General features: G+C 38.5%; 4 protein-coding genes across 5 annotated transcripts; 1 reads left to right on the top strand and 3 right to left on the bottom strand.

Moving 5' to 3' along the window:
• Positions 1-6,469: 6,469 nt before the first annotated feature.
• CPLANE1 (ciliogenesis and planar polarity effector 1) lies at positions 6,470-67,909 on the bottom strand. The gene is made up of 51 exons (XM_030468023.1): positions 67,829-67,909; positions 66,838-66,973; positions 66,526-66,645; positions 66,091-66,320; positions 65,657-65,763; positions 64,691-64,847; positions 63,827-63,930; positions 63,504-63,686; positions 61,825-62,074; positions 61,057-61,209; positions 58,858-59,618; positions 56,289-56,473; positions 54,682-54,762; positions 53,819-53,986; positions 52,876-53,049; positions 52,013-52,241; positions 51,689-51,822; positions 48,341-48,564; positions 47,903-48,067; positions 46,687-46,825; positions 46,190-46,299; positions 44,893-45,054; positions 44,638-44,746; positions 43,883-44,189; positions 42,497-43,418; positions 41,304-41,467; positions 40,189-40,325; positions 39,659-39,741; positions 38,471-38,553; positions 37,597-37,665; positions 37,517-37,525; positions 35,935-36,121; positions 35,116-35,377; positions 33,545-34,284; positions 31,937-32,103; positions 27,412-27,565; positions 26,413-26,467; positions 24,699-24,803; positions 24,154-24,246; positions 22,917-23,029; positions 22,284-22,482; positions 21,781-22,013; positions 20,619-20,712; positions 18,021-18,051; positions 15,747-15,880; positions 13,122-13,264; positions 11,059-11,120; positions 10,474-10,638; positions 9,231-9,343; positions 7,287-7,456; positions 6,470-6,879 (listed from the first exon to the last, which is right to left on the bottom strand). Exons 1-51 carry the CDS (start codon positions 67,907-67,909, stop codon positions 6,739-6,741), a joined length of 9,297 nt encoding a protein of 3,098 aa, XP_030323883.1. The 3' UTR covers positions 6,470-6,738.
• Positions 67,910-71,520: 3,611 nt separating this feature from the next.
• NUP155 (nucleoporin 155) lies at positions 71,521-99,802 on the bottom strand. Of its 2 annotated transcripts, XM_030467781.1 has the most exons (36): positions 99,550-99,802; positions 98,104-98,241; positions 97,642-97,738; positions 96,439-96,509; positions 95,729-95,821; positions 94,793-94,959; positions 94,256-94,361; positions 93,686-93,759; positions 93,301-93,392; positions 93,112-93,209; positions 92,872-93,024; positions 91,932-92,032; positions 90,717-90,887; positions 90,068-90,178; positions 89,073-89,167; positions 88,744-88,832; positions 86,749-86,811; positions 85,646-85,705; positions 85,370-85,520; positions 84,460-84,526; positions 83,507-83,625; positions 83,210-83,313; positions 81,272-81,405; positions 79,587-79,778; positions 78,877-79,015; positions 78,137-78,272; positions 77,610-77,763; positions 77,268-77,372; positions 76,976-77,130; positions 76,372-76,501; positions 76,001-76,114; positions 75,406-75,526; positions 74,613-74,723; positions 73,430-73,566; positions 72,809-72,909; positions 71,521-72,270 (listed from the first exon to the last, which is right to left on the bottom strand). In XM_030467781.1, the coding sequence occupies exons 1-36, from the start codon at positions 99,788-99,790 to the stop codon at positions 72,132-72,134; spliced, it is 4,329 nt and encodes a 1,442-aa protein (XP_030323641.1). In that variant the 5' UTR covers positions 99,791-99,802; the 3' UTR covers positions 71,521-72,131. The 2 variants fall into 2 exon arrangements, with proteins under 2 accessions (XP_030323641.1, XP_030323642.1); XM_030467782.1 differs by lacking the exon at positions 86,749-86,811 and having other exon boundaries at positions 99,550-99,750.
• Positions 99,803-102,098: 2,296 nt separating this feature from the next.
• On the top strand, positions 102,099-227,398 carry WDR70 (WD repeat domain 70). Its single transcript, XM_030467976.1, has 18 exons — positions 102,099-102,150; positions 102,252-102,314; positions 102,532-102,615; positions 104,703-104,817; positions 110,628-110,814; positions 134,991-135,050; positions 138,676-138,809; positions 146,029-146,182; positions 147,729-147,805; positions 166,672-166,846; positions 188,588-188,687; positions 195,283-195,367; positions 196,407-196,545; positions 213,626-213,726; positions 214,683-214,762; positions 217,581-217,697; positions 218,071-218,233; positions 226,934-227,398. Exons 1-18 carry the CDS (start codon positions 102,129-102,131, stop codon positions 227,016-227,018), a joined length of 1,941 nt encoding a protein of 646 aa, XP_030323836.1. The 5' UTR covers positions 102,099-102,128; the 3' UTR covers positions 227,019-227,398.
• Positions 227,399-252,326: 24,928 nt separating this feature from the next.
• Positions 252,327-271,757, bottom strand: GDNF (glial cell derived neurotrophic factor). The gene is made up of 3 exons (XM_030467520.1): positions 271,239-271,757; positions 269,735-269,932; positions 252,327-252,811 (listed from the first exon to the last, which is right to left on the bottom strand). Exons 2-3 carry the CDS (start codon positions 269,904-269,906, stop codon positions 252,327-252,329), a joined length of 657 nt encoding a protein of 218 aa, XP_030323380.1. The 5' UTR covers positions 269,907-269,932; positions 271,239-271,757.
• Positions 271,758-288,358: the final 16,601 nt, after the last annotated feature.

A 288,358-nucleotide genomic window follows, 5' to 3' on the forward strand; every position in this document is an offset into this window, starting at 1 on the left:
GATATTTTCTCCCAAAATATTAGAATCTTTTTTTGAAAATGATTTTTTTTTACCTTCCCCCTGTGAACTGATCACACACAGCTCCCTCCCCGCTGTTACATCCTCAGAGTACAACAACCAACAGAATGTCAAAGTACTCCAACTCCTACAGTATCCAACCTGTTTGCACATGTCAAAACTACTCCTCTTGGACTCAAAAGAATGCCTTGGACTTGCATCCCTCTCTCTCCTGCATCCATGTTGACCTGAAATCTGTTCTCATGATCAAGATTAACTCAGTCATCAGGAAGACCTGATGGTAGCCACCTACCCTGAGTTAAGGATTTTAAGGCAATTCTAAACAGGGTTTGTCAGCAGAGCTTTGCTGAGGTGGCTGCATCTTGCTTTTCTGAGCAAGAACATTATTATTTGCTGCTTATGAAGTTCTTCAGAGATTGAAGAGTCTCCAGTGACTCTCTGCAAACTGAGAATGCCAGTATTGTTAGAACAAATACCAGCTTCCTTACACCAAAAGCCAAAATCAGCCAGGATATCATAAAGTGTTTTTTTAAAAAGGAACCTTATCTGACAACCTCCTGGACAACAAAAGGAAGATTTCAGTGCTTTTCAAGATTCTGACTTTACAGAAACCTACTCTATTCTACTTAGAGAATAACAGAGATGGTGATTAGCATCCTTCTCTGATACATATATCGCTGGCACACATCTTTCTTCAAGTCCCTCAATGGCCTGAGAAAATATTCTTTGTTGGGGAAGATTCTGCAGTTCTGTCCACAACAGCACAACAAGCAGGAATTACAAGTCACTACTATGAAATCAGACCAACAAAACCAAGGCTACTCTAGTTAGACATTTGGTAAGAGATATGTGCCTGCAACTTGCAAGAAGTAAATTCGTATATCTTCTTTTTTTTTTTCATCATGAAAAGGCCTTTTGTTGCAGAAGGTGAAATGCTGGGCAGTTCTTCCCCTTAACTGGGAGGGAAACTCAGCTCCTTTGCTGGCAGTCTAGCATTAAGAGAACAGCTTTGGGAGGCTGAAAATTGTCATGGTCTTTTATGTACAGCTTTTTTACAGGTACAGGCTCTGAAGCAATAAATGCACGGTTATCTGGAGAACTGCTATCTAACTGTTACTTAGAGAGATTGCTATTTCATAGCTGTAATTTACTGGGAAAGGACTAATGTCTTGTTATTTCTTAGAGAAACCAGGAAACAATCACCTTGAACAAAGGAAAAAAATAAGAGAAACTACAATGTAAACCCTGAGGTGTATGAGAACATCTCACCTCAGACTCTACCTGGTGGACACAAGTCTGACCATAGACCCTGTGGCACATTACAGTGCTATGTGCAGAGAAATTTTAGTTATGGCTGTGCTTGAAACTGCTTTCAGCTTGACTGGAAGACTTTCCATTTCCAGGTTTTCATTCTAACAGTGGTCCTGAAATTGTGATCATCAACTGCTGTATAAGCCAAACATCTTACTTTAGGTTGGAGCTAATAACAGGCAGGCTGTTTATTTTCCTGATAAAACAGATTCATTTTGCCACTTGGAAGGAAGAGATCTGCTTCCCTCTCACTTGAAAAACACAGAAAGAATCACTTTAATTTGTTGCAACATACAATGATGTGGCCATGCAATTTCTAAATTACTGCTATCCTGATTACCTAACAGCAGACTTTAATACAGGGGCCATGTGGTACTGTGAATTTCTCCTGGGGTGAAGAGGGATGTAATGCTCTTGAAGAGAATGCAATGCTATTATCTACCTGCTTATCAAAAGGACTTGTCAGCATAATGGAATAGTTTGGGTTTCCTCTCCTCCATCCACTTCCATCTGCAGTGCTCTGAAACGACACAAGGGAGCACTTGTGCCAGGCTGTGTCTCCCACCCCCTGCTGGATTCACTGAAATTATACAAAGCTTGGGGTATTAAAACTTACGGGTTCCTGTACAGACATTCCCAAATACAAGCCTAGTTATTGCTGATCACAGTAATAACAGGTAATGCTTTGGGTAGGGAAGGTGAGAAATGTTTACTTTTTGCTTCCCAGGAGTGCTAACAAATGTGGAAATGGGTGTTACAAGGAAAGTTAATTTATATTTTGAGGCTCTGTTCTTCCTGTGTTGGAAGAGAATTTCTGTATTTGATGTGCAACTTAGACAAACCTGTAAAAAACACACGAACCATGGAACTTCTAAATTTCAAACCAGGAATATGTAGGTCGTGTGCCAAGTTTTTGCCAAAAGGGTGTAGGAAGGTGGGAAATAGAACCATTACATGAAGAAATACAGTACAAGTTTTACAGCGATTGCTTGTTATTTGCTCTTTTTACTTTTTTATCTTTTGCTATTTTATTTTTTTTAAATTATTTCCAATTCTCAGAACTTAGTCTTGCCAGTATGTTTATGCTTCCAGAGATTCAGTCACCCAAAAGAATTATCAAATGCTTGGAAAACTACTAAATTGAAGTCAAATTTGACTAAAAATCTGATGAAAAAAGAAAACAGTGGTTTTCTTGGCTTGCATAAGAAGGAAAAGGTGTTTTGTGGGTCGGGATGTGCAATGTCAGAATTCATTTGTGGACAGCAGCAAATGGGACAATGCCATTCACAGGGACCTGGATGAGTTTAAGGATGGGCCCATAGGAACCACATGTATTCAACAAGGCCAAGTACAAGGTTCTGTACATATAGGACAATCACCTGTATCAGTATGGACAGAGGGATGAAGGGATTGAGAGCAGCTCTGTGAAGAAGGATTTGGGGCAGATGAAAACCTGGACATGAGCCAGCAATGTCCACTCCTTGTTGGTTTGGTGTGGTGCAGTTTGGGTATCAAGGAAGGGTTCCCCCAGGGTGCCTCTTGTGAGCTGCTGAGAGCTCCCCTGGCACCAAAATTCAGCCCCACCTCTGGCCAAGGTTGAGCCCATCTCTGACAGTGAATGTGCCTCTGGGATAAACATATTCAAGAAGGGGGAAAGAAGAGGCTATAATACCTTAGGGCAGAGGTGAAGGGTAAGAGAGAGCAATTCCAGAGGTGAGAGTAATGTTAGAGAAATAAGTTTGGTGAGGAAGAGAGGGGAAGGAGGTGCCCAAGCAGCGATTTCCCTGTATCCCGTGGTGAGATGACAGTGTCCCATGGCAACCCATGAAGGAGCACAGTGGAGCAGGTGTGGACCTGCAGCAGTGGAAGACCCTATGCCAGGGGAGGTGACTGTGCCCAGAGTAGCTGTGACTGTGCCCAGCCCAGGCTGGAGCAGCTCCTGAGGAAGGGACTCATGTCCCAGGGCTTCCTGAAGGACTCTCCCATGAGAGGGACCCCACCTGGAGCAGGGCAAGAATGTGAGGAGTCCTCCCCCTGAGAAGGGATAGGAAACAACCTGTGATATAGGGACTGTAACCTCACTCCCCATCCCCTGTGGAAGAGGCAGAGATACTGGGAACACAGTAATTTGGGCCCAGGAAGAAGACCGAGTGCGGGAAGGTATTTAAGCTCTGGCTTCCTCTTTCCCCTCTTTGCATCTGATTAGTGAAAAGTTAAATGGATTTTTTTTCCCCAAGTTGGGTCTATTTTGCCTGTGACCATCTTTGGTGAATGAACCCTCCTTGTCCTTGTCTTGAACCCACCAGCTTCTGGTTGGATTTTCTCTTCCCTGTCCCTCAGTGAGGGGAGGAATGAGCGAGTATCCCCCCAGTTCTGTGTCACCAGCTGGGCCTGAACCACAATCCAAAGCCACCAAAGCCAGTCCTGTCCTGGGCTGCATCAAAGGAACCATGGCCAGCAGGTAAAGAGAGGTGATTCTCCCCCTCTGCTCTGTTCTGGTGAGACCCCACCTGAAGCAGTGTGTCCACTGCTGGAGTCATCAGCACAGGAATGCCATGGAGCTGTTGGAGTGGGTCCAGAGAAGGGCATCAAAGATCCTCAGAGTGCTGGAGCACCTCAGCTCAGAAGCAAAGGCTCCAGGGAGACATGGTGGCTTTCCAGTACTTACTGGGAGTCTTTCTACGACTGTCTGCTCCTCTCAGAAAAAAGACAAACTAAAGAAGTTTCACCTCTGGCCCTAAAAGGAAAAGCATTGTAGAAGAGAAAGTGCAACAAAACTTGAGCCTGAGGTAGCAGGGAGGTTACTGAGGAGCTCTGGATGATCCCTGTGTGTCAGAGAGATTTTCCATACTGCTGTGGCTGTAGGAACAGCTCTGTCCAGGCACCTGTTACTGACCCATACCAGGCAAAGCCTGAATTCAGCACTGACCTCGTGGCTGGGAGGGCTGCTCTCTGCATCTCTGCCCTTGTTTTAGTCACCTGTGATGCTATGGATCAGCAGGTACTTACAGAGAGGACTTCCTTTGCCATTGTTAAAAGGCAATTAATTGCTCATTTTCATTCTTCTTCCTTTACCACCAGGAGAAACACTGCTTAAAAAATGTGAGTGAGCCATCTTACTCCCATAGCCCCTAAGGAATGATCTTTACTTTCATTTATAGTGTGTACTGCATCACCCCAGACTGAATCAGAAAAAAAGTAATGAAATACTAAAGGTCCTCTTCATAAACAGCATTCTTATGCTTTGCTTCTCCATTTCCTCCCCTCCAAACTTCCTGAACATTTTCGTCTTCAGACACCAACTTTCAAGATCTTAATTCTTCACAAACAGGTTTTATTTGCAAACAAGAAAAGCCCCTTTAGAGGAGCAGGTACAGTCTCCTGTAGATGTAACATTTAACATGTAGAACTCAGCTGCTTGCACACTGCTACATTTGTTATCTCCAGTCTGGAGACTGTTTTTTTAAATTACTGTCGTCAATATCTCTGCAGATCACATCATACCCATTAACATTTAATGACTGTGATGCTGTAACTGTAATGGTAAACAAAGGCTGAGTGTGACACAGTTCTCACAAGCCCTGGAGTGACTGTCTTGTGCCTGGCTTATTTATCTTCCTTCTCGCAGCTGCATCTTTTCAAAGGAGACTTTTAAACTTGCCTAAAACATGATTTTTCAGATTTTTTTTCCACCAGGAACAGAAGGTACCTCCTGATTATTTCTTTGCTGTGCCCCAGAAAAGAATTTGAGATTGAGTGAAATCGCAGTTCCCTGCTTTGGACTGGTTCTTTCAAAGCACTTCTCTTTTCATTTGGAGATCATCACCCCCAGTACTGAGTTTTGAATTCTGGGAATCCCGTGGGACAAACTGATTCTGAAGGTTCTAAGGACTACTGAAAATGCAGAGCCAGTTTTGACCTCTGAGCCCACAGAAACTGTCAATTCTATCCTGATATGTGTGTAATCCTGAACCTTTGTTCCTTTGAACCTTAGTTCTTGATGTCTGCCAAGATGCAGCTTCATTTGGAAACATGCAGTTTTTTCCATTTTTTTTAGAACTTACAGTATCATAGGATCATCACGGTTGAGATCACCAAATCCAGCCATACACACACACAACAAGCAAAAAACCCCAAAACCCCTGCCATATGGCCCACTAGAGCATGCCCTAAAGTGCTTAATTACCTCCAGGGATGGGGACTCAGCCACCTCCCTGGACAAGCTGTTCCAGTTCCTAATATCAAACCTAAACCTCCCCTGCTGCAACTTCAGACCATTTCTTCTGGTCCTGTCATTACTGACCTGGGAGAAGAGGCCAGCACAGCACCCACCTCCCTGCAGCCCCCTATCAGAGAGCTGTAGAGGGCAATGAGGTCTCCCCTCAGCCTCCAAACTCAGCACACCCAGTTTCCTCAGCTGTTCCTCATAAAACTTGTTCTCTAGACCCCTCACCAGCTTGGTAGCTCTCCTCTGGACACCTGGACACACTGGGTGACAGTAATTAACCACTGGAAAACAGATAATTTTGTACTTCCATGAAGAATTTGAATTTCTTCACTACAAAAATCGAAATGTCTGCTGTTGGGAAAGAGTCACCACAGCTGCATCTGTTCAAGTTTCCACAACTGGCTGATGGCCACTGAACAAATGGGAAATTTTACTGCAAGTATCTGAGGGCCTATCTGGAAGACCTGTAACACAACAGCTTTACACAGATAGATGAACAGCAACATTTCTCTTTTACCCAGGAAGTAGCTGACCTTAGTGTCTTGCTCTGGTGTCTGATTTTCCCAACAGAAGTCTGTATGGCATTTATTGCTGCCTATTTGTTCCTCTACTAATCACTCAAGCTCCTAAGAGTTCTCTGAACTACTGTACAAGTAAGATTGGTTTAAAATACCCGGGTAGTGCACATGCACACACACACACGTGTACAGTTGTAGTGGTTCACTGCAGTAAGTGCTCTGTAAGTCATTTTACACCCACTTTATTGTATCAGTTTATCACAATTGTTAAGCTACAAAAAAACTATGAAAAAAAAACCATCAAATGTGAAATACAAAGATAAAACATTTGTGCAGTGCTGTTAAAACAGAATAAAATTTTAATGTATTTAAGAGAAGCAAAGCTACTGATCCAGAAGTTCTTGTTTAAGATTGCTGGTCTGCATTTTACAAATATTTATTTCTTGTTGATTTGAAGACACATGGAAAGCAAACTGCATGTTAAGGAACTGAATTTCATCTAAGCAAGACTGAAAGGAGTAGGTGAGTAAGACTTCCTGTGCTGTTTAAAAAGAAAAGTAATGCAAGCCTCAGTTCATTTGAAGTAGAACAAGGACTACTTTAAAAAAATTAAACCAGGCATCAGCAACTGCTCAGAAGCACACAGCACTTGAGAAATTCTGTTCATTTGTCTTCCACATCTGCTACCATAGCCTCAATTTCATTCCAGTCCAGTTTGCTGAGGATACTTCCCGTGCTTTCAGAAACTCCATCAGTGTTGATAATGCCAAGAGGAGAAGAACGCAAAGGATGTGACACAGAGGCCTATTGGAGGAACAGAAAATGAGCTGAAACACTGCTCTTCATTCAGGACAAGACCTCTGTGCAGCCCATGGAAATGATCCCATTCTTTCCACACATGCCCTGTTCAATATAGGCATCTGATTAAATTGCATTTGTTGCAGAATATTTTCCTGCTTATGCACTTCTACTGAGTGTGCTGCCTGAACAGACAATATACAAATGTTCTTACAAAGAACATTAATTCTGAAGGCTCACAAGAATGGCACTGCTTCTGAGGACAAAATATAGTTCTGGTGAATCACCATCATGTATGTCCCTCTGTATCTACCCCATCCACATTTCAGCAAGAGAGTCACTTTTAAAATGAAGCAGATGTGAGTCTTAAACGGCAGGTTTAAAAATATGCCTGGAATAAGCAGACATCCTACCTGAAACAAGGAGTCATGAGTATCTTGAAGTATTCTTTGGATATCATCAGGCACAGTCCAAGGACTTACTATGTCTCGATCAGTCTCTTGATCAATATTTTCTGTCTGAGCTGCTCTGAGTATGTGTGGAGCCTTTTGTTTTGATGCTCTGCTGACTCTCTGAGCAGTAGCTGAGGAGAAAACAGGTCAGACACAGCACTTGAACATTTCTTGCTATTTTCTTCTGAAGTCTAGAAACCTCTCCAAGAAGAAGAAGCTCCAGGTTCTAAGAACTGAAGCCCTGTGTAAACATGTTAAAATAGCATGCCCTGTTATCCTGAACTGATCTGGGGTTATGGCAAGAAGATGCTGCTGGCCTTTTCTAGCCTCCTGCTGCCTTCCCAGGCCAGAGCATGGAGTGAAATAGGATTACAGAAGGTGCCTGCATCATCCAGGTCCTGCAGGAACACTGCTACATTTTTCAGCAGAGGATTAAGCCCATGTAAGGCCTGGATTTTTGCCTCTTAGAAGCCATGTAATTCAGTAAGACCCTTGGCAGTGATGGGTTATACTGGAGAAACAGAAACAAGAATGTGAACGGAAATCAGAGATAAACCTGTATTTAGAGTTTAAATAGGGAAAGTATGGAAAGGAAGAGGAGACTGACTTTTCACACAGGTAGAGGAGAGTCATTCAGGAAAAGGCCTACAACCTCACTATTGCTTCTCTCCTTTCCTGCCTTACCAAATCAAATAAACTGACACTTAACTAGCCAAATAGGATCTCTATAATGCCACCAGTATAGTTCTGGTGTAAGAATGGAAACCACCCACAGTATTCCTAAGTTTCAGTCTGGTTCTCTCCTTACTCTCTCTGATCTTGTAATCCTGCTTTTGTTGAAGAATTTCAACAAGGAAATCTTTGCAAGGAAATCTTTGAGGACCCAGACCTACAGAGATAGGCATAGGATCACTAAAACCTGAAGTTTCTTTTAAAAGAAGTTCAGTCATAAATTTTTCCACTCTAACATTATGACAAAATAATATCTTAAATAAATAGCGTACAGAGGGATAACAAAGACAATTCTTACTTTAAAGAGCTTAGAAAGCAAGCAGTAGCTTAGAAAGGTAAGAGAGAGATACAAGACTTGTGTATTGCACTGCTAACTGACTCTCCCTCTGTGGGTTCCAGCTGAATGAAAGACTCAAGTCCTCTGTCCTGCATGACCTCGTAATTCCTCTTTCAGGAAATCACTGAAATCTAGCACCTATACTCCAGTATTCTGGAATGTCCATCTGGACAAAACCACTGGGGGAGTAAACAGGTCTGATTGCTTAAAATAATTCACAAGTTTCTAATGAAAAGGATTTTTATTTGGGGTAAAAACGGCAGTTGTTAATCTTCTAAGCTAATGTGGTATCTGAGGGTTGTGTTGCATAAATTCTAGCCAAGATCTATTCTGAAATGTGTTCTCTGTATCATCTTTTTCCCCTATATTATGTAGCTGAACTGCACTATGTCATTGCTCTCTGTAACTTACAGTGTCTAGAATTAACAGGATAGTTTGCAGGACTTCTCATTTGTCCTCTGGAAGTACTTTTCTGTAGGAGTGTATAGGTATTTCCTGGAAAGACAAAGAAAGCATTTCCTCTGTTAGGTGCAGTAGATAACAACTACTCAAAAGATGCTTAAAAGTTTTCATCTATGAGCTTGCTACCTGGATCACACAGTACTATTGCTATGGAAATTTAAACTACTTTGGATTTAGGAGATGATAAATCAAGGTAACTCTCATCATTTAGCAGGCCAGTGACAGCAAAGCTGCAGAAGCCTCAGGACAGAAAACATCCAATATTTTAAGTCTCACTTTCTATGTTGGTATTAAAGCTCATCTCTCCCAAAATCTGTCAGTAAACTGAAAATCACCTTCAGTATGTGCCTTAATCAAGGAAGTTCTGTTCTTACCCCTGGACTGTGTTAAACCAAGAGTTGAAGTGAAACGCTGTACTTTCTGACCAAGGCTGGGTTTGGCAGCAACTCTGCTCCTTTCTGACAGAACAGGACTGTTCAGATGCGCTCTACGACAAGAAAAACAAAGCCCAAATACTTACTACTGTCTACTATATGCCATCCCTCCACACAGCTTACATCTAACAGGGCTTATTCAAAAATGGTAGAAAGGCCATAAAAATCACCTTCAGCCCACTTAGCTGATAATCAGCATCATGTGCTGCTTGTGGGGCAATTAAACCTCCCCAGAATCAGAGCTGCTGGCAGTCACAGCAAGGTTGTATTGAACTGGATTTACAAAGAGACAGTTTAAGACCAACAAAACTTGTAGAAGTTACTGATACTCCTAAAGTGGCTTCCTGCATGACATTCCTTAGCACATCTGATTCTGGCAGGGCTGATGTACTTAAACTGCCCTTGGAGACCATCAGCAGGCTGTGTACAGCACTGACTACATTCATTTTAATGCTTTATCCTGGAAATTCACCTGTTAAAAAGAAATGCAGAAATACTTAAGTCTGAGCTACAGGATTGTCTGAAGTTCCTCCTATTACTCTGGAAAACTTAAAAGTTGTACGTAGAAAAAGTATACTGCAATGTAACCCTGGATTATGTATACACATATTATAATATTGCCATCAAGTAAATTCACCAATTTATAATAATCAGATACCATTTTGTCCTCAAAAGGCAATGAGCACTGAAGTGCAAAAGAAAGAACAAGTCAAGCCCTAAGTAATGAAAAAAAAAACCCAAAAAACAAAGGAAGAGAGAAAATCTAGATCTGACTCTAATTTAAGTAGTCTATATGCATGCACAATAGTACTTTTGCTTCTTGCTCATTCATAGATGTCCTTCAGATTGTTAATTATGTAGCTGGATACAGTCCAGTGGAATTGCTATTCAGTGGAGTGCATTAGGGCATTTATTACATTCTGATGGTAGAGTTGGATTATTCTGTGCTCTGAAAGGAATTTTTAAGGCTTCCTCCAAATTATGCTATAGTGGTTGTAAGGCTACTGCTCCAGGATCTTAAGATTCTTCTGATCTAGACAAAGTGAATCTTTGATTCTTCCCAGTATAAAGGTTCTCTCAACCAACTAGCTACAAACTGGAGACAGATCTGAAGTGTGACAAATATATACCTATACACCCCACACCTACACATCAGAGCAGGGTTAATGCTTAAAGTTCTTACCCTTTAGTAAATGCCATATGCATTTTTCTGGACTCTTGAGGTGATCCTGTCCTGGAAAACTGCTTGTGTTCATTTGCAGGTAACACCACTCTTTCAGATAGCAATTCATTCATCAAAGAAAGTGCCTGTGATATTCTCACACTGTGATGTTCAGATAACAGGGCTCTATAGAGAAATTAATATTACAATTACCTCCTGATATCACTCATTTTTTTGCAGCTGTCTTGTGAGTTCTGTAAGGCTACATGGCAACCTGAAGGACAACTTTGTTTCAGAGAAGACATACTAACATTTTTAAGATCATTAGCAAAAAGCTAAAGCATTTATTAACAATGGGTTTGACAGAATGAATGAGGGGGAAAAAAGGCAAAACTTAAATGAAAAGTGAAAAATACAGTCAAAGGATGAAACATGTCCAGATTTTTCTTGAATGGTAAAGATAACATGAATTATTTATGTTTTTCATTGATATGTCATCCATATCTAAAAGCTTTCAAGACAAGATTTTTAAAACTACCTCTTCCTAAAGACTGGAAGATTATTATATAAATAAGAATACCACAAGTTACATTCATAACAACTTACTTGTCTTTTTCTTCTTTCTTCTTCTGTAAGTGTTTAATAGCCTTTGAAGTAAGAGTGCAATGCTGTTCAAGAAAGTAAAATAAAAATTAACTTTCTCTGTATTGTGCTCTCATTCTAATCTCTCACTCTCAAAATCTAGACCTATTTGAAGGAGCTGGGGTTGTTTAGCCTGGAGGAGAGGAGACTCAGGGGGGACCTTATCACTCTCTACAACTCCCTGAAGGGAAGCTGTAGTCAGGTGGGAGTTGGGCTCTTCTCCTGGGCAACCCCTGACAGAAGGAGAGAGCATGGCCTGAAGCTGTGCCAGGGGAGGGAGGTTAAGTTGGATATCAGGAAGCATTTTCTCACAGAAAGGGTGATCATGCACTGGAATGGACTGCCCAGGGAAGTGGTGGAGTCACCATCCCTGGAGGTGTGGATAGCTGATGTGGAGGTGTTAGGTCATAGGCTGGACCTGATGATCTCAAGAGGTCCTTTCCAAACTCATTGATTCTGTTACTCTCCAGAATTTATTTAAATATTTAAATGCTCTCCAGAATGAAAAACAGTATGAAAGCAATGGCCATGCCATTAAAATCAAGAAGATGGTCTCTATAAAATTCCATTCTCTAAAAATACACTAAAGCATGCAGTCCCACCTTCTATGGCTCATGTGCTTAAAATGTTAACATTTCTAAGGAGATGTCTTTACTGTCAAGTTCAAAGTTTCAAGTGACCTCACCCTCAGTTTCCTAAAAATCAGTGATGCTCCTAATAGTACCTAATTTAAAAACAGGGCAAGGTTGCACTTTGACCTGTGTTTGCTACACTACATTTTTTTTTAAGACAAAGGCATTAAAAAAATTCTAACAAAACCCAAAAAGTCCACACCATCAAAACCTGAGAATCCCTTAATCTCCAGGATAAAAGCCTGTACCAAGGGCATCAAATATATATTTATCAGTTGGTAACGCAGCAGAGGGAGAGGATCCGTTCTTCTTGAATTACTTTATTCCACACGCTCAAAAAGGAGCTGGGCTCAACACTGAAAAACTGTTTAAAACCAGGGCAAATAAGCTATTTCATATATGAGATCTATTCTTTCTAAAAGGGAGCACAACTGTATTCTTCAGTAGTAGTAAACTTCTATGAGTTACACGCTTCCTACTAAGAAGTTAAACTCCCCAAGCAGAGTCTTAGCATTAAAGAATTTACAGCACCCTCTGTATTCAACCAATGAACAAAAAGTATGGGGATATATTTGATGTTGCTCAGTCTCATCTCCCATAACCCTTAAGCTTTCCCTGACCCAGAAGTGTCCTTTCAGATATCCAGGTAATAAATGCATATTTTAAGACTTAATAGTGATTAGGAAATTATTAATTATTTCTGAACTACTTTTGTGCCTATTTTTCACCTTCAGTTATTTCTAGCACTGTGCAAATCAGAAGAGATGTATGTAAGATGCTTTTCCACAAATGACACTTAAAAAATATATGGGAGGGAAGGCAATGTTTGCTGACCCTGTATCAAAATCCAACCTTCAAGACAAAAATTCATGAGATATTTCAGATATATGCCATGTATGGACATCTCTGCTGACCCTCTGTAATTGCATACACTTCTGTGTGTGCAAATGATAAGAATGGCTGTCCTCACTATCCTATCATGTTTGAAAAGTTTGCTGTCATCTGTATTCTATTTTTAAAATCCACTGGGGGTTCCTGAGGTGTGGGGAAAGATGAAATAAGTTGCAAACTCATCTTCACAATTCCTGTTGTAAATGTTTTGAGTGTTACAGCTCTATCCATCAAGGGACTACACTTCCTGAATTTAGAGCTGGGGGATAGTGCATAAATGCCACCTTCAGCCCATTGTTATTACTGCAGTCTGTGAAGATCTGGTATATTTGGTTACTGATCAGTGCTGACAAAACTAGGGCCAGATCCAATGGCATAAAATAGCACATAAAACCCCAACATTAAAATAGGGAAAAAAATCAGCTAACCTTTATCAGCTAATCTGAACAATCAACACTTCTAAAATAAGGAACAGTTACTCTTAAAAATATTTGTTATTCTTACCACATTCCTTCTTAAATTGAATGGATTATGTTCTTTCTGTCTTTGTTCATCGAGTTTCTTCATGTATTCTCTCATTCTTTCCTTTTGCTTTCTTTTCATCCATGCTTGTATCTCCTTCTTCTCCTTTTCTGTTTTTTGAGGATGTCCAGCAGCAGAACCACAAACCCTGAGAATAGATGTAAATGGGAAATAATCTAGCACATCTAGCACATCCTTTAAACTTCAAATAATGGCAGATACAAAAACCCACAAAACCCTACAATTCCTTTAAAATTTTTCTCAGATGAAAGTACAAGTAATTACAGAATGATGAAAAGGTAGGGTTTGGATAAGATCATTGAGTGCAACCCCTGTGCCAAAGCAGGATCACCTAAGGCAGGTCACACAGAAATGTGTTCAGACAGGTCTTGAAATAGAGAAAGAGACTCCACAATTTCTCTGGGCAGTCTGTACCACTGCTCTGTCACCCTTATATTAAGCAAGCTTTTCCTCATGCTAAGGTGGAACTTTCAGTGTTCCAGTATGTGTCCATTGCCCCTCACAGGAACACCACTTAAAAGAGACTGGCCCCCTTTTGACACCTATCCATCAGATATTTATAAACATCAGTAAAATCCCCTCTCAGTTTTCTCTTCTCCAGCCTAAAAAGCCCCCAGGTCTCTCAGCCTTTTCTCCTATGACGTGTTCTAGACCCCTCATCATCCTAATAGCCCTTCACTGGACTCTAGCATATTCCTGTCCCTCTTGAACTGGTGAGCCCAGAACTGTGGTCTCACTGGAGCAGATCAGAGAGGAGAAGAACCTCCCTCGACCTGCTGGACACTCTTTTTAACACACCCAGGATGCCATTGGCCTTCTTGGCCACAAGGGCACATTGCTGTCCCATTACTAAGTTACTGTCCAATGTCCTTCTCTGTGGAGCAAGGGAACAATGAGGAAATTTGCTTCTGCAAAATATTACTTCAGAAAATCCTCACACACAACTAAGATGTGTCTGACTTGAGATGTTTTTTAAAATTTTTCTTTGATTTGTCAACTACATTCAGATAATAGAATTAAAGCTTTCAGTGTGGACTGTTACCGTCTTTACAGGATAAATGGCATAGAAAAAACTGCAAGCCATTTTACTCTGATGTTTCATTTTTAAATGTCTATAGTACAAATATCTGAAAAGAAAAAAAAAAGACCAAAAAGATTCTATTATTCTTTTTTTTTCCTCCTTTCAACCTGTGAACTCCTTCATAAGTCATTCTGTACAAAATAACTTTATAAACACAGCCAATTAGAAACACTAACACAACTTGATCCTCAGAGTTCTTCAAAAGTATTTACTAATTCACCTTGTAATAACCTATAAAGCAAATAGTTGGGTAATAAATAATTTCTTTACTGTAAAACTAAAAGAGCTGACCTAAAATTATGAGATTTTCTAGAAGGATGGTTTCAATTTTAACTGTCTCATTTTTTGAAGCCTGCTGTCTCTCACTCTCAAGACTGGCAGGCACTAATAATGCCAGTCAACAGAAAATGTATGTGTAGCAAAATAAGATGTTTCTAATAGCTCTAGTTCAACTGAAATCTTATGGATAGATGACCTCAAGGGATTTAAAGAACTCTAACACATCTGAAAGTTATTCATCTTATGGCAAAGGGAAGTGTCATTATGCATTCACAGTTGTATGTGAAGAGTAAGTATGTTAAACTGAGTTGTCTTTAGGTCTTTGGTCAGGTTTGATTACATGAATACATTTACTTGAATACATTCTCTGAATTTTTCAGTAATTTTGAAAATATTCTCATAATTGCAGAAAACAGTCCAACTAGCAATGTTTACATGTTGATGTAGGCATTACTAAGGTGTATTAATCCTCAGATTTCTCAAAGGATTTCTCAAAGGATGCTATGATCTGTGCATAAATTCTGATGTGAAGTTCTTGAACTCCTTTTGCAATTGTAGACAAAGTAAACTAGAGTACTACACTCTATTTAAATATCACTAAACATCCTTAAACAAGTATCTTAAACTGGTGTGAACTATTGCGTCAGTGCAACAGATTGTTTGGCAACTTCAACAGCTGTAATTTTTGCCTTGTAAGCAACTGATATCACAAAGAGGAGTAGGAAACAGCTGTAATTTCAACACAGCCCAGTACAGAACACAGCTGATTTTGTAACCAATGGTCAGGAAGGTGTAGAAATCTCCAGCAGGGAAGAGAAGGTGACAAGCTGGAGTCTGGAACTGGAAGATTCTGAAGCTCCTTTGAATTTCTGTTCTGACAGGAAATTTCTGTTCTTTCAGAATTGGCTTAGAAGACTTTAGTCCCTTTGGTTGAATGGAATCTGCTGTACAGATAGAGTTGATGTCCAGACAGTAATCCAGTACAAGAAGGAACAAGTATGTAGGAACGAAAATTTGAAAGCCAAAATAATAAAACCTATTTAGCACAATGTACAATAATGGCCAGTAAACCAGTAGCTATTAAACAGTTCTAATAACAGTCCTGTTAACATCAACTGAAATCACATGCTTGATTCCACAGTTTACAGGGTTCTCATGAACTATGAGAAGAATAATCAAGGTTCAAATGATTTCACTAGAACATACTAAAAAGCAGCCATGGTATTACCTAGAGATTTTCTTAGCTCGTATTTCTGCAAAGCCCATATCCAACGGTGAGACATCACCTTCTGCTGCATTATCACTAATGATGTCAGTAACACCACTCAGACCAGTGGGCTGCAGGGAATCTTCCAAATAGCTTGAAGTTAGGCAGGGAAGAAAAAAAAATGGTTACTAATTTAAAGTAGAATATGCCTGTAATAACAACAAGCTAGAATCCTTCCTCTTATGCTCAAAATGAGAATATTCAGGCTGTTTTACCAGCCTTTGGACTCAATTTTTTTCTCCTACAACTCACAAGCAATAACTGGATTATGTGTGAAGGTGCACTGACTTTAAAAGTTACCAGCCATCACCTTGCCAACACATGGACTTCAGCCAACTTTGTAGCTTTCAGTGTGAATAGGAGAATGAGTAAGACCTTTATGTAATATCCGGGGTGTTGCAGCAGAAGGCTTTGAATAAACAGTCCAGAAATATGCCCCCATGCAGAGCTGAACTACCTGGGCACCAGGGTGGGGAGGTGACAACTCAGCTGGCCCACAGGAGTCTGAGCCTGGCAGCACAGAAGGCCAGAAGCACCTGCAGGGTTTGTGTTGCTGCCCATGCTGAGATAAACCTGCAGGATGCTACCAGTTTCAGGTACCCCAACTCACAGTGACCTTCTGAGCAAGAGTAAGTGCAAATGAGAGAACAGTTTTACCTGGATTCTTTCCTCTCTTTCAGTCAATTGTTCTCAAGAAAAAACAAATCTCATGTAGTTTATGATTACAAGCCATAGTTGCTTCAGGTTACACTTTTGGGTCAATATCACCATCTGCTAAGTTTATTGCTTCCCTAATCACAAGAAGTTTCACTTAAAATATTTAAAAGAAACATAGGATCATAGAAAGGGGTTGGAAGGGACCTCAAGAGATCCAACCCCCCCTCCATAGCAGGGTCACCTACGGGAGGTCACACAGAAATGTGGAGGGCTTTGAATGTCTCCAAAGAAGGAGACTCTACAACCTCCTTGGGTAGCCCATGAAAAGTGTCATATAACCCTAACAGTGAAAAAATTTTTCCTTATCTTTATATGGAACCACCCATGCTCCAGATTATAACCATTGCCCCTTGTCACCCCTGAGAAAAGTTTAACTATCCTGGCACTCACCCCTGACATATTTATAAACATTGACCACACTCCAGTCATTTGAGCTGTCCCACCATGTCTCTGAAATTGCCACTAGATCATAGCTCCTTGACCTCACATAGATCTCTAACTCCTGTTTATTCCCCATGCTACATGCATTTTTCTACAGGCAGTTCAGGTCAGGAGCTGAGCCTGCCGACCCCACCCTAGGGGAAGGGGAGTCCTGCTCTACATTCAGACTGGGACATTGCAACACTGGTGCAAACCCAGCTACACCCCCTTTATTGCTGATTCCTACCTCGAGTGGGATGGCAGACAGAAGGCCATCCCTAGGCTCATCCTCAGTGATCCTGGCTTTATCCCCCTCCCATTAAAGTCTGGTTTAAAGCCCTCTCAATGAGGGCTGCTAACTCCTGGGAGACAATCTTTTTCCCGCATCGAGATAGATATATCCCATCTTTTGCCAGGAGGCAAAAGTGATGTATATAAAAGTGATGTATGCCAGTGATGTATATGTTGATCATAATAAACTAAATTAATATATAATGATCAATTAAACTAAACCATTTGGTTCACTGCTGTGCTTCAGAAGAAGCAATAAATGTGGGTAATTGAGCAGACTGGCCAGTAAGAAAGGGAAGCCAATTACTGCCTCTTACTGCATAACTAGATCCAGAAGACTAACAACAGTTAACATTAAAATATGTGTATGTCAGATCATAATATGCATAAGATCATTCCAGTTTTGAAATCTTCAGACTGTTGCTTTACACTGTTCACATGGTAACACACTAAAAAAAATCTGGCATTTGCTGCCTTTAGTAGAGGACTACTAGAAGCAGTAATTGTTGTGTTTTTCAATAGGAGAAAAAACACACAGACAACAGCAGCCTCTGCATCAACGGCTTTGTTACTTGTAACTAGAGCAACATTGAATGCTTCAGCAGCTTTTGCATCAAGTAAATCTAACAGGCTCTTCCAAAGTCAGAGTAAATGCCTGAAATTCACTAACACAAAGGCTATCATTCAGTTAAAAAATTAATCTCTAGATTTTTATGCAAGTGATAGTTCTACCTTGCCAGTCCCATTTTATGGCATGAGTTTAAAGTAAACAAGTTTCCAACAAAACCGGTGTGAAAATACATACCTATCACATAGATCTCCATATACGTGAAAGCCTGAAACAGAAACAGCCTTCATTAATAAAAGCCCCAACCTGAACACAAACAAATAATAAGTTAAGCAGCCTGTGGAATAAAATACAAAAATAAAGCATACTGAATGTCTTGACAGTAAAAAGAAATTAATATTGTAAATAGACCTAATGACCTGTGAGAGACTAACAGCTTTATATAGAATCTTCAGAGAACATTAATTCATGGCTCCCTGACTAACGTGGGTAATCTTGCTAGAAAGATGAGGTCACTCTTGCCAGTGTTCTGCCAAGATCAAACTCTACTTACCAGTGCACACCAACTGGAAATGATCAGCTCCAATTAACTATACAGCATGTTATGGAGAATTAACAATTGTCACTTACTTAAAGAAGCTAGACTTACCAACTCCTGGAATTAGAAAATGCAGGTGAAGAGCAGTATGGATGTCTAGGACAGAAGAGCACTATTATCCTTCCTAGGTTAAACTGTACTCTCAAAAATTATAGTTGCAACTTAATATCACCTACACTGTCAAGTAACAAATTTATACTTACAAATTGTATTACTGTATAAAGCTTATGTGGCTGTCTATGCCATCTGAGACTCACTAGTGCTGTATGCAGATATGGGAATTGCCTTTCAACACCTTATAGATAGGTTGCTGCAAATACCAAATGCATGTTGACTGTACAAAGTATGTATCACTTTTAGAAGCCACAATGCAAGCAATACAGGCAATATGCAAACACAGTTAAACACTTTAAGGTTTTTAACACAAGAAATATTTTGCTTGCACAGAGATTTTTCCTCTTTTTAATGCTACTCAAGCCTTCACAATTGTAAAAGTAAATTTACTGTCAGTTTGCAAAATAAGATGATATGTCATAAAATAATGTTTTAGGACATAGGCAGTAGTTACTATATGGCTACATAAATTAATTCATTTTGCTGATGTGGGCTGGATTTAATTGAGGTCTTGCCTCTCTAGAACACCAGAGGATGACAGAGATGATAAAGACAGCTTTGGAAGGAAGCTATGAGTATTCTGTGGCACGGTGCCTATTCGTATTCACATACAATTAGCTAAATAATTACTAATCTGCAGTGATGTGTTTCAGAAACAGACATGAAGTTATTAATTTTATTTCAATAATGGTAAATTTGAGTACAAGTATAATTCACCGTTGAACTGTCTTGAAATCTTAATGATACTACTCTGTCATTTCAACTCCTTACCACTGCATAACCATGAAGCCTCTCTAAATAAGACAATCTAGAAAGACTGACAACTGACTTTCACATAACATAGCACGTAATGGCAGTGAGAAAGTCCTATACTGAGCAGAAAAGATTTACTTATTTGTAAAAGGAAAAAAAAAAGGAAAAATAAACATTAAAGATTATACCAGAAGATGATTTTCGGCCACTGGGAAAGTTAAAAGCAGAGGCTACAGAAGCAGGAGAGTGTACTTCCAATCGTGTATAACCAGTTACTGGATATTCCAAGTTTAAGCCCTTCTTTTCATCATCTCTAATATCTTCAAAAATCATGTCCCTCAAACAATGTTCTGATTCTGTGAAAAAATAATAAATACAATAATTAGTATAGAGCAAGGAAAAAACCCCAAACCATCTGTAATGCAAAAACTATCACTCATATATATTTGTTAGTGGCATATTTAGCTTATCTGACAAATCTAGAGCAACCTGAACCTCTCCCAGTTGTGTCTCCCTATGAAAGGGCACCAGAGCTGTTACGATTTATGTACCAATCCTGTACGAGTGAAAAAAGAAAGATTAAACTATTAGTTGTTCTGTGTGAGGCTAATGAACATCTGAAACATTGTTTTACATGTAAGTAGATAGATAGATAGATAGATAGATAGATAGATAGATGTAAATATAGCCATTATTTGGTTATAACACTTGGGTTTGTATTAACTTTATAAGTATATTAAATATTATTATTAGCATTTTGGTATTAAAGTAAAATGGACCTGAAGCATGTACCCTCAATATGCTCCTTCCTGGCACACTACACTACCTATAAATAAATAGGTACTATACAATCAAGGTTATATAAACATAGCATTCAATACATCAGCTTCAGCAAACAGCTCAGCTGGTACAACCTTTTATTAAAATCAGAAGATGTTAGGACTAAGAAGCCACCAAATATGCATGGAAAAAGATTTCCTTATATACACAAAGAAGGACAAATTTCATATCCTTTTCATATCCTTTTTATACCAGAAAGCAAAGGACTCATAAGCAATGTGTTTTGATTTTATGACATTATAGTAATGCATAATATCTTGTTTAAAAACTTACGCCCAATTCCTGCATTATGGATTTGGAAAAAAAAATCAAAGTATGCAAGTATTTTCTTACATATTTTTATTGAACTGGTACCAATAATATTTCAATTTTCTACCCTTGATTTTATTTCTCTCTCATATATTTTGTTTGTCAATGCATATCTCCATAGCACCTTCTAAGACTGCAATAAACTTCCGCAGTAATTAAAAGTTAGTCAAGTTTAATATTCACTTGCAAGTTTACTATCCTTCTGTGAGCTGAACACATACCATCATCAATGATTCTAGCATCTTCAGAGAGTGAAGGGTGAGCAGCAGTGTCTGAATCAGCAGCCATTTCAAATTCTTCTATTATTTTCAAGAGCTATAAACAAAGCCCAAATACTAAGTAATAATACATTCTTCAAAGTATTTCTGAGACTCATACAGCAGATATTTATGCAAGGTATGCCTTAAATATTATTTTTTTCCTCAGAATCCTATAAAACACAGAGTAGCCTGATTCAAAATAAAGAAAATATTTCAGGAATCAAAGCAGCTCAAGTAGATTAATTCAATCTAAAGACCCTTCCTCTGAGAACAGTTTTACTCCTATTGATCACATTATTTTTACTTTAAGAAAGCTGAAGTTTTCCAATGTATCTTATCTAAAAATTACAGAAATAAAAATATTTCCATATTCTTAATGAGTCAGGAGCTTCCTGAAATTTAAAACTAGAAAGTGGAAATTATAACTAACTGGGATTTTACTGAATGTTACTATTACAAAGAAGAAGCCTCAAAACTGACTTCTGGTACAAAAGAAATTGTTATAAAAGGAATGACCAACTGGTGTGTACTGAAGTAAGGGCAAAAAAGAAAATGGGTTTATATTCAGGATTTGACTAAATATCCAGGAAAAGGTATATGCAGTGAAATGAAACAAAGAATGACTATGTGAGGATTTTTTTCACTACAGGCTTTTAAAAAGCACAGAAACCAGAGAGTGTTAGGGATTGGAAGGGACCTTGAGAGATCATCAAGTACAACCCCCCTGACACAGCAGGACCACCTGGTGTAGGTCACAGAGGAATGTATCCAGGAGGGCTTTGAACGTCTCCAGAGAAGGAGACTCCACAACCTCCCAGGGCAGCCTGTGCCAGTGCTCTGCCACCCTCACAGTGAATCATAGAATCATAGAATAGGCTGGGTTGGAAGGGACCTCAGAGATCATCGAGTCCAACCCTTGAAAAAGCTTTTGGTCCATTTTAAGTCCATCAGCCAAGAGAAGCATCACTAAATGTGAAGAAACTGTAAATTATTTTCACATCTCTCTTAACACATACAAAACAGATATGAAAATAATTCATTCTGAAATGGAAACTTTGTCTATAGCTGAAATGAGTTACAAATTAAACTGTTTCAAATCCAACAGTTAGCAGTCAGAACTCACCAATCTGGAATTTCTGAAATCCTTCTCCATACTTTTTGTTACCTTCTGTAGTGTCTCTAATTGCATATCCATTTCCTGCTGCTTTTTAGAAAAGTATTCTTTGCCAATTACTTTGGATGGAAGCCCTGAAGAAGGGGAAGTTCTGTCGTCTTCAAGTAGTATGTTCCATATTGTACCATCTCTAGCAAAATCTTCCATTTGCACTTGGCATGATATATTTTTCAGATGATCGTCTTGAAATAAGAAAAAACAAGAGTGCACCAACATCACTGATTGACTTGCAAACATTTAAGTGCTGCATGTAATTAGGTACAGCTGTGCTATATCTAATAGTATGCTTTAGGAGGCAGGAACAGTCACAGAAGTCAAATATATAAATGTTTCCCTGTATAAGACTAAAAAAGCAGGAGCTGAATTAGGGAAATGTAAGAGTATTAATAAAGAATATTAAAATAAAACTGTATAGCTGGGGTTCTTTTCTGTTTTAAAACTAAATGGATTACCTTTCTTCTGAAGCACCTCAGGTGGAATTGCATTAGTAACAGAAGCTGCCATGTCATTAAGTTTTGCAGTAGATGGAATTTCAGACTTCTCATCTTGCTGTGCAGTATCTATCTCTTCTTCAGACTCAGGAATAGTGGGCAAATTGTTAAGGATGTTACTGTCTTCAATGTCAGTCACACTGACATATTCATGTTTACTCTAGACAAGAAGATAAATTATTCAGCATGTGGTTTGCATACATTGTTTACAGTACATTATTAAACATTTCATGTGTTTACTTCTTAACACTGCGATTTGAAAGGCTTTTGGTTTTGGAAAAAAAATAACTACAATTTTTCTGCAGTTTTATACAACTGACTGATAACAGTATCACAGAATCAGCCAGATTGGAAAGGACCCCTGAGATCATCAAGTCCACCCCTTGATCCACTACCACTGTGGTTACCAAACCATGGCACTGAGTACCACATTCAGTCTCTTCTTAAAAACCTCCTGGGGATGGAGAATCCACCTCCCTGGGCAGCCCATCCCAATGTCTGATCACCCTAAGACACGAAGAACCCAATTTCATGAGGTAAGACAAGAAATAGACTTAAAATGTATTTTAACTCTCTGTACAATTAACCACTAACCAAATCACGTGCATCTGACAGAAAGGATGGTAAAAGTTCTTCACCCACTGCAGTGGGCAATCTCAGGTTTGGATATGTCTCAGGTGGCAGTATCTCAAGGGTACTAGGTGATTCTATGAGAAAAGAAGAGTCAAAATTATAGTTAGAGTAAAAGCTGTGTAGCTTCAGATAAGCTATTTGAAAATAGGTCTGCATTCTCTAAATGATACTAAAATCTGTGACTAACATTTCCTTGGAAAAAATACATTATGAATTTTAATAGGTTCCTTAAGTGTTTATTTCTAAATAAAAGACACATGAACTATTTTTTCATTTTGGTGATAAATCAGCAGAAAATGAAGCTCAAAGTATTAAAACCCAAGCAATGTGAGGCAGTCTAAATTACTATTAATTTCCAATTCTCTCCTGGACAGTTTAAAAAGAAAAAAAAAAAAAAAGCACAAAACCTCTGCACCTTTAATTGATCCAACTAAACAACATTACTCATCTAGAAAGACCTCTATCTGCAAAGAAGTCATGCAGTGTAGTAAAATAATCCTCCAAATGGAATATCACTGTTGAACTTTATAAGAAAGGAAATATTAACATGCACACTTGATGCCATATGGAAAATATCTGCCTTCTGAATTCTACATAACACAATTTATCAAGAACTTATAAAATGAGGGGAGGGAATCCAAACCAAATTAAATCTTCTTCATCCTGAAATCCAAATTATTTTTGTTCCACAAATTGACCCCAATTTGTTCTATAACTGACCCAAAGATAACTGATTGGGAATAAAAGTGAAAATACTTAAGGGTGGAACATTAGTAGCTTGACATATGGTTCTTAGATAACAGAGCAGATTCAAAGAACAACTGTATAATTAGCTGTGATAACAGCTCGATTTCATGTGGAGCTGTGATCTGTGTTGATGTCCCACCAGTCAATCCATTTGGTCTGTATAACATCAAATCCCCAAGATGAAGCAGCACAAAATTCAAGCTAAAATCAGAAAATGTACCTCCTTATACAAGAATACAAAATCACAGGCACACTGGATCATGAAAAATTCCACATTTCATAAACAGTACTATAATTATTTCACATTTAGTTTCAAGAAGTCAGTTAAATTAGATTCTTCTTATCCACACCCTGCATTAAGCTATTTCATATACAAAAAACTTGTTAAAATTGTAGTATTTTTATATACTTCCCAAACAACAAATTGAGTAGAAAAAGACTGAAGCCACACCTGATTCAGGAACAGACATGATTGACTCTTTTTTTAGAACTTCAGAAATCTCATTTCCAGTATTGATTCCAATATCCCGATATGATATGAGCACTTGATAGGAAAAAAAACCCAAAATGCATGAATTTAAGGAAAGCAGAGACACTGGTAGCATTATCTGAATGAAGAGATCAGCTCAAAATAAAAACAAAGTTGGAGTGGAAGAGGCAGGGAAAAAATTTCAGTCACATGAAATGTTGTCTAAAATGCATTTAGATAAAGTCAAGCTAAGTTAATGGGAGCTTTCAGAAAAATTCACAGCAGAACTAACAGAAAGCATGTGGAGACTCTTACATAACTGCATCAGCAATATTTTAATTATATAATTATTTTAAATAATATTTTGCGATTTATATTCCTGTGTCTTCTGGTTTAATACTTTTTGAATTTTTACCTTGTGTACTTTTAAAAATTTACTACATTTTAGAAACTGACCAAATATCATAATTAGCAAGAGGTAATACTGGTAACAGCAGTTTGCTGTATGTTACACAGATAGAACTTACCAGGATTAGTGTTTGTACTCGCATCTTGAGCTTCCTTTGGTTTCTTTCCTGTAGAAGCCATGTAATGTAGATCTGCTGAAGTAATAATTGCTTCTTTTGGCGTGTCTAAAATGTGATAATACACAACAAGGTGTCTAAAAATAATCCAAGAATTAGCAAACTGTGAATGCAACAATATTAACTCAAAACTAAGGGGAGGGTCCCACAGACTTTTCTTCACATTTCTGACAGATAATTTAACCTTTTTCTAAGAATAATTCATCAATGATTTCAAGAAAATCTTCATACTACCTGTCACATGAACATGCAACTGTACTGAAACTTACAATGCTACAGTGAATTAAAATTGAAGGTCAGCTTGTAAGTGTAATTTTATAATTAAATATTTTATATGCTGTACAGTTAACAAATTTTCCATATTTTCAATGGGGAAAAATATTTATAATATGTATACCATTATTTCTTCATTAAGGTTTCTGCAGAATTTTGCAAGCTAGTGTTTCTCTACAGCCAAACTGCCGAGCATGCATTGCATTTTGTCCTCAGACAGGACTAATTGTGCTGAATTAATGTACCAGAAAGAAGCAAATCTTTCCATAGGCACAGTCTGCTCTTGTGAGACCCAACCTGGAGCACTGCATCCATTTCTGGAGCCCCTATTACAAGAAAGACATGGATGTGCTGGAGTGTGTCCAGAGAAGGGCCACAAGGATGATCAGAGGGCTGGAGCACCTCTCCTATGAGGACAGACTGAGAGAGTTGGGGTTATTCAGTCTGGAGAGGAGACCTTACTGTATCCTCCCTGTATCTGAAGGGAGCTACAAGAAAGCTGGTGAGGGTCTTCTTACAATGTCAGGCATAAGGGGAATGGATTCAAACTAGAGGGGGATAGTTTTAGATTGGAAGGTGGGAAGAAGTTCTTCACCATGAGGGTGGTGAGACTCTGGCACAGGTTGCCCAGAGAGGTGGTGGAAGCCCCACTCCTGGAAGTTTTTAAGGCCAGGCTGGAGAGGGCTCTGAGCAACCTGATCTAGTGGAAGGTGATCCTGCCCATGGCAGGGGGGTTGGAACTACCTGGTCTTAAAGATCCCTTCCAACCCTGAGAATTCTATGATTCTCGGATTCTTCTCTTTGCAATTCAGAAATATTCAGTTTCTTTTAAAAGAGCCTTAAATTTTGTGCAATTAAAATATGCAGGCAAATAAAACTGGAATCTTTTTCAAAATAAACTTATGCATTGCATACATCATTCTTCTGATGAATCACTGGAACAGAAATCCCTGCGATCCTGTGTTACTTGAACTCACTCAACATACTGTTACTTCTTTGTAAAGTCCATAATTTAGAAACATAAATACAAGACTATAAGTGATTTTTAAGACCATTTGAAATCCTTCTATAATTTTCAGGAGAATTATTCTGAATTTACAGATAATTGATAGGAGATCTTATACTTCCCTGCATCTCCCCATATCAAATCCCTACCAAGTGACCGCCTCAAAGAGAGACTGAATATCTCCTGTACACCCTGAAAGGTTTTCCTAATTTTCTGAGGAAAGATTCTATAGGCTACTATGCTGTAATATCCACAGCATTACACAATCTAAGTTATTAACATCTTGATGACTAGAGTTTTCCTTTTACCTCTAAGAAACTTCTGTTCCTCGATTTATTTTACTTAAGCACTGAAAGTACTGAAAAGACTTGTACTTGCCCATTGAATTGAAAAAACCATCCTGAAGGTGAGATGTAGATTTTGCTTTTTGATCCTAATAGAAGAAAAAAAAACTTTAGAAATAGTTCCAATGCCAATGCAAGGCTTTCTAGGTGCTGTTAACTTTGCAATTACTCCTTTTTAATGTACTTCTCTGGTGCTCTTTTTTAATTCTTCTGATTAGCTCCAACTTAGTGGATTTACTGGCTATCTAACATTATTTCCAATATGTACCTAGTGGTGACCTGCAGTAACACAAACTCCTCATTCTTCTTCAAGCATATTATTCCTGCTGCACCACAATTAATATCTCCCAGGCCTGGTCAGGCTCTCCAGCTGCTGTGCTGGACAGGAAAGTCTCAAAGAAGGTATGATACAGATTATAACTAGAGTCTGTTGTGGTGGGAAGTGATTTATCTTTATATGTGGTAGACTTCTACCTTGAAGTCTGGTACTTTCAAGGATATCCTCCAAATACCTTACAAGACAAACAGCTGAAGTGCATAAATCAAAACTCAGCTTTAAGAAGACATTCTCTTCTCAGAGACAGAACTTCTCTTCTTGGCTGAGACAGAACCAAGACCTTGCACTCTCCACTCTCATTTTCATATTGTCATAATCCAGACTCATGAAAAGAGCAATGGCTGAGTTATTTATCCCAGCATTACCACTAGGCTGAACTTTTTTTTTTAATGTAGCATTTTTTAGCATTTGTGTACGTATTTATTTTAAATGTACATAGAGACAAATACCCTATGAAGATAGGCAAGTTCACAATCCAGAGAAAAAACAAAACCAACAACTGAATGCTTTATAAAAATAAATCTCTCACTTACAGGAAATACAAGTGTATTTGCACATGTGTAACGAGATGTGTAATGTAACTAGGCTACAGCCTGGAAGATATCTAACATGACTGTTTAGTTTACATTTTCCTACTACTTTCTTTCCTGTTAATACTGAAATGGAAAAAGGCAAAGAAAAGTCATTTTTCTATACCCCACTTCCTGATTCAGCGTCCTTCATTTTATCATTAATATTGATGATGGCATCATCTGGACAGGACACAGTTGGTTTCTTCTTTTCCTCATTCTCTTTCTGTTTCTTCTTTTCCTCATCCTCTTTCATTTGTTTCATATCACGCCTCTTCTGTCTGTCAACATATTAATTACAAATAATAAAAAAAGCCATATAATAAAAATACTTATCATTGTTTTCTAACAAGTATCCCTAAGCAGAAACATACAATGAAATACAAGTGGAAAAGACAAACAACAACTGTTGCATACAGACCAGTTTAAAGCACTACTTTAAACTGCCTAAAAGAAATATACACAAAACTGCAGTATAAAGTCATAAAAATACTTAACAATCACACCAAAATCTGTTAATTGTCTAATAAGCTATTTGTATCAAATATTACAAACTGACTAATATTCCACATCTATAGTCTTGCCAAACTAATGCCCATGAACATGAATGGCAGGGAGAAGGATCTGGGGAACTACATGCCTGGGAAGATTAAGTAGTTTAAATGTGTCATCTTAAATGTGTTCACATGGCAAGTGCAGGACAGCCAGGGGACCAGGACAGCATGGGTTTAGGAAAGGCAGGTCTTGAGCAACCTTATCTCCTTCTATAACCAGGTGACCTGCCTAGTGGATGACATTCATCCACTAGGGATGAGGGAAAAACTGTGGACATCGTCTGTCTGGACTTCAGTAAAGCCTTTGACATTTCCCACAGCATTGTAGAGGAAAAACTGGTTGCTTAGACAGGTGCACTCTTCGTGGGATAAAAAACAGGCTGGAAAGCTGAGCCCAAAGAGTTGTGGTGAACAGAGTTAAACCCAGCTGAGGACCCACCACCAGCGGTAATCTCCAGGGATCAGTGTTTCATTTCATAAACAGTACATAGCAAGCAGCCAAATAACAATAAGACTTTAAACCCCAGATACTAAAATGAAAATCATTTCCCTTTGAATATACCTCTGATCAGCCTGGTAATAGCAACAACCCTCTTATGCCCTATATACTTCTGCAATGGACATCCTGCCATGTCTTTACCAGTATCTGCTATCTTTGTTTCCTCCAAGAGAACTGCGTCCAAACCCACTTCAACAGAATCATAGAATCATAGCATCATAGAATTGGCTGGGTTGGAAGGGACCTCAGAGATCATCAAGTCCAACCCTTGAACCACCATTGCGGTTGCTAGACCATGGCACTGAGTGCCACATCCAGTCTCTTTTTAAATATCTCCAGGGACGGAGAATCCACTACTTCCCTGGGCAGCCCATTCCAATGCCGGATCACTCTCTCCGTAAAGAAATTCTTTCTAATATCCAACCTAAACTTCCCCTGGCACAACTTAAGACCATGCCCTCTTGTCTTGTTGAAAGTCGTCTGGCAAAAGAGACCAACCCCCACCTGGCTACAACCTCTTTTCAGGTAGTTGTAGACAGCAATGAGGTCTTCCCTGAGCTGCCTCTTCTCCAGGCTGAACAGCCCCAGCTCTCTCAGCCTCTCCTCATAGGGTCTGTGCTTGAGTCCCTTCACCAGCCTGGTTGCCCTCCTTTGGACCTGCTCCAGGACCTCGATATCCTTCCTGAACTGGAGGGCCCAGAACTGGACACAGTACTTGAGGTGTGGCCTCACCAGGGCTCACCTCAGGCCCTGTACTCACAGGGGCAGAATCACTTCCTTGGACCTGCTGGCGACGCTGTTCCTGATCCAGGCCAGGATGCCATTGGCCTTCTTGGCCACCTGGGCACACTGCTGGCTCATGATCAGCTTCCTGTCGATCCAGACTCCCAGGTCCCTTTCTGCCTGGCTGCTCTCAGCCACTCTGTCCCCAGCCTGTAGCATGGGGTTGTTGTGGCCAAAGTGCAGGACCCGGCACTTGGCCATGTTAAACCTCATCCCATTAGAATCAGCCCAACTCTCCAGTCTGTCCAGGTCCCTCTGCAGAGCCCTCCTGCCTTCCAGTTGATCAACACTCCCCCCCAGCTTAGTGTCGTCTGCGAATTTGCTGATGATGGACTCAATCCCCTCATCTAAATCATCAATGAAGATATTGAACAGAACTGGGCCCAACACTGATCCCTGGGGGACACCACTAGTGACTGGCTGCCAACTGGATGCAGCCCCGTTCAGCACCACTCTCTGGGCCCGGCCCTCCAGCCAGTTCTTAACCCAGCACAGGGTGCTCCTGTCCAAGCTGCGGGCTGATAGTTTTTTCAGGAGGATGCTGTGGGAGACAGTGTCAAACGCTTTGCTGAAGTCCAGGTAGACCACATCCACAGCCTTCCCCTCATCCACCAGTCAGGTCACCTGATCATAAAAGGAGATCAGGTTGGTCAGGCATGACCTGCCCTTCCTAAACCCATGCTGGCTGGGTCTGATCCCTTGCCCATCCTGCAGGTGCTGTGTGATTGCACTGAGGATGATCTGTTCCATGACCCTGCCAGGCACTGAGGTCAGGCTGACGGGCCTGTAGCTTCCTGGGTCCTCTTTCCAGCCCTTTTTGTGGATTGGCGTGACATTCGCCAACTTCCAATCATCTGGGATGTCCCCAGTGAGCCAGGACTGTTGGTAGATGATAGAGAGAGGCTTGGCGAGCTCTTCTGCCAGCTCCTTCATTACCCTTGGGTGGATCCCATCTGGTCCCATAGACTTGTGGGGATCCAAGCATCTCAGTAGGTCACTAACTGTGTATTTCAGGATTACAGGGGGGCTGTTTAGATTCATGTCACTTTCTATGAGCTCCAGAAGCCATCCGTCTTCAGGGTAACCTGTCTTTCTGTTGAAAACTGAGGTAAAGAAGATGTTAAATACCTCAGCCTTTTCTTCATCTTTGACAACTATATTCCCACCCGTGTCCAGTAAAGGATGGATGTTTTCCTTGCCCCTTCTTTTGCTGCTGATGTATCTGTAGAAGGACTTTTTGTTATCCTTCACAGAGGTGGCGAGGTTCCGTTCACATTGTGCCTTTGTCTCTCTGATTTTCTTTCGACATGACTTTACAATATTCCTTAATTCCTCCTGAGTAGTTAGCCCTTTTTTCCATAATTGGTAGGCCCTCCTCTTAACCCTAATTTCTTTCAGAGTCTCCCAATTCAGCCAGGCCGGTCGTCTTCCCCGCCGGCTTGCCTTTCGGCACACTGGGACAGCCTGCTCCTGTGCTTTCAAAACTTGTTCCTTGAAGTACGACCATCCCTCCTGTACCCCTCTGTTTTCAAGGTCTGTTTCCCAGGGTATACTCTGAACAAGTCTTCTGAATAGGCCAAAATCTGCCCTCCGGAAGTCCAGCGTAGAGGTCTTATTGACGACCCTCCTTGTATCCCTGAATATTGAAAACTTTATTATTTCATGGTTGCTAAGTCCCAGGCGTCCACCGACCACCACATCTCCCACCAGCTCCTCTCTGTTTGTGAAAAGAAGGTCAAGCGAGGCTCCATCCCTGGTGGGCTCATTTACTAGCTGGAGCAGGAAATTATACACTCCAGGAATCTCCTAGACTGCTTCCTCTCTGTGGTGTGGAGTTCCCATCAGATGTCTGGTAGATTAAAGTCGCCCACAAGAACAAGGGATGACGATTTGGAGACATCCGCCAGCTGCCTGTAGAATAATTCATCATCCTCATCTTCTTGATTGCGTGGTCTGTAACAGACTCCCATCATGATATCAGCCTTGTTGACCTTCCCCTTGATTCTGATCCACAGGCACTCCACCTTATTATTACAGACTTCAATTTCTACACTGTCAAGAGACTCCCTAACATATAGGGCTACCCCTCTGCCTCTCCAACCCTGCCTGTCCCTTCTGAAGAGCCTATAGCCACCCATGGTAGCACTCCAGTCATGGGAGTCATCCCACCATGTTTCCGTGATAGCGATTACATCATAGCTTTCCTGATGCACGATGGCTTCCAGCTCCTCTTGTTTGTTGCCCATGCTGCATGCATTGGTGTACATGCACTTAAGCTGGGCTGCTGGTTTGTCTCGTACCTTGGGTAGACCACCCTTAGGTTCCTTTCTGGAGAGCCCAGTTTCAACCCCATCCCCCTTCAAACCTAGTTTAAAGCCCTCCTTATCAGCCTCTCCAATTTATACGCTAGAGTCCTTTTCCCCTTGTTAGTTAGGTGAAACCCATCTGTGTAGGTAGTACGGAAGTTGTCCTGTGGTCGAAAAACCCAAAGTTCCGCCGGTGGCACCAATCCCTTAGGCACCTATTGATCAGATTAGTTTTCCTAGTTGTCTCCTCATTCAGGTCTTCTATTGCTGGAACCGAGGCGAACACCACCTGTGCTCCTGACCCATCAACTAAACGACCCAGTGCCTTGAAGTACTTTTTAATCACCTTTGTACTTTGTCCAGCAATGTCATCACTGCCAGTCTGGACTACCAACAGTGGATAATAATCTGAGGGCTACAGTAGAAACCTCCACTACTTTCTAAGTCAGAAGGCATGGGTTACTGTGAAGTCTTACAACATGAATACCCACTGAAATTTTTTTGGCTTGCCTTTTCATATTATTCTGCAGATTTCTTAGCTTAAATGGTTCAACATCAGTCTTCAGTAACATAATAGGTTCAGTTTGGTCTTGTCCACAGGAAGTACTGGGCACAGTATGATGCTGGTGACGTTGCTCAAACGCAATGAGGTCTTGAAATGGAATGAGTTTTGGTGCCTGGAAGAGAGAAAGCAGCAAAAATGAAACAATTACACAGAAAACAGAGAGGGACCCCCCCATCAGATTAGATCATATCCAAATCCTACTCTGCCCTGGTGAGACCCCACTTGGGGTACTGCATCCGGCTCTGGAGCCCTCGGCACAGGAAAGACATTGAGCTGATGGAGAGGGTCCAGAGGAGGGACAAAGAAAGGTGATGATAAGGATGGAACATTTCTGCTATGAGTACAGTCTGAGAAAGTTGGGGCTGTTCAGCCTGGAGAAGAGAAGGCTCCAGAGAGACCTAGTTGTAACATTTCAGTACTTAAAGGGGGTCTATAAGAAAGGTGGGGACAGACTTTTAAGGCTTTTTAGCAAGATTTGTTGTGATAGGAGAAGGGCTCATGATTTTAAACTAGAAGAAGGTAGATTTAGATTAGATGTAAGGAAGACATTTTTGACAATGACGTGGTGAAACACTAGAACCATTTCATGAAAAAAGCAGGTCCGGTTTGTATTTCAGTTACACAAACACAATTCCTGTAGGAATAGAGAAAGTGAAAATGTGGTATTTACAGCAGTTGACCAGAATCTTGGCTAATGTGTAGATGAGTGAACTATTTTCTGAAAGTAAATTAAAGATACAAATTTTCTCCACAGAATGTATTTCATTAGTATGTATGTAGTTCAGGTTAAAGGCAGGAACCATGCAATGCTGTCAAGCACTGAAAAAGCAGCTCTTGAGGAAAAATATTTCCATTCTTTCCAACTAAAATGTGCAATCATATGAAAGTCAGAACAACATTTTTCAAAATATCCATTTCTTGACATCCACACTATAATGCTTTCTTACCAAATCTTTTAAGATTTACCCTTTACCTTTTAAGATTTACATGAGTCCTTAAAAAAGCAGATTTCTTACTGCATTCTTTGTGTTTCTGTAAATAATTATAATTATATTTCTGTAAAAACAGACTATTTTTTAACATGTAAGTATTATCCAGTATTCAGTCCCATAGTAATGAATGTGTATAGTTAATCTAATGTTATTAAATGCATTTCCAAGCTTGCAGCCTGCCACATACTGACATGTCAATAAGGAACCTTAGTTTCAGATCCTTCTCGTTGTTGTGCGGAACACTTCCAAAGCCTATGGTCTGGAAACATTAACTTATTTTTAATTAATAAGAAACCAGAAAACTGAAAAAAACCCAACCTAATAAATAAAAATAAATAAATATAAATAAAATATAAATATAAAATATAAATATAAATAAATAATATATTTAATATAAATAAATAATAATAAATAATAAATAATAATAAATTATTTTATTAATTTTATTAATTAATTAATTTTATTTATTAATAAATAATAAAAAATATAAATATAAATATATAAAATATAAATAAAATATAAATAAAAAAAATAAATAAAAATAAATAAAAACAAGAGTACCTCTTTCTTTTGAAGTAAGTTAGCATGGAGTAGTGATATTCCTGTGTGCTGTAGTGTTTCTCTGCAGTTAGTCTCATTTGTAGCAGGCTTAAGAGGTATTAAAGTAGCAGGGACTGGCTGCCTTACAGCTGGTGGAAATATAGGTACTGGGCAAAGCTGCAAGTGCAACAGTGGAATACCAGCCAGGTTCTGAGTGATCAGGGATTTGTCCATATTCACATTTGCAGGGAACTGCTGCCGAGATGAAACTTCTTGCTGATCTTCATACTGATCTAGATTCAGATGTTTAGGAGGTCCCTTGTGATCTGTTTCTGCCCATGTTTTCTCTTCCTCATGCATTTTCCTCGGGATTTCAGGGTCATATCTACTTGTGTTCGAATCTTCTTTTGACTTACTCTTTCTTGGTGTGTATGGTGACTGATGGTTCCATAAGGAATCTGATGAACTCCAAGCAACTCGTGGTACCAGGGGTGGTCTATCAAAAGCTGATGACATTTCTACTGGGTGTAAAAATGCCGGTTTGACATGATAACCTGATTCAAGTTTGAGCAAAGGAAACCCATTTGAATACTTCGTGGTTTTCTCAATAGAGATAAGCTTTGGTATTTTCTGGATGTTTGAGGAAGGAGCTAGGAGATTAAGTGGTTTAGTAGGTGCTGAAGAAGGCAAATCTTGAGGTGGAGGCATAAATACTGTTTCTTTGCTGTGGCTTTCCAATTCGCTTAAAGAAATGTTTATGTCTAGATCGCTCTAAATCAGAGAAGAAAATAAAATGGCATTAAGAAATACACAATTGTTGTGGTTGGAAAAGACCTTTAAGATGATAAAGTCAAACCATTAACCTAACACTGCCAGCTTCAGCACTGAACCATGGTCCTAAGCACCATCTCTACACATCTTCTAAATACCTCCAGGGATGGTGACTCAACCTCCTCCCTGGGCAGCCTGTTCCAATGCTTGACAACCCTTTCAGTGAAGAAATTTATCTCATATCCAATCTAAAACCTCCCCTGGCACAACCTGAGCAGGTCACTAGCCATTTCACCTTGGTTATGGGGGTTCCATTCTTCTCCCTTCACCAGTCTTCCAGCTCAGAGACCTGGGTTCACTGAGAATAACTGATCTTACTGCTAAAGACTGAGGCAAAGAACACATTAATTACGTCAAACTTTGTCTCATCCTTTTCTATATTTCCCCTCCCATCCAACAAAGGATGGAGATTTTACCTAGCCCTCCTTCTGTTGCTTATGTATAGAAACATTTTTATTGTCTTTTATGGCAGCAGCCAGATTAAATTCTGGTTGGGCTTTGTCTCTTCTCATTTTCTCCCTATTCTCATTTTCTCCTACACAGACTATCAGCCCCTTTTTAGTCCCCCTGAGTGGTGCTTGCCCGTTCCTCCAAAAGCCCATAAATCTACAAGTACCTTGAAACAGCAACCATGCCCTAAATAGGCACAAAAGCAGTGTATTTTTTGTCTACTGCAATCACTACAAAAACATATCCTACTTTAATAGAACATAGCAATCAGATATACAGAACAGCCTTCATAAATGGCACTTTGATAATACCTACTTTTATATGGCCACTGCTGCTTTCGTCTCTTGAACTATTCCTTGGCTTAAGATCGGTGATCTTTTGACCACGTCTTCTTTTATCTTCTTGAGTGGGTAGTTGTGTTTTTGGAGAGCCATTAACTTTGGCAGTGTGTGCAGGCTGGCTTCCTTCCAGGTGAGCACATTGATGGTGTTGCAAAATTTGTTGCACATTTGGCAAGTTGGCAAAGGATGACTGCATTATTTGCATTAAACTCATGAAGTTGATTTGTTGTAGCTGGATACACACATAAAAACTTAACACAGTAAACAACTTAATAGGAATATTAGCAAAAATTGTATGTCTAGGCTATGTTGTAAATGTTCATTATCTTGTTAATATAGGTGACAAAATAATATTCCCAAGTTTCAACATTGATAGAACAATTGTTTAGAGTACTGGACTTTCTTTTAAGATACATTAAATACTTGTTACAAACAGATTTTGCTAAAGCAAGACAACTTTTTTGGTTAAAAGGTAAGGTCACATAAAATAGTCTCCAGGTAATAATAAAACTTCATCCTAACGCAACCCCCAACTTATCCCAGCTTCAGATTTTTTCCTTCTCTATACTATTAGACACTATTTAGTTCACATAACAGAGTTATGTGGACTAAAACATACTAGAACTTTTATTATATTATTAATTTTCTTGAGTGAAAAGCAGGAATTAAGTCTACAATAACTTTTCATAGTAATTTATGTGGAACTGGAAATCTCTATAGGCATACACAGAATAGCTTTAAAACACCAATGGTTTGTACTGTGAACTGTATTTCAAATCATGCTTTTACCTGAACTAGTTTGAACATTTCATCTTGGAGCATCTGCCCCACATTTTCTGATGTGTTTTGTTTGTGTTCGGTAGGAAATTTTTCCTTGACTTCTTTCTTCTTTGCACAAATGGAAGTATTGGAATCAACACTTGACACTGTTGACACAACAGTCTGAGAAGTCTGACCACCACTTAGAGAAACGTCTCTATTAATTAAGAAGGTAAAGCACAAAAGAATTAAAACAAATTTATAGTTCAGAACAACTATATGAGGTCATCTTAATTCAGTTCAGAAAATTTTAGAGATGTCCAATTTTCTAAGGCATAATTGCTTTATATGAGGAATTTAATAATTAATATTGCATATTCATCATTGGAGAGTATGTATGACATCTTTTTTCTTATGCTTCCTAATATACTGTATGAAAAATAGCAGTTAAGACCTAAGTTCTACCTGATTATTATGTGACAAAGGTATCTGAAATATCATCACTAGAGATACAGGCAAAAAATAATAATTTGACAGAAAGAGGGCCTGGTCAGTCATAAAACTAAACAGCTGTTGAAATATGGAGAAGGAGTTTATAGCTGAAAGAAGAGAGATGGAAGATTCACTTAAGTAACTAAGCATGCCTTTGTGTGTATATATATATATATATATATATATTTATACACACACACACACATATATACAAACAATAAAATTTCAGATCAGAAAACAATTACAATTAAAATAACATGTACCAGATGATAAAATATTTTGAATTTGTAAAGACTACAAAGAAGATGAAGCCCTTAAATGAAGAAGGAAGATTTAGGATTTACATTATTAAGTTATAAATAAACAGAAGGAGTTCACCTACATCAATAGAAATTGATCTCAAAGTATCTATTTAAGAAAAATGTTGACATTTCTGTGAGTACAGGCAACCTTTGGAGGATTTTTCACAGTTGAAAAGGATGGCCCCCAAGCATACGAAGAAATAGAAGCATAATGCAATGACTAATAAGCAATATGAAAAAGGTCTTGGATATTTAGATATTTAATAGGTATGAAGGGGGACAGGAACTCTTTTAGAAGACAATTAGAATGGGTAAATACAGCCTGAAACCCGAAAAGCTTGAGATTCTTTTTAATAGGAAGGCATTAAAAATTCAACAAGAAAAATAGATTAGAAACACATGAAAATGGAATCCAAAGAGATGTGTAGTTCAGATCTTCCTATAAAAAACTCAAATAGGAATGTTCTAGCAGTGAAGGGCTGAAATTGACTCCTAATCTTTTTTTCCATTTCCAGTATTTCCCCTGTTTATAGAAATATTATTTATATATTTTAGTTTATAATGTTATAGTTTAGGTGTCCTATGTAAAAAATTATCTTCTACAGTAATATATGATTGTAATGATTCTGCCTGGAACCAGAAAAGTATTACTTCTCTTGAAATCTGAAAGCTCTGTCTTAACATGCTTGATTCATGTGATAAACTGGACAATGAACGAGGACTACAGTAAAAAGAGGTTTTCAGGAAAGGTTGCTTAGTACTACAATTTGCAGGTACAATATACTACACCTGCAGATATTTTGTAATCAAATATACACATCATATTACTTCAAACTGCAAATTTAATATAGATAGTCCATTTATATCAGTGATATAAATCACTGTAGGTTAAACTCACCTGGGAACTGCTGCATCTTGTTTTAATGAGACCGAGTGAGAAATAGTGCTACTAGCAACTTCAGTCATGCTATAAAGAAAGAAAAAATTAGTACTGTAAACACTACACTAATTTGTTTCACTATTTTCATTTATATCCTATTATGTAGATGTGTGTGAAAAAACACAGAAAAAGTATTTTAATAACTATGCAGTAAAACACCTGAAAGCCACCTGACCACAGTTACCTGATCTGCACTTCTTCAGTCACTGCAGTACACTGCAATTTGAGCTGGTAAATATTGATATTCATTCTTTGTCTACCTAGCAATCAGAAACTGACTCAAAGGCACTGAAAAGATTCTGGCTAATCAACACACACAGCAGGAAAAAAAAAGTTGATCTGAGTTGATAAAGAAGAGAAAAGCCAGTACTGTTAATGTCATTATAATATGCATTCCTAAAGAAAAGCCAGCATCATAAGACATCCAGAAGAGGCATCTAATGTGCAGTTATTTTTGGTTTGAAAGTAAAAAAATATCACTTTAACATATCAGAGGATTTTAAGTCTTTCTAAAATCAGCCAAGTTTTTCCACAAACAATATATACACACAGGGATATTCATCTATATGCCATCACAATTAATAACATTTTCTAAACATTATGACATTTGGGCACAGTGTATCAGAGGAAAAGGCTTCATTACTACAAATGTTGTGGAATCAAGAAGAAAGTTAATTTAAATAACAAAACCAGCTTGATGTTTCAAACCTTGAGCTAGCTGCTATGAACAGCAAGAACCCACTGAGAATTCACCAGATACCATAATTAACAAAAATTCTTCAGATTTTAAAGCAAGGTTAAAGAGAAATTAAAACAACAAAAAGTCTCTCACACATTCTGCTGAGCCTTTCCTTCTCTTGTTTTTTGAGCCTTTTGAGCTTCCCAGGGACTATTTACATCTGAAACAGAGACCTGCTGGAATATAAAAAGATGTATCTGAGCTTGTAAATTTTTGTATCTCCTTCCTGCTTCAATAAAGTCTATGGTAAATATACTTTTGATTAATTGTCCACTTGAAAAAATATGACTGAAAAACCAATCAAAATATCACACTAACTGCAGGACAGGTACAGATCAAAAATAAGGACATATCCTTATCTGTGTGTCTTTTAAAGTCATTATTTTCAAATCTGTATGCACATAATAACCTGGAAATATACTCTGCTAATCTCTCACCTTCTAAGTAAAGATGAAAATGTGGAAACAGCCCTATTACAGAAAAACTAAGAAACTGACACAAATGTAGCTTCTTACACAGGTTACAAATTCACTATAGTAAGTGCATGGTAGAAGAGAAGAGCACAATACATTTATTGTTTCTAATCTCATTAACAACACTAAATCTAGAGTAATGGAGGGAAGCAAATTGATTGCACTTCAAATTTAAGCGTATAGACCTTAGCCAATTTCAAAGAAAAGAGATTTATAACCATAGATGATGTATGAAAAAACAAAGCTCATTTAGAGATTCAAATTGAGTTTTCAGAGCAGAAGGAAAACAAACTTCTCTGCATTTTCAATTTAAAAACAAGAAAATATGCAAGCAAGTGTAATTCTCTTTACTTAACCACCCTGTGACAACTTCTGAGACAGCACATATTTTTTAAAGAAAATAAAAAACTGTTAGTGAAGCTTTCTAGTATAACAAAATACACATTCGAATCTGTTCTATTAATCAGAAGAACATCTGGTTTTACTTACATGCTTTTGCATATATGTGTGCATACATATTCTTACATATTTATATTTAGTGTTACATACTATACAGATTTAATAATATATATAACAAAATACATTATATATATATAGGGGTACATTTTCAAAAGTGCTTACAGCAGATCTGACTTTACTACTGTTTAATTACGTGACTTTACTAATTTAAGCAGAAAAAGTTTCACCAATCCTAGACATTTAGAGTCTTCAATTTCTTCAATATATTGAGAAATTCAGGATATTTTGAAAAAGTATTATTATTAGCAGTAGTAATAATTTGATGTTTCTAAGCAGGATGGAAATTTACCTTTCCTCTCTGTTGTTCTACAGGTTTGATCTTGACAGAACTACTGGAGGTCTTTGGAGTTTCATATGGCTCCTCAAAGAACTCTACAAAATAAACATAATTACTCTAAATCAGAAAACTACATGACCTGAAGCATCATTCAGTGATATCTGTCAACAAGTCACTTTAGTCTGCTTTTTCCCTAGGAAGGCAAAAGGGATCTTTAACAATTCTCAAATTGTAATTTTGAGTATACTAATTGATATTACTATGTCACTTAATATTGCATTAATATTTTTGGAATGGAAGTAAGAGAATGAAACATACTAACACATTCTCCTATCTCTATAGCAAAAATAAGTTACATGAATTAAAATCTGATCAGGAAGTCTTAGTTATATTGGAAAGCAGACACAATAATAATTTCAACAGAAAAATTAAAGCTTTTTCCTATTTTTTTATGAAACAGGGGGACATATAATTGTATTCAGGCGAAACTTCTAGTCTGTATATGTCAGACCATAGTGAAAGGATCCACTGTAAAAACAAACCTTCTCTTTCTGATGTCGCATCTAACTCCTCCTGAACAGGTAGTCCCACTTCCTTAGGATCTTCAGTCATATGAGTTACAGAATAATTCCCATGGTTAATTTCCATTTCATTAAAATCTTTTGACTTTGATGACATTCTGGTAATTGCAATTACAAAAGATAAATAACAATAGAAACCTACTTATCTATCAGTTTAAGTCTGCTTTTTCTCTCAGACTGCAAGTTAGTGCAGAGTTATCAAATAAACATTGCTGTGATATGATCAATAGGAAAATTTTCTCTCTCAATTTCACTTAAACTGAAATGAGTATAATTTCTTGGCATAGCTGTGATATTTCAGTGTGATTAATAGTACATTTTTTCAGAACAGGCTATTTCCAGACAAATGTAACCAACACATACGATCTAATAAAAAGACTTGAAAATCATCTGGTTAAGATTATATTTATCTCCTTTATAGAAACTTCCTTTAATTAAAAAAATACTGTCAAGGAAGACAACTATTTCTCAGAATACTGATACTTGAGATCATTTGTTTCTTTAGTACAGGAGAAGATGGAGAGAAATGTCACAAAGGACTTCAGGGTAAAGAATCTCCATCCTCAGAACTGTGTAAAATATTAACAAATAAAATATTTACTGCCCTTTTCATGGGGCATATTTACACTCCCTTTTCTTTTTTTTTTTCCTGGCATGCACACATATTGAATATACCTCAATTACAGATACAGGAGAAACACACCAAAATTTTGAACCCTCACCTCAACACAAAAAAAATAACACTAAAGAATGCAGAAGTTACTTAAATTCTTTGAGAAAACCATTCTATCAAATGTATCAGAAATCTAGATTCCATTTCCATACCTCTACCTTTATAAAAAACAATGTATGATTCACTTCATATGATATGATTCACTTCATACATCATCTTCAATTTCTGAAGCCTCTTGAGTATAATCTGGTTCATACAGCTGTAGACAATATGCATGAGCTTGAGTTTGAACTCAAAGTTAAAAACATATGCAACATATAACAGCAGTAGAACTCTTCATACTAACATGCTGCATAGCTGAGGAATTACGACCAAATAGAATACTTAGGTTAGAAAAAATTACCCAAAACCAGTTTCACAAAGTTCATCAAGGGGTTGTACACTCTGGACACCAAGAGGAGGATTGGCCAATACGGAAGAGACATCATCTGTACTACTTTTCCTCTCTGTTCTTGACTGGCCTTCTGATAGAGATGCAAATTCTTTCAGATATTGATAATCCAGGCTCTATTAATAACAATGCATATTCACTAGTTACTATCTGCTACAGTTTCTTAAAAAACCCAATAATTTCATTTAGTATGTTTATTTTTAACTTCATGCCCTCTTCTCTATTATGGAACTGAGAAATTTTGGATTTACAGTAACAGGTAGAACTTGAGTTTTGCCTCTTTTCTGCATTAAGTGAAGAGATGGTCCTCTGAATTATCCACAGGAAATGTAAGGAAGATTTGTCAGCATTAACTGTCAAAGATGCTGTGTGACAAACAAATATCCTCTATATAAAAGTATACAATAAGATTTGGCCTTTGTCACATGTAAAACTTTAAAATTGTCACTGAAAACAGTATGTGAGGCAAAAAGGCATACATGATTATGCAGTTAGATGCAGATAGAAAATTTTGGCTGTAAGTTGTAAGTAAAATACAAGTGGAACTTGTCAGAAAGCACTAAATACAAACCAAAACATCTTTTGATCTGGGAGAAAAATTTAAAAAAAAAAAGAAAACAATAACAAAAAAACCCAACTCTACAGCCCTTCATGTAGGTTTAATTAAAAAGGATAAGTAATCCAGTTGTTCCTATATATAAATCAATACTCATATTATTCTTGCAAATCTTTTTGTTTACATTGGCATGCATTTTCCAACACTGTATAACAGTGCTAGATAAAAATTTAAAATTAATTTTTCACCAACTTTAACTAGTCTTGTTTTTCCATACTCTCCAATACTAATTTTCTTCAAATGTGATGTCTAAGACTAGATACAATGGCTGAATTTGTAGGAATGTGACCATATAATGTGGTACCTAGATAGATGAGTCAGATTTCCAACAGGAGTTCCAAAGAGAACTTTAATCTCCAACCAAAGACTTCCTACAGAATTCCTGGATTTTTTAAAGAAAAAGCTATTATTCTATATTCCAGGTTTTAATGAGAACAGAACTATGAGTTAAGTATGTATGTGATTTTCTTTACTGGCATAAATAACCTATAAATTTCATTGACACTTTCTTTCCCGTTCTCTTTCTCACCTTAAATTTTATATTCTTTGCTTGAGATCCATCTCCGTAAAACTTTTCAACTAGCCACAAAGAACTAAGGACAGCAGCTGATGATGTTTTCACATGTATTCTTGGGTGAATCTCTTTGAAGAAATCTTGTTTATTGGAACCACAAAGCAATCTTTTATCAGACCATCTGATCATCCACTCAAGAAATTTTGCAATAGTGCTCAACTTCTCAATTAATTCTATAGTTAGTTCTTCTCCTGGTACAGTATCAACTGTATCAACAGTTTTGTAAATATATTTAGAAATTGCCTTAGTTTGCAGGCTACAGAAAGTATGATTAGGAAAGGTCTGGCTTGCTGGTGCAACAGTGACTTCTTGATTGTCACTTTGAGCTCTGTAAATTGAATTGTGCTTTAAACCAAATAATCCTTCATTATGTCCTTTCGTTAGGTTATGCAAAGAAGGTTCTTTTGTCTGTACAATAGTTGGATTTTCAAAACTATTTTGATTTTCATTACAAACAGATGCTGCTTCAGGATCAGAAGATGCCAGGATAACAGTGTAGCAAGACCCTGCTCTGAACACACTTTGGTTTTTAGTTTTGCGCTGCCGACGTTTTAGTGTTGTATGAACATCAAAAAAGAGAGAGTTTAATTCACGCTCTCGAAGAAGTTCAGAAAAGCTACTAAGAAATGGAATTCCGAGGTCATTGTACTTCATCAGGTCTCTCTCAAGAATATAACTCAAAAAGAGTTCTAAAAAAACAATATATTCATCATCATCACGCTCAAATTCCCATGCACCAACTATAGGCAAATTAGACTGATTATGCATGTCTTTCCCATACACTTTGCCTTTATGCTTTATTTTCCAGTTAAGAGCTTTTATCTTGCATGTGGTATTTTTGCTGTCTGTTTCTCCTTGTTTCTGATGTTCATTATCCCTGTGAGAAAACAAATGTACATACACGTTAAGAAAAATTAAATAAAAAAACCCAAACAAATGTAACATTAGTTCTTTTTCTTCCTCTCTTGTTAAAAGCAGAAAACTAACAAACCAAATTTCCATTAACATAATATTAAAGTGGCAAATTAATCAGATGCAAAATAATTTTTTTTAACATAGACAGCAACACAGCAATATCACATATGAACATGGTCATAGCTGATAACAAATTACACTCATTTTATTATATATTAGTCATATAGTAATTGATACAACACTGGCAGTTCCAAGATTTGGTAATTCTAGAATGTAGAATTCTAGAAATGTAGAATTCGTAATTCTACATTTGATAAATTGCCCCTAGTGGCAATTATCTTGTTTGATGAAAACATTACTTGAACAGTAAGGGACAACTTACAATTAAATATCAAAGAACCTCTTGTGCTGCCATTTTTTTCATACCTTTGTAGTGATGGTGTTTGTGCTCTGGTTTCTTCAGTAAACAAAGCATCAGAAAGTGTATCTGCTGTGTCAGGATCACTGTACATCTGAGGACTCCCAAGATCAGTAAGTGTGCTTCTGCTTAGACTAGTGCCTAATGAGAATCTGTCATAGCAGTGTTCCTCACCATCTGCTGCTCTTTCTTCTGTTGGCTCCCAAATATAAATTTCAATGGGGCCTATGTTCCTTATGATACGTCTCAAAACCCTCATTCTCACTTTTTCAGCAGCCTGTATAACAACAGACATCATTTCCTCAGTTTCAGGACCTACCGAAAGAAAGAAAATTTTGAATGCAAACTTCTCAGCTTTCAATTATTCATAGAAGCACAGAATGCCAGGTTGGAAGGGACCTCAAGGATCAGCTACTTCAGCCTTTCTGGGTGAAAATACAATTTAAATAAGGTGGCCCAGCACCCTCTAAAGCTGAGTCTTAAAACTGTCCAATGCAGGGGAATCCACAATTTCCCTTGAGAGATTAATCCAACCTCTTATTGTTCTCATGGTGAAAAATTTTCTTCTCCAATCCAATTGGAATCTACCCAGAGGTAACTTGCACCCATTCTCTCAAACTGAATCACGAATGAATTTTGACCCATCAGAAGTTGTAGACATTTAGTTTTACATGTAGAAATTCTGATAAAGTTAATTAATGAACAGGGTAAAAAAAAAAAAAAAAAAGTTCATTTAGTATTGCTGAAGAAAGATGCACGTTACCTTTAACAATACTATGGCTGAGTCGCTGCTGAAGTCCATGATACTTATCTCTTAAGGCAACTCTTACATCTTCAGGATTAGGAAATGCTTTTACAAAAATCTCTGCCACCTGCACAAAATACAGCATCTTTTCAAGCAGCATACAAGTAAGGTTTAATTTTCAATAGAACTAACACCGCTGAAAAGTCTAAGTTACAAGGCAAAGAAATATTTGTGATAATCTCTCTCTTTTGTTATAGTTCTAAAGTTTTTTACCTTTTTCACTGGTGGCAATTCTCCAAGCAGACTCAAAGTTATGTCTTGAACTAATTCTTCAACATTCATGAACCTGCAGAAAGGAAGCATTCGACAAGCCCACTCCACTGCATTCAGACAATGCTCAACAGTGGAGGCATCATATTCATTCTTCTTCAGATCCTAAAAAACACACCTTACTGTAGAAACATTCATCAATACAATGTTCAGCTAAATTATTCATATACTGGAAATTGTAATGATTCTTCAAACAGAAGAAGCCAACAGAAAATAAAAATCTTTAACATAGCTGCCAAATAGAGAAGCATACAATGGTAGCAGGTAGATTAACGTTTTAATGGTCCAACATTTATATTTAAAGAAAAAAAAAAGAAAATGAGCACTTTTTTTAAAACCAGCTTAGAAAACAATTCTGTTAACAACCTGTTGAAGAATCTGATTACTGTCATCCGGAATAAACTTGAAGATTTGACTAAACTAGTTGTAACTGATTACATATACTGAAGCAAGTAATTTTTCTGAGACTTAAGGTGATCATAAATTGTTTCTTACCAGCAAAATATTTGAGCCAGCCAGGAGGCTTTTAAGATTGTTACATTTTAAAACAGTTAGTGGTTTCTATCTCATATGTCACTGTTGTGCACAGGAAAAACAGAATATTCTACTATTTGAAACCAAGACAGCCTGTTTATCTGAAGCTTAATTCTTCTGGTCAAGAGAAAACTTGAAATTGTTTTAAAAAGGTAGCAACCTTTCCTAAGGACAACTGAATTGCTGAACTAGATAGGAAAAAATCAACATCTGTACTGTTACAGACTACAATGAATATGCTAACATTCTTCATTCTTCCTTGATCTCTGAGATCAACTGACAAGGGTAAAAGTAGAGAAAACATTATTAAATTTTAATATTTTTAATATTTCTTTTTAAAAACCATGTATATTCAATGCAGAAAAAAACCTAATTTGGTCAGGAAACATGCAAAATATCTTCATCTACTGGGTAGAAAAAGGAAATATTTAGGTAGGAAAGAAATATAGAAAAAAATTATTCTTCTGAAAGTATCACTTCAATTAGCTGAGTTAAACACAAAGCAGAGGTCAAACAGGAACACTATTAGAAAGATGTAGTTCACATGGACACTGCTATCTTGTAGCATTGAAGATCTATTGTGATATCATCATTGTGATATTTTTGTCCTATTAAGCAAACAGAAGTTCTCACAACAATACACAGCAGACATTTAGAATTCCTCTTGCAGCTTTGTCTATCTTTACCATGTTAGTAACAGAATTACCTCATGATTGTTTATATTTTCCCTTGCAGTCTGGTACCGCCTACAGCTGTCAGATAATCTTTCACGAACATGGAACATCCAACACAATGCACACAGGTCCCTGAACCAACCTATGACACAAACATGCAATATGGTCAGATTCTATTTAAATGAAATTAAATAAAACAGCTTGAGATTTTCAGCAAAGACATAGGAATTAACATAATCCTAACAGGTGTTAAAGAATTACTCATTCTTCAGTTTTCAATAGTGTTCTGCAGCTAGAGCTCTTGAGTCTCACTTGGTGTTTATGTTCTTCCACATGTCAGATATATGATGCACACAACTCAGAACAGCAACTTGCAGAATAAGTTTTGACAACTCACATTAAATCTAGAAAGATAATGTGTCTCTGCACCCATTGCAGCATACGCTTTCAAGTAAGAATTCACATCTGCAAATTTTTACTTCTTTTCTTTTTTCCAGCTCTACATTATTCTATCTTATTGCACACAGACCTAAAACTTTACAGGTAATATCATCAAACTGATGGTTTCCAGAAGATGTAGATCTGTAGAAAACAGTGTGGAAACGGGAGTAACGGAGCAAAGTCTCTGGGAATGGATTCAGCAAAGGAAGAGATTCTTTCATTCGAATCTACAGACAGTAAAAACAAATAAATAATCAAAATAAAAATTGAAATTAGTTAAAGTTTTGTATGTATCCTGACTAAATGTACAGCCTCTCAGTTATTAGAAAAATACTGACAAGTTCAGTACAATTCCCTTAAGCTTGCTTTTCATTGTTTTCCAATCAGTTTTTTGAAAATTCTGTTGAGGGACTATGTTTAGTATGAGCTACGGCCCAAAAAATGTTTTTGTTTGCACAGTATTCATAATACTCATGAATACCATGCATACGAGAGCAACAAAGTAAAAGAACTAAGATCCCAATTTAGAAATGAGTTTAATTCAACACAGTCCAGGCTGTTGTCAACCAAGGCAGACTTGTTTTCCTTTCTGCTTCAGTTGGTACTTCTGATCACCTCCCCGTGCCAGCGTGAAGCATGCAATGAGGAAACAGAAGGAATTATTTGTTAGACCAGTTCCTGATTGAGAGGACTGCATGAATGCTAGTGCAGAGAGGTTTAAGGCAGTCACACACACACCCATGTACGTAGCAAGTCAACTTCCTTTTAAGTGGCTATGTAAAAAAACCCTATGAAAAGCCTGAGTTTACACAAAATTTTGTATTCAATATATTCTGTGAAAACAAAATGCACAAAGTAGAATGAGCTGTTATAATTCCTGTGCTTGGTGCACTGAAATGATCACTTTACCTGAAGTATGTACCATAACCCCTGTTAAATGTTTCACCCTAAGTAATAACACACTTGCAGTTACCAGCTTTAACTCTCAATTAAAATCAGCTTGCTTCCTTCAAACGGAGAAATGAGTTTGTACATTAACAAGTGCAAACAGAAGGACACACAGAAGGAGATGCTTTATGAAGTAGATATACTATATCTTTAAATTCTGGTTTACTAAAAAAACAGGAGTGTAAAATTACAAAGTGACTTGTAAAAAAATAACATCAAACTCCAGATGAGACTGAATGCTTCTGCAGCCATAAGCTGCAGTAATATTTATGATTGATAATTAAGCTACAAAAAAACCCAAAACCAACAACCCAAAAACAACAATGAAAAAAAACCCCAACAAATGAAATGCTTACTTTTTGCATAACTTTTCTTGCCCATTTCAGTTGTGTAATATACCACTGTGCTGCAGAGCAGGAACAATGAGCAGCCCGGAAGAGCAAGATGATTCGCTGAAGAACTCCTGACACTTTCTGGCGACTTTCTCTCTCAATTTTTAGAAGAATGTCATTGCAGTCTTCCTGAAAAATTCAAATTCCAAGACAAAAATGAGCCCCAAATTTAGACAGGATATGGACAATACAGAATCTGACCTACATTTTGCTTCTTCCCCTAAGAATATTTTCCTTTCTCTCTGGAGCATAGGCGAACACCTACATTCTTATCACTCTGCTGCTACTTCATTAGATGAATGGGTACAGAGAAAAGAGAAAAATTACATAAATTGAATCAGAAGAAGGATCATTGTTATTTTATAAACACATGCAGAGACCCAAGAAGCATCTGTCATACACACTTACTTCACTGAGAGAAGCTGGCTGAGGACAGTACAACGGTGGTGCTGGAAGATACAGCCCATCTGGAACTAAACCATACAGTTTTCTGCTAAAATCCTTGGCAGAATCCATCAAAAGCTGAAACATCTCAGAGAGAATATCAGCATCTGCCATAACAGCTGCTTTCAGTAGTTCCTGTATTGAACTATAAAGAACATTTGCATCTTCCTCTTCGATGGGATCTATAAAATATTAAGAACAGAAATGGATAAATTAAATGACTCAGTTAATACAAGATCTTCATTCTGAAAACACAAAGCTACATTTGCAGAATTACAACATATATTTTGCATTTATTTGCTAAAGATCTCTCATTGAAAAGTAGTAATGAATCACTAATTTTAGTTTTTGCCACATTAAGGGGAAAACTGTTGTCTTTTTAAGTGGAGAACTGAACTTTTCAGCACTGCATTTATTTGGCATAACATTCTGGTAAATCATTCTCACTATGCAGGCATAAACTACATGTTACCAACAGAGACTATAATGATTCTATCATCAGTGTCTGATGATCAAAAATGAAATGTATTTGTTTGATCTCTTTTACATATTATAACATTTTTTTCCTGTCTTCTAAAAAGAGCCAGAGCTTAAATATACATAAGTAACTGGCTCCTGAAATTCACATATACTGCTCTACTTCCATTTCAAGTCCTTCTGCTTGTCATGAAATATGTGCTGCCAAATCTTTCCACTACCTATCATACTTAAAGACTGTTATACACAGAATATATGCGTACGTGTCTGTTTGGCATAAAGTCTTTGAAAATGAGTACAAAAGAATACTCTAGAAAGTGTTTGGGATATGGTTTAGGTAAAGATTAATTCACACTTGCTGACAGAAGCTTGAAACAGGGTTTCCAAACATACAAAACCAGAGTCAGGAATAGAGATTATGCCAGTCAACTTCATGTAAAATGTAAACAAGAATGAATTGATGTAGCTAACTGGGGGAATTTCAGTAGTAAAACATTGTTAGGTTGTGTGATAAAAAACTTCTAAATGCCCACACAAAGAAGCACAGAAACAACATCAAGTGGGGAAATCTGATTTATACATAGACCCATCTATTCACAGGACAAAAAGCATGCCATGAAAGGCTCACCTCCACAAGCCTGTAGATGTACAACAGTAAATTATGCATTCAGTGAAATGGACACCCTGTCTAGGCTCTTTCCATGAGAGCCATTAGCTCCAGCATCTAGGTATGAAACCCACCAAGATGAGCCAATGGGAGTGGCTCTCTTTGGTACCTTTTGGCATGAGAAGGGTGACTGTCGAGAAGAGTAAGACATACTATAGGATGCAGGGGAAGAGCATGTTAGTATTTCACAAGGCTCATTATGGGTTATTTAGGAAAGAAACAGAAGTTACGGCATGGAGTTGTGGCAGTCCCATCTCTGTTGCACGTTTATTTTCCTGAGTAAGCATCTCTGGTTTTTTTAAGTGCCAGTAACTGCAGTGGGACCATGGGTCAGAAGATGGGTGTCATGGATGTCAACAACCGCAGAGACTGAAGTTAAGTCAAATCAAGTGCCAGGAACTGTAGTGGGACCATGGAGCATGCCTAGGTACCCATGTGCCAGCAACCAGAACAAGTGAGGCTATGTAAATGGATGTGTACAGGCTATAAAGTATTAAGCCAAACTGATGAGCTAATAAAGCAATCCAGGAGCTGTAAGTTTGTGCATCTCACTCTCACAAGAGTGCTCCCGTGTTCTCATAAGAGTGAGACTACAGGAGATGGCAGTGACTTGAGATACTGGTGAAGGCCTGCCTTACTGCCAGAGACGACCCAGAGAACTGCTTGTGTGTCTTCATGTCCCTGAGGGCAAGACAAGTGGATCTGGATATTGGAGGGATGGAGGGAGCCATGACTAACAGTAAAAAGACAGGGTGCACACAGGTGTGCATGTCTCTAAGGGTGAGGCACCTGAAAAGATGGAGGACACCAAATCAGCTGGCTGCTGGATGTACTGTGCATGCAAGGCCAGCTACTGTAAGGGGTGCACAGACAGTGTGTGCATGAGGTGAGGAAAGTTACCTGTGATTGGGTCTGTACCAGAACATGAGTGGGGCTAGGGCTTTGGTTACCCACATAAGTAGGTGCCAGCAAGCTGGGAGACCCGGCTACTGGATTTAAATCCAGTTAGTGGAGGGATCCACACTGTAAAATATGGGTATGTAATATGCAGACCTTCACCCTGACCAGCAGGAGAGGGATAGGATAGTTGGTGCTGTTTGTGAGGGTGTTGAGCATGTCTGTAGTTGTTGACCTGTGCTGCCAGCTGTATATGTGTGTCTGTATATGTGCCTACTGGAAATGCATTCTCAGCCTTGTTAGCTCTTGGACCTGGGGGCTGTCAGGCTACGAGATCACAGAATCGTCATGGTTGGAAAAAACCTCTAAGATCACTACATCTAATCTTCAACATCCCCACCCTAGAAAGAAATAAAATACTGTCCTAATTTGAGCCAGAATAGAGTGGATTTTCTGTCTTGTAATTCTGATTTCAGCTAAGACTCTTCTAAGCAGAGGGGGATTAACAGAGAGTGTCTGTCATTTGATTAATTGCCAGCCCAGTGTTAAACTGTGACAAATATATTTATCAATACCTGTATCCCCATGCCCACTAGAGCAAGTCCTAAAATGCCTCACCTGCATGGTTTTAAAATACTCCAGGGAGGGTAATTCCACTGCCTTCCTGGGCAGTCTGTTCCAACACCTAACTGCTCTCAGAAATTCTTCCTCAGATCCAGTGTAAACCTCCCCTGGTGCAACTTCAGGCCATTTCCTCTGGTCCTATTATTATTTACTTGAGAGAAGAAGCAAAGCCCCCAGTCCTCTACAACCCCCTTTTAGGCACCTGTAGTGAGCAATAAGGTCTTCTCTCAGCCTTTTCTTCTACAAAGCAAACATTCTACTATATACTGCCCCACCCCCTTTTAACAGAAAGCAAAGGCAAAAATTAAACAGCATCCTGTAACAAATTTTAAGTTATGATGATTTTCGAAACTGTTAATACATTTCCATTTGCCACAGATCTTTCTGGTTTGTTTTATTTTGTTTCAAGTAGGCTTCAGTCTATTCCAAACTGATGTTCATATCATTTATACTTAAATAAGGTTTTGGCTGATATGCAGGAAGAAGACAAGATGGATTACATGGTCCATTTTTAGCATGATCAAAGTTAAAACCCAAATCCCAATAAATTTAAAGTATTTGAATATATTTTAACAGTGTATGACAGAATATGCAGTGAAATAACATGAAAAATAAACACTGTTCTTTAAAACTTTACATACCTGTGAACTGCTTGTATTTAATACATCCTGATGTTTCAGAAGTAACCGGCTGTCCTAACAAAAATCGTAGCTTTTCCTGAAAAGTCTGCACTGGTGATAAACTTAAAGGCAGGTGACATTCTTTGGTTTTCAGTCTGAAAGTATAACATTAAACAGTTCATTAAGAACAAAGTAAAACACAGATAATTTCATGAAGCTCTACATCTACTGGGAGTCTGAGAATACTAAGTTTTGATGCAAAGGTTATGACTTGTTACAATAAGCTTCATGCAAATACCATTATATTAAAAATATAATATACAAATTCGAAACTTCGAAATTTACCTTGAGAAGTCCTCAGACTTCTGACAATACAGTTTGTAGGCCACACCAAGTGAAACAGACAGTTTCCAGTCCCCAAGTGTGTTTGTTAACCACACAGCCTCTGGAATGAGGCCACCAACAAAGAACAAATCAAGAGCATATTCAGCTGTCCACACAGATGAAAGGTTTTGCTCCCTGACAGCTCTGCTAACCAAACAGTGTTGCAGTGGAATAACACGAGGAGATAGGTCTGTGATACAAAAGAACAAATTTTAAAGTTTAAATAAATCTGCATGCTATCTAATATGAATAATCTAGAATTTGTATGTTCATAATGCTTTTAGATTCATTTGAGCTTACAATTGCATTTTACTTTATTACACACATACTATGGAGCTTACCTGCAGCAGGCAGAAGCAGCTCATGCTGTGGTACAACTCTGAGGTCAGAGTAGGCTATTTTTCTGCATAATAATGTGGGATATGTAAGCATGTGCAAAGCTTGTGCATTATTATATCACACTGATGGAATATTTGAAAGTATGCTACACATACTTAGGTTTTCCAGATGATGCACCTCAGTAAAATGGAAATTCTGAGTTTTCCTAGTGTACCTATGTTGTTGACACTCACTGTGCTGCTTACTGCAGATGACAGCAACTTACAATGCATTATTTTAAAAGTGTATGAACATTTAGTATTTCGTTGTTTCTTGAGGTTTAGATTTGTCTACTATGGCTTTACTTCCTGGTCTTCTAGGAGAGATGGTGACCAACATTAACTCTATGGTGTTACCGCTCTTCTTGCAGTTTCTGTTTACTGCTGAGGCAACTACATTATTTAAGGAAATATTAACAATATTTAAAGTACTTTTATTGAAAATACCTTGTTTGATGTGAAGGGGATGCAGGATGTCAACACTGTGGGGTGGAAAGATATAGAGCAGATGATTTGTGAAATAAGCAGCCATGAATCTTGCCATGCATCGAATCACAGCCATAGCTGTTTCTGTAGGAACATCTGTTACCATCCACAGTTCATGCTGAAAATACTCCATATCTTAAAAACAGATATAAAATTAAAATAGTATGAAGAAAATAATTATAGATTTGAATGCCAAAAGTGTTTAATCACAGTTTGCAAAACATGGGTTTAAAACAGACTATAGTATTAATTCCTTTACAAAGCTTCCAGTACTTACAGAGCTTAAACTTTTACACTAGTTACACGTTATATTAATATTAAAAGACTTCTATACCTGACTTTTAATGGCTAAAAATAAACCTCTAGTATCTAAATTTACACCAACACTGAGTCAAAAAAAATGTTAAAATCTGGAAATTAGATTTCAAACTCTAACTTGATAGAAAAAAGTTGTAAGAATCTGCAAAAAATCCTCACTGTCTATTTAGGAACTGGTGAGCAATCTAAAATCCACTATTTTGTTGTGTCGTGTCATATTTAAAAAAAAAAAAAGTTAATTTAAGTTAAATATTAAAAGTTATTAAAAAATATAAAATGAAATAATGGAATTTCCACCTTATTTTGCTTCAGTGGATTTGAATATAAGAACATTTACCAGTCCAAGCTTCTCTATTAATTATACAATGAAAGTTATCTAAAGCCTTACTCCAACCAATGCAGCTGAAAAAAAAAACATCTGAGGATCAGGGAAATATCTTTAAAGTCGCTGAAAACATACTTCAGTCTAGTAGTGCAAAAAAGAAAAGCATTCTGTCAAGTGTGTGTATGACGTCACAGAATTTAGATATTAGGTTATTTGAATAGTATCAACATATCTTACCATTTTTATTCAAAATAAACATACCTGAAAATTTTTCCATGTGACTCACAGCTGAGAGCTGTGATCGCCTTAGAATCTCTCTTACCAGATGATCACAGAGCCCCTGAGCCTCACACAAATTATATTGATAAAGGTGGCAAAACAATATGGCAAGATAATATCTACTCTGAAGAAAACATGCTCTTTTTCCTCCTGCATTGAAAGAGATAAAAGTGTGCAAGCAGTGTTAGAAAAGAAACATTAAACACAAACACAGCAGGTCTGGTAGCCCTAGTTCCATCTTCTCTAGAAATGAATCTATGTCAACATACACTTTGAGGAGAAAACCTTGGGTGCAGCTATTTTAGGAGATGTGACCCTCCTACAGCCTCTAAGTTATGAGTGAATTCATGCTCATCCACAAGTTTTACTCATAGAGATCTGGGGGTTTTCAGAATAATGCAGTATATAATTGTTAAGACATAGAGAAAGACAGGATTGCTCAAGGGAGCCTGGCTTTTAAAGGATGCCTAAACAACACCGAAATTAGCTTAGGCACTCATCATGCTTCCAATATCCTCAATTCTTTATGCAGGAGGCATTCCTAATCAAAATAAGCATCAAAACAATTTTCTCATGACAGCTGTAAAGAGACAGACAAAATATCTGTTCCAAAACAACTCCTAAATAAACTCCTGACACAAAATACTTTGTTTTCTTACTCCCAAATGCTATGTCATTTGATTTTACAGTTACTAAAGGAACTGGTTTTTGTTAATTTGTTTCTCATTGTGCCTTTCTTGCTCAGAAACAGGTCTTGAGCCCTTTTTATGAACGGCAAATAGAGTTGCAACCACAAAAAATGACAACTTACTCTCTCCATCCTTGAGAAAGATTTTCTGTCTTACCTTTTGCCTTGACTTCACAAAGAGATCTTTTCCAAATGTCCACAGATTCTCTGTATGAGCCTAAGAGAAACTTCTCCTCACCTACAAAAGGCATACGTAAAACAAATTAAAAGCTCCACACAAAGTTTTACATGTGCAAACACACACACACTTACTTCGTTACTATAAGTTTATGAAAAGCAGAGTAGAAAATGTGATTTTCCTACGAATTTCTATTTGCAGAGCTAAAATTAAGTTTTCAGAATCTGAGAGAAGATGACTTTGCATACCCTTGCCCATTGTTTTTTTTAATTGCTGTATCACTGTTAAATAAAGAAAGCAATTTCATTTAGAACATATCCTACAAGGTTTTCAGTAATTAGGTTATTTTTTTTACATTGTGCAAGGTTAATAGGTTAATAGTTAGAAACTTAGAGTATTCAAAACACACAACACTTATTAACAGGGAAAACCATTTTCTGTTATTTGTGTTCATATTCCCAGCTACATGGAAGATGTTCTTTCACCGTAAAAAGTACTAAAATTAGTTAGCAAGTTGAACACACCTACTCTTTTTCAGCTTAGAAGCCCTTTCAAACAACAGATCTATCGACTGTTACAGGTTTCAACCCTTTAGATGTCACCTCTCCACCTCTACTCCAATTTCAAATTTTAATTTGTCAGTTCCTTTGTTTGTCAGAAAGGGATGAGTTAAAGAGCAGAGCTCCTGGGCAAAGCAGAAGAAAAAAAATAGTGCTACCACATATAGGAAGACTAGGATGAATCTGCCACTCTATCCTGCAGCTAGCCAGTTCAGGTATCACCTGGTCCATCAACATACATGTTACTCTAGCTCATCTAATTGTGCCATATTCTTTTGACAAACCAAACATTAGAACATAAAGAATGGGTGGGAAGCTGCATGCATTGTCAGGATGACTGAAAGAACCATGAAGGAGCTAATGTATTGTATGGAGTGATGTAGGAAGAGAAGCTAGAAGGATCACTTAAGAGAGAGCGATCAAGAATATGGAGGGGAAACAACTGTGGTGGGAGACATAAATGACAAGCTGGACTTATTAGTGTGGAAGGCTGAAGGAAGAGCAAGTGCAGGAAGTACTGTGCAGGAAATTAGGCTGCAATCATACTGTATGCAAAATAGATATAATAAAATAAGTCTATTATATATTAATACACTATATTGGATGCCTACTTGAGGCTGATTTCATTCATATACACAATACACTCATGACCACAGTGATCACATGAAGTGAACAGAATTTCTACATAGAAATTCAGCAAGAGACACCTAGGGATGCCCATATTCAGAAGAAATAATTCAGTAGAAATAAGATCAGAATGCAGATTTTGTGTTCAGATTATATACCACATGATTCAGAGCAAAGTGAAGTCAAGATAATCTTCTAATTTAGCTCAATGAGCTCTAAAAATTATAATATAATCTATACTGTATACTGGGGCAGGAAGTACTTAGGAAAAAATTCTGATTAGAATTTTAAGAAAAGTGCCATTATTAACTTTTTAAAAAATCTAATGGTGAGGTATTCATATACAGTTTTCCTAGTATACTGTTAACCACACAACTACCTAACATTTGCAGTACTAACCAGAAACAGAATTTATCTTCAAATGTTGTTCTGAAGTCACTCCTGAAGACTGGAGGGTCGCTTGTATGTGACTTAAAAGCAATGAGACAACCGACTCTTCTTCTACATGCTTATTCACTTTTCTATTCAGCTGCATCTGATACAAAACCACTTTCTTATACAATAATCGCCACAGAACAGTCAACCTGCAGTTCAGGAAGTATTATGAAAAACATCAAAGTTACTTACATTGATTTTAAAATTTCCTTATGTGTTTTGCATTAGTATCTGAATATTAAATTGCATGTTAACAACTACATTCTTGACTTCAGTGAGGCAAATAAAATGAAACATTTTTTGCCTTAGTTGCTTTGTTTTTTTGTTTTATTTTTACAAACAGGCATTGTTTCTTATACAACTGCATAAATGCAGCAACATATTTCAAGTACCCAAAGGCACCCAAAAAGAATTCCATGCTATTTTCACAATGGGAGATAAGCTAGATAAACTTCAAAGTAGATATCAGAGTCTTAATAAACAAGACTGATTAAATATAAAATGAAAGTATAACACATAGCATGTTTTTAGGGCTCCCAAGTCCCTGCTGCCCAGCACAGTACTATTAGATGTACCATTTCAGATACATAATAAGCTCACCAACACATGCAAATACAGATTGTTACGGACTTGAAAAAGGTTGCACATCACTGCAGCACATCAGCACCTTCATCTCTAACCCTGCTGTTTCCATTATTAATAGATACAGTCAGTCACAGGCATAACGCTCAGAACCTGAAGCAATGTTAACTAAAAAAGCTGATTATCTTCTCAGAGACAACAGAAATTTGCCTATCAAATTTGTAATGAGCACATTATATCTTAAGCTTGTCAAATAAGTAGATTTTACTATATTACAACAAATTTGTCCATTTTATTACTTCTTAGGTTCTCAGTCTCAGAAAAGGATTCAAGTTTTGCAGTAGAGAAATGCTCCAGTGGTAACAGTATACTTCTAATAGCTGGACAGCACACTTCTTTCAAGTGTATGTGTATATCTTCAAAGAAGAAACAGCTCTGATCATTTAGTAAGTTTCAACACATTGAGTTTTTTCTTATTGCTCTTGGACACAATACCCATCATCAAGTGCAAACTTTACTGACTAAATCAACACTGTAGATACATAGCATATGAGGAGACTCTTTGTTCCACAGAAATTCTTGGCTCTGTTGGAAATTCTGCATGAGGAGGAGTGGGATGGGCAACCAGCATGATTTGGCTGGTTTACTAAGACAAAACTATGTCATTACAGTATAAGCGAAAAATAAAATTGTTGTTTCAATATGCAGAACCATAGAATCATATAGGTTGGATAGGATCTTTGAGACCATCAAGTCCAGCTGTTAACCCAGCACACTGTCAAGTCTACTGCTAAATGATGTCCCTACACACATCTACACATCTCTGAAATACTTGCATAGATGATAACTCCACCACTTCCCTAGGCAGCCTCTTCCAGTGCCTGACAATCCTTTCAGTGCAGAATTTTTTACCAATATCCATTCTAAACCTCCCCTGGCACAACTTGAGCCCATCCACTCTTGTTCTGTTACTTGGGAGAAGATACCAGCACCACCCTTACAACATCCTTTCAGGCAACTGTAGAGAGCAACAAGGTTTCCCCTCAATCTCCTTTTCTCCAGGCTGAACAATCCCAATTTCCTCAGGCACTCCTTTTAAGACTTGTGCTCCAGAGCCTCCATCACTTTCGTGGCCTTCTTTGGACATGCTCCAGCACCTCAGCATCCTTCTTGTTGTGAAGTGGCCAGAGCTGAACACAATATTTGGGATGTGGCCTCACGAGTGCCTTTAAGTACAGAGGGACAGTCACTTCCCTAGGCCTGCTGGCCACACTGTTTCTGATACAGGTTTCTGTTGGCCTTCTTGGCTACCTGGGCACACTGCTGGCTCAAAATGAGTTACTCTTCCTCAAGCCTGTAGTGTGGCATAGGGTTCCTGTGATCTAAGTGAAGAATCCAACAGTTGACCTTGCTGACATATATACAATTGGCCTAAGTCCATTCACCCAGCCTGTCCAGATCTCTCCATAGAATCTTCCTACCCTTAAGCAGATACACACTCCCACTCCACTTGGTGTCACATACAAACCTGACTGCAGGTGCACTCGACACACTCCCCCAGATCACTGATAAAGATATTAAAAGGAACTGGCCCAAACACTGAGCCCTGGAGAACACCTCTTGTGACCATCTCCCAGCTAGATTTAACTACGCCCACTGCAACACGTTGAGGTTGCAATCATTCAGCCACTTTTTCACCCAGCAAAGCATATGCCTGTCCAAGGCAGGAGCAGACAGTTTTTCCAGGAAACTGTTGTGGGAAATGGTGTCAAAGCCTTCACTAAAGTCTAGGTAGACTGCAGACAACATTCACAAGCTTTCCCTCATCCACTAAGCAGGTCACTTTGTTATAGAAGGAGATCAGGTTAGTCAAACAAGTCCTGACTAGCTTCAAATATCTGGTAGTGCTGTGTTGGGTTGGTTTTTTTTGCCATGCTAAGATCATTCATACCTTTTTTCTGGTTTTGCATCAGGGTTTACTGCTTGAGGAGGCTCCCTAAGTAGAGATTTCAGTGAGCTGAGTTGCTCAGTAGTATTCTCATCCAGAACTTGAAAAATAGGCACAGTGAGGGAGTCGAGTTCCACAAGACTATTACCACAAGGAGAAGCAAAAAAATTCTCATACTGTGGTACACCCACACTACTCAGAGTGTAAGAAACCATTTTCAAAAGACAGAAGCACGCCAAAAGGTTTTTTGAGAACAACTGGTCTTCATGTTGTACAAACATCAGTTTTAAAGTTTGTAATGTCAGCTTTGCTATGTGTTCAGTTACACAAGCTCTTGAATGCCAGTACAAGACAGTCAAACAATGCTGAAAATATTTTAGGACACAATGCATCCAGTGAGTATTCTTCATAGACTTGTTTAAAGATGCATCCTGGTTTAAGAATGAGCATTTCACAAACCGAAGGATGTTGAAAAAATGGATAATGCAATTCACTGTGTAATTCAGCAACAAATCTTTCTCCTCTACATTTTTTGAAATTCCTATCTGCCATGCAGCAAGGAGGTTTTTCTGAATGGAACAGAGTTCAACTGATAACTTATCTTTCCCTTCATTATTGTCTTTTGCATGGATAGTATCAAACATTGATGCAAATTCCAAGTGGCCTTGATCAGCTTTACCAACAAATGACTGGATCCTTTGGCTAGAGAAGCTGGAAGAGCTATTGCAAAACTGCTTTTCATCATCTGATTCTTCTTCATAGTCCTAAATCAAACAAAAAAAAAAGACAAAATAAATCAACCATTTAATTCAAGCCTATTGAGAAAGAGCATAGTCCGTAAAGAATCACCAGTCTCATAAGTGAAATCTTCATGCTTGATAAATTTCTTTATTGGTAATAATTTTAATTCACAGCTGTTTCATCTATATATCAAAATAAATGTGGCTATTCAGCACACTTGCAGCACACTTGTGCAGACAGAAACTAAATTACCTAACAGAAACAAAAGAATTGCACTGTAAGCACAGGAGTAGTTATTATACCAGAAAAAAAAACTCTGTCCTTTATTAAGTCCAGAGTATGAGGAAGGGTTTTTGCCCAATACCTGTAAGATTTAAAAGCCATTTGACATAAGATCAAAAGCTTCCCATCATAGAATCATTGAACCATCATGGTTGGAAAGGACCTTCAAGACTGTGTCCAGCTGTCAGTCCTACACCAACTTGACCATTAAATCATCTCCTGCAGCACCATGTCTACCCATTCTTTTAATAGTCTCTAAGGACTCCACCATGTCTCTGGACAACCTCTTCCAATGCTTCACCCTCTTTCCATTAATAAATTTTTCCTAATACCCAGTCTGAACCTCCCCTGAAGCAACTTGAACCCATTACCTCTTGTCCTGGGGAGAAGAGGCCAACACCCACCTCACTCCAGCCTCCCTTTCAGGCAGCTCTAGAGAACAATAAGGTCCCCCCTCAACCTCCTCTTCTCCAGGCTGAACAGCCCCTAGCTTGTCCAGCCTATCCTCACAGGACCTGTTCTCCAGATCCCTGATCACCCTGGCTGCTCTTCTCTGTACCCTCTCCAGCACCTTGATGTCCTCCTGATACTGCAGTGCCCAAAAACTGCACACAGTATGCGAGGTGTGGCCTCACCAAGGCTGAGTACACGGGTAACAAAGTTACCTGCACAGCTGCAAAAGGCTGCACAGTAACTTTGATCAAGAAGTCATTCTTCTAAAAGTCATGTACAACTTTTGGAATCGATGGAATAATACTCTGAAATGGAGGATAAATGTCCTTTATTTATCCTTTATTAAGGATGATAATCCTGGACTTCTTATTAATAGACTTTACAGTCCCGGTATATTTAGTACTGGAATGCTACATATCATTTTAAAAGTGAAGCTATTAAATTACAGTAAATGGAAGTATATGTAGAATAGTGCTTATTTTTCAAAAACTCAATGCACTGCTTAAAGAAACAATATTCTTGAAAACATAATATCAGTTCAGAAAAATGACCACATTTCTCATATTTATAAAGAAAATGAGAATTTAACCAGTATTAAATTTCTCTAAATATATCTAGTCAGAGCAAACATGGCCATATTATGTGAGAAAGAAAATTCTTGAGATTTAGAATACCTTAAAATTAAATTATTTGCATAATTATAGGTGGAAAAATGTTATTAAGTACCAGCAAATCCATGGTTTTCTCCATCACTTCCGTTGTGTCCCCTTCCAGGAATTTTGGAATGGTGGAAAAGATAGAACTTTGGTTTTGAGTGTGTTTTAAAAGACTTGCTTTTAAAGACAACAGTGACCGTGAACACAGAGATCTCCTTTTAGACTGAAAGAAATAAGAATAAGGCAAAATGTGTTAACTCTTTTTATTAAGCTCAAACCAGAGACTTTCGAAACAAAAGAAGGAAACTGGTCTCCTCAGTCAAAAGATTCAGTTTAGAAGTCCCAGACAAAAAGGGAGTACAGGCAAGCAGGCATATGATTGTAGCAGAGAAAAACATCATTTGACCATGCCTCAGGAATCCAACATTTTCTCAGCATCAGACCACTTTACTTTGCTTCACACTGAAGGAACCTGCTTTAGGAAACTCTGTCCATATAATGTGCTTTCTTGTATTCTTACTAGTCAAGTATCTCATATATATCAACATACATATATTGAATAATGCCTGCTAATACTCTGAACCAGCTCTCTGGATACAGAAGTACCAATTTCTTTTACAGTTCGAGAAAGAATACACAGTGAGAGTTAAAAGTGTCATTATATTTGACTGAAATGTCACCCAGACAATGGAATAAAATTTCAGAGAGAACTGTGTATTCACTTATAATTCAAAGGGATTTATACAAACATCACAGTAAACTACACCAACACACTCAGTTTAAAGAATATGCATCTTTTATATAAACTTAAAGCATACAAAATAATTCATAACCCTACCTTAGAGTTCAGCAAATTCCGACGGACATTTTCGAGTCGTTGGGTTGAATCAAGCAAAAGGGATCTTACAAATTCTGATGGTAAAAGGCTGTTAGGAAACCTAAGCAATGTTATCATGTACCCATCAGAGACAATGAGGTAGGGTAGTCTTGAATGGGAAGCAACAGAGAACCTTTGCCTCATAAGGTCACTTTCAGAAGCTGAAGAACCAAGAGACTGACTGGAGTCTTGAAAAAAAGAGTGCTGCTGTCTGAAATAAAGACACATCAAAAAGTAAGAAGCAACTATCATATGTAATACTCAAGAACAGCATACAGAATCAATAACTTACAAACATTTAATACTAACACTTCTGTTAACTGTGAACTGTTAAGTATTCTAAGGAAGTACCTTTCTGAAAGATATTGATACTATCAATAACACTATTAACACCTGCAAGGTGTAAGCATTTTACTTCAGTTGCAGCTTTTAAAAACTAATATAAAAACAGTTTCCAGTATTATCTTATTTTGCTAAAATATATATATATTTTTTTTTTTTTTTACAATTTCACTTTAAATTCGTATCATGTTTCCTAATCTAGCTCCTGTTGTACAGGGCAAGTGCTGGAAGACCTAGCTCTAAGTAGCTTCTAATAAAGTAATGTGTGAAAAACAAACCTTCAAGATATGAATCCTAGTATTTCAGAATCACTTTAGACATTGAACAGAAATATTTAGGATCAAAACACAGGTATTAGAAAAGAGGTTTTTTGAAATACTTTCTTATGAAGAAATCACTCCTAATGGAGTTCTAGAAAGCTGCACTGTGTATGTGCTCTAGCATTAACTGCATAGTTTGAAATTATGTTTAAAATTACAAGATTTTAAAATTTCTCAATAGTCCAAAAGGAATTATTTGAAATCAGAGCAGCTGCATAGAGCCAGTAAATAACTGTAACTAAGGTACTTTAATAGATTTTACTATCTGACTTACCATCCACACATTTTAAGAAACGGTTACAATGCCTCACATATTTCCACAAGATGCTATTCTTAAACACTCTCTGGCTTTAGTTATTCAGAATTAACATAATTTTTTTAAAAAACAAAATTCAGAATCTATTTTGTTTTCTCTAGTTATTCAGACTGTGTTACTCTTCCTAACTTCCAATGTATGCTAAAAAGTGTTATCAGGGATCCCTCTATTCCCCCATGAACACAGGGCATAATTTCAAAATTAAGCTCTGGAGTACCCTAAAAAAATAATTTAAAAGGCTAACTGATTTTGTCCATGCAAACTTACAAGGCATGAAACAGAAATGTGATATGAAGGTCTACAGGTAAAATTGGATAGTGAGTTGTGAAATACCACTGGATTAAAATAAATATGAACTTTTAGAACTTCTCTAAATTCTTTTCTAACTTCTTATCACATCATAAATCATACTATTTTAATTACTAAATTAAGACACTTCTAAAAAACAAACTCAATATATACTTACATTGCCCCAATGCCAATTTTCATTACGATACACCCATTAAAAGAAAAAGAAGACAGCTAAGAATGAGAAACAGATAGTGAGAAGACGTGAAAAGAAAGAGTTTTAAAGATGAAAAATATGTAAAATTGTAAAAAATGCTATAAAGCAAAACATCATCATATGATAAAAATGTATAAGACATTTTCAAACCCTTTACCTGTATGTTATTAGTGGATGAAGTGGAATAAACTCTGCTGGTCCAAATTCCACAGAGCAGCCAGAAGTAATCAGAGTCAGCATTTCACCCATACATGTCAATAAAATCAAAGATCCACGTTTTAACATACAAGCCAAGAAAAGGCTATCAGGAGTCCAGCTCATATCAACAACCCAGTAAGATCTAAATTGGAGAAGAAAGAGTATTTTTTTACTGTCACATTTCTGTATCAAAAGTTAAAAAGAAACAAAAACAACAGAAAGCCCCTATAGCATAAAACCAAAAAACCCACAATACCAGCAGAATTAACAGCAATTACTGACCTGATAAACTTGGATGGCACCTTGCTATTCCTGCTACTACAGCCTTTAAGGCTACCCGAAACAGTTACACAATTCAATGTATTTAAAAACAAAATCTGAGTTGCCTAGGAAAAAAAAAATGTAAAGAAATCATATATGTTTGCATCAAAATATTATTACTATAAAAATAATTAAATAATTTCTATTAGCATGTTATGCATTATATTTTGTGTATTGAAAACATTTCTAGAGATAAAAGTGACATTGCACTTGAATACTTATTTCTTTATAGAGTATATAATGTCTATACCTATTTCTACATCTGAAAAACAAAGATTACTATGTAGTCAATATTTTAATATAACTTTTTCTAAAATCTTCAAAATAATTCAAGATCACCCTTCTGTTGCCTTGTTAGTGAATAGCAACTGGAGCTTTGAAGGACTGCACCATCTCATCCTTGTACACTAAATTAGTTGGTCCATATTCCCTGTCATCATTGTAACTAAAAAGTACATTAGAATTTGTCCTCTGAGTCATGAGAGGGAATAATGTTATGAAGTGGGACTACAACCTCTAATAGCTGATAGCCTGAGGTCTGACTGAGAGTCATTCAGAACCTTTCAAGCTACAATGCAGTAACTGAAATTAATGTCTTTACAATTGTATCTAAATAGAAATTGCAGCAAAGCTTACATGGATTTCTTAACAATACCATTAAAAATGTACAGGTTGTACAAGAATTTTTTAGCAATGTATATCAGTGTGAAAATAATTACAGACATCAATGCTGAAAAATCAGTCTGAAAAATGTGTTATTAAATTGTTAACCACCCCTTTCACACTGAACTACTAGCTTAAATAAGAGCTATCTATCATTCATACCTTTGGATCAATTTGATTAACAGCCACTGCAAGGAGAAATCCATCTCTTGCAAATGCACACAGCAAAGCTCCTCTTGACTTCACAGACACACATCGAGGAACCAAATCAACAAGAGAACAAGTCTGCTGTACCCAGTGGATCTGGTATGGAAAAGAACTGAATACCAAAAGAAAGACAATATTCAGTTGTGCTGAAAGATTAATATACAGTAAAAAAACAAAGGAAAGATTACACATAAAAAAAATCCACCTATTTTCCTTCAAAAACTGGACAAATTAAAAGTATTGTGTATTTATTTACACGTGTGTTTTTTACATGTATTTATTTTTTTATGTATTTACATGTATTTATTTTACATGTATTTATTTTTTATTTTTTTACATGTATTTATTTACATGTATTTATTTTACATGGGACAGGGATATGGGCTATACACATAGAACATGCAAATAAATATAGATGCCTGTTGTATGCTGAGAGAGTTGGGACAATTCAGCCTTGAGAAGAGAAGGCTCCAGGGAGACCTTAAAGTTGCCTTCTAGCACATGAAAGAGGCCTACAGGACATCACCAGAGAGGGTTGTGATAGGACAAGGGGAAATGCTTTTAAACTGAAAAAGCATAGATTTAGGCTAAATATTTGGAAGAAATTCTTCAGCCATGAGGGCAGTAAGATACTGGAATAGGTTGTCTAGGGAAGTTTTTGATGCCCTCCTCCCCAGAGAAGTTTAAGGCCAGGATGGATGAAGCCTTGTGCAAGCTGGCCCAGTGGAAGGTGTCCCTGTCTGTGCAGGGGGTTCGGAAAAGAAACAGACCATGCAAACAGAAGCAGATTCTTGTAAACATAGTTTAACTGGACACCAATGTAAACATGGTCAAGCACAGCTCTGAATCCTAGCTCCAAAGCATTTCATAATAAAAAACTTTCTCCTAAACTAATGTAACTTCAAATATCCTTGAACTTACCTAACATATTTAAAGCTATTTTCAGGCCACTGTAGAGACAAAAATGTGAGCACCAAACATTCTCCAGAGTAAAACACAAAGGAACATAAACAGCGATCACCAAGTATCTGGAGAAAAAAAGCAACTCACAATCAAAACCAGAATGAACTCAAAAACCTGGGCAGGCACAATTTTCTCCTTAATTATTTATACATTTAGATAAATCGCTAATACAATTTAGATTAAATAACATCACGTGTTCATTCCCATATATATATGAGCTGGTAGGAAGAATAGGGGGCTAGGTAAACTTTGTATCTGATCAAAGATACATTGTCATTTAACCTTTCAAACTGAACAACTAAAGAGGCCAACAGTTACTCTCAAAATTTACTGTAGCTTCTGTGGCTCTCATTTACTTAAGAGAGTAAATGACTTTAGGGATTAGTTTTTACCTCGTTTTGTATAAAAGCAGCATGCACTCCAATTTCCTTCTCTTCAGTAGAAGGCAACATGACCGATTCATGAGACAGAATTCGTGTCCAACGCCCAGAAGAAGAATTTTTGCAAGAGGATGTGTTTTCACGGTCTGTGCTCTCCCACAAAAAGACACATGCTGTAGGAGTAGTTAATAGTGCCTTTCTGCCATCTCCAGATACATACAAGTACAATCTCATTAAACACTCTGGGAAAAGAAAATAAAACACACAACAAACACAATACAGACATTAGACTTAAGGACAATAAGGACATTTGTCACGTATTAACTAGCACACAAATTATACAAATGCAAAACAATGGAAGAATGTAGCTTTTACTTGTGTAAAACATACAACGAAAACCACTCACACCCTAATCTGTTTTTCAAAAAACTAACTGAAAAAACCCACCTTCAGCTGCTGCAACTACTCTCTTAGACTCTTCGATTGCTGGCACAATTTTCAAGCAGTCCCGATCTTTATTCCAAAGAAACAGCTCTCCTGTTTTAAGCATTCCTGCCAACCAAGCACCTGTATTCATCAGGTAAGAGATGTTTTGAAGAACATTATTGTGAAGTACTTAAAATTACTTCCATTCCACCTTAGTCACAGTTCTGAAGCTCACATTGATCTGGCAGATCCTTTGGATATTCTGCCTTCCCAAACTGTTAAAACTACAAATAAAATAAAACAAGTTTGTAGTACACAAGACGTATACTTAACCATTTCTTGATGTTGTCAAAACAACTACATTTTTCAACAATGACTGCAGTCGAGGAATCTTCTTCTTTGTCTTCCCTGATGCCAAGTTAATTTCATTTATATGTCTATCATCTAGAAGAAATACAGCCTCCTTTTCCTGTTCAAAGAAAAAAGAACATATCATTTTTAGAAATGTCATTTTCCATGTAAGACTGCAAATTACTGCAGAGATAAAAATGTTAGGGGAAAAAAATAACAAAGATGTTGCCTCTGAAGTAACTACATTAACTTCATTTTTTGGTATGTGTGTTTTAGAGTATAACATCAGATCTAGCCTCAGACTATACTGCTTATGAATTTGGTTCACTGGTTCCAACCTATCAAACTAACTTTACAATCAGTATTAAAAAGTTTTTCAAAGCACCTCAGCTTTGAAATAACCTGAGAAATAATAACACAACAAATCAGACACTGCTTATCTCATCTTGTAATGTTTACTTCAGTCAGATTTTTGCCACTGGTTTCAACATAAGAAGAAACTGTTACCTATTCAAACCCAAGCCGTGTATGAGGAGAAAAAAGAATTTAGTCTCATCAAACAAGCTTAAAAAAGCATGTCTTGTAACAGATGCATGATAGAATGGGGAAAAACATTTGTTCATGATTTTGCAGCACTGTAATCTAAAAAAAGGTTATAAAAATCTAGAAACATCGAAACAACATCTCAAAAATGTGACTGGTGGCTTTTGGGGATTAAAAAAACAAAACAAACAACCCCCCCAAAACCCTCTCCGTTGTTTATCTGAGGAATTTCAAATCTCCAGCCCCAAATCAGTAAGACAGAAAATCAAGCCACTTGTTTCAGTAACTGCTAAAGCAGGGTACAATCGAATCACATCCCAAGACTTTTTTTAATCCACCCACCCCACTCTCCGTAAACAGAGAGCAAAGTTTTATGTAATTTAAAAACCTAACCTTGCAGAATTTTATTTAAACAGTTCTTTCCACTTACCTGTCCGATCCATGAGATGCGAGGCCACGGTTTTCTTTGCTTGATACACGTAGAGATGAGAACATCAAGCTTAACCTCCATTCTTACTAAAACCCTACGTAACCATTATAGAGAAAAGAAAATACTACTGGCTTCTCCACCTATCTTTAAAATAATTTGAAGAAACTTAAAAAAAAAAAAAAAAAAAAAAAAAAAAAAAAGAGAGAGAGAGAGAGAGAGAAAACGAAGTTGTGATGATTTTGCAGAGTGGTAGAAGACGGGAACGCAGACACAAACTCTTAACTACAGCAGCTTCCTGACAAACACAAACACAACTGACGGCTACCGCTATTCACAGACTGAAATATCCATAAGATCCATAATATCTGCGCCTCAGACCCCGCGGAAAGGGGGCAGGAAGGGGGCAGTCCCGCCCGGGAGCCACCTCAGGCCGCGGGGCGCAGAGCGCGGTACCCCGAACCCCGCAGTCCATCGGTCACAGCCGCCGGGCTGCTGAGGAGCGGTTCGGAGGAGTCACTCGGGGGGCTGCAGAGCAGTCAAAAAGAGGGAAAGTACGGGCAAACCGCTTCCCCTCCTGCGCGGGGAGAAAGGAGGCGACAGACTTCACCTCCCTCCCTCCGCCGAGCGCCATCCACAAGAATACCACCACCACTTTGTCCTGAGTCAGGGTGCAGACCACCCCCTCCGGCTATTTGCGTCCCGCAGGACACGCATAAAGGGAGAGGGTGCGTGCCCCAATCAATGCTCACCGCAATCAGCAGAACCACAGCACTGTTGGCCCGCCGCCTCGCACCGGAGCCCCGGCACCAGCCCCCGCCGGGCGCCGGCCGCAGCCCCAGGCCGCGCTCGCAGCCTGGCCCCACACGCTGTCGCCAACGGCCGCGAGTCAGGACAGTGCGCAGGCGCGGAGCCGCCTCTGCATGGGCGCTCGGCTGGCTGGCGGGAGGGAGGCTCCTCACAAGTCCCTAGAATCATAGAATTGGCTGGGTTGGAAGGGACCTCAGAGATCATCGAGTCCAACCCTTTTACCACCGTTGCGGTTGCTAGACCATGGCACTGAGTGCCACATCCAGCCTCTTTTTAAATATCTCGAGGGACGGAGAATCCACTACTTCCCTGGGCAGCCCATTCCAATGCTGGATCACTCTCTCCGTAAAGAAATTCTTTCTAATATCTAACCTAAACTTCCCCTGGCACAACTTAATACCATGCCCTCTTGTCTTGTTGAAAGTTGTTTGGCAAAAGAGCCCAACCCCCACCCGGCTACACCCTCCTTTTAGGTAGCTGTAGAGAGTGATGAGGTCTCCCCTGAGCCTCCTCTTCTTCAGGCTGAACAGCCCCAGCTCTCTCAGCCTCTCCTCATAGAGTCTGTGCTCAAGGGTCAGCTTGGTTGCCCTCCTTTGGACCTGCTCCAGCACCTCAATCTCCTTCCTAAACTGAGGGACTCAGAACTGGACACAGTACTCGAGGTGTGGCCTCACCAGGGCTGAGTACAGGGGCAGAATCACTTCCCTGGACCTGCTGGCGACGCTGTTCCTGATCCAGGCCAGGATGCCATTGGCCTTCTTGGCTACCTGGGCACACTGCTGGCTCATGATCAGCTTACTGCCAATCCAGACTCCCAGGTCCCTTTCTGCCTGGCTGCTCTCAGCCACTTTGTCCCCAGCCTGTAGTGCTGCATGGGGTTGTTGTGGCCAAAGTGCAGGACCCGGCCCTTGGCCGTGTTAAACCTCATCCCATTGGAATCAGCCCAACTCTCCAGTCTGTCCAGGTCCCTCTGCAGAGCCCTCCTGCCTTCCAGCTGAGGGCATTGGCTTCGCCTCTAGCGCTTCTCCTCCGAACCTGCCCAGGGCTTGGTAAGCCCGGTGGGAGTCTCATGCTTCTGGAGACAATTGGAGCGGGGATGAGTGCCGGTCCCTCCTCGGGAAGGGCGGCAGAGCGGGGACAAGAGGGCGCTGTGTCCTATAGGGTCCATATGGGACACACTGCATCGGTGGCAGGAGTCAGATGTGGGGGGATGAGTAAGAGTAGGTCCCCATCCAATACAGAAATTTCGTTAGTGTACAAGTAGGCTAAGCAGCCCGCCATCTGGTTCCATCACTTTGGAGTGATTGCTTTTAATTCTCTTATAGCAGCTATTCCCTCAAACTGGCTTTTGTTCCTCAAAGTGCTTCAGACCAAGTGCCTTTCTGCAGTCATGTAATGTAACCAGTCTCAATTCAGAATGAGTAACTGAGACAGAAAAAAACCCACTACCCAAAAAACCAAAAACACAACGAAAAAACCAGGCTCCTTGCTGGTCATTTTGTTAATGAGAAGCAGTTCACATTCATGTTGGTTACTTCCCTGTGACTGTCACCAGTTTTTTCAGTAACAGATCCCCCCTCTCCTCCGACCTCAGGTTTCCACATCCACATCCAAACTGAAAACTGGGAAGCAGAACCTGCCTTTTCTCTGCCAGCAAGTAGAGCAAGCACAATGAAAACAAAAGCCAGTGTCTACACTGAAATTACCTGTAATCATCTGAGTGAAAAAAGCAACTCGTGCAACACTTTAAAATACTCTTTGAAAAACTCGCAAAATTGCCACAACTTATTCTGTTAACTGGGAAAAAAAAAACAGTGCTGAAATTAAACTATGTTTGCTGTTTCAAAATCTTGTCATTTCTCCAGATCTGAAAATAGAAGTCTACATACCTAAATTATGAAATATGGCTCAATACAGCAGACTTTTATAAGAATATTAAAATTTAGAAAGAAAAGTTAAATACATCAGGCAAGACTTGGGATACCACTTGCATGATTAACAGAGGTGCAACATGAGCAGGGGAAATGTACCTGACATTCTGGCTGTGAAACATAATGATCAGAAGAAAATAACTTGTAAGGTCAAAAGATAGTATACTTTTGATAGAAAAATGAATATATTTTTTCCCAGGATATATAGCAGTTCCTCTATTTCAATATTTTCCTGAGAAGCGTCAACACTGGCAAAACAGAAAAGCCAATATTAAGATTTCCACTTAATTTTGATCTAAGAGGTAGTGTTTTAATACACACATTACCTCACTGACTGCATTCTCTCCCTGAAAATCATCAGAATATACCTGACAATTGACAGGGAAAATAAATTAATGACTTATTAATTATACTCTACAAAAAGAATCAAACAACTTTATTTAGCATAATAATAATCAGATCTGGTAGTAAAGGATACAGTTAAGTAACTTGCATGTAAATAAATATGTTGATACTTTTTTTCTTTTAACACCTGTGATTTAAGTGTCAAGTACTCATTTCTCAGAAAAACTCTACCATCATCAACCCTATGGGTATTGAGATATTTGCTTCCTTCCCCCATTAAAAATCTTTCCAAACTGTTATTTGGGAAACATTAACGACCAGTATCAAGTAGTAACTTCTTGTGCATGTTATGTAGAGTTTATGTTGCTGAATATATATACACAATGCATCGCAGTAAACAGAGACAAAATAAATCTCCTGGATGAGATTTTAAAATCTTAGGAAGCATGCATACAGGATGATGCACAGGCTTTGCCCCTTTTAAGGAACATATATATATATATATATAATTCAGTGCTTGTGTGTATGCAATGAAAGCAGAAATTACCTCTTGACTTCACTTGATTTTAACGAACACAACGTATTTATTAAAATGAATAGAACAGGAACAATAGTTTGATGAGCTTTTAATGAAGTTTTTCACTTGCATTACAAATTAGGTCACTAGTTCCAGCCCTTACATCCCCAAAACTTTGTTCGAAAGGCAGGCTGAGATAACAATTATCACAGCTATTGGAAGACCTGCCAATAAATTCATGCATCACTGCTCCCTGGTATGACCACATTTACAATCTGACTCGTCTACATGCACTTTTAAAATCATCTTGCCCTCTGCAGTTGTCATTTATTGTTTTGATACTTGTAAATCTGCTGTCGAGTAGGTTTTATATCCCCCTTTTCTCCATTACTTCATGTTAAGAAAAATAATTTCCAAATATTCTAGAATCCTCAAGAGAGAGATCACACAATGTATTTTATTTCAACAGTACAAAAAGAAGCATTCTATTGTTAAAAAACTTAGTAGTAGCAAAAGAAAACCCATGTCACATTTACATTGTTCAATTTGTAGATACCTCTAGAATAGCATGGATACAGGCCACGCAATTGGTAACTGCAGCAGGAGCTACAACTTTCCCAGAATTTCTGAGGATTTGTTCTTCCAGAGATTCAGTGCAGATATCATTTTATCTGAGCTAAAAATTCTACTGTTACAGAGTCAATCAGTGAACCCGTTCTAATTTAGCCTGTAGTGATTTAAAATTGCCAATAGTTGTCTGCACCGTTAGTGTTGGCCTCATGGACTGAAGTTCAACCAGGTAACAACTAACAGCATCCAAGCAAACATTTGTGAATCGTCTTCTGTAAAGAAAACACAGAATAATAACAAACTCCTTTTTGTTTCTGTATTTTATAATTAATCTGAAACAGAAAGTGAGCATTTTTTGAGTTTCAGCAGAATAACGTATCAGCAAGACATCTGTCAGGTACTTCTAGGTATTTACTATTTAGAAGAAATTTATTACTGAAATGTAATGCTTGTGGATGAGGTAAAATGGGAAAACAGAAGAATTTTGCTAATTATCTACTATTAGAACACTGCTGTTCCATTCCTTATAAGGAGTTGCAAATTGTTGCAAAAATTTACAAAATAATCTCAGTTCCTCATGAATCTTAAGAGAAATGGAGCAAATTATATTTATTGAAGTAGTTTACAGGGAAGATGCTACAAGTTTCTATCACCTGGTTTTCAATTAAGAGTCTCAGTAATGACTGCAAAGAACGAAGTAGTAAATTCACTTGAAAGACAAGAAAAAAAGCTTGGAGGGTTGCTGAAGTAGACTGCTCTAGGATATTTTATGTCTTTCACTATTTTTTCAGCTACAATTGCCTTTCTTACCTCGGAAGTACTCTGCCTGGATCATGTACATATCCTGATAACAACACATGAATACACTCCAGTAAGTGTAAAGGCTTTTTCATTCTATTCCAGTATGGATCCTAGGAAAAAAATTACATGATGTTAAGGAAACAAATATTAAGGAGACAAAAAAAATGTAAAAAGCATGTGTCAGTACACACGAAGTGCCAACTGTGGCAATTACCCATTGTAGCAAAAATGTAAGAGAAATGGGAATTCCATCTTCACCTGTATCAGGACTATATATTTAAGTTGTATTTTTATAAATTAGCAGATTTTAATCACTAATAGAAAACAAATAAAATCAACGTATTCAAAATATGCTGTTCCTTCTGCAACACAACAATTCTAATCCTATTTAGTCCTAAATCAGATGTGAGTGAAGTAGAATGATTGACAAGTTTCCTTGTGCTTTAGAATTGACATGAATAAAATCAACACAGAGAAAAAAAGCCATGTTGTGAGCCTTTGAGTAAAAGTGAAGACCAAAAGATAAAGTCGGTATTCTGACGTATCACAACTTACATTATTGTATGTTTCCCACTAAAAACAGACCTGTAGTTTAAAACAAAACTTGTATTTTGTGGCTATTTTTCTTACCCGTGCTTTAAACAACTGGTCATATACTTCCAGCAGACTTGGCAATGGCACTCCAATTTCTTGCATGGTGTATGTAACAAAACTTACATCCCAGTTCAAAGCGCAGACCTGTTGTTCTAGGAACTGCACTAAAAAATCTGGAAGACAAAAATAATGGCACATGTAGGTTCCAAAATGTTAATGGGAGTCTAGCAAAGAAAAGCATTTGAAAGTGATTTAGTCCAAGTTTAATTTTCTGTCTTCCATGCAGCTGGTACTTTCCTTCTGTGAAGCACATAACCTCTTCCCCCAGTCTGCACTGAAGAAAGGACATTTAAATGTCCTCCTGCCTCCAAAAACAGCATTTAGCTTTCAGCAATGCATGATGGATTATTCATACTTTTTTACAGTTCTGCCATGGACTATGCTGTTAATAAAAGTTCTTAAAGTTTTATTTCCGCACAAAAGAACACATTATTCTTTCATTTGCTAGAATAGACAGAAATGGTGTTGCATCTCTTATCATGTTGGAGTGTCAGTAACAATTAACAATATATTGTTCACTAATCAATGTTCTCACACAATGTTTTAGTATTATAAGAGAAAATACAGTGCTGAACAACATACTCCTCTCCCTTTTTTTTTTGTTTTTTCCCCTCTTATTATAAACAAACTTCACCACATGTTAAATATAGGATCTGCACAGCTATCTAAAAATAACTGTTGCTGTCTTCTAAGCTTAATTTCTGGTTAAATTAAATTCTTGTAGATCACTGCAGGGTTTGTGATGATCGGATTTTGCTGTGTTTACAAAGTTAAGAGGCCAAGAGGAATTCTATTTCCAATTTTTGTCAAGCAAAAGCACTGTATTAATGAGCAAGTATTACAATAGTTCTGTTCCTAATTTCCTAGACAAAAACTGAGAAATACAACTCAACTTCCCTCATGCTCAACTCCATCACTACAGACAGGTGAATTATTTTTTTTTTTTTTTGCTTCAGCTATAGCAGAAAAAAGTCAAAAATATCTACAAGGAATTATGCATCGCAAGCATGTAACTATGTATTACAAAATTATCAAGGTTCTTTCCTTTTGGCTGAAAAAAAAAAAAAAAAAAGAGATATTTCTTAGTGAAAACTTTTTCTTTTAGGAGACCCATTAATGCAAAGCCTATGTTTATTTACAATGCAGGCTACCAACTTGCCTAAAGGAAAGTATCGAGGTGTGCCAGCATATATTTTTCCAAGCAGCACCATCTTCAGACTAAGTGCTTGCATTCGATCAGCAGGGCTCAGGGACACACTGTCACTCAACTCTGAAAGTGAAAAGAAAAACTTTAGAGAGCACTTCCTTTCTTGCAGTTCCACATTTACACACAACTACACCCACATACTTGAAACTTACTACTAAACATAGCAGAATCCTACACTATTGCCAATGCAACATCAGCACATTTAAGTAAAACTGTGTTTTCTGGTGGGTATGCAGATATATTCCACATATACACCACATATACACATATATACCACATGGTAAAAGGCAAGGCAGATTATTACAGCTCAATGTCACACTACTTTCTTCTACATAAACGGATACATATAAAATATATAGATCACTACTTTCTTCTATAGACTTTCACATCCTGGAAGATAGTTTAATATTTGTTGTAATAAATTTAACATTTTAATCATAACTGCCTAATAGTGAAACCTTCAAACTGGTATTCACTGGTATTCGATGTTCATAATTGCATCTGAGAACAAAAGAAGGACTGGAAGGACTTCTAATATTGTTTGGAATGTGATTATTCAAGCCACACATGTAATACATTCCAACGTATCTGTAAAAACATTACCTTTGTGCCTTTAGGCACACAAACCATTATCAGTTAACTACTTGGACATACCAGTAACAGCACACAGTCAGTCTTAAAAACTTTAATTTTATCATTTGCCTCTTGTTCTAGCTTGTACCACTCCCTGTCCATTAAGACCTACCTTTCTCAATGATTTCTTGCCAGAGAGTTTGCACCAAGATAGGATCAGAATGACCTGCACAATGTATAATTGCAAGCTTACACTCCGACAGCTTGAAAGGGTCAGCAAATTCTCCATACAGCTGGAAAAAGAAAGTTACACTTTACATTTCAAGTAGGATAATTAGAAAAATTTAAAACCAGCTTTTATTTATTTTGTATGCTAGACAAACTAGTAAATGTGTAACTGAACTTACTTGAAATAATGGTTGTTGAACGCTAAACTGATTTTTTAAATTTAGTTTTGCTTCTTAAATACAATTCTAAATTTCATATGAAGTTAAAATTAATACTGTTTATTTTCTAACAGTTTTTCCAATTAATGAAGAAACAGAGATCTAATAAAGAATATAAATACATTCAAGAAATTCAACTACTAAAGATTGAAGTAATACCAGACTACAGAAGATGGTCTAGGGTAACAGACATTCTTACACAAGGAATGCCAAACCACTTCTCTGTTACTTTTCCTACTCAACACTGGAACACTCTTTGCAAAACATTTTTTTTCCCTGCAAATGTGGTAAACTGACTTGAAACAAAGAAATCTTAATCACCTTGGTTATATCCATGAGCTCAGCATCAAGCTGGGAGATTGCATCTTGCACTGAAGTATGATGGGAATACTGACGTTGTAATGTTTCTTGTATTTGAAGCTGGATCCTTGCCACCTTGTTTAAAAAGAATTAATTATTTTAAGACTGGATTAATGTAGTCGAATACCAAGAATACAACCAGAATTCATTTTAACTTATCCAAATGTAGAAAAGTTACTCGCTCACTCCTCAGTCTCCTATGGACTGAACAAATTTGCTATACTAGGAAGAAAGCACAGAAAACTGTTTCTACAGAACTGATAATTAAAATGTCACATGTCAAGGAGAATAAGAGAATTAATGCATTTACAGCGTAATTTTTTTGTCCTTACTTCCATTTTCTCTTCTAGTTCATGTAGGAATTCACCATCTGCAGCTATAGAAGATATGGCAGTGGAACTTTTGGCACTCAAAATGGCACGTGCAATGTATTCAAGACGTTGCTGAAGAGAAATTTCTGTGCTGCAAAACAAATATTAAAATAAAAATTTTTTAGAATTATTTATCTTCTAACTAGACTCTAGGAATTAGTATGGAACTTCTGATTTTATTAAATCATGCGGGACACTATCCAGCTATCTAATCCTAACTGACCCAACTAGGGTCAGTTCTAGTGTACTTCTCAATCCACTGTTTTACAGTTCCACTATCTCACTGTAAAATGCTGTAAGAATTTCTATATGACCACTTAATAAATGGTACTTAAGCCAGGAAACACACTGTAAACTAAGGTATAGTATATAAAATACAGTATCTTTCCAATTACTGCCTAGATTTAAAATTAATATATTCCATCAATTAATTTATTGTTTTTCTAGCAAACATCCTTGGCACTGGCTTTTTCTTGAAATGCATACATGTAAGGTTTCAATTTCAGTTTCTTTGTTTTTTGCCCAATTACCTCACTATATGCAATAGATGACACATAATGCATACCTATGCAGGTCAGCCAACTTAGCCAAGACTCTGGCTGCATTGCTAAAATTTCTGTTCTTTTCAAAGTATCTCCACAGCAAATCCATGTAACGGACTTTGTTTTGGTCAATCTTGGTCATCCGCACAAGGTAGGGTTCCAAAAAGGGAGCAGTAACCTGCAGAAGTTGTAAAGATAACACTTACATTCTTGCTCTCTGCTCTTTTTTAAAGCATCAACATAACTACAACTAACACTTCTGGTTCAGTGGAACTCTCCAACAAATTAATTCCTTGTGTAGAGAGATGAGCTCACCTGCAGCAATTTGTCTGCCAAGTCAACTTGAATCAACCAGTTGTAAAGTGCAATACTGAAGAGTTCATCTGTTGAACGCTGAGCCAGCTTTAGCATTTGTTCAAACTAATGAAGAAAAGGACAAAATTGTTATTGCAGAAGTGGCTTTGTAACACCAAGCACTCCTTAGTTTCACATTATTTGCATGTCATTTCTATGAACACTTTGTACCAGTTATGACAAATCTTGACTTTCATCTACTTTTCTAACTTACTCCATGTTTTAAAAAAAAATAAACTCTACAGCCCTTCAAATCACACTGTCTTCTGGAACGAAGTCATGACATTTTTGTGAGTTTCTTACATGATGTCCTGCTTCTTCATTGCTTAGCATGTTGGGGTCAGATGACAGTAGTGGAGGACCTGGCTTTTTGGGTACACTAGGAGACTGAGGAGCAGCTTTACTTTGATTCACTAACTCTTGAAGGGTGTCAGTGATACACTTGTAGCTGTTCAACCTGTAAACAGAGCAGAAGAAAATAAAACCCTCACAATTTTCATTGCACCTTTCTATAAAATGCTCTTCTCAAATCTAGATACTGTACATCACAGATTATTGCCAGCTACTTGTCACAATCTAGTTTGTTTTTTTAACAAGTACTTCTGTAATGTTCAAATCATGACATTGTCTATACCAGTTCACCTTCTGTTCCAGATTAAACTGCTGTGATATCAAGGAAAGCATGCTGGTAAAAACATCTACATTGTTTCCCTTACCATAAAGTGCATTTTTTGTCATTACCCTGAATATCTCCCTTCCACAAAAGCTTTTTCAGTCACACGAAACAAAGCACCTCATGTAATGGTAATAATGTATCCTTAAAAACTTGCCTTTCTTGAAAAGCCTGGAATCCAGCAACATCTTCTTCTGGTTCTCCATTTTTATAGAAATGAAGGCCAAGACCTTGGGGGTCTTTCTTCTCAGCAGCTGTAAGAGAGAGTTCTACTACTCCCTCATAGAAACGTACTGGAAAAAAAAAAAACCACAAGTAACACCACTCAGTATTGTAGCAAATCTATGACAAGATGGTAAGTGACATTAAACACTTCTAGTAAGCAAGAAAGAATAAATCTTACTCACTCTGGTCTGTATTTTAGAAAGCTTTATGGCTATACCTAACCCATGAGATTATAACCAAGTCTGAAGTTACAGATTTGTACTGAAGCTGAAATCTTGACTGTTAAAACATTTGTATCTACACATAGATGATGTGCTAACTTCCATCACACAAAGCAGGATTCAGAATCACCTTTCAAACAGTATATATGATACAAAACCTTACCTATAAAACAATCATTTACCCTCCAGCTCAACAATTTGTGCAATATAAATATAACATGTATGAATATATAACCACATATATGAAAAAAATGGACACTGTACTGTGAGAATATTTTTATACAGATTTGGGGGGTTTAGCTGGTTGGTGAAATCTATAAAGGCTTTTAAAAGAACTCATTATAAAACAGCATTCTAAAAAGCTACTGAATAAAACAAATTAAAAAAAAAGATGGCTCTAAAAGGATATTAGAGAAACTATTTACCAGGATGTCAGGTTATTGCTTCTTACCTTGCCTATACTGTGCACAAACATTAGCAAGGTCTACTTGATTGCTGATCTTCTGGTACTCTTTCAGTGACTCTCTTAGCATCTTCTCTTTTTCCATTTTGCTTTGAGCCTGTCGAGACCGCTGAAGCAGTTCATTTGCCTAAAGACACATAACAGGAAAACAAATTATTCACATGAATACATTACTAATGGATCATGGATTGCTGTAAGTTAATGAGTTATTATTCCAAATGTCAAAGATGAAATAGTAGAAATATCATCCTCTCTTGTTACTTGGTAACATGCTTCCAGTAGAAAGACTGTACGGCAGCAGGAGAGAGAAGATCTTGAGACTTAAAACATCTCTCTCCCTTCACCAGTTACATTTTACAGATTTATTTGAAGAGCTCAGTTCTTAAACACAATTATCTTTCCACAAATTCCATGAAAGCTGGCAATAGACAGAAAAATCAACATCAAGAAGAGTTTGATTAAACTCTATAGAAGCGGTAAAGACCCAATTATCACTACAAATCACTGAAAATGCTTCAAAACAATGATCACGATTGTCAACATTAATCAGCTACAACACACAAATATGTGGGAATTTCATTATCTCCTGTGCTCCTGAAACTACTTAATTACAATGATTTACACGCTGCCCAATTTATTTCATTTGAACATGTCTGAAAGTTGTGTTTTGGTGCTGTAAAATATGGAAGTGCACTTACCTTGGAACACACAGCATCATCAGTGCTATAAAGAAGAGGGCAGATATCTTGCAAATGGGCAATGATGCCATCCACAGCAGCATTATCTCTGATGTAACAGTTTATCAGAGAAGCAATGAGTGCTCCAGTCAGCTCTCTGTCTCTAATTACCAAATCTTTGAAAGCAGTAATCTTTAGATGTTCTTGAAGTTCCTGAAGATAGATAGAATTTCTTTAGTTTGCTGTAGTTTTTGCTTTATTCTGTTTATTAACCTTACAATTTTACAGCAAATAAAAACATACAAAACAATGACTGAAGTGTAGAGCACAGAGATACATTATTTAAAAGACACACGATGTAGCAAAATGGAAGTAACAAATAAAACCCTATTGATGAAAGCACTAGACCCTTGGTGGCCGAAGGACAGCAAGAACTTCTTTTAGATCAGTTTTTCTCAGATCTCTGAGTAAGAAAGGAATTTGCACTTCTTACTTCACAGGGTGTTGTCAGGTTGCAAAATGAGTGTATCAGGTTTTAATAATGGAACCATCTGCGTACAGTCATAGATTTAAACAAAAGAGGAATTTTAACAGTTTAAGGTCTGTGCTATCTATGCTTTTTTATACTATATTACATGCAAGGTTATTAATTTTTTTTAATTGTTAGGAATATTTGCATGCAGAATTGCCAGTAGTGTCTATGGATGATCTCTAGCAGCATAAAAATACCATTACAAAAACTACTGAAGAAAGAGGAAAAGCTTATACTTGTTAAACAGTTAACTTTTTGTTCAACACAAGAGAAAAGCTACCTGTATTAGAAATTATTCCAGCTCCTCAAACTGAGAGAAGAGCTTCAGTGCCTGGGCATTTGTAAAATTTAAATAGAGTTCCCTTTATAAACAAAGAAAACAACTTTTCAGATAATCAAGTACTAGGACAGAATGCCTAATATTGAAATTAATAGGTTCTTCATGGGATGGATGAAAATCCAGCATCAGCCAGGGGTACACAGCATAGCGTGTATGGTACCCACACCACAGTTCTGCAAGTTTTCTTCTTTAAAACCATGGAGAGGCTGAAAGAACCTGCTTTGTTAAGCCTGGAGAAAGCTCAGCAGGCAGTGTGTAGGATCACACTAACATCTATGGAAAGGTGTAAAGAAGGCAAAGCCATACTCTTCTCAGTAGTATCCAATGACACGACATGACACAATGACCAAAAGCTGAAGCAAAGGAAAATACATGTGAACATAAGAAAAATCCCTATTACTCTGGAGGTGGTTGAACACTGAAATCAGTTGCACAGGCAGGCTGTAGATTTATATGTCTTACTGGACACAGGAATGTGTGACTTGTTCTAGTTGACCCTGCCTTGAGCAGAGGGGGCAGATAAATCTCCAGCCAATTTTTCCAACCTTAGCCATTCTGTGAGACCCTTCAGACCCCTACCTACAAAAAGTGGAATGGTTTGTGGCCCTACAGTTCTACAGCTCTCCACTGTAAATTTTTACCAACACTAAAGCAGAGTGAATTCCTCTCAGCTGGAGAACACAGCCCTATTCTTTCCAGCACGTTTTGCAGAGCATGATGAACATGTAAACCTGTTATAAATCAATAAAAATAGCGTAGAACCTGTTGCTAGTGACACATCCAACTTACTAAAATTGAGCTCAATACTGTCAGTCTCTTAAAAAAGAATCTTACCTTTTGAAGCTCACCTACAACAACACTGAACTGGTGCTCACAGAGCAGCTTCCACAAAGCTAATGCTTGGCAGGTTTTGCGAACAAGCTGCTGGATGCCTTGAAGTGAATTCTTCTCAGTTAGCTGTGCCTCAGCTGACAAAGCAAATAAAATGTCAGTAAGTAACTATTTTACATGTTTAAAATAAGGGTGTAAATTGAGGTTTTACAATCTCCTTAAATTTCCAATTATTTTTTTTCATTCCGTTCTTGATTCATGCTGTCTAACTGTCCTTCAAGGTAAGTGCCATGTTAACATTTGCCCAAAACGAATACCATCTGTTAACATTTATTTCAATCTATGCATCACAGGAGCAGTACTTCCTGAAAAGATGCATGGTTTTGTCTAAGTGATTGTGTAAGGATTTATATATCAAAGTAAAATTTTTGCTTGTGTTTTTTCATAAATAGTTGTTATAAATGTATTTACAGTGAACATAAAAAAATAAAAATAAACCCACACATATTCCCTTTTCACTTGATTACATGCATTTGCTTTCAGAAAGAACAATTACAACTTCGGTGAACATTGTCTACAATATCTTTAAAGTAACAACTATTCTGAAAATCAGTAACATTTAAATGGAGTATGATGTATTATATTCACTGAAAGAACAATATGGACATAATTATTACAGAGGTAGAACATACCTGTAAGAATTTATATCTTTACTTTTGAGTGGTTACAGTTTAATAAGGCAGCAATAACTATATTATATCATTCCATAATCCAAAAGTTTATGGGCTTTGGAATGCATAAAAATGAAAAAACCAACTATTAAATGTTTACTAAAGTCTAGACTTTTTAAAAACAATTTACACTGACACTAATGAAAGTGAGCTATACAGTACAAAAAATGAAAAATTAAAACCCAGGATTACACTCACAACCACCTTTAATTCTGTATTATACATCGGCAACTTTCCAACTTCATTGCAAGTCCTGGGCAAAAGCTACATTATAGCAGAACATAAGCTCAAGTGAGCTGTGTGACAGGCTTCTTTTCTAAACAAAGTTTCATAGACATTTCAGTGACTAGCTTTGGCAACCTTCATTACAGTATTAATTTTTAATAGGACAACATATTAATTTGTCCTGCAAATTGCTTAACAATTGTTATGCTGCAAATCTAAATGAGTGTGCAGCAACTAAGTATTGTAACAAGGAGATGAAAATCTTATGAAATATGGAGAGCATTAAGATGAAAAAAACCCCAAAAAGTCAGGTAAGCACACAAAGAAATCTCTGGTTTTGCATTTCAAGATTGTCTGAATGGGGAAAATAGGTTGAAGAGGACTAATCGACACAGTATTGGGAACTGAATTACTTGTACGAGAAATTTCAAAGTGCTTTCAAGTTCAAGTACTTTTATTTTAGCTTAATAAACCGAGTAATACAGCTTAGTTTTGTGGTGGCTCGACGCCAGTAGATATTACTGTGCTGAAATTCAGATTCTGTTCAGAGAGGTTCTCTTTGTGGGCTGCTTTAATTAGTGGTAATAGTAAAGCTTTCAATATCAAACAAAAAAGTAACAGCTGCGACTTGTAACAAATAAAGCCTCTTGCCACAGGCAAACTAAAGTTTGGAATGTTTCTTTGGCTAGATTTGAGTTTTAATCTCTAGTACAGTCATACATAAACGGTATTTTCACACTAATGTCACTGCAGAAGCTGTATGGTATGGAAGAAAAAGCAAGGTGCCAGCAAAGTTTCCAAGCTACGGTACTTTATCTGAAGGACTTATTACCACGTCTGTCATATTGACTCATCTGTCATATTGACTCATGTCAATTTTGTACAGAAAAGTCATTTTTATCCAGAAAAAGAACAAGAACAGTGAGAGATGCAACATCCAAATTCACTATTCCCTGATTTTTCCAGTTCAAAAGTAATTACACACCATGATATTTCCTCTGGAGTTCTTGCTGGACTTGTTGAGAACTTCCACTGTCTGGCCGCATGAAACCCAGGAGCCTCTGTTGTAGATTGGCTGGTGTGCTGAAACTGCAGTTCCAAAACAGAAGGAGATGCTGTAAGATTACAAATACTAAATCTTCTAAAAGCCAAAACATAACAACTCATTTTTAATATCCAAGAAGTTGAAGCTGGAGACACAAGCTCTAACGCAATTTTAGCAGATATTCACAGTATAACTGGACATTAAATACCACTGTAAATTTAGCACAATAAATTATACCTTGGGTTTCCAAGGGCTCCTGCTGTAGCAAACTGTGAATTTCTATACAGAAATTCTTGTAAACCTTTTAGTTCTTGCAGTACACGTTCCAGCACATGGGATGGAACACTGCTCTCAACCTGCAAAAGAAAGCAGATTTCTTTATGAAAAGTTTCAGAACTTTTTTATTTTAATTTACAGTTTTAAGATAAAGCTACTATAAAGACAAGCACAAAAACAGTAAGGTAAATAAACAGCATAAAAGTAATGGTACAATAGAACACCACATTATTATACCACAGTCATTTAGGAGGCAACATATGAAGATATACAGCACTCAAGATGCTACTTTCTTTGCCCCTCTGATAACCATGTGAATTACTTTACTATTTCAAACTCTGAACTAAACCAGTGTTAGAGCACTGGTGATCCAGAGGGTAAAACTGTCAACGGTTTCCAGAGGTTCCCAGTTAACTTATAACTAGAGAAGCAAAGCTCATGAAACAGCTAATTTGCATTGAGAAAACTACTTAGTTCTGGGTTTTACTTTACTCAATCAAAAGATTGTTATTTTGATCATGCCTAAAAAGATGAAGTACTAAGATGTTAGACAGGAAGACAATGGAAATTTTGTATATCTTATTCTAACCAACTAAAACAGTTTATTTTTAGGTTTGTCTGGAGGACAAATGAAGAAAGGAAGTGTAGTCATTAAACATGAAGAAAACTGGACACTGCCAATTAACAGAGATCAAATTACAGTTCGGTTTCTTAAAAAGTAACATTCAAAATCATTAAAGAGATTTAAAATCTAGAATTACTCCCCAGGGAAGTGCATAGCACTTAAATGACAACGTCTTCTTCCTTATCAGTTTACTACTGGGAAGAGAAGCATGACAGGGCTTAGAGACATATAGCATACGGAACTTTAAAAAAAAATAAATTTAAAAAAAAAAAATAAATCTTTTACATACTGCAACAACTTCCCGATTACCACTTTTGAAAACTCTCTCCACAACTATACTGCCATCCCAAATATTTCTGTAAGAAAAAACAGTACTGTGTAAAAAACAAGTAATTTAAGAAAATATTTTCGCAGGTCTTCCATGTATAATTTCCTAAGAAAGAAAAGGTAAACGTTTTTCTTCAAGGTCTAAAATAGGTATTTATTTCAGATGAAAACTGAATACTCCAAGAAAATGGTAAGCTTTTTATATTACTGAATACTAAAGTTCGAAGTTTTAAAATTTTAATCAAGTTGGATGCTCTGAAATACTTTAAATATAATATAAAAATATAACAAATATAAAGAAATCTAATAAAATAAGGAAAATATTATTCTTTAGAAACACAGTGAAGGCAAACCAATTTCATAACAAAAATTTCTTTCATAACCAGCATGCAAAGAGATGACCAACATATGTAAAACTCTGGTTTTACAACATATGTAAAACTAACATGTAAAACAGAAGTCACCATCAACATAACAGCATCCTCTTTAGTCTTGCATCTTTGAGCATTCTGCTTAAAGCTTCTTCACAGAAATTACTTCAGGACAGAGGACTTTACTGTAGTATGTACTTCTGCATTTCTGTTTCATCCTATAGTAGGACTTTGAAACACACAGCTCATGTTTGAAAAAATATTTTCAGAGTTGAGCATATACTCGTGATTCCAGGGTGGATGTCTAAGCAACTTTTCTGTATGTTATTCACTGACTATGTTGCTATTATTATTATAGCTCTAAAAAGGACACTTATCAAGGGCTACTTCATAAAGGACATACAAATACACATAACTGATTTAAAATTTCAAAGTTATGACAGAATTCCCCACCCACAAGCATTAAGGGAAAGAAAAAACAGAATCCCTTTTTCACCTCACCCTATAATCCGAGCAAAGTATATGCAGATGCCATTGTGTCTTCCAGAAAATACTATCTCTGGACCCATCATTCCACTAATGGGTGTACCAGGGTGAGACATGGAATTTCCAGAAGAAAACAAAGGCATTGACATGGCAGGGAACTGTGAACCTAGAAAGAGTAAAAGAAAGCATATCTTACTCACTTGACTGCAAATAAAACCTAGTTGAAAAAAAAAAAATAAAACCAAAACCAAACAACCTCAATTTCACCAGCTATGGAAAATAAGGTGCTACCTTGCCCAGGTGTCAAAAAGCCAGGAGGAGGGTATGGACCATCACCAGTCCCAGGGGAACCTAAAATGGAAAAGAAATAAAGGTAAGTTTGTTAAAAAGGAGGGAGGGAAGGGGGTAAGGGGGGAAGACAACCCAAAATATAATCCATAAAACACCTCTGCAAAAGCAGCAAAGTTGTTAAATCAAATGGTTTAAAGTTAGAACCATTCCAACAGCTTTTATTTGTAATTAAATACCAAGCTGCACTAATTTCTTACACACTCAGCACTCTGTAAGTGAATCAAATGGAAATGCTTCTTTCATGTTATTAAGCATTTTCTTTCAGCATTCATGTTATTTATTTCACACTATCTTTTCTCTGAACAAAATACAATCCACTTCCTCATTTTTCACTTTCTGACCGCTACTATCCCTGATACGCACACCTACTGTCAATGCACTCACTTTCACCATTGCGATATTTTAAGAGAATACCAACTTTACCTTCAAAGCACTCAACTGAAAGAAGCTGATACTGTTACTCAAACACTGCAGTGACAATGTTAAATTGTAATATTTAGTCTGCTACTGCCATGGCCTCTTATTCAGCTATGAATACTCAGCACTTCTGCAGATTAAGTCTGAATACCTAAGACCTCAACATATGGGGAACATGTGTGGTCATCCACAAAAACCATGTACCATCGGCATGTAGAATCAGAGAAAGGGCAAGAAAACTGGCACTCTGAAGATCTGGCTCTTATCAAATTATCACTCTTGCCTTATTCACTACAACTCTTAACCTGGCTATACATAACAGTTCAAATGATAACAAAGTTCTTCATTAAACAGTGCAAATGCATTCTCAGAACACATTCTCTGGTACACCAAGCAAAGCACAAACTTACAGAAAAGTAGCATGCAAATGCATTCCTGGAATTTCAGTGAGACAAAGAAGGAACTACTTTCAAAATGTCTCGCATGTTAATGCTACACATTAATGTAATGTAGTTCTGCATGCAAAATTTCAAGGCAATTCTTTTCAGTTTCTGTCAGCACTGTCTGACCCACCACATGAGACACTGACAATATCAGACTTTTAATTTCACATGACAGTTCTCTACCCTTTGAGCAAATGGAGTAGGCAGTGGCAGGAGAATGATGCCATCTTCCACCCGGACCTGTCCCTAAAGCAAAATGGAAACACTTGCTTTGATACTATGTTTTAAAAGGCTTAAATTACTGCACATGATGAAAATAGCCAAACATTGCCTTAAACTTGGGAAAACCACACTTCTTTCTAGGAGTCATACTATTGATTACAGAGCTTCCTGTCATTTCCCCCACACCTTGCCCTCATTCTCAGTGTGCTCTTAGTACCTCTTCTCCCCATAGCTATTGTCATCTCTTAATTCAAATTTAATTTTACTGTCTTGTGCTTTGCATCAGCTCCTACCCACATTGCTACTGTTCCACACCATGAAGCTTGGAAAGTGATGCAAATAAGGGATTAAAAATAGCCACTCTTTTTAGTGCTTTCATATAAAGAATTCTGAAAAAGAGGACCTGATTTTCTAAAACTTCATCTCACCTTAGCATATCTTTCTTCAATACTTGTGAATTTAAATACATGCCAAAAAGCCTTCTGAAATGGAATTTCTTAACATCCTAGGCAATAATGTGTAAAATTAAATGCTTGCCAGATAAGGATATAGGATCTTGGATATTAATAAGTTACTGATTAAAAAAAATAATTATTTCAACAGATTAGGGGTTGAACTGCTGTATTGGTGGACAATAAGTTACCCAAGGGACAGCAATGTGTCCCTGTGGCCAAGAAGGCCAGTGGTATCCTGGGGTGTGTTAAGAAGTGTCCACCAGGTCAAGGGAAGTTCTCCTCCCTCTCTACTCTGCCCTAGTGAGACAACTGCATCCAGTTCTGGGCTCCTCAGTTCAAAAGGGACAGAAACATAGTAGAATCCAACAGAGGGCTACAAGGATGATCAGGGGACTGGAACATCTGTCTTACAAAGAAAGGCTGAGAGACCTGGGGCTGTTTACACCACAGAAAACTGAGATATCTTATTAATATTTATAAATTTCTGAAGGGTGGGTGGTGTCAGGAAGAAGGAGCCAGTCTCTTTCCAGTGGTGCACTGTGGTAGGATGAGGGGCAATGGACATAAACTGGAACACAGAAAGTTCTACCTCAATATGAGTAAAACCTTCTTTACTATAAGGGTGACAGAGCACTGGTACAGGCTGCCCAGAGAGATTGTGGAGTCTTCTCTAGACTTTCAAGAGCTGTCTGGATGTGTTTCTGTGTGACCTGCCCTAGGTGCTTCTGCTTTGGCAGAAGGGTTGGACTTGATCACCAGAGGTCCTTTCCAACACCTACCAGCCTATGATCTTTTGATTGATTTAATTCAGTAATTCAGAACTCTAACTTCATTATGATTTTAATGTTCTTAAAAGCTTAAGAGATCTGGAACTAATTAATACATCTTAAGAGACAACTTCCTGAAGCAACTGTAGAAATTTTAATAAAACTGAGTAAGTTTTACTTTAGAAAAAGTCCTCCACTCCAATAAACACCAAGTTCTGAGGAGAAAGAATAGACACTATTCTCATTTCTAGGTGGCATTGACAACACAAGCAGAAACCGAATGTTGAATCTAGAGCTTTCAAAGGCAGAAATCACTCCATACAACTAACCCATTTCTTGATGCAAGTTTTTCTTTTCTCCTCATAAGCATTATCTGCAGCGGTATGACAATGACATGGTAAGAAGATACTCTGCTGTAGCCACACAACCACCAACTAATCTTTGTAAAGTTCAAATGAAAATCTTGTTCTCTGGCTACTGAAGTTGTTCTGTCAGCAACAAAATGTATGTCTTCAACAAATCTTTAGAGATTATATGCAACATGCAGACATACTTTGAGGTCATATCTCATTAAATCCAAAAATAACTGAAGAGAAATGGAAGAAACTCTAATTAGTGCAGGGAAAATCAAGCACTACTTAAAAAAACCCCACAGGTACTTGTGAGAAGACAAAATACAAAATACTTAAGGAAAAAAAAACCCTGTCCAAAACCACAAAATGCTTGCTACTTACTGGCAGTAACTGGAGAACCTAAAATAGGTCCAACGTTGCTTGGAGGAGGCAGAGCCGACGGAAACCTCATTTGTGCTTCTCCACCATACCTGAAGTTTACATACACAGACAAAAATTCCTCACATTCCATACACAGTCCAGTTTTCATATCTTTTAGAATTAACAGTAAATATTGGAGTTCATTTAAAACAGGGGATAAAAATCCAGTGTACCTACCCAGAAATATACTCATTTTAAAACAATGCTCCCTGAGGCAGCAGGCTAAAGAGCTTGTGGTTATACTGATGCTGAGCATAATATTCAGAACAACATACAGAATTGAAACTTACCTGAAGAATGCTCGAGTAGCCCAGGCAGATACTTCTCTATCACATGCAGCATTAGAACAGGCCAAAATAAGGCACGTTGCACAGGCCTGATCCTCCTAAAGCATATGATATGGTTAGTGTGGCAGTTTGGAATAAGTTCATAGGAAGCATATAAAGATTACATGGCACAGTAACTAAACAGTAAACACTCTTTGCAACATTTTAATTAGAAGGCAAGAAAATGAGCTCTTCCCAGTTACAGACAGGAATGTGAATCACAGTGGGGCATCCTGCTGTAGCAGGTAAGCTTCTGTCACACATTTTTCAATCTCAGTATGATTACTGGTAGGAAACAACTTCCACGTCTGTCACCCAGTTATGACTAAGATTCATGCAAATTCTACAGAAATGTAAATTATAATTGTGTTTAAATAAAAAAGCCTCTACAAATAATGGTTTCCATATCCTAAAGGTATGCTAAAATATCACTTAATATGTCTTATCAAGACACAAGAGAATAGGTAACAGTGAACATGCACAACAAATACTAATCAGTACTAGTCAAATTAAAACTGCAATCCACAATAGCTTCCTTTCTGCTTATTATTTACCTTAAATAAAAAAATAGACCCTTTATACACATTTCTACCTCTCTTTAAAACGTAAAAAGATCTTGTAGAGGTAGAGAATTAATTTTTCATTAAATTCTTTCTCCCCTGCTCACAGATTTAATTCTTCCCTAAGGTAAGAACTGCATTGTACTTCTGCATACAAGACATAAGAATTTCAGGGAAAGTTATTTACACTTTTAAATAAAATTTTGATAAAATTTTATTATATTGTTATTTCACATTATACAATCTTGTATTATATAGACAATACAGCTGGAAAAACTAATCCTTTAATGTAATGTTAACTAGAAGTGTACAGCAACAACAAAAAAGATGCTAAAGACAGTGATTTGATTTAAGTATTAAAAATCTTCCATTTTTTTTAAACAGGTCAAAACCTCTTACCTGATGCAACTTGAAAAATCTTTCAATCTCTTCTCCATCCCCACCTATATTGCTAACAAGCAGATGCCGCAGTTGATCAACAGGTCTGAGTTTATGAAACATAAAGCTCCCCTAAAAGTAGCACAAAATAAGTCAGACTGAAATTGTCCTTACCCTGGCCATTTCAACACCCCTTCCCACAATGCTTATCTTTAGCACTCTGAATTCTCCTTTGCTGCACTATTAGATCAAAGTATGAAGCAAATGGTACCTACATCCCAGTTCTCATTCACATGAAGGAAATTCTCTAGCAAGCCTTGGAAAGGCAGGAAAAACTCTGCAATGGCAAACTCACCACATGAACCAAGGTAATTTTGCTGTTCTTAGCTTAACATGAAGTACTAAAATACATGTACATAGAAAATAAGGGCTTTATGTATCTTGTAAATCCTCAAAATAGCCTGAAAAAAATCCACTTTAACAACTGAAGATCAAGGGCATGGTAAGACTCCGGGCTCTTGTTATCTTGGGTGCATCCATACTAACTAGTGGAGAGGGTCAGATAAGTGCCTTTAAAAAAACACACGCCATTACACAAACGCAGGTGGAGTCTAAGGTTGCAAACCATCAGCAGTTAAGCTGGTTTTTTAATTGCTTACTGGTTACTCACCTGGGCTGAAAGCAGAACAAACTTCTTGGGTGGCAGCATGTGTTGCTGCACCACAACAGGTGAATCCGTTATTGGAATAATGTCTTTATTTAGTGGTGTTACAATCTTCTGAACTTTATATTCATCAACAGCAGAAAGAGCCCAGGAATGTCCATCAACACAGGTGGTCATCTGAACAAGCAGAGGTCATCCCAAGTTTAACTGACACAAATTTTGTACATCCATGGTGATTTTTTACTATTTACTATTTTAAATTACACAGAATAGAACCTAAGCTTGACACAACAAAACTCAAAGAAAATAAGCTCTTGTTTTGTCCAACGGAAGGTTACCACCAGATTTACAGTTATTTATATACTGCTGCATTTGAGAGACCTATGACATGCATGCTAACAAGGAAGAACTGCTCAAGGACACACTGCAGTACTGCATGGGAAACCTAGCTGTCTGCTAGAGTCAAATGTCTTGAGAAGGGGCTGCATTTGGGATATTTATGTCTAAGTTTCTGCAGGGAAGGGAGCTGAGGAATTATGAATTCCCTTTTTAAGTTATTAGAAGAGCAGATAAATCAAAACCTGACTTCAAAGCTTTTATACGGTGCCTCCATTCACTCCAGCTCTAACACTGCTCCTCCAATAATATTATTTTTGACATGCTGCTATCCTGCTTCAGCAGATTTCACACTACCTTCAGAGCCGGAATACAAAATATTCTCCCTGAACTGATGTATAAGGCAACTAACACCCTCCAAACCCCTCTCACAAACTCACCTAGGTAACAATCAAGAAAAAGAAAAACAGAAAAAATGTTTTAGACAAGATTAATCTTGTCTGAAATGGAATGAAGATGTGGCATATCAGAAGAAACAAAACCTATATTTTAAGGAATCTTTGACAAACTACATCCTCAAATTCCTCTATGGACTGTGGACCATGTCTTCCTGTCCTTGTGCACAATATGCAGCACACTGCAGACAACAGTATTTTCAAATACGTTAATCACAAGTAAAGTGTTAAAAGTCAAGGCAATTGCTTTTGATGCACAGCTTGCATCCAGCTATAAAGGATGGCTGAAATAGCAATTCCTTTGAAGAGATCAAGCTACCAACTCCCATTTACTCACAAATGCACAGACAATTTGTTTTTCCTTTGAAGCATATTGGTAAGCAGCTTTGTATGCATTCCCAAACTCCCTATGGAAAGTTTGCTTTAGTACCTGTGTTTCCATCATTGGCTTTTGAAAAGGGAACGAATCATGATTGATACACCACAGGATGTCATTATCTTCATTTTCTGAAGCTGCCATAAGTAAGACACCTAATAAGAACAGTAATATTAAGTTTCTGTTAGAAGCAATAATCATGCATTAAATGCAAATTTATTTATTTATTCCTTATTTAGTAAAAATCAGTCTTAAAGTCCTAATTATACAACCTGAACAGTAAATACTATCTCCCAAATGTATATGTGATAGGGTTCTTCAAGTAACTTAACACCATTTACCATGTATCTAGTCTAAGTGGTACAGCCAAAAATGAGCCTAAAATAGGTAGAACATACAAACATCAGATGTTTAAAAAGATCATGGATAAAAAACATACAGAAATTATTTCAAAAATGAAAATCAGTGCGTATGATTAAATGGGTGTGCAGTAAACATTTCCAATTCTTAGGTTTCTGAAGCACTTTTAAAAATTCAGCCTACAATGAGAAGTGGCAGAGAACCTGGAACCACCTGGTAGCTGTATGGCATCCTATATGGTAACAATAGATAAACTAGTTAAAAAATAAGCTCAGCATCAGAGGCACTAAATAGTTAAGAATCCTATTCTATGCCCTGCTTTAAATAACGAACTACTCACTTCTAGAGACACATTGCTGAATTTGAACATGTGAAAGCTATTCTATGAGGCCAATAGAAAAAAAAAGTTGGTCAGCACATAAACAGAGTTCCATGCTCAAACAATGCACCTTGGAAAAGAACCAAATTCTGAAAAATTACAATGTTGCAAAAGAAAAGCTCTCCCATCAATTAACAGAAGCCATGCTTAAGATCTGTTATTACCACTGCATCGAACTCCCAAATGTGTGATAGCAACTCACAAAAAAAAAAAAAAATAAAATCATTGTCATCTGAGCCATGTTCCACAGATTACCTTTGCTGTAAAGAGCTCTGTGAACTTTTGCAGGCTTCTCCACGTTGGAAGAAGCTGAAAATCCAGGTGGCAAACGGACATGAACCAAAGTCAACATGGAGGGACGAGCTGCTGGATGCTTAAATTGTGAAGTACTAAAATACAGTCGGACACCTGAACAAAACAAGGCACAATGTTGCTGAACTGTGCAGATGCCATTTATCAGTTTAAAAGGAGAGGGGAATTAGCAAGCTTTCTTACCTGCATGTGTGACTGCTAACAGCTGACAGTCTATAGATTCAGAATTTTCAATCACTGCTATTTGAACAATTGGCTTAAATACAGAACGATCAATTGTTCTAAAAAAGCAAAATAAAACATTTTTCAAAACGAGCATGAAACTACTGGCCTTAAAGAAAGCCTCTTATATCACAATTGTCATAAATATACCTGGCAATGCTTCCTGCAGCAGAAACAATGGCATTTTGTGAAAGAGAGGTAACCCTGGTCATTCCTTGACCATCTTGTCCTAAATCATAAACCTGAAATTCAATAATAGAGCTTAGTGATTTATGGTTCAATCAGGTAATGCAGTCACACTTATCTAGAAGCAACTCAAGCTCTATTTTTATTTCATCCTCATGCTTCCACTTAATTGAAGGGAAGATCAAAAGGCTTCTTCCTCAGAATAAAGTATCACAGGTCTTCAGCAAACACTTTGTTACAAAAAAGTAAACAAGAATAACATCCTGACATATCTATAGAGTTCTCAAGTAAGGTGGAAAAGTGACAAACATTGGTAACACAGCAAGAGTTATAGGAAGAAGTCACATACTTGCAGCACTCCTTTTTCTGAGCGGGTGTACAAGATATTTCGAGAGTTGTCAATGGCAATTTGAACAACAGGATCTGGGGAGTGGAGAGAAGGGAGAACCAACAAATCAGCAATGGATTTGGTGAAAACAAGTTTAAGACAGAATATCTACAAAATAATTAATGGAGGTTCAACAAAACCTGCAGGATTGTCATGCAGGACTCCTTTGAGAGTCACCCAGGACACCCCGTTGAGCACAATTATTAATAAACAAGCAAATAAAGAGCAAAAATGGCATAATTTCAAATTAATTTTTCACAGAACTGAAACAGGTAAAATTATTTTAGATATTCTACTGTTTGCAGTGATCCCACTGAGCACATACTGATTTTGCTCTACAGAACACTAACTTCAGTCATAAGTTTCAAACTTCCCAGGTATTTATATCCTGAACTAGACACAAACAGGTCACCTCACTTTTATAATCTTCAACTACTGTTAAGTTTCGTTGACATAGCCAAATGTTCTCAATGAGGAAGCTATCCAAGGTTAGATGACAGCATTAGGCAAGTCTTTAACATCAGTACTTACCATCCTCTGAGAAGGTGAACTGCAGCAATGAAGGAATAAGGAAAGACAGTGCGCTCTTTGAGTGATTAATTTTTCTACAGCGTTGGCTAAACCAGCCTGCTTCAGCCTACAATTTAAAAGATACAGCATTGAAAGAAAAAAAAAAACAAAACCCAAACGAGTAGTTAGATTTAAAAAGGACATGAAGGAAAACTAGTAAAAAAAAATCGAACTACACACCACTGACTTAACCAAAAAATATGTACTATTCAACTGAGAGAAACAGGTAATAATTAAAAGGAAAACTTTACAAACAAAAAGGAAAGGATGCAGTATGTCACAACTTGAAATTCATCTTGGAAGTTAACCAGCTACTGTTCCTCACATAATGCTACTTCTTCAAAGAAAATGCATCTACTAAGATGTCAGAGCTGTTGTGCAACCCAGACATGCAATGTAATTATGGAAAAAACCTGACACATTGTACACCTGTCAGTGCTTAGATCCCACAAACAGCCATGAAGAAAAAAAATGTCTGTGTGTAAAAACTATAGTCACCTGGTATGCTACTTCATATAAGCAGCCATCTTTTCCAGCCAAAAAGATTCGTCCATTATCAGTGGAATTTACTGCCAGGATGTAAGTGTTGTCAGTAGAGAGTGAATAGAGAGGGTCTGGTAGGAACTGCATTCCACCAGACATGCTGTCATTGAGGGATCCAGCACCTTAAACAAACAAACAAACAAACAAATCTTTTTCAGTTTTTTTTTTAAGTTGCTCTAATAAGTATTACAGGTCAGCAGTAAGATGCATTTCAAAAACAGGAAAAATTACAGATAATTTTGTATTTGCTAAATACATTATAGAATACCTATTCTCCAAAGTCAACTGCAAATTAACAAGTTTTCTGTTTAAAAAAAAAATTCTCTATGTAAAAAAAAAATGTTAACTTCTATACATTGTCATCTCTAAATTGCAACAAATATAAAACAAGGATTTCTACTTTTTTTCTCATTTGCATCATGATGGTATAAAAATAGTGCAGAAAGCTGTAATCCTCTAATTTTATTCAAACTAATCTGTATTATCTCTATTAATATATATGGCATTAAAAAAAATACAATCAGGTTCTTGGCTTCCATGGTTGGCATTTGTATGCCAGGTTAATGAACTGTACCCACCAAGATTTATGCCCACCTCTTGCCTCCCTCCCCAGTTGTCTTCCTACAATTAACAGGAGTACACGTCTCAAAAGTTTGTTTCATGTTAAACAGGTGAATATGACTCACTACTCAATGGTCCAGCAAGTACAAACCCTATAAAAGTTATTTCCTCTTGTCTCTAATTTGACTTAAAAATTAAAAAGGCATTTAGCACATGGCCTTGGTTTGCTTTTTTTTTTTTTTTTTTTTACTTTTTCAAATGGCTATGACAAAAACAGTCACATAAACTTGTTAATTCACAACAGGGAATCATGAGACAAGAGAGAATTACCTGACTGTATATTAGCACAACTGAGCCCTAAAATCACAATATCCACAGGGGTAGCCAGAACAAGTAAGTGTCGTACATGAGGCTGGAAGATGCCTAAAGAAAGAAAGAAAAAGAAATAAATTTGCAACCAATTTCTCAGACCACAATGATTTATCCAACGTACCCTCTGGAGACATAGACTGAGTGGCTAGAGGGAACAGGCATATTTCAGACATTGGTCTCTGAAACTCTGGAATTAGAAAGGAGTATTAAGGAGTTTCAGTTCAGCTTTCACTTCATCAAATACAGGATCTCTAAAATTAGATTTTTTTTAATATAAAATACTTCTTGGAAATTCAACCACGGTGCAAATGACTTCCATCCATAGTGCATCGACTTCCATGTTATCTAAGCTGACAAAAGGACTGGTAGGGCTAGAAACCAGGATCTCATGGAATTTACAACTGGACTGTGTAAATTTACAAGCAGTACAAATGTTAAGAATATGATGTAGAAAAAAAATAATTCAAGCTTATCATTGTAAATGATTCTTAAATGATTCATTGGTTTTGGCTTGTAATTAATTTAATAACATTTCTAAAAAGAAAAACATGTCTCTTGTGTATATGTATGTGTGTGCGTGTGTGTACACATACATAAAACACAGGCTTCACATGCTCATATTTAAAACCACACATAACTACCTAATTCTAGGCACTCATATTTCTTACCTCCCTTTGGCTTTACAAGTCCCACTGCAAGAATAGTCTCACTTAGGCCATCAAAGTAAGTCAGATCTCCCCTGTCAACACACAAGAGAAAAATCCCAACAACTTGCATAAAAAGTTTCACACAGTATTACAAAGTAAACAAAATCAGTTACTGTGTACTTTAAAACTATTAATATTCTTTGTAATGATCTGCAGCCATCTATCTGCATCTTTTGCTTTGGGTGAAAGGTCCAGCAGAACAGCATAACAGAGAAGTTTCACAGCACAACTACACAGGCAGTAATTTTTGCTGCTTGTAGCCCCTACAGCTGAGTTTCAAACCTGAAATCCAACAACAACATTTTATATGTTTGCATTTTGTTAATTCATACAGTTTCCTCTGAAAGACACAACACAATACCTGCAATGCTGAATAACATAAAGAGGGAGGAACTCAGATTATGTTTTTTTCCCATTAAAATTACCTAAAGCAAGAATTTGCAGCCATTCCCAAAACTTTCTGATTAGTACCATAGGGTGCAGACTTATTTGGAGAATGTATCTGATATAGTGTGACACAATGTAAATATATGGATGAAAGTCAGGTGAACCACAAACTGAACTTTAAGTTTCTTAGGAAATGCAACCATATGCATACAGCAGTCCTTACTAAAAGAATTCTTACCATATACATAAATAAAGAAGCAAACCATGACATTTTAAGCTTAACAGTGCTACTTGGAAATAGAACAAAAATTATTTTTGTTCTTATACGTCCTTAAAATAAGGAGAGCTTCAGCCACAATACTTTACCATTTGCCAATGAAGGAATGACTGGCCACTCTACACACATCAGAGTAGTTACTAAATCACCACTTAGAAAAGTGAAGCCATTAGTCTATTTTTTTTTCTATTTCTTTCGCATAAGCAAAGCCCTACCATAAATTCAGCAATAACTTCAGGATATTAGCCACATTAATTACCCTTAATCAAATACATTTTCCTTTCTTTCTTTTCTAGATGACTTGGCAGCACTATTACTGACTGATAAAAATCCTTGAACGTTTAATATTCAGAAGTTCTAGTAAAACCTAACAGGAACCAAAGTAAACTAAATTGAGCAACACACCTTTGTGCTAGCAGCAAATCATCTCCCCACTACTGCAATTGGTTAATTCCAGCACTATACCAATAAAATATCATGAAGAAGTGTTCTCTACATACCCATCTTCATAGTTCCACATAAAAATGTCACTGTCGATGGTCAACCAAGCTCTGCTGATTTCTGGAAATACTCCCATCATACAATTGCATTGCATATCTGCAGCAATGATGTAAGGATTAAACACACTTTGGCAAGCAGAGGCAAAATCCCCTTTGGAGTATTACAAAATTCCCTTTGGAGTTATAAAAAAAAAAAAAAAAGAAAAAAAAGATTGCTTTATTTAGAGTGGTACATAAACTACATACCATAAACATTCCAAGTTTTGCATCAAGAAACTAATTCCACCAGCAATTCTACCCAGACAGACCTTGTTACTACTTGAAGCCTTATGGAGGGGAAAGTGAAAATTATCAAAGTTCCTAAGTGGGAGTATGACAAAGGTCAGGGAAGAAGGTTACGTAAGAAAAAAGAATTAATTTCTAATATTATGAACTAGGCATGTTATTTTTTTATAAGGATACGTCCAAACTGCTCCACTAGCTCTGGGGGAAGTGGGACTCTGCGGACTGAGCTGATCTCTGGAAGATTAGGTATTGACAGCAGACCTGGTCCTTGCAAAGGATAATCCATATCTGACATGCCAGAAACTGTAGGGCTACCTGCAATTAAGAACAACAGAACAACTTCTTATAGAGAATGATACATTTACAAAAAAAGTTTTATATTGTCTTCCTCTATCTTTACCTGATGATTTCCTAATCTCTGAAAACTAAAGTACACTAACCACATCTTCAGTTTCCTTTAGGTGAGTAATATATGGCTTCAGAGTATGTAGAAAAAAAATCCCTTGGTACTGCAGAGTCTTTCAGCTTATAAATGCCACTACTCACAAGGTATGTGTGAACACAGGTAGAATCAAGACCATAAAGCACAACTCTAACCCTCAGTTCAGACAGGAGCAAATGGATTTACAAAGCTTTTCAACAACTCACTTAGACACCAGCCCATTTTTACTGATATGCTCCAGCCCATTTTTCATCATATGGCCAGTGCTACATGAACAAATCAGATCAGTTTTTCTTCACCTAGAAAAGCTGAGCTGTGCTCCTGCTATCAAGTTAAGATACCAACACATAACAATTATTTTATGCGTGCCCACTATGCTACTAGGGCTGCTGAATTTTAGTCACAAACACCACATTGTATCATAAGAGAAAACAGATACTCTGAGCTTGTATTCTCACACTAGATGGATATACACTAACTAGTTCATCTACAGCTCCGCAATGCCTCTTCACAGCCCACTTTGCTAGGCAGTTGGCACTAACAAAGCAGATGTCATATCAGTGTTTCAATGAGAAAAAACAAATGTTTGAGAATTTTAAAGAATACCTTACATCTTAAAATACAGGTGAAATACAGCTACAGACAAATGAAATAAGATTTTCCAGCTGCTGGTAACTGAGGGCTGGTGTTGGGCACTTAGTGTCCCTAATAACATTCATTGTTCAAGAAACTTTCCTATGGGGAGAATGGGAAACAAGAGCCATTTTCTTCACTTTCCGGAAAGAGATGAGGGCGGAGACAGCCCAACCCCATTCCTCCTGCACTGCTCCTCCCATCCCATAAACAACAAACTTAACCCACGCACCAACGCGCCCACTACACCACCTCTCCCCACGCACACCCCCAGCCCGAGAAGCCGCCAGACCCAGCCCTGTCGCCGCCTCCGAGAAGGCCGGCCCGGCTGTCCCGGGGGCCTTGCCGGGGCAGCAGCCGCCAGGAGGAGGGGGTGGTGCCGGGCCGGCTGCCCGCCGAGGGCCCTCACCCAGACAGCGCGGGGCAAGGCCGCCATGAGGGGATGAAGGGGGGATGGGGAAGGAGGGCACAGCGAGGGGAGACAGGGGGCACCGGAGCGGCAGAGGCGAAAGGGGCCGGAGGCAGCGGTGCCACCGCGTGATCCTCACCGGGCGCCGGCACCGCCAGCAGCTCGGAGAGGTCGGGGTAGCAGCGATCATCCTGGATCTGCCGGTCGATGATGCGGCCCGCGATCTCCAGCGCCTCCTGCGCGGCGGGCGCCGCGGGGCTGATAGCGGCGGGCATGGGGGTGCTGGTGCTGGTGCCGGTACCGGTACCAAGCGGGGCGGGAAGCGCGGTCTCGCCGCTCGCCTCTCCGTCACCCGCCAAATCCCGGCGGCCCCTGTGCATATGACGTATTTCCGCCGCGCCGATCGACGCTTCCGTCGTCAGAAAAGGCGGGAATGGAGGGGTGGGGGGGAAGGAGGTGCCGGGCAGCAAGAGGCGGATGAAACCTCTTGGAGTTAGGAACTGAGGAGGTGCTGAAGCTGGACAGCTTGTGACGGCCTCCACGGAGCTGTTGTGCCTCACCGAGTGGCCGTGTGGGCCGTCCGAGTACCAGGCTCGGCTGGGGGTAACAGGGAGGCCCACAGGAGGTGCGAGGCCCACTGCAGTGTTGGTCAGCAGTGTGTGGCCCCTTCCTGCCTGTCTGCTCGGCCGTCAGTGTAGCAGACAGACAGACCAGTCAAAGATCTTCTGTGTTAAGAGCCTGATGTGATTTTGTGGCAAGACTGATGACTGAGTTATCCAGTCACACACTGATTTTGAGCGTTGTGATGTAAACCAAAAACCAGGCTCTTACAGGCATACAAAGCCTCTCTGGCACTAACGTGTGGGAGCAGACTTAAGTCGTGTTTGCATTGCACTGATGTGTGGCTGCTGTTATTCCAGAATTTGGTATAACACATCCATGTGACTTCAACAGATGGTCAATTCACTAAGGTTGGGTTTCTAAGTGATGTAAATGCTCTGGGCAGCATAGGCATTACTGAACTATCATAGGAAGTCTTGGGGCTGGGTGAAACTTGGATTTCACGGTGTGGGCCTGGTATAAAAACATTTTTGCTGCCCTGACTGCTCCTGGATAGGTCCAGCACCCATTCTGGATAACTTCATCTGTGGGAGAGGCACCTGCCATGAGAAAGAAACACACACACACACACACACACACACACACACACAAAATCCCTCCCCCAACTTTGTTTTCCAAATGGAGAATACGAACTGAAGCCTTACACCCCACAGGGTTTACATGGCAACGTGGGAGATTATCCCTGTATCTTCTCAAGGGTTAAAAGCTGGTGGCCAGACACAGTGGGATTCCCCGGGCCTTAGTTTTTAGGCCAGTGCTCTATCATGTTTTATAAATTATCTGGACACAGGAATCAAGTGTACATTAAGCTTACAGATGACACTAAACTAAGGCAAGATGTTGAGTCCCTTGAGGACAGAGAGCCCTTGCAGAGGGATGTGGATAGAGCTGGGCAATCATCAAGCACATCAATTTGAACAAGAGCAGGTTCCAGATTCTCTGCCTGAGGTGGGGAAATCCCGGTTACATACGGAAATAGGAATGAGAAGCTGGAGAAAGGAAAGACACCAGGGTGCCCCACCAGCCAAAAGGGCAAACAGTGTCCTGGGGTGCACTGAGCACAGCAGAGCCAGCTGGTCAAGGGAGGTGACCGTCCAACTGCACAGCTCTGGTGTTGCCCCACCTTGAGCACCCTATGCAGTTTTGGGTGCCTCAGTGTAAGATGGGCATCAGACCATCAGTGTGTCCAGAGGAGGGTGTCCAAGATGGTGAGAGAGCTTAGGGGCAAGACTCATCAACTGGTCAGCCGGGCTGTTCACCCTGGAGAAGGCTGAGGTGGGACCTTGTGTCAGTCTACACTTTCATCATGGGGGGCAGTGGAGGAGAAGGTTCTGGCCTGGAAAGAGGGGGTGTTCCTTCAGAAAGGGTATTTAGCTTCTGTACTGTGGAATGAGGGGAGCTTTTGAATATGAATGTACCTCACACAGACACCCTGACTTTAAAGCATCCACCAGTGGTGCAGTTACTGTGAGGGTGACAGAGCACTGGCACAGGCTGCCCAGGGAGGCTGTGGAGTCTCCTTCTCTGGAGACATTCAAAGCCCTCCTGGATGTGTTCCTGTGTGACCTCCTGTAGGTGACCCTGCTCTGGCAGGGTGGGATGGGACTCGGTGGCCTTCTGAGATGCCTTCCAACCCCAAACTTCCTGTGATTCTGTGACCTCCTCCCCGTTGAGCAGTGACGGGATGAGGAGATGGAATGAAGCTGCACCAGGGTTAAGTTCGGGTTGGAAAACGGCAAAAGGGAGAGGATGGACGGACCCTGGCAGGGGTGGCAGAGCAGCGTCTGTCAGAGCTCAAGGATCGTCTGGACCACGCTGCTGGTTTCAGGTGGTTCTACTTGGAGCAGGGCGCTGGACTCGATGATCCTTGGGGAACTCTTCCGATTACCAGATACCCTCTGATTCTGTGAGGACCCGTTCAGACCCTTCCGAGCCGTCCCAACCAGCGGGCTCGGGGCCGGCGCAGCCTCCAGGTTCCGGGCGGTGTCAAAGCGACCCAACTCCGCGCACCGGGTCGCGCTGGGGTCAGTTCTGTCGAACTGGCCGCGCCCAGCCGCTTCCTGCCGGCGCGCGTTGTGGTTCCGGGGCATTCTCAGCATGGATCCAGCGGCGGAGGGCGGTGAGTAACCGGGCGGTACGGTACCGGCCGGGCCCGGTCCAGCCCAGCCCACCCCGCACCCCTGTCTGATCCCTCGTTTTTTGTTTCCCCTCTCCTTGCAGACGCTGAGATGTTGGGGGCACCCGACCCGGAGCTGGCGGCCACCATGGGCTTCTCCGGCTTCGGTGCGTTGCGAAGCGGACCCTGGGAGTGCCGAGCGCCCGGCGGAGCGGGGTGGGGGGCGGGGGACGATGGTTTGGGGTCGCAGCCCTTGGTGGGGATCTGCGGGAGGGCTGGCGGGAGGAGGTGGCAACGAAGCGGCCGTGCCTGTCACCCTTCCCGCCCTGCAGCTCTGTGGCCGGCGTGAGTCTGTGTTTCAGTGTCTTTTTTATTAATTTTCAGGGAAGAAAGCTCGGACTTTCGACCTGGAAGCCATGTTTGAGCAAACGAGAAGAACTGCGGTGGAGAGGAGCAGAAAGGTCTTGGGTAAGGAATGTGCCTGTGGTCAGCCACTGCCTTGTGAAATATGTTTTGTGTTTTCATCTTGTCGCTGTGTTTGAAGAGTCTCAGGCTGACTACCTGCAGGAAAAACAAATGCGGTTTTGTTGGTGGAGGCCAGTCCTGAGCAGGTCAATTGTAAAGCTATTGATTTATGTATGTTGTTTGAGTATCTAAGAGCAGTGTGCATGTGTAAGGCCCCTTTTGTGAGACGTAGCTTGCAGGTGCAGAATAAAAGGTGAATCGTAACATGAGATTTTCTCCTTTTGCTTAGCTGTGTGTTTATTTTGCAAGGAACCTTGGTACACTCAGCTTTAATCCAGAGAGAATAGAGAAATAAAGGAGAAATGTGCGTGTTACGTCAGATAGCACACAATACAACAGTCCACAGTTTTTTCACTTTCTTCTGCTCTGCTTTAAGTGGGTATATACACAAGATAGTGATTTAGGACTGGGAAATGGAGAAAATTTCATCTTTTGTTGTCTTAATCTGAGCAATTGCCATTTCAAAAAAGGTTCTTAGGACATTTTGGACAGTTTGTGCAGATGTTGAGAGTTTTGTTTTTTTTCATGGGATGCCATCATGATTGAGCAGCTTCTGGGTTCCTAGATTAGACTTAATCTGCTCTCTTCAGCGTTGAAGTTTATGAATTTATTAGACTTGGTGCACCTTATCTTAAAGACAACAATTCTGTCTGAAAGAAGGAGTTAATTATGATGTTGGTTGGTTTTATTCTTTTGATTCTATATGGAACCACAAGAACAGACCTCTGTGGAGGCTCACTGACTATGCGAGCCTTAAGACACTGTGAAATTCAGATATACAAGGGATTCCAAAACTTGATTTGAGCTGGCTTTTTTTTGTGTAGGCTCAATCTAACACAACAGTGTGTTTCCACATTGGAAACCATTTCATATTTGATACTGGTTCAGGTTGATCTATCAGTCTTTACATGAGATCATTGGGTTACACCATGTTTTAGTTTAGGAGGGAAATAAAACGATTACAAAAATGTAATATTTTTAAGTCAAGACATCTTGAACTGCATATTGAATGCATTCCTTTCCTTGCCCCCCCACAAAGGTTTCCAGGCTCTTACCCATAAAGGAAGCACAAAACTTTGCCTTTTTTTTTTTGGTAAAATGATCTATCTTACAAAGTTTTGTATGTATTTAGCTGTTTAACTTGGAAAGAAAATCTGGTATTCAGAATATAATAATCAAAAAGTTGTGGGCTTTACAGATTTTTGTGGGGGTGGGGTAACATTAGCATTTTATTTTCAGATTCCTTCAGATACACTGTTGACTTTTAGCTTTTTGGAATATCTGTGGTAACCTTCTGAAATATCTTCTCTCCTACCTGAACTGTGGATAAAAAGAAGTGTGATCAAAATGTTTCCTGGTTCTGCATATTTCTGGTGTTTGCCTTTCTCTTCAAAGGAAAATGTATTCAAGCTTTTCTGCTTTTTTTTTTTACCTTCATTAACAAATAGTGAGGAAAGAAGAGAAGTGTTTTTTCTTGTACAGGAAACAACTTCTCTCTGCTTTATTTAAGTTACTTAAACACTTAGAAATACAGTACCCATATCTGTTACTCTGTCAAAATCCCACCATTCTTACTTAGGAGCAACTCTTTTTTAATTCTCCGTAAGTTATATTTAGAGTTAATTTCTTTACACCTGTCATGCCTATGTAATAATTTAGTTCCACGTGCTATGTAAACTTAAAAGAACTATCTGAAGGAATCATACGATTTTAGTAAAATGTTGAAATTTTTGAAACATTATCTTATATCATTGACTAATGTTTGATAGTGTGTACAGACTAACAACTGGAAGGTGTTTGCATGGTCCCTCTGATATTTTTCCGAAGAATCGTTGTGATGGCAATGGAAATTTAATTCATATGGAAAAGAATCTGTTTGTAGGTGAAATCCTGTATTTGCTCTTACCTTTTCAGATATTTCCTATAAGCATGAGAATGAAGCAAATTGCTTCCTGTCCTCAGCAACCCTCTGATTTTATTATTTTCTAAAAGTCTTATTGATTTGTCATTTATGTGCTCTCCATATTTAGAGGCTCGTGAAAAAGAGAAGGAGGACCAGGCTGAAAAGGAGTTGAGAAGTGCATGCACTGACTCATCACCATCAGTCTCCAGTGCACCAGGACCTGGTTCAAAAGTAACCCAAAGGTACTTGGATAGGGTGGGAGATGATGTGTTAACAGCTTTCTCGTCTGAATGGGATTTTGAGGTTGGTGTTTTGTTTTGTTGAGTTTTTTTGTGGTGGTTTTTTTTTTTTAAAGCATGAAAATTTAACTTGTGTGAGCATGTCTGTTTTATCTGAAGAGCTGTCTCCTCCCTAATCCTGTTCAGCATACTTTTTAAAAAAAATATTAGGGCAAATATGATAGCTACATATAACTTAATAGGCAGATATTGTTCCAACCTATAGATAGAATATAATTGTTCATGGCTGCAGAACAAGAAAGCAAAAGTGGTGAAGACCCTCTTAATGCATACTGTACAGATCAGTGGTGAGGTGGAGAAAGTGTTTTGCTTTGGCTTCAGTCTGAAATTTACACTCAAACCTGCCAACATTTGTTTGTTATTGACAAACTGTAAATGTGTCTGCTTGAGAGTTTGACTTTTAAAAGGCTGGGAAATGAGAAGTAGCTGAAGGTAATGGGGGACACACAACTCCTTTGTGTGCCAAGGATTGCAGAGATCTGTGCACTGTAAATTTCTAGGTTCCTGTATCTATAGAAGTCTCTAATATCCCTGTAGATAGACATATGACACTGTCCCACACTGCATCCTTGTCTCTGTATTCTATGGATAGACCATAGGGGGATAAGGAACTGGCTGTCTGGGTGCACTCAGAGAGTTGTGATCAACAGCTTGATGTCCACGTGGAGACCAGCTGTGAGTGGCATTCCTCAGGGGCTGGTACTGAGACTGGTTCTGTTAACATTTTTGTTGATGATGTGGATAGTCACAATGAGTGTACTGTCAACAGATGTGCTGATGACACCACCAACAACAACCTGTGTTGTGTTGACACTGGAGGGAAGGAAGGCCATCCAGAGGGACCTCAACAGGCTTGAGAGGCCCATGCCAACCTCATGAAGTTCAGTGAGGCCAAGTGCAAAGTCCTGCACCTGGGTTGGGGCAATCCCAAACAGAAATACAGGTTGGGCAGAGAGTGCATTGAGAACAGGCTTGAGGAGAAGAACTACTGGATGTTGATTGATGAGCAGCTCAACCTGAGCTGGCAGTGTGTGATTGCAGCCTAGAAAGTCAGCTGTGTCCTGGGCTGCATCAAAAGAAGCATGGCTAGCAGGTTGAGGGAGGTGACTCTCTCCTTCTACTCTGCACTTGTGAGACCCCACCTGGAGTGCTGTGTCCAGTGCTGGAGTCCCCAACACAAGAAGGACATAAAGCTGTTGAAGTGAGTCCAGAGGAGGGCCATGAAGAATATCAGAGGGCTGAAGCAACACTCCTGTGAGGAAAAGTTGGGAGTGCTGGGGTTGTTCAGCCTGGAGAAGAGAAGGCTCCAGGGGCACCTTAACACTGTCCTTCCAGTAGCTGAAGGGAGTCTGCAGAAAAGCTGTGGAGGAACTTCTTACAGGAGCATGTAGGGACACGATGAGGGGGACTGCTTTCAAGCTGAAGGAGTGTAGATTTACATGAGATATTATGAAGAAATTCTTTAGTGTGAGGCTGATGAGAGAGTGGAACAGGTTGCCCATGGGTGTCCCATGTCTGGAAGGTTCAAGGCCAAGTTGGATTAGGCTTTGAGCAGCCTGCTCTATTTAGAAGTGTCCTTGCCCATGTTGGGTTGGAACTAGATAATTTTTAATTTTTCACAGTTTAGGACTCTGAACAAATTTCTGTTACAGAACTTAATTTTTCCTGTTGCCCTGTGGAAAACTCAAGTGAGCTGTGCAGTCTCACTGGAGTAACTGATTGCACAATCACGTGTTCTCCCATTTGCTTTTGGTGATCTCCGATACCTATGTGGGGAAATAATGCAGGGTCACAAGAACATAAATGCAACATGATTCTGTGCTGTATATGGGTGATTTCAACATAAAGAATCCATTAAAATAAATGGTAAAATGGAAGGCAGTGCACCTTAGACATAAAGCCATTCCCTTATAATCTAATTTCACTGATGTGCTCGACAAAAGAGAACTCAAGTGACTTTGTATAGAGGAAGACAACATACCTTTCAGTATTCTGGGTTACTGGGTAGGCTCTGGTAATTCACCAGAGTTCTGCTGATGCTAATTCTGTTTCTGATTTTGTTGTTTTTAGTTTTTGTTTGTTTGTTTGTTTTTGTTTCTTGTTGTTCTTACTAAGCATTGAGAAGGGAGGGCATGACATGAAAAGCTCTCCTGGAAACTTTGTATTACTTTGTAAAATACCATATATAGCTTTGCACTTGATGCTAAAAATAGGAAGCTAGTCAAGGAGACATGTTATTGTGACTCAGCCTTGCTTCAGATGCACAGTCCTATAACTGACATTCAAGTCTGAAATGCAGCACTATCAATTATTCTTTTGGTAATGAAGATTTTAGTTACTATAAGCTGGTCTCATATGTATAGCTTGATAGCAACACTTTCTTGGGTGTTACATTTAGAAAAAAAATCCGGCTACTTTGAGTTGGCATAGTAGCCTTCATAGTAATTTCTTTAATTGCTAAAAAAGAGGCTGATGAATCCAAAAAGATGTGAAGAACAGCTGCTTTGTTGTAGAGAAATACCAATAGTATGTAGTGGTACCAATACAAATCGTTGTGGTATTTATCTGTGCATAACAACAAAACTTTTGTTGTTTTCCCTGTCTGTGTGCCATGTGTGATCTGATACACTTTTCTTGTTTTCTCACCTTTACAACTTGTTTCTCTTACTGAGGGAGGTAATATGGGAAAATGGAAAACAATTCACTCTGCTTCTCTGAATCCTAGGAAAGGGGCTGTCAAACTGTTCTTCCTTTGCAGCCTCTGATAGAATAAAAATGTAAACTGAAAGTTGAAGGAAACATCACTTGTGTTGTCCTTTCTGTTAGCAGCACTCCTGGTCAATGTCAGAATGTGTCCCTACATGCGCAGTGTCAGATGGGTTTTTGGCCTGGGTTCATTATGATATTATGACATTACATTTTCTTCTACTCAGGACAAGGATACCAGTAACTGTAGCTGGAATACTTGGCTGTCCTTACCAAGCTTGGAGTGTCGTGAAAAAGCACTGCGATTCTGGCCATTTCACATGCTGAGTGATTTCACGGCCCCTCAAAATACTGAAATCTTTGTTTTGATTAATTTATCCTTCTTAGCAAATGAGGATCTGATAAGGATAGGTACTGTTTTTGGGTGTCTGTAGAGACATCTGAAAATCTAGGACTCCAGGATTAGAAAAGCCTCCTTGAATCATTATCTTGTATGTATTTTTCTCACTGGCGGCTACAGTATATATTTGGCTCCATTCCAAAAATAATTTAACAGTTCTGGGGAAAAGATACAGGGTTTGCTAGTCTGGGTGTGCAGATGGACTCTTTCAACACAAGTCTTGCACATAGGATTATAAAGTTGTTACTTTTCATGGAAGCCTAACACGAAGACCTTTGGCATTCTCAACCCATTTCTATCATGTGGAAAAGCTTCCATATGGTAGAAGGGTATTGATTACCTCACTGTGGTAGAGTAAGAGAAGCTATTTTTATTTAAGTTAGCTTTATAGAAAATCATATCATCATCTAGGGTCTTTAAATACCTCTTATCACTATGCAAACAAAGTGTGTATATTGAGCCTGAGATTCTGCTGATGATTTCACTGATTGGAATTTTCTTTGCCTCAAAAGACAATTTTAAAGTGAATATCCCTGTCTAGGGTGGAGGAAAACACCTTGATTGTACTTATGCTAATGAACCTTGCCTGGCCTGGGTGACAGAGGTGGGGGTGATGCCTGAAAAGAGGTAAGAACTGATGGCTGAAGGGAAGTTCCCTCCAGGCAAGCCTGTCTTCAATGGCTCTGGCTAGGGTGGGGAGGCACCTTGATTGTGCTTATGCTAATGAACCTGGCTTCTGCTGCAGCTGACAGCTCCCCTTTGGATCAGAGGAACCCAGGGGTGTATAAAGTGGTCCATTCTGTGGTTGGGTTGCACTCCTGACCCACCACAGTCTCTCTTGAAGAAAACTCTTTTGGACAGTTTCTTACTCTTTTCTCTCCCATTTCTCTCTTGCTCCTTTCTTGAGTCTTCTTTTCCTCTCTCCCTCTTATGCCTGGCAGCATATTCCCCATACTTTCATGGAGTTCTCTCATTTTGCTTGTGCCACTTGTCAAATACAGGTGTATGCTACACCCAGCCCTTGATGGTTGGACTTTGTTCTCACAGATCAAAAACAAAACAAAAAAATAGTTTAGTGTTACAGCAGGATTCTGAGAACAAAGGGGTGCAGCTGCTGAGTGACTTTTAGTAGGGGAGTGATAGCTTAACGCTTACACATCTAGGCTCCTCACAAGAATGAAGGAATTCAGAAAGCAAGGGGGTTTTACCTGATCTTCTGCAAGCTGTTCACCAGCCTCAGGTTAACGTTCTAGTGTAAGTGTAAGAGATAAAACCACTGTGGGTCTGTTTTCCTTGGTGCGTGTGTGTGTATGGGAATCTCTTCTGAATCTGTGTCAGGGTGCTGGTAGTTATAAAAAACTGAAATAATTTTACGTTACTCCAGACCATCACATTGAAGTAATACCTTTTATTAGGCTAGTAAATGTAGTTGGTAAAATTCCACAAGGTTTCAGGCATGCAAACTCTTCTCATCACTGTAATATCTGAGGGCCTAGTTTGCATTTGATTTAGTTTCTTTTGATTTCTTCCTAATATATAATTTCATTTGTTTATCTGATACACATATTTGCTGTTGAATCTGCTGCCTGCTTGGTGTACAGCTTGTTCAGGGGCGTGAGTGGGGCTGCATTCTTTGTCACAACTACATAGTTCAGAACATGTTTTCTTAATAGTTTCTTATGTTCTTAAACTGTTTTATGTTCTTAAAATGTTTTAATTATAGTTTTAATGTGATAAGATAAACTTTAAAGAAAACCCTTCTTTGTTAAACTGTTTTTTGCATTTCACTCACTTAAGATATCACATACATGCTCTTCAAATACAAGTTTCCAAATCAAGTTTAGTTTATCTCGCTGAATCTGAGCAGATTTTCACTGCAATGTAACACTGTAGTGATAGTGTAGTGATATACTATAGTATATAGTAAAAATGTACAGTTCCTTGCCTATAACTTTTAGGCCACTTTCCGGTTAGAATACTGTGTGATAACTACCAGCAGAGGGAGCACATTTATTTTAAATAAACTGGATGGATGTGTTCTAATTTTCCAGTACTAAAAATATGTTCATACAACTGTTTTGGACAGCAGCAAGATTATATTTTAATATGACTCTCAGGATCTAGATTTGTGACAATACCAATTATTTGGTCAAAAGTGCCTTTTTTCCCTATTCTCTAGGATCATTATAAAGCAAGTGCCATGCTCTTGCTTGTTCTCACTGTGTGAGCCTGGATGACTGCTGTTTTGAGTTCCACCACAATCAACAGAGGTTTATAGCATTTGCACAAACTGCAACTAGAGGCAAAATCTTGAAAATGCTCCATCACAGTATTTTCTGTTGACTTCTATGCAATATTGAAATCCATAGTAGTGACATGATACTGGTTTTTTACAGTTTGTCTAACTTCTTTGTTTTACCTGTCCAGCTATTTGAACTGTCTGTCACTATGGTATTCTTTTATTAATGCTGTGATTATGCTTTCAAAATGGTGGTAGGCCTGCACATTGCTAGTAAAATTTAGTTTATATTTGGCTGCTAATTTTAGTGTTTACAAATTAACAACAGTTCTCAACATCTTTTATCAGAAAAATGTTACAAAACTGCAGATGTCCTTTAAATAGTAATTAAAAAAATTTTCCATGCAGAGAGTCAACTAGCAGTGAAAGTGAAGACAGCTCAGAGGAAGAGGTATCTGGTCCTTCTATGCAACCCCAGTCGTCGGCTCCAGGTCCAGCTGAGGATACAGATGATGATGAATTCATTGGGCCACCACTTCCACCTGGATTCAAGGACAGTGATGATGACAATGATGATACAGAAGAGGAAGATAATGTAAGTATTTTGTTTCTCTATAATGTTTTAACATGTTGAGTAGACTCTTAGTTTGTAAGTGTGCTCTTCCCTTTGTGATTGAATTTGCAGGTGAAGTATGAGTTTTGCTTGAAATGTAGTTGTTTTGGTTTTCCTTTTAATGATTGTACAACAAAAGCAAATAATTCTGTTCATTTAAAAATTTGAGTTAATGCAGGCATGTGTATTTAAGAAAAATGAATCATCAATATATATTTACTCATTCACATTATGAGTTATATATATATAATATATATTATAAATGAATAGTTCATGTGTTTTTCTTTTTTTTCAAGTGCATGTGTAGTATTTTTTACAAGAAAGAGGAAGCAGAGGTGAGCTTGAATCTAGGAAGAACAGTTGTGCCAAAACTATCCTAAGAAAATGAAGTGTGGTAACAGAGGGCTGTTTGTTTTGCTTTGTTTTGTTTCCAAATATAAAGAAGTGTCAAACTGGTTGCTAGACCTATGTCTTCTCTGTCTGTGTTAAAAGAAAGAAGCCCTCAAACAATCTAATTAGGTTATCCCAGGTACTAAATTGAGTATTTTATTTCTATTTAGTTAAAAGCTTAATGGTTTTATGTTCATTCTCAAAAACTTCCTGGACTGAACATTTTGTGGCAGTGGATTTTGTATGATGGTTTTCATATTGTTTGTTTCCACAAAGATAGAAGTCCTGTAAAAAGAGTCTTACTTCTGCTGTTTTGAACCATTTAGTAAGAGAAAAAAAATGGTATGTTCTCTTACACAAGTATAAACCTAATCTTAAACAAATTAACAGGTGTTTCAAGGATTGCTTGCCAATTCCTCTTCCATTTTGCCTAGATATCCAGTTTGATAGTTCTTTTCCCATAAAATCTCTTACCTTTCATCTTGTGAACTTTAAAACTTCACTCTAGACTACTCTAAGTGAGTGAGAACTCCTTAAGTAATTGTGTAGCTGATAGTTACCTTAGGTAGGTAAAGTGGTAGGAAATTCTGATACTTTAGAGTTTTATTACTTTTCTGATCTGCTTGGTTCGCTGTTGCCTATGGATTTCTTTAATTATCAAACTGCACATTTTATTATTGTGTCTCCTGTGATCTCATCTGTACCCCACGTTACTTGTTCTGTTTGAAAAAACCAGCTGCATGTAAGTCCCAAATTGAGAATGCTATAAGCCTTAAATTAACTAGCACCTTAGTATTGATTTGTATCAGGATTTCTCTTCACTTTTAGCTGTTAGTGCTCTGTGGAGTGTGCCCGTATTCCAGAGGTTGTTGCAGACTCAGTATTTTTCAGTTGCTGTGGATCATGTCTATTGAAGTCACTGCTATTCTGCCAATTTTTGTCTTTTCTCCAGTCTCAGGTCTGCTTGTTCATAAATTATCAAATCACAGTAAAATCTTAAAATGAAATGCTATCATCCATGTATCTCTCCAACAGATAATTCAAATAATAGTTCTTGTCTTGAAAAGTACTTACATTTATTGATGCTGAAGAGAATGTTTGGTCTTGTTCAGTTTTGTTGCTAGATATTTTTCAACCTGTTTCACTGTCATGGAGTGTGTTAATGTATACACAAGATTATGGTTAGCCCAGAGCCTGTAATTTTGAAAAAAAAAACAAACCATGGTATGTTATGCAAAGGATAACTTGTGAAAGTATGTGTTAGTAGCTGCCAACTTGGAGCATATGTATACTAGGAAGTGGTGAATCTCTATATAAAGATGTGTGCTTTTTCTGCACAGGTATTGTATTCTTTCTTTGGGGTCTCATCAGAGTGCCCTTGTAAATCACTGTTCTTTCTAGCAGCTCCCATTTCTCTTCCCATAAAAAAACAATCTCTTAGCTGCTGTTAGCAATTCTGAAGCTTTTACCTGGCTTACAGCACTGAATAATTGAAGCCACACAGAAACAGACAGGCTTCAGGATCCAGTTCTATGTATCTTTCATCTTTGAGAGAGTAAAATTCTTCCAAGATGCTCAGAGAATTTCAGTGTATAAGACACCAAAATAAAACAGCGTTAACTTGAAATGTTATATCCTGGCAACTAAACTCAAGGTTAAGCCTCATATCTGCTAATATTTCATTGAAGTATTGCACAAAACTTTGCATTAGACATCTCTTATAGCTATTTGTCTTTGTCTTTTCTGCACAGAATTTGTTGTTTATTCCTTTGTTTCTCTGTTAATGTCCTTAACTAATTTTCTTAAAGGAGGGTGAAAACACCAGAACTATAGGGAACAGTTGTTGATTCCTGAACGGAGTATCTCCATATTCTATGTTTTAAAATTTAAGAGAATTTTGTGTGTGTTGGAAAATGAGAGAATTCTGCTTAAAAAACACACTTGCCAGATTAGCTAAATAATGGTGACTAATACAGCTTAATTTTTCTTGTCACTCATATCAGGATTTACTTGGGTTTTCTCTTGCAAATTAAAATTGATACAAGTAGCTTGTGGTATTTTGTTGAAAAGACTGGGTAGGAAGTGATTTCAGTGGAAACACTTTTCCTCTGGGGTTCTATTGTCTGTGAGAGATGTTACTTTCTGTGGCTAGTAAAAACAGTGTATGTTTAGCCTCCTCTAATTCCTTTCTGAAGTAGAAGATATAAGTACCTTTTAATTCAGTGTGTGTTGGCAGTGGTCTTGCCTACTTATGCTGAACTAGCAAAACTATTTAGTTGCATCTAAAAGTTTCACTGCATTGGTCAAGCTATAGTGGAAATACACTAATATTCAGCATCAGTTTTATTACATCATCAATGGAGGGCCAGCACCCTTTGACATGTCTTTTATGGAGTAATTTTAGTCATGTAATTTTACTAAGTTCACAGGAATCAAAAGGAAATACACATATTGCTGTTCTAGTTTTTTGTATGATTGTCTCATTTCTGCAGTCAGTTCTATATGTATAGCTAAATGTAATCATGCTCAAACTACAGATTAGTGACAACTTGTAGGAGACTTCTTTACTTATTCATATTTATGAAATAAATTAAATTTTGTAGGAGAAAGTAACTAAATCCTGAGCACTTATTTACTAGTGTAGCACTGTGGGAGAAGTTATCACTTGCTAATTGAGAAATTGTAGGGGATGCGTAACATCTCTCAAGTGGTAAAACTGTATATATTTTGGAGGCAATACGTATGTTCCACGGAACAAGGAAGGTTTTTAGTGATAGAGGTATCTTATGAAGAGAAGAGAGGATTGGCAGCAACATAATGGAAAATAGCTATTAATTTTTAATCCCTTCATGCCATAGTGTTTTCTGTACTTTCTCTTGCCTTCTATCAAAGGTGGCTGCACCTTATTAGGGCTGTGTGTATTGAAATCTCTGAAATGCAGTCCTTTATACATACAAATAATTCTGGAAAAAACAACTGGATTGGTTTTTTAACTTTGTGTCTGTCAGGTACGATAAGAAAAGATACAGGTATTGTATTTTATTTTTTAAAATATATATAATTGCTTGTATGGTTGTCAGATATATGAATTCTGAGCACTAAATATGAATTTGTTTTCATCTCTCTCCGAGGACAGTAGGTATCACATTTGTTACAGTTCTTGCTTTAGTTCTATAGACTTCTGTGGAATGCCAAAGGGCATTCTGTGTGCAGAAACAGCTGATTTTACTTCAGCCTGCCTTTCTCAGCAGTCACTTAATTTGCTGGTTCACTGTTTTAACTCCTAGCAAGATTGCAGGTTTTGTTTTTTTTTTTATTTATAAATATTTGCAAACTGCTACAACTGGCTTGATACAGTGAAGTTACTGGAAACCAGAGTTAAAAGACCCCAGTGAAAAGTTTCAGACAGAAAGGTAATTTGCAGACTGGTGTGATTTAAGTTTGTCTGAATTTAAGACAATAGTTACAAAACAGTCTAGAGTAGATTTGGTTGAGAATAAGCAGAGCAGCAGAAATATGGGACTTGTGGGTTTTCAGTCTAAACAGTTAATTTATAACTGGGAAGATTTTGTGTCAGTGTGGATGCCAGAGGCCTTTGGGGTCTGGAGCCTCCCCTTACTGATGCTCATGAACTCAGTTATTTTCTTTCCTGTGAAGGGAATCAGGAAGCAGCTGTGCTTTCCTGATTTCCTGTTGATCGATTGGTGATCACAGTGTGATCCTGTGGGTCCCAAGGAAGGCAGGTGTTGCTGTCATGAGAACTCTCTGATTCCTTTTTCTTGCTTGTACATCAGGCTGTGGTTGGTATGCATGGGGGCAGGACGAGGAGAGGAGAAACAGAAAGCTCCACTGAGTAATTCTTTTGTTTTCTTTCCAGATGTACTGCTAGACTGTCTCTCTCTTGTTACCATATTTTGCTGTAGAAGTAACTTCTTTATAACAGAGGTATCCATGGTTTTTACCCTAAGGGAAACAGTTCTTTCTTGAGTAGTTACATGAGTTGAAGTTCTGTAATCTGAAGTCTTGTGAATTTTTGTATAGCAGATAAAATGCATCAAAATACTGGTAGGTTGCTGATGTTTCTCTAATCCTGACTTTAGATGTGGCTTTCTTTATGGGAACATTGTTTATTCCATCATTTGTTTTGCTTGTTCAGTTGTTTTCACTTTCTAAGGAGACACTGTCAGTAGAGATATTTGTCAAAACTGGCTGTTAAGTCAGTATCTTTTGAGTCTAGGATTGGCCTGGAGACCATCCAGCTCACACTGAGTATTTTACTGAATAATAGTCAGGTGGAAGGGGTAGCTAGTGGTGATTATCTTTGAGACTTTTTCATATCTTATTGGTGTTTTTATAGGAAAATCAGTAACAGCAGGTAATTGTTGAATGTTTTGAATCAGTACTGGTTTTTTTTTGAGTATTACTGATTTCCGTAATTTATATGTGATACTTATATTGTGTATGGGAATTCTGACTCGAGTTGCTTTTTTTACTCTGAATTTGTGTAACTTCACTTTATATACTAAAGTGTGTTAGCTGTTGCATTTTTGTGTGTTTGGTTAAATTTTGTGTTAATAGTGACCATAGTTACATTTAACAAGTAATTCTTTAGATTTAAGAATTTATTAACTTGGTATATTTTGTACTTGGTATCAATTCCCTCTGATATTTTCTTCCAATTACAGATTTCCTTTTTATATTAAAGACTTATAATAATTTGGGGAGTGAGGAAAAAAAAGAAAAAAAATTACTTGTTTATCTGAATTGAGCTCAGTGCTCCTCTGCAATGCTTTTCTTTCTGATGCAGTAAAAAACAGGTTTTATTGTCAGTGCCAGTTTTTCATGTGGTTGGAAACAGAGGAGGGGAGGGAGAAAGCAGAGCATCTTCTGTAGTCTGAAGCTTTTCGGGTGTGCTTTCCATCCTAAAAAGCTTGCCTTTCTGGAAACCTGAACAAAATCTCTTAATTTCCAAGCAGGAATGTTTTAAAAGAAAATATGGCTTTTTTTTTCAGAGGTCTGGTTATTAATGACTTGGAGGCTGGCAGATACAGTAGAGTCTTTGCCAGCTGAGTCTGCCTGTTGTCTGTGCAATCAAAGAATGATCCTTTTACTTTGGAGGGGGACAAGAGATGAGGCAAAGCAGTCATGTCAGACTTGGTGGGTGGACAGCTTTAAATTTAGAACTTAAGTATTTTTCAGGGAAATGGATGACACCTATTCAAATTCATTAGTAAGAGAGTCCATTATTATTAGGGGTCTCTTTTACATGGCATTAGAATACATGCTGAGATCTTTAACAGAACTTAATGGAATGCTAGCATCTTGTGATGCTTTTCCTCACTTGAAGCCACAGGTACATAGATGGTTTTGGAAGAATTTGCCAGATGGATTTGCAAGGCTTTGTATTCCATCTGGAGCTTAGTTACAGTTGATTCTTCTTTGGAATGGAGAACTATTTCTCCCTGCAGTACCAAAGTGATACTAATCATTTTGTAATTATGTCCTTGAAAAAAGTACAGCCTTGAGCCTCTCCAAGGCTGTACTCTGGTTTGGGCATATTTCCAAAATGATAGTGTAGCTGTATTCCAAGTTTTAAAATTGTTTGAGACACTTAAATTTTTGCAGAGGTTTAACAGGATATACCAGTACTACTCATTTGTTCATAATGGAAGAATGCCATTTCCTGCTGATTTAGATGGAGAATTTAAATAGATTTTAGTTGCTCCAATTAGAATTTGGCTATGGTACCAGGCTAAAAGTCATGGTGGTGTAAAAATAAATAAATTTTATGGGAATTTTTTGTTATCCTAAGGTGTTACAACATTCAGGCTGAGGACTGTCTGACCTGGTAACAGCTGAATCTTATTTACCTACTCATGTTTCATCAAGTCTAAAGAGGAAAAAGGGAAGTAAGCTGAGTAAAGCAATTCTTGTGTGTGCAATAGGGAAGAGTATGGTTTAAGGATGAGAGGCATTGATATGTTGATGAAAAATAAGTAGCAATTAACCATTGCTTTCAGTTTCCTTGTTGTTACCTTCCTATATAATCAGGAGGAAAATACGTTCTTAGGTCTTCACAGTATTCATGCTGTAGAATTCAGAAAAATATTTTCTTCATATTAAGCTTGGAAGAAGTAATGGAATTTGTGTTCAGGATCATTGATGTGGTTACTGGTATTGCAAAGAATGAGAAAGGTTATCTCAAAAGTGTGTTAGAAAGCATTTGCAAGCTTCAAAAAATTAAAAGAGAACAAAATGAAACCCCAGATTTTTTTTTATAACAAAGCTCAGTATAAGAGTGAGAGGGAATCAGTCAGAAGGTAGAAGAGAAGGAATACTGAAAATATGAAACTGAGAGCATCATATGAACAGCATTCAAGAGGAAGCTAAATAGGTAATTCCTTTATGAAATATTTGTCTTTTATGTAAAGGCATGGGGTATTTTTGCTACTTTTCTCTCCAACTCAGTACTCCAGAGTTCATGATTACCATTTGTCTTCAGAGAAAATGAATGTACTCACAAGATCTTTATTTATTAGTTCTGCAGAGCATAGTAAGGCCAAAACTTTCTGCTGTATATTATGCCATGCTTTTTCATAGCTTGATCCTGCTTTTAGTTAATTAGTAATATGACTAAATAGGAGAAGTTTTAGAATGTTTCCTCTATAGATAGATACTTAGTCCTGTGAGTTTTTTTCTAGAAGTATTTTGTGGGAAGATTAATAGGCACATATTTGTTGAGTTTAAAGTCCTTAAAAATTAGACAGGAGTGACTCTAGTATTATTAAATAAAATGTGATACAGAGCATAATTATTGTTATTACTGTACTTCATAACAAGGTTTAGAGGTGATCTTATGTTTCTAGTCTTTGCCAGCTCCTTTAGAGACCCTTCAGGTCAGCCTAACCTGATGGAACCTGTAGAAAGCTTCTTTAGGAGCCTCCTATACTGCTCTGTGTTTGGAAAGGGAACTGCTAAGAGCAGTGCTCCAGATGTTGTATCTCTTCACCAGATAAACTGTGGCTGTAGAGCTCCGGTGCTTGCATCATGGGACCCTTATGCTCATCTCTTGATAGACCCCTGGTTTCTTTAAAGCCAGAAGGTTTTATTGAAGCTCATGTCCTCTGCTGTTCTTGAAAAGACAGTAGAATTTTTTTCCCCTGCCAGGTATGTTTGAGGCATGGGTAATCCTGAGGCTGTACAATTCTGTCCTCTACCTTTTAAGAAAATAAATTATAAGTTTTCTAAGCATATATTCTGCTTGTGTATATCAGTCAGGACAGTACTCTCACTACCGTATTACTTAACAAGAATATGTGGTTGGAAATGTTAGGGGATTCTGTTCCTGCAATGGTATATGACCATTTGATCCTAAATCTGACTTACTTCCAGTAGAAATTGGGATCTTTGGAGGTGAAGAGACTGAAATTAATTTATTACTTGAGAACCTAAGACACTTCCACTATCAGACACTTCTGTTGGCAATTGCAACAAATTTCCAATGTAATAACAAGTACAAATTGCATATTGTTTCAGCCCATGTTAGAATATATATTTATAAATTTATGAAGGGAGCTAACAGCACTACTGCTAATACTGTATTAGACACTGAGTACATAAGTGGAAGAAAGCGGTTTTTCTTTGCATCTAGCATGTGAGTTTTTACCTTTTGAGTTGTTTATGCTCTGAGCAGAATAAGCAGAAATAGAGGTATAGACTGCTGTTGCTTGAATGAAGAGGAAAATAAAGTGGAGGGTAACAAGTATTTGAAGTAATTAGGGTGGGAATGATTAAATAATTTAGAAGGGCTGTATTTAAAGGAAGAATTTAAGTAGCATGCAGTTACATTTCCTTTCCAAAACAAGTGTTCACAGCGTTTTTGATCAACAAATGATTTATGTTGAACTGTTGGAATTGCAAACTGCTTCAGTGGTATCCTTGGAGAGCTATTTTGTTGGCTCTTAGAATGTCTGCTGTTTGTTTAAAAGATTATTTTTATGAATATGAGACTACCACATGTAATGTTTTACAACTGCTGCGATGGCATCTCTGATTTGCAGGTGGGCACTTAGCAGTATTCAGGGACAGTACATAGTTCATGCTAACACTATCCAGATTGCACAATAATCATACTGAACTTCCTGCTTATATTTTTTTGTATTTTAATACAAATTGATACAATTATTTTCAAATTATTAGTATCTTGAATAGTATTTTGCTGAGCTACCTCATCTACTGTTTACAAATGTTTACTCAGTATGTCATTTTAACTGAGGATTGATAAACATTAATATTACCAAATATTATGGGAATCAATGCAAAATTTTTCTGATTTCCTTTCATAAACCAAAATAATTTACTTCTCCAAAGGAACTGAAGAATCCTAAAGAATAGTTCATATGAATTTTTATTAACTGCATTCTTTCATGGTCCAGACCTGAGACTTTTGATATGAGGTTAAACCTCTTACTTGATTTCTTGTGGGTGCACTTGGGGTGTTGTGTAATTTATTTATTTATTTGTTCTACTAGAAGTATTTAAGTGTCATTTTGAAAATTACCAGTTTCACATCTGCTGTTTTTGTAGAAGAATGTTTTGAAATGTGTCAAAGAATACCTACTTAATGAGAGGTAAATTAGAAAACTGAAGAAGCAACTTTGAAGGTCTTATATGTAGTTATAAGGCAACTCTAATGTAGCTTAGAAAGTCAGGTAAGTTAAACATGTTACTGTATGGTGTGTATTTGTAGATTAATTTAGATGTCTGAAAGTGCTGTGAACCTCTATTAGAGTTGCAATGTCCTATGATTTATAGCAATTTTTATATTAATGCCTGCTTCTGTTAGCTTATGTGAATTAGCTGTTCTGTTGGAGCATGGAAAGGGTACTTAGGACTTACAGCAGCTTACACCTTTAAAAGGAGTGGGAAAATAGAGCTGAATTTTTAACAAAGTCTTCCTGTATCCAAATATTTTTCTTTTATTTCCATTTATTAAGCAAAATGTGAGAGATGTTTTGAGTTTGACCTTACAGCTTTTGCATATTGGAATACTTAATTGTTTAGATGTTTTCATTTATAGGAGGCAAAATCTGTCCTGCAGTCAAAATGTGGTCAGTCTCCATGATACCAAGTATGTATAAAATGAGGTGTGTGTGACTTTGTATTGATCACAGGTATAGTTGATTAGGACTACAGACTGATTATGTTAGAAAACAGAGGGATGCTGTCCAGAACAAAACACCTTTCTTTTCCAAGTTTAACCAGATGGCCAAAGATGTACTCGCCATGTTCACTGTCTAAACATGTTGGGTCTCATGAAAACAATAATGATTCTTAATCTGTGGAATTTCAGAGCAAACGAAATCTCATGACAGGACAAATGCAAGCAGAGTAAAAAGGTATTAAGTACATTTCTGCTGCTGTGACTTGGCATTTTCTCATTAGCCAAAGGTAATCAGAAGGACTTAAAGCCTGTTTGACTCCTCAGTGTATAACTGTAAGTTCATGCCTGTTTTGAAATACCAGAAATGAAAGTAATAAAAGACATCAATTTTGTCAGGATATAAGTTATAATGTAACATTGTTTTGTAGATACCAAAAACTTGTTAGGCTTCATTTAAATAGAAATTGGGGTGAGAAGAATCATAGTTCATAGAATAATTACTGTTTCTTTGTCAAGTCTTTGATGGTCTTCCAAGTTTTGTGCATCATCTGGATTTATAGGGTTTTTTGACAAGCCTGTTGCTTTAGGGTGTCTTGGAAGATGCTTTTCTCTGCAAACAAAGCAAACTTGCATTTCAGGCTTTAGCCACATCTGAAAGGATCAGCTGGCTTTCAGTGCTTCCAGATTAGAATTTTTTTTTTCAGTGCAAATAGCATGTATCTCGTGGAAAGAGATGTAATGATGTAACTGGTCTTGTTTTCTTAAATATAGGAATAAACATATCTCTCAGGGACATTCCTTCTTGAACTGTATTAATTGTATTACTTCTATTTCTACTGAGTGCCAAAAATACCAGGAATAGAAATTCAAAAGAAGAAATAACTCAATCATCCTTAGTGCCTGCAGGCTGCCCATGCCTGTTTTACAAGACCACTGTGAAACGGAGTGCTGAATCACTTTAAAGACAACCCCTTGTTGTTTCAGTTTTAAGTCTTGGTATTTGTGAACATTATGTACCTTCAGGCCATCTGAAAAATAGTTTCTTAAGTCCATTATTTTTGTGGAAAACATTGAAATACCGGAGAAGCTGTAATCCCCCCACGTGCTGCTTGTGTATTGTGTACTTTTCCTCAGGTTTGTCCTGGCTTCTTTAGAAGACATACATGGCTTTGTAGGTACATAAAGTGTAATATTGGGTCACATACAAGTGTGTGATGACTTTGTAAATTACTTCAGTGGGTAGAAGTATGTGTGTCATCCATAACTAAATCCTAGAAATGACAATGCTAAATTAAACCTCACAGCATATCTCAATAGAAAATAGCTTTAAAATTCTGACACAGATCTGTTTTTTGCCAGTGTAGTAGTAACTTGTTTTAATGGCTTCATTTGTTTTAACTTGGAATTTGTTGCCTTTCTTTTCACTGAGTCCTTCAGAGTTGTTCCTCTGTTAGGTGATCAAATGCTGCTATCAAGATCAAACTTGTCTATCAGTTTCTTTGGTGAGAGCAGTCAGTTGTTTTGGGGCTTTTGTTTTCTTTCTCCTCTCTGACCTGTAGTATGTTGTAATTGATACTTCTTAAGGTGTCTTGTATGAATCAGGCATCCTCTTTATCTTTTGTGTAGCTTTTCTGCTTTTATTCTAGTCTCTGGTGCCTTCATGTTGTATTTTTCTTTCTGAAAAATAATTTCTGAAAATTAGGTTTTTAAAATATCTAATGTTCATATTTATATTGTGATAATGCAAGTCTGTAAGTAATGGAGTGAAGAAGAAAGTTTCTTCCTTTAACATCTGCAATTTTAAGGGCAGATCCTTTCAATTTTCTCTAAATAATTGGTATAAATAGTACCAGGTTTAGTTCAGTTGCTGTCCATAAAATATTTTTCTCAGGGAAGTCAATTATAATACCCTGAATTGACAGTGAATTCATGAGACACCCCAATGGTAACTTTCTCTGATTTCATGAAGTCTTGTGGTCCAAATAAGAAACCTCAGTCAGTCTTTGAATGCAGAATGAGCAGTAGTCAAATAATTTACTGCATTTTCAGCAAAAATACTAACTCCCCAGCGTAAGATGAATGTCTCTACTTCTAAATTAGTTGTAGTTATGCTATTTATAATGCTATTTTAAATGAACATCTCCCCAAATCACATCATAGTTATGAAAACTAGTTTTGTGCTGTCAAAAAATAATAGTTGTCACCTATAGTTTAATTCTATGTAATTTAATGCAATTTGTGTTAGCTAACCTTCTGGGAGTTGTCTCATAGTGTATGAACTGCAACAGTGCCAGCTGCTTCTAGGGATGGACTTTTGCAGCCAAGTTTGAGTGGGTGGCAGAATATCACTGAAGTTACCCAACTTCTCTGCATGATTAGGGGAAATAATTGTCTATAGATGTATGCTAAAGTACTGTATATAGTCAGATTTATGATAGTAGACCTTGTATAACATGGGTTACATGCAGCATTTTTGCTGGTACAGAGGTGAATTTGGCAAATAAAGATCAGTAATATGAGAAAACACCTAGTAGTACAGTAAGTTGGTGGAATAAGAACAGAATGTGGATCCTCTGCTGCTTCTAAGTGAGAGAAATGTCAGAAGAGTTAGTACTACTTTGTGAAGCATGGAGATTAAAAAAAAATGAAAATATGGGACTGCTGAGGTTCATGTTTCATTCTGGCAGTTATCTACATATTAAACCTAAAAACCTAATTGCTTTTTAAGTATACGAAGAACATTTTTTTTTTTAGTGGAGCCTACCTTGGCACATACTATTTGTTTCACCTTTTTGGAATAGTAGTTTATGATACATTTTTTTTCTTTGAGGCATTTTAAAGCTATTTTATATGTAGGCAAGAAAGTATGTTTAACCTATGCTTTCTCTGATGTTTGCATAGCCAGTATTGTAATTGGCTCACTCTTAGTACTAAATTGAGCAGGAAAATTTCTTAATAACTGGTTTTGGTTCAAAGCAGCTTGCACATAGCTTGATTTTGCAGTTAAATTAAATCAGGAGTGATAGTCTAAAACAGAAGTTATTGATCTAGACTACTTCTGTTAGGCAGTATGTCTTCCAGGCCAGGAGCTAATGTGAGAATCTCTTAACTACTCATCTTTCATCAGAGAAAACAACCCAGATTTAGATTTTGTGAGTTTGTTTTGAAAACACTCTGTGGCAGCCCCTAATAATACTTTCCTGACTTCACTCTGTGTCATTATTCTTGCTGAAGAGGTATGAAGAAGAAGCTGTGAGACACACTGACAATAATCTCTCAGCTTGGCACATTTTATATGGGCTTGCTGTGTAAATGCTAAGCTTAACATACCATACCTTGTTGTAATTATAAGTTTTAAGGAGGCCATTTCAGGTTTTTCACCAGTTGGGGTGGGTAGGTTAAATTGCAAGTGGTTCACAATACACCGTATAGGTTCTTTGAGTTCTAGAAGTGCAAGTTTGTGAACAAGCTTATCACTTAAGCAGTAAAGCTCATCTCAAAGCATAAATCTAAGGTTATGAAAAATTCCAGTGTCTTAGCCAGAATTCCCTCACTCTCTTCATTTATTGTGCAAAATTTTGGCAGTGCAAAGTGTCTTTACCCTGTGCCAGTCAGTATTAATAGATACTTCTGAGGTCTTGATACACACAACCAGCAGCAAAAATCAGATTTGACGTGTGGGCATTATACCCAAAAAACTGAATAACAGTGATTTACTTGCAGGAGTCAATGGCTCTCTGTTCAGTTGTGTCTTGTCAGGCTCAATTGTAATTATTTAGAATTTTAGACTACATGATGTGTATAGAAATAGGTATCATTGATTATATCCTGGAGGGTTCTCAATGTATAGATGCTGTAGTAAGACGTATCATATAAGTGCATAAAAGATGAGCATTCTTTACAATTCTTGGGCATGACTTTTAAAAAGTTGTGGGCCTTACAATTAAAAAACAAAACCAAGATGGTTACACTGCAGTGTTTTTTAACCTAGTGCTTAGTATTTTAACATTTTGAAAATAATTTGCAGTGTCATTGCATCTTACAACAGTTTTTACAATATGACATACATCATCTGGCCATAATGCACTACTTGCTTCTGACATAAGCTTTTGGTTAAGACCATATACCTGACTGAAGCGTGGAGAAAGGTGTCTTCTGAGCATGGACCTCACATGTGTACAATATAGATGTATCTTTTCCTCTTTCCAGATGCATAGTGAAAGTCATTTATTCTCATGCCATATTACATAAAACTGTGCTTCTATAAGACAGCTTAAAAGTTAACGGGTTTTAGGTAATTTATATGTGGCATGGGAGAATTAGTAATTGAAACAGTAAGAGAATTGGAACCAGCTGTGAGAGCTAGATAGGAAATTGTCCTTCCTTCCTGTACTAACTTAGACACGTTGTAATTTTTAACTCCCACTGCCCTACCTTCACACTGCAGTTGTAGATCTTCTTTGCATGACTAGCTGATGATTTTCCCCACCCGGTATTTTTAATTCTTTATGCTAATTGATTAGAAAGTTTGTAAACACTGCAATATTTTTCAAGTAGGATGGTGTGCATACATTTATGATTCTTAAGATGCTGGAATGAACATTTGAGTGAACACCTTTTTAAAATCACAGTTGAAGGACTGTTGAAAAGTATAGTTTGTGGATAACTCTCTCTAGAGGTGCAGTTGTTTAGTTTTGCTGACTGTAGTGCATTTGCTAAGAATAACAGGATCCCCGAAGAATCTGAAGAATTTCACCAACATTGCTGAATAAAACCTCACAGAAGACTCCGTGTAATAGATAGATATAATTTCTTCAGCTTTTTCAGAAAGGGAAATTTGGGTGCATGGGAATGAAACTGCTCAATGTCAAAGGTCAAGAATTGGTCCACACCAATGGTGTGTTGTTTTAATTTTTGTCATTTAGTCATGTACAATTTAAAAGATGTCTCACTGATGAGGTTACTGTTACTTTGGTATGGTGGTTCTTATCCATATCACCTTGATGCCTATAAAGTTCTATGCTAACATCGTCAGAAGTCTAAAAGTGAACATCAGGCTCTTTTTAGAGCAAAAGTGCATTTGTAGAATTCTCTATGTCTGTTTTATATACAATGCCAAATACCGAATATCTGTCGGTTTCTTTGGTTTTTAAAGTTTTGATGAAGCCACAACTTACAAAAGCTGCAAAAAAACTGTAATGCTTACTCTATTGCATATATCATCTTAATGTACTTCCATAGAAGTGCATGTAACTGATATTTCCTTTTTCTGCATGAATTTCAAAGGCTTAATAGTATCATTAATTTTTAAAATATAGAGTCCTTTTTAATTAAAAAACACTAAATTTTGTACGCATATGGTTTCTAAGTTATAAAATACTTCATAAATAATTTTATTATAAGATAGATGGGAGAGCAGTAGAGTTATTTTAATGACTGAAAAACATCCAAAAGTGTTCTAATTATTAAAAGGCAGGATGCTGCTATTGAAATTCTTAGTGTAATCTTGGTTTTCATGGTTTCCTCTGGGAGTCAAGAGAAAGAACGTCACACGTTATTTTTCCTAAAGCTTGCCAAAAGGTGGTAATGACAAAGTGTCTGTATACCATAGATAAAGGATGTTTTGGAGCAAATTAAATGCAAGTAACGAAGTGAACTGATGAGAAAACTAAAAAATATTATACATTAAGAAAGGTGAATACCTCAGTCTGCTCTTGCAGCCTGTGTTATATTTTTGTATTCTTTCATGTGTGTCTTTTAGGGCGTATTCTGGTACAGAAATTCATATCAAGATGAATGTTAAATATGTGAACACCTGTTTGCATCTCATCTGAACTAAGCATTTGGTACTTAAACTCCAAAGAGTTCACAACTATCTGTCCTTTCTGATTTCAGAATTAAGCTATTCTTTGGTTACTTGCCAGACTGGGCACAGCTTTCAGAGCAAAAATGTTAGCTGCATATTTGTATTTCCTCATTATCAGCTGATCTGTGATTATATGTGCTTTTTAATGTTTTGAAGTAAATATAAATATTCCTATATGTCAAAATGAAATAGTCTAGTCAGTTCTAAAGAATAATCTTAGTAAAGAATATGTGTGACTGAAATGCTGGTGATCTTTTAAATTCTTAATGGTACGTAGTCATAATTTTGTCTATCTTACTACTGGAGTAAAACAGTGTCTTGCCTGAACATGGGTGCTTTTTGGTGGCATGTGGCTCTTTCATCCTCTTTTAGCAAATGATAAGTATTTATAAACATTTTAAACTGAGCTGTTAAAGATCAAAGATGTATGTGATTGTGTAAGCAGAAAAAAACATACCTGAAATATCATCAGGATGCTCAGTTTAAGTAAATTGGTCACCCAGAAACGGCAAAGGAACCGTGAATGACCACAGGTGATTATAGATTTTAATCAGTTTTATCAGTGATTACAACTTTCTTTAGAAAAAGGCTCAAAAGAATTTCTTCATTATACATTGTGAGAAAAATTCCCTGATCATAAATACGAATACAAACCATGACAAACCAAGGGCTTGTTATAAATTCAGAAATTATCTGACTTAGATTTTACAATCTGGGTGAAAATAATAACCTCCTGAAATCTACCTAAAACTGTCTCTCAGGAGACAGATCAGGCAGGCTTTTTGCTGTACCTTAGAAGTATGGTGTTTACATCTAAAAAAAGATATTTGCAAACTGTGCTGAGATTCTTTTAATTGCAGTACTTTTTCTAAATTGTTAAGCCATGGGAATCTTTTAAGAAGGGGACATACTAGTAAATTGCACGAAAGAAGACAAGATATAATTCATGTTACTTGTGTCTGGGAACAGACTCTGAATTACTCTTTGACCCATCATCTAATAAAATATGTTGTATCTGACCTTTTCTAACATTACGAATTTATTATTTTTAGACAGTCGTGTGTTGGAATGAGGATTTATTCTATGGTCTTTTCCCTTGATGGTTAAAGCTGACAAAACACTCTGATTCAGATCATAAGAAAAATGTAATGACCCTATGAATTAGATGATGCTGAGAGAAGCTAATCACAGTACTGTTTCCATATTGAATAAATAAATTCTCTGCCTGTAGGCATTTGAAATTTACTTAAGCACCTCCATAATTTTTGGATGCACCCTAGAATAGTGCATTTTAGCTCACTAAAAATAAGAATAAGTCTCCCTAGTCTTTTTGTACTTAAAATTCAAGACAAGAGTTCTGTACTGTTCTGATTGTTACCTGAGGTAAAGGATGACTGGGAGAGAGAGCATTTTATAGAGCCCTCCCATTAGTTCACTAATTTTAGAGGTTTTATGCATTTATCATGGATTTATGAGCTGTCTATGTTTTTCCATGAGGCTGTTTTTTTTTGGGGGGGGGAAGATACCAACCAACATGATCCATACCAGTATTTGCATATATCCTCCTGTTTTCTGTAATATTTTCCTTTATCTTCTTCAGTCAAAAATGTAAGATAATATGCAGACATAGGCCCTGATTCATTCAACCTAATCAAGGCACCTATGTTATTGTTTTAGTTGCCTTGCAATCCCTGAACAATTCATGAGGAGGAGAGGTCTCCAGGTGATTCAGTTTTGTGATAAACTGATTTTTGTTCTGGAATCTCTTTTTTGAAGGCTGTAGAGGGAAGTCTGAAAAAAGTTTTCCATATTTAGATGCATTGCATTCAGAAACTCGAATTAATGAATCTGAGCCAAACTGAGTTTAATAATATGAAAGCTTGCATTAGAATTAATCTGTCAAATCAAACACCTAAAAGAGGAAATTAAAAGTTGTTGAAACATCCTGTCGCGATCCGACCTATTATTTTAATATTTTGTTTGAGGAAAACCAGCCACTGCTTCAGAGACGCGCAGATTTACAAAAAATAATAATAATACTTAGTGATTTAAACAAATTATAGGGATTTATTTTCAGGGAACAAGAGAACAGGTAAAGAGAGGGGATCGGGTTACCAAGTCCAGGAGGGAGTTCTGGAGTTAGCTGCTGCGTCCAGGCCGATGGCTCGCTGGGTGCTGATAGCTGATCTGGTGGCTTGTCCGTCGCTTGCTTGCTCCCCGATTGCTTGCCCTCCGCTTGGTTCTTTTTGTTGGGTTTTATAATGAAAACGGGGAGAGGAAGGAGGGGGTCTTCGTTTGCATAACTTGAAGAAATTCACGGGTTTCCCGGAACAGACTTTTCCTTATCTATTTGTTAATTTCCCTATTGTTTTAGGTAGGCGCCGGGGAGGTGGTCTGACCAGTTTTAGGCCTCAATAGGTGCTAACGAGGCATTCTTACAGGATTGGTGACAGGAAAGAATTTGCTCAAGAAACATTAGAAATTTTGAAAAGGTTTACATGACATCCTTTCAAATCTGGATGCTTCTTTCTGCATGTGAGTTTGTGGGTAATGCATGCCTATGCACCCAAAACCATTTCCATTTTCCTTTTGCTGTGAAAGAGTGTCTTACCCATATTGTAGTTTTTCGTATTCCATTTTTCTCTTGAGTGTTTATATTAGACTTCGAAAGTCTGCCCATTTTGTGAGTAATATGGTTTTAATCAGTGTGTGAACAAAACATGAATATCAGTATCTATTTGTTTGCAAAATGAATTTTAAATGTACAGAAAAAAATCAATTTAAACTCATTACTGTCTTCTGGTTTCACTGCTGTCTTGAAAAGCTGAGCTGGTTGCCTAATAGCTTAAAGCAATTCTTTAGTTTGAAAAGAGAAATAAGGCATGTTTTCTTCCAGATCTGTGAAATGCTCACTTCCACGTCCTTTAACTTTTATTCTAATAGTGTTTCAGAGTCATATTGAAGGATGCAAAAAGATTTTATTCCCTCTGTTAATCATCACTAGAATAGTCTCTTGATTTCATTCATTTACACAGATGTAGCATCTGTCAAAGTTGGGTGTGGGGTAGAAACAAAAATTGCACATTTTTGGCGATTAATTTAACTGCAATAGGTCTTGTGCAGGTGTACAGCTATGAAGTCTGATAGACTTGTGTTGCATCTTTGTCCTGAAAAGAGAATTGTTTGGGTTGTATTTCAGGTGATGTTTGAAAGAGAATTGGCCCTACAAACTGGAAACATTGATACAGAAATCAGCAAGCAACAGCAAACATGTGTTGTTTTTGAGTATTTTTGAGTACTTCTGATATTAAAGAGTAGTTTAAAGCTTTCCTTTATGGGTATTATTATGTCGTTGGTCCAGCAGCTGTAATTTCTGTGATGCTTTTCTAACAGATTATCTTCATAGTTCATTGGTTTTCTATTATTTTGGTGCTCTAAACTGAAGAGCTTGTAGTGTTTTAACTCTCTGTTTTGGGAATTAGTGTGTCAGAAATTCCATCCTTTCTGCTGTGATTGTGAATGAGTTGTCTGCTGATTTTTTCTATATGTAAATTCTCTCCAGAGCATTTTTTTTAAATCTTGCTTAGTACTTTGAGCTCTGCTGGAGAAGAATGGAAGATACAGAAAATTGTTACTGTATGGTGTCAAAGAAGGTTTCAGCACTGTATGCTGGATTCTGAAACAAAAAACCTTGTAAATGCTCTTAAACTTTCCTGCTCCAGTCACCTCACCCCCCAGCAGTGTGACATTTGATTTTCTATGCAATACAACTATTCTGGAGGGCAAGAGAGGAAGCTTTAATAATACTTAGGAGAAAACATGAATTTGGTGTGTTTAAACAAAGTGCTTTAAAATAGAAAAATTTTCTTTCTTAGTCGCAGGAGTCCTGGGATTTTTATGATTAAAACATTATTTTCTGCAGGGACTCTGTCATTTGGGAGTTTATGTTGCTGCAGCTCCTTAACTAGATAACTGATTAAGAAACCTAACTAACCGTCAGCATTTGATGCTGGGCTCTTTTGTCCCACTCTCACTTCTCCCATCTATTCTTGCTGTCCATTAGGAGCCCAGGTATTCCATCAGTCATATAGTGAGGCAGCAATTGCACCTCTTTGAAGTTTGTTAGGGGAAACCTGCAGTTTTGCCAGAAATGGAGAAATCTGTGTTAAGACTGGCTGTTGCCTCCTCTTCTCTTCCTATGGCCAGACAGCATCTTTCATGTGGAGTGTACCAAGCCAGAGACTGAAAGGATTGGGGTGTGAGTGTTCAGACTTCCATCAGAAGGATTTTTTTGTGATAGTATAGGTAATTACAGCAAGTAGTAGCCAAGCCAACTTGAACCTCTTGCCTTCTTAAGACAGGAGAAGAACTTACCTTTAGTTTAGCTGTAGTTTTGCATGTTTGTTTGGGTGTTTTTTTGGTTTTTGGTTTGGTTTTTGTTTTGCTTTTTGGTTTTTTTGTTGTTTTTTTTCCAAGCTCTACCATTACTCTGCTCTGACAAATGCAAAGTCTCTTCAAGTCTCCAGTAAGTTAGCATTATGAGAGAGCTTTGAGAACACAGGAACTATCCAGGAAAGTCGCATTTTCTTCCAGCACAACATAGGATCTCAAAATCTTCAAAGAAGGCAAGTTCCTTTATACTAGAATCTAAGGAAAATTGCAAATACAGGCCAAAAAAAAATTGCCTCATCAGTTAAATTGTAGTCTTTTGAGTGCCTTAAAAAATTGCCTTTTAAGGGCGTAGTGTGTGAAAGATTACCTACTGCCTGCAAGTCTCTTTCACATAAGATAATAATTCTATGAGATATAAACCTCTTCAGGCAGAGCAGTAGAGGTACTTTTAGGCACAGGCATAAATGCATCATTCTGTCCTTCTTTGGTTGGGCCATGAAAATGTTAGTCATTCGAAGAAGTACATTCTAACTTGTAGGAGTATTTCTACAGTATGAGAGGTTGGATTCTACTCAGCTGATTTATTTTTCACTAACTCTAAGCTTGCTATTTGTCTCTATATGACGTGAGCAGAATATGTCATAGTGGAATCGGTGTTCTGTTTTTCATAGTCTTTGTGAGCATAGTCTAATGGTCATTCTAAAATTACCTGAGTGGCAAGAGTAACAAATGCTAAAAGCTGGACATATTTTTTAACTGTAGATCTCTCTTTCTCATACTGCTTAGCTGTTTGGGGTTTGTTTGGTTTTTTTTTACTTTTGAAGAGCCTAACTTTCTCCTCAGGTATTTATTGTTTCAAATACAAGCCCATTCTTTTTCTACCTCCTGTACCCCTCCTTATTCTGCCAACTCCCAAAGACTATTATTGTCCATAGTCACAATTGCGAGGATATTGAAGGATATCTTGTAGGAGATCAATTCTAGATTTTAAATAATATTTCCTTTTTGTGTCTGTTCTCTGCTGTGACATGCATCGTTGGTTTATTTGGCTTTCCCTTTTTGTCTCTGATTTTTCTCAAGAGATCTTTGAGACTCTGACCTAGTTTCGGCTTGTGATTTCTAGTGGAAATTTTTCTGAGTATTGTTTGAGGGTAAGGAAGCTCCCAAAAGGAACGTCCAAGAAAAAAAGAATCCAGAGTATTTAGGCACAATGGTGCAGTGTTGTCAGGCACAGTATCTTAAGAGTTAGCTAAGGCTTGAAGTCCCTGAAAAAATTCAAGTGCAAACTACAGATGTGATTCCTGACTTCCAGTGTTCCTTTGCAGGAATTATTTACAAGGTAAGGCTTTCTGTTTTTGAGTAAGACTGTGAACTCCTAGAATACAGTATTTCACAGATTTATTATGTATCAATCTTATGTAAAAATTGAAAATTTTTCTATAGATTTTGTAAAAAACCTAAGAGATATGTCAACAAACAGTTTTACTTTGTTTCTGCTGAAAACAGAGAAAAAATCCACATACTGCCTTATCCTTCTGTGGTTTAAAAATAGTAATTAAAAAGAAAACAAAAAAAATCCTGTAGATGTGTAATCTCAACTAGATTTAATTGCAACACAATTTTTCCAAAACAGTATCAGTGAAATACTAAAATAAATTTGTGTAAACTCAAGAGTCCTAATCCAAGCAGCAATTGAATAACTGGAAGTGGAAGTGCACTTTGGGCAAGCTGTGCTTTTTCTATTTTCCAGACTTAACCGTAATATTCCTACGTGTATGGAATCCTAATGTACAAATTAGCATAAAAGCTATTGTATTTCTTGTTCTTTGTTCTTGTTTCTTCACTCTGGAATGTAACAACTGAAAAGTGGTAGTTACATCTGATTTTTATGTAGGCTTTTGTTGTAGCAGGTTACAGATATTTATAGCATTCTCAGCCATTTAGGAAGTTTATAGTTACTAAAACAGAATAAGCCAACTTTTTAAATTTAATTTTTTTAAATTTTGGCTGATTTGAGAATATTACGTGAAGATGCCTGGATGTTGTTATCTTATTTATTTTTTTTTCTATTCTCGATAATCTAAACAGTTACTTTAACTGTCAGACATCCCTTGGACACTGCAGAGCATAGCAGCTCCAGCGCTCACCAAATGTCTGACATTCATGATCAGGCTGTTTGATTTATCCAGTGGCAGAATGTGTTCCTGTGTGTTGTTCTTTCTTAAAGATAAATAGCCAGAACAGTGTTCACATGAGTGCTCTGGAAAGCAAAAATATTTTCATGTGAGTGGTTCACTCTTCTCATTAAAAGAGGGATTTAATTGTCACCTGGAGAAGCTAGCGATTAAAATTAAGTAAATTTATTATGGCAAATCCAATTTATTAGTAATTCAAATTATTTGTTTGAATTATTAAAAGAGTTCTTAAACTAGTTAAGATACCCTTTCAAAGTTAAATTTAGTGCTGAGGCAAAATAATAGGTATATACAGTATCTAACTTTGCGGTAGGTATGGGCCTTATAATATTCCAATACACAGATTGGAATACAAAATAAGCAACTAATAGTGATGATGACCAGAATTGCCAGAAAGCAGTTTCTGCTTGCAGCAATGGATGGTTTCTGTGAAAGCCTTTGATTCACAGGAATAATACATCTTGTGCTGTGGGTGATGGCAGTATGAAACTTGGAAACTGTTTGCTTCCTTTTCACACTTCTGTTTTTGTGGGGTAAGCTTAGATGGCAAGTACACACAGCAGCTGCTGAGAAGTTTTTTTGTATCTCAAAACCAGCAAATAACTGTTCAGGGAATGCTAATGCACAGAAAATCGAATTTGTATTATAATTATACCTTTATAGTGTGCTTTAAAGTGCCAGTTGAACAATAAACTTACATTCATAATCACAGGTTCACTTGGGAGTTTTGTGTTACACCTGCTTCTCAACTTGTAAACCACTGAATCTGTGGAACTATCTCTAAATGCCACGTGGGTTATACTTTTCACAATGTCATGTATAGCAAATCATAAACCTTTACTGCTACCTCTCCAGACTTGGAATGGACCACAGTCCCATAAATATATTTTGCTCAGGTGCATTTATGTTTTCCATAATACTTGAATCCCTCTTCAAACACCTGTGGCTGTTGAAGATGTGCATATGCTGTGAATGTGAAAAGAGAGGGCAAGAGTCTTCTGCTGGCTTTTCTATATATGTACATGTGTGTGAAAAGGGAAAGAAATTATTCAGTTTGGGAATATTTATATTGAGAATCAGAGCTGATGTTGGTGGCAAGCAAGGTGGGTTTGGCTAAAACAAAGATAAATAAAGTTTCAACTTTATCAGAAAAATAAAGCTGATAGAACTGCAGTATGAAACAAGTATAAAGGAAAGAAGCCTGATGCTGAAAATTTCTGTGGTAAGCATGGAAAAAAAGGAAGGAATTGGCAGAGGTGGATAAGGAAAGAGATACAATGTGGGGTATAAATAATCAGACTTCAGCAACAGAAAATTATAACAAAGATGTTGGGCATAAAAATAACATATCTGCTTTAGGAAACTTAAATGGTATCAGACAAATGAGCTTTTTGAGAATAATGATTCAAATGACCTTTTTAGAATCCAGCAGTCACTTGAGTATTTTCAGTACATATTGTTCTGTGTAAATTAACTACTTCCATATTTGTATTTCAGATGTTAGTCTGATGTGTTAGGTAATTTAAACTGTTACTGCCTTCGATCTGTGTGTTGCTGTTAAATGAAATGCCCTGAGGTATATTGACTGTTGTGGCTGCTGTTGAAGTGCCTGTTGTGAAGACCTGTGAGAGCTGGGGACAGTGGCACAGCAAGTGGAAGAGGAAAGGCAGTCCACGATCTTAATAAACCACATGGATAACTTTGCTTTTGTAATGAATTTCTAGATATTTCCATTAAGTTTTGCTAACTTCATAGAATCATTTTATTTGGAAAGACATGGTGTAAAAGTGATTAATTGACTTAATTACAATTCCAGATTGTCAGATACTGGTGATTAAGAACCAGAGAGAGTTTTAATGTTTTCTTTAGTGGAAAAGCAGGAAATCTTTTCTTGTTTTTGTTCTTTATCAAGGTAGTCTCATATTTTTTTGACATATGGGGCATATCCATAAAATAAAAATCCGGAATTCCTCTCTTTTTTTACAACTTTCTCTCTGCTTTTTCCTCAGATAGTGGCTGGTGTGAGGAAACCCTTTCTTGGCTTCATAAATATTGCAGTTCTGGGTTTTGTGTTTGGTTGTGTGTTTTTTATTGTACCACTATAACACATAGCACTTTTCTCACAGATGTTTTTTTTTTTTTTCCCCTCCAGAACCCTGTCAAGAAAATTCCAGATTCTCATGAAATTACACTCCAACATGGGACAAAAACAGTAAGTGATAACACATTCTCAACACTTCATGCTTACCTAGAACTGATCCAGTCTATGAAATAAGTTAAGAACTACTTGTAGAAACCATTCTATGATTCTGTGATTTCCAGCTAAAGTTCAGGAAGTTAATACTTCTCAGTGCACACAGTGCATGTGACTTCTTGACATACTGATTTCTATGTGTATTAGTATTTGCGTGCTAGTGTACTAATACAAACCAGGGTCCCAGTTCAGATGTGATGGTAATTGCTTCTGTAGTTTGTTTCTTGAGTACATTTCCTAACAAACTTTATTATGTAAAATTTTTGAAATACTGTACGCTAAACTAAAAAATCACTTCATGGCTTCTAAAAGCACAAGTTCATGTTATTTCTATTGAAAAGGTTCTGTAAAATGGAAGTTACAGTTCTGGAGGATTTCTGAGGTATTTTGACTGCATGAGAATGCAGCTGTCATCACCTACAGCAGAGGTGAATTATAATGTGGGTATATTTTGCGCAGTTGGATTAAACTGGATGCTGTGAATGAAGCATTGGAAAAAACAGCTTTTCTGTGAAAGACAATCTTTGTTTTACTTGTTTGTTACAGAATAATGCAACTACATTCATACACACGTATAAGAATGGGAACAATGTCATTATCTCGATACCTATTGTTTCACCCCAGCATTTTAAAGTACAGTGTTCTCATGATGTTCATACAGTGTACTGTAGTTCAGCTAAACTTATGTATCCCATCTGTACCTCTTCAATGTAATGGATGTGGGTTTGATGATGACTCCATTCCTGTGCAGCTGAAAAGTCTCAGGAAAGTTTTCCCAAGCTGGACAGTCTTTCCAGAGGCCTGATTAATTTCCTGGTTGCCTTCCTTGTGCAGTGTAATAGGAGTTACTGTTCCAAAATGAAACTTTGGGGATATTTATTTCTTTTTTCTTCTGGTATTTTTGAAACATAGGTAGGTAGGAAAAAGAATACATAATCAGAGGTATGTTGAACAGTGTGCTTTCTAACATCTCATATCACAGCTGTTCCTTTTTATAGTAGTTATTGTAGAACAGAACACTTGAGTCTTTTAACTAAATGCATCATTCATCTGGAGATGCCCCCTTTTTGTCTGTGTTAGAAATCATGAATTAAATTAATGGGGTTCAAAGTTTGCATCTAACTGGTAAAAGGTTTTTGTTTTTTGGGGGGTTATTTTCTGGTTTTTTGTTTGGTTTTTGTTGTTGTTTAGTTGGTTTGGGATTTGTTTTGGAAAAAAGTAAGCGGTTGAATCTGTTTCATTTAAAACTACAATCTGTCACAGTAACATAATCTCTAAGTGGAGTTCCTAATTAGTTCTTGGAGATAGTGCAAAGCAGTAGATTTAAACACTTGATTCTGGAAAGTAAAAAGAAAAATGTTGAATTCATTAATAGATCTGTAAATTAGATTTTCTTGGGGGCAATGGATTAGGATGTATGATGATCTTTTGCATCCTTTAGAATAAGGAGATTTTAGACCTCTGAAATACACAAATTCTGGAAGTTACTGCTTTTTTCAAACTGTTGGCTGTATAATGGCACTGTACATTTAACAATACCAGCCTGAGAATATGACTAAAAATGACTAGAAATGAGTCTTTGATAAAATAAGGAATACCTAAGTGAACCTTTTTCTACATGAAACTGAGAAAATAATCTCAAAAGAAGCCCATACTTTTTCACTTAAGGAAATCTTAATGCTAGTAAAACAAGTTGTCCATCTTAAAGAATAAAATCCATTATTACTGGATTTTTATTTTTTGTGGATTACTTTTTCAACTGGGCATGAAAAAGGGAATATCCCCAGTGAAATTCCATTTTTGAGTTTTGTGTGAAAACTATTCAACTGATTACATAAGTTTTAAATGTCTCCATACCATTACACAGTACGTATACTAAGGACTTTTATAGTAGCAGACTGATGTATCTCTGATACTGTTTTTTAATTTTACTTCTGTGTCTGCATCAAATCATTGTGACAGTTGATATTTGTCACGGATACATTTTAAAAAGACTATGTAGACAAGCATCCTTATATGCAAATTGTCATAATTTTATACATCAATAGCTGGAATTTTTTATTTGGTTTAGGTATCTGAAAGTAACTGGGCTGATCTTTTTCTGAACAAGTTCAGCATTGTTAGTGTACAGCCATCACACTATTCTCAGGTGTTACCTTTCACTCAGAAATTAAGACTTACTTAAAACTTTTCCTTTCTTTATTGTGCTTAGAGTTGTTTGGGGTTTTTTTTCTTTCATTTTTTTCTCCACAGTTTTCAGTAAGTCTGAATGCTCTTGATGGACTATCAGATATCTTTTTGGGTTTTTAACTTCAGAATTTTCTGGCTCATACCTTCAAATCCTTTTCAAGACATTTTCTAGAATTTATTTTTTGAAAAAATTGTTATCACTCTTTCTTCTTGTGTTGAAGACTGTCTTCCTGGTTGTGCAAATGTTTCTGATTCTCATGATTATCCGTTTTATTTATGGAATGAGCCAGGTTTTTTTCCAGTGGTTAAAAGTCATTCTCTGGTTAGAATCTAGGATTTATCCATTGTCTGTCTAACTTGAAATGCCCAATAGAGGGCAAAATTTTTTTCAGTATTTTTAATTGAAATTCTGAGTAATTACTGAAATTCTTTTTTATATAGTGTTTTTTTTTACATCACAGTTCCACACTATCTCATATGGATGGTTTAATATTGGAGAATTAATCTCGTTATTTACAAATTAATTTAGCACATTGTCTAGCCAGTCTATTAATCTTTGAAAACAGTAATAGATAATATTTTCAGCTCTGAGAAAAAAGAAGATATAATTTTGAAGGTAAATGGAAGGATGTTTAATCAATGAGGGCTTTCTGTTGCTCGTACTTCTCCATATGGTTATTAGAACACTAGCGTTTTTCAAAGAAAGAATTAAATAGGATTTTCATTAAAAATCACATTTTTAGTTACCCTTTTATTTGAGGATAACAAATGAGAGTAATGAGCATTAAGAAGTCTTTTCTTAAAGTGCTGAGTAGCATTAAGGAATTTCATATCTAAACCAAATGGGTTTTCGTAATGGGTTTTTTTAAGGTTTTTTAGTTAAAATTGTGGTTTTCAACTTTTTTATCCTTTTTCTACTTTATTTTTAGAAGATAAATTTAACCATGCAGCATATCTGCACATAACTGTCTTGAACAAAGTAGTGGAAAACCTGAGAGACATGAAATGCCATTTCATTGTCTTGCTAGAAATACTACTTTTGCTTTTGACAAAAACCTAGAGTATAGTTTTGTTCATAGAAATGAAGAATACCCAAATCTGCAATGAAAGAACTAAAAAGCAAACACTGAATTACTTTTCTAAGCTTTTTTCAGTGGTTTATTCAGATTATGTCATTTCCATTTGCATTCTCCCTACCTCTTACAAAGTACTCAGGCATTATACACAGCAGTGGACATTCAAAAATAAAACACAGCTCACATATTTAGGAAGAAATTAGCACACAAAAATTTTTGTTTACTTTAGTAGTATTTTATACTTCGACACTTGAAGAACAGGAGAAAAAAAAAAAAGTGAATGATCTTGATTGTTTTCTGTATTTTCCTTTGTTTAGGTTTCTGCCCTGGGGTTGGATCCTTCAGGTGCCCGTTTGATAACTGGTGGATATGACTATGATGTTAAATTTTGGGATTTTGCTGGAATGGATGCCTCTCTCCAAGCTTTTCGGTCACTCCAGCCTTGTGAATGGTAAGCACGAAGACTGCTTTCATCACTTAAGATTGTGCCTATGATAAGGTCCTAATAGAATTCACAAAAGCCTTGTAAGACAGTTTTGTTTTAAAGGGCTTTTGTATCCCATTGTATATTTTGTTGGAACTTGAACATGAACCTAAGAACTCATCTGCTTACGGTGGTGGTCAATGGCAGCCTTGGCTGCAGTGATCATGAGATGGTAGAGTTCAGGATCCTGTGTGGAAGGAACAGAATACCCAGTAGGACCAGAACCCTGGACTTCCACAGGGCAAACTTTGGCCTCCTCAATCAACTGTTAAGAGAAATCCCATGGGACAGGACGTTAAGAGATAAAGGGGCTCAAGATAGCTGGTCAGTATTCAAGGACCACTATTTGCAAGCACAGGATCAGAGCGTCCCTATGGTTAGGAAATCTAGTAAGGGAGCTAGGAGACCAGCATGGTTAAAAAAGGAACTGCTGGGAAAACTTAAGTGGAAAAGGAAAATCTACAGATCATGGAAGGGGGGGCTGGTCACTTGGGAGGAATATAGGACTGTTGTCAGAGGATGTAGGGAGGCAATTAGGAAAGCTAAGGCCTCCTTGGAACTTAACCTTGCAAGTCAGGTTAAGGATAATAGAAAGGGCTTTTTCAAATACATAGCTAGCAAAACTTAACACTAGAGGCAATATTGGCCCACTAAGGAATGAGCTGGGAGCCCTGGTGACAGAGGATATAAAGAAGGCAGAGGTGCTGAACGCCTTCTTTGCCTCTGTCTTTACTCCTGCAGGGTTTCTGCATGAGCCCCAGATTCATTTAGCCCCAGAATTAGTCAAGATAGATGAGAAGTTGGACATAGTAGATGAGGATTGGGTTAGGGATCAGTTGAGTAATCTGGACATCCATAAGTCGATGGGTCCAGATGGAATGCATCCAAGGGTGCTGAGGGAGCTGGCAGAGGTCATTGCTAGGCCACTCTCCATCATCTTCAGTAAGTCATGGGTAACAGGAGAGGTGCCTGAGGACTGGAGGATAGCAAATGTCAGTCCAGTCTACAAGAAGGGCAAGAAGGAGGACCCGAGTAACTATAGACCGGTCAGCCTCACCTCCATCCATGGAAAGGTGATGGAACAACTTGTTCTTGTCACTATCTCCAGGCATATCAAGGACATGGGGGTCATCAAGAACAGTCAGCATGGTTTTATCAAGGGTAAATCATGTTTGACTAACCTCATAGCCTTCTATGAGGAAATTACTAGGTGGATAGATGATGGAAGAGCAGTAGATGTGGTTTATCTTGATTTCAGTAAAGCATTTGACACCGTCTCTCACAGCATCCTTGTAGATAAGTTGATCAAGTATGGGTTTGATGATCAGGTAGTGAGGTGGATCAGGAACTGGTTGAAAGGAAGGAGTCAGAGAGTTGTAGTCAATGGGGCAGAATCTGGTTGGAGGTGTGTGACTAGTGGAGTCCCTCAGGGGTCGGTGCTGGGACCGGTGTTGTTTAATATCTTCATCAACGACTTGGATGAGGGTATAGAATGTACCCTCAGCAAGTTTGCTGATGACACTAAGCTGGGAGGAGTGGCTGACACACCAGAAGGCTGTGCTGCCATTCAGAGAGACTTAGACAGGCTGGAGAGTTGGGCAGAGAGAAACATGATGAAATTCAACAAGGGGAAGTGTAGAGTCTTGCATTTGGGGAAGAACAACACGATGTCCCAGTATAGGTTGGGGGCTGACCTGCTGGAGAGCAGTGTAGGTGAAAGAGACCTGGGGGTTCTGGTAGACAAGAGGATGACCATGAGCCAGCAATGTGCCCTTGTGGCCAAGAAGGCCAATGGCATCCTGGGGTGCATTAGAAAGGGTGTGGTTAGTAGGTCAAGAGAGGTTCTCCTCCCCCTCTATTCTGCATTGGTGAGGCCGCACCTGGAGTATTGTGTCCAGTTCTGGGCCCCTCAGTTCAAGAAGGACAGGGAAGTGCTTGAAAGAGTCCAGCGCAGAGCTACTAAGATGATTAAGGGAGTGGAACATCTTCCTTATGAGGAAAGGCTGAGGGAGCTGGGTCTCTTTAGTTTGGAGAAAAGGAGACTGAGGGGTGACCTCATCAATGTTTTCAAATATGTAAGGGGTGAGTGTCAAGGAGATGGAGTTAGGCTCTTCTCAGTGGTGACCAGTGATAGGACAAGGGGTAATGAGTGTAAATTGGAGCATAGGAGGTTCAAGTTGAATATCCGGAAAAATTTTTTTACTGTAAGGGTGACAGAGCCCTGGAACAGGCTGCCCAGGGGGGTCGTGGAGTCTCCTTCACTGGAGACATTCAAAACCCGCCTGGACACGTTCCTATGTGAAGTGCTCTAGGTGGCCCTGCTCTGGCAGGGGGGGTTGGACTAGATGATCTTTCGAGGTCCCTTCCAACCCCAAGGATTCTATGATTCTATGATTCCACACGTTTTCCAGTGCCTTGCATATTTTCCTGTTTCACAAAGCTGCAGGTGAATTTGGAGATTGTATTTTTAATAGTATCAGCAAATAGTTTATGAACTTTTCAAAGAGACAGGTTGACTTTCATAGTTGTAACAAAAAATGTTAGAATACACTTTCCATATTTCCTCTGGTTATATAAAATTATTGAAGAAGGGGAGAAGGTTAAACAGTTGTCTCCCTGTGAAGAGTCTCTGTAGTTGCTGCCAGTATTTCTGAGTGGAGAGATATCTTATTTTCATTAAATCCTGGGTTTCTTGAAGCACTGGTCCTGATAATTAAATAGCTACATTGTGTGCATTAAAAAGGTATGTTTGATTTCTTTTTTAAAAGAAAAAAGCTATATATTTATTTAAATTCATCTATATATTTTTCTATATGTAAATTTTAAAAAATACAGGACGCATTTTTTAGAGGTTGATTTCCATGCTGTCAATATTGTGTCACTGGTCATTCAGGAAGTGCATGAAACGAGTTCATTTAGTTATTTCAGAGTGGTGGAATGTGGAACTCCTTCAGAAGGAGTGTGTATCTCATGAACAGCAAACTTTCAGATGAGCACATTTATAAATTACTAACACAATTGTTCTGGCAAGATACTTTCCAATGTCTAACTGATGTGGTGCACTTTATGAAATATTTCAGTATGCTTTAAAAAAGGATTGAAATCTATTATGCTCAGTTGAGTAGTCCTCAGAATATCTGTTTTTAATCATTATTGTCTTAAAAAGCTACCACTGAATTTTGGTCAGTTCAGAAGGTTAGAATGTGTATTGCTATTTATAGATATGCCAAGAATCTAGATAATGAACTATAAGAAAAAGTTGGGGCTGTTATCCTGAAAAGGAACAAAATAGAAAATGATTCTACTAATGTTCTCAACGGTGAAAAATCAGGAAAATAAAAAGTGTGCTTTGATGCATTATGCAATTCTCATATCTTTCATGAAGTTATCTTGTTATAATAACCCAGTGGATGACACTTTTTCTTTGAAAACTTAACTTGGTAAACACGCAGCTTTAAAATTAAAACCTAAATAAAAATTCTCTAAATGTGAATTCGCATTCAGATTGTCTGGTTTGAGTTTAATTTACATTATTGATTAGCAGTATTTAAATGGTATTTTCTTCTTTGTCATAACTTTGCATTCAGAAAGAACTGACAGTCTGTACTCACACAGTAGGATATAATTTTAACTAATACATTTTCAAACTGAGCAGAGGAGTGTATTCTGGTTTAGTAGTACTTGCTAACAGTGATACAAAGCATGAATACAGTATAAAACCCACAAGTACAGTGTATGTTAATGTTCAATTTCAAGAAAAACAGCTGGAAATAAATTTTTAATCTCCTTTTGGCAAAAACTGATATTAAAATATGAGCTTAAAGTGCTTATTGTCCCTGATACTGTTAATTTAATCTGTAATAAGTATCTCAAGGATTTTTAGGTACGTGTTTATGGTGAAATTACATTCTTGTGGTTTTAGTATGTTGATTATAGATCAAATACATAAAAATATAAGTTTATAATATAATATAAAAAAATATAATTAACTGGTGGCCAGTTTATAAATTTCACTTACATTGCAAGCCTCACTTAGTGATTTTAGGTCTTTTGTGAAGACAAAACTGGAACAAATTATCTGTCTGGTAAAAGATCTAAATTCAAGAAATCTTAAGTTCTTTGGTGGTGACACTGAGGCTTGTTGGTGAGCTCTTTGTGGAGTATTAGGTAACTTATTCCCAGGTGTGCTTGTACTCCTGCATTATTTTTTTCACTGTGTAATTTATTGTGAGGACTGTTAGCATTCACAGACCTTAATTTCAAAGAATTCTAGTCTGGAAGCCTTAGGGGTTTGCAAAAATCCAGTTCTGGGCAATAAATTTAATTTCATATTAAGAATAAAGCAGCTGTAGAACAATCCTATATTGTCCAGGATTCATTTTGTTGCATAGTATCAGGTTACTCTGTTAATTTCTCCTTGGATTTGGGATGTAAGGAAAAAAAGAAAAAGAGTGACAAAAAAATAGTACCTTCAAACCACACCTCAGTGTTAAAAGTGAAGGCAAGTGTAAGGCAAAGCTTTGTCACATGTATAGAAATTGTGTGTTATGATTCTGCATGTATATGTAGTTCTGAAGGTCCTGGCAGAGAGTAGTATGCACATTTGGCAGCTTTAAACCAAACTGACTTGGTTTAGAGTTATTAAAGGGAATGGGTTTTTAAGTTTTCCAGTACTCTTGATTTTAAATCAGTAAGAAGCAGAAATTATTTCTTTCAGAAGTGTCTCTGCGTAGCCTCAGTCTTGGTCATACTCCAAAGAAAATCTGAAAAGTGGTAACTTCTGGGGCTTTGCAAGTACCCTGCTTATAGAACCAGTGTTTTGACATAATTTTAAAGTTGTATTGCAGTCACAAAGGTTTGTTTTTTTTTTTCTGTAGGTAAAGCTTGTGTAGATTGTTTCAGACTTTTTTTTTTGTTTATATGACTGATTTGGTAAAATAGAAGTTATGTTCCTTTTGTGCTACGGGCCATAAAAATCAGGGGCCTTTCCTTGTTAGAAGAAACTTTAAATCTAAAATATTTTTCAAACTTTTAACAGTGCCATGTTAACAGTATTGTCTGTAGTTTTTATTTCAGCACTTCAGTGTCTGAAAGAGTTTCCTCAGAAGATTCTCTGGGCCTTTGCATATTATGGATTCTCGCACAAACCAGATCTTACTTCTGGACAAGATGTTGTATCATATCTAGGGACCAAATCCTTTTCATGCATGATGCATGCTTAAAGCAGAAAGAGTCTTCTAGTGCAAGTTTTTAAATGTTTATTTTTGGTTCGTATGTTTCACCGATGAAAAGTGCAAAATATGAATCTGTGCCCTGGAGATAGGCAGGGTATTTTCTCTTGACAATTTCAGCATCGAAATGCGAGAAATGTAAATAGATAAGTATTTCATTCTGATAAGGTACTCATGTGGAACTCAGGAGTATTTTGAGCCAAGTGTGAATCATGTGAAATGGCAAGAGCACTTGGAATGACAACTGGGGAAAATTTTTTAATTTCTAAGATGTGCTTATAGATCTAAAGCTGAATCAGATGGATTATTTAGTCTAAGTTTATCAGCTGTCTGCAGAGAATATTCTAGACTTCAGATACTGTTTCTCTTGTGGGTGTCTTACTCATTTTTCCAGTGTTTCCTCTGAGTCTAATATGTCTGGCCTTCTTTCCCCTTTTATGAGTAGGCATCCATTTTTGCTCTTGAGGCTCAGGATGCTTTTTCAGACTTCACCTGTGATCTGTTTTGGAAATTACCAGAGCTGAGAGTCTCCTTTTTATTGAAAATCAGAGTTTAAAATACTTCAGCCAATTTGGCTGCCAGTTTGTGTTACATAATGGTGTTCTTGAAGCAATTTTTGGCTTTTGAGTCATAATCTAATAAGCTTTGCCAAACATTTTTTGAATGAGAAACCTAGTTTATATTACTGTGATCAATACAGAACTTCAAAAATATGTATTACAATATTTTATGTGTTTGTGTAGTAACTCACAACTTGGAGCCAGATTTAACACATAATAGCTACTGCTGAGTCAGTCATGAATGAAGTCACTATCAAGTAAGATCTAGAGTGTTAAATTACTGAGTTACAAATTGCAGTCAGTTTTGCTCATCATCTGAGTGTTAATTTTACTGATATGAAATTGTGTTATAGTTTCCTAGTACTTGAATGCACAGGGTTCTGTTCTTAACGAAAAGGAAAATACTATTTTGAGGACAATTTGGATGCCATGGGAATCCAAAGTAACTTTCCAGTCCTTAAGTTTGGGTGAGTTTAGCTGCAGAGCAGAAGCATTGTATGGTGTTATTGTGCACGTTCTGTTAATGTGGCAGGATATGAATTCTGGCAAGTCTGGAGCAAACAGACTGCTCTGCATTCCTTGCCATTGTTGTAATGGAGTGTATAGCCAGGTAGGGGATCAAAGGATACTTCAAATATAGTGGACTTTGTTCAAAAAAGGGGAATGCTCAGGGAAGATGCTGAAGCTGAAAATAGACTTTTGCACATCAGCCATCTTCCCACTGTCTGTTAGTAATTGTTGTTTTGGTATTATTCCATAATTTTAGTCCCAGATTTCTCAGTCAACAGAAGACATTTCTCAAAGAAAACCTTTACAGCTAATAATCCATCATCTAAGACAGTAGACTGGGTAGATTGATATCTACTGCCATGTTTCCAGGGTGAGCGTTGTACTTAACTTTATTTAGGGCTCTGATTTAATTATAGACATGAACATAGAAAAAAAGGTGCAAGAATGCTTACGTATGACTAATTTTCTGGTGTACAATGTACAGTGGAGTTTTATGTAGGTCTAATATAGGACTATAACATTCTTCTCTTGTAATTTATAAATTATTTAAATGCACATGTTGCTTTTGAGGAGATGCAAAAGAATTTTCAGCTCTGGAGAGCTGAATTTGACACACACTTGGAGCTATAAGAGGATTCCTAAAGTTAAATATGTTCGCCAGAAATAACAGTTTGGGTGCCAGGTTTGTAAATGATATTGTTTGATATGCTTTGTGGTTGAAGAAGGAAATGTGGCATTGATTCATTAATCTCAGATAATTTTTTCTGGCTTTTTTGAGAGAACAATGTATATGGTTCTATTTCTGGAATATGCTTTTTCACCATTAACACTTTTACTGTAACTTACAGGAACTGAAGTTAATTGAAACGTTTTCTTTCTTTATAGTCACCAAATCAAATCTTTACAGTACAGCAGCACAGGAGATGTCATTCTCGTTGTCTCTGGTAACTCTCAGGCAAAAGTTCTTGACAGAGATGGCTTCCCAGTAATGGAGTGCATAAAAGGAGACCAATACATTGTGGATATGACAAACACAAAGGTAAAGTGTTTGTTAATTATTTTTTGAATAAATTAATTGATTTCCAGAAGAATGACCATGTAGTGTGGTTTTGCTTCAGTAAGGATGAATACAAATACAAATTTTGGTACAGTGTATCAAAATTTGTCAGCTTCCCCTCTACCCCCTACCTGTCCAACAGACTCAAACAAAAATTAGTTAATCTGGTCTAGTCTCTTGCTAGCTTCTACCCTTCCATTCTTTTTGCTGATACGATTTATCTCTCTGGAATCATTGGACGTTGGTTACTGTTACTTGCAAGCGATGGGTGTAAAACTAGTAAGGAACTGTAAGTTTTTAATGGTAGTTAAAAATGCAACGGGAGAAGGTCTGATTCATAGTTTTCTAGTATTTTAAAAGCAGTTGATTTGGTTTTGAGCCCTTTGCTTTTGTAGTTCCACAAACTGTATGAGACAGGGATACACTTTACATAGATGATTTAAATTTAGGTCAGCTTTTACAATATTGTAAGACTAAAATGTAGTGATAAAATCTAGTGTTCAAACTGATGATGAAGTTGACTTATTTATTGCTTGTAAAGTATATTGCCAAAGAACTAGGCTAAGTATTGTTTTGCCTAAAACTGTTCTTGTCAGATGGCTATTTCTTTTGGATAGTGATATGTATATAAAACTATCAAATAGAAACATCTGCTTTAGTTCTTGTTTACTTAAAATAATTCAAGTTTTCTTTCACTTGTAAAATTCTAGAATTCCAGCGTACTGCGGTCCAACAGGCAAAATGATAAAATATTTGTTTTATCATCCCATTAACTTTTCATTATTTCTCTCCATATTTGTGCTTAAACTGAAGAAATTCCAGTGTTGCAGTAGTTTCCAAATTTCTCTTTGAATGCAGAGCACATGCCTGTACTTCAAAGAAGTAAAGCCAACTGGACAAACATTTTATCTATTAATAGACACCATAATGGCAATCGCTTACTTTGGATTAAATACTTGCTTTCTGGTTTTTTTCTATACCAAAGAAGCAGGGTTGACTAATCAATTTGCAACTTATAACCTTTTATGAAAAACTCATCTGATGTTAAATTCATCTTGACAGTCGTATTCTATTTTTTCACTTATTTTCCAACCAGATCTTTGGCTAGTGTAGTTTGTCACTGAATGTATATGTTGTTAATGTTGATAATTTTTGTTATTTCTGTTATTTTTGCATAGCTTGGAACAATTTGCATTATGATGCATTGATGCCTACTGCCTCATCCTTTCTCTACATTACGGTTCTCCTAAGGAGAAAAATGGAATTCTGATTCATTTTCTTGATGAACAAATATAAATAGAAGAATTTCATGGTTTTTACCATTGAAAACTGAAAGCAAGCAGGGATAAAACAGATTAGAGTACATAAAATCTGTAAAATCACTGGTCAGCCATTCCTGTAGGCAGAAGAGTCCTATTCAGCTTACGGCTTTCATGTGATTCCACTTGAAAGATATGGATTAAAATTTATAAAACCTTGTAAGACATCTCACAGAACCTTGTAAAAACCTCTGTATTTATTTCCTCAGGGTCACACAGCAATGCTCAATTCAGGCTGTTGGCATCCAAAAATAAAGGAAGAATTTTTGACATGTTCTAATGATGGGTGAGTATTTGGGTATATTGTCAGAGTTTTTTGAGAAGCTTGTTTGGCTTTTGTGTTCCAATAAAATACCCTAATTTTTTTTAAATACCATCCCTTGAAACCTTGAGCAAATACTCAGGAAAATGTTAGGTGAGATCAAGAAGTAGGTTTCAGCTTTAGATAATTAATGTATTTTGCCTGTATTATTATAGTTTTGTAATTTAAAATGACTTTCAATGGTATCTCACAAGAGTTGTTGGTTAAATCTGTTCTTACAGAAATTCCTGGATACAGTTTAACTTTAGCCAGTATTCTTCAGAGCAGAATGACTGCTAGATGTGGAGACTTAGACATAACCGAATATGGTGGAAAACTAGAGTATTTCAGCTGGGAGTTGCAACTTTTGTTAAATGTAATTGCATATTGATGGATGTTGTTTGAAAATTGCTGAAGAGGCTGTTAGAAATTATTTTGTGTCCTCAGTCTTGATCTTTGGGGTTCAAGTCAAATTGCAAAATTGTCACTGTGCAAATTACATGAATTAATAAAGTTACTACAGCTGGCAGTAGCAGGATGATGAATGATTTTTGAGCTGATGTTTCAGACATCCAGTCTCCTTTACTCCAGAGTCACAATGAGTGGCAAGAATTAATTTCTCTACTAATGTGTCTGTAGTGTGGCCCATGGTAAAAAGAAGATTCCTGTTATCAATCCCTTCAAATGATGTTTTGGGGCTGGTTTTTTTTATGATAAAAGGGGCCCACTTATTATTTAGCAAACAACTACCTGAAAAAATGGATTTAAGAGGAAAATTTACAATTTCTGAAATGATTGTAGAGATTGCAGGAGATGAAAAAAACCTTAAAACCTTAAAAACTAAAGTGTGCTTTATGGAGTAGTTTAGTTGTAAAAATCCATGCAGTTAAGCTAACTGTATATTTTTTCCAGCTTGTAGACAAGAAAGATTTTCCTCCATATGAGAACTATATATTAAATGGTAGACTACTACTTTAAAAATGTGGGTTTTTTTCTGTATGTAGTTAGACATGAGTACATCTTCTTAGGGTGAATAATTTGTAGGTGGTGAAAATAAAAGTAAGACAGTATAAGTTATGAAGTCTGTCCAATCCCATCCAATCAAGTGCTTAACTAATATACCAATTGCTGTGAATCTAAATGGTCTGGTCAATTAAGTAAAATCCAGATAAACACTACTATAAATGGCTGGATAATTACATTTTCAGAGACACTACATGGTTGACATTACAGGAAAAGTATTTTAAGCCCATTTAATTTTGTTTCATGCTAGTGACAGATCTTTCCAGGACTTGGCCATGTCTTGTGTAAAGAAACAATTTGGACTGCTTAATTTGCAGCACAGTACTTAAATGTTAAAGACACTATTCTATCTGTGAAATTTAATAATAACAGAAAATATAAAGTCTCCAAAGTTTAATCAGTAATTGATTATAAGACTGGAACTGTGAACTAGAATAGAATAGAATAGAACAGTTCCAGTTGGCAGGGACCTACAATAATCATCTAGTCCAACTTCCTGACCACTTAAGGGCTGAGCAGAGGTTAAAGAATGTTATTAAGGGCATTGTCCAAATACGTCTTAAACACTAACAGGCTTGGGGCATCCACTACCTCTCTCAGAAGGCTGTTCCAGTGTTTGCCACCATCTCAGTAATACTTCTTTTTGGATGCTGTCCAAATGTATTGTGGAACTTGTCTTGGGAGACTGTGGCGTCAGGCTTGAAAAGAAATCAGAAGAATTCATGTTTAAAGGACTTGTAAGCAGACAGGAAATGCAGTAGGCGTTATTTCATATTTCTTACATGACAGTTGTGAAAAGTGAGGAGAATTGAAGGGGATAAACTTTCAATGGCCAGATTTGGTCAGCATTAGTATTATAACTGTGCCTAAAGACTGAATACAGGACTAAATCAATCTATGATCAGATTCAGTCAGATGTTTCTTCTATTTTTATATGTTCTCAGTGGCAGAGTGCCATCTGATAATAGAGATGGGATTTGGTGCTGTACTATGCAAATGTAGTGTGTGGGTTGTTCTCAACATACAATGCTTTTGTAATGTTTTTACATGTAGAGATGGTGTTCTGGCAAATAGATTCTGTTGGTAAGGTCTTTTTCCTTGAGGAAGGTGTTGAGTCAAAGCCCAGGATATGATTTTATGATAGATTGAGATTTTGGGTAAAAATGTTTCATTTAGGTTGGCTTTCTGATTTTTGGGGGGTTTTTTTTTGCTTGTTTTTTTTAATAATAATACATTTTTCCAGTTTTGAGTCAGTCTTTCTCCGGGGCAGGAGACCAGTCTGTATTCTGTTTTGGTATTTGTGACATCACACACAGGTGTGATTTGGCATTCATAATCAGCAACATATCTGGTCATACTTTATCAAAAGATACGTAAGAGGAAAAATTAAAAGCTTTTCAGCATTGCACTTCAGAGGAAAAGTTGAAATCAAACACCTACTCATCTGTTACATTTTTTATCCTTACAGTTCACTGCTGCTTTTGTATACGGTGAAATTCTGTAGGAAATCTACAGTAGATTCCTATTAGCTTTGCTTTAAAATTTGTACTAGACATAGATGTGGTATCGAGTTACTTGAATTACAGTGAGTGGTCTGAAATATTTAATAGTGAATGTGCTATCTCTACATGTTGAGATTCAATCCTCACATTGGAAAAATGAACTGCAAGGATATCTAACACTAAACACTAAGATGAAACCCTTCAGAGGGTCAGTCTTGAGTGTATGGTAAAAAAACAGTGTTGCCATTAATAGGCATGAAGGCTGGGCATCTTTGTTTTGCTGGCTTTAGTCTCTTGGGTATCACATGGAACTCTAAAGCAAGGCAACGTTAACGCTTAAATGGATACTTCTCCACTCACTAGATCAGTATTTCTGTGTTAAGAGCTTCTGTGTACTGTAAATCTGGTTGCCAGAACAAACACCTGTTTTTAAAAATAGTTGCAAGAAAAGCTGTGAGGGTTTCAGTTTATCATCTATCTAAAAGTCTGAGAACTGCTCGAGGTAGCAGTTGAAGTGTGTATGTTGTGCTTCTTGAAGCACACTGAATATAAGTGTCTGAGATTAAAGAAGAGGACATAGGGAAGTACCTGAGTGGTGTTAATGTACTGGCCCTACTCTATATATTCTGAGCTTCTAGGTATCATTTGCACCACCTCTAGAGAGCACAGTAGTCCATATGCTGAATTTTGAACTATTTAAAAATTGTGGAGTATATTTTATTAGGATACTGTAGTATTTGCATTGTCTGCTTTTCCAGTTGGGTACACTTTCAAAACAAAGGAAAGAAGATTGTGGGTTTTTTTCTGTTGTGGTGAAAGCAGTTTTCATGATGCCTAAAGAAGTTGAAAAGGAAACTTTTCAAGTGGACTAGTAGAATCAAAGGAAAATAAACCATCTTAAATATGTTTCAAATAGATACTTGGAAAATATTTTAAATACATACTTCTTTTTGATGTTAACTTTCTATAAATCAAAATCTTGGGGATAGTCTGTATAGGCACTTGACAGTTTCTTTTGATTCCAGGTGATTAATTCTGTACTAGTATCCTGAAGTAAAAAGTAATGGAGTAAAGGAAGACTCTTAGAACTGCTAATGTAAAAGATGTATTTTAAGTAATGATCTGCTTATTGTGATTTATTCATGGCATTCAAATTTGCTCTACAGTTAGAAAAAATAAATCCTATAAGCAGGTTTTGAATATAATGTATTCTAGTTTGTGGTTATTAGGCTATTTGTACATTTATTACTTGAGACTGCAGACATATGGGTTACCAGCAGGGAGTCTCAGTGTGTTTTGTATGAGTGTTCAAAGACACAATGTTGAACTCAGAAAAGACTACGTAAGAAAAAGACACAGTTCCTTCTGACTCGTGGATGGGAGAAACAGAAGCTAGTCAGCTTTCACGCTAGAATGTGCCAGACTTTAGACCTGTCAGTTAAAGAATAAGTCTGAAAAGTTCTCTTGTTAACTTGTGTAAACTGATGTCCACTATACGATTGTTAGTGAGTACATATAATTCGGTATCTCACTTACTTCATTTTGTCTTACTTGAAAATATTCCAGATGATGGCTTGGTAAAATGTTAAATAGCACACTGTCTCTTTTTTAAAACTTTATTTTTAAGCAAGAATTTAATTATTCTTGAATTAGAGATGAATAGTAATTCTGTTTTTAGTAGATTTTAGTAGATTAAGTAAATTCTGCTTTTACAGATTATTCAGACTTGGTTAGCGTTTAGTTGCAGAAGAAAGTAAGAAATTTGTCAGTTCTGTAAGCAGTCTGGTGATTAACCTTTCATGTATAGATGAATAAAGCTAATTAACCTAGATATTTAACTAAGGAGTTCTGCATTTGGAGGTATTTTTTAATCTGAGTTAGGACTTGTGCATATAATCTTAGAACTCTTATGTTGTGTTTAGCTTTCCAGCACTGCAAGTCATTAGAATAATATTGTATCAAAAGACAAGATAAGCATAGAAACTCATTGGTTTTCTCCATGGAACTGCAGTGTTTGTGTCTTTAAAGGTTTACCTTACAGATACAATAATTTAACTTTTTTGCCATTGTTAATTTATACTAGCTTTTCACTGTTATACAGTATACACACAAAGCTGTATTCCATATTGGTATTAACTTGATTTAATCCTTCTTCTTGCACAGAGTGCCTTTTTATTTATGGCTATATGTTGCCAAGACCTTTAAAAACCGTACTGTGATTCCTGAAAGAATAGTCCCTTTTAAATGGAAGCACTGTGTGCCATTCTAGATAAGGCTGATGTGTGAACAACATCATCTTTGTGCCTTTACCACATTATTCAGGCTTATTTCAAATGTATGCTTAGTAAGGCAAGGATCTGTCAGTTTATCAGTAGTATGTTGAGCATGCCTGCAGAACTGCAGTGAAGGTCATAGTAACAGAAATGCCAGAATTGCCTAAAAGTGAAGGAAAATTTGGAAAGTGATACTTCAAAAAATTTTCTCTTCTCTGTAAATACACCTGAGTGACTTAAAAAAACATACCCTGTGTTTTAAGTCATAGCTAAACTTTTATTTATATAATTCCAAAATATCAGTTGACTTCTATGTTGAAACAAAGGAGGAAGAGGAAACGGATAATACTGTTTTCGTTATTTGGATGTTTTCTTATCACAACTGTGATAGGTAGTGCTGTATGAATAAGCAAGGAAGCTCAGGGATACTAAATATTCCAGCAACAGGTGTTCTATGTCCCTACTCTCATGTATTTTTTCCTTTTAAGAGTAGTGTCTCAGCCAAACTTGAAATTTAACAGTCCTGGGTGATTTCTCATTGCAGCTAGGGCTGTGGTTGCTTAACAGCTGGTTTAGTGTAGGAAGTTCCTCTCATAGGTTTTCCCTCTCTCACCTCCTGTTAAACTAGGTTAATATTCATATTCTTTGACAGGTATGTTTTAGAGATGGTAGTCAATACTCTCCGTGACCTTTGTAGTAAGTTATTTTAAGATAAATTGCATTTCAGTGTAGATCTCTCTCCAGTTAAATATATTGAGTTATTTCAGCAAAGTAGCATCAGAATCTTTAGAAATAAAATTTTGCATTATCAAATGCGTATTTTAAATAGGAAGCAACTTTGCTTCATGGAATAGGGTATTAACTAGGTTTTCCTAGTAATGCTTTTCAGCATCCACACCAGCAGATTTGAAGGGTAAGTAACTTCTAGTGAGATAGAATCAATGGGAGACTGGAAGTTTTACTACTTCCATCAGTGAAGCTTAATACCAGATAGGAAAGAGGACAGAAATTTGCTGGTTTTAAAGCTGATAGGAAAATTCCCATGCTTTGGGGTCAAAGACAGGTTATTGAGCAAACACTTCTATTGTGATGACTTTGTTCCACAGTATCTTTAATTCTAACAATTTCCTTTCATGTCTTCTCCCATGAAGAGTGGATTATGTCTTTTGTTATGCAAAGATGAAATCCTTTCCTGTCAAGTATTCACTAGTTATTTTAACCAACAATTCAATTTAAAGGGCTGTTTTCTCATGAGATATACATCTTTTTTGAATGACCAGAATTCTAGTAATAATGGGAAGTGCAATGGACTTAGTAAACTAAAATGGTTTTGTTTGATAATGAGATAGGAAAGTAGTTTAGACAAAAATTTATTTTGGCACATTTGGTTACAAAGATAAAATATGTATTCTGTCTAAGAAAAAATTAAATTGCCATGATTAATGTTCAGATCTGATTCTGTATTAAAGTTATGCAATAATAACTAATGATAATGAATAGTCTATAGATCAAAATTTTGGGAGAATATTTGTTGTGAGTTCTTTGACATTTGGAATTGCAGGTAATTTCATTGTTTACATAATGAAATTTAAAATTGCTCATCTTATGAGAGCCCTCAAGTTATATGAATTGTATGTAATGTTTTAGTTAAAATCCCACCACAAATTTACTTTTTAGTACCTAAGAGATTTATGTTGAATGGGTTTTGTTTTCATGAAATTGAGCTGTCTGAGGTAGCATTTCTCAGCTGGTAATCTTTTCAAAGCTGGCTGCTTTCTCTGGATGATGATTGGTTTGCAAATCCTTTCAGTTCAGAAAATTCCTGTTAAAGTTTTTAAGTCCCATTTCACAAGTGGGATATAATACCTTGGAAATTTTATGTTTTTTTGTGAAAGAAACTTATCATGTTTATTTAATCAAACATTTTATAATTTATAATATAGTGGCCATTAGTAAATTACAGTAATGCAGTTATTAAATTATGTATGTAATGTGTAAATAATAATAATATAATGATGTAATTAGTAAATTACAGTAAGTACAGCAGTAAATTACAAACCAAATCTGTTGATTTTTTTTTCCCCTGTTAATTCCAGTAAGTTTTGTTTGTGACATTTGAAGGATTAATCTTGTAAATACATTTGAGAAGTCTGTTGTATGTTAGCTGGACTGGCAAATAGGAAGAGATCTTAAAACTGGGTATCTGAAGTAATCAAAATGTGTTTCTAATTCAGTTTCATAAGATAGGAGGATTGTTCTCAGAACTTTTGTATTTTTTAGAAATTATTTTGAATAAACAATATTTTATTTGATATGTAATGTGTTATGTCTGATATATAAGTATACACAAATATATTCTTCATAATACACTTCTAGTAAAACGTGAATACTAGTTATTAGTCACTGACAATGAAAGCAGATTGGTTAAGTGAATGGGGTGAAGAAAACATATGAGGTAGAAAACATATACAGGGAGAATAGTTTCATATTTAGATCTTTTTCCTGAAGGTTCCGTATGATTATTTGTTTTTAAGTTCTTAGTAGGAATCTGTGGAAGACCGTATACTCATCTTTTAGAATTCCATACACACAGAGGGAATTAACTTTTAGTAATAGCATCAGTAAAGGATATGATATTAGTGTTTTGTTTTAGCAGTTACCTTTGAGACTGCAGTTGAGTTCTGTGTCTATTTCCAATGACAGCAACCTAAAAAGGATGTGGAAAGACAGTGAAAATGAAAAATTTCAGAGATGAGTCCTGAATAACAAAAACTCATTGCAAAATAGAAACTCAAGGAGCTGAATATGATTTCACTTATTAAGAGATTATGAAATGGAGGTAAAATGTCTGACAATTGAAATATCTTTAAATTGTGAAAGACATAACTAGATGCAGTGATAGGAAGTTATCAAGGTTTGAAAAGGAAAGAAAAAAAATATTAATTGTGTGACTGCAGAACTGATTATAAAGGATGGAATGCACAAATTCTTTACCATTTGTATCCTTCATGTATATAACCAGTGGATAAAATTTCTCTTTAAGTCATCAAACCAGTATGCTCAAAAAGCACCAGAATAATCCTGAGTCTGGAATGGGCATTCAGATTTCCTGGCAATGAAAGCTCTTAGTAACTCACATGTGTGACTTAGTTACTTAGAGATATGGGCTTGGGACTTGAGCTTTGAAAGTCTTAAGTTATTCAGGTCTTTGAAGCTAGGAAGAAGTCCATAGTTTTTTCTGTAGCACATAAATAACAACATTTTTTTTCTTAGTTGCATGTTTTCTCTTAAAAATCAATCTACCTTCCCATTGTTACCAACCAATTCCTTGCTGACTTTTTACTTTATTCCCTCGCCCCTTACTGTCTTCAACTCGTTCCCCAGGAGATTGCTTTACAGTCCCCTTATGGCAATAATACTAATTTTTAAAACTAATTTTGTAGTTCAAATATTTGCTAATAAAAGCTGTAGATTAAATGCATTTCTCTTCAGAGGATTTAGTTTGGTTTTGGAAACTTTTCATGTTCTTCTTGAAATGTTTCCAGACCTGAATTTTATGGAATCTGTTTACTTAAGACAGAAAACATCTGATCAATATTTTTCAGTAGAGTTCATTAATGGTAGTGGAAACTTCTGGTCATCTAATCTCTACAATTAGGATCTATCTTCATTGGTGCCTCTCTGATTTAGAACCTACTGGCAAACATTTCAGTCTCCTCCGGTTGAACTTTTGGTGAGATAAGATGCAGAACTTCTGTTGCCATCATAAACTTACTAGACCATATACAATTCTCCCCTTAAATTATTTACTTATACTCATTTGTAGTTTTTTTCCTATTGTGCGATTCGCGGTGAATTGAATGCATAGCAGAACTGAAGAGTTTCATGGAAGAAAAAAGAAAGATATCTTCCCTTATTTGTTGGTACTGACTTAAGGTTTAAAAATTAATTAAATTAATTAAATTAATTAAAATCGTAACTTTAGACTGAGTTGGTTTGAGCAAAAATTTAACTTCAGAACTTCTTCTTTGAGGTTTTTTAAAAAATACTTCTATTTTAAAATCCAGAATATAATATTTTGGATATAATTTGAATGCATATTCATCATTCACTTTTAATGTATACTCAGTACCACAATACAGAAGGGAATTCTGTACTCTGTAACAGCATGAGTTCTCATCTTTTGGGAAGGAAGCATTGTATTTTTACAGGGAGAGGTAGCATTGTCATTGTGTAGGAATAAAGTTTTGTTGCTCTTTTGAAAATCTCCCATGTTAGTCAAAATTGTAAGTCTTTGGAAAAGTCACCTCTGGTCACTTGTTCATAATACAAGAGTGCCTTCATCAAGAAATTGCTGCTGCCTCACATGTGTAGTGATTTGCACTGCACATGGTAGTTTGCTTTTTGTCTTGATGTATAAAGGTCCAGATACATAAGGATGGCTTTTTCTTGACAAACTTATCTGTTTATAGATACATATATAAGCAGTGCAGAGCTGATTAAGAGAGCACAGCAGACAAGCAGGCCTGGATAACAGGAGTTTGAGTAATGACTGTGCTGGCCCTTGCTGAAAGCTGTATGTTTACAGAAGGGTTAGTAAAGCTATTTTTGTCTTTATAAACTCTGTACGTTTGTATTAATATTTTTCTGAAGTTTTTTGTGATTAAATTGTTAGCTGCTGCAATAAAAAATGCAGTCAGCTGTAAGAGCTTGTCTTTGAGTCCCTTTTCAGCTGACATTTTTACTGCATAATTTTTAAAGGGTTCACACAGTCTCAGGTAGATTATCTTTGGAACTAAAAAATTAAAACAAAAGAAAGACTTTCTGCGGTGCACAGAAAATGAGGGACCAAAGCATGGTAAATTGTGCCAGTTATTTTTCTTCATTTATTTAAGCAAGTCCTGCTTAATTCAGTGTGGCTTGTGATTTGTCCTTAAATGCCAGGGCTTTGCTTTTAAAATCCAAATGCATTTGTGCACATAGACAGGAACAAAACTCCACTTTCCATATAACATGGTGATTTGTCTCAAGTAACTTTAAAATTATCCACAGTTTCCACGCTTATCATGTATGAATTAAGAGGCTTATCCTGTTTTTCAATGTAAGATAGAGGAAGTCACACAGGAAAAGCTAGGGAATCCACCCACTGATGATGGATTGATCAAAAATTAAGAATTTGTAGTTCCTTCAAAATCCTTTGAAATACACATGCATGCACATGCACCTGGTGTGTGTATAAATGCAATGACTTTAGTAAGCATGTGGAGTTGTTCATGTTGCTCATGTGCAAACAGCAGACATTACATGGGGATACACTTTTTTTCTTAATTTGGAAACCGATCTAATTTTGTAAACCTAGTTTACAACTTAACATGATTTCACTGAAAGCTGAAAGTATCTGGTAAACTTACACATCTGACTGACTTCTCTGCAGGTACTATACGTACTTTCAAAGAAGATGGTTCAACTTTTTCTGTGGTAGGAACTGAATGGAAGCTTAGAAATGTCTGTCCTGGGCTGTGTAAAATTAGCAGCAGCTGGTGGGTCTAAACCACTCCTAGGGATGTGCAAGAGGAGGTTTGGAGGTTGAATTCTGAAAGCTGTGTTCTCTTTCTACAAAATACAGGGTGTCAGGAATGATAAATTGTGTAAGGGGCCAAATTCATCCTGGGACCCCCAGTCTTGTCTGTTTGCATTTATAGATGACTCTCCTGCTTCAAGAGAAATCTTAATTTGGATTTTCAATATAGCACTATGCAAAAGTTAAAAATTATATTTCAGAAATGACTGATTTTTTAAAAAAGCTTACTTAGCTACATTTTGCCATAGTATGAAGGAAGTAAACAAACAAAAGTGTCCTGGACTTGCTTTTCTCCTGTGTAAGGTGGCAAATGTCTCATTTTTCAATAAGGATAAGATATAAGAATTTGGTAATAACAGGCCTTTCAGTCTCCCTTCAGTACCCTACAAAATTATGGGGAAGATTTTCCTGGGAGTTACTGAAAAGCTCTCAAGAGACAACACATTCATTGGTCATAGCCAGCAAGGGGCAAGTCCTGCTTAACCAGCTTTATTTCCTTTCATGGCAAGGTCAGCCATCTAGTTGACCTAGCTGGTGGGTGTGTTTGGAGGGTTTTTTTTTTAATTTTAGCTAAGCTTTTGATACTCTGTGTCCTAGTATTTACCTGGACCAACTTCCAGCACACAGATGGACAAGTTACAGTACACTGGGTGAGCAATTGCTGGACTGCTTGGGCTCAAATAGTTATGGTAAATGGGGTTACATCAGGCTGGCAGCCAGTCACCAGTGGAGTTCCTCAGGCCTCCATTTTAGGGACAATGCTCTTTAATGTTTTTATAAATGATCTGGACACAGAAATCACATCTATGTTAAGTAAGTTTGCTGATGATATTATAATAGGAGGAGCTATTGACTCCTTTCAGGGCAGAGGGACCTTACAGTGATATGTTGATACACTGGAGACCTGGGTAATCACCAACCATATGAAATTTAACAAAAGCAAGTGCCAGATTCTTCATGTGGGATGAGGAAATCCTGGTTACACATGGAAACTGGGGTATGAGTGGCTGAAGAGCAATGGCAAAGGAAGAGACCTTAACATCTTTAAAATTGTCTGGAGTAACAGAATAGTTAAGATTGAAAAGGTTGAAGAGGATGTTTGGAGGTGATACAGTTCATTCCTGGCTTTAGCACAAGGTCAGCTTAGATCAGTTTGCTTAGGTAGCAGCTTAGGCTGTGCAGTGCTTTAAAGGGTGAATTTCTGAACAGACTGAAAGTTCAGGGTTTAAGGCAAATAGAAAACTAGAGCAACCAACTTTTCAGACTCTAGAGATGTTTGATTTTTTTTTTTTGTCACACTATGACAAACATAGTCGAGCTATGAAACAAGTCTGTTTTCTGATATTTTTTTTTTTACTTAAAAGGAAGAACAGATTAGGTTTGTTTTTTGGGTTTTTTAGTGGTTTACGTCCTACCTTTTAAAATCTACTCATTTTCAACTCCAGGAAAACAAAAAAATTTCTCTCCATGTGGAGAATATAACTGATAAAGGAGCATAAGTCCTGTTAGTTTTCAATTTCAGAAATATTAAGGTTTAAAGCTATTTCGTCTACTAACCAGTGGACAAAATTCAGAAAGGAATATAAGACCTTCTTCAGTAACAGCAATATTATTATGTGAGCAGACTATGGTGACAAATATATGAAAAAATGATGCTCCAGTGTGGTTATCCAGACAGATACGGAACTGTATCATGACTCTTTGGAGACCTGAAGCTAAAAACATTTATCTTCTCTACAAAAGATGCTGTCTTCCTTTCTGAATTTTTGGAAGTAGGAGGAAAGTGTCTTACACTTTGGTATGTATTCGAGAGTATATGATAGATACATAAATACCTTTATACTTATTTTCTGCGGTTTGACCTGGTCTTTGTAAGCCTCTTGTAAGTTATGGAGATTGTACTACAACCCAGGACGTTTGTCAATTCATCTATAAATACACAATAAAACTCACTTTGAAAATTTTCTGTGACCAAAGGGCAGCTGTACAGCTGAACCAAACTTTGCATGATTTAGGACAGATCCTATAATTTTGAATATCAAAGTACATTTAAGATTTACGATTGCTCTCTTTTGTCACTTATCTCTTGTTAGGTTGTGGTTCATTGCTAAAGAAACTGCAGAAAAGTGGCTATGAGTGAGATCTAAGATGACAGTAAAAATGGTTCAAACTGATTGCCGTGCACATGGGATCAGCTGAGGTGTCGCATCAGAGATCTTTAAATTGCTTGTCTGTTTTAATTTAATTTTCACTGGTTTAATGGAGTGTTCTGCTGAGTGTTTGTTCCAGTCTAAATTATTTATTGGAGTGAAGAAGAACTTGAGATCCAAATGAGCCTTAACTGCTTTATAGCCATGACTAATCAGCTTTTTAAAAAGCATCCTGTTTTCCTGGTGATTTACTGTTCGTGCTTTTGCAGTATCATGCAACAGTGCTCTTGAGTCATTTCGCTTCGTGCTGGTGACAGTAACTTGAACTGTCAAGATGTTCTTTACCAGGAATCTTACACTTTGATCTTAATCAGATGTACCCCATAGGAAGATTGATTATATCACACTCTTATCTGTATTAAGTGGGAGATGAGATCTCAGTTCGTTGCCTTCTTGCCCCATTTGGAAAGTAACGCGATGCTGTGCCTTTATTCAGGTCCTGACATAGTTACAATTTTTACTTACACTGCAAGTGATATTTCTTATATTCTGGTTTAAATTACTTTAACTCTGTTCAGATGCTGGGATTAGGTAGCTTACTTAGAAGATTTTCTGCCAAACAAATATGGAAAGTTTCTGTGCATTTCTCCATCTGCTTGTGTGTCCAAAATTTTTCAGTATATGGCAGGTGGTTAAAACTTCATTGGGTCCCACGTGGTTGACAGAATATTACCTGGTGAAAGAGGGCAAAGAGAATAATGAAAAGGGTTTTTTTCTGACATACCTGTGTACCACTATATACACCAAGGTCATCTTAACAGATCCTTTCAGATGTTTCTTATCTATTTTCCTTACATATTTTGCTTTAGGTATTTTTTCAATGTATTAATTTCTTTGGATAGGTAAGGCTGTTCCTATCATAAAAAAGTTCAGAAAAATCTTGAAGATCCATTACATTTTTATGAAGCAGAATAATTTAAGTTTTAAAAATGTGTTTCATAGAATTGATAAAGTTGCCTTGTAATTCTGTGTTCTGCTGATAAACTCCATTGCAGAAGCATTTGTGAGAGCTTTCTAAGGTAGCATTTTTGGGTAATTTTTTATTACAAAAGTAGACATTATAATATGTTACAAAGGCAGACATTACAATACAGTTACTACAAGTGCAGCATTAAGCTGATCTATATATTTAGCAATAATTTAGCAAATGCAACAAGAATAGAATCGCATATTTATACTATATTAAATTTCAATAACATTCAGTATGAGAGTTTTGAGGTGCAGTAGAAACAGAGTACATAGGGCAGGCATAGAAGCTTAGTGGAATTAGACAGGTCAGTCTTAATATTTGAATTAGTTCATTCCTTGAATTTCAGGAAGTTGTATTAGATTGGCCAGTGGCATTCTGAATCAGGACTTAGAAAAATTTTCTGTGCTTGCAGGTTAGGAATGCAGCTACAGAAATACCTTTTTGTGCCATACAGCAGCATTGTTATTAATTAATTTTATTAGAAAAACTGATTTAGTTGTAACAGCATTAGAAAAAAATGGAAAAAAAATGTGGGGAAAAATAAAATATGCCCCTCTTCCCCTGCATCCCTCCCTCAGACCTCAACCCTTAGTAATTAGATTAGTTGTTTATTATGGGTCATTTAACTTCTCAGTGGTCAGGAAAATATCCACATTACCTTTCCAGAAGAACATTCCCATCCTTTTCTCAGTTGCTTTGAAATACTCTTGGCAAACAGAAGAACTTTACAAAATCTGTTTTGCAGATGTGGAAACCACCATTTAAAAAAGTTTAATTTAAACTTGTATATGTAGAACCTTTTTCATGGAAGTTTTCTTTGAAAATTAATTTTCAAAAGAGAAATTAAATATGTGTACTTTACTATCCATATAACTCAATATACTAACATTTTGTATGATGAAAGAGTGAAATTATATGTCACTGTGTTGTTTTTACTAAAGAACAAACTTTCATTAAATGTAGTTTGTTTTCAGTTGGACAAAAGCCTCATTCAGGAAATGTTTCCCTTTTGTTTTCAGTATAGTTCAAAAATATCTTGGTTATACCTAAAACCAGATAAATATTAGTATTATTCTTCTGCTAAATGCTGCAACACAGAGTGTAGAGCAGTGCTAATTCTTTCATTCTACGTTTATTTAGGCCTGAGAAGCTACTCTTAGTGGGAGACATTTTCTGCCCAAGAGGAATCTCCTGAACCTGATGTAACTGATCCAGGGGTAATTTTTAAAAATTTATTTGAACGCAAACAACATTAGATAGGTCTCAGTGTAGTTTAGGAAGTGAAAATGAGACTTTGGTAGTGCAGTCTCAGTTTTTTGGTATGTCTGAGAAGGAGGAAGAATCATTAAATGGTACAAAATGTTCTATAACAAAAAACAAGGGCTTAGTTCCAGATCTTGCTCTCTGACTTAACTGTGGCGTGGTGTGGTGACTGAGGGTCAGTAGCTGAAGGGGAGTGTAAATACGGGAGCAGCCTTAGCATTTGTTTGCTGTACTGGCAGCTTAAAGGTGTTTTCTGAAGGTAAAATGTTTGGTTTTCCATGTTTCCTTTTTTGTTTATCCCCCTTCCTTCTGTCTAGGATGGGAGGAGTTAAATATTGTGAGGGAAAGGGACTGGAAAACTGCTTCAAGTGGGTTTAAAGTGTAAACAGTAGAGAGGGTGGGGGTGAGGAGGACTCATCAAGGTTCCTGCTGAAAGAAGAGACAGGATGCTCAAGTAGTTATTGATGGAGCATGGGGTGTAAAAGGGGAATGTCAGACCAAATTAGTCTATGTTCTACTCAGACTTCAAGTAGGGTGGTGAAAGTATCTCCCTGGAGGTACTTCAACAATCCCTGTTTCTAGTCCATCCCTGTTCTGTAGGGAAATACAAAACATACATGGTCTGTAGATGACTACTAATGTTTTGACTTGTGGCGATTCAGTCAGAAGCTGTGGGCTGATCAGTTCGTGTGGTAAGCTGAAATTTCATCTGTGGTATGATGATATACATTTGTAATAAATGTCCATTTTTAAATGGGAAATGTTTCCATAAAAAGTAATAATACTTAAAACATCTGACATGAAAAAAAGACATTAAAGAACTTAGTCTTAGCTCAAGTGTTAAGGGCTTTCAAGGGATGATTGATAAATTTTAAAGTAATATACAGATGACTTCTTATATTTATTTTATTGCAGTAGAAAAGCTTAATAGATCAAATAGCAACAGGGCAACAGTAAGCACACATTCAGTGTGGGTACATTAAGAAAACATTTGAGATACTTTAAACACGACTACAGGCTATGTTGGCTCTTTTAACAGGGGTTGTAACTCATAAGTGAGGGAATGTGGCCAACTGTTTGCAGCAGAAACAGCAGCTCAGAAAACTTGGAATTATTTGTCTGACCTGCTGATATTACAGATGATTAGGGCTCTTTTTAAATTTGAAACTGTGTTAAAAGAGATAGACCTGTATGAGTATTTCATCTTTCTTTACAGTTGAAAAGTAAAATGAGTAATAACATTTGAATTTGCTATATAGTGATAGTGATAGAGGTCTTCGCAGAATTTAGAGCCATAAAAAGAGGGGACTGGAATTTAAAAAAAAAATCTCTCTCTGCAAGCAGAAATTAATAATTAGGGTGCTGGATTCTCAGAGGTTGTTTCTGGAGTTGTAGCTTTTTGCAAGGTATTTTAGATAAAAAGGCAAATGGGTGAGACTGTCTTTGAACTTCCCTGTACGCAGACATGTTCTAGGTGCACTATCTGTGGAAGTGAGTATGCCAAGTCCTGGGGAACTTGTGCTGTAAGAGAGGAAGCTTTCCAGTGAGGAGATGGTCATCACAAGAGGAGGAAGAAAAGCTGGGAGGTACAGGATATTCAAATGTGATTCTGGAAGGATGAAATATTATGAAGGACAGGGACTTGAAAAAGACACAAGTTTTGAGTGAAAATCAGAATATGAGAAAGTGTCAGTGTACCTGTTAAAAGGTAGGAGACTAAGGCAGTTATTAACCACATATGGAGAGGAGAAGGGAATCACAGAATCACATAATGATTGAGGATGCAGGTGACCTCTGAAGTTCCTCTAATTCAACTATCCTGTTCAAAGAAGTATCACCTAGGCACCTAGCACATGGCCTTGTCCAAACAGGTTATGAATAACTCCAATAACCTTGCAGGGCAACTTGTTCCATGTAGCAGCATGGATTTATTTAAGTGACTCCAGATAATGTATCATAATCTGATGTTTCACTGAAATAAAAACAAAAAAAGGACCAAACCAACCGTCAGAACACCTGAATGTCTTTTTTCAGAGCTCCAAATAGAGCAGTGAGATGATGACTTATACGTAGGAGATTAGAATGCTTTTGAAAATCAGACTAATCTTGACTTCGTAATGGACAGATGGAGTTTCATTCTACTTCAGTTATTGACTTCTCATTACTATCATTAAATGTGTGATTACATATAACTTTTATATTTCCAGCTTATTTTCTTGTCTGTTTTATCTTACAAATATATGTGTATCACCTCTATAGGCTGTCCAGTCATGTAGCTATGTTGTAAATTTATAACGTTACACTTGCTGGAGAGATGGCAGTCTTAGCTAAACAGTTGTTTGCTTTACTAGAGAGCAGTGAATTACATGCCGTTGCATTACAGGCAGTGTTTGTATAGTCAAATGAGGTTGTCCTGAGAAATTAATGATTTTTTTTCTTTCTAAATTAATGTTCTTCCTCCCTTTGCCAAATCCTGAAACAGTTCTGCATCAGATGCCAGAAGAGTTTTGAATTTTTATCTGGAAAGAACTCAACTAGAGGAGACGTTTGTGTCCAAGACAGTTTCATAGAATCATAGAATCCTAGGGGTTGGAAGGGACCTCGAAAGATCATCTAGTCCAACCCCCCCTGCCAGAGCAGGGCCACCTAGAGTACATCGTGCAGGAACGTGTCCAAGCGGGTTTTGAATGTCTCCAGTGAAGGAGACTCCACGACCCCCCTGGGCAGCCTGTTCCAGGGCTCTGTCACCCTTACAGTAAAAAAATTTTTTCGAATATTCAACTTGAACCTCCTGTGCTCCAATTTACACCCATTACCCCTTGTCCTATCACTGGTCACCACTGAGAAGAGCCTAACTCCATCTCCCTGACACTCACTCCTTACATATTTGAAAACATTGATGAGGTCACCCCTCAGTCTCCTTTTCTCCAAACTAAAGAGACCCAGCTCCCTCAGCCTTTCCTCATAAGGGAGATGTTCCACTCCCTTAATCATCTTAGTAGCTCTGCGCTGGACTCTTTCAAGCACTTCCCTGTCCTTCTTGAACTGAGGGGCCCAGAACTGGACACAATACTCCAGGTGCGGCCTCACCAATGCAGAATAGAGGGGGAGGAGAACCTCTCTTGACCTACTAACCACACCCTTTCTAATGCACCCCAGGATGCCATTGGCCTTCTTGGCCACAAGGGCACACTGCTGGCTCATGGTCATCCTCCTGTCTACCAGGACCCTCAGGTCTCTTTCACCTACACTGCTCTCCAGCAGGTCAGCCCCCAACCTATACTGGGACATTGTGTTGTTTAAATAGAGTCCACCTATATCTTTAGTTCAGTTGAATTTGATATATTTAGTTCACTTGCATTTGGATGTTCCTGTGTATCTAGGAAACACTGAAGATCTAGGCAGATATTCTTTTTCTGTTAAAAAGGACGTATTTATTTTGCTAATATGTGGGAAAACTCAGCTTGAAAAAACAAGATTACATAATGAACTTTTGCATCTTTAAAATAAAGTCTGAGCAGCTAGTCTGCAATACTGCAAGCTTATAGCAGGTTTGTCTGTTGTTGTCATCTCAGAACAATTAAGAAAATCTGTTTATTTGTTGACTTTGCGTAAGCATTCATGCATTTCCTGAAGTCTTCATTCTTGTAATAGACTGAATACTTTTGTCTTCCCGATTTCCAGTGTCAGTGGAGGCTATGTTGTACATGTGTATTAACCTCTGGTTGGTTGTCCAGTTGTAAATAGTTGTACGTATTTATACAAGAGCTTAGAAAGATCTAGGTTTTTTGTTGGTGTTTTTTTGTTTTTTTTCTTTTAACCTTCACATGCATGTTAGTGAATGTTTCATACTTGGAAATTTACCACATTAGTTTCATGACTGCCATACCATATCTTATATGCTGACAGATCACAATACAGCAATATTTTCTGCCATATCTGCTGAAAAAGGTGTTTGATTTTATCATAATTATTTCGTATGTGTTAACTCTACATATAAAGCACCTCTTTATCCAAATCTTTTTCCAGAACTGTGAGAACATGGGATGTTAACAATGAAAAAAAGCATAAAAGTGTATTTAAACCACGATCAATTCAAGGTAAACGGGTGATTCCTACAACTTGCACGTACAGCAGAGATGGTAAACTTATTGCAGCTGGCTGTCAAGATGGCTCCATCCAGATCTGGGATAGGAATATGACTGTAAGTTAATTATTTGAAATAATACATGCATTTATTATGTGAAGTACTGAATGTTGAAGCAGATAAAGTAAATTTTGGTACTTTTATACTTATGTGGTATTTTCTTTCCCCCTTGCCAAACTTCATAACTCATAGGCAAAATATAGTATTTCTTCTGCCCCTCTACAGCTGATCATTCAGTGTGGTGCTATTCTGTTCAAAACACAGAGGAACTCTTGGGCATCTGTTTCTTTTTCTAAAACAAAGTTGACTACATACCTATAATTAGAATATTTTTCATTTAAGAAGTTATTCTCATAGAAAAGTATAATTTCTTGTTGATTCTTATGTAACTAAAAACATATACTTCTGTATTTTATTTGAGATATTGAATACATTAAGCAGTAACTCATAAAGCTACATTAGGAAATCACTTACTCCTTCAGACAATAGGCAGAGGGGAACATTACCCATATGGTTGAGGATAAGGGTAATGCTGCACATAAAGTGCCAAATAGTGTTACATTACCAGTCTGTAAAAATTAACACAGACAAGTTTGAACAATTTATGCAACACGGACAGGAAGAGTCACAAAGGGAACTATGCCAAAATCTTTAAATCAGTGGTCCTTGCTGCTTTGTGTAGTGGAGTGTACAAATCAGTCCAGTTCCTAGAGCTGAATTTTTCAATGTTGAGTGCAAGTTCACCAGGCAAAGCCTTACAGGTTTTTAAATTAATCATCTTAATAATCATCCATATCTCAGCGTTGGAGTTGTTCAGCCTGGAGAAAAGAAGGCTTGAAGTGGCCTTTGTGTAGTACCTGAAGTGGCCTACAGGAAACCTGAGGAGGAACTTTTTACAAGGGCATGGAGTGGTAGGATGAAGGAGAACTATTTTGAGTTGCAGGAGAATGGATTTAGATTACATATATGGAAGAAAGTCTTTTCTTTGAGGGTGGTGAGACACATGCCCAGGTTGCCCAGGGAAGTTACAGATGCCCCATCCAGGGAGGTGGTTAAGGCCAGTTTGGATGGGGCTTGGAGCAACCTGATCTAGTGGGAGGAGTCCCTGGCCACGCAAGGCAGCTAGAAGTAGATGATATATAAGGTAACTTCCAACCCAAACCATTCTTTAGTTCTGTGGTTTCATCCCCCTTCAGTGGGATGTGTAATTACAGCGTGCGTAGGATAATAAGGCAATTTTTTTTTTTTTTTTTTTTTTTTTTTTTTTTAAGTTTAAGCCAAAGTAAGATTACAGAAGAAATGGGCTAGGGGGGGTAAGCACATAAATCTTTGAAATTGATCCCAGTTCCAGTGGGATGGCTTTGGGGAAATAATACTGAACTAATACAGGTTACATTGGTCTGCTCAATTTCATCTTTAAAAATATTTGATTTTAAAAAGGAAAACAGCCAATTTAGGGAATGTTTTACAAAGTTTGAATAAAACTTGATTGCTGAAGGCAAGAGGAAATGTATAGAAGTAAAAGGGAAAGAAAGCGCATTGATCATATTCAGAGTACAGGCTGTATTTTGGGATTGCCATCTATTTTTATTTCTGTTTTTATTTCCACTATAAACCCAGTAAAACTTCCTAATGGCATGCAGCATGAGAATTCATCCTAAGTGTAAACTTGTTCTAACAGAATAATAAATTTTTCAGAGACTGGCTTTCATCACCTGTGTATGTTGTTTATTTTAACATACACAATACTGAAATACTAAGCTTTCTAGTGTAGTTTTAACAAAAGGCGCTTTTGGTAGTCTGCTTTTTCATGTGCTTTTCCATTTGAACTTTTGTGTGTCTGTAAGATGACATATTGCAATGCTGATTGAGTGCAGTTTAAGGTGATTATGAATAATTTAAAGATATATCCTGTGCATCTTGTGCTATTTCCAACTGGTCACCCCTGTACAACAATATAAGAGTAAAGTGATTTCCTAGTGGAAGTTAAGTTGATAGTGTCCTTGGATTTGTGTTTCTAAACCTAAAGAGGTTTTGTCCTTGCTTTTATTGGTGTCCTTAAAAACATGCAAGATTTTTGTTTAAAGGAGCAGTGTGAATTTTTTTTTATCAGTCGCATTTTTACCTGAAACTGCTGGTGACGTCTGGAAATATTTGTAGACAGTTAAAATCAATCAGGCATTTCAAAGACATCTTCATGAAATTTAAAAAAAAAAAAAAAAAAAAAAGTCTTTATCTTATTTTCAGGGGGTGGTGAGGGATAAAGATAAAATATTAAAAAGGAACATTTGTTAGAAGTGGGAGGATGGGGTAAACTTCTGCACTGCAATGATGATAGCAGTGATGATTGTGGCTGACAGGATGCAGAGTTGCTTCCAAAGGTGAGCAAGAAAATGTCAAGAAAAAGTGGTGGAGTCTTGGGGGTACAAACTGTAGGTGACACAGGAAAATAGGTAAAGATGTGGAGAATCAAGACGTGAGGGTCAATCTCCTTGAAGAAATATATAAAAGAAATATATAATAGAAATGTTAACTTCTGTTTTTCACAGGAAAAAAAAAATTTCCATCCAGCAAATCCAATCTGACTTTGTTGAAATAAGTATAAAACTGTATACACAGATCTGCTGCACAGCACTGTTTCAAGTCAAAATTAAAACAGCATTTGTGTTTACCTTGAGAAGGCTCTATTGAGTCTGTAACAAGAATCACTAGTGTTTGAAAGCAGAAAATTGTTGCTCTAATTTTTTATACTTGATAAGTTAGGAATGATTCTGGCATTATTCTAGACTATGAATTTGGCACGTATGCTGCAGGAAGGAGGACAGATTCAGGAAGGTGTTTAAAGTTGACTATAACTTAGTTGACTGTGTTGCTGTGCCAGTGATGGTCTGATAAAAGCCTGTTTTAAGAGTTTGAATTAATTTTTTGTGTTTAAGCAAAAATATAAATGACATTTCAACCTTGCTGTTCACTGTTCCTGCTTATGACAGCAACAGCACAACTAAAAGTAGGAAGGTTTTCCTACCAGATAGTATGGCTCCCACTCTGCACTGTCCATAGTGCCTGTTAGCCTAATGTCTGTGAAGATTTTTAGACACATTTATTTTTGAGAGGAGTAAAAACTCCTGTCAAACATAAAGCCTACTTCAGAGACAGGGAGGTTTCTCTTTGCTTCAGTGAAAACATACAGCCCTGGCTTTTCCACAGGAGAAGGGTCATAAAAAGGGCAGTACCCAGGGGCAGATGTGGATACCTTGATAATGCCCTTCCCTGCAGCAGAAGGGGAGGTTCATGAGAGGCAGGCATAGTGCTGCAGTGCTGGTCAGAAACCATTCAGGGGGATCACAAAGACAACACCACTTTACAGGGTGGCAGAAGTACCCTGAAGAACCTCCCAGAAATCTTCTTTGCCACTGTAGTCAGAGCTTTTGACTACTAGTTACGAGTTTATTATCCTCTACTCCTTTGGTATGGTAACTTTGCACCTGTCTTCAGGAATCCTACTGCTTTGTATATCAAAGGGTAAACATTAAAAATCAGCCTGGGTGGCATCTCCATCACCACTGTGGCATAATTTGTGTTTTCTGCTCTGTAGTGCAGAAATTAGTCACAGCATGCAGGCACAACTAATTCTTTGACTTTTTTAAATTTAGAAAGAAACAAGACCTTTTATATCCCACGTTTTATCATCCCTTCTGATGTCAAAGTTAGGGTCATGAGTTAGTTGTTTTTTTTCAGGCCACCTAGAGCCATCTCAGTATCTACTTTTAAAAAATTGTATTGTGTCAGTATTTTGGTGTGTGAGCCATTCCCTTTTTTAGTTCTGACTAGTAATGCACGCTGTGAGTGTTTCTTTCAGTTTTCTGCTTCCACTGTTCTTTGGTGCAATTCCAAATCTTCCAACTGCAGTTTTGGAACTTTTGGAAGAAGACTTTTTTGTCTTCGTGACACTAACATTGGCAACTTGCTAATGCTGAAGCTAGCCAAATGCATTCCAGCTCTGCCTTGCCTGTCTCCAAACTTCCTCAGCATGGTCATGATCCATTATTATCACCTGCCTCAGAAATGTGTCATAAATCTGTATTATTTTCTCACATGTGTTATTTTGTCAGTGCATGGTTTTTCTTTAAGGTTCACGTACATATGCATTTACAGTGCACATTAGCAGTACAATCTGTCAGCTTGTTTGAAATATTATGAACATTGTCAGCTTGGCTTAAAATAACAGCTTCAAAGGACATAAAATATAACTTCCTTAAAGCTTGCAATGAATAGTGGAAACAATGGTGTGAAATAGTCAATCATAACATAAAACACATTAGTACTCTCTCAGTTTTCTGAGATATAGAGTGTCTGGGAAATATGGAGAGTTGGAGGGCATTAGTGGTCACAATAAGACAGGACCCTGAAAATTACTGAATCACTGGGCAGTGTGGTAAAACTGCCCTGAACCTGCAGTTCAGATCCTCATCTTGCCTGTGTTTGCTCATTCAGAGCTTTTTGCAAGACCATACTGCTGAGTGAATAGATCCATGGAGCCAATGCCATTCTTCAGGCATTTGCTGCTCAGAAGTGAGCATCTACTATTGTACTGCAGATCTACAGCTTTGCTAGTGTTTTCCTTTTTTCTGGCTTTAAAACTTTATCTGATTTGAAATTGCTGGAATAATTTATGCAACTTTGTAAGTTTAAAATAATTTACCTAAAGCTCAAAATTATTTCAGAGGACTTACAATGTACAATATGTAATAACATGCAACACTGTACTGATGTACTGCCTACATCAATATCCCTACATCAAAATGGTGTGATCAAGTGGTAATCCCAGTAACCTCTTTTCCACACACTGCCTGTAAGCCACCTTATCCTCAAAATGTAAGGGGAATAAAAGTGTGATGCCACAGCATGTACTGAAGTTAAACAGATCTAAGGCCTGTACCTTTTAATTACAAATACTCATGTTAAAAGTATTTTTAAAATAATTACATGACTTACAGGTGTAAGATAAATACATTTCTCTCTTTAGTGATTGTTTCCTTTGAAAGGGTTTTTGTAAGCTTAAGTTTTGTGGTGAGCAGTATGAAGTTTTAAGGTAGACTATTCAGAGAAAAAAGGTTTTACAAGTACTGGAGGCATTTTGAAGAAATACTATATAACTAGTACCACAAATTTAGGTAATGCAAAAATACCATGTAAGATACTTTTAAAATTATTTTTTTTTCCTAAATAGGATCCTTTTGCTTCTGAGTAGAGATACAAGCCCAGGTTTTATTTGGAAATTTTTTGGTAATCCTTTCTTTGCTGTCCTTGATGGATTTTACAGCTGATGCTGCCAAATCAGAGTAATAAGATCTGAGACTTGCTGTAGATATTTTCTGCAGAACTTGAAGTTTATACCCATGCATTGGTAGGATTAGATTGTTGGATATTTGCACTGCAAAGGGTTGCTTTCTGCATAGAGATGCAGAAGACATAGCTCTCAGTAGTAGGTTCTTGAAATGTATGTCTTATGTCTTGTCTACTAAAAGGCTTTAGTAGTGTGCATATGCTGTTGCAGCTCTACCAGATAAATATCGTGGTATATCTTTGGCATCTGCTTCGTCACAGCATTTAAGGATTGTGCTCTCTTCACACCAACTAGATTTTATTAATCTTTTGGCCATGGAATATTTACTTGTCTATTTGGGTATTTGGTTTTGGTTTTTCTTATGTAGAACTTTGGGTTAATACTGATGTCTTCAAAGCACTGAAATAATTTCAGTGAAATGTCAATACTTAACAGAGACAATTTACAATTACTATTCTTAAATTTGCTGTATATTAATACTAGAGCTAAACAGCAGACAAATCTTCCAATTTCCCCTAAGTTTGTAACATGCTTCATGCTTTGAAGAGGGCAGTCTGGCTACATCTGGAAATTTCTTGTGTAAATACAAGATGAAAGATATCCAAATATACTATGTTCCCCTTTCAAACTTAAGGTAAGTTTTCCATATCCATAATATTCCACCCTTTCATTCCATAGGTATATGTGCCAGACGTCTGCTCCAGAAACTGGAAATCACACACGGGCTTGCAAGCAGCAAATATTAACAGATTCATATATTACTTCTTTTTGTATACGTCTGGTTTAGCCAGTACATCACTGTCTATACCCTGAAGAAAGCTGCAGTAAAGAATCTGACAATCATATGCTAAGATAAAATGTGCCCTGCTGTATTTCTAAGTGCATTTCTCTCTGGTGTGATAAACATTTATAGTTAAGAACTATCTAAATGTTTGCACTATCTAATATAGTGATGAAAGGCAATTCTAAATCTTAAAGACTGTCTCACCCCAGTGAAAATAGCATAAAGGATTTTACTTTGGAATCATGTATGGTTAAAGGAAAAAGGCTTATCCCACAAGGATTATATATCTTTCTTTGCTACGAAAATAGCAGAAGAGCTTACAGGAATAATTTCACAATGACAATTTGAGACAAAGAGAGTAGGCATATAGCAACATGATTGGCTTTAGTAATATCATACTGTTAGTTACTAGTGTAGAATGAATGATGTTGAAGAATTAGAAAGGTGAAATAATGAAAAAGAGTGAAACAGAAGAGCCTTCTTGATCTAGCTTTGCTATTTTAGACAAAATTTCTAGGGGCAAAAAATGAAAAGTAGAGATTCTACATTTTGTTCTAACAAGAAGTGAGCTCCAGAGTAGTCAGAAAAATGGCCTTTAAATGACCTTTGCTTAAGCAAGCTGAACACTTCATTAGTTTACAACCTAAGAGAGTTTGTAAGTAAAAAAAAATAATTTAAAAAAATAATAATAATAAAAAAAGTGCTTGATGTGTATATTAGGAAGCTAATTTTGCCTCCAAATGTTTCTCATTGTGGTTCATAGTACGTCACCATTTCTTTAAGGAGGTAGATGTACAGCAGGTTTATACAGTGAATTTTGTAAAAGCAATTAAAAGTATATTTCTGTAATTCTTGGTCATTAAGTTTATTTTACTGAAGAAGCCTAAAACTCCGTGTTTAAAATAGTTCTGAAAGGAAAGTTGTTACAGCTTGATGAAGTGGATTTATTTCAGAACAAAACAGTTAGGAAATAATAACTTCTGATCTTTGGAGCATACTGAATGAGGATTTGGAACTTCCTGTCTGCATATGCTTCATCTGTCTCTTGGGTTAATTTATGGGCTTTTAGTCTCCTTCCAGCTTCTTATTTGGATGTATCTCTTGCAGGCTTCATTTTTCTCATCAATTCATTACTTTTATAAAGCTTTCTTTTTTGAGGGTATTCATGAAGGGTAATGTGAAGTTTAGAAAACAGTCTACCAAGAACTAGCTGAGTTTGGTTTCTAGGTTTGGATTTTGTTACAAAAAAAGAAGATTAAAGGGTTTTTTTTACAATGAAATAGTTATTTCAGAGAATGAAAAATATCTAAAATAATGATTGGGAATTTTTAAACTTTTGAAGTGTAATTTGTATTTCCCTCCTCGATTCTCCTCAATTCTTACTATAGAGAACTTTTATTTTTCTTCTTATTTTTTTCTGCTCTTATTTTAAATACCATAAATTTCTAGTTTTTTCAGACATCTAACATAGCAGATGGTTAAGAAGAGTTGTGGGATTTTCATGTATGCCATTGTCACTGGCCTAGGAAACCCATACTTTAATGTTGTACTGTGCTTGTGCATAGTCTTTTCCAACTATATAATTAAGAGAAAACAAATTTACCAATGAGAAACAGAAAATTAAAATAATTTTTTTACTTCAATAGAATAAGGGAGTGATTTGTTTTGAAACAGGCTCAGTTTTATGACATTAAGAGATATATAAGTTTTAAATGTGCTTAAATAGCTGGACTTAATACAGTATGGACTGCTCTCAATTTCTAAAGAACACCTTGTAAGTCTAGTTAACTTTAATTAAAAAATATGCATGGCATTTGGAGGAAATTCATAATAAGATCATAAAAGAAAGAAGTAATTTTTTGTGTCCATCATTATCCATGAGAAGATAAACACAACTATTCCATCTCTTGGAAGCAGGTATAGACTAAACCAGTCATATGAAATGAAAAGTATTTGTAGCAATACTGCATTTTTTGTAAGACAGTCTTCAGTGAGCAAAGTTCTTTCAAATTCGGGTAAAAACCTAATTGAATATATATTTGGCTTTATTTACAGGTGAGTACATATTTCACTTTCCAGTGAAAAATATTTTATAAGAAAGGTTTTTTTTTTAGTGATATCTCTTTTTTCCTGAAGTTTGTTTTCAACAGATGTTGGTGCTAAACAGTTAGCAGAGAAGGTGATGAAATAGGTGGAGTGTTATCCAGCTGTGTTTTATTTAATGTATGACTGCAGTGATACTACACAGACTGAAATCAGATACATCCATGGAACAGCTGCCTTCCTCAGACCAAGTTCTGATGAATTTCTCATGGGATGGAGAACTAGATTTGGAGTAGGATAAGAGATTACCTATATATTTCATATACTATGCATAAATATACATACGGGGTGTCTATATGTCTTTTAAGTATGCCCACAAACTTACTGAATATCTAGTTTAATAGAATGTCTGAATGTTTTTAATCATTCTAAGCTCTAGTAATTTAAACAAGGTACTCTTAAGAGAAATCAAGGTATGGAATTTACATTCAGGTTAAGTAATCCATGGAGATTTTAAAAAATGCCTTTATAGTTACTATTACCTGATTTACCATGTTTATGTATCCCTTTCGGATTTGGCTTGGTTTTCTGTGATTGCTGTGTGACCAAAGCAGTTACCTGTAATCAGCACTAAAAATGTACACTTAATGTTTGTTGTAATGCATTTTATTAAGGATGGAATAAGATGTCCAAATTAGAAACTACTGTGCCAGTTTGCATACAAAGAGTGAAATATTCTGGAAAAATCCAATTAATTGTACGACCATGGACCATGTTTTTTAATGGGCACTAAGCTCCTGATAAATGTATCTGCTGTGGTCAGTGTATACTCTAGTAAGAGCATATAAATAGCACTGTATCCTAACTCCTTACTTTCTAGCCTGTTTCATTGCCCTCACCACTGTGCTGGTGTGTGGTCTCATTTGGGGAGCAGATTGAGCCCAAGACCTGCAAGCAAGTTTCATCTTGTGGAGAACACCAGAGAATAGTGTTGTCACCTTTATAGAGGCTGTTCCACCAGGGTGTGCAAAAGCACAGCGAGTACAGGTAGAGTGTTCCTGCCTTTGCAGCAAGGGCTTATATTCAAGACTGCCTTCAAGAGCTTGAGTGATTTGTTTTGGAACTGGGGCACCTGTTCCAGTGAGCAGAAAGCATTGCATTGCCAGCTGTTGGCATGTCACTTATTACTAATATGCAAATACCTGGTTCATTTTGATATTTGATGTGTGAAAGTGTGCTGCTGAACTGAGTAGGAGTTGACAAGGATGTAGGAATATTTTCTGCAGTCCAGACAGATCACTGTTGTTTCTTGGCTGCTGCACTGAGGTTGGAGGGCAAGGCAGAACTGAACTAATCTGTGCTACTGTCTGTGCATTTAAAGCAAATTTCATCTTTTATTGTTCTTATGAAGCCAATGTGGTTGTGTCAGACTCCTTTGGTGTCAAGATGTTAGCAGCTTTATAGCTACTAACAAAGGTAGGCAGTGTGCAAAATCAGATACTAGTGCTTCCCACTTTTTTTTGGTCATTTTAACACCATAGTTTACTGCACATCTATATGTTACGGAAATGGAAATGGTGGCTTTATTGGGTTTTACTTAGTTTTTCTTTATGTGAGAAAGTGCTTGAGGATTAAGTAAATGATCTTTAATTGCTGTTGTTGGAAGAATATATATTTAAGTCACTGGTAAAATACAGCTGTTAAAGAATTCAAAATTAGGTGACAGTGGGCCTGAAAAGTAAACTCATTCTCAAGGAAACAAAAAGGAAAAGACATCAAAGTAGTAATGCCAGCTGTGAGTTATTGATTAGATTTATTATGGTGTAATTTACAGTTCATGACAGAAAGGATGTGACACATTGTGATGCATATAACAACACTTCTCTTTTTCTGGTGAAGTCCCCACTGACTGGAAGAGGGAAAATATAACCCCCATTTTCAAAAAGGGAAAGAAAGAAGGAAGGTCCGGGGAACTATAGGCTGGTCAGTCTCACCTCGATGCCCAGCAAGATCATGGAAAAGATCCTCCTGGAGGCAATTCTGAAGCAGAAGAATAATGAAGAGGTGATTGGGTATAGTCAACACAGGTACACCAAGGGCAAATTGTGCCTACAAAACCCTGTGGCATTCTGTGAAAAGGTCACAACATGAATAGACAAGGGAAGAGCAACTGACACCATTTACCTTGACCTGAGCAAAGCCTTTAACACTGTCCCGCACTACATCCTGGTCTCCAAGCTCGTAAAACATGGGTTTGATGGATGGACCACTTGGTGGATTGAGAACTGGCTTGATGGCTGCACCCAAAGAATGGCTGTCAGTGGGTAAATATCCAAGTGGTGGCCAGAGACAAGTGGAGTCCCTCAAGGATCAGTACTGGGTATGGACTTGTTTAACGTCTTTATCAGCGACATGGGCAGTGGCATTGAGTGCACCCTCAGCAAATTCACTGATGACACCAAACTGTGTAGTGTAGCTGACACACTGGAGGGAAAGGATGCCATCCAGAAGGACCTTGGAGAGGTGGGCCCATGCCAACCTCATGAAGTTCAACAGGACCAAGTGCAAGCTCCTGCATCTGGGTTGAGGCAATGTCAAGCATCTATATAGGCTGGGAAGTGACTGGCTTGAGAGAAGCCCTGAGGAAAAGGACTTGGGGGTGCTGATGGATGAGAAGTTCAACGTGAGCCACTGGTGTACAGTTGCAGCCCAGAAAGCTAAACCCTATCCTTGGCTGCATCATGGCCAGCAGGTCGAAGGAGTTGATTCTCCCTCTCTACTCTGCTCACATGAGACCCCACCTGGAGCACTGCATCCATTTCTGGAGCCCCTTTTACAGGACAGACATGAAGGTGCTGGAGTGTGTCCAGAGAAGGGCCATGAGGATCATCAGAGGGCTGGAGCATCTCTCCTATGAAGATAGACTGAGAGAGTTGGGGTTATTCAGTCTGGAGAGAAGAAGGCTTAAAAAAGACCTTATTGTAGCCTTCCAGTATCTGAAGGGAGCTACAAGAAAGCTGGTCAGGTAGTCATGGGACTAGGGGAAATGGATTCAAACTAGAGGGGGATAGATTTAGATTGGATGTTAAGAAGAAGTTCTTCACCATGAGGGTGGTGAGACTCGCACAGGTTGCCCATAGAGGGGGTGAAAGTCCCATCCCTGGAAGTTTTTAAGGCCAGGCTGGAGAGGGCTCTGAGCAACCTTATCTAGTGGGAGATGTCCCTGCCCATGGCAGGGGACGGGAACTAGATGGTCTTAAATGTCCCTTTCAACTCTGAAAATTCTGTGATTCTATGGTTCTTAAAATTAATTTTTAAAAGAGCATCTAGGCAAATTGAGAAAATAGGGTATCCAGGTAAGCAAATCAGAAACAGCTTTGATTATATTGAATTTAATTGCCAGTTTCTTAACATCCACAAGATGTGAAGATGAACTAAGATGTTAAGCAGACAGAGGAGGGTAGTTTTACAGTTTTATAGAAGATATTGGTAGTCATGGTTGTGAAGAAGGTTTTTTTAAAATGCATTGTTTAGTAACCAAGGAGATTAAGTAATAGTGAATAGCTAGTGAAACTGAGAGAAAGAGAGAATCATGGATTAGAGGGATTATAGTGAAGAAGGGAGACAACATGTAAAAAAGATGTATAGGAGATTCTGGACCTGATAAAACAATGAAGAATGGGAAAGATGGTATTTTTTTCTGTTTCTGATAGGAATGAGGATGGGGTAGCATTGACTTTTCTTTTTCTGTTGAGACTCAGGAAGGAATTTTAATGATGTTGGCAAGGAGTAAGGATGGAGGAGAAGGCAATATTGCCTTGTAATGGAGAGAGAAAGACAGCTGCAGCAAATGGGTGAAAAGTGAAGAATTCAAGTGAGATTTCTGCAATACAACTTTCACAAATAGCAATTCATGTGTCTCCCTGTGCTCTGAATGTGCCACTGATGGAGAAGAAATACAGAGCTGCCAGGCATGAGTGTGAAATACAATGCTGAAATGAAACTGGAAAGCTGGGATGAAAAAATGCATCTTTTTGTTGGATGGAGAAGAATTTTAGGGATGCTGCTGGGGAAGGATAGTTGTTGTCTGGAGAGGTACTACAGAGTGTCATAAAATGGAAAAGGAGAAGAGGGTTTGGAGCCACATTAGCAGTAGAGGAACAGGCTGATTGCAGAATGAAAATTTCTGGAACTATTCTGCACTCCTCAGAGACAAACAGATACTTGAAAAGTGATTCATGTTTGAAATGTTCTCAGGACTCTCAGTGTAGAACAACAAACCACATTGTTCAGAAAGATGTTACAAGATTTTTCACTCTTCCTATTACTTAGATACTTTATTTTTGCTCTGTAGGCTAGCTCAGAAAACTGACCTGACCAGGTGTTGTGCAGTATAGATAGGTAAGTATAGTGTATCTTAGAACCAGAACACTCATTTTCACACAGTTTCAGTATTGAGTGTCAGAATCAAATCAAAGTATACCAGAGCCTCCTCTTGCAGAAGCAGTGAAATCTTGGTTTAAAATTTAATTTATTTTATGAAATATCTTTAAATATGAAAATTTGGGGGGGGGGGTTTGAAGTTGATGCTACCACAAAACCTAAACTTCCAGAGTTATTAAAGACAGTAGGTTGTTTATGAGGTACATATGAATTCAGATACACTACGCAGTGATAATTTGTTGTGAACAAAATCACATTTTGTCAAAAAATCATTCAGCAACTGTGTATTATACACATAGAAGGAGTGACTGACACTGTAATGTGTTACACGTGAAAGCAGTGAATGTGTTATTTGCACCTTTGCTTTTACAGGCTCTGAAGCTAAGGGATTTTATTTCTTTTCTCTCTGGAATGCTGTGTTCAGTCAATACAAACCTCTTGGAGAAAACAGTTATTAAAAATTGCAGGGTTTTCTGTTGTTTTGCTTATTTAGCTAGTCAGTTACATAAAACTTTTGTGAGAAAAAATGCAATGTCAAAGAAGTGATCATGAAACTGTAATAAGAATACTGCTTGAAAATAAAATAAAGTAGCCTAATCCTGATACTGCTAAATTCATCAGGTAAAACTCTTGAGTTCAAAGTAATGGGAACTGAGGACATTGAGCATCTCTACATCTTGCAGATTAATAGCAACATATCTTTAGCTGTTAAAAAATACATATCCCCCAACACCTAAAAGTGATTTTCTCAAAAATTACTTCTCTCAACAACTCGATTTGCTGAATAATGGTAGGTTTTTTTCTTTTTTAGAGGCTTTAAAAAAATTAAAGTATCTGTGGTATTTGAAAATCAGTCTGATGTATATTAAGCTTTTAATCTCAACCACTCTGTGTAAAGAACACCCATTCTATCACTAAAATATACCATATGGCAAAATGCTACTTGCCCTTTTAACTGAGGCATTCTTCCTTCTTTGCCTTTCCAGGAGAATAAGTAAAACCAAATCCATTTTTTAAAAAATTGTATTTATTTAAATACTAAGTAGAGTGCTTTCTGTGCTGTCTTTTCTCCTTCAGTCTGATTTTGTATGTGTTCCCAAAGGAGGCAGCAGTGTTATGGATGCAGTGTCTCCATGTCTCCCGACTGGAGGCCAGAGGGGACCACTGATGGCAGCCAGTATGGCCAAAGCTCAGGCATTGTTTCAGGGAGTCCTTGTATCTCTCTTAGGGAGGTGGTGATCCTCCGTCCTGGAGATGTGCCCTGCTCAGCACAGCTGTGTCCTCAGTATCAGGGCCTGGTGACCCCTGCCTGTTAAAGGACAGTGACATTGGTCACACAGTCAGTCCAGTGGATGTTTAGGGTTGTAGGGAGGCAGCACTGATGGAAGAGTTCAAGGAATCACAGGTGGTGGCAGTAGATGACCCATGATTCAGACCCATATAAAAGTGTAGACAGTACAGTGGCTCTGTAGACACCAATCTTTGTACTTTTTTTCAGGTGTTTATTGCTCCAGACTCTTTTATGAAGTTTTCTGAATGCACTGTGTGCCTTTGATAATCTGTTGTCTATCTCTTTGTTGATCTTGGCATCTGAGGAAATAATGCATCCCAGAGAGCTAAGCTGCTGGACTGGCTTAAGCTCTTTTACCATTTACCTATGGTGATGTGGGGATGATGGAAGTCTTCCTGTGGTGCAGGCTGGTAAAGAACTTCTGTCTTCTTCAAGCTGACTTCCAGCCCCAGAAGATCTGCAGCCTCTGCAAAGCAGGATGTTAAGCACTGCAGAGCTGCTTCTGTGTGAGCAACGAGGGCGGCATTGTCAGCAAAAAGCAACTCTGGGACCTGGTGATTTCGGGTCTTGGTGTGGGCCTTCAATGGCTTTAGGCTGAATAGGCTCCCATTGGTACCTATTGGATGTAAATGCCATTTTCTTCATCAAGGTCTGCCATGGCCCTTTGGAGCATCGTGCTGAAGAAGATTGTGAATAGAGTAGGTGTGAGAACACAGCCTTGTTTCACACCATTGATTATTGGGAAGGATTCAGAGAGTGCATCACCATATCTGACTTGGCCCTGCTGATCCTCATGTAGCAGGATCATTTTGAGGAACTTGGGGGGACACTCTAATTGTTCCAAGATTTGCCACAGGCCCTTTCTACTCACAGTGTCAAAAGCTTTAGTGAGGTGAATGGATGTCACATAAAGACCTTTGTTCTGTTCCCTGCACTTCTCTTGCAGTTGTCTGAGAACAAATACCATGTCTGTGGTACTGCTATTGGCTCTGAAACCACATTGGCTTTCAGATAGAACTTGCTCTGCTATAGCGGGTACTAATCTCTTCAAAAGTATTCTTACAAGGATTTTTCTAGCAACGGAGAGCAGAGTTATACCTTGGTAGTTGGAACAGTTTGACTTTTCTCCTTTCTTCATGTACAGGGTGATGATGACTGCATCACAGAGACCTGGTGGTAGTATCAGATAAATAATGTAGAAGAAGTAGTAGCTCACTATGTGTTACTAAAAGTTTAGTGAAAGTATTCACCTCTTGGAGAAATACACCATCTTGGTGGAATATACATGGTTTAGCTCCTTTTTTTTCAACTTGTAAGTGTATCTATTTACACTGTTTGTATTTTTTGCTGTATTTTAATGCCAATAGGCAAAAGGCTGCTTTAATCAATATTAAACATCTGGTGTTGACATAAGTGAGTTTGAAGTAATCTGTGCACTTTCTAGTATATTGTAACCAAATCTTTAATGATATTTTTATGGAACAACATTGATCAGATTTGATTTCTTTCTGTAAGTAAAGGTAACTTCAGCAGCTGATTGAGTCTAGGAGTGAGTTATTTATTTTTAAAAAGTGGCAAAAGGAGTGTTGTGGCTTTTCTGTTGCTTTTTGTTGGTGTGGTGGTTTTATTTTCAGGGCTTTCTTGGGGGATTTTGTTTGGTTTTTTGTTTACAGAAGCTGTATTTATGATAATAAAAAGGAGAAATCGTGAATTTGCTAGGAGACCATAGAATGGCTTAGATAAGTTATGGAAAGATACAAAGGAATGTTACTTTTACATCCTTGTGCATCTTTCTCATGCTGTATAAAAAGTCCCCAAAGGAAGCCAACTGAATAATTTCCAAGAGCTATTTTTATTATTAATATTTATCGGTTTTGTGGCCAAGATAATTTTCTCAAATACAGAGTTCAGTGCAGCTAAACATTCAGCAGGGGTTTAATTTTCAAACCACTAGGCAAATATTTAGCAACACTGCTAAGTAGCCATCTTTCTAAAATCTTTCTTGATGAGTTAACTTAAATAAGAATAAATTGTTCCTGTGGTCAGCAGTGTTCTTAGAAATTTAATCCTGTAAGTGGTGAAGAAAGTTGGGGTAGATAGGAAAGACTCTGTGTTGGTTCAGAGACATCTCCAAGGCAAGCCAGCCTGCTTGCTTCCTTGTTTTGTCTAAAACCCATATAGTCAAGCCTATTAGGTGCCTTGTTTCATTGGCTTCTGTGTAAATGTCAGATTTTTTTCTCAGTATATATCAATATATTTTTTTATCAATTGCAATTAACAAAATTTTTGCCTTAATTGGCTACACTGCTGTATAACTTCTCTTCAAAGAATGCTGTTTCCCATAAGAGCCCAACATTTTCTGACTAAGCATTTCACACTTCTGGGTTTTTTTATTCATGGTCCCATGATCTAATGCATGATTCATTGCAAGGGAGTGAAGGTTTTATAAACTTTAAAAATAATTAAAACAGTTACAGAGTTGTTAAATATTCTATTGTTTTTTCCTGGTTGTGTAAGTTTTTCGTTGCAATGCAGAATATTAAAAGAATCCAAACAAAGCCAAATCCAAAAAGATGTCTCCCCCAGCATATCATCTCTCCACCTAGAAAAATGCCTGAGGTGTAACATATGAGAGCATAATGGACTCATGGGACAACTAAATACACCTGCCAGTCAGATGTCCTAGTTATGGCAAATAAAATTAGCTTAGTATGTTCATAATTGGTTAATGAGGATTGTAAGAACAGAAGGAGTGTTTCAGGTCTGCTAATGATACATGTAGATGACACTGAGTTAGAACATCGCAGAGAAGTAACCGTGTAATCATGTAAACACTAAAGCCTCAAATTTCACAAGTTAATCTTGTTTTGCATCAGTATGGTCATTACTGAAACAACATCCATTTCTACACTAGGGGAAGTGGTATTGAAGAACTGTCACTTAAATTGAAAGCCCAGGGATCATGTTAACAGAGTCTGCAGGAAAGCATTTGATATAGTCTCCAACAGCCTAGTCAGGAAAAAAACTGAGAAATTCTTGAATTCAGCTGGCATATGTAGACTTGATAATTTGTAAGTGATACATTAAACCCAGAACGTTTCTTTTTAAGATTATCATTGAAAGCAAAGCTAATAGGAATCCTTCGATAGATATGCCTGAAGGGGGGATGGGGAAAGTGTAACTAGTGCCCTGGGAACCTGTATGTCTTATCAGCTGTGATCACAGCTCTGAGATTGCTGACTGCCTCTGATGGGATCACTTTCAACAAAGACCTGGACATCTTTCTGCAGCTGTGACTAAAAAGGTCTCTGATTGTTTTGGTTTGGTTTTTTCTCGCAGCTTTATAGGTCATGCCTTTGTCACCTTGAGACTGGCCTGTGATAATATTTTATCTTGGAAGGCTTTTATGTTTAATAAAAAATTATTAATTTTTCCAGTTGAATATTGTCAGTGTCCCCTAGTTTTATTTTACTGAAAGTATCTTAGTTGAGTGAAATTGCCTGTTTAAATCTTACACAGCCTTTACATGGCTTGGGAATTGCCTTTTTGGCATTTTTGCCCAGATAGTCCTGCCCTCCTGCTTCACATTTGAAACCAGTGCAAATTCTAATTTCCATCTCTCTCAAGTAGAGTTGGAAACATTCCTTGATATGAAAGAAGGGGAGCAGCTGGTAAGCAAGCATGGGAGTCATCTCTAGAGATGACTCATAATACAGCTTTTGTGCCCTGAAACAAACTGGAATAGATTGGGCATTGCTAGTTGCACACTCAGTATTGGGTAGTTTTGTTCCTGTTGCTGTAGGCATGATTGTGGATGCTTGATTGACTCTATTCACACTAATAAATGAGTACAATTTTGCTACGCATATGTATTACAGGAAAAGATTGATATAGCAATCTGTGTAGATCCCACTCTCCCCAAGGCCCTCCTTAATTTACTGCCTCAGCTTCTAAAAAAAATCTTGAAGATGTTAGGAACAAGAAGGAAGAATGTCTTGGCTGGGACATTTAGTTTTTGGGTAAAAGAAGAGGGTGAGTTAGGGGAAGCGTTATCTTGGTAAAGTGTTGACTTACTGTCAAATATTTCATTGTAGAAACAATGTGGAAAGTTCAAAAATTTCATTAGTGAAGCGCTGTATTTTTCTCATGGGTGTGTCTTGCATTTCTGAGGTGAACAGACTTATCTTCTTTTCCTGAAATATGTTTTATTTAGGATTGGGAGAAGGAGAGCAATTGTGTGATGCAGGTCAGTAACCGTGTGGCTCTGCTGTAGATCATTCATTTGTTATGAACACTTCTTGTGGCTGCTATCTTCTTCACTTCCTTTATTGGTCTCCTTCAATAGATGGAGGACAAAGGATATTCATTACTGGTGCTGCAATCATCCTCTCTATGAAGAGTGCAATGATATTATAAACCCTGACATTTTTTGGTTATCCTCGGTTTTTTTGATAGATGCATCTGTGCCTTTTCTCACATGTGCTTCATGTTTTCTGCCTGTCATTTCATGTTGCACACAAGTCCAGTCAGCTGTAATTGCTTAACAAAAATATATGTGCTAATATAAAGCTAGAAAGTGCTTACATTGTTAGAAAGCCTTCAAACTAGTTGCAGAAGAGTGTAACTGCAGAATTTGCTGAAATAACTAAATCTTTAAAAATATTTAAGGGCTGATGAACTTGCCAAGTTTTGTATGGCACAGGACTAGAACTCCATAATAGCAGGCACCTCTGCAACAAAAGGAGTGGGGATAATGAGGGAGAAATGTAGATACACTTTGCCATAATTATCTTTACATCTTTATCTGGTGTTGCAGTGCTCTCCCCTTCCTGAAACAAACTTTTGAATTGTGTACATTAGTTATGTTGTTTCATGTCTTTCCAGCAAGAAACATTCTGATAACAATTTTTTGCTAATGATTTGTTAGCAAGATTAGACATCTGTTAAAAATGTTAAGAGGCCAAAGGCCAAACACGTTATTTTCTTTGAAACTGCAATGAACACTTGCATGTAAAAATTTCTTGTTCAACCTTCTATCATTTTTAGAGCAACCTTTAATCATTTTAGAATATATGATTTAGTATTACAATTCAGGGTTATATTCCTTTGCAGAATAATATATGGAGGGCAAGCTTGCAGAGCTCAAAGTTAGCAAAACAATCTCTATTGGTAAACTGATGAAATTTATTTTTAAAGACAAACACAAGTGCTGATGCATTCATGCTGTCCCTTTCTGATGAGTCTCGTTTTACATGAAATCATAAGGCATGGAAGCTTGGTAGACTAAATTTGTGCTCGTTTTCGTTTTTGTGATTATGGGGCAAGAAATGTATGAGTCTTGGATATTTGTAATTTGCTTTTTTTTTTTCTTTCTATGGGACAGTTGAAAAAGTCTAAGAACTGCTTGAGGTATAGGTAATTCAGTGAGAAGGTGCATGGTAAATAAAAATCAGTATCTTTGATCATAGAAGAAGAAGAAGAAAAATCCTGAAACATTTGTGATTTACTGATCTGTCTGTCTACATTGGGTCTTTTTACTAGTAAAACATAAAAGAAAAGGCACTGGTTGGACCCTATATCACAGGATTGCAGAATATCTTTGGTTTGAAGAGACGTTCAGGATCATCTACTCACCACTAAACCATGACCCTAGGGACCCTCCAGGGATGGTGACTCTGCCCTGGTCAGACTATTCCAGTGCCTGACAACCCTTTTCAGAGAAAAATGTTTCCTATCTTTTTTTCTTTATTTTAATTTGTATCCAAAACAAAACAAAAGGATGGAATTTCAGATTGAGAAGAAATGAAAGAAAACAAAAAACTTTGCAATAAGTTGAGCAGCACAATGAAAAAAAAAACTAAAGTTATTTTAATACATGTATGCCATTGTGACATTGCCAGAGAGGGATGGAAGTGTTGAACTGACAAGTATTGTGGAGCCCAAACAAAGTTGCTCCAATTGATTAAAATAGCTGGATACCATTTTGTAGTGCTTCTGTCATTTTTAAGTGGGATTATTAGCCATTTTTTTGGTTTTTGCAATATCCTGTGGATTTCTTAGATAGAAAACACATAATTTTAATTGCTTGCTAATGTTTAACAAATTACAGAAAATTTATGTTTTGATAGCCAATTTGAAGTTTATCCTTTATCTCTTACAACATGCTTGGAAAATTTTATGTAATTGGATGCACAAAATATGTTCCTTAGTATTTATAAACACTCCCACCAAAGACATGTGGTTGTAAACGGCGGTCTGTTCTTAGAGTTTCTCCAGAATATGCACAATTCACTTGCAGTGACAGTTCATTTCAAAACAAGTACTATGGCTAAATGTGGTCTATCACATTCTGTCTCCAAATACTGTAAGAAGCATTTACTTGGTGTGTGAAGTCCTCCTTTGTTTGTTGAAGAGTCATTTGTGGAGGGAATGACTGATGAGACTCCTCAAATCTTGACTACATACCAAAACAAGCTTGTAGTCATTAGTAACATAATCACACAAAGATTCCCTAACCTTTGGGCCAAATTTAGAACAAATATTTTAAGGAGTAAACAACACTAATTACTTTACTAGCTTGGGTCTTTTGCATACAAAATAGCCCATGAAAAGTGCCTAAGTAGGGTGCATACTCAGAAATTAGAGGACACAATCACTGACAATTTCTGTACAAGTTTAATTCAGTCTGTGCATTTGCTTTAAATGATCACATCTCCTGTTTTTATTCTGTAGAGCTGTGTCTCTTTCAGTGTTTAGATTGGTTAGTAATCACTAACCAACTGCTTAGTATTTGTCCTCTTCAGGATGTGATTCTACATCTCACTATGGTAAATAAAGGACTCTGAGGTTACTAATTTTTCTTCTTGAGAAAGCACTTTTTAATCCTCATCTTACAGATAGAAAGTTGAGATACAGTTGCACAGGCAACCTTTAATTCTTGATTGCTTTATTTTACAACTACACAAATTACTGTTATGTTAGGAAAAGGGGGCAAATGAGAAGTGTAATTTCCTAGGTGTTAAAAAAAGCAGTTAACCTGTCTCAAGTTCCTTCAATTCTGTGACTGTCTTTTTCCTATTTTTTCATGTCCCCTTCCCTTTTCATCGTGGTATCTTATCTTAGACTTTTGGTTTTGATTAGGAAGTAGGAAAGCTGGATTCTACAGAAGTGTTAAAATGTAATTTTTCTCTCTTTTTAATAGAATTATTTTGGTGTTTGCTTAATAGTGACTTAGTAAATTAGAAATCAGCTCTATACAAGAGCAAAATGTTAACTTGGAACTAATGGTTACCTTTCTTCAGAATTATCAGCAAAAGATAAATAATGAAAAATAAACTTAGCATTCAGAAACTTCAGTTTTATTGTAACTAAAATGGAACGCAAACCTTGAAATATCTGAGCTTTATTCTGTTACATAAACTGTTAATTTTGGCAAGGACTAAATCTGGCAAAAGCAAATTCTTCCAAGTAATCTTCTAAGCCTTTTACAAAATATGCATATTGTATTTTGATATTTTTGTAGCTGTGAGTGTTAGTGGAGTATTGAGAACTGTCTTAAAATGTATTTTTATCTTAACCGGGAGTAGCTACCTTTATTCAGTGCTAGTGGGAATTTTCCAAGAGCACTGACAGTGTGAAAATATAGACTGCATAGCTCAGGCTATGAAAAAGTCGAATTTGCATTCAAGCTCTTACTATGAAAGTGTGTTCTGAAATATATATGAAATACTTAAAAGACTGTGGAAATATTTATCTTCAATACCTGCTAAAAATGCAGGGTCTTCTATTGAAATTTAGGAATAGCAGCTGAGTACACAAAATACTATGAAGAAAGAATTATCCCATCTTGAAATAAGCACATTTCTAATGTTTTATTTGTTTGACAAACAGGTACACACAAAGTTCCACTGCAGGCAAGCCCATGATCCAGGCACTGACACTTCGTGCTTGACATTTTCTTATGATGGTACTGTCCTTGCCAGCCGGGGAGGTAGGTGATTATAAAGAGCCTTTGATATGTTGAATATAAGACAGTTTTAATTTTATAAAGTCAAATTGTTCAATAAACAAATCATTGTTAAATGTAATTGTTTATGATGGAGAACAGACAGTTAAGAGAGAAGTGATTTAAATCTGAAGTGTTTACTGTTTCCATCTCTTAATTTTGATACAACACACAGTACTGTGTCTCTAAAAGTGCATTTTACAGAAGTTAAGGAATATTTTATGATAATTTTTTAGTTTATATTGCACAGTTCCTTATCTGTCTTCTTTGCTATAATTAAAAATACACCACAATGAAATTATTAGCTAAAATAAAATGAGACCAGTACTAAGTTCTTTCCATTAAGATTACAGCCTCTCAACTGCTCTGAATTACCAATTCCTCAAGCAGCTTTCTTATGCAATATCCTTTTCTTTTCTAATTGGAATTTTTATCTAATTCATATTATAGACATCAAGAAGTCATGAGCTGAGACTAACAATAGGACAAGAGACAATGGTTATAAACTGGAGTATAGGTGGTTCTGTATAAATATAAGGAAGAATTTTTTCACCATGAGGGTGACAGAGCACTGGCACAGGCTGCCCAGGGAAGTTGTGAAGTCTCCTTCCTTGGAGACATTCAAAGCTCTCCTGGATGTGTTCCTGTGTGACCTCCTGTAGGTGACCCTGCTCTGGCAGGGAGCTGGACTTTATGATCTTTAGAGGAACCTTCCAACCCCTAACTTCTATGATTCTATGAAGTGAGGGGCCAAGATTTTCTTGACTGGTGAAAAAATTTTTAATGTCTCCCGACCAGGAAAAAATTCTTCTTTTTTAAACTGCAGATAAAACTTAAATTAAAAAGTCTTAGCTAAGTTCCGAGGTGGCAAAGATACCTTTGAAGACGCACTCACTCCAGTATTAGATGTGTTGGATAGGAGTGTCTGCCTAAGACAGTTTTTCATACAGACATTTGTCAATCCAGTATTTTGCAGACAGGTGCAAGCACACAATCTGTGTTGTCTGGATGGAAACCAGATGTAACCAGAAGCTGCTGTGTATACATTAGTATGGCCCCGAGGCCAAGTAAACAGGCTTAGGGAGAGGCAGTGTATGTTAATGTCAGCTAATACTGTGTCTAACATATGTAAGGGACATCTGGTCAGTTTGGTGCATGGACAGAGAAAATACCAGGATAGAGGTATGCATAGACAGCAAACACTCTGAAGCAGTAGATGTGCTTTCAAGCCAAGGGCTGTAGCTTGCAATTGTTTTGTGTCCTCCCCTGTGTCTATGATATGCAGAGTTACACCAAGTATGCAGCTCTCTGGCTCCTTTGTGTGTCTTGCCACGTTTCTAGGATTCCAAACATCACATTGCCCAGATCACATCTTTCAGAGTAAAACGATGGTAGTCTTGTCCTTTTCATGTGCTAGGGCATGAGAACAGCATTTGTTTTGTTTCTTAATTGCCATTCAGGCTTCTGGATCCAGAGTTCTACTGCTGCTGTATGGATCGTGAATGAGTCCTAAGTGGTTTTGGTAAAAACTCTCAACCTCTCTGGTCTCTATTGAACAAGACAGTATGGCAGAACTTTCTCCTTGGAAAGAAGGTGAATTATCTGTCATTCTGTTCAGGGCTAAGTGAAACACTTCGTCTGTCTGCCAGTGGTGTTGCCCCTGAAAAATTCACAGAGGTATACTTTGTAAGATTTAAAGAGAAACCTTGGTATGCTTTTTAATACTAATGGCAAACAAGTTTTATACATATGTGAGGCCTATTCAATAGTGCTGCCTTGAAACCTCCATTTATGTAAATTCCTGTTATGTTTCATATTGATTAATATAGGCTACATAAATGCCCATTGTTTATTTTTATTGTGTGTGGCACTTTTGGTTGACTGCTCTACCTTATCTGTCTTCAGATTCTGTGTTGTATTAAGCAGGCATTCACTTATGTTTTATCTACCAGTGTTCTAAGCTTTTTTAAAAAAAAAAGCGCTTTTAAAAAATATTGATTATTTGCAGCATGCAAGACCAAAATTACCTCAGTGTGGATGAAAGTGCTACCTCTGTCTACTGTATTAAAACAAAAAAGCTCTGTGAACACTATGCTACAGAATAAGGAGGATTTGTACCTTATTTTGACTTGTTTAGTACTTTACTATGAGTATTGCTTTGGATCTGTACCAAAAGAAGCAGATGTGAATCCAGCATTCATAGATTAATACACCTGCCAAGTACTGAGGATCAAAGAGGGGATAGCTGCTTGGGGAATGGAGACTTTAGCTGGAAGCCTGATTGACTCTCCTGCCTCAGATGTTGGTTCTGTGTTGGATATGAGAGAGATGAGGCAGGGCTCAGCTGCAAGCACAAGGGAAAATGAAAAGCTAAGGAGCTCTTCATGAGATTTCCCAGTCTTACTCATGTTTGGTATTAGGTAGTAACTTGACAGAAACTTTAAAAAGGGATTTTTTTTGCACACCTTTGACCATGAAAGTAATTTTCTAAATATAGTGAGGACAGTATTTGGGGAATGTTTTCTTTGATTAGCAATGAAGAGGTAAGTATTAGGACTGTACTTGGGATCATGTTATAAACTTTTTTAAAAAGTTTTCTTTACTCCTGATATGTACAGAATTTCTGCAATTAATTTTTCTCATAATATGAAGCAATTAATTAATTCTACAAATCTGAGGATAATTTGATAGTTTATTATTATGCATGAAGGTCATGCAGATTCAGTGTGTCTTAATCAGTAAACTTACAGGAAAATAAGCTTACCATAGCTGAACTCAAGAAAAAATATTGACATCTAAATCTGTAAGATATCTTAAGCAAGTACATGCTTTCTTTTGAGCTCAAACAGGTTTTTTTGTTTCCTTTTTGCTGTTTTGTTTTTGGTGGTGGTCTTTAAATTTTATTTTAGCTTTAGTTGTATTTCTCTTTTTGCAGTGTTCTTGAGGAAAAACAAGATGTTTAATTTTGAAGTTGGTTTAAAAAGTAGAAAAACATTGAGTACAGTTTCCTGTGTACTCAAGGATTGTGCAGTAGCCTGTATGGTTTCTTAGTATTTTTTATCTTGGAGTAATGGATTAGTCTTTATGGTAAATAAAAATATTAGCATTTTAAAAACCAAATAGCTTTACATCAAGTAGTGTTTCTTAGGGGCTGAAGGCTAATGTTTATTTCAAACAATGCCAAAAATATATTCATTAGTTTTAACAGACATAGCCAACTATTTGTAACACTTGGAGCTGGGTTGGTGTCATGGTTTATGCTGATCTGGCAACTAAGCCACATGCAGCCCACTGTGGGGTGGGGAAGAGGAAATACAACAAAAACCTCATCAGTGGAGACAAGGACAGGGAGGGTTCAGTTTCTAATTGTGGTCACCATCATAACAGACTTGACCTGGGGAAAAATCAGCTTTTTATCACCAGTCAAATTACGATACAACAATGAAAAACAAAACACGTAAATATCCTAAAACACCTTCCTGCATCCCTGCCTTCTTCCTGGGCCCAAATTAACTTTGTTCCCCATTTCTTTGCCTCCTCCCTCCCATCAGCGCAGGGGAATGGGAAATAGGGTTTATGGTCAGTTAGTTACACCTTGTATCTGCAGCTTCTTCCTCCTCAGGGACAAGAGCTCCTCACAGTTTTCCCGTGCTCCAGTGCAGGGTCCTTCCCACAGTAAAGTCCTTCATGAACCCTCAGACATGAGCTCCTGCTCTGGCCACAGCCACACCCTTGCATGGGCTCCTCCATGGCTGCGGGTCCCACATCTGCTTCACTGTGGTTCTTCATATCTCCACTGCAGGTGTCCTCAGCAGTTTCTTTTTCTTCTTCTTAAATATGTTAATTGTGGAAGTGCATCCACTGTCACTGACGGGCTCTACCTCATCCAGAGGTGCGGCTCGATTTTGGAGCTTGAAGATCTTCCAGCAGCTTCTCACAGGCAGCTCTTCCACATCTTTTGGGTGAATTTGCATCCATGCACTTGTCAGAATTTTCTGTAGGAAAAAAATTAATCCATGTAGTATCAGTGCATTTGCCTTATGTAGACTAAAAGCCACTTGCAAAATGCCTGTCCTTGCCCACCAAAGACTATTTTTCTAGGACCTAGTTGTTACCCCTTGTTAAATGCAGTGCTCAATACCATTGTCATAATGGTGCCTGACCAGGTCATATCAGGCTGGAGCCTGCTTGTTGATGTCCTTTTTATTAAAATGGCAAAGAACAGAGTTTCAAATACTACTGAAAGTTCTGTAAAAGCTTTAAATAATCCTACCAGGAACTGGAGAAGTCTGCAACCAAGAGAAATACTGAATGATCTGAGTGGACTTACTTGAATGCTTCATATGGAACTGCACAGCTTCTATTTATATGTTTTAGTTTAAGGGTAACTATTTTTGTCCATGTAGGGTGTAATTAAAACCAGGCCAGTACTGTTATGGCTCTCATAAAGAAGCCCCTTAAGCTTTGATAGAGGGATGCTACTGGAAAAAATCCCAGGTGTTGTGGAAAGTTACTGTGTCTGTTTTCTTAGTGACAGTGATTTCAACTCCAAATACAGATTAGATTCAGGAACCAATATAGTATTCACAAGGCAGAATATTTAATGAGAAAAAGTGAATTTCAACAAATTCTTAATGATGGAAAAAGTTTCACAGTATTGGCCTAGTCATTCTTGCAAGCATTTCTCCCTTTCCAAATACTTAAGCATCTGTTTCTGCACAGTGTAAAAGAGTGGTGATTTGAAATTCTAGAGTCTTCTAATTTTTTAAATGAGCACATTACATTTTCCTTTTAGCAGAAGAGCTGTAGCAAAATATCTGACTGCATCTCCTGCTGAAGCCTGGCAGGGCTACAGTTTGAATATCATGTCAAGGTTCATTCCACTGGGAACAGAACAGCCTTGGCTTTTAGCCTTAGATCTGTCCCCATCCATGAGTTTTGCAGAGTGGCCAAATGGTGTCCTTTGCATGCATTTATAAAATGCTTGTGCTTTAGATACAACATCTTGAGGATAAGTGGTTTTTTTGTTGTTGTTGTTGTTTTGTTGTTGTGTGTGGGAGGAAAAAGAGATAGTTCATATTACAAGACAAAATGGTTTGAAGAGCTTGGGATGGAGCCTGGTGGGAAACAATAATAAAACAGATATTACCAAGATAGGGACTCGACATTTTTCTTTCTTGTCATTTTTTAGCTTCCCAATGAACAGAAATATACTCTACTCTAGACATCATTTATTTAAGTTGTCCACTTCTTAAAAATATTTTGTAGTAAGGAGTTATCCAAGTCTTTAATATAAACATACATGATGTACGAGGCCACACATTACTGCTTTCTCTGTAAAGGGTACTGCTGGCCTTGATTTCTTTTGTTACATTATGTAACTTTTTTCCTCTAACATTTTATTTGAAAGGCCTTGTTTTAGCTCTTTACCTCAAAGGCCGTGAATCCTAAAAAATACATTCAGACAATAAAAGTAATTCCCTTCAAGGTTTGTGCTCTGGAAGGAAGCTGCCTATGCCATCTTCTCCTCCTGGGTCAGGAAAATTTTGTAACTTTTTTACTGAAACGAATCTGTGGATATTGTTAAAAAGAGCTGCTGTTTGAAAGTCCTTCTTTTCACCCTTGAATGCACTGAGGCACTGATATCAAATGCATGAAGTGTAGGTGCCCAAGGGAGGTGCTTCAAAGCTCAAATTCTGTAGCTTGTCATATGCTGGAAATACATATCGCAGAGAGATGACTGGCAGAAATGTTGGTCTCTCTGAGTATAACTAATTATCTCTTTCTCTCCCCCTCCCTGTTCTCACTTTGTTAATATGTCATAGGTTTTCAAAAAGGAATAAACAGCCTGACTTTCGCTGGCCTACAGTCACACCACGTTTATCAAACATGGATGAAATTTGCTATAAATGTCTTGTTGTAGCTTTTATTTTTGGCTTTATGGCCAAAGGTGGTGTGAAAGGGCATGAAAAGTTTTTGTTTTAGCAAGTGTGGGTTCACTTGCTTCCCTTCTCCCCTTTCCTCATGGATTTCTGATTCCAGGGTCTGTTCTCAATACTGAGATTGCAGTAGAGATTAGTTGCAGTTTGCCTTCTAAAGAAGAAGGAAAACTTCATGTGCCTCCATTCTTCCTGATTTTTTTTTTTTTAGGCAGGTATAAACCAGGCACATAAAACTGGTATAGTTTCAGATCTAGACTATCCATGTAACATTTTATTTTCTTTTGATATCTTAAAAGTTAATTTTACTCCTACTAGCATAGCACTTACAGAATAAATCTGTGTGTGGGAAAACTGATTTCACTATGAGTAATAATTCTTGATAGGAGCAATTGCTATGATAGAGGTGAGCCACTGAGGAGAACTTTCAAATCTACTGAGGTTGAGCAAGTGGAGCTTCTCATAGTTGCAGTGTCACAGTCATTTAAGGAGAAAAAGCTTTAGAACCATCCTCATTTGGGATGTTTCTGTTGTATCATTCTGCTCTTGTGTCTAAATTGGAGGATGAAATTCTCAGCATGTCTAAATTCTTGTCTTAAATTCTTTATTGGTAACTTTTGTCCCTTTTTTGCTTTTCATAGGAGATGATACTTTAAAACTGTGGGATATTAGGCAATTTAAAAAGCCTCTTAATTCAGCAGAAAGACTGTCCAGCTTCTTTCCAATGTGAGTATTCAAATTTATTCCTGCTGGTAGAAATAGCAGTAGTTGTGCTGAACAGGAGGGAGTTTGCAGGAGATCTTCTCAGCTCTCACTAAATCCAAAACTGTGCAGAAAGGACTGCCAGGGGAGGACTGTACGATGAGGATTTTTGGGTATTATAGGACTTTATGTGGCTTTAAAGATCTCACATTTTTTGTGATTATTTAATGCTAGCTTTGCTTGGTCTATGCCATTTTCCAGTCTCATATGTCTTAGATCTAATTAGATTAGTAACTTTTCAGGAGGGTGCCAGTTCATTGCCCTGTGTTTATGTAACGAGATATATAAGTAACCGTAATTCTTATTTGGTCTATGATTAATTAAAAAAGGAGCTGGATTAAAAAGCAGACATAACATCAAGATATATGGTATGAATACAATGTTGCAAGTGCTGATGACTGTGTTTTTTTGGTATTAAAATACTGTATTCTACTGCAAAGTGGTAAGTATTGTATTTAATATTTTTATTGGTATTACTTGCATTTCTGTGGTTCCTGCACAGCCAAATCCAACTCATAAGGACAATATATACTTTCAAAAAGTGATTTTAGAAAGGTGGGTCATGTATAGCTCAATCTTGACTGCAATTTGTAGCATAGAGGAAAAGTAAACAATTTTTTTTTGGCCACTTTATAAACACAGTGCCTTGAAAGTTTGAAGAATATATAATAATCAGAAACAGATGTTATGATTGCATAATGATGATAACCAGAAAATACTTTTTTTTGGCTAATTGTTTCTCACAATGAAAATTTTACAAACTTCTGGTAGAGGAGAATTTTGTTGGAGGGAATTTTTTTTGACATGCCGCTTTTGTACATTCTATGCACAGCTGTAGTTGTACTTGTGAGTTGTGTCTCATTAACTGTAGATTTTTTTTAAGGTCTGTCTTCAAACCATTAGCAAATAGAAGGGATTATTTTTAAGAAATGCAATTTATATACAAGCTCCGTATACATTATTAATTTGCTCAGTATGATGATTGGTTTGTTTTCTTTGACAGGACAGATTGCTGTTTCAGCCCAGATGATAAAATCCTCGTCACAGGCACCTCTGTTAAGAAAGGTGGTGGCAGTGGGAAGCTTATTTTCTTTTATCGGGAAACATTTCAGAAGTTGTATGAGATAGAAGTTACAGATGCGGTATGTATTTTAGTCTTAATTTTCTCAGCTATTCAAAATATGTATGGAATTATATTCATATGCTTTTTTGCCCTTGAACAGGTAGTGACCTACTAACACAGTAATTTTTCTGCTCTGTGGCTAAGGGATAGAGATGTCCTTTCAGATGTCTTGCGTTTCTCAAATATTTCTGTGAAACCTTCTACATCTGTGAACTGATGCATGACAAAAAATTTTCAAAATTTTATGCTGTTTACTTCACCACTCATCATGAAGAAGCGCCGTATTGTGACAAAACTCATACTTTTCCCTGGAACTATATTTGTGGTTACTACAGGACGCGTTTCAATGGGCTGTATCTTGTGTAAGTGCAACGATTTTGTGGCAGAAGGAAGGCACCGTTAGGAATACCTTCATAAAAAGCACCATTCTCACCAGTAATAGAGAGACATAAAACTGTCAATTTTTAATATTGGTTGAGCAGCCTACCTGTTCCCTTGTAGAGAAAGAAAGCGCTTACTGTCATAGCTGAAAAAAAGTTGATGTCAATTCTTCTTGTACAGAAGTAAGCTTATAGATTATAACAAGCAGGAGTGGGAGAAATTCAAACAGAATTGCTATTGGTTAGGCATAGCAACCATATTCCTAAATTCATTAGTTGTTGCAGTCAGATGGTAAACTGTGTAGCTTTGTTTTTTCCCCATGTTCTTTTCTCATTCTGCACTTTTCATAACCCAACACAGCAGTCTTTCCCAGCATAGCAGATCAAAACCTCTTATGCTGGAGGTCATTTATTCAGAATTTAGTTTTATTTACTTTTCTTTTCAAATCCCATTTTCTAATTCATACTAAAGCAGAATATACTTACAAATTGATTTGTTATATCCGTAATTTCTGTGGCAGCAGTCTTGCAAATTAAAAAGGCAGAATTCATGTCAAACTAGTAAGTATGTGTTTTTTCTGGAGGGGAAAAACCCTTACTGTTTTTATTTTCTACATGAATTCTAAATACAATTTTTATGACATTAGGTGTTTTATTTAGTACTAAACGATTTCTCTGAAGATGGCATAAATAGGATTTTTTTTTACTTATGGAACATATCAAACCTCAACTCATGAGGATTTCTAGTGGATTTTTATTTCTGATACAAGAATTATAACCAAGTATTTATAACTTTACTCTGAGACAAAACGCAAATACCTTGATATCCCCTCTGAAACCTCATGACAGGGAAAAAAGAAAGCAGCTACATAAAGTGAAGTTCAAGACAGATTGTGAGAGCTCTCTGTCCTTGGAGCACAGGATAAAAATAGCTTAGCAACTCCATTCACAATGGATTCAGCTCCGTATATCTAAGTGTCCAGATGCAGTCATGATGATACTTCCATTTAGCAGTGGTGAAGTTGGTAACTGTACAGAAGCTTCACCTGAGATATAAAACTGCACAATTAAGAAGCTTGTCTATGGTGGTAGAGAGAGTTACTTTTCACCAACCTACCTGTTTTGCACTGAAAGGAATTAGTTTTCATTTGCTGACTCTGCCTCCCAGAAAAATAAATCTTTTAGTTATTTGAAATAAAGGGTCTGCTTAATTGCTGAGGTAAATAATTCTATGAGAGAGTTGAGAAAAAATTGTTTCACTGTCAGTTTCTCTTAGAAATGAGAGGTGGAATTCTTTTCTTCTGCTTCAAAATGCTAGAGAGACATGGAACTGAGAACCAACAGTAGGAAATTGTTGGAAAAACAAAAGTAGGGGTCAGCAGGCAACTTCTCTGGGGCCACTCATGTACTAAAATTTTAAGTATGTGTACAAATCTCAGCAGGTTCATAATTTTATGCTATAAATTTGCATAGGTGCTGATATTTATATGGTACTTTTTAAGACTGTAGTAAATTACTTCTGTCTATAGAGTTTTAAGACTTTTGTTTTTCTTCATTTGTAGCTGGAAAATTTAAGACAATCATTATTTTGCTTTGAATATGATAGATTGAATGAAAATAATGGAAATAATAGATGAAAAATTGAGACACGTAAATACTGATCTTTTGACATAATTTTCAGTGAGTCAGCACTAATACCTCTACAATCAGTCTGTCAAGCTTCCAGCTTCAACACTATACATCTAAGAAAAACAAAATTAAGCATCTTGACCTGAATCTCAGAGAAGAAAAATTACTATAAGTGGTGTTAAAAAAATAAAAGCAGTATATTTTTGCAAGATCTTTCTATTGTTTATACATTTGGGCTTTCTCATTAGTGTTTTCTTCTAGTTCTTCTCAAATTGCAGTGCTTGATGAACTATAAATGCATGCTAAAAACAAATGCATTTTCCAGAAAAGGGCTTTTATATTTTATAAGCAGCACATGCTATTTGTTGGAAAGATGATTGGCCTATAAATTGGTAGATTAATGTCTTATGTGTATTTTATCAAACCATTTTTTCAGCAGTGCAGTAATTACTTATTTTCTACAGAGTACATTCCTAATTTTGGTTTCTTCCTTTAAGTAAACTAAAGAAAAACTTCATGTAACAGTTAGTGTAATTAAAAAAAAGTTTGCAATGTTGTCTAAGACTTCAGTTTGTCTTTTGTAATTAAATATACACCTTTACCTTTACTTTGTTACCTAGAGCTTAAGTATGTAATTTCAGTGTTTCTGTCTTTGGTTTTTATAGGTGTTGCACATAGGAAGTTATGCTATGCCAATACCTGTAGTTAAAACATAAATACACCAGTATCTATCTCTGCAAAAAGCTTGATCTGCTTTCATTTATCATGAAAATAATTTCAGTGACATCAACTGGATTTAGTCCAAATTGCTAAATAAAAAGGGCATCAGTAGTCATGTATTACAAGCATAAAACGAAAATAGTAACACTCTTTCGGGCAATTGTAAAACAGTTTAGTGCTAGCATGTTTATAATCAGAAGAACAGAAAATCTACCATGAATAGAAAATGTGAACTATTAATGTGTTACTTTTTAATTTGATGAGGATTTTTTTAAAGGAAATGCTGCTAAACTTAGAAAGTTGGAAAACATTAAAGCACAGTGAACATTATCTTCAACCTTCTTGGTAAATAGCCAGTGCAATTGGCCTGTGAATGAACCTAGGGGGTAATGGGAAAATATTTAATGGGAATGTTTGACCAAAGCTGTTTCTGGCATTCCTTTCCATCATACCACACAAACCGTTTTTCACCTTTTCTTTCAAGTTTTCATGGGAAAACCCATTACTGTTTCAGAGCTGCTGGAGTGAAACCTTGTGGTTTTACTAATGGACTAACAGTCTGATGAGTCTGTGCCGTAATGGCTGGGTATAGGGTATTAATTCAGTCACAATCTCTGGGTACTCTGGTGACTGTGTTGTTCTGTCCACTACTGCATGTGATCCCTCCATATAGGAACTGAGACGTCTGGACAACGCAAGGTTCTTGGGCAATACTTTTTGAGGAAAAATAAATAAATGTCATAAGCAATGTGGACCGTGGGCTCTGTCCCTGGCCAGCAGTGTCGTGCCTGGAGGAGGGGGTGTGAACAGGAGAAATACACAGTGGTACTTCTCTCAACTGTCCTGCTCTGCCTCAGGTGATCTTTGATTTAGAGATACCATGATGCAGACATAGGAATTTTACAATTAGCAGCACACAGTCTATTTTTCTTCCATGGGTTACCCAGGAGTGAAATTACTCATGTTGCAGGTTACTGGCAGGGTCATTTACTCACTGCAGATTAGATAAAAACTCAGGACAGGAGCTCCTGCCTCTCCCACTTTTATAAGGAAGCTGATTCTTGATGCTCTGCATTGAGTAATTTAGCCTTATTCTGATTTGGTCCTTACAGGTGGCATAGGAAAGTGTGAGGGCTTTGTATTGTGACCACAGTTATGTATGCTAAAATGTAGAGATTTTCTCTCTTTAAGAAGAACTGAACTTTAAAAAATACTCTTGTGCACATACAGCTTTTTCATAGTTTTTCTGTCTCTGTTTCTTCTATTTTGACAGTCATATCTGTGAACAGTTCTTTTGCTCTATCCTCAAACATCCACAAAAAACCTTTTATAGTTAACTTTCTCAATTTGAGCATTTGAGGCTTATTTTCTGTGAAGGATTTAAAAGTGTGCAGAATGTTTCTTTACTCCATTAAGATGTATGAGGAGATTTAAACAGATGTCAGGAAATACAGCTGCCAGCAGAGGAGTACAAAGTGTATGAACAGAAACTCAGAGACCATTTCCCTTTCCTTTCCTCAGGTAGCATGAGAGAAAGGAAGACCTGTAGCTGCTTTGGGATGAGGTCTCATCTTTCAGGTTGTCTGTAACTGCATTCTCTTTCTGGCATGGAAAGGAGATTCCATTGTCAGATTCAAGTCAGGGAGACTGTATTCCTAATTTTTGGTTTGGGTATGCAAGAATGAGATCTTCATGGGAACCAGTTCTAAATACCTGGTGTATGGGAAACAGAGCTGAGTACACAACATGTCCCCTAATGTCAATTTAGTTTAAAGTAGCAGTGGATAGCCACTTGAGCCACTCTCACATGTCTGTCATCTAGTTGGTTAGTTCAAACAGATCACCCAATATTACAAGCAAGACTGATTTTGGCAGCAGTGAAGCAGTCATTTTCCCCATATGCAGAGGAGTAGTACTACACCCCATCACTGCCAAGCAAGGGTGGGCATTGCAAAAAAAGCAACAAAACATACAATTACAGAAACTGCTATTTTCAAATGAAAATATAAGTAATAATTTAATTTTAACATGAACCAAATTATGAGACTGTGTACATTAGGAAATGAGATATGCAGGTTTTTAAAATACACCACAAGTTTTTAAGGTTTTGCAGATAAGCAGGAATATAAAAACATAGATTTATGGTTGTTTTGGGAAACCTGTTTCTGTTAGGAGGATTCTGCAATATTTTTCTAGCTTCTCAAATATAAGCAAAAGCTAAATTATTAAATACTTCAGAAATTACCTCTAAGGGATGTTTCAGGAAGGTCTTTTGAAACAAGCTATAAATAAAGCTTCTTTTTAGATTAAAGACTGAAAAGGAAAGAAGGAATAAGGAATATGAAACTTCCAGCATTCTTTATGCACAGTTGATATAGGATTGCAGTATTTCTTTCCTTGACCTCAAATGATATCATTTACTATTTATAAGGTGCAGTAATATAGTAAAGGGCTTTTCCACTGTGGCCCATTTCACTAAGATTTAAAGCTTTTGAATTTTAGAAAAATAAATTCTTTTAACTTCTAGAAAAGCTTGTCATGCTACTTCTGGGGAATTTTTAGCTATTTATTTTGTTTGAAAGGAAAATCTACATTATCCACTATAATGAAGTAAATAAAATATTTAAGTAGACCAGTAAATTTTTGTGATGATTAAAGAAAAGAAAGAACAACAAGAAAAACTGACAAAAAACAGTATAAAAAGGTTAAACACAGAAATGTGGGTTTTTTTATCATGAGATTTGTTGTCCATTTTTATGCTCTGCTTTCATATATGTAAAGGCAATGTGGCTGTTCCCTTCACAGCAGCCTGTACTGTGTGTTAGGGGAGCTGTCACTAGAGGTTCGAAGTACATGAGGGGTTTCCTCACTGTAGGGGGGGTGGGGGTGTATGTGAAGGTTGCCTGTCTTAGTTTTGTGGCATAGTGTGAGGAAAATGTGGCTGTTACTTTAACAGAGCAGGTACTTGAAAATTCCCTACCTTTCAATTGCAAGGGAAAGAGTTTGCTACCGTGATTAAATGGCTTTTTCTGTTTGTCAAAAAAGAAAAGTGTTGTTCAGTGGCTCAATTCACTTCTAAGAATATATTTTATGCTGTACCTTGGAAGTGATACAGCATCACTTTCCATATGTTTTGTACTGAGATCTGCTTTAAATTATCGGCATCTGAAAATGTTTTTAGGATATTTCTGGTTTCTGCATAGAAAATTGTCAATTTGGTCCCTTTTCTGTTGAATGTTTCCACACATTTTCTAAGTCATGTTTCACAAGGGAAAAACGCTAATGTTTTTTTCTTTACTACTGTATTCTCATGAGTATTTTAAATCTAATGATAGCAGGTCACTGCATTCTAGATATTCCCTAACCTCCCACCTTATTTATTGTAGTTGGCTCTTTTCCTTAGAAGAGCACCAGGGGAATCTCAAAACTGAAGATTTTAGCAATTGAGTTTTGAATTAGATATTTAATATAGTATAAGTAAATTTTGGGGGAATCTGAACATTTATAGTACCAGCATGTGAGTGTTAACTCTCTTTTTGCTCTAAAGAAGGAGCAAGGTGGAAGCAAACTGGTAGCACTTGTTCAGCTTTTCGTAGGTTTGAAAATGGCATAATTCTAAGTCTGTTACTTATTTGGGTTTTTTTAATTAAAAATACAGAAGTTTCATAACAGATACTCATTCTGTGTCAGGGGGCAGACCAGACTTTCTCAGGTAGAGCAGCAGAAAGCAAAACTTCTGTGGTTTTTGGGGGGGAAGCAGACAGATAATGCAACATATATCATGCAGATCTTCTGTGGGGAAATTGTCGTGACTGGAGGAGGGGCAAAAGCCTTTCCTGACTGTGCTAACTTTGTTGGTTGATATTACTTTGCATTATTATGTAGAAAAGTGGTGTTGGTGCAGGTAAGATTGCCATTAGCTTCAGATTAGAATATTGAGTTTCTGATATTTCTTTTTTATTTTATTTCCATTAGATTCCAGTCACATAGGATTGAAGAGAAAATAGCTTTTTGTACATTGGGGGAAAAATGTGTTTAAAACTCTTAAAACTCTTTTAGGCCTGTTTCAGAACCATGAGAGTATGAGGGCATGAGAGGGAAGAAGTAAACATTTTCTTTTGAAACTTTCAGATAGTGAAGACAGATAGGAGTCACTCTGCTCCCTGTAAGTTAAACTACTTATGAACCTTTACGGCAACCCAGAATCATGGTATTTTTAGTATATTTTGAGATATTTTCCTGTCTTTGACAGTTAACTGCTTGTGTTCTTCCTGGGGTGTATTTCATAAGCAGAGAAGTTTTCAGTCCATGTGGGCTGCTTCAAACATACCCATAAAGATTTGTATGAAGACTGGATTTGTATCACTGTTCAGCAGACTGAGCATATGAAGTTTCTAAATGGTTCCACACCTTCATTATAAAAAGAAAAATCTGGAAAGCCACTATTTTTTCTTAATTACAGTGGCAGTAGCCAATCAGCAATAGAGAACAATCATAAAAAGATTTTTTGGTAGTGGGAAGCTGTCTTTATCTCTTACCATCCAAATATTTTAACGTCTTGCTAAAGACATAGAAATTCTTTGTCTTAAGTAATTTTTTCTGAAATAACTCTATACATTTCCCTTATCTTCTGGGAAATCTTATTACTGAAGTCAGATGGGCTTAAGGTTGTGCAGGTTCCAGAACTAGTGGAGATTAAGCTGGAAGGCAAACTGAGATCTGACCCCTCACTCCAGTTCTAACTTGAAATTACTTATCTCTCTCGGAGATAAATGCATTGTAATATAGCTATACATTTAGGTGATGAGTGATGTTAAATTGAAAGGTAATTACTTTTTATTTTAAAAAAAAACAACAAATAAGCAGTAATGTTTCCTAAGTAATACTGCTCACTTATATTTTAAGTTTTACATACTTAAAAGATAGTGTGTTGCACACAGTTTTTCACCATGATTATGTGGGGTTTTATGGGAGAAAAGCCACAATAAATGTGCTAAATAAAGTAGCTGCCTGCATATTTGCTCTGATTTTAACAGACTTTTTTTTTTTTTCCCCAGTCAATATTGGATTTTTCAAAAATTACATCTAAGATAAACATTCAGTTCAGTCAGAAAACACTCTTTTGGACACCTTCAGTCTGGATAGGAGAAGACTTGAGAGGGGATCTAATTAATTTGCATGAATATATGAGGGCTGGACATCAAGAAGGAAGGAACAACCTCTTCTGACTTGTGCTCTGTGATAGGATGAGGGGCAGTGGATTCAAGATAGAACACTGAAGTTCCACCTCAACATGAGGAAGAATTTTCTTATGGTAAGGGTTACAAGCTCCCTAGAGAGGTTGTGGAGTTTCCTTCACAGGAGACTTTCGAGACCCATCTGCATGCATTTCTGAGCTGCCTGCCTTAATTTTTGTCCTGCCTTGGCAGGGGGGTTGAACTCAGTGATCTTCAGATGTCCCTTCCAATCCCTGATATTCTGTGATTCACTGCTGTGGTGACATGTCCTTAAAGAGCCCATGACCATAGTTACGATGTCATTTCACATGTTCATTACCTTCCCTGCTGACATGATGCTTATCTGGCTGTCTGAACAGCCAAGTGCAGCAGATCCAAGCAGTGCTGTTCAAACAGAACCCATCACATCCCGTCACAGCCACTGAATCCAAGCTAGCACATAGGAAAGAGAGGTTTGTTTAAGTTTTTCTTTTCCTAACTGAAAATATTTTCTTAGAGCAGCAACTTTTACTGTCACTTTTTTTGTTGTGTAGCTTTGGAACAGATTCTGAAGAAATTATTTATTAGATTGTAGGTTAGGAAAGGGGTAAGCAATAAGGGTGAACATAGGCTATGTTTGTTTCTGTTTTACCCTGTTTTATCCCCATTTGGTTTTTAAGTGTCTCCAGAGCTGGACTTGATCTTTCAAGCTAAGATTCTAAAGATTTGTTGGACAGTTTTAGGAGATTTTATCTGCTATATTCTTTCTGCACTAGGAGTATTTAATTTGGCCTCCAGGACCCTTTATCCTTGAACTGGAGTGTTTTATGTAAGTAGCACAACATGCTGTGACATAGATCCTTGTTAGTTTTCTGTTATTCTTATATAGTTATTTTGGCCATTGTAGACTGCAGAGATTCACCTGACCAAATATAGATGTCTACAGCTGGTTCAGTCACCCTAGACTCCTTTTGTAATCAACAGAGAAAAATAAACACAATCAGACTGCGATTTTATCTCACCCTAAAATAGATACTGAAAATAGGTTAGATGAAGGCCACTGTAAAATGCTTATTTTCCTCCATTAACTATAAAGGGAGGTGAAAGTTTGTAGGAATTTGAAGAGTAGACCTCTGGAGATAAGTGCTGTATACATATTTCATTTGATAAGTGAAGTCATATCTCAGATCTTCACCCCGTTGATGTTTATTCTCTCCTGCTAAAGCACAGGAACATTTTATCTCATGTTCCAACCTTGCTAGTAGCAAAGTGTATCAATGATTTCCTTTTGCACTTATTTCTGTTGATCAAAGGATTTATGACTGTAGACAATTCACAGGAGAAAAGCCTACCTCTCTATGAAAGGGTTGTGCTAGTTGAAAGTCAAATCTAAGGTCTCCTATTTGCACATGATTTCCAAACATAACTGTCAAGATATCAGCAATTTCACCTTAGTATTACAGAACTTTATATAAATTTTAACAAATTAAAAAAAAAATCACTGGAAACATCACATAAAAGTAACACCAAATTTACACGAGTTCTTCAACAGCTAGAGATGTATAAAGGCATCAGGTTATGATTTTCCCTTTCTATTTTCAGTGTTTGAGATGTTGGCTGTACACTCACCATGGAGGTAGTACAAATAGTAGGTGTATGTCAGCATCATAGAGTAGAGATTTACACCCTCTTAGAGTAGTTTCCTGTACCTGGGAAAGCAGATAGATGCATCTTCTCCGTTTACAAGATTTGTTGGTCTGTACTTTCATTTAAACAGTTCTTACAAATAGTCATGGGAGCAGACATTAATTTAGTGATCTTAACCTGGAAGTCTGATAGCTGCAGATAAATGAATAATCCATTCTGGGATTTTGGATCAGATGTTATCATGGTCCGAGGCAATATTAAAATTTATTTTTGTTTTGGATCCGTGAAACAAAGTCCAACAAAAGAAGGGTTGGGTGCAGGCAGACTTTATTTGACAATTGACACAGGCAAAATCATTGTCAGGCAAAAGAGAGAGAGAGAAAAAAGAAGATATAAGAGAGAGAAAAGTGGAGAAAAAGGGTAAGAAAGTGGGAAGAAATATTGAGAGAGAGAGAGAGAGAGAGAGAGAGAGATGCCTGGCAAGGTTCTTCAGGATGGTGCTGATCCTGAACAGGGTCTGATTTGAGATGATGGTGGGTCAAGAGACGACCAAACATCCACAGCATGGACAGACATATATACCCCTGAGCTCCTTTTATTCCAAAGAGGCAGCTGTCAGTCAGGTGCCACAGAAGCCAGGGTCATTGGCATCAGAGCCATTGCAGACAGGCTACCTGGAGAGGAGCTTTGCAGAAGGGTGCAGTCCCCCATCCATTCACCAGTTCTTATCTCTTTCCAGGCATCACTCCCCACTCTGTTCCAGCCACCTTAGCCAGGTACATTGGCATCAGTATGATCTAGGTGGCTTCCTCCACTCTGGCCAGGGCAATCATGCCTGGAGGGATGTCCCAGCATTGCAGGCTGGCCCTCAGAAAAGAGGAGCAGTCTCCACCCAGTAGTTATCTCTTCCCGAGGTGTCACCCACTGCTCAGACCAGGTCCTCCACCTTAGCCAGGGCTATTCACTTTAAAGTTGTTCTTTTGAAACAATTGCAAATCAGTGAGGTCAGACTCTCACAGATGTGAAAGCAGGCTGAGGATGGAGAAGTATCAGAGGAGAATGAAAGGCTGTACCTGTAAATGAAGAGAGAGACAAATTTAAAAGGTTTATTCCAACTGTGCATAACTAATATGGAAGCATATTTTTCCTCCCTCTTACTTTCATGGCAGGATCTTTCAAGTCCTTTAAAAAATTGGAAAAACCTGATACATGATCATACATTATCTGAAAATACACCTCACATGAAATGTATATTCTCAAAGACAAATGCATGATATTTAACCCTAAGAATTAAGTGTCTTTAGGGAGAGGGGGTTGTTTTCAAAGATAACAATGCCTGATTGTGAGGCAGTAAGACCTCGTGAAGGAGCTAAGAGAAATTAAAACATCATTGTAAAATATGGCCCCTTCTAATTTACTTTTCATTTTGCAGTAGCAAGGAAAGAATGTAGCCCCATTGACCTAAGTGCTGCAGAAGTGTATGGTGATTCCTACCATGTCAAAAATATGAAAATCCTTAGAATTTTTTGGAAAAAGGTGTAACTTGATATCACGTCAGTCTTGCATCAAATAATGCCCTCCATATCCCACTTGATCACTATAAACACACACACATACTTGTCTATTTAATAAAAGATCAGCTATTATTTTTTGGTTTGTATACATGTCAAGGTAGCTACATTTTTTTCGTTACAAGTGTCAACTGAAATGGAAAAAAGAAGAAATCAATGCTTTGTACAGCTACAACTCACAGATGTAGCTATTAGTACGGGAATACAAGAAGACAGCAGTGGAGGGGAAATCTTAATTTTGCTAGCTCTCCTGCAGCAAAGTGAAAGAGGCTAGAGGTAAATAATACTTTTAGTTCTTTATATATTGTTTACCTTATTTTGTTGCATAATGGAAAACCTTAGATTTTGGCAGATTCAAAAGATTAAGTGACTGCTCAGTCTAATGAGACAGAAAAATATTTTGGGGATAAGAATTAATGTTTAAGTAAAGCCTGTACTTACTCTGTAATACATAGGAATGAGGAACATTTGCTGTATTTGCTAGGGGTTTTTTCTTAATATGCTTTATCTATGTTTTCCATAGTGCATCCCCTCAAATATTCTCATGACCTGCATAATCTCTGTCAGTCCCTCTTTCCAATGTGGAACCTTTCTGACCATTCCTAGTCCCCCTTGATAAAGTTTATTAACCTTTCCTTACCTTCCTCTATCCAACTTCTGCGACACTGTCTGAAATTGCTCTTCCCATCGTGGATTCACTCTGTCCAGGCTGTAAAATTGAATGTTTTTATCTGAAGTATGGGCCAGGAAATGGATATTTTTCCTTGCTTCTGCAGTCTTGAGCCACCTTTACAAGCAAATATCCAGAATTCTTTCAATCCTTGACATTGGTCTGTAGTTTTATGACCTTACCATCTTCATGGTTTGATCATAGGAGTAGATTTTCCATTCATATACCACAAATAATTTTAATAATTTCTAGGTGGCCTTGTAAAATGCCCTCTCTACATTGTCTACTGCTGTTGAGGCATTACCCAAGTGCTCTGGACAGTTTTGGTTTAGGTAATTAGCATTTGCTTGCTGAGAAATCTGCTTCAGTTATTGTTCACTTGGCCTGTTAAACACAGGGATGTATTTGTATGCCAGAATAAATAATCCCATTCTGAAAATGATGTTTCTGGCTTCAGTTTCTCATTTAGAGGCACTGCTGTTAAATCTTGTTGAAACACTGTTACGTGCATACTACCAGCAAAAATATGTGCATTGTTGCCTCGTGAGCTAAACCAGATGGATTACAGTCTAAGAGAAATATTGTTTGATGTAGTTTGTTGTCCACCTGCAGCAACAGCTCTGCTTATGTGATACCAGGAGAAAGACACAGCTGAGAACAGGCTGTTAGAAGTGAGTCTGTTCATCAACCGCTCCAGAATTGCACATCAGCTGGGACTGCATGTCTTAGAAGAAATGCAGGTGGAATAACACACAAAGGAACAGTGATATCATCGCTTTTGTCTGCCACCTTTCTATGTATTTAGGAGTTTTATGGTTTAAGATTGTTGCATATTATTAAGCTTTTAAGTTCTTATAGGTAGAATTTTCTAAACCGAGTGTAATTTAAAACAACTGTGAATCTGAAGTGAGTGTGGTACTTAAAAATAAGGTTAAAATTATGTATTGTTCACATAACTCATACTTTATACCTCAAATAATAGCAACTTCAGAAAAAGTTATGCCACATTGTTTCAAGAACAATGAGTAATATTTTCCTATTTTAGTAGGCATTTGCGTAAGAACTTTAACATTTTAATCCAGATTTCAGAAGAAAAATGTCTTTAAAGTTGTATAGATCACTTTGTAATCTTCTTTTTAACATTTTTAATATTTCCTTGGCTGACTTTGCAAATATATTTTCACAATCTTCTCCCAGTGTTTCCCAGTGCAGGCTACTGTGCAACAGGAAAAGTACCAAACAGCTCTTATGTCACTACTGGTTAACTGTCTTTTGTATCTGCTGTATTTTTGGATTTTACAGTCATGATGCTGAACACATCGATTCCATGGATAAAATTATTTTCAGGGGTTTTATGACAAACTTCCAGTACTTCATGCTCCAAAGATATAATGGCCAAAATACGCAATCATTACAGGAATATTTTTTCAAGTTCTGAAGATCCTTATGTGATGATACATTTTGCATTTTATCATTCTTGTTTGTTAAAAGAAGACATTATTTTTAATTTGCAAAGCTGAGGTATGACCCAGAATTTTTTTTATTTCAGAAGCTGCATAGATTTGTCTGTTTCAGTTTTCAGTGTTTTAAGAAACAGGTTAAGTCTTTCTGTATTGAATGTTTGAATCTAGAATAAGTTACCCAAAGTCCTTTGCTGTTGTTGTTCTGGTGTTTGTGTTTTCTGAGTCTTAAAGCTGTCATCCACAGCTTTTCCTTACAACCAGTACTTAACAGTAAGTGAACTATTTTGTGCTAGGTTTCCATAAAGCAATGTTAGGCAGTTAAAATCCCTGCTTATTTACTTCTCTTACCAAGCATGAAACCACCTTGGTAAGTGGAATGAGAGCAGTTAAGACTGGAGTACCAACTTGTTTGTGTTGGGTTTCATTGCAGAGCACAACCTTAAAATGAAACAAATTATTCTTAAGAATAACTTATTATGGACTGGCAAATCAATTTTCCATCTCAGAGAAACAAAAGTTACAAGAAGCCCAAGGGCATTTGTGTCGTTTAAAAGAGCTTTGCCAGCAGGTCAAGGGAGGCCATCATTCCCCTCTGCACAGTGCTGGTGAGGCACATCTGCAGTGCTGGGGCCAGTTCTGAGTTCCCAGTACAAAAAAAGAGATGAACATATTACAATGAGTCCAGTGAAGGACTGCAAAGGTGATTAAAGGCTTGAAGTATCTGGCAGAGATAGGATCATTCAGCCTGGATAAGAGTAGACTCATGGGGGGATCTTAAGTATAAATACTTTAAGGGAAACAGAAGAATGAAGCAAATAAAGCAAAACTCAGTGGTGTGCAGTGACAGGACAAGAAGCAAAAAGTATAACTCTAACTGCAGGAAATTCCACGTAAGCAGAAGAAAATGGTTTGGGGTTCTGGTTGCTTTTTACTTACGGTGGGGTGGTTGTACATTGAAACAGGTTCCCTGCAGGGGTTGTAGTCTCTCCATCCTTAGAAATATTCAAAACCACACTGGACAATGTCTTAAGCTTATTTAGTGGTTGACCATGCCCAGAGCAGGGGACTTGAATTATATGGTCACCAGAGCTCTCTTCCAACTGCAAACAGTTGTGTAAAATCAAGAATCAGTCAGATGTCTGCGTTGGTGGCCCAAGCCAGGACACTTCCCTTCCTGCTGTTAACACACTGTTTTGCATGGAGACCTGAGAGATAGGACCTTCTTTAAGCTAGAATTTGATGTTTAGCATTTTCAGATATAAAGATGTGTACCTGAGTTATTCTAAGCATAAACAGCAGGAAAGTTTATGTGTTTTATAGATTTTTTGTGTTCTGTAGATTTCTGTCCCCCTCACCCCTGATGTTAAGACCTAGTCTACAACAATCCCTTTCAATGCAGTATAGCTGCTTAGAATTTTTAGTTCAGGATTCTATGATTGGGAAAATTATTAGTATTTAGTTCAACAATTCTGGGGTTTTTTTGTTTCTTAAAAATTGTGCTCATTTCTAAAATAATCTGAAAACCCGCTTAAATAATTTTTATTATTTCTTATAAAGGAGGTTTATATGCCATTGAGTTAATAAAACGACTTGCATGTTCAGAGCTTGTATTTCTTTAGTTTTTAACAAATTATATTCTGGGGATGTTTTATGGTTTCAGAAGATTTATAGAGCTGCATTTAATGGCACTTTCTTTTGCCTGCTCTGTAGCACGTGCCATGGTGGTTTTAAGTGTGTTGTGCATGTTTGACAAGTTAGAAACTTAGCAATCCCCATCAGTGCTGAGCCACACTGTCTCAGGCTTTGTTTTTGTTGGCTGGTATCCAGTACCATGCTATGAAGTACATTTACTTGACAGTAGAAAGTGGAGAACCACATTATCTACAAAGTTTAAAAAAGCTGGTTAAACACATGCAATAAATATTAATAAAAGAAAAGGCCAGCCACCTTTGACCTTCAACACTTGTTATTAGCTTTGTGTGTTTAAGAGTTCCCATAGTATTCTGAGTATTATGTAACAGTATGTAAGAATGTCCAACTTAAAGCAAACAACTTATTAGTAACCCTGTACTGGTTGTTTTGGTTGCTTGTGGCAGGGATCATGGGCATAATGCATTGCCATAATTTATACTTTATGCTTCAGAGTCCCATGTAAAAATGCTCTCTTCCTTTAGTTGTGCCATAATAAATATGCAAGCTTTATTTGTACCTGTAAATTAATGGGAAAGTATGATACTGTGTGTATATCTATGTAGGAGGAATATGTTTTGAGAGGATCCTTGTAAGGAATGATCAGTTGATTCATGTAACCTCACTCAGTTTCTTTGCTTAAAACATGAATTAGAAAACCAGCTCACAAGGGAGTCATCCATCATCATGTAGTACAATGGAGTTTTGATTCATGATGTATGAGTGGGCTTCAGATTTTACATGATATGCCTCATAACATTAAAAAAAAACCAAAAAAACCCCAGAGATGGTATGGAACACAAAATGGGAAGTGATTCAAGAATCACTAGAGATGGTACATAACCCTTGTTTTCCAAATTAGGTGCTTCTCATCTCTCAAGTTATAGGTCTATATTACACCCCTAATTGTACTTTAGCTTTTCTGAATTCCTCTTATTAAGACATTAGTGGTTCCAATTGTGTGAATTTCATATTATTTAAATTTTTTAAGTTTGTATATGAAGAATATCTATATGTATAATTTGTGTGTAAAGTATACAGAAATAGTGTATAAAGTGTGTGTGTATATATATATATACACACACTTGAATAATACATAGATGGTAGTGGTTGAATATTGAATTATTAATTCACTTTGAGAAGAGTCTATTCCTGGTTTTTGAGAAAGGAGAGGTAGTAAGCTTGGGGGTAAAAGGGCTAGAAAAATTAGCATTGTTTAGAGAAATACTAAGATTTACTGTCTCTTAAAAAATAGGTACTTGTTTCTCTAGCATTTACTGTCTCTCAAAAACAGTTACTATTTTCCCCAATTAGTCACAGTGATGTACAGGTTTTGTGTTTGTGTTAAGAAGTGTTGTTCTTCCTGGCAGATTTTGCCCACTTTTTTGTCTCTCTTGAATCAGGAACTTGAATCTTACAGAGTTTCTGTACTGGCCTGCTGAATCAGACCAAATACAGTAGTCACATGGAGATTCAAAGTCACACAGAGAATCACATGGTGTCTGTGAAAGAACAATACTCTTAATGTCTGAAAATGAGTTTCTCTGCTGACCAGAGTGACAGAGCTGGGTGACAAAGCTGTGAGACATTGGCATCAAATACCAAGTTTTTCTTGGTGGTGTGGGTAAGAAAGAACCAAGAGTGAAAATCAGCTACTCTTCCATTCTGTAGTCAGCAAGTGAAAGGTCAGCACTGTGTGAAAAGAAGAGAAAAAGCAGATAAAGTAAGGAACAGGGTGGATGAATTACAAATTAAAAAGTCAAAAGTCATGAAGGCCTGTATTGCTGTTTCTGAAGCACTTCATTGTTCTCCTTTAAGCCCCCCTTAAGCTTTCTATTTCCATTGTGCCCACAAAGACCTTGGAGCAGCTAGCCCATGGAAGCCAGTGGCTACCACAGTGCCACAAATTTTTACTTCTTTCACTGCCTGCATCCATGAGTTGTCACTTCTACACTGTATTCTGCTCTGGAACTTCCATTCATGTATGTTCATGCATGTGTTCAGGCTTGTTCCTGCTGCAGTGTTCTCAGGTTCTCACTCTTCAACTATATGAGTAATAATTCCAAGATATAGACGAGTAACTAACTAACCATCAATATGTTTCTTTATTGCAGAGTGTTGTGCGTTGCCTTTGGCATCCCAAGCTGAACCAGATCATGGTTGGTACAGGAAATGGTTTGGCCAAAGTGTACTATGATCCTGTCAAAAGTCAGAGGTATGTACATGATTAATGATTGAAGATTATATTTTATTTTCTCAAATTTAGCCTGATTCTGTGGTTGAATGCTTATACTAAGAAATGAGAAAAACTGGTTTAATAACATTTGTTTTTCTGAGTTTTACCTATTTACTAACAGCAGGAAGGAAAAAATCCAAACTGTTTAACTGAATAACAGCACTTTTTCCTCTGGGCAGTATGCTGTCTATTCTACCTGATTTTGCAAACACTTGGACTTATTATTTGCATGAAATCTGTAGTAAGAATAATTGGCCTTTCATCTGTCTCTTAAAGTTTGCTGATGTAGTGTTATTGAAATGATATTTATTGCATTTCATCATTTTTTTATGGTGGATTTTTCTTTTCCTTTCTGAAGGTTGTTTTTTTTTTTTAATTTTTCCTTTCCTTTCTGAATCTTGCTTAGAAGCAGAAGATTTAACTTCAGTGTCTGTGAAGTAATACTCAGTTTGAGAGGGGGTGAGCCATAGCTCAGTTTTGTGCCCAGTTTCTTTCCTGGTAATTCTCATGAGGAGGAAAACGCCACCAGCTTAGATCAGTCTTGCTGCAGCCAGGCTTATGCAGCCTTTTCAGCTGCAGTGTTACAGACACCCCTGGTTAGATAGCTGCCACCTCTTGTTGCTTAAGAAGATTACTGGGAGCAAATCATTGCCCATGTTTGGAGAGGAGCACTTTCAATGTGCACATGACAAGGACTGCGTACAAATGAAGTGTGAAATGAATCTTCCACCCTTATTTCCGCACGGTGTATAAATGGCCCTGCAAGAGAAACACTGATCTCTCTACTTTGCTTCACATATGCGTGGACAGGCAAAGATACACACATTCATGCATATTTAAAGTACTATCTGACTTTGTTGAGTTGTGTCTTGAATAAAAAATTGTTTCTGTTTGATTTAAACAGACTGACTGAACTTCCTTATGTTTCTTCCTAGGGGAGCAAAATTGTGTGTGGTCAAAACAAAACGAAAAGAAAGACAAGCAGAGACTCTTACACAGGATTATATTATAACACGTAAGGAATTTAAACGCTCCTCTGTAGCAGCATCCTTAGCTCTTTCCCGGGTTTGAAATTATTTGCACATCATTTAGATATACACTTTCCCCTCTAAAAAGTTTCAGTCTTTTATTAAATATTGATAACTGGTGTGAGGTGTTAGTGCATCCTACAATTTTTTGGTAACCTTGCACAACCAAAAAGGTCTATGCTCTGTAAAGCTGTTAATATTGGTTGGTTTCTAGATTCTGACATACCTGAAAGCCTGAAAGGAGACATGCCTGAAACAAACCAACCAACCAAACAAAAAGCCTCCAAAATTTTGGAGCTTTCTTAAATCTTTAGTTTTACATACCTAAACTGTTGAGTGTAGATGGGTTTAGAAAGTGCTTTGTCACCTGGAAGCATGTGAAGTACCAATGGCAAAATCAGAGACATTAGATACAGATCTTGAACAAATTCCTGGTGATTTTTCAAAATTTAGAACTTAACAAGAATTATATGGGGTTTTAAATATCTTAAATATCTCTCTAGCTTCAGGGTTATGCAGATACAAGACTTTATGTTTATAGTGTCTTGCTGGTGCAATTAGAAATAGTTTTCATTGTTACTATGAAATGTTTAGTGATCTTCCTTTCGCCAATGGGCAGATTTTACAAGGATATGAGGGGATACGCAGAGAGATTTTGGCTCTCCCATTAGCATCACCCAGTGTAGTGAATGTTTCTTCATGTGAAGTGAGAACAGTCACACAGTGGTGCTGTTCTGCTTCTTGTCATCTTCTTGCAGTTCCACATTGTTTGGATTCAGCTGTTTTCCAGTAGTCTTAGTCTTAGAAATAGCTAAAACCAGTTCTATAAAATCAAGTGGTTGATTCTCAGCCTAATAACTGTGAAGAAAGTTTATAATGAGCAAGCCTGGGTGGTCTTGGTAAGCAGCCCCATATCAAGACATGTCTCTTCTGGTTAGTCACCTCAGTTACTTTCCAGGCACAGCTGTCTTCTACTCACCTTACTGCTCCAGAAGTCCAGCCCAAGATTTTGGGTAGCAGTGGGTAAAGCATCACCTACACCTTGCATCACCTGCACCTTGCAAAGTTCAGGGATATTTATGTCTTTTGGGTGCTCTTAGTCCATCCTCACTGCATCCTGGGATCTGTTATCAAAGTACCCTGTGTGCACTGTAGTTAGTGTTTAAACTGTAATGAGTTTTCTGACTTTTAGAAAACTTTCTGCTTAAAATCCATTGGAACTTCTGTATTTGATGGCATTTATAAATGCCATTCAAAGTTTTAGGTCCCAGTTATGCAGTGTAGGAATTTTATTATTTGATTTTTAGTTCCTTACCTGTTTCTTCCACATAATTTTGAAATAAAATAAGAATTATTCAACGTAAAGCAATACAGAAAAATTTTACAAGCATTTGCTTTGCAAATTTTTTAATTTGTGGCATAATTTGGAAACCTTTCAGGGGTTAGACATCTGTGTTTTAAGCTTACAGATAGAACTGGACACAGCAGGGAGTCTTATAAGTACTTTTGCAAAGTGAACCACCCTTTTTCTCCTGTTTTGTTTTGGGGTTTTTTTTCCTCTTTTTTATGCCTTTGGACTTCTTGGTGCTCCTTAATCGCTGGATATGGATTGACAATAATGGCTATTTAAAATGGAGGAATGATGTTTTGAAGGATTAGGTGTTACTTTTAAAAGACAGGAATACATAGTTTGGATTTTCATTAGGCACCTTTCACTCTACAAATGCCAAAAGCTTGGATCTGTGCGTTAGTCACCTCAGATGCTCTGTGCAAAACAATCAAGCTTAGTGCTTGCCAGCAAATTGTCCCAGGCATTTAATACTTCATGAAACCTAATTTTTTTTTCCAAAGATCTACTACTTTGTCATATGGCTGTGGTTTCACTTAGTCTAATAAGCTGATGTTCCTGAAATATGCTGGAAAATCAGACTTGAATTTGGATGCTGCCTTATTTTTTTTGTTCAGTATAGAGCCAGTGCCTCTAGATTTAAGACTTGGTTGGTTGTTTTTTTTGTCTTTTTGGGGTCTTTTGACCTCAACACAATTTTCAACATTTTAGAAGACAACATAAATCAGCAAACCTGAATGTGAAAGCTAGGCCTTGCCACAAGAAAATTATGTTCCTTGGCATGGTGTTTCTCTCTGGCTGACAAATGTGTTGTTTGTCTGAGCAAACCAAAACCATTACTGTGATTGGAGATACTGTAGCAGGTGTATAAGGAAATGGAAGTTTTATATCCCGATAATTTACACTTGTGGTTTCAATTACAGGTATTCTTACAACCTTGATTAATCTAGTAATTTAAAAAAAAAAAAACAGGATTGGGACTTCATATGCAGAGAGAATATATTTTTTATCATCGAGAGTATTCCACCCTTCCTTGTTTCAGTTCCAAGAATGTGTCTAGGGTTTTCTCATGCTCTTAGGGTATTAGAAAGCTGTAGAAACATCGAAAGTTCAGAAGAGAGCAACCAATTAGTCACAGTGCTAATGTTGAGAACCGAATGATGGAAGAATAAATTAAATATGCATAAACTGTGCAAACATTATTTCAGATTAAAGACTTCTGCCTGAAGAAAAACTGGCTGCTTTCATCTTCAAAAAATTCAGCAGACATAAGCCCTCTAAAATACACCTCAGTAAACCACTGCTTGAATACATAATAACTGGGAGGCTGTTTGCTTCTGCAACTTTTTCCATTGCCAGGAAGAATCATAGTCTTTTTAAATGAAATAGGAAAAAAAGAGGGGGGTTAGAAAAGGAGATACCTAACATTTCTTTTTCTCCAATCTTTGACCCTTCAGCCCATGCACTTCCAATGTTCCGTGAACCACGACAGCGAAGCACCAGGAAACAGCTGGAGAAGGACAGGCTGGACCCTATGAAGTCTCACAAACCTGAACCTCCTGTAGCAGGACCAGGTAATCCAGACATAATAATTACAGGCTGTCCTGTGGAAAAGGGACCATTGTGCGTGGGTTCTACACTCATACAGGTTTGCATTCAGAGTTTTGGGTGTTGACTCTACTTTCTATCTAAGAGTAGTGGCCAGCACTGCAAGACATTGGACTTTGATTGGAGTGTTCATCTGGAATAAATTAATAGTTGCAATGACCTATTTTCAGTTATACGTCAGTAAAACACTTCCATGGATGCAGCTTTGATTTAAGACTCTTTCTGTAGTATTAAATAACTTCTTTTTATCAGATCACTGTTACAAACACAATAAACATTACTCTGTTTATTTCTTAAATATTTTCCTCAAAAATCTTCACTTTTTTGTTTTTGCTATAGGTCGTGGTGGGCGTGTTGGAACTCATGGAGGCACATTGTCATCATATATAGTCAAGAATATTGCACTGGATAAGACAGATGATAGCAACCCTCGAGAGGCTATTTTACGTCACGCAAAAGAAGCGGAGGAGAATCCATACTGGGTTGCTCCAGCATATGCTAAGTAAGGAAACAATTTAGATTTCAAGTAATATTTCTAGAGTTTTCCAATATGCCCTCTAGTTCACAGATTTTTAGGTTAAGCTTTCAAAATATTTACTTGCTATTATGACAGCATATTTTAGATGATCTCTTCAATGTCACAGGTTTTTATTTTAATGCTTTCTCACATAAAGACCTGAATAACCGTTTGGATTAACTAGCTATTAAAGATACAGAGATATTAAAAATCACACTGATAAATCTCCTGTCAAAAATTCACCATAAAAAAATAAGTGTTCAGTTGCTGTTACATAAATTCAAGAGCCTCAGCAAGATTATAGTGGTAAAATCTTGGTAATAACAGAGATGATAACTTACTCAGTTCTAACTGTACATCTGAGTGTGGTATTTGTGTGTGTGTATTACAATGAAAACTGTGCTTACAAGGAAAACAGTATGCTTCTAGAGGACTTTGTACCAAAGATTTTTTTTTTCCAGGAATACATACAATTCAAACCATTAAATAAATACATTTACAACAGTAGTAAAATAAAAAACTAAATAAATGCATTTCATACTAATGAATAGAAAATACCACTTTAAAAAAACAGCTAAAATGTTCACTTTTTGTTAATTTTTGTTAGACAAACTAATCTTTCTAGAATAAGTAATGTTTTCAAAATGTGTAAGTAAAAGTTTTTAAAGACATAAATTAGACTGCAGAGACCACTCTGCAAATAACAAGCTGTCTTTTCTTATTTGCAGCCCAGTGTTTTATCTCCAAAGCTGTGTTCAATTAGTACTTTACTGACTGTACTTTCTTTATTGGTGGTTAGCTCCTTAGTGAAAAAACCACCTCCTCTTTCCAGAAACTCAAACTATATTAAGACTCATTGCTGTTTCTAGTGGTAACACTTATTTTCTGACTTGACCCATGTGTTCTCAAAGATAATTGAGTGGCTGTTCTAAAGCAGCTTGAGAACCTGTGATTCTGCCTGGGTTTCACTGGGTAATTAATGAGTATGGCATACTGGTAATTAGTGAAGCATTTGATATTGTACATCAAATCTGCATAATGTACACCCTTTGTACCAAAGAAAGAATATTTGAAAGCCTTATTCTGTAACAGTTCTTGTAATTAATATGATAAAAATTGATTTTTTAGTTGTTTGAGAGCTTATGTTTGCTGAAGATAAAACGTATTTTGAATGTGTGGGCACATCTGTAAGGGTTTTATTTGAGATATACAATGCTCCATTCTCAACAGTAAATGTGATTGCATCATATAGTAAGTATACAGTAAGTAGAATGTTTATGCTCTAGAACAAAACAACTAAGTTATCCTACAAAATAGTAATTATGAAGACATTCTGACCAATCTGGGGATGATACCTATCACTTTATGTAGGAGAGATTTTGAGTTGATTAGGTTACTTTATTTTTTAAGTTGAGTGGGAAAGAAAAGAGGAAAACTAAAGCCTTGGAAACCCACTGGCAGGAAAGTTGTCTGTCACAGATGTTGTCTCTGGTGGTATTCTTAGAAATATACTAGAAACATAGGGCTGGTCCACCTCCTCCTTGAAGACAGGCTGAGTAAGTTTGGGGTTGTTCAGCCTTGAGAAGAGTCTCTGGGGTGAATTTACAGCAGCCTTCCAGCACCCAAAGGGGCTACAGGAGAGCTCAGGAGTGACTTTTTACAGGGGCATGGAAGGATAAGATGAGTGGTAATGACTGTAAGCTGAAAGAGGGCAGATTTAGGTAAGACATTAGGGAGAAATTCTTTAGTGTGAGAGTGGTGAGACACTGGCACAGGTTGCCCAGGGAAACTGTGGATGTCCCATCCCTGGAAACACTGAAGGTCAGATTGCATGGGGCTTTGAGCAAACTGGTCTAGTGGGCGGTGTCCCTGCCCATTTTGAAGGGTTGGAACTACATCATCTTTAAGGTCCCTTCCAAGCCAAACCATTTTGTGATTGCATGAGGTAGATACAGAATCACAGAATCATTGAGGCTGGGAAGGACCTCTGCAGTCATGAAGTCCAGCCCATGACCTGACACCACCACACTGCTTATGTCACTAAATGCCACATCCAGTCTCTTCTCAAACACTTCCAGCAGTGGTGACTCCACTGCTGCCCTGGGCAGTCCATTCCAATATGTTATCACCCTCTCCCTGAGGAAGTTCTTTCTGATAACCTAAAGCTCCCCTGACGCAGCTTCAGGCCATGCCCTTTCATCCAGTCAGGAGTTGCCTGGGAGAACCTCCCTCGGGTAGTTACAGAGAGTGATAAGGTCCCCCCTGAGTCTCCTCCAGGCTAAACAACCCCAGGTTCCTCAGCCAATACCTCAGTATATTTCTGGCTCAGTAACTTTATTGATTGTATATTATGTTTCCTCCCAGACACCTGCAGTGTAGTAGTCATGAAAGTTTTAAAACATAGCTGTATTGCAAAAGGCTTACAGTGTCAGGTGGGCAGATGTCATTACAGTTTCTTATTGAAGATGTAGCTGCAGGGGAGGAAGAGAACTGGCTGACAAGTGGGGAGGATGCAAGTCCAGACTGCTATTAACTTACACACCAGACGGTGATAGGTGTGTGGGGGAATTGGACAGTGGCCAACAACATGCTGCCTTGATATTTTTGTCAGCTGATAAATCTCATGCCAGTGAAACTGCCTCTATCCTTGCTTTAAAAGCTAGATTTCAAGATTTACACTATGCAAAAAAAGCATTTTTAAAATTATTGTTATTATTAATAGTAATAACCATTATTATTATTAGAGTCAAAGACACTAAAATTCAGGAACTTCCTTTATAATTGTGTTACGTTCTTAGCTTAATAGTTACAGGTCAATGGCACTCATAGATTTTGCTAGCTGCCTGCCTGCACACACAGGCAGAAAGCTTTGGGAATGATTTCCTATTTCTGATTTTTCAGGGCATGTATTTTTACCCTGTGCATAAAGCATCTTACAGATGCTCTGATGGATGCATGTTTAATAAACTGTGCAAAGTTCAAGTAATTTATATAAACTATCATATAATACTGTATTATATGTCAAAATAATGTTAATGTTAAAAAATATGTTAAAATAAAAATACATTAAAATCGGGAGTTTATGGTAACTAACAATACATAAGCCTTGGGAAACTGGCTGCTTTAGCTGTAGTATAAGGTGTACTGTAGAGTTAGGAAGGGTGATATTCTGATACATAGTGTAATTACATACTGGTTTAGACCTAAAAAAACCCTACAGCCTTTATGTGTCATTTATTATATGGTGTTTATTCTTTTTACTACTTTGTTTCTCTGTTATCAGTTTTTCTACATTTCTTGTAGTTTTCACTTAACTGTGCTATAGAAATATTCACTTGATACACCTCTAGTTTGACAAGGCTTTTAGTTTTGCCTTATCTAATGGGCAGTTCACTTACAGTTCTTCATTTTCCTTTTTAAGAAAGTGCCTAGGAAAACCATAGTGGCTTAATTTTCTTCAGTGATTGTTATTAAATAACTTTACACTGAGAAGACTGAGAAGTGCACTTTTCATAACTCTGTAGAAACAGTGTTAGAGTTCATCTCATTCTGATTCATATTGATTAGGTCATTCTAAATAAAATAACTGATACATGCTTTTAATTGTTTTTTCACTTCAACAATTCTTATAAGTAGTACCTGGAGCATGACTTTTGCTGTCAATGTATACATTATATGCAAAAAATTTATACATTATATGCAAAAAATTTTCCTTTTTGTTGAAGTTAAAGGTGCTTGATTTATTCTTGAAGACAAGTAGTGATTTGCATTATTTATCTGTTGAAATTTTTTTCAAGTTTGTCAGGATAGGTGAAAAACCATCTTGTTGAAAAGGAAACTGGGAGATGATTAAAAGTACAGATTAAATCAGGAGATGACATGTCACAGAAGCCCAGTGTGAATAAAATGTTAAGAAAGATACAGTCAACACAGCAGAAAAGTCGTAGTGGATGAGGATGAAGAGGATCTTGAGAATTTTGAGGAAAAAGCTTGTTAGAGACCTTTGCAAGAGCCACGTCAGTGGAGTGACAGGAAAGGGAGGACAGATTGGAGGTTTCAGGGAAAGAACTACAGGGAAGGAACTTTGGACTTCAGTCATAAATGTTTGAAAATTACATTCTTGGTGAGCTGTTTGTTTTAACACAGCTGTACAGAGGTACTATAATAACTTCAGATCTCCCTCTGAAGGATCTGCAAAAATTACTAAGTATTGTAGCTGCAAGCCTGAGAAGGCCCAGATTTAGCTCTCTTCTGTCTGATAGGGAAGGTGAGGGTGCATTTTCTGTCCCAACCAAGATAGACAAGAATGCTTAAAAAATATCTTTTAGTTCAGTGTTGCAGCCCTTATTTTGCTGTCTTTGTCACTGCTGCCTGTCACAGGCACAAGGAGATGACTTGAAGCAGCAGCCTGTAGTTGTGGAGCATTCCCTGAACTTCCAATGGCAGTGCCAGTATGTGAAGTGTTGGTCAAAAAGTGGCTCAAATAACTTCAGAAGCAAAAGCCAGACTGATTGGAATGTTTTGGAACAGTGATTTTGTTAGCATGTTGGTGTATTTAATCTAAATCGTATCTTGAAATCGGTAATTTGAGGGCAAAGCCACTGAGATTCATTCAGTCTGGTTAATAGGGTAAGAAATACAAAGGGGCTTGCTAAAAAACTTAACTTTTCAGTCTGGAAGTAACCTTTATGACATTATTCTGATTTCCAAGAATGCTTGAAAGTCTTTTTTTCTTTGTTTCAGTGCAATATAAACACAAATTTCAAAAGTTACTGCAACATAAGTAACATACTGTGGTTTGCTGTTGTCATCTCCAGCAGGTTTAGCTGTAGCAGTATTTTTTTAACTGCTAGCCTATGAACCTCAAATATGAATGAGCTACTTTTATACTATTCCTAAAAAGACAACTGAGAAAAACAACTGATACCCAGAGGGATTATAGTGATTCTAGAGCACTCTGCAAGGTCCCTGAAATCTTTTTAGGAATCTGCATTTCTGAATATGTTTAAATCACAAATAAAAGTAAATATTTGGGATGAATAAGTTATGTTAGTTATTTTCCTATTTCTGTTTGGAGCCTCTTAGTGTATCCCACAACATAAATACATTTGTCAGCCTATGAGATTCTGTTTTCACCTGGCATAGGATCATAGAATAATTTAGGTAGGAAGGGACCCTTGGTGGTGGTTATCTAGTCCAGCCTGTTTCTTAAAGCATGTTTGCTGAGAGATCAGGTTGCTCAGGCTCAATTAGATTCAGCCTTTTCAGGGACTTGCCCAACCATGTTTGAACATCCACAAGGACATGGATGTTCCACAGCAGCTTTCTGGGCAGTCTTATTTCAGCAGTCAGTTTAGGAGGCAAAATATGCCCTTGGCTAAATCCTTGCTGTCTGTTCCCTGTCACCTTCTTATCCTTCATGTGCCTGGAAATGCATTCCATGGGGATTTGTTCCATAGCCTTCCCAAGGACTGAGGTTAGGTAGACCATCCTGTAGTTCCCCAGGAACTAACTTCTTTTGCCTTTCTTAGAGATGATGATGGTTGCCTTTTCTAGCCATTGAGAACATCCCCCAATCACCATGACCTCTCAAAGAGGACCGAGTGCCCTTGCAATGACATTTGCCATCTCCCTTGGTACCTTTGGATCCATCCCATCCATTCTCCACAAACCATACACAAACACCCATACACAAACATACACAAGTACCTGGGGTTTGTGTTCATCCATGAGCTACATAATCCCTGACTGTGTCCTCTTCTGTTTTTAATGTCTCACTCCCTCCTAGAGACTCTGCTGCTAGTGTAGGAGGATCCTCAGAGACCTGAAGACCTTTTCAGGGGACATGGAGTTGAAAAGGCACTGAATATCCTGACTTTTTCCATACCCTAAGTTAGTGTGTTACCTATCCCACTGAACATATTTTCCTTAGAATTCCTTTAGCTGTCAGTGTAGCTGTAGAAGCCATTTGTGTTGCCTTTCATGTTTCTTCCCAGTTTCAGCTTCAGCTGGACTTTGGCTTTCCTAACCCCTACATGTTCATGTAATGCCTTGGTTCCTCTTGCCCAAGGCTGCCTCTGCTTCCTCTCTCTGTGTTCTTCTTTGCTGGGGTTTATCTCAGTCAGGAGATTTCTGCACATCCATTCTAGGCTCCTGCCAGACTCCACTTTCTGCACGTGGGATGGAATGTGTTTTGGAGAGGCTGTCCTCAAGGATCAACCCAGCTCTCTTATGCCCCTGTGCCCTCCATGGCAATCCCCCAGCTGACAAACTGAAGTGAACTGCCAAAGTCAAGGATAAATGAAACTGAGAAAACTAATGGGGAAAAAAAATAATTCAGCTTTCTGTATGTCTTATGTAGAATAACAAGTCTCAGAAATAAAAATATTTTGTAGTAAGCCTATTTTTATATTTTTTGCATAAATATCAATCATGCAGCAAACTCCTTATACAGCAATTTCTTCTGCAGTTACTAAGCAGAACAATTTGTGTTTAAATCAAATCATCAGTGATGAAAATACTGTAACAGAAACAGTTTTCTATGCTTGTATCTTGAAAATGGTCAGGTATATGAATCACCCTACATGCCCAGTTACTGCTGTGTAGCTTGTGGAGGTGGAACAGTTTACATTTTGTTTGGGCTGAGGCTACAGCCATTTCATGCTGATTTTAAAAAGTGACATAGTAAGAGACTGGAATTCCTCTGTATGTTTTTTCCTTAGCTGGTTGCTGCTGAATGGTGCTAGTTGGGATTTTATTGACACTCCCCACCCCACTGCCAATTTTATTGGAGTTGGAGTAGCATACCTCATAGCTGGAGTCTCTAACTTTTCACAACTTTTCCTGAAAAATATGTAGGTTGTGCTGTTTGTTTCTCAAATGAAGTAAGTAATTCTTCAAAATTAGATGTTTCTAACCAAAATTATCACAGTTGCAGGTTTTGTGGCCAGAAATGATAGCTTAACACTTGATTAGTTACACTTTACTAAGAAGCATCTCAATGCTGATGTGATCCTATATAGAATTTAGATACCTTTTTTAAATCATGATAAAAGAAAGGTGCACTGCTAAAATGGGCTAAATAAAGTTCAATCAATATTTTTTTTAAAGAAGAGAAGAATACATATATTTCACATCTTCAGCAGCAAACAAAATCTAGTATTTTGGGCAATGAAGCCTTCATCCCTGGTATTTGCTTTAGATTGAATGTTGATTTTTTTAAAATCCTCCTTTAATTACTTAAGTAACTTTTAGTTACTTAAATCCTCTTTGGTTACTTAGAACTAATACCACTATTTTCTACTGACATTTTAAAATTGGAAATTAAAAAAAAAAAATCTGAGTTCTGCTTTTCCATGGAGAGTGGAATGAGTCATCTAACTCCCAGTAGTGCAGGTCCTCGTCTGGGAACAAGGTCTGCCTAGGACTAATGGGACAAACAACCTGCACCTAACCCTAACCTGCATCTGTGGAACATCTTATTATACTCCTTATCGCCATGGAAAGTTTGGAGGATGAAGGAGCAGAAGAAGCCAACAGGAAAATCATTCATATTAATGAAGTTGTCATTGCTTATCTTTGTTGACTTTAAATCTCTTTTGTGCCCCATACATAACAAGTGGAGAACAGTGATGCTGGTGGCTTGCTATTACTCTTCTTCTAAGTCAGTGGCAACATTGCCTGTTGTGTTAAGTAAAGCAGACATAATTTTGCTAAGGCATTTTGCACAGTCTGCCAAATAACAGTTGTTAATATAATAGTGCTTCACATCCTTAGACTGCTGTAAAAACATTAGTTAATTCATTAACGAGATTACGACTGCCTTGGCTGAGTTTAATACTTTGTTGTGTCTGTTTTAATGAGAAGTTGAGCAGAGCCAGCATCAGAAATCTGGTAGTTTTAGCTTCACAGTGACTGTGCTGAGAATCAGATTGGGAAAGGGACCATGCAGTGATTAAAAGTGTAAGACAGGAGAACTGAATGTCCAAACAGTTTATTGAAATGCTACTTGATACTGTGTTCATTTAAAAAATAATCAATAATTATTTTTATAATCTTTAAGTGTTATTTAAAATACAAGTAGACAGTGGAGGAATAGATACCATCAAGCTTGACTGTAGGATACACTGTGTTCTCATATGAAGACTGTTAGGTTTTTTTGTTACAGTAGTGCTGCACACAGTCTTTAGAGGAGAGGCTTTTTTCCACATGCACAGGCTAAGTCAGAAACCTGGCTTAGCTGTTCTGTTTTCATTTACTGGCTGCTGTCATACTACAGTATATCAAGTTGAAGGTTTCTTTTTTTTTTTTTTTTTTAAATCATGGTACAATTTGAGAATGTGTTGTTTTTTCCTTTCTAGCATTGCATTAAATTTGTTTGTTCCTCTCTTCCATCTTAATTTTATTCATGGAATACACAGGTAATGATTGCAAGCTGATGAGGAAATAATACTTGCAAAAGATGTTGGTTGGTTTGTTTGGCTTGCTCTTTGAATGAGAGGTGCAAGTTTCTTTAGTTCTTCGAGGGTTAGTTCATGGGTTTATGTAAAAAAGGTTAACCAGGCAAGTCTAGGATGCTCTTTTTTAATATAGAAAGATGTCATTTGTGTCTATTGCGTGTCGAATGTAGTTTCTGATAAAGAATTATAGTCTGACCATTATTTAAATCTCTTTAATGTTTTCTAGAACGCAGCCAAAAACAGTTTTTGCGGAAGTGGAACCAGAAGATGATGAAACAGACAAGCCAGAGTGGAAAAAACGTAAAATTTGAAAAAATTGCTTCAAAGAATAATTTTGGAACATTTAAAACAAAGGGCAGCATTTATTTCTTTATTTTGGGTCAAAATTTGAAAGCAAAAATTACTTCAGTTCATAAAGCTTGCTGCAGTGTAAAAAGTGATCGTTGTATTACACTGGATTCTAATCCCACATCTGAATTTTGTAACAAGGAATGAATTATATTGTGAGAAGAACTTCTCTCCATGTCAGTTAGTTATCCATGATTTAATCGAAAAATATTTCTTTATAAATAGTACTGTAGTAAATTAATTGTTTTGACAAATGGTTTTAATTACTGCCAACTTTACAAATGCTGTATCATGACAGTGTTCAAAGCTTTGAAGTATATGAATAAAATACTAGTTTCTCAGACTTCCTTTTTATTTTTCCTAGTTAAGATCTAACAAATTACCCCCTTCATTACAAGTATAAAAAATTTTTCACTAGTATTTAGGTTGATTAATGTGGAATGAACCAGCTCAGTTCATTTCTGTATTCACACAATTCCAGTTTTAGGAAACACATTTTCTGTTGTCTGTCCTTATTTGAATGGTGGTCCTTTTAAGTATGTGTAGTATCTCACAGTAGCGTTTTATATAGCTTTTATTTTCAACAATGTGAAATTGAAATGTTTGTTGCCCATTTAATGCAGAATTTTTTAAGGTTTCCTCTCCCTGATAGTGTCTATTGATAAGTGTTAGAATAGAGCAGACCTGTGTAATTATGACTTTATTAACCTTAGTGTATGCCTAAATTCTGTATAGCCTGCCTCACACTCTCTGAAGATTGATACTATCTTACAAGAAGTGGTTTTTAAAATATTCAAAAGTTCCATTGTTTAAAACAATTTTACAATTCTGAATGTTGTAAAATGAAGGGCAGATTTGAAACTAAGGTCCTTTAGAGGAGGAGAAAGTAACCTGGGTTAGTTTAGGCATTTATATTCTGATTATTATAATACATGATATGCTAAGTGTTGTGATTATAATAATATGCAGTACAACAAGCACTGCATTTCCACTAAGACTAGAGTGTACTAGACCCATAAACAATCAAGCTTTTCTAATTATGAATGTATTCTGAAGGCATATTTTAAGGTTATATTTAGCAAAGCTCTTAATCACCTTCCTAACCTCAAGTTAACAGTTCTGATAGTCAGCATATATATATATATATATATATATATATATAGCATTGTTCTTCAACACTATATCATTGTATAATATCATTTTCCAAGCTAATATTTCTTTTTCAGTTATCATTTTTTTACTTCAGGCAAAAGTAAATCTGAATTAAAAAGGTGTAATCAGCATTGCTTAGCATTCCCACAATGAAATATTTCCCCTACCTTCGCTCAGTGTAGTCTTTTTGTAAGACTGGAACCTCACTAAGTAATCCACAATTTGTCTTTGTCCCCTGTTAAAATATTTAACTACATACTTCTATAGAATAGCAAATCAATGCTTAAATTACAATTGCAGCAGTAATATACAGAATGAAGCACATGATACCCAAGTAAACAGTAAATGAAGGAGAAAAAGAACTACCCAGTGAAAAGCAGCCATTGTTAATGAGACCTTCTAAAAACCTCCCTGTGCAGTGCCCTACTCAGCAACTAAGCATTAAGTGTAAGTTCTGTTAGAATTTCTCTGAGAGTTTGTCACTGTTATTTACAGTACTTAATTGTCTTGGGTGTTTGTTCAGCAGCCTAGAAATGAAAAAAGTGCTTCTGTAGATATGTATTAAAAAGATTTTAAGCTAATTCAAAGTCTCTTCTTTAACCCTTGACTATGTTTGTTTGATTTAGTGCTTACACTGGATTTCCAGGCATGTTCACCAACAAGGCTAATGCTAATGCTTTTTTGAAAGCAATTTTAAATATTGAGCAGCTCAATGGTAAGAATTAACCCATTCAAAAAGGTGGTGTGAACAGACTGCCTGACCATACTTGGAAAAACTAACTCTGATTCAACTCTTCAGACTTTCCAGAGAAAATTGTTAGCTTTAGAAATATTAACATGATTTCATGTTTAGAATGAATGGTGGCACTAATGGTCAAGAGGGAAATGTACAGGCAGTGGAAGCAGGGCCAGATATCCTGGGAAGGGTATAGGAACACAGCCCGATTGTGCAGGCATAGGATCAGGAAGGCCAGGGTGTGGCTGAAGCTGAATTCAGCAAAGAATGGAAAAAAGGACTTTCTACAGGTATGTTAGACAGACATGGAAGGTCAAAGAGAGCATCACTACCTGATGAGTAAGACTGGCAACCTGGTGACAACAGTGTCATGGGTTTGGATGATTGTTTCATCAATCAGCTCCACCCTAGAAGGTGAATCAGGAAAAGGAAAGGAGACACATGGGTTGAAGTAAAACTATATTTACTATAATAATAATGAACTAATATCAATTCCAATACTAATACAGGCTCCAGACTGTTGTCATGAGCTGTGCTCTTCCACCATTGAAGGTGGAATGCCAGCACTGCAAGCATGACATCTCCAGCCCAAATGTGGCAGTCACAGCAAGTGGAGGAGGAGGCCAGAGGCTTGGGGTGATCAGCGATGCTGACAGGACCTTCTCAGGAAGGCAGCTGTGGAAGAAAGAAAAACATCCCCCCAAACTTCTCAGGATATAGTGAGGGTGACGTTTATGGTATGGAATACTCTGGCCAGCCTTCTAACAGACGAGGTGGCTGAGGTACTGAACAACTTTATTTTCCTTAGTCTTCACTGGCAAACTCTTCCCACACCTCTTGAGTGGATGGACCTCAGGAACAGGGTGGGGGAAGAAAATTTGCTCAGATATATGAGAATATCAGGTTTATAAACACCTGAGGAGCCTGAACGTACAGAAGTCTGTGAGACCTGACAAGATTCATCCCGGAGTCCTGAGGGAACTGACTGGTGTACTCTCCGTAACATTTAAAAGTCCTGTTAGTCAGGTGAAGTCCCCAGAGACTGAAGGAAGGGAAACATTGCACCCATATTTATAGTGGGTAGAAATGAGGACCCTGGGAACTACCGACTTGTCAGCCAAACTTACCTCTTGTGCCTGGCAAGATTATGGAACAGATCTTCCTGGAAGCTATGCTAAAGCACATGGAGGGCAGGGAGGTGATTTGAGACTGCCAGCATGTCTCATGGCTTCACCAAGGGCAAGTGTAGCCTGACAAACCTACTGGCCTTCTCTGATGGAGGGACTACACCAGTGGCCAAGGGGAGAGCTACAAATGTCACTTACCTGGTGTTCTGCAAGGCCTTTGACATGGTTCCCTGCAACATCCGTCTCTAAGCTGAAGAGAGATGGATTTGATGGGTCGTCTGTGGATGAGGTGTTGGTTGGATGGTAGCACCCAGACAGTAGAGGACAATGGTTCAATGTCCAGATGGAAATCAGTGATAAATTGTGTCCCTCACGGGTCTGTATTGTGGCCAGAACTGTTTTACATCTTCATCAGTGAAACAGACACTGGATTGGGTGTACTCTTAGCACACTTGCAGGTGATTGGTGTGGCTGACACTTTTGATGGATGAGATTCCATCCAGAGGGACCTGGACAAGCTCAAGAAGCTCATGAGATACAAGAAGACCAAGTGCAAGGTCCTGCACCTGGGTTGGGGCAGCCCCTGATATCGGTATAGACTGAGGGATGAAGGGATTGAGAACCCTGCAGGGAAGGACTTGGGGTTACTGGTGGATGAAAATCTGGGTATGAGCTGGCAATGTGTGCTTGCAGTAGAAAACCAACTGCATCCTCTGTTGCACCAAAAGAAGCATGACCAGCAGGTTGAGGGAAGTGATTCTCCCCCTCTGCTCTGCTCTCCTGAGACCCCACTTGGAGTATTGTGTCTGGTTCTGGAGCTTCTAACATAAGGAGATGAAACTGCTGGAGCAGATCCAGAGGTGAACCACAAAAATTTTCATAGGGCTGGAGCACTTCTCGTATGAGAACAGGCTGAGAGAATTGTGTTGGTTCAGCCTGGAGACAAGAAGGCTCCAGGGACCTTAATGTCCCTTCCAGTACTTGAAGGGGACCTGTAAGAAGGGTAGGAACAGACTTTTTAGCAGGGCCTGTAGCAATAGTGGGAAGTGGTTTTAAACTAAAGGAGGGTAGATTTAGATTAGATATAAGGAAGACATTTTTTTACAGTGAGGGTAGTGAAACACTGGAAGAGTTGTTCCAGGGAAGATGTTGATGCCTCATCCTTGGAAACACTGAAGGTCAGGGGGGATGTGGCTCTGAGGAATGTGATCCAGTTGAAGAGGCCCCTGCTGATTGCAGAGGTGGTGGGGTAGTTGACCTTTAAAGGTCCCTTCCAATCTGAACCATTCTATGATTCTATGAACTCCACATGCAAACTCGAACATTAGAATCTATACTTTTATTAATAGCTTATTAACTAAGTTTCTTTTGAATTTCATCAAGGACCTGGGTGTTAGTAATTACCAACTTGTAATCTTGGTTCTCCATGAATCCATATTTAGTGTTAGTGTAGTCAGAGTCCAGATAGACTTTTGTTTCTGTCTTTCTGAAAAAAAGTGGGCTTTTTTTGTTTGTTTGCTTGCATCCATAGAAGACTTGCTTACAGAAGTGTCACAGTCTAGCATTTTGGCATAGAAAATGGCTTCTGTGGTGCTTTCTCTAAACCTGGATTTTTTCTTTCCATATTCTGTGCATATTCTATATGGTTCTTTATAGCAATTTATGCTATAAGCCTGTCCACAGGGACAGGTAAGTCTTTTGCAACAGATGAGAGGATTTCTAAGGCTGTATTTGAATCCTGGCACTTTACCTCTGGCTGTTTGCAACTTCTTTGTGATTGTTTAAATTCCTCTCTGGTCTGCTTGCTATGACCTGTAATTTACTGAAGATGATACTTTTGTCCCTGTTTTTTTGTAATTTATAAAAGCAAGAAGTGTGAATTTGTGCCCAGGACCCTCCAGACATTGGGTCCTTGCTTATAATTGCATGCCCGGTTTGGCATTCTTTGTCACTTCTGCCTTTTCTCTGTTGGGCTGTAGAAAAATATGTATTATGGGAAGATAAATCATGAATCCTTATTCTATTATTTCAATCTCTGTTGGATCCTGAGGAGTATTTTGCAATGAGTGTCTTTGCTGAGTTGAAGTGCCATCCTCTTAGTTAGATCTTATCCATTAGTTTCTGTGACCTCTGATGCCCTCAGGGGTGTCCAGCTTGAGGCATTTGTAGCTCACATCATCCCTTAATACTGAGTCATCTCAATTTTGATGTGGCCTGTTAGTCACAATAGTATTGCAAAACCTCTCTTCTATTTCTTCATCATGCTAAAAGCTTGTATGTACCCCTAGCCCACATCTCAGCTATGGGAACTTAATAAAAGCTCTACAGTAACCTCATAAAAAATTAGCAGGCTTGTTCTGACCTATTACCATGTGTAGGCTTCCATGAGGTTCTGTCCCTGTTGTTGATCTCTGCACTCTTCTTACATACTGAACTTTTTTATGCATACCTGTAAATGAAGTGTTGGATAGCTGGCTAGCAGTGATGTCCTTATGCTTATCTGGTGTTGAAGTACAGACACATCTTATTACATCAGTTTTTAGATCTTCTAGGACTTTTGGCTAATCCCTAAATGGGATAGCACAATTTTATATACAATATGCACTTCATCTGTCCTCAGGGACTCCAGCATCTAATTGTTTCATGCAGTTTGCATAGCTCTGACAGAAAAGATGCCTCTCTCTCTGTAGGATATCATCTTGGTTGAAACTGGCTTTGGTTGTCAAAGCTTCCCATCCTACACACAAAGGCATTGGAGCATGCTGACAGTCTCCCACTTTGGCAGCAGTGTCTTGACTCAGATCAGCTTGTTGGAATCTCCATAACCTATGTATTGCTTGAGTGCCTTGGCAATAGTTCATTATTTTTTTCCTAATGGCTGATGATCAGACAGAATGTTCATCTTGTACTCAGAGATGACTCAAAAGAAGGCTGAATCAGAAAACAGAGCCAATGGCTTTTTACTATTCTTTTTTCACCTCAGCTATCATGCAGGACTGTTGTATATCAGGGTTAGTACTTAAAATTTTTCTTACTCTTGCATGAAGTATTTCTGCAGGCTGTGGCCTTTTTAGTTGTTACATCATGAAATAGTAGAGCAAACAGATGAATACCTGCAGTAGATAATCTGGACTGGATGGGTCCCTGAGAGGTTATGCAATCTATCCTTGACTCAAGTTACATATGTACCTGGGCCAGTTCTGGCATGTTTATTGCATCAGCTCTTTAAATGCTCCCATGGTAGATGCTGCATAATCTCCCCAAAAGATCTGTTCTAATGCTTCATTCTTCTTAGTGAAAAACTTTTCATAATCTCTAGGAAAAACATTCTTGAAACGATTTGAGCCCACTATTTCCTATCCTTTTCCCAGCAGCCGTGGAAGTAAGTTTATGATGTTCCCCTTTTGCAGCAGCTTTTTATTATATTTGAGTTTTGCTATCTTCCCCTGTCTCCTCTTCTCCTTTTAGTTTTCCTTTATGATTTATGTTTTCTGGCATATCATAATTGATTTGCTTTTCTCTGCCTTGTTTCTGATTGTCCACATTTAAGTGTTCTGCCCATTATGTATTCAGTGTTTCAAATTAAGACTTCCCAGTAAAAAGGAAAAATGTTTTCATTTCTCATTACAGTCACTTTTTTTCTCTGCAGTTTGACATTACAGATTTGTGTTTGGGTCCTCCATCCTCAGATTCCAGAACCTCCACCGCAAAGCTGCTGCCCAGGCAATTCATTAGTAGTTATGTATTGTTCTTAAGTGTTGCATTCTGTCTTTTGTACTGAATTTCACTGCATTTTCTCAAAATGTGTCACCATTTTGTTCAGATTATTTTTAATTTTCTCTTGGCGCCAAAGTGCCTGCAATGTTTTACAGCTCCTAGTTGTCAGTGGATGTAACAAATGTATTTTTTGTTCTCTGAGATGAGCCACTATTGAAGTCAGTGGTTAGTGGCAAATCCGTAAGGTTTCCCATATGTATGTGAGGGAAATGTTTCATACAGTGTTGGTTTTGTTTAGGGGTCATAAGCTTCTAGTTAATGTACTCATAATTTTTTTGAAAAAAATGTTGACTTTCCTTAGAAATTGCTGAATTCCCTTCATACCCTTTGTTTTCAGGATTTTTTTAATGGCTCTGTCCCTTTGTGTCCAACAGGAATCCTTCTGACATTAGCAGTGTTAGATGTGTTTGCCTAAGTCTCTTTAACTGCAGTCTACCAGTTGACAGCTGCTTCATTTGGCTTTAAGGTTTGGCTTAGCTTTGCAGAGTGCTGAGGAAACTCATGATATCCTTATTGGCTGGGATGAAGCTGGTGTATGCTTTGCAATAGGCTCTTCAGTAAAATTTCCTGACTAAGCAGAGGCAAACCTTAGGAATATTCCAAACAGGGACATCAGAATCTTCAAAATAGCCTCTGCAAGCAGTCAACTAAGTTTGTATAGCTTTTTTCAGTAAGATCTCATTTATTATTCATAGAATAACTTCGGTGTCACTTGATACATATTTTAATTAAGTGGCTGAGTTAGTAGTAAAAACTTACACTTATTCTAGCATTTTGGGGAGAATATGAAGTTTCCAGTTTGTTACAGTAATACCACTTTGATTTGTTACTATGAAGTGCCTATAGCCATGTCCCCATAGCTCACCAGTGCATCAGAGAATTGGAGCAAAACTGTTGCTATTTTGATGATTCAGATAAATTTAACTCAGTCCTTACAGGCACACTGCAAAAAGGAAGATCAGAAGCAATCTCAGGGGAAGGAACTAGGGCCTGGAATGTTCACCTGAAGACAGTATATCCTAAGAACATGATATTAAGCTCATGCAGAAGATGAGGAATAAATAAATAATAGAGCATAGAGATGAGTGGGAGGTGACTGGTGGAGTGCAGCAAGAATAAGGATTTTATGTCTGGTTTTGTGTAACATCATTTTAATCTGTGCCATTCATTGAGAAGGATGTTAATGAAATTAACAGATGATGCAGATGAATGCTGCAAACACCACTGAAAAAAAAGAGAAGCAGGAAATAACAAGGAGTCATCCTGACAAATGCAAGATAGTACATCTGGAAAACAATAATACAAAATGCAGATTATATTTTCCTCTGTGGCAGGATGACTGTCAGCTGGTGCAGAGCTGCTGGATGGCAGTTTGTGTTTCTGTTTTTTCTCTGACAAGGCAGAGACAAAAATGCACGTGGATCTTTTGCCTGAAGTATTGCTCCTCACTGAGCAGTGTGCGTGAGATGGACCTGGAATGTAGCATGTTCTGCCTTGTAGCCACTGAGTGGATGGAATGGCTTTCATCTGAAAATCAGCTTGGAAAACAAAGTGTGAAAATGAGGCTGGAAAATAAAGTGTAGAGGAGTCTCCTCTTGTGAGCAGCAGATGCCAATACCCTGTGTGCTACAAGTTAAAAGCACTTCTTTCTTTTTGCTGTCTTGGAACTGTAATTGGCTCTCTAAGAATCAAACTCTTGTCTCCTGTCAACCGTAAAAATCTGCTTTCTGTCTCCTACTTGTAGTTGCAGCACTTTGTATCCTTAAAATACTTTTCATGTGTCTTTCCCTCTCTAGTTTGGAAATTTTCACATTTCAGAAATAGAGTCTGCTGATGCCTTCCCAGTTATGCTGTTGTCCATTTAGCTGTGCTTCAGATGCTCTGTTCTAGAGTTTCTAATGAATATTGAATTGTTGGGACAGATATTTTCCCTTGTAAAAACAATCCTAAGGCATTATGTGTTCAGTTTTTGAAATAATTTTTTTCCTCACAGTCATGGAAATATGTATGCAGAAATTTCAAAGAAATATATGCTAAGGATATATGATATAGAAAAAATAAGCTTGATTTTGTACTTGCCAGCCCAATTTAAATTGTCAGTAGGTAATATGACAAAAAATACTTCCCAGTTTGGTGGTCTACTAAACAGCTCATACTTAGCTTCCATAACCCTTGAAAAACTGGATGTTTGGGCAATGCCAACACAGAAGGCTCCTGTTTTTTTCTCATCCTGCAGGAACACCACTACTTGTGACTGCCACAAGGCAGATTTTTCTTGAATACTAAGGATTGTGTAGGAAATTTCTCTGAAAGAGCAATCTCCTGTTACACTGCAAAAAACCCACAATAAAATCTGATGGTTCAAATTATATTATTTCAGATGTGTGTACATGTATTGTTTCTTTTATTGATGGGGACAATTATGCCCGAGAAGTAACGTGCTGCATATCTCAGCAAGTGCATTAAGTATGTGGATGAGCAGTTATTGTGGAGGATATTTACCTTATATCCTTATGTTCTTCCCTACTTAAAAAAAATCATGGGTAAGTGCAGAGGATTGGAGAAACTGAAGCTGGCCATGTAATCAACAAGAGGCACAGTTTATAAAGGAACAAATGGAAAAACCTGCAGTAGATATTTTTGTCTGAGAGACATGATTCTCCCCCATCTCAGTCAAGATTCATTTTAAGCAAAACACTGACATTAACCTATTGCAGAACAGAACTGAAATGAAAAAAAGGAAGGAAAGGGAGATGGAGTTAGGCTTTTCTCAGTGGTGACCAGTGATAGGACAAGGGGTAATGGGTGTAAATTGGAGCATAGGAGGTTCAAGTTGAATATCCGGAAAAATTTTTTTACTGTGAGGGTGACAGAGCCCTGGAACAGGCTGCCCAGGGGGGTCGTGGAGTCTCCTTCACTGGAGACATTCAAAACCCGCCTGGACACGTTCCTATGTGAAGTGCTCTAGGTGGCCCTGCTCTGGCAGGGGGGGTTGGACTAGATGATCTTTCGAGGTCCCTTCCAACCCCAAGGATTCTATGATTCTATGATTCTATGAAAAGAAAAAAAAGAAGAGGCAAGAGTTAGACTGACATGGTGCTAAAAATCACCTCAGCAAGATTTTCCTCAGTACTGAGGCACTCATTTTTAGTTATCTGCAGTTCAGATCCTGTTGCAATGACACTTTTTTGGGAAGCCTTTCCAGGAGTGATGGGGGTGGCAAATGGAAACTCCAGGCCAGTTGTAAGAAGAAGGTGAGGGCCGAAGGTTAAGCACACTCATGCATCACAACACATGGTCTGTGGTGCATAAAGAAATTAATGATTCAACTTTCAGAGTTTCTGTAGTGTTTTCTAAAAACATTGTAAAGTCATCCTGCAGTGCAAGAAATATTACAGAAGAAGGAGGTTTTGGGGAAGATGACAACTGTTGTATTCCTAAATGCAAGGAGAAAATCTGCTCTCCACAATGTGATAAACTTTTTGGTTGTTGGGCTATAAAATGTCCATTTGTAGATTCTTTTGTTAATTTTTACTGGCTTTTAACTCATATTAATAAAAAAAAAGGGAAGCATTATTTCTGGAAACTAGGTATGTATCAGACCAGTATATGTTTTTATTTTTTCTTTAACCACTTATGTTACTGCCCAGCACCCTGTCTTGCTCTGGCATGCAAGAGAGTTTGAACAGTTCTGTAAAAGATGTTGTTGAAAATTTTTCTTTTTCTTTGGGAAGGTGAGGGAAATGTAACGATCAAGTCCTAGAGAGTATCCTACTTTTCACCTTTTTGCTATGTAACAAGAATCCTTGTTTGAGTTCAGGCTTTTATTCTGTCCGGTGCTTCTCAAATTTATGATCAGAAATTGCACTATATAAGAATCTAAATAGGAAAAACAACTATTTCAGCAAGACTGAAGAAACAGAAACACAAGATTAGGAGAATTCATCCAAGTCAGATCAGTGGCAGAGCTAGGAATACAGTTCAGTTGTTTCAGTGTCTCTCTGGTGCTCTTCACCAACATCTCTCTGCAGCAGGGAAGGCTTTTTGAAACAGGGAAATTTTGTGGCTATAGTCTAACTTCTTTGGGCTTTTGCCTGTACCTGTGTTGCAGAAAATGTTGTGTAACTGTATCAGCTGCCATTTCATCATCACAGAATCACAGGATGGTTTGGGTTGGAAGGAACATTAAAGATCATCCAGTTCCAACATCACTTGCCATGGGCAGGGACACCTCCTTCAAGACCAGGTTGCTCAAAGCCCCATCCAACCTGGCCTTGAACACTTACAGGGATGAAGTATGACATTTATCTTACAACACTTGGCTGAATGAGAAACTGAATCCTTTGGTTTGTGGGAACATCACCCTGGCAATTCGGGCTGAAATGGCTCCTTTGGAAATACACCTTAACTGACACGTCTCTTAATTCTGTTTTTTGCTTGTATGCCTCCACTCTGCTCCTCAGCTCACTTATCTTGGCACACTGTTCTGTGTGCATGGCTGAGGAACATTTCCCTTCCTTCAGGAAGCCAGGGTTCTGTGATGGCTCCCCACCTTCTATGCTTGGCCTTGATGTTTATTTCTGAGTCACGCTGCGCCGCTTGGGAGCCAGGGTTTGTTAATTAAAAACAATCGGCATCTCAAACATAGGGCCCTGTGCCTGCAGGAATGAGTGCAGAAGCTGCAAACTGACAGTCCTGGGTAGAATCAAACCTTGCTATTTCACCCACCCCTTTTGTAAATGCCTAGACAAACAGACAGAACCCCAGTGGGACACCTAGACTGTCCTCCTTGTCACACGGCATGATAAGCATTCCCATTTGATTCACTCAGCATTCCTGCATGATTGGGCATCAGTTCACAATTAACCAACAGATTAAAAAATATATTTTTTCCTGTTTCAACAGGAAACTTTTCAATAATTTTTTATCGTAGGGAGAATTTTTATTTTTAATTACCATGGTATCATTACACATAAAGTACATGCTTGGTGAGGAAAGCTGTGCAGAGCTAGTTGCCCTCTGCAGGCAAACACTTGGCTCCCAACATTACCATGATTTGTTTGACTCCTGCCAACACCGCAATCAAAAAATATTGTGCCAGTAGCACAGAGCAAAATGGAGTTCATGAGCCAGTACCTCTGCTAATGGAAATGGGCGCTAAGGAGCTGCTGTTCCTTCAGCCAGCAGAGGATGTTGTGTTGGGTTTTAGCATGTTTGCTTTTCCAGAAATTGTCACAAAGACACTAGTTTTGTTTTAACTAGGCAGGAAGCTGGGCCAAGGTTCTGTCTGCAGATCACAGTGCTGCAAAGTGGAAGAAGTGAGTCTGCGCCAGCACAATGCGAGCATATCTCTGAGGTGAGATAGTTGATTACACAAGGGACAGGGACCAGCTGCCAGCTCTCCAAGCTGGAGAACAGCTCTGGGCTGCAGAAAGGGAGGGTGTGATGGGAGAGAAAGTCAAATGTCCAGTACAGGGACGAGGGGGATTAGCAGAGCTGAGATTTTGAGGATCACAGCAGACAAGTCGAATTTGCATGTAACTTTCTGAGTGAGCCACAATAAAGCACCTTGGTATAAGCACTGTGGATAGTCTTGTATATTTTCTTCTCTGTAACTGCAAAGAAATCTGCCAACGTCTTTTCAGCGTGTTTCTACAGGCACAGCAATTTCTGCATACTTAGCAATTAGAACTTCTGGGGTTCAGAGCATTGTCATTGAGATGAAAAACACTAAGAAACATGGAATTTTTTTTAAGCTATGATTTAGTATGTGGTGCTGTCTGTGGAGTGTCACAGTTTAGGCCCAGGCCTGGGCCTGCCCTTGCTCATCCCCCAACCCCTTGTGTGACAGGGAGGAGAAAACCCGCCCAAAGGCTCATTAATCGGGACAAGGACAGGGAGGTTTGCATTCCCCAGTTAGGGGGACAGGCAAAAACCAAACAGGTCCAACTTGAGAAAGAAAAAAACTTAATTTAGTCAACAAGGAGAAAGAGAAAACATGGCCAGATCTCAATACCTTCCCCCCATGCACCCCTCGGGCCTGAACTCCATCACTGCCACTTCTCCTTAGGGCACAGGGGAAGGGCGGGGGGGGTTCAGGGTCAGTTCCCCACTAGGTTTTTCTGCCACTTTCCCTCCTCAGGGGGAGGACTCCTCATGTTCTTTCCCTGCTCCATTGTGGGGTCCCTCACAAGAGAGTCCTTCAGGAACCCCTCCATGAATGGCCCCTTCCAGGAGGTGCAGTGCCTCAGGAACTGCTCCAGCCCGGGCTGCACACAGAGTCATGGATGCTGTGGGAACAGTCACCTCCTCTGCCACGGGGTTCTCCATGGTTGCAGATCCACATCTGCTCTCTCCATGGTGTTTTGCGGGCTGTTGCTTCACACCTACCCATCCATGACATTCTGGGGGATACAAATCCACATTTACCCCACCATGATCCTTCAAGGACTGTGCCATCATGCTCCTCCATAGGTTTCAGGAGAACAGCTGCCATCTCGCCATGGGCTGCTGGGAGATCTCTGTTCCAGCACATTTCCCCCTCCTTATTCTCTGACTTCGGTGTCTTTTCTCTGGCATTGCTCTCTCACTCTCTCTCTCACCTCCTTTTCTCCTCTGCTCTCTCTGCTCTTCTGGTCTTTTTTTTTTTTTCTTTTCAGTTTATCTCTTATGAATATGTTACTCACAGAGGTGCATCCAGCTTCCAATATCTTCTCAGCCTTGGGCAGGGCTGGATCCAGGACTGGAATAGGGGGACCTTCTAGCAGCTTCTCACAGGAACCACCCCTGTGGCTCCTCAGTTTCTCAAACACCACTGCACAGGCTCCAAGACAGGAGCCTGTACGTGCAGTGAGCATCATCTGCACCTTACCTAGAACACAGAGCCCAGGGGGAAATTTTATATGGAATTCCTGCAATGAAAGTCCCTCTTTCTTATTTCTTTTTCAAAAGTGGAATCTGAGGGATTTCCAACATTACTCCTAGCATGTCTAAGCTACCACATTCTATTTGTATCTGGAGTTTATACCTATAAATGGCATCACTAATGTTTATTTCTGCTGTTATTGATTGCAGGGAATAGGGCTTGCAGATGCTGCTCTGGTAGCACATACAAAAAAAGAAGTCAATGACCAAAAATATTTCTATTTTAAAAAGTATTTTCACAGATATTTTGTAAAACTACAAGAAGAAACAGCAACAGACTAACCAAGTGCCTTTACTTGAGCATATGTGTCTTGTGCTTAAATCAAAGCTTGTATCAACTTACTGTTTTCTTAGATCTGCCATTATAAAATCCCATGGTCCTGTGCTGTATATTAAGAGTCATGAACATCATAGCAATTGCCATGACCAGCTCATGATACGTAGAGGTGATCAGGAGCAGCAGATGTGTTGAATTTCTTTTAAAGAGAGGATTTGCTGAAGGGAAAGTAGCACCTTGAGATTTGCGCAAGGAAATAATTTTTAAACTAGGATAATAAAAGAACCTTGGAAAAATCTTCTGGATATTAGACAGTTATTCAGAGCTCATACTACACTGTGGTACTGTATGTGGCTCACTCAGTAGCTAAAATTAGGTGATTATGTAAGGAGACCACAGCCTAGATCTGAATAGCTACTGTATTGGGTTAATGATGTCACTCATCTTTATTGAGCCTTTAGCTATTCTATGGCTTGGCCAAGGGGCAGCATGAATTCAGGAGTAATGAAATCATAGCCAAGTTAAACTTCAGTGAAGTAAACACAACAGAGCTTTTACAAGAGAAAGCAAAACAACTCCCAACCAAGCGTCTCCCATCATGACTCCCAGGTGATGTTGCTGCCAGCTGTTACTCCCAGTAAACACTCAGGAAAGCACGTTCATAGCTTTTCAACCAATGAAAATAGACATGCTCTGATGAATCTATCAGTTTGGGATTGGTTAGGAGTGATCGGGTGAGCTATTGATTTTGATTGTTGACTATTAAGTTGATTATGTTTGCATTGAGCTCCTATTGCTAAGACAACTTATGAAATCTGTGTGCTGTATACACCGACGGTGTGTATATACAAATACATGTATGCCACAGGTGAGAATTAAATTTGATCCACACATATAATATCCTTTGTCTTTCACATCAGGTACAAAGCAACTCCAACTGCATGTCCTATCATATCTTTCATAAAAGTGGTTTATTTTGTCACCTATGTTACCTACTGTAGCCTTTTTACACTTGGCAGTGGCATATATGCCATATATATTTCCACTCAGTTGCTGAGACTTTTCTCAGTAGTTGACAGTTTTATATCAGAGAAGGCTGAGGAGAACCATCAAATAAATGGGTGGATGCAGAGACAGGCATATTGCTTTCCTCAAATTTTGTACAGCTAAGTGACTCTGAGCAGCATCAGCAGTTTACGTGCTGTCTGGTGCCTTCATCTGCAACATCTCAGTTTGAACCAGGTTTGGGGCTGCCCTCTGAAGTCTCTCCCTGGATTTTACTTTCCAGTCACCTCAAGCTATGGTATCACAGGCCCTGGCAGACAAAACTTTTTCAAAGAAGAAACCTAGAAGTAACTGAAAGCCTGTTTATTCCTCACAGGGTGCCCAGACTTGAAGAGTCACTGGGCTTTAAAATGCTGGAATTGTTTTGGGGAGAAATTGGTGATGAACAGCAAGGGTCTAGCCTGGGATCAGGGTGTTGACAGTGGCTGTGGTTTGCAGTGCATGAGTGAGCATCTGCTCTTCCAGGGCAGAAAGCAAAGGCTTCATTTGCAAACTTGCTGTTTTCCTAAATATCTACTCCTTTTCTTGAAGTGACCATTCCCACACGTTTTCTGTCAGGGGTCTCCTGGGCCCCTACACTCTCTTTTTCACTCCTTTCTTTTTTAATCCAGAAAGCTGCCTGCTCTGGAGAAGTTTGCCTGGGATTTCACTGTACCCATTTGTTTGCAGTGAATGAGAAGCATTTTTAATTTTCTCTGAATTATTGTTGCCAGATACCATGTGTACACATGTTGAAGGCCATCTTGCAGACAGCTGGCAAATCTGCAAAGCTGAGGCACACAGCTTCAGTGACTGAAATAGGCTCCTCTCAGCCAGACCCCTGCTGAGGTCAGGAAACAAAGAAACAAACAAACAAAAAAATTATTGCTCTCTGTAACATTCTTAAAAGAGGGTTTTCTTCAGCTGGACTGAAATACTGATATTGCAGCCTGGCCTCCCAGCTCCAAGCACCTTACTGCTTTCCCATTGCACTCCCCATCCTGTTTGCTGAACAGTTTCTGGAATTCTTGGCAGCACAGGCAGCCTAGAGCAAGAGTTAAGTTTTTGGAGAACACTTTAGAAACCACAGTGGTGATGAGACTAAAACTGCAACTTCACACAGTATCAAGAATTTATTTTCGAGAGACTTTGCTCTTCTTAAACTAATGATGTGAAAGCTCTTCCTATCCTCCATTGTCTTCAGCAGACCGGTTCTGTAGTCTTAGATATGAGAAAGAAGTGGCTTTTTTTCTGCTTTTTTTTTTTTTTTTTTTTTTTTTTTTTTTAACAACAAGATGTCCCAGAAATTGTGAATATGTAAACACTAGTTAGCATCCCATTGGCTGATCTCAGGACTTGTCAGGACGGACACAATAGACTTGCAGGCCAGTATTGGACTTGAAGTGCCAGAAGTGGATAGCTAAGGATTTCTTTCAAAACCTGTAGTGATATTTCACCTCTGTAATGCTAGAGCAGTGTGTTTCAGCTTTGCTGGATAGCCTGATGTGCTGTGTGAGGTCTACAGCAGAGGTGAACTGAACTCCCTTCAATACTTGCTGTAGGAAGCACTGGGCAAACAGATGAGTTATGACAAAAGGTTTCCCTTTTGCTGAGCTGACTTCTAATGGAGAAACAAACAATTGAGTTTAAAAAAATCATAAGAAAACCAGACAACCTTTACTCTTCTTGCACATTAGTGTGTGAAAATGCGTAGAATTCCAAGAAGAGATTATTTGCTTGGTTCTTGTTCTTCTTGCTAAACAGTTGACTGTGTGAATCCCTGAAGGTTAAATGAGGGTGTTAACCACTGAATTGGCACCTCTCCTGCCTGATTCTTGTGTGTTGTGCCTTGGTAAAAGGCTCACAGAGTTTAATTTGGCCATCCCTGGACTGGTCAGTCAGCTGGATTGGATGATTGTTGTTGGTCCCTTACAGCTGGAATAGTTCTGTTCTGTTCTATTCCATTCCATCCTGCTCTGTCACATCCCATTCCCAGTCTGGATGCAGGCAACCCCAAAGCATTGTCAAATCCTTTGTGCAATAGAGGCCACTGCATATTTATGTCCAGCCAGTTTGCAGCATTATGCCACTGGTAGCAAAGTTTTTTTGGACATGAATGTGAGCAAATGTTTGTCTCTCTCCATTGCATTGGTCTTGTTGCCCAGGGTCAGTGTCCATGCCCAGGGAGGGCAGCAGAGACTGGGGATGGAGAGCAGCACACAGGTGCCATGGACCACAGCACAGGCAGCTTCTGCATTTGTGTTACTGAGCAGAGAAAGAAAGGGATTTTCCACTGGGCCTCCTGAGGAAAGGCAAAATCAGTAAACACCGCGAGTTCTCACTGCTGCCTTTTACTCTTGGATAGGAATGAATATAAAGATCAAGACTTCAGCTGGGCCATTTCTAGAGTGTGAGAAATTATTGAGCCAAAGCACTAAAAAATGGAAAAGAGGTCCTGCTTTAAAAATATGCTATTTCTTGGGAAAAAAACCCAAAACAAAACAACACCAACCAATCATAAATGTCATCAGCAGGCTAGAGAAAAGAAAGGCAATAGTACCAAATGATGAGTGAGACAGGAGGGGATGTGTGTTATAGAAAGCAGGTCTCTCCTCATAAGGAACAATGCTTGACAACTTGAGAAGAGCTGACAATAAAACCTATGATTAAATGAGCACCAGAGAACAGACTCAGCCATAAAACTGTACATTTTGTGGCTGTCCTAGCTAAGCCATAGCAGTATTTAATGAGCTGTAAGACCTAAAGAGGTGAATAAACATGACAGAGACCATGTGGGCTCAGAGGGATTACCTTTGCTTTTAAGAGAGGCTTTACCATATTTGCTCAAGAATCTTCACACAGTGTAATTTTAAAGTACACTTCTTAGTCTGTAGTGTCAAAGAAGACAGAGATTTTTGGTTTATCATAAGATGGGTAAATTAAAACAATGCATGAAAATGATTATGAATTTTTTTTTTCCTAAATACAATAGCATCCCTGTGGCCCCTGAGTCTGGGCACTCCTCTTTTCTACTTATCTTTTGTATGAATAGGGAAGTAAGCTGGGATAGGGAAATAATTTTAGGCTTTGCATTATTCACCTTGTAAAAAAAAAAAAACCAACCATGTAAGGTAGTGAAATAACATGTCACTGATGCCATATGGGAAAAATCTATGAGAAATTTTTTTACATTAAATATGACCATTATCACATCTATTCTAAAAAAACAGATGGAGATTTAAAGGGATTTAAAACCTTCCCCACAGCAGCTAGCCAAAGGGATACCATAGCATAGAGACGCTTCACTGGTTCATATAGCACAGTACATACAGACTCACTCACAGTCAAATATAAACCACAGTCAGTCTCCAGGCTTACTTGGATTGTCCTATAATGGTCATTTTTCACTGACACAAAAAAAAGAAACCTAAGGTTTTACCAATCCCTTCTTAATAGATAAACAGAACAAATTCCAAGGGTTTTGATAACTTGTTTTTACTGTTCCAGATTTTGTTCTACCAGTTGCCAAAATCAGAAGGCAAGGTTTCTGTATTCCTTGCAAAAATACTTTATTATCACTGGCTTGTTCTAGCTCTTTACATGAGGTTCCTATTTGTAGCTGAAATGAAACCAGATATCCTTGACAGGAAAAAAGTGGCTTTTAGCAGAATTTGACCTCCTAGATAAACATCAGAATACTCTGCTTCAGGACTTTTTTCAGCTCCTCTCTAGTGTCTGCCCATTATATCCTCTTCATTTCTTCACTGTGGAAGTGTAAGGGACTGGATGGAGGAATCCCCTCCACTGGAACCCTTGGACCCTCTTGGACTGGTCCTCAGGGTGCAGGCACCAAGTCACCTTTGCAACCCCCCCCTCCCATGCCCCTGACACCCCAACAAGTCCCCATTAGCATTTCCAAAGGGATTGCTGGGGAGGAAGGAGACACATAGCAGTCTGCATATGATCTAGGGTCTAAAGGATAGAGATAAGAATTGGAGAGATAAGTGGGAGGAGGTCTGCTGTGTTCCGTCTGATGTGTCCTGATATATATGACCTGGTATTTAGCAAAATCTTCAGTGTTAAATGAAGGTGATTCCCAAAAGGATGCAACATGTTGCCTCTGATATCATGTCTCTGATGAATTCCTGATCCAGCACCTGGAAGGAATTACTGGAAAAAGAATGGAACACAGAACAGAAAATATCAATGTTCAGGACACTGGCTGAGAGAGAGTGCATTGGGAAGTCCTAAAGGACAAAGGGGTCCATGAAGACTGGACATTGTTCAAGAAGAAAAACTGAAGAGCCTAGAAGCAGACCGTCCCTCATGTGCTGTAAGGCCAAATGTCAGGGAAGATGACTGTCCTGGCTGAATAAGGAGCTTTTATGGGGAGTTAGGAAAAAAAATGAGTTTACCTCCTTTAGAAAAAGGGACAGGCATCTCAAGGTGAGTACAGGGATCTAGTTAGATCATGTAGAGAAAAAACTAGAAAGACAAAAGCCCAGGTGGAGCTCAATCTGTCTGCTGCCAGAAAGGACAATAAAAAACTTTATCAGCTTCATCAGTAAGAAAAAGAGCAAGGATGAGTTTCCATTCTGTACTGGATGGGGGGGGGGGGGGGGGGGCACATAACAAGGACGAGGAAAAGGCTGAAATGCTTAATGCCTTTTTGCCTCATTCTTCATTAATCAGAGTAGCCACTCCCAGGGTATTCAGCCCCCCTGAGCTGGAAGATAAGGACAGAGAGGAGCACAACTCCCCCCCCCCTCCCCCCCCCCCCCTAATCAGTCCTGGGCTCCTCAATACAAGAAACACGTTGAGGTTCTGGAACAAGTTCAGAGAAGGGCAACCAATCTGGTAAAGGGTCTGTAAAACAAGTCCTGTGAGGAGAGGCTGAGGGAATTCAGAACTTTCAGTTTGGAGAAGAGGAGGCTGAGGGACGACCTTACTGTTCTTTACAGCTACCTGAAGGGAGGTTGTAGAGAGATGGGTGCTGGCCTCTACTCTCTAGTGAGTAATGGTACAACTAAAGGAACTGGCCTGAGGTTGCACCAAGAGAGGTTTAGACCGGATCTGAGGAAGAAGTTTTTTCCTGAACAAGCAGTTACGAATTGGAATGGGCTGCCCAGGAAGTGGTGGAATCACCACCTATGTATATATTTAAAAACCATGTAGATGAGACACTCTGGGACATGCTCTAGTGGGTGATACAGATATTGATACATATATTTTAGTAGGGGAGGACATTGATTGTTGGATGTGGTGACCTTAGAGCTCTTTTCTGTGTTGATTCTGTGATTCTGTGGAGTACTGGTGCTCAATATCTGCCCAAGGAAACTTCTTGCTGGCTGCTGCTGCTACAGATTGTCTGAAAGCCACTGGGATTAATGCTGCTAGAATATATGGTTTGTTTAGTTATTTTTACTGACCCATGAATATACCTGCTGTATAATTTATTGTAACCTTAGCAGTTCAGTCCTGTGATGTTTGCTATAGAAAATCCTCACTTCAAGCCAGTGGGAAATTCTGCTAGGGTGAGGAGTGCAAGCCTGGCCTCCCCTTCGCCTTTTTTCTTTTTCATTGCAACACAATTAACCTTTTCATCAGAAGAGCTCTGTTCCAAATAAGCAAACTTCTCAATGTGTATTACTGAGCCATTTCAAGCTGTCTCTTGCTTTGGAACAAAACATCTTTGTTCCAGCCATGCATGACATTTGAAGACCTATTTATACAATGTGTCAGCTCCATTTGTTTTCTTCATCCTGATATTTTCCTCTGTCTTTTTGGTTAGCCATCCAGATTGCAAGGAGCAGGGCTGTTGCTGGTTTCCTCCTGTATTGTCCCTGACAGAGACACTGGCTGCCCTTGGCCTTTCTCTCCTTTTGTGGGCAGAGGTGAAATAACCCAAAATCAAACACAGTTTTCCTGCTTCATCCTCTGTGCACTGAGACCAGCACTACCAAACAGCTGTGAGAGGAGTGCAGGTACAGCTTACAGAAGGACCTGGTGTTATTACAGTTTCTCTCTAGATGCCCTGCCTGTCTAGGGTCTGCCTCCTTCAGGGGGAGACTCTGAAGGAGAGATTTCGAAACTGTATCACTAAATATGACCTCCTGGAAAATACCTGCTTTTTTATTATACATTCAGAATTTGCCTCGGGTCTCTAATCATCCCTTCTTGTCTGACAGCACATGCTAACTGATGAAACAAAACATAATGTAAAATTAAAAAAACTCAAACAACTTCTTATCAAGATGTCAAGTGGTACAATTGCATGTGTTCCTAATTTTAGTATTAAGTAAGTGTAAATAATTCAGGAGTTTAGTCCATCTCTCCCTTGTAAATAGTTTGTCTAACTCTAGACATGTCTTCTCCTTCCAAAAGTGACCCAGGGTAGGGATGTCCCTGCTACACAGGAAACTACATACTGTGTATCCCAGCACTTCCTAGTAAAAAATGAAAGTTTAAGTTCCTTTTTGAAAGTTATAACACAACCTGCAAGCTGCAAGTTTCAAGCTGCTTTAATGCATGCAGGATGCCAGAGAAATACTGCAAGCCTTACTTTATAAAGTAAATGAGGCCAAATGTGCCAGAGCAGCAGTAGTGAGCCTGGGGCTGCAATAGCAAAAATTCCAGTGTTATCCTCTCCAAGAAGTTTGAGGAAGGAGGGTAAAACAGCTCCATGCAAGCTTCTGCCATCTATTACGTGTACTACTCCAAGTATTTGATAAGGTCAAGCAAGACTTCAGTGCTGGGCTTGTGCTTCCCCATCTATGGAAGAGGTGACGGAAGGTTTGGGCTGTAAGATCAGATATTAATCTTCAGAGAACCTCACAGCCATGTTTTATGTAGACATTCCCTCCAGCTCTAGGGAAAGTGCACTGTCTCTGCTGAATGTGAAGTGTTTTTTCATGCCAAAAATCTTAATGTGTGCCATACTCAACCAGCCTGTAACCCACAGCCCCTGTGCACAGTGAACAGGTTTCTGCTGCAAGGAGCAGAGGCAGTGGCACACCAGGGGGAAAGCCCTCAACACTGAGTGCTTCAGAAGCAGTGCTTGCGGGCTGTGCTTCAGATTCCAGCAGCTGGGATAGAGCTGCATGCGTGGCTTCACTCGGCACAAATGAAACCAAGGCATCCATATGCTGTACATTAAAGAGAAAGAGTGTTTGATCTCTTGCTCAGATGCTCTCCCTTCCTCTCTAGCAGTGCTGAGGAGCACAGAGCCCAGTGTCAGAAACCTGCATGCGTTTATTGCCTCTGTGATGGGAACTGCGGAGCTTACCATGGAACAGTTGAGAAGATGCTGCTGACAGACACAAAACCTACCCATGATGGTGGTGGAAAAGAAAATTCCTTAAGTTGTATTTTCCAGTTTAAAGATGAAGGGAAAAGGACTGCCAAAGTGGGTGGAATTTAGTCCAACTGATGTAAAGCCTGGGTTAGCAAAGCAAGAATGCAAATCTCTCAGTGCAGTGGTTGTGGCCATTCATAGCCAAGGCAACCACAAAGCCACTGCAGCGCCACATGGGCAAGGGACAGCTTGGGTAGCAACACGCTTTAAGCTTGCCACTGGCTTGATGACTGTGTCACTGTTTACCATGTGTTTTCAAGTTATTTATTGCAGTAGATCACTAATGTTATGTTCTGCTGAGAAGCTACAAGACATCTCTGATCCACATTGATCCACATCTCTGACACTGGTGAGACTGGAGATGAAAGCTCCACTGCATAAAGGACTTGGTGGCTCCTCAGCACTGCTGTGCGTGTTGGCAGCCAGGCAATACTGTAACTTGGAAGTGGTACAATGGGGAAGAAGCACAAGCGACAAAAAGGTAACAATAGAAATGAGTTTTATTTTGTAAAAAGTTATAAAATGAGTATTGTACAAAAATAAAGTCTGTAGAGAACTTTGGTTGATTAACACAAATGACTCAGACATAAATCGCAGGTGAAGTAAAAATCTCCAGAGAAGCTCACTCCTGTCTTTATTAAGGTCTAAAAACCTTAAAAAAAAAAAAAAAAAAAAAAAAAAAAAAAAAATCACAAACTTTACCCTTTTATATTTTGAAAATAGTGATTTGGTTGGAGCCTCTCCAAGCTGCTCATAAAATGCTTTTGGGCAAATTTTCAGCAACCCAGACAGATGCAAGCACACCTCTGGATGCTGTGCCTGGTCAGCCACCCAGCAGCACAGCTGACCCTCACCTCAGTGGGCTTTTGCTGCCCAAATCATGCTGATACTGGTGGTGGCAACAGCTGTACCAGTCTGGCCCAGTGTGGAGGATAAGATGTCCACAGGTCACTGGTGGGCTCTGGGGCTGCCCTCCCTCAGCCCAGGAAAGCAGCAGAGGTTGGGGCTGGGTTATGTTTCATACACCTGGTACATCCTTCTATGCCTGTTCTGAACTCTTTTGACCTCTAGTACCTTCTTCTGTGGTGCCCGAGAAGCCCCAGTCCAGTCAAAATGAGTATGGAGAGACATTGCATGCATGAGATAAAAGGTTGGACCATCAGTAGGGCATTTCTTCTTTTTTTTTTTTTTTTTTTTTTTTTTTGTGGGAGTGGATGCTTCACTGGTTGTCAGGTATGTCTAGTGATCTGCTCTGCTGATTTCCTTTGGGAAAGAATGTCTCCAGAACAAGAGCTGGTGTTGGCAGTCAGGTATGAACACTTTTGCTGTACAGCCTCCCCCATCCCAAGGAAACTCCGATTGTTCTGCTCCATGGGTACGATCCTGTGACGTTTCAGCAAATTATACAAAACACTTTGGCTATGTAACACAATTCTTTACCTGCAGGCTATATTAAATCCAGGGTTAACTACTAAGAGGGATTTCACCTCTTCTGTATGGAAATATGGAAGGAAAAGCTTAAATAAATATAACAAGAAATTATAAGGCTAAATGTGATTATTTTCCATTTGTCAATAGTTATATGAGGTCAGTTGGCAAAAAGTGTGAGAAAAAAAATGTGGCTACATTTAAAATATGACTAGAATTAGTTTTGCTAAAAAATTGCTAATGTTGAGCCAAGTCCTGTGACCCTCACTTGTCCATAGCCATTGCTGCTCCTGCGAGTTTATGACTGCAGTAATTTTCAAAAGTGTTAGTGAAGAGGAGGGAGGGTTGCAGGCTTTGGCACTACATTTTGTGAACATAATCAGGATCTTGTTTAAAAGAAAAAAAGGTAAAGTAAGTGATTTTTTGCATTCAAGTTAACACTTTCAATTAAAAGCATGGACCGCTGTTCCCAACTTCATCGTCTCTCTGTATCTTCCAAGCACCTTCTACTTTGGCACCTTTGAAGAAAAGCTTTAATAAATAAGGAAAGGAGACTCATTACTGAACTGTAATAAATAATAATAACTTAATCTCAATAAATATCTTCTGTATATTTATGTCTCTGAATGGATGCATTGCATCAAGTAGTCTCTGCTCACTCACAATGACCAAATAGAAATGTAGTTACTCAAGTGACTTCAGTCCTTTGTAAACCAAAAGAAACGTATTTTGTGTAGGCTGGGCTTGTTTTTTCTCTTATTATACAAGGAGGAAGTGCTTAAAAACTCAACTTGTTCTCATAGATAGCAGAACAATGAAATCCTGCACTTATTTGAAGAAACCTAAGATGGAAATAACCAGACTTGACTAGCAAGAGGAACTGTTCTGCATCATTTTGATACTGGCCCTAGAGACCTTAAGCCTGAGAATTTTTATATATCCCCAATATAATTTTAGTTAGGAAGCTGACCTTATTATACCCCTGAAGTTGTCCTAAGTGCTTAGGAACTGCCCTTTGATGAGCAGTAGCACAATGTGTCTTTCAGTAAAACTGAGGGCACAGGGGAAGAGTAAGGTACTCCTAAGCTACATGCTTCCTGGCATGGATAGTGTAACTGCAACACAGTGTGGTATGGCAAGGTTGTGTTTTTAAGCACTTTGCTCATGGATCTGAGTCTCACTGCCAGTGGACGGTGTGAAATAGGTAAGGGAGCATGCACGTCATCCAGCCATCGGCATCTCCACCTGAGATTTTATTTACTTTTCCATAGGATGCCAAAAGCTTCCTCCTTCCCCGCCCCATGCTCCCTCCCCCAGGCTCTCATGACCTTTTGTTCTGCCATCTTGGTCCTCATTTTTCTGCTCTGAGCAGACATATCCCCAGGAACATTGATCCCCATCTTTGCATCGCAGCAGGAATGCAAAACTGGCGCTGCCTCTGGTATGCAGCCGTCAGACGCATCCACATCTTTTTGCGGAATGTTTTTTCAGTATGTGGTAAACCAGGTTATCATCCAAAAAGGACAGGTCATCATCAAAGGCTGTGGGTCTGCAACAAGCTTGCCTCACTTTGTCAGTGACTAGTTTTTTCTTTCTGGTTAAATTTTTTAAAATTTTGTCATAGGTGGTCTCAGCTGCATCACAAGATCCACTGCAATACCGGAAAATTAGCTCTTCTTTGGTTTCATATCCCAAATCCAAGTCGGTCACATTTAAATGTATTTCTGTTAAGACACATCCCCGATTTTTGCCCCTTTGATTCCTCCTTCCCTTTTTGCTGTAATTCTCTATGTTTGCGGCTGCATTTTGCCGGTTTCTCTCCCGCCTAGAAAAAACTGGAGTCTGTTTATCCGGTGACCTCCTCAGCCTTTTAATGGTGGCTTGAATAAAGTCCACTACCTCGTCAAACTGATCTGGATAATCCCCTGGCATATTAGCTGTTTAGGAAAGAGAAAAAAAGGCTTTGTCATTAAGTTTGTCCATTCATGGATCAAAAACATCAAGACACATGCAAACTGCTCTATCCATTACTTCAGAGCACTCTCTCAGGACCCTCAGAAACCAGGGAGAATTCAGAATACTTCAGATCATTATGGGGACTCCTCTGGAAAAAAATGAACAGATATGCATATATCTCTGCAGGCATCTGCTGATGCCTGGAAGCACTCCAGCACATCTTTCAATATTTGATCTGTCAAAATCAAGGGAAGGAAAAGCATGTCATGGTATGAATATTAGTTAATAGGGTGGATGAAGCTACTGCAGAAAGGTTAGACAGGGTGTTCCCCGCAAAGCAGCGAAAGGGTGAGGTTTCTTTAATACAATTTTGTGATTAAAATTGTTAATTGTTGTCTTTTCACACCAGGAGCATTTAGTATTGCCAAAGCTACCAACAGATAAGGTTTTTGGGCAGGACAGAAAGAGGAGTTTCCTGGGGTATCAGGCTGTGCTATTATTCCTGACTTAATGCCCGACTTTTTACTGCTCTTAAGGGACAATTATTATCAGAGCTTCCAAGAAATTTCTCATGGAAGTATTTTGTATCACAAGATGCTACATAGACTGAGTAGAAATAGGTCAAAATAGAAGTATTATGTTGATTTTCAAGAGAAAAGTTATTAGTGCATTTTATTTTTAGGAAGACAAAATATCTATTTAATTTTTAATTTCCTATATACTCCACTAGTGATAAATTATTCAAGTAAGTTAAATGCTGAAGTCAACAAAAAGGTTTGATACTAGCAGAATGAACCTCTTCAAGGCAAGTGAAACTGATATGTGTTCCAAAATACTATCACATTTCAGCTTTTCAGCATGATATAGGAAACACTGTGTTTTGAAATCTTTAAACTAGCCATGGACTAAATCCCTCAGTGTTATCTGCTTTAATGAATACAGCAATTTAATGGAAGGCCAGGCTGTCAGAAGTACATGAGTGGGTACTCTCCTATTGTATTACTAAAAATTGTCTCTTAAACACATAAACTACACTGAAGTAGCATGATTTTTTTTTTCTCATTCACTGGTCCAAAAATCAAGACTTGAGAACTCACTTCCATTGCCGTAAGACCTAAGAGGATGTTTTACATTCTTCATTCTTAAGTGTCCACCCATATAACAGACCAATGACATGCACCCAGCCCTGCTTGGATGTGAGCTCCATACCCAGAAGGACCCCTAAAAATACCCCATGAACTACAAAAATTGGGAAAGGTGATGTCTAACACTGCACCTGACCAGAGGTTGGTACCTCTACTGAGCTACAAAGGCTCTCAACTCGTTTGGTGCTGAGATTGAAACAGCTCCTTAGATAAAGTCTTGTTGCCACATTTCCCTAATGAACACTGTGACAGACAGGAGCATTGATGGGAGACCAAGCAGTGCATGTACTCTAACCACATGTGGTGATATGGACTCTTTCAAGAGCATACAGAAAGACATGAGACTGCCTTTGAAGGTGCACATGCATATCCTCAGCAGAAACACAAAATACAGGGGAGATGGGGACAGCAGGATCTTAACTCTGCCACTGCAAAAAGTTGCTGAGGTGCAGTGTATCTGCATATAAGAAGGAAGATGGACCTCTCCCTGAAGCTGTCCCATCCTAGAGGCTCCTCTCCATAACAAAACAGTGAGGGACCAGAAATACATGGTTTTGCATGGACTACTGCAGCATAGCATTATGGACTGGAAAAAGAGTAATGAAAGCAGGAAATTTTCATAGAATCACAGAAAGGTTTGGATCGGAAGGCACCTTAAAGATCATCTAGATCCAACCCAGGCCAGGACACCTCCTACTAGACCAGCTCACTCAAAGCCCCATCCAAACTGGGCCTTGAACACTTCCAGGGACAGGGCTTCTACCACCTCACTGTGTCTCACCACCCTCACAGTAAAGAATTTCTTCCAGTTGTCTAACCTAAATCTACCTTCTTCCAGTTTAAAGCCATTACTCCTTGTCCTGTCACTCCATACCCTTATAAAAAGCCCATCTCCAGCTTTCTTTAGCATCCCTTCAAATACTGGAAGGTTGCTGTAAGGTTGCCATAAGCCTCTCTTTTCAGGCTGAACAACCCCAACTCTCTCAGCCTGTCTTCATAGGAGAGGTGCTTGAGCACTCTGATAATTCTTGTGTCTCTCCTTTGGACTTGCTGCAACAGATCCATGTCTTCCCTATGTTGGGGGCCCCAGAACTTGACAGAATGCTCCAGGTGGGGTCTCACAAGTGTAGAGTAGAGTAGAGTAGAGTACAGGTGGAAAATCACCTCACTTGACCTGCCAGCCACACTTCTTTTGATTCAGCCCAGGATGTGGTTGGCTTTCTGGATTGCATATACACTTTTCTGGCTCATGTTGAGCATCTCATGAGCAAATATTCTCAAGTCCTTCTTCTCAGGGCTGTTCTCAATCAATTCTCCACCTAATCTGTATTGGTACCTGTATTTGATTGGCCGGCCCCATGTACAGGACCTTGCACTTGGCCTTCATCAGGTTGTCATGGGCCCATTTCTAAAGCCTGTAAGGTCCCTCTGGATGGCATCCCATCCATCTAGCATGTTGACTACATCACACAGTTTGGTGTCATCAGCAAAGTTGCTGAGGTTGCACTCAGTTCTACAGTCCATGTCACCAGCAAAAATGTTAAACAGCAGTGGTCCCAGTAATGACCCCTGAGGAATGCCACTTGTTATTGGTTCCCATTTGAACATCAAGTCATTGACCAGTATGCTTTAAGTGCAGTCATCTAGACAATTTGTTATTCACCAGGTGGTCCATCAATGAAGTCCACAGCTTTCTAATGAAGAGACCAAGATATTGTGAGAGATAGTGTCAAATGCTTTGCACAAGTCCAGGCAGATGACATCACTCAGTTTCCTCTTGTCCACCAATGCTGCTACTCCATTGTAAAAGGCCACCAAATTAATCAGGCATGATTTGCCCTTGGTGAAGCCATGCTGCTTATGACCAACCACCTCCATCCTCTCCTTGTGCCTTAGCAGAGCCTTACGGAGGATCTGCTCCATGACCTTGCTGGGTAGAGAGGTGAGACTGACTGGCCTGTAGGTCCCTGGGTCTTCCTTTTTTACCCTTTTTTCAAAATGGGAGTCATGTTTCCCCTTTTCCCATCAGTAGAACTTCACTGGACTGCCATGACTTCTCAAAAATTATGGAAAGCACTTTGCAACTTCATCCACCAGTTCCCTCAGGAGCCTTGTGCAGATGGATCTCATCAGGTCCCATGGACTTGTGCACCTTCAGGTTCTTTAGATCATCTCAAACTTTAATCTTCCCCAACCCTGGCCAAGATCTTCCTTTTTGTACCCTCACGTAATGTAACTGGCACATGGGAAGCACGATCCTGTAAACTGTGGAGTCTGGGACTGGGAAAAGTGAATTACACTTTGTTTTACAGATATCCATGCTAAAGGCAACAATCTCACAGGCCAGTGACTGTCAAAGGACATGAAGAATGGAGGGATGCTATCTACACAGCTACATGGGATTTGAACAAGACAAGACCCTGCACCAAGCTCCATATTCCTGTGGGAATGCTAAATGCACCCTTCTTGCACTCCTCTGTCATTAATGTTATAGCAGGTACCAAAATACCTGCTGAGGGCCATAACTGCTGGAGGGAGATTTCTTGGATAGATGTGTCCATTGGAAGCACCACCCAACTCTCTAGAATGAGGACAGGCTGATCTGCCTACACCCCACAAATACAGCCTTACCGAGCAACATCAAGGTCACATGGACTTGCTGCAGCCAGAAGATGGGAAAGTGAGCAGCATCACTGATCCTGTTAATCTCACTGTTCTAACATATACCATGCAAGAAATGCTCAAAGCTGTAACCAGGGATGAGGTGTGCAAGACCTACTATTGTATCTATTGGAGCTGGGGAATCTGCTCAGCTCATCCCCTGTTGAAATATCAGGCCACTTGGGCAAGTCACTGTGAGGGATGCCTGCACTGTGGGTAAGACTGATGTCAGTTTTCTTCCCTTCAGTCCAGGAGATTAGAAATTATGACAGAATCAGAGGAATACCTTGGTTGGAAAAGACCTTCAAATCATTGAGTGCAACCATGAACCTAACACTGACAAGACCTTAACTAAGCCATCGCCCTAAGCACTATGTCTATATGACTTAAATATCTCCAGGGATAGTGATTCCACCACTGCCCCGGGCAGCCTGTTCCAAAGTCTGATAACCCTTTCAGTGAAGAAATTCTACCTAAAATCCAATCTAAACCTCTCCAGGTGCAACTTGAGGCCATTACTTCTTGTCTTGTCACTTGTAGCTTCCCTAGCAGATATCCAGTTCTGTTGAGAGGACTCAACAGAAGGAGATGCAAAGCATGTGGTGGGAGCAGTGGGTAGGCAGAGACTTTTGATAAAATATGATGGACCCATTGACCCTGGTGAGTTTCTGCCCACCTATAATCACACATGATGTTACACAGCCATGAGGGTACACCACATTAATACAATGGCAGCTGCATTACTGGGCCACCCAGTGCATCCTTGCAAGTGGCTCTAAGCAACAGCACCTTCTGCCTGTGCAGTCCCAAAGAAGTCATGATCAATGCCATTGATGCTCTTTTTGCCACTTCTGACTGGATTGCCAGGGTACCTTAAGTTTGCTTCCATAATTCAGCATTGTTTGAGGAACACCTCTAGTCCCCAGAATCAGCCAGCATCAAAATTATTATACAACCCCACAAAGCCAAGTTTCAACAGACACTGGGCTGTGTGGGCCTGTGCTCTCAGTACTGCATCAAGTGCAGCTGGACCCAGCAACCACTGAACCATGAACCCAAGCAACAGGGCTCATACCAATCAGATGTGGCTCAGTAATAATTTTCTGCTGCTTAATGAAGCGTAGTCATCAGCATGACTGATGTCACTAGAAGTGGCTCACAGGTATCTGAAGGAAACCTTGACAGCCAGGAGTGAAGTGAGAGGTAACTTAGCAGCCTAGGCCAAGGAGACCAGGACGCATATTGAGCTGTCCAATAACTATGCACGTAAAGCCTGAGAGCCCAAAACAAAAGAAAGCAAAAAACTGCTGAAGCAGAACCTTGGGCAACCGAGTAGAAATGCCAGCACTAACACCAGGCACAATGGGTTGAAACAAGGTGCTAGAGATAAGTGCTAAGGAAGCTACCACCAAACATCATACATGAATAAGCAATAACCACTGACCAAGGAATAAAGACCGTAAAAGGCTAATGGACAGAAGGGAAGGTGGAGAAGACTGACAGCAGGACCACGCTGTCCTGATGGGCTCTTGATAGATGTGTTCCAAGCATGCCCAGACCTCTCTGCACCACAGTCACCATGTGCCAAGTGCTTGTTTGATCTCTGCACTGTGGTAAGTGCTGCTGGGGGCAAAAGCAGTGCTGACCTGAGCTGCATGGCTAAGGAACATCATCAGATTCAGAGGGGCTGTCTTGGCAATGAGTGCTGGTTTGTAACCCAAATAAAGCCACTTCATTAGCCCTGTCTCCAACACAGTTTGGAAAATGTTCATAGTCTCAGAATGAAGGTCAACAGCCCAGCAGCTTTTCTTTAATACTGCATGGATGTGCTCACACAACTATGCAGCTGACAGAGCTTTCCATAGGGATTTCATAAGCCTGGGAGAAGCACATGTTACACGCAGTTTGCATGTGAGTGTATGTATGTCGTGTTTAAACACACACACAAAAAAATATCTAGTTATGGAACACGGTTTTTTTTCAAAACAAACTGTTTTTTGACAACATTTGCCTTCTGGTGGAAAAGTTGAGAGAACAAACACATGACAGTTGCTGGTCACACTGTACAAAGTGCCAGAAGAAAATGCTCAGATACTGTGGCAATAAAAGCAGTAAAGATCTCTGTGTAGTCCGTGGTCCCAGGCTCCAGGGAGAGAAGGAAGTAGAATTTAAAAATTGAAAGCCACCTAAGATAGAACTGGATGGGATGTGATGTGATGGGACACGATGGGATAGGTCACAACAGCATGTGGTCAGGTTAGCCAAGGTTGGTTCACACCTGTGACACACCTGAAAGCAGGCATTTCCTGAGGGAAAGGACCATGTGTCTTGGAAATGCAAAATGCTACATTCCTCAGGGAACACAGGGCCTCTGTGTATCTTGTTCACAGCAAGGGAAAAGGCTCACAGCCCCCACTGGGGCAGTGTGGCCAGCTGAGCCCCACCACTTAGCCTATAGCACCATGAGTACTCACAAGACTGGTGTTAAGTCATGAGGTTTCATTTGGGTTTTATGTCACATTTCTGAAAGCTTTTTCCTGACCATCCAACCCCCTGGGGAAATGCCTTGAAGGCAGACTGCCTGTGGCCATGTACACATTTTTCCATCACCTCCACTCAGCACCCTGTTGGCAGGAGTGTGGGGCAGGCATCAGCATCTGCAAGAGCTGCAACCAGCACCTGTGTCCTGCTGCTCCTCATCTTGCTCTCCTGCAGCTCCTTTCCACTCTCCCTCTTTCAGTGCTGTGCCAAGGTCCTGACCACCCAGGAAGGAAGAGGCAGAACCCTTTCCTCTGATGGCGACCAGAGCAGGAGTCTGCTTTTTACCACAAGTGGGGAGTATTGATGGCAGACCATGTGCCAGTCTGCCTCTGGGCACCTTCTGTTTCTCCTATGTCCACCTGAACCAGGGATCCTGATCTGCCAGGAGTTTCACACATGACCAGAAAAAGAGGGAAGAAGAAAATATCACTGGACTGGCACAGATTAGAATGTGGAAGAGTGACAAGCTAAGGGGCAGACCTGATGAACATCAATTGTCCTGAACTCCAGGAGTCAAACAAAAAAAGAAGAAATGAAACCAATTTAAAACACTATTTAAGAAAACTAATTAAATTTGCATTTTCTGCTTGCTGTTAGCAAGCTGTTTGCTTGCTTTCTGAACCTTTAGGGCACACTCAGATCATACTTTTGACACAAACTTATGGGTTAGAGACATCGCTGTTGAATGCCACCTGAAATTCTCACCTCACTGATGCTCTCTGGACCCTGAAATTTTGACCTGCCCATTCCTGAGCACAGACCCTGTCCCCTGGGCAGTGAGTATGGGCACAGGCCATACACTTGAGGTGCTTCCCACCAGCCTCTGCAGTAAGTCATCCCAGAGCTCTGCTTTGGGCATGCATGGACGCATGCCTTCCTCTGGGCATACTCCAGGCTTCAAAAACCCAGAGCCTGTGTTTCCATTTACAGTTAATTAGAAAGATGGAGTGCCAGCAGGACTGGATGTCTGCACCTTTTAGAAGAATAAATTATAAAGAGTTCAGACAGACTTCTACACAAAATAGGTCTAAGTGGGAATCCAAACCAAGCTCATTGTATTCTCAAGAAAACAGTCTTCATTAAGGAAAAATAGACAATTTATTTCTGTCTGTCCCATGTGATCACAATTACATTTTGTAAAACTATTCTGTTTTATTTCACTTGCAACAAATTTAAAGCCAAGTATTTCCCCACAGTTGCATCAGCCCAGCATGGTAGACCAAGAAACCCTGTTTGTAGCTGACCACAAATAGATTTCAGTGGTAACAGATGGATCTTCAGATTTTTGAGAAAAAAAATCCAGTTACTCATTTTGATGTCCAGTCATGGATTTAGGAGGCTAAATACTGTCTCTTCTGATCACACTGTCTATCAAGGCTTACAGGAAAAGCTTAAATTCTATTAACTTCAAAATAATAATTTATATAAGTGGGTTTTGATTTTTTTTCCATACTGGTCTTGAGAAAATGCAATCACATCACTGCAGCAGCATCATTTATTTATGTGATAGAAGTCATGTAAGATATTCTAAAAATGATAAAATTAGATTTTTGTTTTACACTGTAGCTTTCAAGCATGTGGCAGTGTATTGCTACTACATCAAAACTCCAGTTGAACTGTTTAATAAAATTACCAGAATATTTCACTTAAGGACTGTTGTCTTTCAATTAGAGAAGTTCAAACAGCAGCATTCAGATTCTGGTTCAAAGTCTAATTTCAAGGCAGTTAACCCAGTTCATTATATTGGTAAGCATTATTTAGAAAATTCAGATCCAGATCAGATCCAACAGCTCAGATTTGATTTACTGGATCAAATAGCCCTTTTTCAGAAACAGTTCTAGTACCTTAATCTGGGCCCTTCGTAACTAAAATATTTTAATTTCTTTTCTTTCACGGTTATTTAAGAAGTTTCCAAAGGTATACTCACAAAGATATTTCTTCTTAAATCATTTGCCAGAGGGAAGTAAGACAGCTGGGGATAGACATTTTTCATAAAAAAACAAAGCCTATCATTCAGGCATTAAAGCAAAGGCAGGTATTAAAAATAGTTATGCTGAAAGGTTTTCAGGATATAAACAATGAAAATAGCAGCTTTCTGAGGCATAACTTAGCTTTCATGCCTTGCATGAAAATCTGTGGGTCTAAGAATGAAATGGAAACCAATGGCTATATCCATTAGGAAATAGAGCATCAAAGACACTAGGGTCAGCTCATCTTTAAATGTTTAATACAGTTCCAGTTCACTACTTCAGTTCCTGCATCGTCAGCTCACAGGACATGCTGTGTCGTCCCCTCTGATGCAGAGAGCCCTAAGAAATGGAGCCTCTCACCAGTGTCACTTGTCTCTTTTCAAGGTAAAGTGCTAAGTAACCTAGAGGTTGATGCCAGAGCCACTCATGCCAGTCAGGTACAAGAAGTCAGCACTGGAAAAAGGCATGGCTTTAATCTTGCTGGTGCACTTGCTTCTGATGGAGTAGCCAAGTTTTGTGTTTGCAGATCACCAGCTAACTTCGTTGCTTCCCATGTGTTGCTCATAATGGTAAATATGTGGAGTACCACCATGATTTGCAGTGCCGACCCTTGAGGCCCTTGCCTGCTTTCTAACAGGTATGAAATGCTAATTCCCACCAGAACAAGAAAGGGGAGAAATAAAAAGGACCATCGTAATAGCTGACAGCTGGAATAATGAGAATCATAGAATGGTTTAGATTGGAAGGAACCCTAAAGATCACCTAGGGATTTTCCCCACAAATGAACTTAAAATTATTTATATAAAAGGTGCTAATTGTCCTAGGTTGAGTTTAAAATCTGCTGTCCAGACTTGACTTCACAAACTGTAATTTCAATGCTGTTGCACTTAGCTCACACAGCCTGAAGTGCCAGAAGGACTACCTGCCAAAACTTCAGCTTCACCTCCCTGTCTCTAATGTCCTAGTTACTGACTTCTAATACAAATCCCCAGGCTTACTACTGAAGTCAGACAGGCCTGGTGAAATAGTGTGGAGAATACTGTATCTTAGATATAGTATTTTTTTCAGGGCTGAGCAAAGCATGAAGGATTATAGAATCACAGAATGGTTTAGGTTGGAAGGGACCTTCCAGATCTTCTATTTCTGATCTCCCTGCCATGAGCAGGGTTACCTTCTACTAGACCAGGTTGCTCAAAGCCTCATCCAACCTGACTTAAACACTTCCAGGGATGATCTACAACTCCTCTGGGCAATCTGGGCCAGTGCCTCACCACCATTACAGGAAAGGATTTTTTCCTCATGTCTAGCCTAAATCTGCCCCCTTTCAGTTTAAAGCCAAAGAACCCCTTTGTCCTGTCACTGTATGTCTTTAAAATAAGTCCCTCCCCAGCTTTCCTGCAGCCTCTTCAAGTACTGCAAGGCCACTAAAAGGTCTTCTCCCTGAGAGCAGGAAGACACAGCAAGGTCAGATGGACTGGGCAAAGTAAAGGAAGTTGCCTTGCAAGCTGACCTCTCCACAACGTCTTGTTCTTCACCCAGTCCCAGTGGGTTGTTCACAAGATATTTCCTGAGTTTGGGCTGGCACCTGGGGCTGGGCAGCTCCTCTGGACTCTCTGGGCTGGGTAAAGGTGTCTGATCTGGCAGTCGAGCAGCAAAGGAGCAGAAGAAAGATATGGTCTTGCCTCTGATTCAGAGCTGTGAACACCCAGCCCTGAGACATAGTCAGGGATTGCTCCTGAGATGTTGCAACAGCTCCTGCAGCAGCTGCCAGGAATCTGACTACACCAGGGTCTTACTGCACTGGTCTGTGTGGGAACCAAGCACTCACAAAGCAATCTCTGCAGAAGTTATGGAATTAAGAGTGTAAAATGGGAAAAAAAAAAGGTAGTGCCCTGTCTAAGGCCAGGAGCCTTAGACACATGTGTGCCCATTGTGTCCTCTCTGAGGGACTGTACCCTTCCAAATCCATACCATGCTGAGTAAATATCCAGCTTCCCAGTAACGACTGGCTTTACCCTTAATATTTTGCTTCTGTCCCAATACTGCAAGACACTCAAGTGAGCATGGACAAGTGGGACACAGACCTGTGACCTCTATCAGCAAGATCATGTAGAGCCAGCTAACAGGCACAGAGCTGATGCTTTAATGGAGGAAATACTATTGGTAATAAAAAGAAGTTCTCTTGGTACAGAAGTGATACAGTCCAGCCCACACATAACATCAGCCCCACATCAGTCAGCCAGCTCCACTTTAGTGCCAGCTCACAGAACAGGAACAGCATTCTAGATGATCTCTCAGGTCCCTACCAACAGTACAGCCATTTCATGGTTTCTAAATAAATAAAAGCAACGGTTCCCAGGCTGCCTGTCCTCTCACACTGCATCTCCTGCTTGGTTTGGAAACAAGCACAGGCAGCAGAGTCAAGGGAAGGAACCCAGTCTCTTCCCTGGGGTCAATATACCGGAAATGGTCAGGCAAACCCACGGCCCCTCCTGTGGCAATCTCTGCTATCAGATCTTGATCAGACCTATAAGTAACTCGTGGTCTTCTACTCTGCCTCTCACTACCTGCATCGCAATGAGTTTACAATAGGAACAATATGAAAAGTTTTAAAATGAAGTTTGGAATTTGTTATTATTATGATAGCCAGTCCCTGGCTCCAGGGCAGGTACTACGTGCTCCCCTGCAGAATGTCTCATGTTGGATGTGTGGCCTGTGGCCTGCCAGATGGCCCTGGCGTCTGCTCAGAAGACCGAGCTCCTTCCTAACCACTATGCTGGATCCACACCTCCCTGTCAGAAATTTCCGGAGCAATAACTGGTTCTGCCAAAGAAATCCTACATGCTTGGGATGAGAGCAGAGGTAGCCCAGATGTTTGCATGTAGCTTGCTGCTTAAAGAGGATACCACCAGCTTGCCTCTGAAAACATGACCACCTGAGAAGTTCTGGCAGACCACTGTGGTAACACTGTCTGGCACCCATGCAGGGAAACAAGTATTTTGACTTCACTGTTTGCTTCTTCTGAAGACTATTCCTGCTCAATAATCACTAAAGCATTTCTACAAGTCCCACTGACTTCAAATAAATGTACCTGCAGGTTTCAGTTTAAGTGCTGTGCCAATACATACTGGCTAAATATCAGCTAAGGAATACAACGTAGCTTTGTTCCTGAAAAAGAATGCTGATATTTGAAATGCCTCACATAATTAATTTTCTATCCTTGATCTTAAAACCAGACATACTCTAATGTATGTTTTGTGTCTTAACACTTTGTTTGTACCTATTTCAAGTATATTTCTTTTAACTCTATTTTCTTTTCTCTCTTTGACGTCAGGCTGGATTTCCAAGAATCTTTTAAATCTTTCCTTTGGTTGCCCTTATTGAATATTGCTTGATCAGAACCTATAGTAGCTTTTGTCAAAAGTGACCATTCTGCAGTGTCAACAACACTGACAGCAGTAGCATGGCCATAGCCAATTTAGATGCCTGATGATCCTGAACATCTTACACTGTAATATTTAGTAATTCTCAGTTATTGTAATTAACTTATTACCTCAGAACTAAGAGAATCCACAAGTATTTGTGTTTGTCCTATGTACTACTACTTGATAGTGTGGTTTCAGGGTTAAGAACTGGGTATCTTTACTTGATGACCATCCCTGATCACTTGCAATTGTGGGGGATAGGTCTTGATGATCCCACTGGTTTCTTTGGGCCTCTAATTTGAAATCTTTTAAACCTGCTTAAATCTTTTAAACCTAGCTTATGCAGTCCTAATCAGGAACAATATAATTTATAATGATATTACAACCTATCAACCAAAAAAAGAATCCTCAGTTCCTCTTTTTGTGGACAAATAATGCCTCCCCCTTTAATCCATCAATAGTTGCTAAAGAGCTGAATTCTTCAGTCTTTCAAGAAGGGTTTTGCAGCTTCTCATCTGCAAAACCTGGGTACAAGGTTTTCTAAAATATATTGAAGACACCTATGAAAGATGACCAAGAAAATTGTGTTTGGGTATCTTATCTAGCAACTCACACCAGCAAACCATCTAAAAAGATCCACACTTCCACTGTGAAACTTTTAAGGTCCCTAAATTGAAAAACAGATGGCTCTTAAAATGAGAATAAAACCATGTTCTATTGCATTTCAGCCCTTTGCTCCTTAAGTCTTAGGATATCCTCTATAGGACTATATTTAGTATTTATACCTGAGACTGTGGAGAAACCTGATTCTAAGGCTACATGCATCTGGATGTAACTATATATGGCCTGTCTTTCTTTTGCTAGAATTTTGCCCATGAATGGGTAAACCTGAATGGCTGAAATTTCTTGCTGCCTAGATAACCTGGCCATGCCCGTGCAAACAGATTCTTATGTATATATAAGAATATATATATGTATGCTGGCCCAGGGTCACAGGCATACTCGGTCTGACACTGAGTGGATGCACGTGGATCAAATGACAGAGTGTGGCACCTGCTCAGTGTGGCAGATGACACCTCTCCAACGCATTGGATTTACTGGGCATGGGATTGTTACCTCTGCAGCTTCTGGGCACCTCCGGCTGAAGCGCATATGCCACACTGTGGGTGTGCTGAGCAGGAAAGCCTGGATGAAACACGAGAATTCTGGTTTGTAACACTGAATGGGCCTAATAAATATTGCAAGGAAGGAAACACATTCAGTTTTAAGTATAACTTAACACTGGTTTTGCTTTAGAGAGTCCTACAATAGCCCTGTTCTAGCTACTTTCCATATTAGTTGATAATGTTGCAGGCATTTGTCAAGTTGCAGACCTAACATGAAACACCCCTTTGCAGGTGTAGAAAGAATTTGTATCAGAGGTGTAACACACACATACTGCAGTGTATTGTTTCATAACAAACATACCAAAGGAGCTTTAAAACCAAATTCCTACCCAGAGGCTACAGAATAACTCCAGTGTTATAATGCAAAGAAGCACCTTTTCCTCTTATTATGAAGGAAAAGCCCACGGTGAGATCTTTCATTTAATTCCCCATGTTTACCACTAGTTCTTACTGAAGGTGCTCATTTGATCAAGAGACTACAGATACCATATCCTGGATCTTAGGCTACTCCAGTCCTCACTTACATATTGATTATGGCCATACAGCAGCAAGCACTTATAAAATGTATTTGCTGGGAACTGTGTTTAAGTCAAAACGAGTGTTTGGCTCCCTCTGTGCCATCAGGGTTCTGAAGTTGATGACTCAGTATTTAGTTTATAATTATTTGCTTTACATTTTTTCTGTTTGCAAATGCTATTTAAGCTAATTGTGCCCTTACCCCAGCAGACTGTAGCAACAAAGGACTGTAGGAAACAAAGGGTTTTCTAGCTTTACACACTTCAGCTACTCTTCTTTGAAGTAAGAGTAGTGTGAAGTGAGTGATGATGAACACTGATGCCTAAAACACCTATGGACACTAGATTAATGTGCAATGCAATGCACTTATGCTTCTCACTACAGCCTCCAGTCCACTAAAAAATGCAGAAGACTGCAATTGCCAACACTGTTTGCCATCTCTGATTACTGCCCATGAAAAGCAAAGGTCAGCACATTACACCTGATCAACCCAGGAGGTTAGAACCTTGCCTGTAGGCTGGAAAGAGGGAAGGTTTTGAGCCAATCTGAATGGGGTGGGTTACCACCCGATGACCTCAGAGCACTTTGCAGAGAAAGCAGTCCCACCAAATGAGAACACAAAAAGGTGCTGAGAGCCTGAGAAAACATATCTGTTCTCCAGCAAGCTGTTTGGCATGCCCTCAGGAGCAGGACTTGATCTCACAACCCTTCTAACCCCTGCTGCAAAAGGCATATGAGAGACCCAACCTCAGTAGCAATGCACACCTTGGAGTGCAGCTACTGCTCCCCACTCAGACCCTACCCAGGGATCACTTTAGGGGAGAGCAGTGCACCCTCTTTGAATGCACATAGCACCCAGTCCTCCTCAGTGCCCACACACTGCCTACCCAGATGACCCAACACGGGTGATGATGGCACTCCCACCACTTTGTCAGCTGTGTCCTGAAAAGGTCTTCAACAAAGCAGCTGCCCAGCAGTACCCACACAGATATTAATACAGGACAGCCCCACCAGCTGATGATCTGGGGAGCTGCAAGCATGCCTGCACACTGCCCTCTGCTTGTGACAGAAACCTCAGAAAGAGGAGAGGGAAGTCTACATGGTGCAGACGTGACTTCTCTTGTGTACACCGTTATGTCTTTCATGTGTTCAAGGGTGTGTGACATGATGAGGTAAGAGGGACAAAACAAATACATCAAAGCCAGTGATGGTGGTAATCTGAACAAAGTGCTGCTGCAGAGGGAAGGCAAATGGGACCAGATGGGATCACCCTCACAGGGTCTATTATCAGACTGTTCTCCAGAAAGCACACATATTTAAACCAACTAAAAATGGTGTAAAAGTGGATCAAAGTATTTACTTGCTTTCTTACAGCTGCTTTTCTGCAGGTTTCCCTGACTCATCCTACTTGGCAATGTAGCAGAGAGAAGAATTTCTGGGCCTTGGGCACCAGTGCTGTATAAATCACCATTGTGCAAAGACCACAGGAACACAGGAACTCCCTGGGTTTTCCCCAATTTCTGCTGCTCTGGTTACTTTCCCCTTTCAGCCAAGCCCACCTATTGCTGATCAGCAGGGTTAAGAGATTGACACTGAACTGTCAGCACCTTTTCAAATGTCCATCCTGGGCAATAACCTACAACCCAGCTCTGCTTGCAAAGCCTATGTCTGTATGCGAGAAACGGAGTTACCTGGAAGAAACTGTCTATTCTACCATAGTGCTGGTAGAACTAGAAACAGGTTGCTTTTCTTCCCACTTCTTGTTTACCCACTTCTTGTTTACCCAAACCACAGGAAAAAAAAAAAAAAAGTGACACTAAGAAGGTCTGTACACTTACAGATAAGAGCACTACTGCTACCTGTCCGCTTGAGCTGCTGCTGAGAAACCAGCTCACTGGGAGCCATATTCCCAGAAGTAAGTTTCAACATAAAACCAGGCATCATACAAATAACTCTCACCCTAAAAGATGGAGCATTAATGCTCTCCTACTCTGCAGCTTCTGCCAGAGCTACAAACTGATCCGTGCTGCTTTCCTCCTAATGCTCTTTTTGCCACTGGCACTAGAGCAAGCCTGTGAAGAGGGGGCTAGCACAGTGACCTGAAAAGCTGATCACTGCCTTTTGTACAACAGTAGCTTCCCCATCACACAGCTCACCCTGGAGAAGATAATAACGTGTGGTGGCCCTGGCCATACAGCCCTGGCAGGCCAGTGCCCTGGTAGAAAGCACTTCTGGCCAACCTCCCTTTGGAGGGGCTGAAAGGACATCAGGGACTGTTGGTCTGGGAGAAGCACCTCAGGCAAGAAAGATTCCAGGGATGAAACACAAACAAGAAAAAGAAAGAGAGAAGACTAAATGGGGAAGGACACAGGTGTGTGTGCAGAAGAGGTGATGGGTGTTGGGGAGGGGATGAAAGTGGAGTCACAGCACATGATTCCCTGCTTAGTGCCCCCCCTCTGCATTAGTCTGGCTGGTCCCAGAGAAACCAGAGCAGGGCTGCCCATGGCTGGAGCTGCAGCAGGCTCGGGGCAAGGACATGCCTCCAGATAAGGAGATAAAAATGAATACCAATGACTGGATACTGTGCACATCCCACAAAGAGCAAAACCGAGAAGGCTGAGCAAGGGCGAAGGAAGCAAACTCCAAGCTGCATCTGTGCCTTTGCTAAGTGAAACTCTGCACAATTCATGTGAATATTTTCCCACTTCTTATTGAGTCATACTAACTTTCACTTTAAGAAGCCACCAGAGTTAGCATAGCCCTCACACACCACTGTGGAAATCCTGTATCTGCTATTGTAAGAGACCTATTATTAGTGAGGCATTATTATTATCTGTCATTTGGATTATAAGCTATTTTACTGTGAGCCAGTTCATGTGGACTGCTCTACATCAAGTTCCTAACCCTGCCACCACTACTAAATTTCCACATGTATACATTAATTTTGGGATCAGGATCCAAGGAGGCTTTAATGAAACTCAGCAGCACTCCAGGATGTGTAACAGTGCCCCCCATTCTGGAGACTAAACTCCATCAGGAGTTGTGCCCACTACAAAGTGTGAATAATCATATTGCCAGGTTTGAGCAAGGAAAGGATCTTGAAGTTGTAAGAAAAGAGTTTCAGTGCCTGCACTGTGAGGTAAATGTAACTGATCCTCCTCTCTGCTCCTCTGCATACAACTAATTCTACCATCTCTCCAGGTTTTTCAACCAAAGGGACCTTAAGGATGCCTAGAAGATACGGCTGGAGGTGTGGGCAGGGGCGGGGGGGTAATTGCCACTGCAATTGCCAACCCCAAGCTTTGAAGGATGACTTGGTTTGGAGCTGCTGGAGTCAGACCAAAACCACTGACCCTGCCTAGGGAAGAAATGGGGGCGAGAAATGTGTTTGTGGGTCCTCTCTTCACCCTAATACCCGAGCAAAGGGGAACAGGTTTAGTGAGACAGACAGCAGTGGCTACAAAGGGGAATGTTTCTTACAGTCACTGTGCACAGCATAGGGAGGCAGCAGGTTGATGGGGGAGAGATCATCTTCAGGCCCCTCTATCACTGAAGGGGGCCCCTTGGGAGGCGTCTTACCGGTGGGCAGGGGCAAGGTGGAGACCATGTTGAGCAGCACCACGCAGACAGCCACAACATCCCATAACTTCATCTTAGATCTCCTTCCAACACGGGCCCCTGGCAGAAAGGAGAGACAGGGTTAGCCCCGAGCTGCTGCTCTGTCCCAGTCCTGCCCCTTCCCTGCCAGCCCGGTGAAAAAGGTGGGCAGCTTCACACCCCAGATCAGCCTGTTCCCCTGGATGGGCCCAAGGACAGAGCAGAGGAAAACAACCCATGCCCAGATCAGCCTCCCACCCTTGTTGCCTCCCAGAGCAAGGGAGGTGGGCTTTCCCCAGCAAGAGGTGTGCAAGAGGGAGTTGCAAAATAGAATGGCCTCGAGCCCCATTATGTCCAAGTGAGGTCCTTTGGAGGTTGTGGGCAGACAGGTCTCTGGAGTCTGCACCCAGGGATGGGGTGGGGGGAAGGTGACCAAGCTGACGTGCTGGCAGGCAGGTCACCTTGTGCTTGTCCTCCTTCAGCATGCATACAGAGCCAGGGCACCTGTCTCCAGGTTGGGATAGGGAGGACGAGCCTGATCTGGGGTGCTGGGCTGTGCAGCTTTGTGGTGCTAAAGGTAAACCTTCTTTTTCCTTTCCCTCTCCTCTCCCTTTCCACTTTCTTCCTTTTTTTTTTTTTCCCCCCTTTCCTAGTCCTCTTTCTCTTTTTCCTTTTCATTTTTCTCTCCCTTTCTCTCTCCTTACTGTTTTCCTCGCCAGCTTTTGTTTCCCTATCTTCTTCCTTCGGTCCTTCCTCTCCCCTTTCTCTTTCTTTCCTTTCCCCCTTTCTATTCCTGTTTCCCTTTCCCCGTGTTCAAATATTTCCTTTTTCCTTCCCTTTTCTCCTTTCTCTTTCCTTTTCCCTTTTCTCCTTTTTTCCAGCTGCCCTCCCTTTCATTATGCTCCCCTTCTTCCTCCTCGTCCCCCTCGTTTCTTCTCCCCTTCTCTTAATTTCTCTTAAATCCCCTCGCCTTCTCTTAATTTTCCCCTCCTCACTTCCTTCTCCTCTGCTTTTCCTTTTCTTTTCCTGTTCCTCTTTCCTTCCCATCTCCTTTCCCTCTTCTTTTTTCCTCTCGCCTTTCCCTTCTGTTCTTCTTTTCTCTTTCCTTCCCCTTTTTCTTTCTCCTCGCTTCCAACTCGCCCCGCCCGCATCAGCACCCTGCCCGCTGCCCGAGGATGACAAGTTGCTCCCAGCCCGGTTCGGCCCAGCCCGTAGAGCACCACAGGGAAGCGTCGGGAGGGTTTCGGGGCGCAGCTGCCCCTCGGTGCTCGCTGCTGTCCCCGCCTCGCCCGATGCCTTCGCACCTCGCCGGGTACGGGGGATAGTGGGGCTGCCCTGTGCCCCCCTCGGAGGGTGCCCACCCGCCCTGCCCCTGCCTCTCTCTCACCTCTGAGCTGGTCTCGCCGGACCCGAGATGGACATCAACGCCGGAGAGCCGAGCGGCCGGACGGGCGATACATACGGGCCAGGTCAGGATCGGGACTCTCCTTGCGCAGGGTGGTGTGTGTGCGAGGGAGACGTGTGGAGGAGGAACAGTGGGGGGACACACAAGGTCGCAGGTCTGGATGGAGGCTGAGGGAAGCCACCAGCACAATCCCCGGCAGCCTCCCCCGTCGCCGCCGCAGGTGCTTGTGTCCCCGGCAGGAGCGGCGTCGCGGGGGTCTCTGCCCGCTCCGGTCCCGAAGCCGCGCTCAGCAGCGGCGAGAGCGGCCCGAGCCGCCTGGCAACGGGAGCTGGCTCTGGGTGCTGCTCTTGGGACCCTGGCTGGAAATCTGAGAAAGACACTCCATCAACAACTGCGGGGAGTCAGATGAAGACATCAGGGCTCCTGTAACGCCAGCTGGTCCAGCACCGCGGGGAGCCGCGCACCGCTCGGACACGCACGCAACGGCGGGAAGGGAAAAAAATAAATTAAAAAAAAATGAAAAATCCCCCCAAAACAACACACACACCAAGAAAAAAAAAAGGCACAAAAAATCCCACCCCAGCTAAGGAGGGGAGGAAAAAATAAAAATAATAATAAAAAAATCAAACCACCCCCTTCAGCCTGCTGTGAGAATGAGAAGAGGCCGGCGCTGGGATTCGTAGAGCCGGTAGCAGCAGCAGCAGCGAGGCTTCTTCCTCCAGATCGGGGGTCCCGTCGCGGCGAAGGCTTAGATCCAAGCGGGAGAGTGGCGGGAGCGGCGGGAGGCCGGGCGGGTGCCGGGGAGATCCCCCTTGGCTGCCCGAGCTGGGTTTGGGGTCACCGGGCTCCCCGGGCGCCGGCGGGGCTGGGCGGGGGGGCGGGGGGAGCGAGGTGGGCTGGGCCGGGCCAGGCGCGGAAGGCGCCGCGGCCGCTGGCGGAGGGAGCGCGGAGCCGGACGCACGGACGCGGGGGCTTTGCCAGGGCAACTCGGCGCCGCAGATGGATTTATAGGGCCCTTTGGCAGTGACGCGCCCTCCGCTGATTCGCTTTCAGACCCAAACACACGCTGGCCCCCCGCGCCGGACCCCGCGGAGCCTCCAAATATCTCCCGGCTGAAGTCACCGAACCGACATACCGTGGGTTGCGCGACTGCCTGCGCAGTCCCGCGGCACCCGCTGGCCCCCGCGGCGGGACCAGGCCGGGCCGGGGTAACCTAACACCGCGGTCCCTCCCCAGCGCCGCTCCTCTGCGCTCCCGTCGCCGCGGACAGACGGACCGACAGAGGGACCGACGGAGGGCGGCGGGTACGGGAGGGAAAGGAAGGCGGACCCCTCTGCGCCCCTCGCAGGTGCCGCCGATGCGGGGTCCCCCGCCGCTGCGGGGTCCCCCGCCGCTGCGCTGCCCTCCTCCTCACGCACTCCCCCCCCCCGCCGCGCAGCCTGGCCCCTGCGCGGGGGGCGGCGGCGGCGGCTTGACTCTCCGGAGTCCGCTGCAAAGTGGCTGTAAACAGTCTCGGCTTTCAGCCCCGCGCCGTGTATTTATGACTCACCCAGTTGTCCGGAGGTATGAGGTCCTCATGTCGCCGATGCTATGAAATTAACGCGGCGCAGCCCGCGCGGGCGGCGGGGGAGAGCGCAGTGCTTGTGCCACCGCCAACAGACTGCTCTGCCCGCCCTGCGCCGCTGCGTTTTAAAAAGACAATTTTTTGCGTTGGTTTTTTTTTTTTTTTTCCTGCTGAGGGGGGAAATACACGGAGGGTGCTGGGGTATGGGGTGGAGCAGCCAAACCCCTGGGACGCTCCGCGCTGATACAGCGCCCAGCACCGGAGTTCGGGGCGAGGGGAAACGCGCTGGGCACGGCCGAGCCGGCGGCGGACATGCCCCGAAAGTTGCAACCTCGTTGTGGGCTTGTTTCCCTACCCACCCCATCCATCACCCCACCCCCGGTTGTATGTATCTGTGTGGTTATGGTTGTGCATTCGCACGTGTGCGCAGAGGCTCGTCCCTCTCTCCCGAGAAAGGGCAGCGAGAACTCTCCCGACAGCCCCGCCGGTGCCCGCTGCCCGGTCCCGGCCCCTTCTGCAGGCGCGGCTGTTGCTCGGGGTCCGGCAGGGAGGGGATATGGGGATCCGCGCCCAGACGTGTCCCTCCCGGGCACCCCCAGCGGCGCCGTGAGGTGCCTTTACCCATCTCTTTCTCCAGACCCACCACGGCTACTGTATACCCCTTCCTTTCCCATTCACCTTTTCTTTCTTCTTCTTCGCCTCCTCTTCCCCTTTGCCGTATTGCCCCGTGTATGTCCCAGACAGCCCAGGCCCCACAGTGAGAGGATGGAGGAGGCAGGTGGGACCAACTCCCTCTGTCTGTCCTGGGTTTCTGAGCTGCATTCCTTGCTGCATTCCTTGCTCCAGTAGGATGAGAACCTCAGGCATGAACTCCAGTCCCAGGTATGTGCACATCCACAATGTTGTTATCTCTTCTTCATCAATATTAAGTGTGCAGGATCCTCCCAGCACTACCAGTTCAGGAGGAGTTCTCAGGCCAGGGGCTGTAGGTCTGCAGAGGGGGTTAGGGACACCTCACAGGGTATAATGGGAGTCAGGTGCAATCCCTGTGCTCTCCACAGAGTAGTGAAGGTTTTTAAGATTTATTTATTGGAAATTAGGAGGGGTCTGCTAATGTCATCTGGACAGACTGCCAAGATAAATATTGCTGCAGGAGGCATCTTCTAAATTTCCACCAGGTGACAATATGGAGAGATGAACACATGTCCTTGTGGAGCCCATTGGGCAGCATGGCTTTTCCATTGCTGCAGTCATTTGCCTGGAGAAGGGAAATTTCACAGATATCTTCCAATAAATGGGGCATATGTGATGGACTGAGCAGCCTTCCTTGGGAATGTATCCCCCTTGCTACCAGAGCAACAGATTTGCAGCTCAGGTATAATATCTAAATGAACTAATTTATTCGAATAAAAATAAAAATAAAAAAAATCAGGCTGTTTATCTCCATAACTGTCCTATTTGGGCAAAGACTAATTTGCATGAAAGGAGTTTATTATAAGAACAGCAGAGTAAAATACTCCCCGAAAGTTACCTCCTGTTACAAATTTGAAACAGTACTGAACAGCAATAGTAATTTAAAACTCACCTTTTTTTTTTTTCAGTACAGACAGTCCCAGTGACAGGCACCTGGAGTAAAAGGTTCTAAAGTTAAGCCTCTTTACAGACAACAACAGACGTGGGGAACAATGGCACAACAAGATGTTAAAAAGAAACAGGATATATGATACCTGTACAATGAAGACACAGGCATCTGGTGAATGCACCTTTTTTTCATATATATATGTGCAGAAAGTGACAGGAGAAGATATTACAAGACACAATGGTCAGTTTGGCTCAGCATACCATGGTCAGGTTGTGCTGCCTTTGCCATGAAGTTATTATAGCTTAGGTGTGAGATGGGTGATGGATGAAAGTCCTGTATGCACAAAGTGCTGTATGCACAAAAAAGCCATTCCAAGCTCCCAGTCTGAACAGAGCATGCAGAAAGGTTAGAGGAATGCATGTATTGTGATGCCTCTGTTAGGGGTCAGGGGCTGAGACATACTGAAATTCATGTCTTGGTTACCTCATTAACATGTAATGAGATGGAGTCCTATTATTTTAACTAAAATGCCATTAACTAAACCTTTACTGCATATAGTGAATCAAATGAGCTGAATGCATTATGCTCTTGCACGGGTTTTGTTGGTGCAAAGCCACTAATTTTCTGTAAGTAACATCAGGTAATGAAGCCAAGACAGATTGTGTATCTGTAACACTGCAGGAGTTTATTTTCCCTTGCTATTAAAAGCTGCTGAAAGTCCCATTTCTAACATGTGCGTTATTCAGATCATGTGAACCCTAGTGGAAGGAAATGTTATGCAGATGTCTTAGCTGCAATAATAGGATGATTGAAATAAATGTAGAGTAAACCTGCTAGTTCTTAATCGCAAAAACAAAGTACCTGCCTCTCCCTGAACTGCTCTTGGAAGTCTCTTGGTAAGGAGGGTTACCTAAAGCCCTGTGCACTCTTGCTTTGTGCAAACTAAAAAGTAGCTGCAGGAAAATTTCCATCATTCTATTAAAAGCTATCAAAAGAGACAAAAGCTTAAGAATTTATTATATATTTCTACAGAGATCTTGAAGTTTTAAGCACGAGTGTTTAGGAACTGCTTGAGATAAAACTTTTTTTGCTGAAGGAAAAAAAGAACTTCTGCTGCGGGGAAAAAAAAAAAGCCAGCCCCCTCCCCACCCCCCCAAAAAAACCACACCAACCAACAATCCACCAACCAAAAAAACCCACCCCAAAACTAGAAAACAAAATGACCCATTCAGAACTAAATAAAGTGTGTCTTGTAGAGGTTGCTTCTTTTAAAACAAGCTAAAAAGCTGCTTAACATTGTGCAGTATGGCCTCATTTTTTTGTTTGTATACGTCAACATGATGTATAAATCTCTTAAGATGTCAAGCGCTCCATATTGTAATTTCTAGTTTACCTTTGAAATATGAAACATGATTGCCTAGTCACAGTATGACTGCTCAGGCAATAAGCAGTTGTTTCATTGGTGTTATTAATGGAGGATATGTGCTGTTAGTGAAGCAAGTGCCCTTGGAAGTCATCTGAGCACCACGGAAATGTGCTCAGCGGCTGCACCCCTGAGGAAGCTGTTGTTTCAGGCTACAGCTGCCTGATCCTGTCTGATATTGAGTGCCCTTGGTCATTCCTGGATCTGTAGGAGATCCCTGCAGGACAGGACTATTTAATGAAACTCAGTTTTGAGCATCCAGTTCCTTTCTTTGATTTAAGAATGTTAAGGTTTGTATGAATTCATGTGTTTTGGGAACACAGGTGGCTCTGCTCTGGCATCTAGTGCTGGACCTGCCATTCCTTCAGCGTGTGATACATGCATTATGATGACTCAACTGGAGATCAAAGCATGAAACCCCACTCTTGATAAGAAAGGACCCACAGAGGTATCCCCCTGAGCAGTGCAGGTCTGTTGGGGCCCATGAGATTTTGTTCATGTGCTCAGTCCATGATGGAGCCCAGACTACTTGCATTGCTCAAGCAATCTAGTTAAAGCTGGCCCTAATTGCTGTATTTATTAGAGTTATTATGAGCCAGTGCCAAGGTCTGTTCTTTAGCCTGGGGTCCAACTGCTGCTGTTTGACCACATCCTTCCCGTTCCCTCTAGGAGAATGACTCCATGCATGTGGCTGTGGATGGCTCCTGGCACCTGGAGACTCCTGCACCCCTGTGGGGATGGAATAGCCTAGGATGGCACGGGCCCCAGCATGTTAGCAACCATTCTCCTAGCATGATAGTATCAATGATTTGGCTTGGCAGTGTTTACTTTCCCAGGATAGGTACAGCCAGCATGTCTCCACGTGCTTCAGGCAGACCTCCCACTGTAGTGGAAACAAGTCTTAAGCAGGGGCTCTTGTCTTGCTAGGGTGTAAGAAGCAGAGAAGACACCCAGTTTCTAAAATTAGTCTAAGATGTAGCAAATAGGGCTTAAAATCAACCTTAACTTTTCTTCTCTTTGGGTAAATATTTGCAGAACTTTATTGTAAATACTTGGTCATATTGTTTAACTTGTATATTAATAGGTAAAGATTAACATGTGATGGGGAGCACTGTATGCAAATTGTGTTTAACAGTTCATCTGGCCAGCTTCCTGTGCCCTGATTCCCTGCATAGCTGAGACTCCTTAATCCTTTAGGAGGAATGTTTCAGGGAAATACTAGCAGATCATACAAAGCTTTTCTGCTAAAGCCTTTCATGCAGTAGTTTTCTAGCACAAAGCTACACAAAGGAGGAAGGAATCATGAACTCAGGACCTATTCTGGTTGCATACTTCAAAGAACAGCCTGATAACATAGTGCTCAAAATTTGATAATTAAATATAATTGTAAACAGCTGTCACATGCAACTACTATGTTAACTGGCATCCATCACAGCTGCATTTGTATTATGCTGCCACTGGGATCCTGGGGTGTTTACTCTAATATCAGAATGTGTCACCTTCTGAGAGATTAGGAGATCATAAAAGCATGAGGGCAACATATTTGTCAGGGTTGAAGGTCCCTAATCTGTGCCAAAAACAGCCAAGAGGAGCAAGCTATGCAGAGGGACAACTGGAACAAGCTGTGGTATTTTGCAAAAGCAGTGAGCTTTTCCACTGGGATTCACTCTTCCAAGGTTTTTTTTTCTGTATTTCTGAATTTGTATTCTATTGTCAGGTGTGAGACATAAGGAAGGTAATTTATAAAAATTCATTAGTCCATTAAATTTCCGCCAGGTCAAGCTGGAATAAACAAAACCAATGAAACCCTCAGATTTACAAGATATGTAGTAGAAGCTTGTCTCTTTTGGATGAGCATCTCTCTCAGTCTGCTACTAAGAACAGGAAGAAGCCTCTCAGCAGTCCAGATGGCTGTGATGCATTCAGTAGAGCATTCAGCTGCTTGCAGATGGCAGACTTGTAGCTGTACCTGCATTGTTCTTGTAAACCACTGGAATGTCAGATGGCTGTGGTTGTCCCTAGCCTGGGTGGTTAGACAGATATTTTTGTAAGGGTGAGAAGAGACACATCATAAATGGGATATAAATCTGCTCCTTGCTTATGTGTATGTTGTCATATAGAGACAATTGAGTGATACTTTTTCTCTCCTTGCAAATGTGAAATTATAGCAGTGTTTGTTAATTTTTTTTTTTACATAAACATTTATAACGTGTGCTGACCATCAGCTCACAATGCTTTAACATTGGAAAAACTTCACTATTACTGAAGCTAGAAACATTTATTTGACATTTTTTAATATACTTTCACAGAGCATAAGAAGTTGCAAATTCTGAGGAAATAGTTCACAGGTAGAACAATGATGATTAGACCTGTAAACTTCCCCATGTGAAAATGTTCTTCAGCAGTTAGGAAAAAAGTTCTCATATCTTGATGCTGCAATCTGGGACAAAAATGCAAACTGATACATTTTATTTATACCAGGCTCCTTTTAAAGTCATTCAGCATGAGCCAGTCACTTTTGCTTTGATTTTTGTGAAGTCTTTGCGTGGATCTTGCGTAAATATCTATCTCTGTTCTCAAGGAAAAGTGTGGGGTACTGGAGCACACTCCTGCCTACATCTCTGAGCTATTCATTGGTTAGTAAGACTCTGAAGTGCAATGATGTATGTGATCTTCAAGGAGGTTCCTCTGAAGATTATGCTTAGCATCTCAATTCAGTATAGTGCTGAAACCTTGACTTTGAGCCAGGGATGATTAGCAGACTTAGACACAAGCAAGTTTCCTGCTGAATTAGTCCCTGGATCTTTAAATATCTCAGCATGAAGTTAGGTTCACACTCCTTTTGTGCAGGCAAAGTGAAAAAAATAGACAGAATAAATCAGCAAACTCAAATAAGAGTTCAGCCATTTAGGAATGTAGAGGCGAGTAAGTGAGGGAAGGTGTGAAAGAATCCCAAATTTACAGTAAAGATATAAGCAGCCATTTTTAGGCTGGAAAGAAATGTCATAAATGTTATAATTTGCAACACATCTTCTTAAAAGCAATAAAAAAAAATCTTACTTATATCTTGGCATGGTAGGATGTTACAAGGCTTCATGGAGAACTGTCAGGAAATTTACTACAAATGTTTCTGAGTATCTGCTACCTTAGGTCCATGAAAGTCAATACAAAATCAATATTGGAAATTGTGTCTGCTTTTCTTACTCCAGCAGTATTTCTATTGGCTTCATTATGATGATTTCCTGAGGGACTGGTTGCTTCCAGAGTCAGTGTGCTGTTGCTGGATGAAGCATAGTTCCAGCAGGCTCGTGCAAAAGCTGCTTCCCATGGAGAATTAATGCTGTCTTGGATCAAGTCACCCCCTCATTCCCACTCCTTCTCTTTTCAAACCCTTTTCCAACATTGCTGTTTCCATAAAATATCTCACCTGTGCTCTCTGAGCCACTGCATCAGCTTTTTGAGAACTTGTGGTGTTCCTGGGGGAATGAAAATGAGAAATGGAAACAAGAAGTTATTTTTTGAAAGAAGAAGTTCACCCTTGTGGAGGAATTAACATTGTATCATCATTATCTAAGATCTGAAGGAATTAACTTTTCTGGAAATGGGTAAAAGGGGAGTTTCCCCACAGTCTTCCTTCATTATACTGCCCTTCATGTTCTTCCACTGGGACATTTAGAAAAGAGCCAAGATAAAACTGGCAGATCTCCTCAGGGAGAGCATGTGCTATCATGGTGAGAGCTGTTAAAGGTTGTTGGTTCAATTATTTTATTGGTATCAATTATTTTTTCCTAGGTATGTTCAAAGCAAAACTTGTATTTTCAGAGGGTAATGAACCTGTATTCCAAGACCGTCCCTTTGCCTGTTCAGGAAAAAACCTCAGTCCTTTGCTATAGGAATGGGGATCTTGCCTTGGGGAAAAGCCCACTGAAAGAGATTGAGAGAGAGGAGCTGTAAGTTAGCTTCTTTCCACCTAATTTCTGGTGGGCAGCTTGGGTGCCCAAGTGAGAAGCCAAATTGCCACAGGCTTTTTAAGGAACGCACAAAGGGCACAGCTTCTGCAAAAAGCCCTTTGGCCCAGTTAAGAGCCAAGCAGTAGCTCTCTATCTATTCATTGGTGTTAGTAAAAAGCAGAGGTGGCCAGTCTGATAAAAAGCATCTCTGCAAAACAAGCTTGGATGCTGACAGGATGGGAGCCAGGGAGAGAGGACTTGTTTTCTGATGCTTGGATATGCATTGTCAGGAGCCCTCAGAGGTGTGTTTTTCACACCAAGCATTTGTTCTGTGTGCTGAGATGGCTGATACAAACATTCACATCTGTATGGAAATGTACACATGTAACACGCAGTTCACTGCAGTGCTACAAGTCCTTCTGGCTCCTTCCCTGCAGCCACTGCTGCTGGGATGGCTCACCCCAATAATTTCTGAGATTTTTATGGCCTCATTTTGCTCATTAGATATTCCTTCTCCAATATTTCCCAATAGCAAAATAGCCAGAGGGGACTTTGCTATGTTTCTTCTGGTGTCAATACTGCCAGGTTTTCTTTGCAGAAAGACTGCAGGCAGCATTTTGCAGAAGCAGGTGTAAGCCCAAGGAGAAACAATGGATCTTGGCTTTTTTCCTGGCATCAAAGGAAATGCATGTGCATGTGCATCCTGGCACCAAAGTGCATGCAAGTGCATGGGAAAATGTAAGGGTATGGGCACCAGCACAGCAGGAAATACTTAAGAATCATCAGGTTTAACAAATTCTTGCTAAGCTGATGTTAGCATAGAAGACAAACATTAATGCTGATGTTATGGGTCTGCAGTCTCTCCAGTGAGTTTCCCTGGGATGTGAACACCTGTCTGAAGAGCAACTGGAAGAACAGTGCCTACATCTTTCCACAGCTCCAGCCTCAATAACTTCCTGTACAACCAGCAAAACTGAAACACACTCTGCGTAATTCCTCTGCTGCTCCCTGTGTATCTGCTGCAGCTTATGCTAACTGGGAAATGGGAAGAACATGGGAGCAGCTTGTCCTCTCAGTGTCATCATAGATATATCAGTTTTCCTGCAAGAGTTGGAGTTAACTTGGCAAGTTATTTTACTACAAGCAATTGTATCAAGCAATCTTATCAAACACAATACAATACATGCAAGAATTTTTGTGTCACTGCCAGGCTGTCAAGAGAGAAGAGGACTGCAAATGAATTGTCTGAAACAGCTGATTAGCTTTTGGAAATTATCTAATAGAGAAATTTTTACTGTCATCCATGGTCATTAATGATGATTAAATCCCACTGTAAGAAAGAGTAAGCATCTGTATCTCTGGTGTTTTACTTGGGAAGAGACCTAACCTCCAACTTCCATATGTGGAACAGCTCTGTAAAGAAACCTCTGAGATGTGGAAAAACAGAGTCTCTGAGGGCTAGTTTTAGACTCTGACAAACCAAGGAGACTGGAACATGGTTCAGAGGAGCTGGCTGCTATTTGCTTTGAGTGTCAGAATTGTTACTCTGGGGCCTAGGGCTTCCTATGTATTGGGAAATTGCTTTGCTTGCTGCCCTGCCTGTGGGGTCCTCCAGAGGCTTGCAAGCTTCTTGGCTGATGGTTCTTGCTGACTTAAGCCCCATCATCCCCCCAGGTGGCTCTCAGGGTCTCCCTTGGGGTCACCCCTCAGGCTATTCATAGAATCATAGACTCATTAAGGTTGGAAAAGACCTCTAGGATCAAGTCCAACTGTCAACCCAACACCATATTGCCAACTAAATTATGTCCTGAAGTGCCACGTCCACACCTTTTTTGAACACTCCAGGAACAGTGACTCCACCAGTTCCCTGGGCAACCTGTTCCAATGCCTGACTGATCTTTCAGTAAAGAATTTTTTCCTAATATCCAATCTAAACCTCCCCTGGCCACTTCCTCTAGTCCTATCACTGGTTACTTGGCAGAAGAGACCAACCCCCACCTCACTATGACCTCCTTTCAGGTGATAAGCCTCCTCTTCTTCAGGATGAGCAATCCCAATTCCCTCAGCTGCTCCTCATAAGACTTATTCTCTAGACCCTTCACCGTTTTTGTTGTCCTTCTCTGGACTTGCTCCAGCACCTGAGTAGTAGGAAGCCCAGAACTGAACACAGGATTCAAGATGAAGCTTCATGTGTGTCATCTTCTTGAATTCTGTACATGCTTTACCCAGGAAAATCTTGAGTTGTGATATAATATTAGGATTAGATTTCATCCATAAACCATTGTGTCAATTTGCTTTAAAATACTTACTTTCTCTCTATGCTGCATCAGAGACTACATAATCTAGAAACTTACCCTTCGCTACTTTTCCAGCAATTGCCTGGGGATCTGTGAGCATTTTTTCCCCTGGTGCTGTAAAGACCTTTATCAGAGAGGCATAGCTGCAGAAGGAAGATATAGTGATTGAGTCACTGGTTTTTCCTGGGATGTGCAAAAATGTGTAATGATAAAATGTAAATATCAAAACAAAATTACAAGCAAAAGTAAAGGGCTTCTACAGCTGATGGCAAAAAGTATGCTTAGACTTTTTAATGGGGATTTGCTTGGGGATGGGATAGATGATGTTTGAATTTCCCTTCCAACCCAAACCATTCCATGATTTTCCTGAACCTGTCATGTGTTAATGAAAACCTTTTTATTTTGCCAGCACACCTTCCTCTGGCAACGAAATGGTCACTTCTAAATGTGATGCCTCTCTTGCTGGTTTTCTGCACATAAAAAATGGCCATAATTTGCTTTGCACATACTTCCAAGGCTCAACCAGCTGCTAGTGAATTCTATCCTACTTCTTTGATTACATTCAGTTTCAGTATTTCCTTTGAAGTAATTTGCTTTCCACTGACTATGAAGCCCTTCAGGGTTTGAACCTGAGCTTCTTGTCTCCCTCCATGATCTGGTGACAGTTTTCACCCTCCAAAGGGGTAGATATCAATCTGCTTGTCTCACCAGTTCATAAATTTATGCAGAGTAGGCAGCTGCTACTTCATCCCTGAAAGTCCAAACCCAAAGATGCCAGAGATACTGCTGCTCTTTCACTCTTTAAATCAAAACTGAAAGCTTCTTCCTCAGAGTGCTCTCATCTGTCAACTGACTGCTGCATGCTGAGCTATTGTATTGTGGATCCTTTGGAAAGCATCTTGTGGCCATGATCCTCTGGGAGGCTGAGAGTTCCTCCTGTCCACAAACTTTGTTGGGGTGTGAGATGGCTTTTCAGCATAGAGTCCTGTGCACTTTGCAGGCTGAGAAACACTGTGCTGGAAGGGGTGGCAGGTTTCCCACTGACCTGAAGAGGAGCAGGACTAAACTGTTCCATTTAAAACCAAAGGTCAGTTATGATCAGGATGTTTTAAGAAATGTATCTATTAAAGGAAAAAATGTTTCACTGCTGGGCACAGGTGACAAGATAAAGCAGTCCAGCAGCTCGATTAAAATAGCATTTCTATTTTTAAGGGCAATTCATTTAAAAGAAAATTTGGCTTCCTTTGTGTGGGTGATAAAACCTCTCAGGACAGCAATTGAATTTTGGTTTTCTTGGTTATAGGACAGTAACTTCCGTGCTTATAGGCTTTCATAACATTACTACTCTGAAATAAACCTACTGGACAGTGTACCTTCATTTGGATGAGACATATTTCTGAGCACTTAAGTTTTACTCAGTAAATAGAAAAACTGATGCAAATTGACTTCTAGCTCTCAGCTGAGTCCAAGCTATTAGAAATTCTACAGTTATGTTTCCAGCGACCATGTGAATTGCTGTGTGTTCCATAATTAGGTGCCAGAATAACACAAATGCTCATATACATGTGCTCCCCACCCCAAAAAGACATAGGGGTGCAGGAGATGCAGGATGGATTTTGTTAAGAGGAGAGCTATAGAGCTAATCCAAATCCTGGGACTTTGTTTATTCATTCTGCAACAAGATGAAAACAGTTTTAGTAACACTGTCAGCATGCCACTGCTGCTGTTGACAGCAGGAATAAACACCACCTCAAGGCAATGGGAGAAGCTGCCATGCCCTGCTGATGTGGGAGGCAGGGTCACCTCTGTCCTCCCGGCAGGATGAGCACAGGTGATCTCATGGTGCCTCTTACATTGGACATCGTACGAAGAGAGGAAAAAGGTAAACTAGACAGGATGACTGCTGCTAGGATGTTGTCTGCTTGTAGTTATTCAACATAAAACCATGTTTTGTGTGTTTTAAGAGAGAACCCATTATCTTTCACAGGCTACCAGTCAGACTGTGAATACTGTCTCTGGAAAGTGTGCTGGAGAAGTGAGAGTGCTTTATAGAGGCTGTGGTGGTTGACCATTGGGTCGTATCAAGTTTTTCTGCCAGAAAAGTTGTTTTACAAATGCATTAGCTAAGTTTCTCTTACGACCAGAAATCTTAACTTCTAGTGGTTTTGAAATATTACACCACCAGAAATCATATATCATAATTAATAATTTTATATTGTAGTGAAAATGAGCAGAAGGGAAGGAGAAATGAAAAGTAAAAGGAAAGTCTGTTTAGATATGAGCTGTGTTCACATCTGCATTTTGATAAACTCCATATACTAGATAGAACCTTTCTGCTGACAACAAACGACAAGTATTCATGACTCTAGATGCTGAAAAGATCTGTCTTCTGCATGCAAAGAATAATTTAATTTAATATTTCATATTTCAGGGGACTTTTTCTCCTTCCAAGTTTGCCAAAGGTCCAGTCATCACTTAGCATGTACAGATGATGTACTACTGGGAAAAAATTTTTAGCCTGACTTGATCAGGTATGGCATTTCTGCCACACAGGGAATCAGAGTTGGTTTTTCAGGGAGTAATATGCACCTTCATTTGCAACTACATTGAGTAAATCCTTGTCTGCAGCCAAATCTTGGGGTGCTTAGACACTGTATGCTGCATGTGCACACAGTAACTTGGTTTGGTGAGAGGAGAAGGTATTTTTTCAGTTTTATGTGTTAAAAGCACCAAAAAATATGAAAGTTAACTACTGAGTTTCAAAATGGATGAAATGCCGTGGATAGACAAAAGTGGAGAGTAAGTGGGTAAGAGGGTAAGCAAGCAGAGAGAAGTGCACTGTGCCTGCAAATATCACAGGGAAAGGTTTGCTGGGAGCAGCTTGTTTGGAAGGGGAGAAGGGAGATTGCTGAGAGGGGTGTGCAGTATGGAGGAGCAAAGGAAGCATGGGCAGTGCAGCTGGATCCAGTGTGGGGTAGGACTGGAGCACAGGACCAAGGTGAACCATGCAGAGAGTGTCCAGCCCAGTTACAGAAATGTTACCAGGGTTCATGGATCCTTTCTAGTAGAGTTTCTGATAGGTGTGAGTGGTTTTGCTCCTGAGTGAATGTATTTGGAGAGAAAGGTAAAACTACACTTGAACACTTCCTACTGGACCCAGAGAGATGTCTTCTTCATCACTGTGGGAGAAGGGGGATGATGCTCTGATCAGCCATTCAAAATTTTCTTTCATCTGTGATCTCTGATGTGCCCAACCTTGGCACTGAGGAGAGCAGAAAACATCCTAGGATAGTTCCTAAAGAGGAAAATCTCAGGGCAGGCTGGTGGCAGTCTGAGAGTGTGCTCTGGTGAGCAGACAGTGTGGTTTTCACTACCCTGGAGGCTGTGAAATGAAGCTCAGTGAGGTAAGTGATCTTGGCCAAAGTTGCAAAATCACTGTACCAGAGTATATTAATCTAAACTCTGCTTTGCCTTTGTGTAAACTATTCCCCTCTGGAGCAGCCTGCACTGCTGCAGCTACACATTTGCTTTCACAGACCCCAGACTGTCAAGCAGCCTCACACAAGCATGTGTTGAGCTACACATGTGATTGAGCTACATGTGTTTACTTCATTATAGGTCAACCACTTGAGCCTACCCTCAGGATGAACTTAATGTTTGCAGAGGAAGGGAAGCAGCTATGCGATACTGGAACAGGCAGAAAACAGAGTCATAGCTTTGAACAACAGGAAAAATGCCAGCTGTCTTAACTAGATATGAGCATATACACCTATAGAAAAGTTTAGCTCACTTTCCTGCAGCATCTGACTGGAATACGGAAATCTGGTAGGTGAGGCAGGAACTTCTCAGTGCCCATTTCTCATAAAATTGGAAACAAGATCTCTACAACATAACATGAGTCTGGTAAATACTACAGAAAGGGACCAAAACACTGTAATAAACAGTTTTTGTGTTTGGCTCATTGAATATGAATATGCTTTGCACATGCTTAACTGCCTTAGCTGCAGTGGCTGGTCATGATCACAGGGCAGGGGCATTCTTTATTTCCATAAGAACTGTAGTTAGGGCTTTGGTATGACTTACTTAACTGTACAGGAAAAAAATAGTATAAAATTTTGTCTTAATAACACAAATCCATTTGTTTGAAAATGTTGCCATTTTAACTTGGTGAGAAAGGCCTAGTTAGACAGATGATTTCTTCTTTTTTACATCTCTTTAGATTTTGAATGGAAGAACCAGACTGACCCTCTACATTGATTAGTTTTCTCATAATTAAAATTGCAGAACTTACTACTGCAAACAGATGTTCACACCCTTTCTGTAAAGATAAACACTGCTCTCTCTGGTGGCTTTTATTATCTACATCCTAGCTTTACAAGTAAAGTGAGGATTTGAGAAACAAACAATAAAGACTGAAGAGAGCTCATTCAAGCAACCATAAGAAACCTTATAAATGAAAGATTCTCCTCCTCTTAAGGCCTTGGGCTGTCTTGGGCTGAAAAAACCTGCAGTGTAAGAGGTTAGGTGTGGACTTCTTGATATATTCTGTGCAAGATGCTTACAGATTTCCCTCCCTTTGCTTGTCCCTAACCCTTTAAAATAATTTTCTAGCTGACCCAATATGTTTTTCTCCCATCTCTGTACACCCCTAATTCCCTTTACCAAGTGGTTGAAGTGGTGTGGTGACCTTCCAGAGCTGTGATGAGGGATACAGGGCACTCCCGTGCAGCTCCTACTGGGTTTTGGAGAGGGTAGCTCTTCCCTTGACACATTTTGGGATGTGGCTCCAATGCTGCCGGGAGATCCTGCTCCAAAGCACTGCAGGGATAAGGCCAGCACTGTGCTTTTGCTTGATGGATAGTGCAGTGAAGTCCATGTGTAACTTTTAGTCCACACAGGCATGCACAGATAATAGACCATTTCAGCTGCCTCTGGGGAGCTTCTGTTATAATCTGTCAGAAGATTCTTTCTGTGGTTTAAACTTTGGCATATGAGGAACGCCAATACTTTATATATACAAAATGTCAGTTATGTGCCCTCAGGCAGCAAGCTAAAAATGATATTGCCCTGTTGATGGATCTGGGTTTAGATAGTTTCAGCTACAGTAAGTTTCTTGATTTAAACTCTGAAGAGATGGCTGTGCCAGTCAACTGAAGACAAAATTGCAGGGTGCCACTGTTTCCCCACTGATTCTAAAGAGCTGTGAATAAAGCACTGGGGAGAAAAGCCACTTTCTTACAGGGGCTGTCACAAAGCACATCAGTAGCACAGAGCCACGCTGACTTGCGTGATGCCAGGGGGTGAATGAGCTGCTGCCCAAACTTTGCTGACCGATGGTGCTCCCGCCACAGGCTCCGGCGGCGCTCGGCTGTGCAGTGCGACTGTGTCTGCTACAGGCGGTCACCCCTAACACAAACATGCTTGATGCCTGTGGTCATCACTGCAAGAAAACTACTGCTGCCCTGGGGAAAATAATGTGTGCCTTGCAGCTGCTGCAGGGTAAGGCTTGAGGTGCTGCCAGAGCAGCATGCCCTGAGGCAGGCAGAGTCAGCAGAGGATAAAAGTCTCAAAAGCAGAAGCCAATAACCCACCATATGCATTTTATCCACAAGATGAATTCACTGTGCTGCAGAGAATTACTGCCAATAAACAGCAAAAGAAACGCTAAACATAAAGTGCCTGATTCCTATTTAGAGCAAAGCCACTTTATATCCTGCTGGAGTGTGTAAGTGGTTCCCAAAGCAAAGGATACTTCAACAATTTATAGCCGGTGTATAGCTGTTAGTTTACAAATGAGAACTGGAGCCCAAAGAAGTAGTACTTTGCTGATTTTTAAGTTTCTCATGTGTTTGGAACTTGTTAAAAAATTCTGACAACACGTAAGCTTTAACTTACTAATTGGAATTTAGCCTGGTAATTTAAATTGTTTCAGTCAACAGAAGGTTTCCAGCTTCATAGCTGGAAAAGACCATGGAGACCAGCCTCTGTGAAAAGGTCTTTCTCTACTTTTAGTTAAACTATTAACATCAAGGTTTGTGTGGTTGGTCTGAAGTCTAAAGTGAGTGAAGAAACAGAAACTCTGGACCCAGTCTTATCTTATTTATACCAATGTAAATCCACGCAAATTTTCCTCAAATCAGTGAAATTATTCCAGACTTACATAAATTTAGGCAATATCAGAGTCTGTTACTTTTCTTTTTGGCTACTGGAATTACCTTAGTAAATAATGTGGACAATTGTCCAAACTCCCATCATGGAATGAAAAAGTTTTCTAGTAATAACCACA

This window comes from Calypte anna, chromosome Z, assembly GCF_003957555.1.
Source record: "Calypte anna isolate BGI_N300 chromosome Z, bCalAnn1_v1.p, whole genome shotgun sequence".
Lineage (NCBI taxonomy): Eukaryota > Metazoa > Chordata > Aves > Apodiformes > Trochilidae > Calypte > Calypte anna.

Bases quoted from the DNA above. Each gene is read 5' to 3' on its own strand.
- NUP155 (XM_030467781.1), bottom strand. From the start codon at position 99,790: ATGCACAGGGGCCGCCGGGATTTGGCGGGTGACGGAGAGGCGAGCGGC. The intron at 83,314-83,506 runs GTATAATTTATT...TTGGAACTGCAG, and splicing joins GGAGCCCTTGGAAACCCAAG to TTTCAGCACACCAGCCAATC. The intron at 76,502-76,975 runs GTATGCATTATG...TTTGTTTTGCAG, and splicing joins AAGTTGGCTGACCTGCATAG to CACAGAAATTTCTCTTCAGC.
- WDR70 (XM_030467976.1), top strand. From the start codon at position 102,129: ATGGATCCAGCGGCGGAGGGCG. The intron at 188,688-195,282 runs GTAGGTGATTAT...TGCTTTTCATAG, and splicing joins TGTCCTTGCCAGCCGGGGAG to GAGATGATACTTTAAAACTG. The intron at 195,368-196,406 runs GTGAGTATTCAA...TTTCTTTGACAG, and splicing joins CTGTCCAGCTTCTTTCCAAT to GACAGATTGCTGTTTCAGCC.
- CPLANE1 (XM_030468023.1), bottom strand. From the start codon at position 67,909: ATGGAGGTTAAGCTTGATGTTCTCATCTCTACGTGTATCAAGCAAAGA. The intron at 53,050-53,818 runs GTATGTTTATTT...TCTGTTTTTAAG, and splicing joins TCACATGGAAAAATTTTCAG to ATATGGAGTATTTTCAGCAT. The intron at 38,554-39,658 runs GTAAATTTCCAT...TTTATATTCCAG, and splicing joins TAGAACAACAGAGAGGAAAG to CAGGTCTCTGTTTCAGATGT.
- GDNF (XM_030467520.1), bottom strand. From the start codon at position 269,906: ATGAAGTTATGGGATGTTGTGGCTGTCTGCGTGGTGCTGCTCAACATG. The intron at 252,812-269,734 runs GTAAGAAACATT...TTTCCTAAACAG, and splicing joins CTATGCTGTGCACAGTGACT to CTAATATGCCAGGGGATTAT.